This window comes from Phocoena phocoena, chromosome 14 (assembly GCF_963924675.1).
Source record: "Phocoena phocoena chromosome 14, mPhoPho1.1, whole genome shotgun sequence".
Classification (NCBI taxonomy): Eukaryota; Metazoa; Chordata; class Mammalia; order Artiodactyla; family Phocoenidae; genus Phocoena; species Phocoena phocoena.
In genome coordinates, this window is record NC_089232.1 from 65810597 (window position 1) to 66098954 (window position 288358).

The 288358-nt window shown below is 40.6% G+C and overlaps 1 protein-coding gene across 2 annotated transcripts; it reads right to left on the reverse strand.

Moving 5' to 3' along the window:
• Positions 1-17092: 17092 nt before the first annotated feature.
• On the reverse strand, positions 17093-211409 carry LCLAT1 (lysocardiolipin acyltransferase 1). Of its 2 annotated transcripts, XM_065891170.1 has the most exons (7): positions 211244-211384; positions 158104-158205; positions 149675-149843; positions 132060-132258; positions 106266-106412; positions 100137-100253; positions 17093-17615 (listed from the first exon to the last, which is right to left on the reverse strand). In XM_065891170.1, exons 2-7 carry the CDS (start codon positions 158109-158111, stop codon positions 17113-17115), a joined length of 1143 nt encoding a protein of 380 aa, XP_065747242.1. In that variant the 5' UTR covers positions 158112-158205; positions 211244-211384; the 3' UTR covers positions 17093-17112. The 2 variants fall into 2 exon arrangements, with proteins under 2 accessions (XP_065747242.1, XP_065747243.1); XM_065891171.1 differs by lacking the exon at positions 158104-158205 and having other exon boundaries at positions 211244-211409.
• Between the last annotated feature and the right edge of the window lie 76949 nt (positions 211410-288358).

Here is a 288358-nt window from a genome sequence, read left to right on the forward strand (position 1 = left end):
GACCAGGTGGGAAAGAGAGCTGTTGGTCACCAGAGGTCAAGTTGTGGTGAATGTCAAGGGTGAAAATGAGGGCAGGGATGCAGAGCCAGGCTTAGCTCATCATATGGTATCAGCTAATCTGTGAACACCAGTATTAGGGCTCCAAGGGAAGCACAGGGCTCTTCACCTTCTATCGTTATTGGCTGGAGGAAGGAGAGGGGAAAGAAGCCAGCACTGAAACTGGATCTGCAGTACCCCATGAAGTCTTTGGTCCATCATGGGAAATTTTGCAAATGTGTATACTTTTTTTCCCCTTTAATTCTCCAAGGCTGCTCAGAATTTCAGAGATACTAGCCATAGCATGTGTCCCCAGAATATCTACCAACAGGGGTGGAGATCAGCTGTGGTGTGAAGGTGGGATCTGGGGCCTGAGAGCACACATCTTTGCAGTATTTGATGCATAGCAGAAAGTTGGTTGGGTGGCTAGGAGGGTGGGTGAAATCACCAGGCCACAGAACAACCTAGGAGAGATTCCAGAGCAGGTTTGGCAGAAGATGGGGGAATGTGAGATGCTGGTCCTCCCTTTTACATGGCAGACAGATGCCTTCGTCCAGTGGCCTGCCCTGAGCTTCATAAGCTCATCACTCCAGTTCCGCTCTTAACCCCTAAGCGCCTCCTTCAAGCAGCACAAGTGTGATCTCTTTATTCACCACGTAGCTCAGACCACGTGACAACTCTCCAGTAGACATGCAATATGCAATGTACATCTTACGCTGTGGAGTGCAAGGCCCAGCCTCCACCACCCCGCTACCACTCTGCACCTCAGTTTCTTTGCTGTAGAAACTGAACAAATCCTCCCCATGCACACCCCAGCCCACAGTAGACTCAGTAAATGCTGGATGACTGAGTGAGTGGGCAAGCAGACCTGAGCCACCGATCAGATCGTGTCTGCCCCTCTATCTTTTCTTTTTTCCAGCTTTATTGAGATATTATTGATATACAACTTATGTAAGTTTTAGGTGTACAACATGAGATTAGATACATGTATACACTGCAGAATTATTACTACAATAAAGGTTAGTTAATACATCCACTCACATAATTATGATTGTGTGTGTGTGGTGATAGCATTTAAAATCTACTCTCAACAACTTTCAAATATAGGATACAGTTGTTAATTACAGTCACCATGCTGTGCATTAGACCCCCAGATCTTTTTTTTAAATTAATTAACTTTATTTTTGGCTGCGTTGGGCCTTCGTTGCTGCGCATGGGCTTTTCTCTAGTTGCGGCGAGCAGGGGCTACTCTTCATTGCAGTGCGTGGGCTTCTCATGGCTGTGGCTTCTCTTGTTGAGGAGCACGGGCTCTAGGCACATTGGCTTCAGTAGTTGTGGAATGCAGGCTCAGTAGTTGTGGCTCGCAGGCTCTAGAGCGCAGGCTCAGTAGTTGTGGCACACAGGCTTAGTTGCTCCGTCGCACGTGGGATCTTCCCAGACCAGGGCTCGAACCCATGTCCCCTGCGTTGGCAGACGGATTCTTAACCACTGCGCCACCAGGGAAGTCCCGATCCCCAAATCTTACTTGTATACAGCTGGGAGTTTGTACCCTTTGAACCAACATCTCCCTATTTCCACCCAGCCCCTGGCAACCAGCATTCTAGTCTCTATTTCTACGAGTTCAGCTCTTTTAGATTCTGCATGTAAGTGAGAACATACCGTATCTGTGTTGTAGCATAATGCCCTCGAGGTCAGTCCATGTTGTTGCAAATGGCAGGATTTCCTTCTTTTTTTTATGGCTGAGTAATATTCTATTGTGTGTATACATCGCACTTTCTTTAGCCATTCAGTCATCGATGAACATGTAGGTTGTTTCCATGTCTTAGCTATTGTCAGTCATGCTTCAATGAACATGGAAATGCAGATGTTTAAGAGAGCGTTTTCACTTCCTTCAGATAAATACCCAGGAGTGGGATTGCTGCATCATATGGCAGTCGTATTTTTAATTTTTGACGAACCTCCACACTGTTTTCCATGGTGGCTGCACCAACTTACATTCCCACCAACAGTGCAAGAGGGTTCACTTTTCTCCACATCATTGCCCACACGTACCTTCTTTTTAAAAGTATTTATCTGTTTTTTTGTTTGGCTGCGCCAGGTCTTAGTTGCGGCACTTGGGATCTTGCTTGAGGCACGCAGGATCTAGCTCCCTGACCAGGGATCGAACCCGGGCCCCCTGCATTGGGAGCACGGTGTCTTAACCCCTGGAACACCAGGGAAGTCCCTTATTTCTTGATGATAGACATTCTAACAGGTGTGAGGTGATATCCCATCATGGTTTTGATTTGCATTTCCCCTTACGATCAGTGATGTTGAGAATCTTTTCATGTGCCTGTTGGCCATTTGCATGTCTCCTCTGGAAAAATGACTATTCAAGTCCTTTGCCCATTTTTTAATCAGGTTGTTTTTTTGCTATTGTATGAGTTCCTTATATATTTTAGGTATTAACTCATCAGATAGATGGTTTCCAACTATTTTCTCCCATTCTGTAGGTTGCCTTTATAATATTTTGCTGATTGCTGCTTTGGCTGTGCAGACGCCCCTCTATCTTTTCCAATCCCCTTCTTCTGAGCAAAGGGACGTCACTTTGGAGAAACCCAATTTTCTACTTTTCTCCCACTAGGTTTGACCAAATTCCCACTCCCTCCTCCTAGAATCTAGAAGAAGTTCTTAAAGGGACTTGTTCAGCTCAGACTCCATCCTGATGCAGTGATTGTTGGAGCCCCGGTGAGGGAAAGTGAATTGGCCAATGTGAGGCAGAGCAGGGCCTGGTACCAGCTGCCTCGCGGGCTGCAGGGCCTGGGCTGCGGACTCCGGCGGGCCAGATGGGATGCAGTCCAGCCTCTGTGTGCCCTGGTCACTCCACAACCGGCTCTTGGCTGAACCTGAACCCCTGCTGCCTCCTGGGGCGGGGGGGCTCTGAGAACATCTTGAGTCAGCCCCAAGGAGGATGGCCTCACTGATCTAGGAGTGAGGGAGGCAGGGCGGAAGCTGAGGAGGGAGATACAGAGGGGAGGGCATCTAAGTTCACTGTGAGGTGGGAGAGGAAGTTGCTTCCAGAGGGAACATTTCACAGTTAATAGAGGAGAGGGTGCCAGGGTGAGGAAAGGAGGTGCGGTGACCTAACAGAAGCCTGCAGGTAGCGTCACCCTTTACCGTCCGCACAGGAGGGAGGGAAGCAGGGGCAAGTTTTCCAATCTCAGCTCTGACTCTGCCAACCAGTAGCCCTGACATCTTGGCCAAGTCACTTAACCCCTCTAAACCTGTTTCCTCACCTGTAAAATAGGGAGTGCAGCAGTACCTCTCTGCAGTAGACTCCTACTTGGAGGCCCCCAATGTAGCATGTTACTACCCTGGTGAAGCCCCCTTCCATCCTGTCTCTGGGGGTGGTGACAAGCTGTGGCCAAAGGGACATTAGCAAGGGTGAGTCAAGTGGGGGTCTGGTGAGCAGTTGCCTGTAGGAGCTTGTCCTCTTAGAACATCACAGAACCCAGCCACCACGCTGAGGAAGGCCAGGCAGGCACGTGGAGAGGCACATGGAGGAGAACAAAGCCATGGCCAAGAGCCCCACTGAGCTCCCAGCCAGCGCCACCTGCCAGCCACGTGACTGAGGCCATTGCGGACCTTCCAGTGGGCCAGAGCCCCAGTCAGTACCACGTGAAGCAGAAGAGATGCCTGGGCAACCCACAGAGTCATGAGAGACAATACATGGTTGTTATTGTAAGTCTCCAGGGCTTCGGAGGTTTGTTATACAGCAGTAGAAAACCCAAGCACGATCCCACGGAGCTCGGGGGAGGGTTCGAAAGGATAATTCATGCAAGATGCACAGCACAGGGCCTGGTGTGAAGCAAGCACTCCGTAAATGGAGCGGATGTTTGTACCGTGGCCATTTATAATCGACAAGCCATAGAATACTGGCCCTATCACTATCCACACACAGACACTAATAAGTAACAGGCAGTTTGCAAAGCACTTTCTCGTACTTTATGACAACATAAACCCCACAAGGATCAAGGGCCATGCCCAAGGTGACTCAGCGCCTACATGGCTGGGCTGGATCCAGACTCACACGTCCACATTCCAAGTATCATGCCACACAACCCCAAACACTTGCTCACGTACAGCAATGACTGGTCTTGGGAAGAAATGCAATGGCGCAGAGACTTAGTGGTCCCCTAGGAAAAGCTGACTTGGGGTCCTGTCCTCACTGTGTGTCCGTAAGCAGAATACTTGGAGCAAGTCTTAGGTTCCACATCGGAGAAGCGGAGGCAGTGCCCAGGGCCCGGCTTCCTTCCAGCATGGAGGGCCGTGAGAGACGAGTCAAAGTATATGTAAAAGGGGAATGGGTTTTCAGCAGTTTTCTGCAGAATTCTTTGACATCCTCCTTGACAGGGTCTGGCCTCTTCCCATCCCTGCAGTGGGCATGTGCCCCGCACGGAGTAATGAGGGGCGCGCAGTAGGCCTGCATGCCCTGCCCTCAGAGCATATCACATGGTGTCCAGGCACCCCTGACCCCCACTGATGACTGGGGAAAGGGTGACATCGGCCTCGTCACTGACCAGCCTGCTTCTGGCCCCGGGCTTGCGTGGGAGGAGTGATGAGCAGAAGCTGCCTTTTGTTCTGCCTGACATCACCCCCATTTGGACATTCTCAGCACCCCCCCACGGCTCCTACCCCCTGACCTTCTTTTCATCCAGCCAAGAAGGATGACGTACGGGCCCGGCCGTTCCCACCCGTGATATTTGCCTTCCCGTCTCAACAGGAAGATTGTGGGGGCGTTTCCTGAAAAGCGAATGGGGAGCGCGTGGCTTGGTTGAATGACAGTCCCCTGCAGCGGAAAAGCTGACGACATCTCAGGCCTCAGGGCGTCTGAATAAAGACAGGAAGGGACCAAATGAACAAACCACGTATTATCTGGGAAAGAGCATCTCAGCAGCAGGAACCTCAGGGCAAAGAGTCTTGATAAGGATACTTCCTCAGCTCCCCCCAGGTCTAACCATCTTACCCAGCCAGAGGACAGCCGTCCAACCCAAGAAATGAACGTTGATACAAGAATATTAACTGATTTATAGAGCATATTCAAATTTGCCAGGATCCAATCTGGGATCCCCCTTTGTAATTTAGTTGCCACGTCTCCTGTGTAGAATCACGGTCCGGCCTCAAGGCAGCCAGCCCCCCGTCCTGTGGATCCTCAGGAAATGGGAAGGCGTCTCCACGGCAGGGGCAGGTGGGGAAGAGCGTGCTCTCTGCAGGCCTCTCTCCTCCTCAGAATGACCTCCTGCCTCTTTGGAGCCCCGTGTGGCTGGCATCTGGCTGCAGGCCCAACCTCCCCCTGTCACGTGCGCTCACCCTCCGGGCGGCCTGTCCCCTTCCTCGCCCACTCCCTGCCCACACAGGGACCAACCGGGAAACTGAGTCTGCTGCTTGGTCCCCTGCAAGTGCTGGTCACCGATGGTGACTTCCAGTTGGAGTTAAGATCTTGTAGGATAAAGAGGTGAAGGGAACACGGGTCCTTCCTCCAGCCTGCCGTGGGATGGAAAATTCCCCTTGTGGGCTGCGGTCCTTTGTCATTTTATAGCAGTTTCTGAAGCTGCAGTGCCAGCTACCGTCTGCAGCACCGACGTAGCCCCGTGCAGTGGACAGAGTGGCCACAGGGTTGGTGCCCCTGTTCACCCACCATGTGTGGGGTGCCTCCAGCCCTGCCTGTGCCCAGACTTGGGCACCAGTCACAGGCCTGTGTCTTGGACAGGATGCCCTCTCTTATTGGCCCTCTTCGTTTCTGTCTGGTTGGCTTCACACCTGGAAGGTGGCACCTCATAAACAGTAGTTTGTTTTTGTTTTGCAAAGAAGGAAAGCTCGTGTGTGGGCAGAAGGGGCAAAGAAGAAAGCTTCCTTACTTTGCTCCCTCCTTAGTCCAGGGCCCACAGGCAGTGAGTAGGCAGTAAATAGTTACTAAACTAAATCACCTCATAACTCATACAGAACATCTAAGACCAAGGGCTCATTTTACCAATGAGGCCACGGGAGCCTAGGGAGGGGACACCCTCCATGTGAGGCCTGAGAAGAGTGGACACACCGGCCCCTCATTAGAACCACCTGGGAGGCTTGATGGTACCTACCGCTCAGCCTGCACACCTACCAATTAAATCAGAATCCCTGGGTGGGGCCGGGCGCAGGTGTGAAAGCTCCGCAGGTGGTCCCAGGTGACCGGGTTGGAGAGCCCTGGCCTCAGGGGGAGGTGGAGGCAGAGCCTACGCCCCAGGAACCAGGCCAGAGAGGGCGCTGTCCGTGCCCCTGCTGGCTCTCTGGGAGCAGAGGTGCTGGGCAGTCACAGCAAAGGGCTCCGAGGGAGAGTTTGCAGAGGGGCATCATTGTGGGGGGAGTGGAGCCGGGGGGAGAGCGCTGGACATCTCAACGCATCTCCTGTCTACATGGCCCTGCCGAGGAACAGGCACTTTGGCCGGAAGGCCCAGGACAGGTTGAGGGGCAGCAGTGAGGCCCAAGGCGGCCCTGAGCCCAGACCCAGAGAGAACGGGCTGAGCTCACAGCCCCACTGCCATGAGGGAGCTGGGACCGGACGGGACCCCTGAGCTCCGTGCCCAGCTTTCTCCAGACGCCTGTACCTTCTTGTCATCAGCAAGGGAGCTGGAACAAGTGTGGACTCTAAGATCTCTTGAGGAAGCAATTTCTTTTAACCTTTTATTACTCCAGGTGCACACTTTAGAGAGGCTAGGACGAGGCAGGCTCACGTATCCGTCAAGAGACACAGGACCACCCGCTCCGGGCTCTGCTCAGCCGTTCTCCACCCACTCCCCAGCCCCAGGTGGCACACTACTTCATCGGGTTCTCCAAAGGATAAGACCTCTTTAAAATCATAATCACAGTACCATTTCACACCTAAAAAATAATTCCTTAACATCATTAAATACCCATTTAGTGTAACTGACTGTCTCATGGTTTATTTTTATGGTTTATTTACTCAAAGGAGAACCCAGCAAGATTCACCCATTGAAGTTGATTAATGTGGCTCTGAAGTCCTTTTTAGTCTATGGTTTCATTGATAAGCTGGAATACTTCTACAGAGAGAAACTTTCCTTCATCAACTATTCAGCTTGAGGTACCGTTCATATAGGAAAGGAAGGTTAAATGCTAAATTCTTTTCATCTAGATACCACTCTTCAGAGGAATGAATTGGTTATCTAGCATCTTCCAAATGTATCGATGTGTGTTTTTACTTATTTATTTTGAGTATCATTAACTCCGGGCTTTTACCACACTTGACGTCTTGCGCTGTTTCAGTTATCGTTCCTACTAATGTTTAAGATGTCTGTCTTCGGTCAGTGGGAGCTTGTTTACGTTGGCTCCCGAGTCTGTCTGTCCTGACCTCAAAAGTCTTTGTTGTTGCTCTTAATTTTATTGACATATAGTTGATTTACAATGTTGTGTTAATTTCTGCTGTACAGCAAAAGTGACTCAGTTATACATATTCTTCTTCATATTCTTTTCCATTACAGTTTATCACAGGATACTGAATATAGTTCCCTGTGCTGTACAGTAGGACCTTGTTTATCCATCCTGCGTATAATAGTTTGCCTCTGCTAATCCCAAACTCCCAATCCATCCCTCCCCCACCCCTTGGCAACCACAGGTCTGGTCTCTATATCTGTGAGTCTGTTTCTGTTTCATAGATATGTTCATTTGTGTCATATTTTAGATTCCACATATAAGTGATATAATTGGTATTTGTCTTTCTCTTCCTGACTTACTTCACTTAGTATGATAATCCCTAGGTCTATCCATGTTGCTGTAAATGGCATTAGTTCATTCTTTTTTATGGCTGAGTAATATTCCATATATATATATATATATATATATATATATATATATATATATATCACATCTTCTTTATCCATTCCTCTGTCGATGGACGTTTAGGTTGTTTCCATGTCTTGGCTATTGTGAATAGTGCTGCCATGAACACTGGGGTGCATGTGTCTTTTCAAATTATGGTTTTCTCCAGATATATGCCCAGGAGTGGAATTGCTGGATCATGTGGTAGCTCTATTTTTAGTTTTTTGAGAAACCTCCATACTGTTTTCTGTAGTGGCTGCACCAATATACATTCCCACCAACAGTGTAGGAGGGTTCCCTTTTCTCCACATTCCCTCCAGCATTTGTTTCTTGTAGGCTTTTTGATGATGGCCATTCTGACTGATGTGGGTGGTACCTCACTGTGGTTGTGATTTGCATTTCTCTAATAATAAGTGATGTTGAGCAGCTTTTCATGTGCCTACTGGCCATCTGTCTGTCATCTTTGGAGTAATGTCTATTTAGGTCTTCTGCCCATTTTTCGATTGGGTTGTTTGTTTTTTTGTTATTGAGTTGTATGAGCTGTTTGTATATTTGGAAATTAAGCCCTAATTGCTGACCTCAGAGGTCTTTAAAAGCTTCCTTGCTTTCTGGTATTTCAAGACGTCCCGGCTTACCTTCTACCTGTCCTGGGCCATTTGTCTAAGAACCTCTGGTTCCTTTTTAATGGAAAATGTTTTTCCATTATCTGGGCACTAGGCTGCTCATTGCTATTGGTTGGCCATAATTTCTAGCATTTTTATTTTATTTTATTTGTTTTGCGGTATGCGGGCCTCTCACTGTTGTGGCCTCTCCTGTTGCGGAGCACATGCTCCGGACGCACAGGCTTAGAGACCACGGCTCACGGGCCCAGCCGCTCCGCGGCATGTGGGATCTTCCCGGACGGGGGCACGAACCCACGTCCCTTGCATCGGCAGGTGGACTCTCAACAACTGCGCCACCAGGGAAGCCCCATATTTCTAGCATTTTTAATGGACAGGACTACCAAGTAGCTCTTGTTTTGTTTTGTTTTGTTTTTTAAGACAAAGTACATCATCAATTCATACTGATTATTTTCAGTTCAAATTTAGGATTATGGGGAATTTTTTTAACTTTAAAAATTCTATACTTACATATTTTTTACACTGAAGATCTTGGTCCTAGCAACATATCATAATTACTTACATGCCTAATCTTACAAAATATGCAATAATTTCAGAAAATAAACTGGTATCATTACTAATAATACGATGACAAAAACAATTTAAGATTTTTTTTGAAGTTCTTTCTGCCTTGAGAATATATACTGTTAAGGATATACATTATAATTACCTCAAAAAATTTCTCTGTGTAATTATTCCACAGATTTGATATGTTAGGGTCATTTGCTTCATTTTCCTTTTGATTTTTATCTTTTCTTCTTTTGATTTTTAGAAATTGCTTTTACTTTTTCATTTAATTTTTTTTTACCTTTTACTATTTAAAATTATTTTGGCTGCGCCATGTGTCTTACAGGATCTTAGTTCCCCAACCAGGGATTGAACCTGGGCCACCGCAGTGGAAGTGCTGAGTCCTAATCACTGGACTGTCAGGGAATTCCCTCATTTAATTTTATAATTATGTAAAACATTAACTTGGTTCCAAAGTCAAGCATATAGCATAAAATAAGATATATAAAAGAAGTCCAGTTCCTATTCTAGTCTCATCCATCATGTTCCCTCCCTCCCCCATATGTTACAATTTTACTTTTATAATTTATATTTTTAAATTATGTTTAATGAATTAGCTTTTAAATTAAGCATATTTGTGTGTATCTGTATGGCCTCACCTTCTTCAATAAAAGCATAACTATACACATTGTTCTCCATCTTTCTTTTTTTCACTTAACATAATATATTGGAGAAATGTCCTATATCAGTGTCTGGAGATGCCCCTCGTGCCTCTGTACAGCTGCACAGAACTCAATCATATAATTATACCAGAGTATTCAGTCATTCCCTACCATGGACATTTAGGTTGTTGCCAGTATTTTATTCTTACCAACAGAACTACAATGAAGAGCTTTGTGCATGCATCTTACAATTTTGGGGGGCCAGTGTGTTTTGGGGGATAGATCTCTGAAAGTGGGATTGTGGGCCAAAGGTAAGTGCATAAGAATTATGCTAGGTATTGGCAAACTCTCCTCCACAGGTGTAGCTGGGGGAGGTGAGATTAGTTGAACAAGGCTTCTTAAGTATGCACATTTTGAGCCAAGTTTCTACTTTTAAGAGTTCAGTTACTAATATATTTTGGTAAATCATATTATCAATCAAAAACGATTTGATTCTTGTAAAAAAAAAAAAAGCTATTTCCCAGAGGTAGATGGGTTTGCATTTCAAATTTTTGTTTTTGTTATGTTAAATTTGTAAATTTCTGCACCCAGCTTGAGTTTAGTACAGGATGCTTTCTGAATGACTTCCAAGGAACCACCGTTTAGAATTTATTGTGCAAAAGGAATTGGTGAGATGCTGGGCTAAATACTGTTCGGGATAAGAGAAATATGAGGCATTCTTGTCTTGGCTTTCCAGAAGCTTATACTCCAGGTGAGGTAATAAGACTGAAAAATAACTATAACGTAAGATAGTATGGAATACGGTCAAGCGAGAGTTGCAGAGAAATATCACCACGACAGGAGGACATTTCAAGCTAGACTGATGAGGAAACAGTTCGGAGAAAAAGTGGGATTGGACAGAATTTGGGCTGTGAAGGAAGCACCTTTATGAGCAAAGGTGGGAAAGAGCAGGGGGCACGTAAGTTTTAGGCAGCCAGTTGCATTGGGGTGAAAAGGTCCACACCCGGGGCCAATCCTGGGCCCAAGGATAGGGTGGATTGGGAAGAACTGGGATAGGTCGAGTCTGGGCTGCCTGACATCAGCAGAAAGCCACTGGGGGTGGTGAGACGCAGGGTTCCATGATGAAACTGGGGTTGTGAGGAGATCACCTGGGTCCCGTGGATAGAGATTGGCGTCAATCTACTGGAGCAGGGAGAACTGGTAGGTAGTGCTGACTTGCCAGGTCTAATGCGGTAGGAAGGAGCTGCTCCTGAGGAGGAAGGCGCAGGTCGGGGTGACAGCTTGACTGTCAGGGCAGGTGAGGGAGGGGTGAGCGACACTGTGAGATTCTGTGCCTGCAGTGCTGGAAGAAACAGGACTGCATCAGCCAACAGGGAGAGACATGAGAGCTACAGGATTTGTACTTCAACAGATTTCCCACGGGAAGAAAAATGCTGTCCATACTGTCTTGCTTAAGTCGGGTGATCTTAGTAGAGGTAATGATTAAAGTATTCAGATGGACCAATTGTTGATGAGGTTGTCTGTGTACAGCTCTGGAGAACCTTGGATTCCCAAATATCCCCTGGTGTTGATGGGAGGAGGCGGCCAAGCTCCTTTGTTTCTCACTGTGCAGGGTCAGGGACTCTCTCTGCAAGCTGTGCTGATTTGCTCCCGGCTCCACTGGGAGGTTTGGGAAGTTTCATAGTCGAGGTGGACATCTGGCCACCCAGCGTCATTTTATCCTGTTCTCAACAGCAGCCCTCTGAAAGTTCATCCCTCCCCAGCACTTGGTCCCTGTGGTCCAGGGGAACGAACTCCAGCCCTGGCTCCAGGGGGTGGTGAGTAACCCAGGGACGCAAGCCACCTAGTTATTTCCAGGCAAGTAAGTGGTTTAGGAATGAGCATTGCAACCCACTTTAGGATTTGTGTTAAGCCACTGGGGAAGCAGTCTCCCTGGCTGTTTCCCACCAGATTTGAACCTGAGAGGATGTAGGGCTGAAGTGACTGCAGGCCTCAAGTCACCATGTGGATCCTGGGAATCAAGTCAACGCAGCCAGGAGAGCGCAAGTTGTCTTTTAGGTATTTGCTTTAAAAACATTTTGGTGTGAAGAGTGCATTGTACGAGTGTAGGTTAGACTCTGTGACATCCTAGGGCTTACTAGCTGGCATCTGAAGTACCTCATTGAAAACCCACCCTTCGCAGGGAGCTGCTGAAGCCCTTTACATAGTTTATCAGTGAAATGAGTGATGTGGAAGCACATGGGTGACTAGAAAGACTATGCTCTCCTCTCCCCTTTGCCTGAACAGAATATAGAAATCCCACCAGCCCCATGGCCCAGTCCTGGAAACCCATTCTTCTGGTCCCTCATGCCCCCTTCCCAGAGAATGACATTGGGGCCTCCCCTCAGAGTGGATCTTTCAAGCAAATGCTTGTTGGAGAACCCGAAGACAGAATGGGGCACTGCAGAGCTTAGGTTTTGTAGGGGAGGAAAACCATTTCCCCTCTACCCTTCTGAGTTCTTGGCTGAGACTCCAGTAATATTAGCCAGATTAACAAGAGGAGAACAGTCAAAAATGTATTAGCATGTATCCCTCATGTATTCATGAAGATACCCAGGGAAAAATGAGTAACTCTTTGAGGTGGCTTAGAATCCAGGCCTGAAATACCATCTTTTTTTTTTTTTTTTTTTTTTTTTTTTTTTTTTTTTTTGCGGTACGCGGGCCTCTCACTGTTGTGGCCTCTCCCGTTGCGGAGCACAGGCTCCGGACGCGCAGGCTCAGCGGCCACGGCTCACGGGCCCAGGCGCTCCGCGGCATGTGGGATCTTCCCGGACCGGGGCACGAACCCGTGTCCCCTGCATCGGCAGGCGGACTCTCAACCACTGTGCCACCTGGGAAGCCCCTGAAATACCATCTTAATGGAAAAGGGGAGGAAGAAAGTAGCCCTCTTAGGGGATAGTGAATGGACCCTTGGAATAGATGGGGGGTGGGTATGGCCTTTTGTGGCAAAGTGTGTGGGTGTGAAGTCTCCTTTCCTGTGACAAGAGTCAATCCCCTCCGGCTGATGAAACCCCCAGGGAGGGGATTTATGGCAGTTGAGTTCCTTTTGGAGGATCTGTCTTCAGGCAGAAAAGGAGAGTTCAGAGACAGCCCTTCCCTGCATTGGCTGTTTCTCAAGTGCCTACAGCTGACAATGAACAATATTCCAAAGTGCTGTATTTGGGATGGCATGTCCTGAACTCCTACACTCATATTCTGGGGCGGCATATCCTGCTACCCTTAGGTCCCATGATTTTTGTGCGTGTCTGTTTGCTAAGTGTGTTTTCATGCATTTGTCAAGCTTTGGTCCAAGAATTGCCTTCCTAGTCCTGTATTCCCTGACAGTGGGGGAGGGGTGTGCATAGAGCCCCGTTTACCTCTTACAGCTAGTGGTGTGGATATTTCCCATGCGACCCCCCTCCCTTGTGGAACGACCACACTGCCCTCGGGCTGAACTGAGATGGGGGAAAACCAAGTTCTGATGACATTCACTGAACCGTGAATTCAGCTTCGGCCCCTGGACTTTTTCAGTGATGATGGTGATATATTCCCTTTTTGCTTTGGCATTATGTTTTAAACATCTGTGAAAGAGAGTCCTAACTGGTCAGCTCTTCCTCAATACCACGTTATAATACAATAACAATATAGCCTCCAGTCATTCCTGCAAAAAAACAGAAACCCAACACACGTGTAAACTATTGAATTCACTCCACTTTATTCTGGGATGTATACTACAGAGAACACAACTCATAAAGATACCAGCGGACATAAAAAACTAAGGCCATTCTGTGAGTTATTTTTAAAACGTAGTGTTTTTGCACATGATCTTTTAAAAAATGAATTACCTAAACCAAGATTCTCTTCTGAAATAAGAATTTAAGGTCAGCACAAGACAACTTTAGGGCCATGTCTAATCTGAAGCTTATCATGTGACAAGAGCATTTCTGCAACATAAACAATAGCCCTGAGGCAACCGCTACCTCCACATAAAACTCTCTTTCCCAGATGTCCTCACAAAGTACTATTGACCACAGTGACCAGTGTTTTAGAAACCATTTTTCTCCCAGTGAATAGCAGAAAGAGACTTTTACCTAAGAGACACATTGCAGAATTCTTGGAACAAGAGAAAGAAAGGGACCCGTAACTAAGGCACTGAAAGCACATTATTTATATAAAGAAATGTAAACAATTTAATACCAACAGGCTCCCTCCATTAGTCTCCATTATAAAAGTGCACGAGGGCAGCATGGTCAGGCCGAGCTTGAAGCCCGAGTGAGATGGGAATGTCTCCCCTCCCGGCGAGTTCAGTCGGCTGCTGATGGACGAGGTCTGACGTGGGGCTATGGACGTAACTAATTTCCAAGTGACTCAAGTGGAAGCTGGGATTTCTCCCCGTCTGTGTTTTAGTAGCCTAAAAAGCAAGGATTTTATTAAGCACTTTAAATTATGGGCTCTGACATTTATCTTTCTTTTAGTCTTTTACCATGTTCTTCTACTGAATTTTACAATGACTTTGGCTTGTTTCATCAGAGGCCTGGTGGGAAAACTTGTGACCTAATCAGTGCCCTTCCTTGTAGGTTCCTATTTTAAGTATAACGGTTCATGTCCCACGTAAACCACACTTGCTTTATTTAAATCTCGTCTGAATGGTAAAGATGTAACAAATGGACATACAGCAGTGTAAACATTTCTAACTCCACTGAGCCTCCTCTGGATGGGCTGGTGAGAGTCCAGATGCTGCCAGACAGGCGGCTGCTGAGTCCAGAGCCAGACTGGGAGGTGGGAAGGGGTCACAGCTGAGGCCAAGCGCAGTTCTGTAACTGCGTTAACCTCTACCTGACCCTATCAATTTTAGAGTCCAAATCATGCACAGTGTATTTCTTTAAATAGGAGAAGAAAAAGTTGTGTAGGAAAACACAAATGATTTCAATTGTAAAAGAAGCCTTATTGCAAACAAAACAAACAAAAAAAACCACACCAGAGACCAAAAAAGGCAACATTTTTCTTTTTGAAGTTATTTCTGATTCTTAGAAGTACAGTGTCTCAGTTTCAGTGCTTATGAATTCAGGGTACTAAAAAGGAGTTTGCATTTTATCTTAAACATGTTTTTTACGATCAAAAGAAAACATGTTTTAAAAAGGAAGACTTCCCCTTTTACAGGTTTCATAGGGTTCAAGAGGACAAGCCATTAAAGCCAGACCCTGAACCAAGGAGCCTTGAGCAGTTGGAGGAAGGGCAGCCTGGCTACACTGCAAACACCTGTGGAGTAGAAAACTCAGCGTTTCTCTCTGACCCAGGACAAATGCAATCCTGATTGTTAAACTATTTCTTATTTCCAAATATAACCAGAAGTCTGAGAGAGACCTAAATTAGAAACCTCTTTTATTAAAGGGGGAAAAAAAAGGTTAAAAAAATAACCACCTTAGAAACCAAGGAAGCTGGGTCTGGAGCAGATGTGCATAATAACTAATTAGTAGCCCCGGCAGGATTACAAACAGCCTTGGGAGAGTAGTTAAATACAGGTTGGGCTCTGCAGCAGAGGCACTAGTTAGTTCTCTTCCAGTGAAGATGGTATGCCAACAGAGTGCTGCGGTGGCTTTCTGAAAGAAGAGTCTGCTGGGTAAGTCTAGCTCACAGCGTGCTTGCCTGTCACAGCGATGCCGGTTTCCACTGCCGGCGGAAATCACCGTCCAGCACAAAGGAGATGTAATTAAGGAGAAGGCACTCGTGCCAAGAGTACACAAAGCTAGAAACAGTGTTTGAAGCTGGTTCAAGGCAGGAATAAGCGGACAGGTTTTTTAACAGTAAAGACTTTTTTCGAGGGCTTCTCACTGTTGTGGCCTCTCCCGTTGCGGAGCACAGGCTCCGGACGCGCAGGCTCAGCGGCCATGGCTCACGGGCCCAGCCGCTCCGCGGCATGTGGGATCTTCCCGGACCGGGGCACGAACCCGTGTCTCCTGCATCGGCAGGCGGACTCTAAACCACTGCGCCACCAGGGAAGCCCAGAAAAGACTTTTAATTGCTCCATATTTTCTGCTGCTCTGACCGGCATTCCCACTAGGACCAAAAAAAAAAAAAAAGTAGCTGCAGGGCCCCACCGGAGTGGAAACAATGACCACACATTTCTTTTTTGCCTCAGAAGGAGACTGGTGCTGTTGACTTGCTGAATTTTCCATTGACTCCAAATAACAGGACTATTTACGTGAACGGTTGGTAAAATGTGGGTTTTACTAACGAAAGAGGAAACCTGGGACTAAAAGAGAGAGATCCCTCACTATCATTAAAAAAGGATTCCCTTTTGTGTGACCATTTTGGTTTTAAGAATAAAACCTGTCAAGGCTACAAGGGTTGAATAATTTAGGTTAAACCATTACGGCCCTGTCTGCAAGTGCTGCTACTGATTTAGTGGCAGAAGTTAGACACCCGTGCACACGTAGAAAATACAATAACCTTCCTTTCTGTGGCAGGTTTTAAAGAAATATTTCAACCAAGACGCAACTTCAAGTTGTTTCTGATGGCAATAAGAGAACGTTCTTCTACGCTCTCCTTTAAAAGGTAAGTGACTTGATGTATACCGTTTATAATGCAGAAAAGCTACACCTGCTAACAAGCTGTAAAGAAACCGGCACTAAACAAGGTTACACAGAAGTGAAGGACTAAACCGTATGAATTCCTGGTTTTAAAAATTCAAACTAAGGTTTCTGAGTGGAGAGCCTGTGGTTGCCCCCTGAGACTTGTCCAGCTCTTATTTTCCACGTGAGAAAAGGGCACCGGTGGTCTTGTGACGTCTATGTCAGTGCACGGCTAAATGCCAAGATTTCATGAGTAATGAAGGGCTTCCTATTAAAATGTTTGTTCAGCTTAAGGACAAGGGGTTTCTGTTTTCTGGTCTTGAGGAAGGATGCAAGGGTTTGACTGGCATAGAAAGGAGTGCGGGGACAGGGCCGAGAGGGAGCCAGGAGGAAGGGCCCTCACCTCCACCGTCAGGTGCCAGCACTTGATCTGGGCCAGTGCCCAGGAGCCCCAGATCTGCCTCCTGTCTGGGGAGTCTGTTAGGAAGCAGGATTGGGCCTCTGAGAAGATCTGTGTGTACCTTGTCTGCTAACAGCCTGATGATTGTTTACTAATACTCTGGCCCAAGTTATTTCACAGCGATCGCTCCCTGCTACACAGTGTTGAAATTACATTCAGAGATTTAAAAAAAAAAAAAAAAAATCGTGTGTGTAGCAATATTTTCCCACAAAACTAAGTGCAAAATATCTTTAACAAATAATGACGATAGTAAGAAATATTTGACATAGTCATGCAAAAAAGCATCTCGGTTTACAAAAGCTTATCCAAAATATCCCCTAGGTTTTTACACTGTGAACCTTACAACCTTACTCCTTTTTCTCTGCATTTAAATGTGGCTGTTTGTGTAAAAAACGGTAACATGCAAGTTCGATGATCTCCAGTCCACCAAATATTCTCTCCTGCACCACGAAGACGACAATGATGATTATAAAATACCACCGGACAAGGCTGTACAGACAGACGAGCAGGCACACGGCAGGGCCGAACAGGGTCCAGTACAGTAGGGAGAGCAATTTGACCACAAGGACCCTGAGCTCAGACTTGCAAGGCGGGATGACAGTCTGCCCCGTAAAGTAAAAATTCTTCTCCCCTTGATAGAAGGAGCGCAGCCTCTCCTCTTTCTCTTCCCACCGCTTGCGGCACCAGAGCTGGAGGTCCTCCTTGGATGTTGGGAGGGTGTCCACTGGGTATCGGTGGACATGGAAGTGGATCTCCTTAGGAAAGTCCCCAAGGAGGAGGTGCCTCTCTGTCTGGGGAATGTTGTGAGGGTACGCCACCGTGATGTCATGGACGGCATCCAGGTTCTTACCTAGGTTTTGGAAAAGATAAAAATACAGATGGAGTAAAGATCAATTCAGACAGCAATGCTGATTCACAAAATCAGGACCAAGTGAACCAAGATGAACAAACAAGGGCTGTAAATACTCGTGTTCCTATGCTCTTGGGTCAGTATTTTCCAATCATTTTTAGTTTTTTATCTGCTTGCTAATTACCACAAAGACCTTTAGAAAGAAATCACCTTCATTTGTAGAAACGGTAATCTGCCATTGTAGAACTAAACGAAGAAGCACATGAGTTAGATTTGAGATGGGAATTAGAGCACAGACAGCTCTTTCACACCAGCGGGACTCACTGTTTTGAGACCTCCTATCAATAAATACACCCTCTCTCCAAATAAAAAACTTGCTCACCATTAACCCAATATTATCACGAAAGCTACTGGAATGAAAAACTCAGAATCAGACTTGATGAAGTGGTCAGACATGCATGAAAACTTCCATATGATTTTTTTATTTCTAGAAACATCAATGTGAAGTCTGAATAAGACCCTGACCCAGTGCAGCACCATCCTTAGAAATCTCATGATTTAGTTACTTTGGGGTTAAGTGTTGTCGGCAAAGTCATATGCCAGATGCTGGAGGTAGAGAAGTGAATAAAATACGGTCCCTAACCTCACTGCAGAGCTCACAGCAGAATCAGGGGGACGGCAAGTACAGTGCCCTAACAGGGGCCTGTGGAAATGGGGAGGGAGCTGGGGAAGCAGGAGAGCGATGGCAGGGTGAGCCTCCCAGCAGAGAACACTGGGGAGCTGAGGGCACTAAACACAGGCTGGAGGCATTCGGTTAAGGCCTCATTGTCAAACTTGAGAATTGGAACTCAAGTCTGTAGGTGACAGAGAAGCACCTTAAATGGTGGAGAACCACTTAAGGATTTTAAATAGAAAAGCGGCCAGAATTTGTTTCATTTTATCAGGGGTTAGCTTGGGGGCAGTAATAAGAATAGTTTGGAGGGGACCAGGGGCAAGAGAGGTCGGAAAAGTAATTTGATTGGTCATTACAAGGCAAGAGATGAAGAGGAGGTAGGGACTAAAGTAAGTGACATGTCCAAAAAAAATCACAAGGAAGAACTGACCTGACAGAATGCTCAACTGGAGAGGGTGGAATGAGCCCGAGGTTTGTTTCTGCTCCGGGTTCTTGAACGGACTGCGGTGCGGGGGTGGCAGTTTTGAGATTAAAAATGTGAGCAGAGTTCGATCTTTAAAGAATCAAGAGGATCACCTATGGAACCCTGTAATGAGGCCCAGGGAGGTTAAGATTTTTGCCCAAGGGCACACAGCATGTTGATGCATAGTCTCTGAATGTTGCTTTCTTCCTTATCAACGTATCTACAGTGAGAGACTTTTGATGTGAAATTTGCAATCACAGAACCATATGAGGTACGCGAAATTAATCTGTGGTGGCAGAAATCAGAACAGTAGTTGCCTGTGGGGGAGGGAACTGATTGGAAGGGAGCATGAGGTAATTTTCAGGGGGGCAGGGACTATATCTTGGGGGCCAGGACTATTCTATATCTTGATTAGGGTGTGGATTACATCAAATGGTACATTTAAGATCTGTGCATTTCACTCTATTCAAATTTTACCTCAAAATTAAGAACAGTAAAGATATGAAGCAACTTCCCCACCTTAGCTCACCATGTTTACCCTTACTACTGAACCATTACTGAACCTCTATAAATATATACTGTCCGTCTCTACTCTGTGATTTACCTTAGAGAAAGGATGAGGTTTCAATCTGGTTTCATAACGGCGTTATAAAATACTCAGCCCTTAATAAGAGCTATGACATAAAAAAATGAGAATACCTATATCAACAAGGTTTAGGTTCAAAACCAGAGGGACAGTCCTTTAGGGACCCTGTGCACTGTTGACATGGGAGTAGAGGAGGCAGTGCAAGGCTGGTGGAGGCAACTCCACTGCACTTGCGTCTGAAGTCCTAGAAGAGAGACTAGGCCCAAGCCATTCGGCTGCAGAGGAGGGAACTTGGTCCTGTGGTTAGAAGCCACAGGGAAAAGCTTTTTCACAGCTGTCAAGAGGTGATGTGTTCACCATCTGAGAACAGGCTGGTTGACCATGGCCTGGTGTGCTGTAGCGGGAATTTACATGCTAGAAGGTGGGCCATCTGATCAAGCGTCCAAAGACCAACTCTCACTGCTACACTGAGCGTGATATATCCACTAAGAAGGTAATATAATGTGTCTTACCTATTAACTCACCTGCATTAAAAATGTAGCAGCCTTTTGTCAATTTAGCATCAATCACGACTACCCTGCTCCATCACAGATGAAACTTTTCCTTGACAAGTGAGTTTGATATTTTAGTGCTCCCTCCACCTGCAGACCTCAGAGCCTGTTTCTTTATGCCCACCAACCAGAGACATAATCCTTGTTCTAGCTGTCTCACCTCCACTTCATCTACCCTTTCCCCACTTTCTCTCTCAATGAGGGAAAAGACATGTCTTCACCTCTTGTCACATGTTATGCCACCTGGCTTCTGATTCAGAACTGAGTTCACATTTCACATTTACTTTCAAAACTCCTCTGTGAGAGGGCGGACAGCAGAAGCAAGAAGAACTACAATTCTGCAGCCTGTGGAAGGAAAACCACATTCACAGAAAGACAGACAAAATGAAAAGGCAGAGTACTTTGTACCAGATGAAGGAACAAGACAAAACCCCAGAAAAACAACCAAATGAAGTAGAGCTAGGCAACATGCCAGAAAAAGAATTCAGAATAATGATAGTGAAGATGATCCAGGACCTTGGAGGCAAAGATTGAGAAGATGCAAGAAATGTTTAACAAAGACCTAGAAAAATCAAAGAACAAACAAACAGAGATGAACAATAACTGAAATGAAAAATACACTAGAAGGAATCAATAGCAGAATAACTGAGGCAGAAGAATGGATAAGTGACCCAGAAGACAGAATGGTAGAATTCACTGCTGTGGAACAGAATAAAGAAAAAAGAATGAAAAGAAATGAAGACAGCCTAAGAGACCTCTAGGACAACACTAAACACAACCACATTCGCATTAGAGGGGTCCCAGAAGAAGAAGAAAAAGAGAAAGGGCCTGAGAAAATATTTGAAGAGATTATAGTTGAAAACTTCCCTAATGTGGGAAATGAAATAGCCACAGTCCAGGAAGCACAGAGAGTCCCAGGCAGGATAAACCCAAGAAGAAACATGCCGAGACACACGGTAATCAAACTGACAATCAAACTGACAAAAGTAAAAGACAACAATTATTGAAAGCAACAAGGGAAAAATGACAAATACATACAAGGGAACTCCCATAAGGTTAACAGCTGATTTCTCAGCAGAAACTCTACAAGCCAAAAGGGAGTGGCACGACATATTTAAAGTGATGAAAGGGAAGAACCTACAACCAAGATTACTCCACCTGGCAAGGATCTCATTCAGATTTAATGGAGAAATCAAAAACTTTACAGACAAGAAAAAGCTAAGAGAATTCAGCACCACCAAACCAGGTCTACAACAAATACTAAAGGAACTTCTCTAAGTGGGAAACACAAGAGAAGAAAAGGACCTACAAAAAAGAACCCATAACAATTAAGAAAATGGTAATAGGAACATACATGTCGATAATTACTTAAACGTGAATGGATTAAATGCTCCAACCAAAAGACACAGGCTTGCTGAATGGATACAAAAACAAGACCCATATATATGCTGTCTATAAGAGACCCACTCCAGACTTAGGGATACAAACTGACTGAAAGTGAGGGGATGGAAAAAGATATTCCATGCAAATGGAAATCAAAAGGAAGCTGGAGTAGCAATGCACATATCAGATAAAATAGACCTTAAAATAAAGAATGTTACATGAAACAAGGAAGGACACTACATAATGATCAAGGGATCAATCCAAGGAGAAGATACAACAATTATAAATACATTTGCACCCAACATAGGAGCACCTCAATACATAAGGCAACTGCTAACAACAGCTATAAAAGAGGAAATCGACAGTAACACAATAATTGTGGGAGACTTTAACACCTCACTTACACCAATGGACGGATCATCCAAACAGAAAATTAATAAGGAAACACAAGCTTTAAATGGCACAATAGACCAGATAGATTTAATTGATATTTATAGGACATTCTATCCAAAAATAGCAGATCACGTTTTCTTCTCAAGTGCACACAGAATATTCTCCAGGATAGATCACATCTTGAGTCACAAATCAAGCCTCAGTAAATTTAAGAAAATTATAATCATATCAAGCATCTTTTCTGACCACAATGCTATGAGATTAGAAATCAGTTACAAGGAAAAAAACATAAAATACACAAACACATGGAGGCTAAACAATACGTTACTAAGTAACCAAGAGATCACTGAAGAAATCAAAGAGGAAATCAAAAAATACCTAGAGGGCTTCCCTGGTGGTACAGTGGTTGAGAGTCCGCCTGCCGATGCGGGGGACACGGGTTCATGCCCTGGTCCGGGAGGATCCCACATGCCGCGGAGCGGCTGGGCCCGTGAGCCATGGCCGCTGAGCCTGTGCATCCGGAGCCTGTGCTCTGCAACGGGAGAGGCCCGTGTACCGTAAAAAAATAAAAAAAAATAAAAAAAATAAAAAAAAAATAAAAAATACCTAGAGACAAATTACAACGAAAACACGATGATCCAAAACCTATGGGATGCAGCAAAAGCAGTTCTAAGAGGGAGGTTTATAGCAATACAAGCCGACCTCAAGAAACAAGAAAAATCTCAAATGATCCAACCTTACACCTAAAGGAACCAGAGAAAGAAGAACAAACAAAACCCAAAGTTAGTAGAAGGAAAGAAATAATAAAAATCAGAGCGGAAATAAATGAAACAGAAACGAAGGAAATAATAGCAGAGATCAATAAAACTAAAAGCTGGTTCTTTGAGAAGATAAACAAAATTGATAAACCTTTAGCCAGACCCATGAAGAAAAAGAGGGAGAGGACTCAATAGAATTTGAAATGAAAAAGGAGATGTTACAACAGACACTGCAGAAATACAAAGCATCCTAAGAGACTACTACAAGCAACTCTATGCCAATAAAATGGACAACCTGGAAGAAATGGACAAATTCTTAGAAAGGTATATATCCTTCCAAGACTGAACCAGGAAGAAATAGAAAATATGAAGACCAATCAGAAGCACTGAAATTGAAACTGTGATTAAAAATCCTCCAATAAACAAAAGTCCAGGACCAGATGGCTTCACAGGTGAATTCTGTCGAACATTTAGAGGAGAGCTAACACCCATCCTTCTCAAATTCTTATAAAAAAAACTGCAGAGGAAGGAACACTCCCAAACTCATTCTATGAGGCCACCATCACCCTGATACCAAAACCAGACAAAGATACTACAAAAAAGGAAAATTACAGACCAATATCACTGATGAATATAGATACAAAAATCCTCAACAAAATACTAGCAAACAGAATCCAACAACACATTAAAAAGATCATACACCATGATCAAGTGGGATTTATCTCAGGGATGCAAGGATTCTTCAATATACGCAGATCAATCAATGTGATACACCATATTAACAAACCGAAGAATAAAAACCATATGATCATCTCAATAGATGGAGAAAAAGCTTTTGACAAAATTCAACACCCATTTATGATAAAAACTCTCCAGAGAGTGGGCAGAGAGGGAACCTATCTCAACATAATAAAGGCCATATACGACAAACCCACAACAAACATCATTCTCAATGGTGAAAAACTGAAAGCACTTCCTCCAAGATCAGGAACAAGACAAGAATGTCCACTCTTGCCACTATTATTCAACATAGTTTTGGAAGTCCTAGCCATGGCAATCAGAGAAGAAAAAGAAATAAAGGGAATACAAATTGGAAAAGAAGAAGTAAAACTGTCACTGTTTACAGATGACATGACTCTCTACACAGAGAATCCTAAAGATGCCACCAGAAAACTACTAGAGCTAATCACTGAATTTGGTAAAGATGCAGGATACAAAATTCACAGAAATCTCTTGCATTCGTCTGCACTAACAACAAAAGATCAGACAGAGAAATCAAGGAAACAGTCCCATTTACCACTGCAACAAACAGAATAAAATAACTAGGAATAAACCTACCTAAGGAGGTAAAGACACTGATGACAGAAATCAAAGATGACACAAACAGATGGAGAGATATATCACATTCTTGGATTGGAAGAATCAATATTGTGAAAAGGTCTACACTACCCAAAGCAATCTACAGATTCAGTGCAATCCCTATCACATTACCAATGGCATGTTAAAGAACTAGAACAAAAAATCTTAAAATTTGTATGGAGACACAAAAGACCCCTGAATAGCCAAATCAGTCTTGAGCTGGAAGAATCAGACTCCCTGACTTTAGACTATACTACAAAGCTACAGCAATCAAGATAATATGGTACTGGCACAATAACAGAAATATAAATCAATGGAACAGGACAGAAAGCCCAGAGATAAACCCACACACCTATGGTCACCTAATCTATGACAAAGGAGGCAAGGATATACAATGGAGAAAAGACAGTCTCTTCAATAAGTGGTGCTGGGAAAACTGGACAGCTACATGTAAAAGAATGAAATTAGAACGCTCCCTAACACCATACACAAAAATAAACTCAAAATGGATTAGAGATCTAAACGTAAGACCGGACACTATAAGACTCTTAGAGGAAAACATAGGAAGAACACTCTTTGACATAAATCACAGTAAGATCTTTTTTGATCCACCTCCTCAAGTAATGGAAATAAAAACAAAAATAAACAAATGGGACCTAATGAAACTTCAAAGCTTTTGCAAAGCAAAGGAAACTACAAACAAGGTGAAAAGACAACCCTCAGAATGGGAGAAAATATCTGTAAACGAATCAATGGACAAAGGATTAATCTCCAAAATATACAAGCAGCTCATGCAGCTCAATATTAAAAAAAAAATAACCTAATCCAAAAATGGGCAGAAGACTTAAATAGACATTTTTCCAAAGAAGACATACAGATGGCCAAGAAGCGTGTGAAAAGCTGCTCAACATCACTATTAGAGAAATGAAAATCAAAACTACAGTGAGGTATCACCTCACACCAGTTAAAATGGGCATCATCAGAAAATCTACAAACAACAAATGCTGGAGAGGGTGTGGAGAAAAGGGAACCCTCCTGCACTGTTGGTGGGAATGTAAACTGATACAGCCACTATGGAGAAGAGTATGGAGGTTCCTTAAAAAACTAAAAATAGAATTACCATATGATCCAGCAATCCCACTACTGGGCATATACCCAGAGAAAATCATAATTCAAAAAGACACATGCACCCCAGGGTTCATTGCAGCACTATTTACAATAGCCAGGTTATGGAAGCAACGTAAATGCACGTCGACAGATGAATGGATAAAGAAGATGTGGTACGTATATACAATGGAATATTATTCAGCCATAAAAAGGAATGAAACTGGGTCATTTGGAGAGCCGTGGATGGACCTGAGACTCATACAGAGTGAAGTAAGTCAGAAAGAGAAAAACAAATATCGTATATTAATGCATATATGTGGAATGTAGAAAAATGGTACAGATGAACTGGTTTGTAGGGCAGAAATAGAGACACAGATAGAGAACACGTATGGACACCAAGGGGAGAAAGCGGTGGGGTGGTGGTGGTGGTGGGATGAATTGGGAGATTGGGATTGACATGTATACACGGATGTGTATAAAATGGATGACTAATAAGAACCTGCTGTATAAAAAAATAAAGTAAAGTTCAAAACAAAAAGGTATCAGCCATAGTGATAATAAAAAACAAAAAAACCCAACAACTCCTCTGCAGTCAGCATTTCTGCCTCCGCCATCTGCCCAGCCCTTCTCCTCAGTCAGGGTTACAGGCCCATCAGCCTCAGTGGTCCACAGCCTGGGACTCTCTCCTTCCCCATGCAACCCCCACCATCTTGCTACTCAGTCACTCTACACCAGTTCCCGCAACTCACCTGTCCCAGCCTTCTCCTCTAGGCGGTTCTTAATGCTTATCAAGCAAATACAGCCACGTATCATTACAAACTGGTAGCAAAGTGGTATATACTCTACTAGTAAGAAGCTAAACTGCCCCTTTCTGTATTCTTCTTGACAACCTGTAGGGTAGCGGTGTATGTCTACATGCACACGTGTCTGTTCAATATAGAAATGGCAAGTTTTGAGACAGATGGTACCACTGACAGAAACGTTTTGTGAAAAAATTCTAGATTCCCTGCAGTACAGAGCATGAGGGCTGTGAAAGCAGACTGCCTGGGTTCAAATCCTAGCTCTGCCTAATAGTAAATGAATGAATGAATCTCTCTGTGACTTACTTAGTTCCTGTATCTAAAAACCACCTCCCAGGGCTGTTGCAAGGATTAAATAATATATGTAAAAAGACAAAACGAGATCTGATACATAGTAAGCGCTACTGCATCATAATGTTAGCATGTTAGGCTCTAACCTAACTTTAGCTTCTGTTAGTCCACAGATGCCGGCATGGTTAGTGGGGGAAATACTGCATTCAAGTATCTTCTTTATACCACTATCCAGGGCACTCCTCTCTTGGGCCCTGAAGATGCCAATTATGGACCTCACGTCTTCTACTCAAGACATATATTCAAATTATTATTTCACAAAATGGCCAAGAACATTGCTCTGCCTCAAATATTTCAGGTTCTTTCCCTGAAATACTTTATCTCAATTTTCTTCAAAGACCAGCTCAAATTCTAAGGGTTCTAAGCAGAGTTTTCTTTACATATTCAGGCCAAGTGGTCTTGCCCTCTATGAGTGCTTAAGGCATATGTGCTGATGTGTTCTTTTGCGCACTTACCTGCCATCCTGCACTACAGTACTAGAAGCTCACAGGAACCCACAGTGTCCCAGGGAAACATAAAAATCTAAAGGGCAGGACTGTGTCTTTGCCTCTTTAGAACCTTAGTACCTGACATAATGTCCTGCACTTAAAGAGGTTCCAGAAATGCTTATTTAACCAATATCTATAGACCACCTATCTTCTCATCTAAAAATAGAGGAGGGAATTATAATTCCTTCTGCATGAGGCTGTTATAACAATTTTGTGAAATAATGTACACAAGGCTCTTTGCATAGGACTGGCACATGGAAAAGTTCTTAAATGTGAGCATCTGCTACAACTTCTATATTCAGTTAATGAGACTGACCTGCTCTAGTGGATTTTTTTCAACTTGGTTCTGTGAATTCTTGGTTCTGAGAATTACAGCCATCTTCGGTGGGGCTGTTGGGTGTTACCTTACAGAAAGGCAGTGTTCCCAAAGTTTCTAATAAGCTGCTTGCTTGGAATTTAGAGCTCTGGAATGATGGACTTCAATGTAATTAAAACACTATCTATATTATAAAGCAACATCGTAACAGTAAGGTGAAAAAGTGAGAACTGGGAAGAAGGAGAAGAAAAGACAGGTTGTATCTTGTCACTCCTTTCCTGGAGCTGGGTCTTCAAGCATCACAGACTCAGAAAGGCATTAGGGCCAGAGTGAAAGAGGCTTTTATACCTGGCAGTGTCTTGACAATTTTTAAACTTTATAGTTAGTAAATGTCTCCAGACAGCACAAAGCCACATACAACTCTTGACTACTGAGAAAAGAGCTTACTTTTCAAACCATCGTATCAAGATCTCTTGGCCCTGGGGCCTCTAGCCCAGGGGAACCCTTACTACCAGACAAGTTAGCTTCCTCCCAGAAGGTAGCAGGCCAGGGGTTGGCAGGCTTGCAGAACTTGGTTCATACGTAAGTGACAATAATGAAATGGATACTCAGAAGTTGAGATGTGCCTCTATTTCATTTACCAATTTATAATAGCTAAAATAATGCATAATGGATTAAGAAAAGATAAGGTCGTACAATTACAAAGGAGTTAAACTATCTTTAAATTTTCTGGTATGAAAACAGACTTTTCAGTATGCAAATCAACTTGGGTACATGATTATTAGTAGAGCCCTACTCACCAGGAATGGAGGAGGGCCAAGTCTTTACACATTTGTATGTTTAAAATGAAAGAACGGAGTGAAGAAATCCCCGTTTGCTCAGATTCAATTATATAGTTCAGTGGGAGAATAATAGAAATGTAAGCTTTTTGGTTTCTTTTTAATCCAAAGTGATCTTTAATGGAGCTGATAACAACTGAAATGTCTTTTCTTTCCCCCTTCCATAATCAAATGTATGCAGAATATACAAAAATATAATTTATTTTGGATATCATTTTAATGCCTGCTTTTAAAAAAATTACAAATAAGTTTATTTTCTATTAGAGCTAGATCCATAAATCTAACTACATGTATTAGATAGTTTTTTTTTTTTTTTGCGGTATGTGGGCCTCTCACTGTTGTGGCCTCTCCCGTTGCGGAGCACAGGCTCCGGACGCACAGGCCCAGCGGCCACGGCTCACGGGCCCAGCCGCTCCGCGGCATGTGGGATCCTCCGAGACCGGGGCACGAACCCGTGTCTCCTGCATCGGCAGGCGGACTCTCAACCACTGTGCCACCAGGGAAGCCCTATTAGATAGTTTTTGATAAAGCAGCTTGTGATCTAAGATGTATGTGTGTTAAAAGAAAATGCTGAGGCTGCTGGCTTTGTGCACTATTTTTCAGATTAATTAAAAAAAACCCAATAGAATAAAAGTTGGAGTTAATAACTAAAAAGTCATTCACTGTGCCACTTTGACACTGACATGTAATAGTACATGGCTAATAATAAGCATGACAAATTGGCACTAGTCAGTACACTTTGAAGAACAGCTTTGAGTGGACAGATTTGGATATATTTAGATGAAAAATACCAATAAAGAAGACACTTTCAGTTTCAAAATAATAGGGCATGCATGAATCACCTAAAATCAACTGGTATTAAGGCTCAAACAGTACCATTTTCTTTGTTAGAGAAAACACTACTGTTTCCTACTAGGGACATTATTCATCTTTCCTTCTGTACAAGTTGGATGCATATGGAACAAAAGGTGGAGTCAGGTGGCTTCCAGCTCTGCCTCTTATCAGCTCTATGGCTTGCCAAGTGCACTAGAAGCCTCATCTGTAAATGTGCACTAGAAGTGCACTAGAATGTGCCAAGTGCACTAGAAGCCTCATCTGTAAATGTAGATGATAACAGTAGCGACTCTCATAGGGTTTTGTGAAGATCAGTTGGAAACAGGACTGCAGGATGCTTAGAGAAGTGCCTGGCAGGTGGTACGTGCTCAGACTCTCATTGTGATTGTTCTTCCTCCAGGTGGGAGGATCGCCTACAGCACCTGAAGAGAGGTTCGGTTTAGGCTGCTACCCTTTACCTTCCTTTCTCTAGATCTCCTCTTCCTTGGGAGAGAGACAAGTCTGTTGTAGTGACACTGAGTTCTGCTGTCTGAAATGCAGTCCACTCCTCCCCCACGGTATAGAAGCAAAGCTGTTTAGGGGATTGACCTTGGCTCTAGGGGTAGGTCCCAATTCATCTCCTGATACATATTCTTCTCCATCCCTACTAACTCATTCCTTAGACATTTTGAGCTCAGCATAGATATTAAATCCTCTGAGGGTATTCAGAATTAGAAACTGATGATCTGTGCTCTAGGATCATTGGTCTCTTGTCCCATATTGTTGTTGCTGTTGTTTTTTTTAATAAGTCAATGTTAGTGCCTACTCTTTTTCTATGAAAGAACCATCCTGCGCTTAAAAAGCAAATTTCAGCTGAAAGGTGAAACTAAAAATGGTATCCTTGTGAACAATCTTGCTTATCCAACCTGCTTCAGGTCTTACACATTAATTTTAGGGACATATATTTTCACTTTCCTATCCTAAATCTATTGAACTTTTGTGTTTCCATGTGTAAACGCATGAATCTTTTCAGTTACGAATCTCTCTTCGGATGGGCATTGGTTCTCTGGATCTTCAAAACAAGTTTTATTTTCTAGGTAGAGTGGAAACCTGTTGACATTTTCCATAATTCGACAGTACTGGTGCATTATTAGAACATCAAAGGCAAGATGTGAATAACAATACAGCACTTGCTGAGGCCAGATACATATACACACGTGTATATAAAACATGTTCTTTGAAAAAAGATATATAAACTTTCAAAAATAAGATCATACCGTATACACTGTTTTATGACTTTGTTCATGCATTTCCCATACATGCCATTAAAGATTTTCTAATATGTCACTTTATAGATGTATAATATTTGATTTTATATATATATTAAAAATTACTTTGTTTTCAGATATTTAAGTTGTTTTCACATAAACAATATTTAAATATCTATCAATATTTAAATAGACACCTTTGTAATTAATGATAAGGATTTTCTAGGATAAATTCCAATAGGTTAAATTGCTGGATGAAAGAACATGAATACTTTAACAGGCTTTTTGCTACCTATGGGAAACTGACCCCTGCAAAGGTCAATTTAATAAACATGCAAGAAATGTACGGTGGTACTTTCTTTTTCACACTTTTACTAATGCTTGGGATTGCTATTTTTAGAAAGTTGCCAAAGTATGTCATTTTTGTTTTAATTTGTATGTCTTTGATTAGATAAAACAAGTTCACTGGATATACACTGGGACTATTCCTACCTGTTTTGGAAATTCAGTTAGTTGTCATCTTACGGATTTGTAAGACCTCTTTATATTGTACATGCTTTAAATCTTTTACACTAATTTTGGTCATCAGGCTACTAGTGTTTCCCTGGCCACTAGTGAGGTTATTTTATTGGATTTGCTGCTCTGTGAATGCAGCTCCACATCCTTTATCTAGTTCCTATGGGCTGTTTCTCTCTTTCTAGTCAACTTGCAAAGCTCCTTCTTTATCATGGATTGTTAATACTCTGTATTCTTTGTTGCAAATATTTTTTTTTTTTTTGCGGTACGCAGGCCTCTCACTGTTGTGGCCTCTCCCGTTGCGGAGCACAGGCTCCGGACATGCAGACTCAGCGGCCATGGCTCACGGGCCCAGCCGCTCCGCAGCATGTGGGATATTCCCAGACCGGGGCACGAACCCCTGTCCCCTGCATCGGCAGGCGGACTCTCAACCACTGCACCACCAGGGAAGCCCTGTTGCAAATTTTTATAAATCCACTATCGCCTTTATTTATGGCATCTATCCAATACTCATCTGTGCGTGCATGTGCGTGTCTATGTCTATACAAGTTCATTTCTTTTTCGGTTACAGCTTTTGGATTCCTGTTTTTGTCTTCCCTGCCCCTAGACTGTATATTTTATATTTTTCTACAAGATGAAAAACATTTTTCATTTAATTTTATAATCTAGCTTTACTTTCTTTCAAGACATTCGTTTTTCTAGCATCCTTTATTAAATAACTCCTTTTTTCCCCACTGTTTTGAAATACCAACTTGCTCGTATACTACATTCTCAAATATATAGATATCCAGTCTCCCTTCTCTCTTCTGCTCCATTAATCTGTGTTTATTCCTGCTTTCCTTAGTGACTTAATATCTAATAAGGCAAGTCTGGCTGTTTTCTTTTTCACACTATATCGGGCTCCTGCTGGCACCGATTCTGCAATATACATTTAAGAGTATTTAACTTAATTCGAACACACACAAAAACACCCCCCTCTCAACTTATCCCAAAATTGCATTTGCGTGATATTTACATTATACTTTTGAAAGAACTGACACTTTTATATTGTCTTTTCAAGAAAAAAGTATGAGTTTCCGTGTGCTCAAATCTTATTTTCTCTTCCAATAAGACTTCAGTTTTCTTCACATAACTCCTGTGGCTTTCTTTGAAAATTTATTCCTAAATAATTTCATAATTTTTTTCATTATGGTGAATGGAATATGTGTTCCTACTTCTGCTTTTAGGCAATCACTGCTTAGAATAGAGAAAATCAGTTGTTGTGTATTTATCTCATATGTAGCCATACTAACAAATTTTAAGTCTACTTCATTTTTTGACTGGACTCTTTCTGACTTTCTAGATTTTCTATCAGCAGCAAAAACGCAGCTTTATGTTGAATTTTCTCATCTTTATGGTCTTTTCTTAGTGCTTTCACTAGCATTTGCTTAATAATAAAAAGCATAGTTCTGACTTTAACCAAAATGTGGGTTTTAATGCTTCAGCATATGAGATACTATTGAGTTTTGGTAACAGAGTATTATATTTAAATAGTCAACTTCTATTTTGTTCTAATTTTTATTAGGAATGCCTTAAGTTTATCAAATCTCTTTTCAGCATCTATGGATAGGATCAAATATATATGTATTTTTTAAAAAAAAGAAAATACTGGTCGAACATCTGTATGAACTAAAGTAGTAGCTAAATATTAAAAGGAAAAAATAGTAGAAATGCAAAGAGAAATTGAAAAATAATAAAATTACAATGTAGGCTTCAGTATCTTTCATAATAGGACAACTTCCGTAGATAAAAATTAATTAAATAAAGGAATTGAAACTACTGATAAGGTTGATTTAATAGACTTATACAAACCCATATGTCCCTCAAAAATATTTTAAAAGGGGTAGAATCCCTGGAACACTTTGATGTTTGATCATTCACTTGGTGGCAAGAGGATTAAAACACATTTTATAAAAACTTACATTTTACAAGTTACATTCTCACATCAAGATCCCATAAAAATAAACAACAAAATATAGTAACTAAAAGTGTTCTGGGATGTTAACTCTGGGATGGAAGATGAAATCAAAAGAAACATCATGAACTACTTAAAAAAGAATGAAAAAGAGAATCAGCGGGATACAGTAAAGGCTGTACTCAATAATAAATGCTTCATTATTAAAGAGGAAAAATAGGGCTTCCCTGGTGGCGCAGTGGTTGAGAGTCTGCCTGCCGATGCAGGGGACACGGGTTCGTGCCCCGGTCTGGGAAGATCCCACATGCCGTGGAGCGGCTAGGCCCGTAAGCCATGGCCGCTGAGCCTGCGCGTCCGGAGCCTGTGCTCTGCAACGGGAGAGGCCACAACAGTGAGAGGCCCGCGTACCGCAAAAAAAAAAAAAAAAATTATTTCCAAGATAAATTACTTATCTTGGAAATTGGAAAAAAAGAAAAGAAAAAGAATCCAAAGGGAAACAGGAAGAGAAAATTACTAAAGATAAAAAGCAATAATTAATGAAACAAAAGTAAGAAATAGTGAAAGAATAAACAAATGCAAAATCTAGTTATTTGACGAGATGAATAAAATACTAAACTCTATGAAGATGATTAAGGGAAAAAGAGCATACATGTTTAAGATCACAGCAAACGAAACAGAATCACAAATATGGAAGAGATTAAAAGAATTACGAAAACATGAATCTACACGTGATGATATACACAAACCACAGCAGAAGATCCATGTGTATATGTACTATATATTATACTTCAGATTTGCTTGGTGAAAATTTGTGTTCACTTCAAAAATCATAAAATATCATTATTCACTCTATTTTCAACAGAAATGCAAGCTATTGTTGCTGTGTAATAAGGACAAAGAGCATGGGTGCTAATTTTATAGGCAGCCCAACATAGCTCATGCACCTTGTCTCCTCAGCTCCCAGGATTTTAATGCAGAATTTACAAAGCAAACATAGACAGCAATGAATAAAATAACACAATGTGCTATGAAGGGAAAGGGACAAAGAGTTCTAGTTCCAAATTGTTTTCACTCCCAGGACCTACTAAGTGTAACTGCCACTTACAATGGCGGATCTGTAGATTGTGTCATTGATGACACAGACTTATTTTGCCTGTTCTTTCAAAAATTCATACTTTGTTTTCATTACTCTTTAAAAGACAAAGATGTGCTAAAATGATGTTTAGAGAAGACATTAAAAATTCAATGTAAAAAAACAAGAGCAATGACAAAATATAATTTATGTTACTGTTGGATTCAACAAATTTGTTTAGATGTTCCAAAACCCATGGACATAAATCAATACTGGATTAAAAGATTAGAAGTGTCCGCATATGCATACTCTGCTAATTTGCTGATGCTTGAATTAAATGAGATTGGAGACAGCACATTATTATAGTCTCTGTGCTTTGAGGTTAGGATTGAAGATGACTAATGATGCACTTGGACATTGCCATGTACTGAATGCCTACTAAGTGCCAGGCATTAATTCAACAAGTTCTCTATGGAGCAGGTACTGGCTGTAGTACCAAAAGCTGCAGGCATTTGGGGTACACTGGTGGACAAAAGGAAGATCCCTCTCTTGAGGAGTTTATCAGGACAGTCACTTTTAGATATGTAACCACCCTTGTGGTGCTATCCCTCTTTTGCAGTTGTGGAAACTGAGGCACAAGGAAGTTGTCACTTGCTGAAGATCACAGTTAGCCACTTGTGTCTAACGACTACAAAGCCTTTCCACTATGCTGCTCTACCTTCTAAGAGCTGCACATTAAGAAAAGGAGTCAGACTGACCTGGTTTGTACCCAGTCTTATTAGCCACGTGACCTTGAACAAGTTACTTAACCTCCCTGGGCCTTAGGCTCTTTATCTGCAATCTGGGAATAATGCTTCCCTTGGAGGGCTAGAAGAAACAAAAGGTATCTGTCAGCCAGGCTGTAAAGGCAGTCTACTGTACTTAGTAAGGGCGTCAATTCTATGCAAATGAAAGATCTTGGTGTTTTTCAAGTTTCTTTCCATCTTGCACTGTGTTATTTTCATCTTTTAAGTATATCATGCACATATTCTGATTAACAGAGTTTTGCTATAGTTTATACAAAGTATAAATAATTAAATCTTGTATAAATTTCTGTTATATACTCCTGGGATAAAGCTTGATTGACTGATCCACCAAACCACAAGCTAGGCCCTACCGTCCACTACGTGGCAGCTATCTAAACCAGAGTGGAATGTCTTAGAATCTTGTAAATCTAAAAAATTTATGGTGAATGGGCTTCCCTGGTGGTGCAGTGGTTGAGAGTCCGCCTGCCGATGCAGGGGACACGGGTTTGTGCCCTGGTCCGGGAAGATCCCACATGCCGTGGAGCAGCTGGGTCCGTGAGCCATGGCCGCTGAGCCTGCGTGTCCGGAGCCTGTGCTCCACAACGGGAGAGCCCACAACAGTGAGACGCTCGCGTACCGCAAAAAAAACCAAAACCAAAACAAAACAATTTATGGTAATAAAAATACAGCTTAAACTAGTAAAAAAGTATGCCCCCAAATCAAAGCCTAACATTACTACTTTATAGCTTTATTTTGTACGTGATTCTGCATATAACAGACTTCTCTGCAATTTCATCCATGTCTCCTTTGAGAGGGAAAGGTAATTTGGTTGAGGATGGGGTATTAGTAATGGGTGGAGGGCAAGGTGCTGTCTTCAAGAGTAAGTAGAAGATAGAGTAGAAGTGAGGGTGTCTGACTGCAGATGATAGTTTTGTCCTTCCCGCGGCCCTGGGCTCTGCATCAGGAGTCAGTCTCAAGATGGCTGTCAAACTGCCTTAGGCTTGCGCCACACCTCCTGGCTAGCCTTCTCCTTAGATGACCCAAGAATTACCTTGCTTTCAGTCACTCAGAAGTCAGAATTCCCACTCAGTAAACTGACCTCAGCCTGACGGGACTGAGGATCTTACTACAACAAGGTTTTCTTCATCAACCAGGACTGAGTCAACCATGGCTGCACACCTTGTACAGTAGGGCCTTATTAATCCAAAAGACCCTCTGGACGATGGAAGGCATGTGGGGAGATATTTCTGAGCAGGATTATGTGTGTTCTGAAGGCTGTGTTGCTATTTTTTCCCTCTACCACCATCTGCTCATACTCTGTTCCCCCAAATGACCAAATTAAATATTCTACCAGGGAACATACTTTATGGCTTCTTTACTCTTTAGTAGAAATAGTCGTAATTCATTCTTCCTTATCTTCTTATGTTGTTTTAATGAGTCATGTAAGGTAAAGTACAAAGTGCAGCAGCGGTGGTGCTAGTAAAGAAAATGGGTCAGCACAGGAAATATTCAAAACTTCCAACCAACAGTGAATTCTCAGTGCAGGTCTTCACTTCACTTCTGTGAAAGGTCCACTACTGGGAAGAGGGATAATTTAATGGGACTGTGACTTCTTTTCTACTGAAAGGATAAAGAGTCAGACTGTGTGGAGCTCAACTGAAGGACAAAAGTCTCAGGTTCTTCCAAGATGGAAAAGGAACAGTAGGCTCTATTCTTATAGCATTTAGAGTATCTTTTGAAGTTTAAAATAAGAAAAAGAAAATGGACTTTATGTAGTTCAGAAAGATGTGTTTCAAAGAACAGAGCAGGCATACTGATAACATCATATACCATTTTGATACTTCTGACTGAAAGAGGTTACACTTTCCTGCTTTTTCTTTTAGTACTTTCTTTTCCTTTTTGTACTTTCTTTTTCCTTCCTTCCTCCCTCCCCTCCTTCCCTCCCTCACTCTTCTCTTTCCCTTCCCTCCCTCCCTCCCTTCTTTCCTTTTTTTTTTTTTTTTTTTTTTTTACTATTTGTGGATAAAGCTCAAAGACAGACACTAACATTACACCAAACTGGAAACTAATCCAAATACTCTCAACCTTTGTAAATGATCAGAATACCATACAGGTGGCCATCTACATTTATAGACTTACTTTTTATAGTCATTTATAGACTTCTTAAATTCCTGGATTTAAAAAGTTCTGGCCTGCTGTATGTTCCAGGCAAAAAACTCATTTTCCTGCATCCTGAGGAGTCTAGAATCAACTGCTGATGGAAGAGACGGAATGTTTTATGTAACACTGTTCCGTGTATTTTATTTCTTAGGATCAAAGGTTCTTCTAAATATTTCCCAAACATCAACCAGAAATTCTTCAGTGCTGACAAACTTCTCAAAACAACACTCCCCAAAGCATCAATAGAGACTGGGGGGGTGGGGGTAGAGGAAGATATTAAGGTGAGTTCATTTTCTAGTAAACTTTGTCAAGTTTCATCAGAAAGCAGAGGTCAGTGCTGATGATCTAGCCCAACTGTTTAGTAAACAACTGCTACATCTGAGCTGCAGAGAGGAGGAATCAGGATGGGACCACTGCAGTAAATAAAGTATTAAAGAGCAGATGATTTCTTAGCAGATAGTCATTAGGAGATAGGGAGTAGAGAGAGAAAAGTGCTTCCATCCAGGGATCACTTCCTATGACTCGGCATAAAAACAGAGTCATCTGAGTAATAACTGGACTTTGTTTAAATTCAGAAACATAAGCGGAGTTAACATCTGGATGAATAGCTACCTAACCTGAAATTTAAGCTGGCAGAATAATTAATTAGAGGAGTAAGTAAGTATATGTAGGGGGTTGAATAGTGTCTTCCCCAAAATTTACATCCACCAAAACTTCAGAATATGACCTTATTCAGAAAGGGTCCTTTGTTGTTTTTTTTTTTAACATCTTTATTGGAATATAATTTCTTTACAATGGTATGTTAGTTTCTGCTTCATAACAAAGTGAATCAGCTATACATATACATATATCCCAATATCTCTTCCTTCTTGCGTCTCCCTCCCTCCCACCCTCCCTATCCCACCCCTCCAGGTGGTCACAAAGCACCGAGCTGATCTCCTTGTGCCATGCAGCTGCTTCCCACTAGCTATCGGTTTTACATTTGGTAGTGTATATATGTCGATGCCACTCTCTCACTTTGTCCCAGCTTACCCTCCCCGTGTCCTTAAGTCCATTCTCTAATAGGTCTGCATCTTCATTCCTCTCCTGCCCTTAGGTTCTTCATGACGATTTTGTTTTTTTTTTTCTTTAGATTCCATATATATGTGTTAGCATATGGTATTTTTCTCTTTCTGACTTACTTCACTCTGTATGACAGACTCTAGGTCCATCCACCTCACTACAAATAACTCAATTTTTTTTCTTTTTATGGCTGAGTAATATTCCATTGTATATATATGCCACATCTTCTTTATCCTCGGAAGGGGTCCTTGAAGATGTAATTAAGGTTAAGGATTGAGATGAGATCATAGTGGATTAATGTGGGCCTTAAATCCAATGGGAATGTCCTTATAAGACAGAAAAGGGGATCATGTAAAGATACTAGGGAAGAGTTATGTAACCTCAAGCTAAGGAATGCCAGGAGGTAACTAGCTGGCAGAGGCAAGGAAGGATTCTCCCTTAGAAATCTGGGAGAGGGTGTGGCCCTGCCAGTACCTTTGATTTCAGACTTCTGGCCACCAAAACTATGAGATAATAAACTTTTTTTTTTAAGCCATCAAATTTGTGATTTTTTTTAACATCTTTATTGGAGTACAGTTGCTTTACAATGGTGTGTTAGTTTCTGCTGTATAACAAAGTGAATCAGCTATACATATACAAATATCCCCATATCTCTTCCTTCTTGTGTCTGCCTCCCTCCCACCCTCCCTATCCCACCCCTCTAGGTGGTCACAAAGCATCAACCTGATCTCCCTGTGCTATGTGGCTGCTTCCCACTAGCTACCTGTTTTACATTTGATAGTATATATAAGTCCATGCCATTCTCTCACTTCATGCCAGCTTACCCTTCCCATCTCCCTGTGTCCTCAAGTCCATTCTCTATGTCTGCGTCTTTATTCCTGTCCTACCCCTAGGTTCCTCAGGACCATTTTATTTTTAATTTTTATTATCATTTTAGATTCCATATATATATGTTAGCATACAGTATTTGTTTTTCTCTTTTTGACTTATTTCATTCTGTATGACAGTCTCTAGGTCCATCCACCTCACTACAAATAACTCAATTTCATTTCTTTTCATGGCTGAGTAATATTCCATTGTATATATGTGCCACATCTTCTTTATCCATTCATCCAATGATGGGCACTTAGGTTGCTTCCGTGTCCTGGCTATTGTAAATAGAGCTGCAGTGAACATTGTGGTACATGACTCTTTTTGAATTGTGGTTTTCTCGGTATATGCGCAGTAGTGGGATTGCTGGGTTGTATGGTAGTTCTATTTTTAGTTTTTTAAGGAACCTCCATACTGTTCTCCATAGTGGCTGTATCAATTTACATTCCCACCAACAGTGCAAGAGTGTTCCCTTTTCACCACACCCTCACCAGCATTTATCGTTTGTAGATTTTTTGATGATGGCCATTCTGACTGGTGTGGGATGATACCTCATTGTAGTTTTGATTTGCATTTCTCTAATGATTGGTGATGTTGAGCATCTTTTCATGTGTTTGTTGGCAATCTGTATATTTTCTTTGGGGAAATGTCTATTTAGGTCTTCTGCCCATTTTTGGATTGGGCTGTTTGTTTTTTTTGATATTGAGCTGCGTGAGCTGCTTATAAATTTTGGAGATTAATCCTTTGTCAGTTGCTTCATTTGAAAATACCTTCTCCCATTCTGAGGGCTGTCTTTTTGTCTTGTTTATGGTTTCCTTTGCTGTGCAAAAGATTTTAAGTTTCATTAGGTCCCATTGTTTATATTTCCATTTCTCTAGGAGGTGGGTCAAAAAGGACCTTGCTGTGATGTACATCATACAGCATCCTGCCTATGTTTTCCTCTACGAGTTTTATACTGCCTGGCCAAACATTTAGGTCTTTAATCCATTTTGAGTTTATATTTGTGCATGGTGTTAGGGAATGTTCTAATTTCATTCTTTAGCATGGAGCTGTCCACTTTTCCTAGCATCACTTATTGAAGAGGCTGTCTTTTCTCCATTGTATATTCTTGCCTACTTTATCAAAGATAAGGTGACCATATGTGTGTGGGTTTATTTCTGGGCTTTCTATTCTGTTCCACTGATCTATATTTCTGTTTTTGTGCCAGTACCATAGTGTCTTGATTACTGTAGTTTTGTAGTATAGTCTGAAGTCAGGGGGCCTGATTGCTCCAGCTCCATTTTTCTTTCTCAAGATTGCTTTGACTATTTGGGGTCTTTTGTGTTTCCATACAAACTGTGAAATTTTTTGTTCTAGTTCTGTGAAAAATGTCATTCATAGTTTGATAGGGATTACACTGAATCTTTGGATAGTATAGTCATTTTCACAATGTTGTTTCTTCCAGTCCAAGAACATGGTGTATCTCTCCATCTGTTTGTATCATCTTTAATTTCTTTTATCTATGTCTTATAGTTTTTTGCATACAGGTCTTTTGTCTCCTTAGGTAGGTTTATTCCTAGGTATTTTATTCTTTTTGTGCAATGGTAAGTGGGAGTGTTTCCTTAATTCCTCTTTCACATTTTTCATTATTAGTGTATAGGAATGCAGGAGATTTCTGTGCATTAATTTTGTATCCTCCTACTTTACCAAATTCATTGATTAGCTCTAGTAGTTTTTTGGTAGCATCTTTAGGACTCTCTACATATAGTATCATGTCATCTGCAAACAGTGACAGTTTAATTCTTTGCCGATTTGGATTCTTTTTATTTCTTTTTCTTCTCTGATTGCTGTAGTGAAAACTTGAAAAAATAGGTTGAATAACAGTGGTGAGAGTGGGCAACCTTGTGTTGTTCCTCATCTTAGTGGAAATGGTTTCAGTTTTTCACCATTGAGAACGATGTTTCCTGTGGGTTTGTTGTATATGGCCTTTATCATGTTGAGGTAAGTTCCCTCTATGCCTACTTTCTGGAGGGTTTTATCATAAATGAGTGTTGAATTTTGTCAGACTTTTTCTGCATCTATTGATATGATCATATGGTTTTTCTCCTTCAATTTGTTAATATGGTGTATCACATTAATTGAATTGTGTGTATTGAAGAATCCTTGCATCCCTGGGATAAAGCCCACTTGATCATGGTATATGATCCTTTTCATGTTCTGTTGGATTCTCTTTGCTACTATTTTGTTGAGGATTTTTGCATCTATGTTCATCAGTGATATTGGCATGTAGTTCTCTTTCTTTGTGATGTCTTTGTCTGGTTTTGGTATCAGGGTGATGGTGGCCTCATAGAATGAGTTTGGGAGTGTTTCTCCCTCTGCTATATTTTGGAAGAGTTTGAGAAGGATAGGTGTTAGCTTTTCTCTAAATGTTTGACAGAATGCACCTGTGAAGCCATCTGGTCCTAGGCTTTTGTTTGTTGGAAGATTTTTCATAACCGTTTCAATTTCAGTGCTTGTGATTGGTCTTTTTATATTTTCTATTTATTCCTGGTTCAGTCTCGGAAGGTTGTGCTTATTTAAAAATTTGTCCATTTCTTCCTGGTTGTCCATTTTATTGGCATATAGTTGCTTGAAATAATCTCTAATGTTTTCAGTTTTAGAGAAAACATCGTCTCTGTTTTCATTTCTAATTCTATTGAGTCTTCTCCCTTTTTTTCTTGATGAGTCTGGCTAGTGGTTTATCAATTTTGTTTATCTTCTCAAAAGAACCAGCTTTTAGTTTTATTGATCTTTGCTATCGTTTCCTTCATTTCTTTTTCATTTATTTCTGATCTGATCTTTATGATTTCTTTCCTTCTGCTAACTTTGGGGTTTTTTGTTCTTCTTTCTCTAATTGCTTTAGGTGTAAGGTTATGTTGTTTATTTGAGATGTTTCTTGTTTCTTGAGGTAGGATTGTATTGCCATAAACTTCCCTCTTAGAACTGCTTTTGCTGCATTCCATAGGTTTTGGGTCGTCGTGTTTTCATTGTCATTTGTCTCTAGGTATGTTTTGATTTTCTCTTTGACTTCTTCAGTGATCTGTTGGTTATTTAGTAGTGTATTGTTTTGCCTCCATGTGTTTTTACTTTTTACAGATTTTTTCCTGTACTTGATATCTAGCCTCATAATGTTGTGGTTGGAAAAGATACTTGATATGATTTCAGTTTTCTTAAATTTACCAAGGCTTGATTTGTGACCCAAGATGTGATCTATCCTGGGGAATATTTGATGAGCACTTGAGAAGAAAGTGTATTCTGTTGTTTTTGGATGGAATGTCCTATAAACATCAATTAAGTCCATCTTGTTTAATGCATCATTTAAAGCTTGTGTTTCTTTATTTTCATTTTGGATGATCTGTCCATTGGTGAAAGTTAAAGTAGGTTAAAGTCCCCTACTATTACTGTGTTACTGTCAATTCGCCCTTTTATAGCTGTTAGCATTTGCCTTATGTATTGAGGTGCTCCTATGTTGGGCGCATATATAATTGTTATATCTTCTTGATCCCTTGATCATTATATCCCTTGATCATTATGTAGTGTCCTCCTTTCTTGTCTCTTGTAACATTCTTTAAAGTCTATTTTTTTTTTTTTTTTTTGCATTACATGGGCCTCTCACTGTTGTGGCCTCTCCCGTTGCGGAGCACAGGCTCCGGACACGCAGGCTCAGCGGCCATGGCTCACGGGCCCAGCCGCTCCGCGGCATGTGGGATCTTCCTGGACTGGGGCACGAACCTGTGTCCCCTGCATCGGCAGGTGGACTCTGAACCACTGCGCCACCAGGGAAGCCCCTAAAGTCTATTTTATGTGATATGTGTATTGCTACTCCAGCTTTCTTTTGATTTGCATTTGCACAGAGAATCTTTTTCCATCCCCTCACTTTCAGTCTGTACGTGTCCCTATGTCTGAAGTGGGTCTCTTGTAGACAGCACATATATGGGTCTTTTTTTTGTATCCATTCAGCCAGTCTATGTCTCTTGGTTGGAGTATTTAATCCATTTACATTTAAGATAGTTATCGATATGTATGATCCTTTTACCATTTTCTTAATTGTTTTGGGTTTGTTATTGTAGGTCTTTTCCTTCTCTTGTGTTTCTTGCCTAGAGAAGTTCCTTTGGCATTTGATGTAAAGCTGGTTTGGTGGTGCTGAATTCTCTTAGCTTTTGCTTGTCTGTAAATGTTTTAATTTCTCCACTGAATCTGAATGAGATCCTTGCTGGATACAGTAATCTTGGTTGTAGGTTTTTCCCTTTCATCATTTTAAATATATCCTGCCACTCCCTTCTGGTTTTTCAGAGTATCTGCTGAACCATCAGCTGTTAACCTTATGGAATTCCCTTGTATGATATTTGTTGCTTTTCCCTTGGTACTTTTAATATTTTTTCTTTGTATTTAACTTTTGATAGTTTGATTAGTATGTGTCTTGGAGTGTTTCTCCTTGGATTTATCCTGTATGGGACTCTCTGTGCTTTCTGGACTTGACTATTTCCTTTCCCGTATTAGGGAAGTTTTCAACTATAATCTCCTGAAATATTTTGTCAGTCCCTTTATTTTTCTCTTCTTCTTCTGGGACCCATATAATTTGAATGTTGGTATGTTTAATGTTGTCCCAGACGCCTCTGAGACTCTCCTCAATTCTTTTCATTCTTTTTTCTTTATTCTGCTCTGTGGTAGTCATTTCCACTATTTTATCTTCCAGGTCCCTTATCTGTCCTTCTCCCTCAGTTATCAGCTATTGATTCCTTCTAGAGAATTTTAAATTTCATTTATTGTGTTATTCATCATTGTTTGCTTGCTCTATAGTTCTTCCAGGTCCTTGTTAAACGTTTATTTTCTCCATTCTATTTCCAAGATTTTGGATCATCTTTGCTATCATTACTCTGAATTCTTTTTCAGGTAGACTGTGTATTTCCTCTTCATTTGTTTGGTGTGGTGGGTTTTTACCTTGCTCTTCATCTGCTGTGTATTTCTCTGTCTTCTCATTTTGCTTAACTTATTGTGTTTGGGGTGTCCTTTTCACAGGCTGCAGGTTTGTAGTTCCCGTTGTTTTTGGTGTCTGCCCCCCCAGTGGCTAAAGGGTGGTTCAGTGGGTTGTGTAGGCTTCCTGGTGGAGGGGACTGGTCCCTGTCTTTTGGTGGATAAGGCTGAATCTTGTCTTTCTGGTGGGCAGGATTGTGTCCGGTGGTGTGTTTTGGGGTGTCTGTGAACTTAGTATGATTTTAGGCAGCCTCTCTGCTAATGGGTGGGTGGGGTTGTATTCCTGTCTTGCTAGTTGTTTGGCATAGGGTGTCCAGCACTGTAGCTTGCTGGTCGTTGGGTGGAGCTGGGTCTTAGCATTAGGATGGAGATGTCTGGGAAATCTTTGGCTGTTTGATATTACGTGGGGCCGGGAGGTCTCTGGTGGACCAATGTCCTGAACTCAGCTCTCCCACTCAGAGGCTCAGGCCTGACACCTGGCCAGAGCACCAAGACACTGTCATCCACATGGCTAAATCATTCTGCTTCCTTTCTAACTCCACGTCCCAACAAAAACAGACAAAGTCCAACTTATTACAGTTCTTTTCCCTATTCCCTGCTATACAGTTCTGAGAATCTGTCTTCCCTAGGACCTCTCCAGACTGAGATTTTCCATTGTAGTTTCATCACTCCATTTTACCATCAGTCCCAACTCTTGTTTTTGACTATCCTCTCTCCTGTATCCGGGCAGGACTTGGAGGGGGCTCCGCACTCGCAGCAGCGCAATACAAGACCCCTGGCTCTGGCTCCTGCCTGTGTCTCCCTACATTGAGCCAGTGGGAAATGTGTGTCTGTGGTGATTTTTAATGGCAGCCTAGGAAATTAAAACAATATACATTAAGAAATATCGAATGTCAAGGGCTGCTTCTTTTTTGAGGCATTATTTTGGGGAAGGACATTTCTTCTAGAGATTTGTTGTACTCTTGAGTTATCCAGTGGCATTTTGAGAATAAAGAGCAAGGGCACCTAACTGTTAGAGACGGCTGTATGGAAAATGAAGAGTGAGTTTTCTAAATTTATCTGAAGAGGTTGACTACAGGTTCTTATGGAGCATGCAGAGCTACCATTTTATGGCAGTTCCTACAAACTGCTGAGATCTGTTCCTTAGTTGAGAAGGAGAGGCTGAGACAGTGGTTCTCAACCTTCAGTGGCCTAAGAATCACCTGGGGAACTAAATGAAAATGAAGAGTCCTGGACCTCATTCCCAGAGATTCTCATTTAGCATGTATGGGTGAGATCAAGAAATCTACATTTTAACAGGCACTCCAGGAGATTCTGCTCTGATGCAGAGGGTTGGAGGGCCACATTTTGGAAAACATTAGGTTATAAGGATGGTTCTAAGCAGAGGAGACTGTGAGGAGTTGTGTTTAAGAGCTGGGTTCTTAGAATCAGATAAGACTGTGGGTTCGTCATCTAGTTCCACTCCTTGCTTACGTGTGGCTTGGGAAACATACACCTCTGGGAGGATTATACGAGATCATCCTATAAGTGGTTGATGAATGTTGTCTATTAAAATTATTTTACAATTTACTTAAGATAAAAACAATTTGCTCTAATTCTCATTACATAGTGACTTACTTAATTAGAACAGTAACTGCCACAGTTGTGCTCACATAGTGTGAGATTTTGATTAGGGTATTGATAAGAGTTTTGGGGTACCGCTTTGGGGTACTGGAGAGAGATCTTGCTGGATATGATTTCAGATAACTGAGACAGCAAGAGGGAACAATATAGCTAGCATTAACAAGAGAAATTTTAAAAGGAAGAAGGCAAACCCCAACTCTTCCAACGCTTCCAACGCTGTAGTTTTGCCTGAAAACCTGGTGGCTTCTACGTTTACCACTAAAATCATTTCTTGTGTATTTGGCATGCCCAGTGTCATAGTTGTATATCTGGGCTGGATTGGAAAGAGTGGCATTCTTGACCTCCAAATTCAACCTAGTTTCTCAGTCAGTCTCATTTCTTTATATACTAGTCAAAGAAGAGGAAAGGAAAAAGAAAAAAACAAAATAGGTGCATGAGTAAAGTTCCCTTTTTATTAATACTGGAAGACTTAAGTACAGTTTCATATTTGTAGAAAACTTCCTCAGTGGGACTGGTGGGCAGGGAGGAGTGAGGACTGGAAGTGAGCAAGGCTGCAGGCATCTAACAGAGGTTTACTGACTAATGCCAGGGGAGCAGAAAGTCTGGTGGTCTGAACGCTGAAGGCTAAAGAGAGAGCTCTGGTCTGAATCTTAGAGCCATGTGGGATAGTAAGTTTCATATTACTACTTTTTAACACCAGTATTCATGCAGCTGAGGCTACACTTAATAGCAGGTTTGTTTTTTTTTTAAGTTTTAAAGTAGTATATAAAGTGTTTAAAGGAGTATATAAAGACATAAGGTTAACGTATGATAAAAACCAGTTGTTCTCATCTTTTTTCCTATTCTTAGCAGCTCACTAGAACAGAGGTGCTTAACAAGAGGTTAGGTAAGATCTGTACTACATTAATATGTTAGCATTTATTACCAGACACATGGTATTAGAGGTTCTAGTCATTATAACAGGCAAGAAAAAGAAAGAAAAGGCATACAGATTGAAAAGGAAAAAGTAAAACTGCCTTTTATTTACAGACAATTTGATAGACTATCAAAAAGCTACTGGAATGATAAGTGGATTTAGCAAGGTTGCAGAATACAAGTTCAATATAAAAATAAACTTATTTCTGTATACTAGCAATGAACAGTTAGAAATTCAAATTTTAAAGAATATCATTTACTTTATCATCAACAATATAAAACATTTGGGGGTAAATTTAACAAAATATGTGCAAGACTGCAAACTACAAACATTACTGAGAGAAATTTGAAAGACCTAAATAATTGGAGAGATTACACGCATACCTTGGAGATATGGCAGGTTCGGTTCCAGACTACTACAATGAAGGGAGTATCACAATAGTCACAAATTTTGGGGTTTCTAAGTGCATATGGAAGTTATGTTTACACTATACTGTAGTCTATTAGGTGTGCAATAGCATTTGTCTAAAAAAATGTACATGGCTTATTAAAAAATACTGTATTGCTAAAAAATGCCAACCATTATCTGACAACACAGGGTTGCCACAAACCTTCAATCTGTAAAAAAACGCAGTACCTGTGAAGTGCAATAAAGCAAGGCACAGTAAAACAACTTATGGTTGTACGACGTTCATAGATTGGAAGAGTCACTATTGTTAAGAGGATATTTGTCCTCCAAACTGATCTACAGATTCAAAGCAATCTTAATCAAAGCTCCTAGTACGCTGTGTATAAGTTAACTGATTCTAAATTTTATATAGATATGCAAAGTAACTAGAATAACAAAACAACTTTGAAAAAGAAGAACAAAGTTGGGGGCCTTACACTAGCTAACTTAAGGACTCTTTCTAAAGGTTCAAGTAATCAAAACAGTGTGGTGCTGGAGGAGGGCTAGACGTATCGCTCAGTGGGACAGAACAGAGTCCAGGAACGATTCATACTTATACTGCCAATTCGTTTTCAACAAAGTTGCCTGATTCAATGGAGAAAAGATGGTCTTTGCAATAAATGGTAATGGAACAACTGGATATCTACATGTAAAGGCAAAGAAACAAATTTGATGCTTACTTCATACCATACACAAAAATTAACTCAAAATGGATTGTGGGCCTAAATGTAAATACTAAAACTATATAATTTCTGTAGGAAAACATAAAGGAAAATCTTTGTGACCTGGGCTAGGCAACATTTCTTAGATAGGTCACAGAGAACAAAAACAAGAAAGGAAACAATGGAGAAATTGTACTTCATCAAAATTAAACACCTTGACTCTGCATAAGACAATATGAAGGAAATGAAAAGGCAAGCCACAGATTGGGAGAAAATAACTGCAAACCAGTTCCAAAGAAGTTATATGAAAAGCAGGTAAATCCAGGAAAAGATGCTTAACATCTTTAGTTATTAGGGAAATACAAACTGAAACCACAGTAAGATACCACTACATACTTAACGGAATGGCTAGAATTAAAAAAGCTGACAATATCAAGTTTTGACGAGGATGCCAAACAACTGGAACTCTGTCTGCCACACTGCTGATGGGAATGTAAGCTAGTACAGCCACTTCGGAAAAGAGTTTCACAATGGCCCACTAATCACACTCCTAGGTATTTACCCAAGAAAACATAAGCAAATTCTTTTATGCAAATGTTTGTAGCAATTTTATACATAATATTCTAAAACTGTAAGCAACCCAAATATCTATCAATCCATGAATGGGTAAACAAATTGTGGCATATTCCATGCAGTGGAATACGACTCAGCCATAAAAAGGAATAAACTGATCCATAAAACAATATGGACGAAACTTAAAAGCATTATGCTAAGTGAAAGAAGCCAGATACAGTTAACTCCATACCATTTAATTCCATTTATATAAAAATCTAGAAAAGGCAAAACTATAGGGACAGCAGATGAGCAGTTTCTAGGGACTGGGGGGTTCAGAGGAGAGGTCTGACTGCAAATGGGGTCATATGAGAACTTTTAGGGGTGATGGGATGTTCTGTAGTTCGATTATGGTGGTAGTTATGAGACTGCATTTATTAAAACGTATCTAATTGTACAGTTAAAATGTACTTGCACTTCAAGGCAAGTAGACTGTACCTCTACAAGTTGTTTTTTTAAAGCTTTTCAAATATGAACTCTAAAATACTTAAGTGATATAACAAATCTGTAATACCCGCTATAGTCCAAATAGAGCTTTATTTATGCTGGCTGGATTCTCATCAAACCAAAATGTTAGAAAACACAGTATTTAAAGTTTGAAACAAGTCCAAAATTTATTCACATGCACTAATTTTTAATGATTTTTTTGTATTAGCATTTTATTGGAAACATTTTCCTATTCATTCAAATAAACACTGACATATCAATAAGCTTTGCATTATTGTTTTGCACCTTTTTTCCTTTCTTGGCTAATATAATTCCCTAATTAAGAAATTACGCTTAGTGCAACCTGACATTTAAAAATTTCTACCACCCTAATTTCTTTCAGGGTCACAAATATCTGAAATGTTTTCTTGCTACTATCTAGAAAGGAAAGGGTTGAATCAACATAATTCTGAAGCAGTTACAAATCAATTAGGATTGACACAGAAAAGAATAAAGATGACAAGTGGGAGACAACGTGTCTTGAGACCAATATTTTAGAAGCAGAGCTCTCTAATATATTAGATCACCACAGTGGGAGCAGGGCTTCAGGTTTATCAATCAAAGCACACACATACACACCCTTGTACCCTTCAATATTAAAACAGTATAGCATCTAATCTGTTTAATAGTTCAGATTTTGGAGGATTAATTTCTGCTTTTAACCAACACCATGACACAGAAACTTATAAAACATTTGGGAACTGGTTTAACATACCCATTGTAACCATCCCCCCCCCGGCCAAGTACTCCCTCTACCACCACCCAAAACAGAGCACTAATCCCCTCATGTGCCACAGCAACTCAACAGCAGCACCTTCTCAGCGGCACAGAAGGTGGGACACTTGCGTTGAGATTACCTCGCACCGCTCTGAGTTACTCACACCCAGTGGCTGTAGACCGGGCCGGGCCTGGGCAGAACTGCGCAGAAGGCTGATGGAGAGGTAGTCACTACTCCCCCTCTGCGCGTCCAGAGGCTCCTGCTCTGTAATCTAGCGCTCTCTCCCCCTTTACTGAACAGGGAAGGGTCTCATTTCGGTACTTTAAACAAGATGATCCATACTTGGATATGAGTAGATTTCAAGAAGTCTTAACCATGCAACCAGTCTTAAGACATAACCAGAAAGAAATCTGATTTAGTCCTCCTGACCTATAATTTACCTTTCCCTGGTAAAAATTTTCCACCATAGCTCCACAGAGCCAATAAATGAGACTGGATTTGAATGCTCGGTTCCTAAGGTTCTGCACTCCCTTTCACTTCACACACCTACATAACCCCTCTGGCTACTGGAGGTTTTTCCTTTTGCTGCCTCCTCACCCAGAAACTCACTTGAGCCTACTGGATGGGTACGTGTTTTGGGGGGAGTATTTGATTTTTTGGCTGGGAATGGAGACTAGTGGGAGTCCTTGGTAAATTTGTGATTATTAGCCAAAACTTGGCCCTCTACTTCTTGGCAATCATACCTATTTCTTTAGTCCATTCTGTGTCCCAACTGCCCAGATTTGATTACTTCATGCCTTTGTTTTTCTTTTAAACCTCCACTACAGTTCCTCATCATCCCTCATTCTCATCCTATTTCTCTGAGAAAATAAATCATAAGAAACTTCTACAAACTCTTACCACCCCATCTACCCACCTACTTGCATGTAAGTCCATATACTTTGCCTACTCTTCTTTATATGGATGACCTGTCCATACTCCTATTCAATGCCAATTCCCTCCACCTATGTGCTCTATCATCCTGTCTACTCCAGTGATATTTGATGATGGTATTTCTTCAGCAATAACCAATCACTCCTGTCTTGCCTATCAACATGGGTATAATTCCTCCTGTCATTCCCTCTTGCCACGTGTCCTCCTAACTACTGCTCACTTCTCTGCTCACCTACATAGCTAAACGTCTTGCTTTGTCTATACTCACCGTCTTCAATCCTCTCTCATCTCTCTCTTGGACCTATGCCCGTTAAGTTTTGCCCTCACCACTCCACCAAAACTGTTCTTATCAAAGTCATCAGTGACCTTCAAAAAAAAACAAATCCAATGACTCTCTTCCTCCTTGAAAAACTATTTTACCTTGTTTCCTTCCCATATTACTCTCTTGGTGCTTTTCCTGACTCACTGATCACTCTCAAGTCTTGGATTTTATTAGTTTATCTGCACTCATTCCCGAGGTGATCTCTTCCAGTCTTAAAGCTTTAAGTACCAAATATGTGCTGATGCCTCCCAAATCTGTACCTCCATCCTGCCTCTTTCCCTTGCAGACTCATATATCTGACTACTAACTTGGCATCTCCCCTTGGATGTCTAATTAGTATCTCAAGGTTAACACGGCCCCAATGGAACTTCTTCTTGGTCTCTCCCCACAAACCCGTGCTTCCCACCATCTCTGTCTCAATTAAAGGCAAAATTGTCCTTCCTCCAGTTCAGACCAAGAAGCCTGAAGTCATCCTTGCTTCCTCTCTCTCATATACTCCACATGCATTCCATCACAAGGTTCTATTGGCTCTACTTTAAAATAGATGCAGAGTCTAGCCAGCTCTCGCCACCTCCCCAATTTTACCTCAAGCTACCACCTCCCACTCGGATTATTGCAAATATCTTTCTAACTGGTTTCTCTGACCGCCCTCCCTCCTACAGATTCGTTTCAGCACAGCAGCCAGAGTAATCCTTTCAGAATGTTACTCACTACATTATAACCCACCTTGGTCTCCTCACCCCATCTCATGCAGGGAAAACGCCAAAATCCTACACTCACCTGGCGACCTGCTACCCTTCAGCCCTCGTTTTCTTCTGCTGCCCACCAGACTAGCTGCTCCCGCCGCACTGAGTTCTGTGTTCTCCTTTGAACACACCACACACGCTCCCAGGACCCGAGCTGTTTCTCCACCTGAGATGTTCTTCCCCCAGATTCGCCTTTTCAGGGAGGCCCCAAGGACCCTATTTAAGATAGCAGGCTTTCCTCTTCCCTGATTTATTTTTCCTCTATAGGCCTCATCATCGGACATCCTATATGTTTTACTTGTTTACCGCCCGTTTTCCTCCTGCTAAAATGAAAGCACCACAGGGTAGTAATTTTGTCGCTTTTACTCACTGGCATATCCCCAGTGCTTCTTCAGTGTGCTCGGTAAATAGCTGTTTACTGAATACACTGAATGAGCAGAAAAAGGGAAACAGAGCTGAGCCTCCCTCTGTGGTATATTTCTGCCAGGAAGAGTACCTGAGAATAGAGCCTTTGCTAACAGCCTGCAGGAGAAAGAGGTACTGGGAGGCTGTCACTCGACAGTAATTGTGATTAATGATCCTCCAGACCTGAGAAGAGAAGGAAGACAGGGGTTTATGCTTTTGTTCTTCTGTGAGCATCAGACATTCTTTGTTAATTTAAGCCTCAGATACTCTGCGCTTCTGCCATTCTCTAACTCTATTTGTGCAAACACTGCTATATTATTGTTAAAGCACCAGTATTCTTCACGGGTTTTGGGCAACCTGAGATGATAGAAGGTTTCAGGTGATGTACTGGGAATCAAGGTCACACGTGTGGGGCAGTAAGAGTAGGGCAAGGGAGCTAACTGACCAACATTAGGACATCTACAGGCTGCCACAAGGATAGGAAGCTAGGGGTCTATTCAATGTGCATAGAGCTGAGTGAGTATGATATTCCCCCTCTCCCACTACCTCCAAACCCCCAGATGAATATTTTCTAGTTTATGGCATATTTGACAATGCTAAGTATATAATGCTATATTTAAACTGAAATTCTTTCCTGAAATTATGTAATGCAATACTGAGTGCTTTCTGTATCATTTCTCTCTATCAACAAAAGACACTTCATTAAGCCTGCTGGAATGTTGCCTCTTCCTTAATTGAAGAATTACAGTAGAAGCATTCGTTTCCTCATCAACTCCAAAAATATGTCTTTAAAGCAAACCACCAATCTCCTCAAAGAAAGCCTTGTAATTTCTCTACTGTGCTATTTTTCTTTCTGTCCATGAGACACATGGGGTTCTCACTTGCTTGAAAAATCCTCGCAGAGCTGGCATTTCCATCAGTGCAGACGTTACCCTGAGTACAGTAACCGCTGCCTTACTTACATGACACCTATTTCTACTTTGACCTCTTCCCAGGGGGTCTCTTCTGCAAATGACCGCAGTATTTCATCCTGTTATTTCATGTGGCCTGCTAACGAGTTCATCAACCCCCTCCCCCCGCTGACCAGACAAGCTGCTTAGAGTCCTTCACACCACGTCCAGACCTGTTAAGAATCTTAGCCTGACTTGGTCTGAGATCCCTCCACTTCCAGTCCTGACTCCAAAGCACCTTCTATCAGCTTTTGCCCTACGGACTCAGGTTCCTACCAAACCACTGTTTCCAAACAGAATAGTTCACAAGGGGCAGAGGAGGGTGATGAAGAGGCAAAAGGAAGAGTCAGCAACTCTCAGGGAGCTGGTAATCAAAGGGCTCGGCAGGAAATGGGAACTCGGAAGTCACAGGACGCTGGACTGCCTTTCCTTCTGCCCTCATGGTCCGCCCCCCCTCTCCTACTCAACTGAGAACATGTGTGTACACAAACACACACATTCACCCCTCCCCTCCCTGGGATTTCCAGAAACTGGAGCTAAATTATGATCAGAACACATCATTTGGTTTGCTTCATAATGGACTTTCTTGATATCACAAAAAAGGGACAGTATTTTCAGGGGTTTTTCTGGCTGCAGCAACTTAGAATATATGCTTTGGCTTCATACAGTTAATTCACATAGCTTTAGTCACATTCACATGGAGACAGCAATGTAAACTTTCTCTTGCACACATAGTGGGGAAGAGGAAGGGCTAAAAGAACAAAAAATAAAAAAAGCTGGACAAAAGGGTTAGACAAGGTTATAAGAGCAAGTGGTGAGGCCAGACTTGAATAAAGTAAGGGAGGAATGTTGGGGGAAAGTTGATTAAGAAAGAAGTAAAAAGACCCCAAGCAAAATTAATTTCAATATCTATTAAATGTCCATCAATGAAAAATAGAGGAAAAGCAGAAAGAAAGTAAAGGGTGAGGACGCAATAATGGTCAAGTCCAAAGAGTTTAAAAAAAAAAAAAAAAGGAGGGGCTTCCCTGGTGGCGCAGTGGTTGGGAGTCTGCCTGCCGATGCAGGGGACGTGGGTTCGTGCCCCGGTCCGGGAGGATCCCACGTGCCGCGGAGCGGCTGGGCCCGTGAGCCATGGCCGCTGAGCCTGCGCGTCCGGAGCCTGTTGCTCCGCAATGGGAGCGGCCACGGCAGTGAGAGGCCCGCATACTGCAAAAACAACAACAACAACCAAAAAAAAGAAAAAAAAAAAAAAAGGACAAGTTACACTCATGTCCATGGAGGCCCTCATTTCAGAATATTCATCTACAATGCTTGTTTCTATTAAAACTGAACTTCTGGTAAAACAGAAAAGACATATTTAATGTGGTGAACCAACTAGTTGGGATGAAAACTGATTCCCAAACCAAAGGAACATAAGAATATATAAGGTCAGTATTTTAATTTGAAACAGACTAAGTCTCCTGTTCAATGACAGGCTGTTACAGCACGTGTGACATTCTTGAATTTAGCAGTGACATCAGACCTTGGTTTATAGAACTATTCAAACAGCAAGATCTTAAATACCTGAAAGATCTGTGAATATAAAGATGATCTTAATATTCCTAATGCTCTGGTGTTAAAAACACTTTCCACCAGACCTTGATATACAAGTGGATAAATCATATTAAATTAAATCAGTCTGTACTTGGGGAGCTATCTTAATCAGAAAGAGATTTAATAAAAAGCCTAAGCATAGATGAATCCTCTAATTATTACAGGCTAATATTTGTCCACAAAGAAGAATTTGTTTCAGAATTAGAGACCAGGGGAAGCCAGAGACACCAATTCAGTAATGGAATGCCTAATTAAATGATAATGGAATCCTAATTATAATATATTGCTTTCCCCTGCACATGATTTGTTTACCACAACTGCTTTTCTCTTGGTTCATTAAGGAAAACAGTAAAATGCAATTACTGAAAATACAAAGGGAAAGAAAAAATAGGTAAATTAAAACTTTTTTTTTCAACATGGAGAGATTCAGATGTAACACAAAGTTTAATGATTTGGGGGGAAAACGTCCTGCTGCAGAAGATATGACTGTGTTCAATTAGTACATCTAGAAACTGGATGTCTGTCCTACATCCTTTAAGTCAGTCATTGTCCTTATGTGCTTACAATTCAGTTAAGACATACATCCATCAAATCAAAGGTACTGATGAAAAGTCTAGTAAGTGCTCAGTAAATCATGGCTATGATGACGATCGCAGATCCTGTGCTAGCTACAGCTACTACGGAAGACTCAAAGATGTGGAAATATAAGATATAATCATGTGAAAAGTTAAGTAATAACAAGGGAAATTAATAAAAGTTAATACAAAATTTTAAAGAGAAGTGAGTGTCATGGAAAATGAGTACTACGAGTTCAGAGAAGGACAAGATCGCTGTGGGCTGAAATGCCTAAACAGTTCTGAAAGCAAGAAGAATATTCTGGTTTAACATACGCATGAACCAGTTCCTTGAAATTTAGAAGAAACAGCATTTTACATCCTAAAAGAATCAAGTAGTTACAGAACAACAAACATCAGATGCCTCAAAAAAAAAAAAGACTAATGCAATAGAGAACAGAGTTCAAAGCCATTCTCATGGATATATGGGAACTTAATGTACAACAAAGATGACATCACAAATCAATGAGGGAATGACAGGTTGCTTAATACATAGTGCTGGAGAAAAATAAAACTGTGTCCTCAACAACAACACATTTAAAGGAGGACTTGAGGGCTTTCCTGGTGCCGCAGTGGTTAAGAATCCACCTGCCAATGCAGGGGACACGGGTTCGAGCCCTGGTCCAGGAAGATCCCGCATGCCGCGGAGCAACTAAGCCTGTGCGCCACAACTACTGAGCCTGCGCTCTAGAGCCCGCGAGCCACAACTACTGAAGCCCGTGTGCCTAGAGCCCATGCTCTGCAACAAGAGGAGCCACCGCAATGAGAAGCCCGTGCACCACAACAAAGGGTAGCCCCCGTTCGTCGCAACTACAGAAAAGCCCGCGTGCAGCAACGAAGACCCAACACAGCCAAAAATAAACAAATAAATAAATAAATAAAGGAGGGCTTGAGATGACAAAAATTTAAATGTAAGAGGTAGTTATATATTTAACATAAGAAGATGGAGACTATTTTTCTGATTAAGTGGCAAGAAAGGTTTTATTAAAAATAAACTTCAAGAGCATAAATTATATGGCAAAAAATTTTTCATGAGTTTGATTACATTAAGTGTTTCTGTTCAATGAATATGTAATTGAATAAGAACATATTTGCAATATTTAAAACTGAACAAGGGATTAATATCTATAACACAAAAAGAACTAGTACAAATCAATAAGTCACTATAGTAATCTCAATAGGAAAACAGAAGGTATAAACATCGAAAAGGAAATGCAGAAACCTAACTGGCACATGAAAATCCTCTGTAATCAGACAAATGCAAACAAAACACCAATAAGGTACTACTGTACACATATCTGACTGGCAGAAAGTAGAAAGCTGGATAATACCAAATGCTGGTAGAAGTGAGAGGGTACAGGTACCCTCAAGCACTGCCAGAGTGAGTTTAGAGGGGAGTAACCCTTTTGGAGAGCAATGTGGATCTAGTCAAATTAAGGCTACCTAATCCTCTGCCTCAGCAGTTCATACTCTCGGACATGTATCACATGGCTACAAAAGAGAGCATAACAGCAGTGCTTTTGTGATGGGGAGAGTCAGAGGCTACCTTGGATGTCTGTCTTTGGGAGCCTCAATAACTGAGATGTGGAAGGGACACACCATGAAGAAGACAGTAGTCAGAAGCCAAGGATTAGATACACGTTTAACAGCATGATGACAAACTGAAGTTATAATGGAGGAATCACAATTCAGGCATACAAGAATGGAATCAGGCAGCCACTAGGATCTGGTCTCAGACATGCCTCTGCACCACTGAGAACTTGAACTTTCTTTGAACTGTACAAGACCCAAGGATACCACCAATCACATTCAGAACAACACCTGCCAGCTGCACCACTATGGTCTCAAGGTCTCTCCCTGTAACTATGCAACCATTTTGGATCCCAACCAATCCTTACTTAACAAGCATCCTTACTTCTTGCCAGCTCCAATTATAATTCTTGATAAACAATTCATGTAACTGTAACCTTGTGGTTTTTGCCTTTATAAACCTCCCCCATTTTGTAGTCTGGCAGAACACAATTCAAGTGCTTCTTGAATCTGTAGCTCCTGGGCTGCAGTCCTAATAAACCTCACATAAACACCTTCTTATTTCAATCAAGTCCCCTTTTCTAAAATTTTGGTTAACAAACATGAATGTATTTTAAAAGCAAAATGCTAAGTGAAAAAGCAAGAAACAATGAGATATTAAACAGTCTAATTTGTATAAACTTAAAAATGCAGGAATACAAAACACACCAAAAATTTTATAGGAACAATAGAAGCAAAAGGATACACATTCCATGTATCAGAATTCCTATGAAAGAAGGAAGGAATAGGAGTAGGGTACAGGAAAAAGTGGAATAAATAAAAAACAATAAAGACAAAAGAGAAGCTTTGCTCAAGACCAACAACAATGTCCTATAAACTAAGGAGTATGATTAACTCTGAACCCCAGGTCTGCATTAAGTAATAAGTGCTTTTAAGTAATTAATGGACAGTAGAAAACACAAATCAGGCCCCCCCAATTAAAGAATCTAAATTAACTATCCTATCTACTCAAATAATCGCACATTTAGAAGGGAAGAGCTAACAGCATTTTTGAAGCAGGATTTAAAGCTCAATCCCCACTGCCATGGAACACTATAATGTTAATACACATCATGGGATGGCAGAGGGGAGCGGATGGTTTATCTTGGCCAGTAAACCTTATTCTAAACTGGAGTACTACAAATTCTGAGATGCGATTATTTAGATCTCTGGTTTTTATGTGCAACGTTTTCGTTTTGGGTTGTGAGTCAACTGAAACCTGTCAAAATATTTTAAAATTTAGAAACAGCTTTGCTGTGACTGCTCAGCTCCCCTTTAATTCTCACATCTGAATCTAAAACAGATCTTTACTTGAGCTATCTTCATCTGCAAAGGATTTATATGAGGATCTATTCTCTTTTTTTTAAATTTTACTTTGAATAATTTTCGGTTTATAAAAAATGTTTCAAAGTACTAAAATGACTTCCAGTAAACTTCACCCACCCTCCCCAAATGTTAGTATCTTATACAACTATAGTACAATTAAATAAAACCAGATTAACATTGATACTTTACTATTAGCTAATCTGTTGATCAAATTTTACCCAAACTTTTCCAATTTTTCCACTCTTTTCCTTTTTCTGGTTCAGGATCCAATCCAGGAACCAATGTTGACAATTATTTTCTGGAAGGTCTCTCAATTTGGTTTGTCTCATGTTTCCTCATGATTTAATCCACGTTATGCATTTTGGCATGAATACTTCAGAAGTGATGATGCTCCCTTCTCAGTGAAGCTTATCAACATCCATTATCTTTGTAATACAAATTGATGCAATGTGGATGGGCAACATTCACTTCCAATGTACACATCACCGTGGTTTGTTATCATCACTAGATGATAACATCTCATAACATTCAAAGGTTATGTTTTATTTTCTCCCAGTCATCTGAACTCTGGGATCTGATGATAACGTATATATTGTCTCCCTTCTCTAAATTCCACAGCTCTTTCTGTGAACTTCTCTTATAGCACTTACCATTTTTCTAGTTTAAACTGTTTTTGTCAAAATCGTATTTCTCGGATTAGATTATATACTCAAGGGCAGGCTGCATGTCTTTCTCTCTTTGTATTCTCCACATTGCTTTGGATCTACTATTCATACAGGTACCTGTTAGAAAAATGATTCCTCTGTATTACGAAACCTAAGAAAATAAAAGAAAGAAACTAAATGCAAACAGTAGGCTATGTACTTCCTCATACCTTATTTGATACTCACAATAACCCCATGAAGTGGGTATTGAGACCCAGGTTAAGTAATTTGTAATTTGTCCCTTACAAAGCCAGTAAGGGACAAAGTGATGGTTTTAACCTAGGTCAATCTGATTCTAAAGCCCTGGGGTTAGGGTCAAGAATTTAATATAGGGAGGCAGTTCAGGATTTCTCATTTTCAGTTTGGTAAACTGAAGATCAGAGAGATTAAATAATTTTTCAAAGAGGCTTAGAGTTTGGCTGAATAAAAGGACGAAGCTTAGGGTTTGGCTGAATAAAAGGACTAAATTTAGAAGCTAGGTTTCCTGCCTTCTAGCTTTAGTTAGCTCTTTCCATTTCATAAAAGGACTGGAGCGCAGGCCCCCAAATTGTACTTTGGTATTCTCAATAAGCACATTTTTAAAAGTTAAGATCTAGAAAAATATAATTGGTCTTTGTGTTATCTTTTTAAAAGTCTCTCAAGAAGTTGTTTGGCAGCAAAAGCCTTTTAGACAACTTAAATATCTTAATTTTATTACACTGCAAATATAACTGAAATTCTTTCCATTTCTGAAACACATTACAAACAAAACATCAATTAATCAACATTTACCCAGAGCGGAAGAAACACACTGTTCTAATTGAGAACGTGGCCAATGGAAAAGGACTGGGCTATGGTATATTTTCTTGCCTGTGTTTCTGAAATGGAAAAGTTTTCCATTACTCTTCTACGTATGATTATGAATACCTAATTCTATTCGAAAGAATTAGGGGCTCCTATGTGAACTTTAAAATGGTTCCTTCATTGACCTGTAATAAAGTGAGAAATGGTATGGTCTATCACATTCCTAGGGTAAACTAGGTTATCTTTTTAATGTTTTTATTTATTTTATTTTTGGCTGCACTGGGTCTTTGTTACTGCGCGTGGGCTTTCTCTAGTTGTGGTGAGCGGGGACTACTCTTCGTTCCGGTGAGCAGGCTTCTCATTGCAGTGGCTTCTCTTGTTGTGGAGCACAGGCTCTAGGCACGCAGGCTTCAGCAGTTGTAGCACACAAGCTCAGTAGTTGTGGCTCACAGCTCTAGAGCGCAGGCTCAGTAGTTGTGGCACATGGGCTTAGCTGCTCCACAGCATGTGGGATCTTCCAGGACCAGGGCTTGAACCCGTGTCTCCTGTATTGGCAGGCAGATTTTTAACCACTGCGCCACCAGGGAAGCCCCAGGTTATCTTTTATTCCAGTGAATGTACATTGCTATGAGTAAATTTGCTACTTAATATGAATAAACCTCGTTTTAGTAAAGTATCTCTTACATCCTGCCTAGCAGAGAAAACTGAAGGTTTATAAGTGAGTAGGATGACCATATAAATGAATATTCTCTTGTGGTTCATTCATCTCTGTCTGTAGTTTTATCTCTATGGTGCTGCTACTATCCATCATTCTCATGAAAATCCATCAGTGACTCTTGGGGCAATATTTCCTTTTCTCTCTAAAGAAATAGAAATACTCTATACCTGGCTCAGCTGGAGCTACAGTATGACTTTGGGTCTCTCTGACTTGACTGTCTTCAAATCTCTCTATAGGTTTGGCCTCCACCTTTCTTATTGCCCACACCGAGGAAGTTCGGAAAGGCAACTTGATAGCAAAATACATTCAGTAAGACTCGCTAGCTTGCACATTTAAAATGAAGGCTAAACTTATATTCTGGTATCTTTCAGTCTAGAAAAAAAGCTCAGTCATTCTAAGGCTGACTTAGTATATTTCTCTCACGTACTGCTGTGGATGCAGCTTATTAGAGATCACTTAACTGTGTGTGTGTATGTTGTATCCTGCCCCAAGTTCCAAGGTCAAAGTCGGTTTCAATGTCAAACTAAGCTGTTCCTACTCTGGGTGTGTGTGTGTGTGTGTGTGTGTGTGTGTGTGTGTGTGTGTGTGTGTGGTCCCTGAAAAATCATTCTTGATCTTACTAGTGTCTAGAATGGCTTAAAAGTAGTCATAGAATCAGCTCTAGACCCCTATGAATACCTACATAAGCATTAATACTTGAGACTTCCAAAAACTGACCTTAGGAATTCATCACTGAATTATATGGAAGCAGAAAGCTTTTAATCTTGTAGTTCTTACAATTTTCTTTTTTTAACTCACCAACTCAGTCAGAAATTTTACTAGATTGTACAGGTTCCTCAAGAGTAATGTCTGAGTATTAACAATGTCTTTGTATGTCATATAGCACTTAGTTCGATGCTGTCTCATTATAGACATTCAATATCTGCTGAGTGAGTGATAATTAACTATCATAACTGGCTTAATAAAAATGTCTTAGCCTTGTTAATAATCATTTTCATTCAAGTATCAGTATGAGATTTTAAATAATATCTTAAAACGGTGACTTTAAACTTACGTGGCTTTAAACTTATGACTTATATATCCCAGTCACCTGGGACAATTAGTGATGATTGTATCAAGACTGGACAGAAAATTGGGTGTTTGCTTTTCTCACTGGATCTGAATTATAAGCCCAGTTGTATCTGACACTCAGTCATGTAGCTGAGAAAAGAGTTGCACGAGCTACTTATCCAAGAAACACAAAGTGGAATGCCACTTGCTAAACTATTTAAAAAAGTCACTAAGGCAGGTCTATTTATAGCCCATAAGCAGCCCATAGCCCTGGGGTGATGACCTGAGCTACCTTTTATCTTTTTTTTTTTTTGAATTTTATTTTATTTAGAGTTACCTTTTATCTTATGAAGCTTGAGAACAGAGTAATTTCAGGACTGTCTGGGAATTATGTTCATTTCAATAAAAACTTCAAATGATTTGGAAACTCTTGATCAAAGTAACCCCCCATCCTCCATGCCTAAAGATGAATAACATAAATCTCTGCATGGTGGCCATAGTGGAAGTTGAAGGTACATGACTGAGAGAGAACTATAATTTCACTGGGTCATTGTTAATGGGAAGAGACTCTTATGGGTATGCTTGGGCTAAGAAGTACTTAACTCTATTCAGTGGGCCTAGTACAAAATACATTTGGGGCATTCATCAAAAGGAAGAGATGAACTATTCTTCTATTTTCTACATTAAATCCTTGTGGGCCATCTCCCAGAATACTTCTGGCTTGATGAATATATAAAAATGGTGGCAGTGATGAACAGAAATGGAGAAGCTGAGAAGAAAGTAAGTAGTTTGGTATTAGAAATATTATATTTGGGGTGATAGAGACACTTCTAGATAAAGTGTCTCTACCTACTGGAGATCCAGGTAGGTCAGACCTCAGGAGACAGGTTAGTCAGAAGCATAAATTTGAGAATCATTAGCAAACAGATGATAGTGGTAGTCACAGCATGGAGGTATATTCTAAGGGAGAGACTATAATGAGAAAAGAGCTGACAGCAGAGGACAGAACTTTGGGGAATGGTCTTTCCACTGGAGATCAGAAAAGGAAAGGAAGTCTGCAAGGGAGACCTAGAGGAGAAAATAGTTATGAGGAAAATCAGCAAGATGTAGAGGTACTGGCACATATGTGTAAGGAAGAGTCCAAGATACCCACAAGGGTCCAGGCCCTACAGCACTGTAGTCTGCATTTGTGTAGTGCAGTCATTCTGATTACTGGTTTGGGCACTGACTGCAAGGGGGCCTTAGTTTCTGTCAGTGCAGCAGCAGCCTCTTGGTTATCTCTTGATTAACGTTCCCTTGTGGGAAATCAGTCAGAACTCAAGATTTTGAGGAGTAAAAATGTGAACTTGGTATTTAAATTGGCACTTTCAAAACATAAAAGATAACTGAGAAGACTTCATATGACAAAAGATTTTGCTCATCCATTTTTCTACCTGGCACTATCTAGATTCATTCTGACTGTTCACCAAAACTGCTATTGAATCTTTCTTTAAAGGTGGAGATTCAGAGCCATAGGGGGAAAAAAGGGATGTATATTTCACTCCAAGAAGTGGGATTTATGTCACTGATGAGGAAAGTAGCTTTCAGAATTATTTAAAAATTAATTTTGCTAGGCTGAAATTGCCTTAAATATCTTAGATGTTTAAACACTTTTTTAAACATGAAAGCAATTCCTAAAAATAGCAATACACAGAAATCTGGAGAAATAAATATACTAAAATGTGACGTGCAAACTGATCTGCTTTAGAATAAATCTGCATATAGTGTCCTGCAGTGGTACATCTTACAAAGAGAATTAAAGCCATGAAATTAACATTTTAATGAAGCAGACAGACTATTGACTTCAAGACTACTCACTGATTGCAGCTTCCAGGTGGCCTAATGAGATGAAAATGAAGTTTATACCTTCAGCTAGTCTAGGCTAGGGCTGTTTGGAGATGGACTGAATTTAAATTAGAAAATACTGCTGTGTGCAAACATGTTTAAGCTAGCAAGTCGTCTTTGCAAACCCTGGCACCACAAATGCTTAATTTAAAATACTTATGGCCTCCCTCACCCTCACCCCTCACACACACGATCTAGTCTAAATTTTTCTAAGCACTGTCCTAAAACCAGTGGGAAGTGAGTGTACTTTGGAAAACATTAAAACAGCTTTATCAGAATGATTCCTCTTAATCGTCTTACAGGGCCATGAAATATAAGAATGAAAGGGGTGCATGGACACCAAGTGGGCCTTCCCACCTCTGGGTGAAGCTTTCAAGCACAGGGACACCTTGGGGCAGCCTTTTTCATTGTAGGCAGCTCTAATTTGTAGAAATGCTCTCATTATGTGAGGAAATTTGAGACTGAAATTGATTCCCTGGGGACTCCTACTTCTCAGTTTTAGTTCTGTCTCCTAAAAACAAACAGTATGATACTATTGAGTCAGGAGATAGATAGGCCCCCCCCAGGGTGAACAGCTGGAGTTCATTCCCTGTGGACCAATACTCCAAGATGAAAATAGCTGGACAATTGAGAGAGGAGGCTGGGCCCTGCCCAGATAAGACACCATATATTTCTCATTCTCAAAGTCAAGGAGACCTTGCGGACTAGAAAGCTCCATGGAGGTCAAAAGGGGAGTGATATCAAGGCTACCCATAGGCCTCTTCGCTGTAATCCATCTTGGCTGAGAGATGCATGGACACACATGGGAGGATCCTGAGATATACCAAATACAGACTCAGAACCAGGTAAATCAAAATGACTGGCCAAAGGAAACCCAGAAGAAATGCCCCATGTAAGTGACTGAAACGACCACGAGGGCACTACTCTCTCTCAGAGTCTGCCCGTGTGCCTTTCCCCACATACTGTACTCTTTTTCCTCCTAATAAACACTTTACATGTTTCACTACTTTCCATCTTTGTGGGAATTCTCTTCTGCAAAGCCGAAGGGCCAGGGCCTTGTCACTGGCCACTGGGGTCCCTGGTGGTCTAGCGGCTAGGATTCAGTGCTCGCACTGCCCCGGCCTGACTTCAGTCTCTGGCTGGGAACTGAAACCCTGCTTCAAGCTGCTGCTGGCCAAGGCCACCTGAGATCACTATTAGCTTTTGTGAGTAACAATTCTTTGAATATTTAGAGCAGGGGTTGGCCAATTCTATCTCTGTTTGTGCAGCCTGTGAGCTAAGAATGTTTTTTTCCATTTTTAAATGGTTGGGGAAAAAATCGAAAGAACATATTTTGTGACACATGAAAGTCATCAAATTCAAATTTCAGTGTCCATAAATAAAGTTTTAGTGGAACACAGGCCCTTATTCACTTGCACCACAACAGCAGAGATAAGCAGTTGCAAAAGAAACTATGGCCTGCACAGCCTACAATGTTTACTATCTGGCCCTCTCCAGAAAAGTTTGCCTAATCTTCTCTTAGTCTTCTCTGAGCTAAGAAGTCACAGTTCTAAAGAACAGAGGGAAGATTTCCAGACTACTGAATTCATTCCTGTCTGTCCTTGTCCCTTGCGGGTTGCTGAGGCCTGCTTCGGAAGGAGAATCTGCATGGTCGCAGGGCCGCAGCCCGGAAACGACACACACCTCTTCAGCTCTGTCTAGGCCCGAGCTGGTCCTATGGTCCTGACTAGCTGGAAGGGAGCTTGGACACATGGAGTGAGAGGAGAACCATACTGATGAACATTAGTAATGATCGTGGCTTCTAGTCAATATAAAAAGCAATCACCTGCCCAGTTCCTCCCTAACCTGTAATGCCACTCCCCAAAGATAATCATTTCTAACATTTTAAGCTGTTTATTCTCATGTTTACCTCCATATAGCTACGTAAAATGCCTACACTGATATTTCCTAAGTTTTTAAAATATTTTTCCTGTTATCTATCAACTTCCTACTATGAAAAATGAGGATTTTTGTAGCATTTCTTGTAGCATTTCTCCCCATTCCTCCCTTCCTCCATGGCCCTAATACAGTTATATCATAATATTGATAGGGTCAATATTTAGTGTTTACTTTAAAAAACAAGGCAGATATTCACAATGTAGTTGTATAGTAACTATTACATTTTTTTCCTGTGCTACTAATCATTTTCCCTGGAGTTAATAACGGCCTTATTGTTCCCTTTGCTTAATTTTCTAGAGACCTGCCATTAGTTCATCCCCAAACTTAGCCAGAAGTACAAATCTCCTTCCAGTACATTCACACACACCAGACAATCTACCAGTTTCATCCTCTTGGAGACGTTCTTCGTGGAACCCTCCATGCTTCTGCTTTGATCAGGACTGTAGTCTTCAAGGTCTGCTGTGCAGCTGCCATCCTGGATCTTCCTTCACCACCATCCTGGGGATTCCCTTCCTAGGCTGTTTTCCTTGTTTCCTGAATCTTCTATCTTTTTTGGTTCACTTCTTTATTTTGTTAGAATTCATCCTCCCTTAACACCCTAAGAAAGGTGCATGAGAGGTAAACTTTGAGATACTACATTTTTGACAACACCTATTCTGTCCTCACACTTGATGGAGAATTCGGCTATATTCAGAATTCTTAGCTGGAAACCATTTTCCTCCAAAAGATTAAAGGACTTTCTCTATTTTTTCTACCAGTGTTGCTTTGGGCAACTGTGATGCCATTCTAATTTTTGATCTTTGGAATGTTATTTCCCCTCTTTCGAAGCTTTTAGGATCTTTGTTTTGTTGCTGGTATTCTGAAATTTAATCATGATTATGATTTGTGGTAGGTGTTTTCCTTTCATTATCTTGTGCACTCACTGGGCTCTCTCAATCTAGACATTCATCTTTCTAGAAAAATCTGGGATCGTTTCTTGAATAATTTCTTTGATGATTTACTCCCTGTACCAAAGACTACAACTTTCAGGAAGTAGTTTTTTGAGTGTTCACTCTGTCAGATACTATTTCTTACGTGTTTTGTTTCTTATATAATTTGCATTATACGTTAGTGCTAAGCTTCTCATATACATCTTATTTAACTGCAGCAGCACAGTGTGTTAGGTAAAGCTTTATTACCCTCATTTACTAATAAAATGTGAAATAAATCACCAGGGTCACACAGCTAGGAAGACATGGAATTATGATTCTAGTTCAATTCCTTCCTCATTGAAATGTTCTAAGTTATTATGTTTTACTGTCTTGGAAAGAAAGTTGTAGTCTCCATTGCTAGAGATCTCATCTTTCTCTAAATTTAAATGTGATCAATCTAAAGACGAGGGATGGGAAACAAGGGCTGAGTTAATGTGATTGAAAGAGCACCATTCAGGGATCAATGTACCCACAAAGCCTCCCAAGTAGATGGCCATGGTGCTTAAGCTTTCCGCCATTAGAATCACTCCTGTATTTCAGATCATTAAAACAAAAGCTCTCCGTTACTGAATGTGCATAATACATAGAAAGGAAGAAAAAGAAAGGCATTCGGGAGAAATAACAGGTTGTGAAAAGCTCTTAAATGAGACACAGAACTAATGATTTTGGACAAGTCCAGAGTTTAGAACAGTCCCCTAATGCCTGTGTGTCCAGGCAGAAGCCTAAGATGGTGGAAGGTGAGCAGGATCTCAGTCCAGGATGAGGAGCACAGAAGGGTAGAGGTGAGCCTCTAACACAGCCTCACCTCTTTAACACCATTTTCCTAAAGGCTGGCTTCATGAATTAAAGAGAGCCTTGAGAAGTTATCTCTTGGGGTTCAAATACTGGACCTGGTTGTCTAGTGCAGAAGGAATGAACTATACACTCTTCTGAGGGGCATTTTCCAAGCTGCTGGTAAGATCCAGTACGATCCACGGTAGCAGAAAGTGTTTGTGGTTTTAAAAGATCAGTAATCTATTCTGCTGTACTGTTAACATAGCTGCAAGGATAATCTCTCTCGCACACACTTATCAGCCCATTATTTCCTGGTAAAAACCCTATGGGTTTTCTATTTGTCTACTTGATTAAATCTAACTACTGCAGCCTAGCACTGGAAAGCCTTTTGAGAAGGAAGCTGGGTGGATGCCAACCTAACGAGCTGCCCCATCGGCCCCATCACTATATTCGCCCTAATAGCCCACTGTTGGAGTTGGCCCCAAGTCTGTCTTGTTCCCAAATTTATGCTATTCCTTTCTTCTGCATTTTTGAATTTTTTATTTATATGATACACCAACTGAATTATACTATTTATAAAGAACTTACATGCAACGTTTATTTCACTTTGTTGGTATGTCTCTGGCACTGCACTGAAAAAAAAAGCAAACAGAAACTTGCCAAATAACTTAAATGCTTCCATTAAAATGTATTATTTTCTGCATGTGCTAACCTTGGAATATGAAGCTTGCAGCACTGACCATGATAAATGGGTTTGTGCTAAACTAGTCATATTCATGTGAATACTGAAAAGTATTTGTTGGTGGGAAGTTAACTGGCCCACATGGGATTAAACCCACAATCTTGGTCTTATTGGTCTTTAACCAAAAGAAATAATATACTGAAGTAAAGTTAGTGTTCTGCTTTGGTTGTTTTACCACTTCAATAATTATCTTCACTCACAGAGGAACTTTAGTGTTGAAAAATCGCCCAGAAACACTATAACAGTTCTTGGCATGTAGTAAAAATATTTGAAAAGTGATAGCATACCATATTCAAACTTAGAATCCCAAAATTCAGGCTCTCTTCTGGAAAACTATGCAGGCCTATTATTTGAAAACACTAGTATAAATATCACCTTGATATAAATAAACCTTCCTAACATATTATTTTTAAATGTACCTTATTAAGGTCAGCAAAAGCTGAGAGTAGCTGAGTCTTGATGGACGGGTAAGAACGGCATTGCAAACAAGGGCAATGTTCCAGTTGAGCGTGAGCACAATGTGTTCAGGAGGCACTGAGAATTCAAGTTTAGCAGGATGAAGATAAGGGGGAGGTACCAGTGTAGCGCAAGTTAGAGCTGGCACATAACTGTACTCAGTACAACAATGATTGGAATGAACGATGAAAACTTAAGAGAAGAAAACTTCTGGGTCTACTATAAGAATCAGGAAGAGAGGGGGCCTAAGAAAAAGACAAGGAATAGGAAACCAGACAAGAAGGAAGAAGGTCAGGAGAGCTTGCTGTACACCAGTAATAATATATTACAGGAAAGTACCTAGAAGAAAATAGATAAAAGGTGGGAGGAATTCAGTACTAAGAAATGGGTGGGGCTTCCCTGGTGGCGCAGTGGTTGCGAGTCCGCCTGCCGATGCAGGGGACACGGGTTCGTGCCCCGGTCCGGGAAGATGCCACATGCCGCGGAGCGGCTGGGCCCGTGAGCCGTGGCCGCTGAGCCTGAGCGTCCGGAGCCTGTGCTCCGCAACGGGAGAGGCCGCAACAGCGAGAGGCCCGCGTACTGCAAAAAAAAAAAAAAAAAAAAAAAAAGTTCCAAAAGGACTTTCATGTTTTCACCTTAAAGGATGCAACATAGTCTACTTCTTTTTTTTTTTTTTTTTGCAGTATGCGGGCCTCTCACTGTTGTGGCCTCTCCCGTTGCGGAGCACAGGCTCCGAACACGCAGGCTCAGCGGCCACGGCTCACAGGCCCAGCCGCTCCGCGGCATGTGGGATCTTCCCTGACCGGGGCACGAACCCGTGTCCCCTGCATCGGCAGGCGGACTCGCAACCACTGCGCCACCAGGGAAGCCCCATAGTCTACTTCTTAATTCAATGCTAAACTCAAAGCTCAGGTGCTGCAATCTGTACCTGAATGGCTAATTAGTAATAATTATGATGTGTTTATGGAACACATAAGTGTGACCCAGGTACTGAGCTAAATTCTTTACAGAGATTATGTCATTTGTTGCTGACAATAATCCTAAAAGGCAGATATCCTCATTTTACAAATGTGATGAGGATAGTTTAGCAGGTTGATCATCACACTCTAGTTTGGAAAGTAACATTTTTTCTTCTATAGTTGTAATACACACAATTTTAGTTATACAAACTGTTTTTACAATGCCCTAACCTGTGAAAGTAGCACCCTTTTATCTGCTGACTGACCAATGCAAAGCAAACTGCGTATCAGCTACCCCAATTTACCTCTAAGTTAAAGGACTGAAAAGAAGAGAACATTTTAGAACATTAAACTTGTATCATCACAGCATGCTTTGGTGTTACAAATCATACAGTGTATTTCATTAGTGATATCTGGAAAAGTAATGGCTGGCACGTTAATTAGCCTTAGTTAGGCACATCCTTGCTGGTTTATAGGTACTTACCGTTCTTTCTTGTTTTAGTATGATATTTGGCAACCTTGAACTTGTTTTATTTGTGTAAAAATACATTGACCTGGCCCTTTTGCATGCTCAAGTATCTGAGTTTTCTATGTATATTTAACATTCCCATGTTACTACCTGCTGCTAGATAATTAGTTCCCAAAACTCTGAGTTTCAAGCAGTGAAACATAAGATCTGTTTTAATGTCAAGTTTCCATTCCAAATTTGTAATTTGCCTATTATTTTCCCTCTGCTGTGTAGGAGCCATGCCTCATCACTCCCAGAACATATATTAGATCCACCATCACATTGAATGGCTAATAAATAGATTTATTGCTTCTTGGTAGGGCAAATCAAATCTTATTCTTTCTAAGGCATTCTTCACTTCTTTTTAGAAATCAAGTGCCACCTATAAAACTGTTTCAGCTAACAGACAGCTAAGCAACTACCTTTTTTCCTATCTAAAAAGCAATCTCTCAAAAGCCCTAGTTAGAGTATTATAAGATCAGTGGTAGAAGCTTAAAGTGAATAGCCGACAAAAACTATTTTAAGTGATGTTTTAAGCCACATCTTCTTCACCCACAAATATTCTAGAATTACTAGGAGTTTGGATGAAGGCCCTTCCTAAGCAGAAGGATCCAGAATTCTTATAGACAAATCCGGTTCCAAGAATCTTCTCTGGATACTCTAGGAATAGAATGACTATATGAGTGAAATCAAATACACCAGAAGGGCAGAGCTGAAGGCGGATGTCCTTGAACTCTCACCATGAGGAAACATAATTATCATCCCTGTTTCAAAACAAACAATTCAATAAAATAAAACTGAAAATGCCATATAGAAGGCAGAAAAACTTAGACTGAATCACCTCTTGGATGCTGGGATTTATTACAAGGGATCCTTTTCAAATGCTGGACAAACAGCCAGAAAGCATCCTTGCCTGTTGCTAAATATTCATCAAAGACAAAAAGCTTGTACAATCAATGGCAGACCCAAAGGGAACTACAAAACCAGTGGGTGGAAGTTCATCCCTTTATAGTAGGATACACTGATATGCTTTGAATAACAAAGATAAAATAGCTTTTATTTACAGTTTATCTATCTACGGGTATACAAATCTGTGGTTTGTTTTGTTGCTTTCATTTCTACAGTGTAATACATAAACTTAATTCACTCTAATAATACTAGTGCTCAAAGAACAGACATCCAATTTCAACAGTTTTATAATTTGGGAATTAGGTGAACAGGAGAAAAATATAATCTTATTCAGCTGTATGTCTTAATTTAAATCTTTAGTAGCTGGCAAGACACTATCCCCTTTCTCTACTTTTTTCTCCTCAACATGGCACCCCTCACAGTGATTCTCCAGGCTTAGGATAAGTACACATTCCAGTACCACCCCTTCCTCAATTCATCCAATTAAAAATAAATAAAAGCAAGGTCAGCATCCAGCTCTGTTGCAAAGAGCTCAAACGTGATATCCTAGAAGACCTCTTGGTACAGTGCTGCATACACCAACTATAAACCCCAGAGAGATGACAGCATTTTGTTCTCAATAAAACTAAATGTGGAATTTGAAGACATAATGTTTTTTTAAGTGTTCTGAAGTTCACTGTCATGAAAGGGCTATGGCAGTAGGAAGTTCCAAGTGAACCTAACTGAGATTTAATATCTGATGAACTGGAAAGCAGGCCAATTTGCCAAACAACCAATTTGCAGAATTTACAAAATGTACTGTTTATCAAAATCTTGTTTAACTATCAAGTTTGTAGCAATTCAGATTGTAAAGGAAAAACATTTTAACAACTTTTGAAGACTTCTGCAGTTTTGATTGGCTTTCATTGGGTGTTTTATTAATTTGCTACAGCTGGACAAAATTGAGGGGGAAGGGGCAGAGACTGAAAGGTAAGGGGAAAGTCTGAAGCCTCAGAATCCTGGAGCTCTGGCTCCCAACAGCTGTACCAGGAACTCCATATGAGTTTGCATCCGCTTTCCTGCCCCCTCCCCACCTCTATGTGCATGAATGGTAGGGCAGAGTAAAGAGACCCTCTTAGGAGGATGTCTGGGGCCCAGACACAGGAGCAGAAACTGGTAAAAAGGAGGGCAGAAGAGGAGGGCAAGGTGCTGTTCCCCAAGGACTGAGTCCCAGGGAAACAGAAGATTCCGATTAAAAGTTCAAGGAACTCCTTCCTAGAGGGACTTCTGTCAGGATGAGAGAATACAGGGCTGCCTGGCCCTTGGGGAGACATGTGGCCATGCCCAAGGCAGTAACACAGTGTCTCATGCCCGTGGACTGCGGGGAGAACTTCTACCAGAAGGTCAGAGCCCATGAGACAGCAAGACTTGGAAATTCTTGGTGGACACTTGGACAGAGATGATGAGGTTCAGCAGCCATGCAGGAGGGGCTCCAAGATGGGACTTTCTGATATTAACCCAAACTCATCTGCATCTTTAGGCCAGGAAGACTTGGGGACATTTGGAATTATCTTTTAAACATTGTTCTTGAATGTGGTTCTTGAATTAAAATCAAGTGGTTCTTGAATTAAAATCAAGCAACTTGATTTAATTCAAATCAGGAGTCAAACTATTTGTCTAAAGGGAGAATTGTTCAAAAAAAAAACTTTGCCGTAAACAGCTGAGTTCTTCATACTACAGATATTGTTAGGAAAGGGAGGAGATTATAAACTTCAAGTTTTAACTCATACCATTTAGTTTCCATTTTCTCTTATATTATTTGTCATCCTACTCTCTGAAAAATTAAATTAGATAAGAAGCCTATTTTTATACATATAAAAACCGTATATTCTTACAAGAGGACATTTCAGGCTTCAGAACTTCAAAAGATAACAATGCATCAGAGTCTGTATCTTTGAATCTTAGAATTTTAAATTCAGTACAGCCAGTTTCTATTTAAAGTTTCCCTAATGGGTTTTCTATTTCTGAGAAATTTTATAATAACAAATACAGTTACTAAAAATAATCTCTTTGAAATTACAGTAACCGCATGAGAAAGATGTTGCATTCTGTAGTCTCAACGTTATTTTTTTTTAAAGCGCTACCATGTTTAAATAACCACAAATTGCCAAGAAGTTTTATAAACAAAAAGAACTGAAGATTCTTGAAATCTCAGAAAATCATCAGCTTCTTAGAATTGAGGGAGATCTCAGAAGTCTTCTAGTTCTATCTAGTTTATCCTGGCCCCCAACTCTCCCTAAACTACCCTCAAGGCAGGGAATGTTTCTAGAAGAAGAAAATGTCCATCAGGGTCAAGTGTTGGTGAATGGGGCAAAAAGGGACAAGATCTGGGTTTTACGACACGGGATACAGTTCCAGTTCAGTGGGACACGGGGGTGGGAGACTGACTACAGAGCTCATGAAGCCATTAGGGGTGAGGCCATAGTGACAACGTCCCCAGCAATTCTGAGAAGCTTGTATCTGAAGGGAAGAAAGAGGTAGAGGGAAAGCTGGACTAGGGGCAGGGATTGAAAAGTGGTGTGCAATTGTGCAGTATTTTCCTTTTTCTTTTTAAAGACTGAAAACATCTGAATGACATTAAATGCTGAAGACAGGAACCATTAGTAAGTTCAAGTTTAAAGCTATGGTAAAGAAAGGGGACAGTGTTTAAATTGAAGTTTCCTGAGGGGGCAGAAGGCTATGGGATATGTGGAGATGGAAAAAAATGAAATGAAATTTTAGACAGGAGGATGAACTCTTTCATTACAACAGGAAGCAATGAGTATAGATTCAGCTAATCTGTAGGTCTGAGGGAAGAAAGAGAAGGGAGTTCTGGTTTGATGGTGTCTGATTTCTTTGCCAAAGAAATGGGGGCAGGAGGATGGGCGCTGGAGTGTTGAAGATGGGCAGGGGAGGCTTAAAATTGCTACTGCAGAGAACAGGAAAACTGGCCAGGAAAATACAGAAAAACAGCCAGCACTGAGGGTTCTTTGGACATCCGCAACTATACTGGGTTGGAGAGTATCCATCCCCACCGCCGCCCACCACCCCACAAATCCATGTCCACTGGAACCTCAGAATGTAATCTTATTTGGAAATAGGGTCTTTGCAAATGTAATTAGTTAAACTGTGATAAGGCTGTACTGAATTAGGCCGGGAGCTAAATCCAAAATGAGTGGATCCTTGTAAGAAGAAGACAGACCCAGGGAAGAAGGCCACGTGAAGACAGAGGCAGAGATTGGAGTCATGTTGCCACAAGCCAAGGAATGCCAAGGATTGTTGGCAACCACTAGAAGCCAGAAGAGTCAAGAAAGGATTCTTCCCTAGAGACTTCAGAGGGAGCGTGCCTGCTGACACATTGATTTCAGGCTTCTAACTTCCAGACCGTAAGAGAATAAGTTTCTATTGTTTTAAGCCAACCCAGTTTGTGGTAATTTGTTACAGCAGCCCTAGAAAACTAATACAGCAACAAAGAATTTATTTTGGCAGTAATCTGAATGCTTTGGGGGATTTTCTCCAGTGGAGCTCAAAGCCAGTGCAGGTAGAGCAAAGGCAGTCAGCTGGCGAGACCCAGGACTGCACCTCTACCAGGAGTGGGCACTAGGGCTAAGGTGCTGAGGATACTGGCAAGAATATGGTTTAAAGGATGGGCCACAGAGTATAACTGGGACTGGAGAAAAGAGTGCAGGGAGGTGAATGATTATGAATAGGGAAAAAGAATAAAGGCATTTAGGGAAGAGATATCTTCACGAGAGTAAAGAACAGCTACACGGGGAATAACTTACCAACAGTTGTAATATGAGACTGTCATCAGAGAATGAGATGTTTAAATTTAATGTTTAACAGGTAGAGCAAATCCAGAAGACAAAATTCAAAGTATGAAGCAGCATGGATAACGGGGAGATCAAGAAACTGAGCTAAATGTGTCATCATATACATGAAATTACCTACGAGGATGGCTTGACCAGGGATGGAGTGGAAGGCTAAGCCAGGTGCTAAGTCTCCTCTCTACACTGAAATGAAGGCTGAGGCAGAGAATGGAGATGGTCTGATTGATATCTGAGAGGAGTAAAAGTTGCTGTATTTAGACACAAAAGGCTCAAAAAAGAATCAAAAAAATTTTTTTGGAACTCCAAGGTACATTAAGTCAGAGGTGAATTAAGAACATCATAAGGTAGTAAGATGTGACAATGAATTGCTTTCACTTGAGAGGGCAACAGGAAGGCAGCCACCCCACAGATGACTGAGATAATTTCTCTTATTTAGCTCATATTTCTCTTACAGAGATTTGTAACTTGGCTGTTACAAAGTCACTCTTATATCTAACACTTTACCTTTATTTATGTCATTTAAGAAAGCCTAGAGTTTTTAAAATACAGTGATGTTGGTTCCTTATCAGGACAGCGATTGGTTCTTCCTTTCCCATGGGCATCAAGAAACATTGTTCGAAAGAAAGATCACTGATACTTCATGATGTGCTTGAGAAGCAAAGGACCTCAATGAAGACACAAGACCTTAATATCAGGCTCTAGAATAGCTTTGCCAGTTCTTATGGATTCTAATCATTACAGAGGTCTAGGAACCTTAAAGCAGAAAAAAGTCAGACTAACTGTCATCACTGAAAGATTCTTTTTTTCCTTAGGCTGCATCATCAACTATGACCAATTTTAGACAGTAATTAACTAGACAATTACAAGGAGAAATCCAGAGAACCTTCTAGAATACTGTCAGAGTGTAGCCATATGCCATCAATCTCTACACTATGCAAAGCAGTGATCTTCTTTAACCTTCTTTAAGACTGTGGCATCTGCACCTACAAAACATATGATATCTTGAATGGATTCATTAAAGTCACCAAGAAGCCCTCTTAAAAACAATCCATTCTAGATATGAATCAGCTAACCAGTATAATTAACAACTGAAACAACAAAGCTGTTTTTGGTTATATGTATTGAGGGCTGGAAAAAAAAGGGGAGCAAGAGCAGAGTAGGCGACAGGCTAACAGTGTAGAAAAGTGAGGTTCATGTACGCAACTGCAACACAAACTGGGGCATCTTTTTTTTAAACTGAAGTATAGTTGATTTACAGTGTTACGTTAGTTTCAGGTGTACAATACAGTGATTTGATGTCTTTATAGACTTATCCCGTTTAAAATTATAAAATTTTGGCTGTATTCCCTGTGTTGTACAATATATTCTTATATCTTATTTATTTTACACCTAAGTTACACCTCTTAATTACCTTCCCCATCTTTCCCTACCCCTACCACTAGTTACCCACAGATAACCACTAGTTTGTTCCCTGCATCTATAAGTCTGTTTGTATTTTGTTATATTCATTCGTTTTATTTTTTAGATTCCACATATAAGTGAAAACATACAGTATCTGTCTATCTTTGTCTGACTTATTTCACTGAGCATAATATCCTCCAGACCCATCCATGTTGTTGTAAATGGCAACATTTCTTTCTTTTTAAATCGAAGTATAGTTGATTTACAATGTTGTGTTAATTACTGCTGTACAGCAAAGTGATTCAGTTATACATATATATGCATTCTTTATATGTTCTTTTCCATTATGGTTTATCATAGGATATTGAATATAGTTTCCTGTGCTGTACAGTAGGACCTTGTTGTTTATCCATTCTATATATTGTATAATAGCTTACATCTGCTAACCCCAGCCTCCCACTCCATCCTTCCCCCAACTCCCTCCCCCTTGGCAACCACAAGTCTGTCCTCTATGTCCATGATTCTGTTTCTGTTTCATAGGTTCATTTGTGTCATGTTTTAGATTCCACATGTAAGTCATATCATATGGTATTCAGCTTTCTCTTTCTGACTTCATTTAGTATGATAATCTCTAGTTGCATCCACATTGCTGCAAATGGCATTATTTCGTTCCTTCTATGGCTGAGTAGTATTCCATTGTGTGTGTGTGTGTGTGTGTGTGTGTGTGTGAGAGAGAGAGAGAGAGAGAGAGAGTGTGTGTGTGTGCGCGCCACATCTTCTTTATCCATTCATCTGCTGATGGATACTTAGGTTGCTTCCATATCTGGCTAAAACTGAGTTGTCTTAATACAGGTACAGTTAAATGGCTATATAAATTCAGGGAAGGGAGAGACTATTTCTAGCTGATAGAATCAGGAAGCTTCATGGACGAGATGGCCAAAACTAGTAGTGATCCTTTTTCTCTCATTTTCTTGCCCATTTCAAATATCTCTATGTAATATTTCAGCAGGGAAAAAAACAAAACTAAAACAAAGTTAAAATCCTGAGTGATTATCCAAAGAAAACACCAGATATGATATGTACACCAATACCTAGGAGCCTGAAAAATCCAATGAGTGGAAATTTAACATTATAGGCAGACACTGGAACAGAAATGATGGCAGTTTTCGGCAAGATTTCCTTTCCTCCTTCCTCTGCATTATATTCACTTCACTTGATAATACATTGGCCTACTCTGGACAATGTCCCCAGACAGACCTAGAATTTGAGGGTTTTATCTGTTCTGACCACTCTTCCCCAAGGTGAGAGTGTGACGTTTTAGCAGTATCTTGCGAGATACTGTGCTGGGGTTGAGGTAGGAAAACCTGGATATAAATGGATGGACCAGTATCACTGAAATAAGGAAAAAATTCAAGTATGTACTCGCTGAGCCTTGGGTAGGGGCACTGGCAATCAGGTAGGGAATGCTGCTACTGCTGTGGTGATGCAGAAGACTACTTTTTACTGCACTTCAATGAAACAATGAAGCCTGTGATCTTGGAGTTTATAAAAATGGAATTTGGATTGTGATTGCTATTTGTACTTCTATATCCATATGGCAAAAGAGGCAATTAGAAGCATCTGAGAAACTTCTGGTTTAGCTCCTCAAATGAATAATACCAAATAAAATTCTGTAATACAAATTAATTAGGATCTAAATACTGAGTTTTATTTTAACAATAAGCCACAACAATATCCTCCTAATTAATACACAATAAATGACTAGTTATATCTGTTAGCTAACTTAGCTATGTCTTAAATTTGTGTGGGCCAACACTTTAGATACCCACCCACAAAGGAGCTAATTAAAGTACAAAATAAAATGAACTGGTTCATAGGTCCATCCACCACTCTTACGTAATTTGGTGGATTTACTTCATTCATTAATTTATTCGTTCACTTTTACTGAACAACACAGGAGCGCTGCCCTAGGCAGAGAGAGAAAGAGAAACAGAGACACTGACAAACTCATGATTCTTGCCCCAAAGGAACCTACAATCTAGGAAAGAAGATAAAATATATTTGCAAATTACACAATTCTTAAGAGTGGTTCAGCTGTTGTAGAAGACTGGAGGGGGATAGATAGCACTGCCAGCTGAAGAGGTCAAGAAATGATCTACCTGAGCTGGGCATAAGAGAACAGGTAGGTTTGAAGCAAGGCAGAAGACATAAGACGGTTGCAGAAGGTGAAGAGAAGGAGTGAGGTCGGTGCAGGGCAAAGTGAGTCTCCACTGTGGATGGAGCTTAAAGCTACAGTGGGAAGTTAGATTGGGCCTGTAGCATGAGGTCGGAGAGCTCAGCAGTGCTTTTTATTGTTTTTATCAGCTTCCTTTTCTCATTCTCCACAGCAACTATTCCAAACTCTCATTATTCACCTCTCTCCCCTCCCCTCCCTACCATAATCATCACATTACCACCTAACCTCTGACCTGATAGAAGAGCCTTTCATCAGAGCACCCCTCACTTTCTCACCCGTTACTCCCCAAACCAAAACATATATTCAAGCTCAGCCTTGCTTCCTGCCTTAGAAAATGAGGAATCCCCCTAAGTTTGTTTCTGTTCCTAACCCCTCCTGATTTCTCAGAAAATTTGCTCCATCATTAATCCACTTCTCTTCCAGCTTTTCCTCTATTAAGTTTTCTCAGCCTTTAAAAACACTCAACTCCCCTAGTATCCTTGATGTGGCTTCCCCTTCTGTTGACTGCTCCAGCTCTCTCTTCTCCTTTATCAGCAAATTCCCTGTAGGAAGCATCTAAACTTGCTGTCTCCACTCACTCCCATCAATCTGCACTCCACTCACATCTGGTTTCTGGCACCCCCATTCCTGTGAAACTACTCTAAGGTCAACAAATAGATCCTAGTGTTGTACCCAGAGGATTCTTCTAAGGCTTTATATGCAAAGATTCTATTGGCACCTAGAATCTCAGATAAGTTGCTAATGTTTTAGAAAATGAATCCATCAAAGTCCACGAGTATTGAACCTTGCAAATTGGCCAACTACTGCTGAAAAAGACTGATTTAGATGAAATCAATATTTGTCAATACATATCAAGGGACTCCCTATCTGGGTTTTGAACGTTAAAAACACGGTTTAAGGCACAGCTATTAAAGTTTGGGGTAGGTATTAGGGGATGGGGCTTAGATTTTATGGCTAACTCTGTAGATCACTAGGGGTGACAGGCACTAAGTAAATGGTCCCACACAAAAAAAACCTGCAATATAAAATTATGGCCATTTACAGCCATACACAGAAAAGGCAAGATTTTTTAAAGTCAAAACCATTTGTAAAAACACAAATAAGATATTTCTCCAATGATTATTTCTTAGGAAACAGCTTTGTAATCAGGATGAATCATACTTTTTTCCTACTATATGCCATCATACAGTTCTGCAAATACCTTACTCATGGATCAAAAGAGATGTAAAAAAAGACATAAGATGCAATTACTTTTACTGAGTCTTCCTTTAAATTGAACATAATTAGTACAGAAATCTCAAAATAAAAGACTATTTTGGGGTGACTATGGTGATGGAAAGCCAACAGGTCTTATTTTATCTGAGAACAAGTAGTAAACTGCTTAGGAAGATAACCAACTCTCTTAGAATACTAAGAAGGGAACAATTTACTCACCAGTCCCAGAATACTTACAGTCCTAAATACTACCTTCACAACTCCCACCATTTCTGACTCCTTTTACTTTTCACTTTGTTAGAAGTGAGACTTCACAACAACCAAGACTACCTCTCTAACTTTAGCTCTTACCACTTAAAAGGATGAACTTTGGGTTCCAGTCAGGGCAGTCTCCAACACTGGATCTCCAACCCCGACTGTACTCTCCCAGTATCTTTGGCAAATCAAATCCTGTTGTTCCTCAGGATCTAATTCAAGCCCTGGTTCCCTAAACTCTCCCCTTGCTCTGCCAGTTCACTTCCACCCTTCTCTTCTGCCTAGTATACAGTCTCCATGGTACTTGATCATACACTAACTTTCCAAATGTGAACACACGAAGATGTTCATCACAATTTTTTATTCTCATGCTGTCACCAGCATGCCTTAATCATATAGTATTAACTATAAAAAGAGGCTTTACCTAAGATTCAGATTATTTGCATTTACAAAAAAAAGGTATTTTCTTTAGAATATCTAAATACAAACACCTTTCATCATAATTTTAATGATAATGCGTATAGGACAAACTTTATGACATGCTTCCCATTGCCCAAATTCTGTTCATCTGTCAAGTCTAAACAAAAGTCAGTATTTCCCATCAAATCCTTCCTAATTTCAGTTCTCACCAATATCCATCCCTAAAGTATTAAACTATAAGCCTTCATTATGACTGATTTAGTAACATAAGAGGCAGCTACAGTCTACTTGAATTATTAAGGAAACTAATATTGGAACCAACATATTAATGATACTTTTACTGATCAGAAAGGTTATTAATAATTTCATTAACAAAGATTAATTCGTAAACTATTTGGAAACTTTGCTTGGATTACTATTATGAACGTATTGTGGTTGTTAAAATTCTGTTCTGGATGAAAGCAAGTAAGTCCCTTGACCCAGAAAAGAATGTTCAAAGTAATTTCCATGTACTCACACCAACAGTGCAAAGTGCCTCTCCTGACTGGAAGCATATCAGGGCCAAGTGGCAGATCTTTTACAATAACAACTAACGGCAGTCTGCAAAAACAGGAATAGTTTCTTGTCCAGCTTTGAGGAGTGCTAGTTAACCGAACTCAGTCAGATCTCCTACCCAAGAGCAGTGATAACCGTGCCCAGAAAAGACATTGACTAATACTTCCTTTTCTGCTATAAACTAGCTCATCACCATTGTAAATCACCAAGAGCTTAGTGCAATGAGTAAAATCTAGGAAGACTCCTTATGCCTTGACTTCTAAGAAGGTCACTGCTAAGGTTTATGTTTGACTGAACCAGTTTTTCTTCACTTGGATAAAAGTACGCCTTCCCCTCAAGCCCTATGCACACACATACTTTAATACCTGGCTTTGACACCGTGAGCCATGTTTTTCTTATTTTATCTTCTGCTAAAGGCCATTTCAAATCTATGAGGAAATGGGAAAGATGTAAATCATAAATAAACTATGAATACAGGATTTTAAAACTTTTGTACAGCAGTCTCAAAAGTTTTGTCAAAATTTCCACATGGAACCCCAAACTATTTTCAGACTACATTTACACAATGCAAGATTAAGCCAAAGAATGCACAGTTTGGGGAGGTAATATCTATCAAAGCAAACAGTTGTTAACCTACAGATAAGACAACTCTCAACACAAATTTCTCACATTTAACATCTAAAAATTATGTAGCACCCTCACAGTATCAAAGGCTTGTTGTTTAAGTCTACAAATAACCACACACTGTAGATTCTTTTAAAGTGTGTTCTATATAATAAATAACAAGGAATTACAGACAGCTGTTTACTTAACAGTACTCAAGTATTTGTGAGGAGTATCTTAGTCACCACAAACAGGCATGTAACATGAGCAACAGAGAACAACAAAGACAAGAAGAGCTCAAACAGGACACTTGCTGTTCAAAGATTTATGATGGCAACTTTTATTCATGTAAAGTATTAGAATGAAGACAATCCAACACATTGTAGATTCCTGTTTTTTACATTCAAATGAGACTATGCCTGGAAAAGGCACTTGATAAAACAAAGATTAAGAAATAAATGTACGTTAGTGGTTATATTTAATTTCTCTTTCAATTATTCCTTATGAAAAAGATGACTAAGTCACAATGAAAATTATTATGTATTAAGTTACTAATTATCACAAAATAAACACACTAAAATAGGCACGTTGTATGTACATGCATGCTCTGACAAGTCAGTATTCTTACAAGAAGGAGAATACCTGCAATTTGCTCCATGTGGTCAAATGCAGTACTCAGGTGCAGAGAGAATGAAAGCTATTGAGAACACATGCGCTTTCCTCTCCTACACAACTTTGTTATGAGAAAGCAAGTGAATTAGAAAGTTACTAACACTTTCAACACCTTACATTTCATGCAGCATAGAAAGGCCAACTTAGGATAACTGCCCAGGACTTGTTCTGCTCAGTCCAGATTCTATGACAAAGTACATTTGAGCGCTCTTAGAAATCAAATGATAAATACAGGGATGCTTATATTATAAAATATATAATAGTAAATGTAAATATAATTATTTTATATAAAATATAATTATGCAAAATAAAATGGAAAAAAATTCTTTCATTTAGAAAGCTATTCAGATAATTTTCAACATTAATAAGCAAATAACTTCTACATTTAGTTTCATGTTCCTGTGGCACTGATTTCTGATCAGAGTCTATTTTTAAAAAGTGAGGGCGCATGAACTTGGTTTGCATGGGCACACACATAAGCACACACTCACGCACACCAGCAAGGTCAGTATTGTTTTAACAATACCTTTGCAATACTCAAAACAAGCATCTATTTAAAAACAAAACCAAAACGAGAAAAGGTCCTAGCAACTGGAAAAAATATAGAAAAACTATTTTGAATAAGAAAAAAATCTATAAAGCTAAAAGAGAAAGGGCATAACCTTTAAAAATATGGAAATGGGACACATGCTCAGAAAAAAGGAGAAACAAGTTAAAGCTGTAAGGCTTTTTGGACAAGCCCAGAAAAGAAAAATGATACATCCACAATGAAATTATATACTATATAAAACAAAAAGGCAGGCATAATTTCCTGTTCAGATGAATTTCTGGATTAAAGTGTCCACAGCAGTTAGATTCAGGCCAACATTCTCAGCTTTGGTGAGAATAAACTCTGATTTTCATATGAACAGGAAGCTGAAGTATAATATCGTTACATACGTTGTGCATATGCACTGAAACTCTTATTTTGCTTCAAAACAACATAAGGACATGAAGATTTAGTGCTTAGCTGCCACTCGGTGAGATAACACCATTATGGCAGAGCTGCCAGCATTCTCTGCTGTTGGTTCAGCTGTCTCACTAATGCTTTCAGAGGGAAAAACTGCAAGAAGCGTTTAATGTATGTAACAATATTCTTTACAGTCAGTATACAGCCTACAGAAAGTTATCACTCGAAGACAATTCCACAAATTTTACTTACAAAGCTTCTTCGACAATTCTAAATTTAAAAATAAACATATTTTGTAAGTGTCAACAGTTATCAGCATTTTTCAGTGTACTACTCTTACGAAAATAATATAAACATTATAACAGTAGCAATACTTAGGCATTTTGAATGAGTAAAATACAACTTGTATATAATTTTCACTCATTTGTGAAAATGGTAATCTCACCAATTGGAGAATATGTATTTTGAGGATTTTTATTAATGGTGCCATAAGACATGAACTCATCACTGAGGCTCACCTTTCACACTAGTCGGCATTTATTACAGCTGGCCGGTGTTAGAGAAATAGTACATACCCCCAGAACGAGATTTTTCTCCTACTGAAGGCAAGTGGTACAGAGAAGCACAAGGCCGCGATGACTGTCTTCTCAGGACTATCTCAGAAGCTGAAACTCGCTGAGTAGGAATGCTAATAAACCGGGAAACGTTTAAGAACCACAATTCCATACTGATTTTTACATGATCAAATGCCAAGAGCTTGTTCATGTAAGTTGCAAATAATATGCTTCCGTATGTCCCTTCTAATAGTATAGATAATCTGGGGTGGGGGTTGGAATCAGCCTTACATGTATCCTACAGTGGATACTGAAGGCGGTAGGGGGCATTACTAATCACAAGTGCATGTGTGTGAGATGCTGAAAACAGCAGCTACAAAAATTTGTACAAATCTATACTGAGTACCTGTAATACTCATGACACTAGGACCTCAGCTATAAAAATCAACAAAACACAGTACCTACCCTAAAGGTGCTCAGAGTCCGAGTGAGAGATGGACCAAAAAAGAAAAAAAAAACCACTGATTACAGAAAATATGAAAAAAGTGATTGACAAACGCATGGAGTATGACGAGAGTAAGAAGAAAGAACCCTAAGAACCTGGTCAGGAGATTGTCTGAAATGTAAAGGGCATTTGAACTGTCTTGAAGGACCAACAGGAGCTACCCAGATGACTGGGAACAGTTCAGGAAAAGGAATAGCATGAGAAAAGCATTTTCGACCTGGCTAGAACAGAGGACATGGAGTTACAGCCAGAAACAAGGTGAGAAAGGCCACACAGACAGGGACTGAGCTTTGGGCAGTGGTCTGTTGACCATGCGCAAGGCACCATTCTGTTAAGTACTGCAAACAAAAACACATGAATCTCAATTGTTTTCTGCAGGCCACACTGGCCACCCTCAGTTCAGAGGTAAAGTCACCTTTAGTTCCTGAGTAAAATCTCAGCAGGCTCAACTTCCCTAAGAGAAGCCGATACCCATTGCCACCTACGAGTAAAGCCCTTGGACCTGTACTTAGCTCGTGATACAAAATATCTGCACTATAGATGCTTTATGAAGAGTAACCAAAATCTGTACAAACCAATTCTCATCCAAAGCTCAGTGAGTAAAATACCATTTGTGGAGAATGATTTGAAGGACATGCAGTCTCTCCATACCTTTAGAGTTAAGACAATGTTTTGAGCTCTTATGAGGCTGTTTTTACTGAACTACTTTTCTCCTTCTGCCATTAGCCCATGTGGGCAAGTGCTCTGAGGCTATGTGGAACTGTTAACATTAAAGATGCTGTGAGGCTGCTGGGCACGACAGTGCACAATGTCCTCTGTGAGGAACCAAAGATCTTTCTCTCAAGTCCTTCAGAAATGGTCATGCTTTTTCCAAGCATGTGGTTTGCTTTAATCTTATGGCCCTTGTCAATGATACCATTCAGTTCCCTTATATAGAAGATGCCAGAAAGCTCAGGACCAATTTATAGACCTATATTTTATAGGAATATAGAGCCTATATCTTATGTATACAATAACCTTGTAACATATAACCTATTAAATTCATCCCTTTATTGTCCCTTTACCTTTTTTTTTCTTATGTCGTGGTGCTGCTGTTATTGTACATACATATTTATGTTTGCCACTTTAAATCTTTATTGGAACATAGCAGGGTATAAAATCACAGCAATCAAGTAGCTGATTGGTTCAAAAAATTTAAAGAGCATCTTTTTTATGCCAGGTCTCTGCTGAAGGCTAGGATAAAAACTGTCAGTGGACCTGACTTGATGCTTATGGTCAGGAAACTGAGAGTTATGGACAAAATGGATAATTAAACAAGTGATAATACCATACGAAAAACATTTATATAGGGCAAATATAGTAGGAAAAGCGTTCACATAGGGAACACAGAAGACGAAGATAGCTGGGAAGGCTTCCCAAATGAACTGTTATCCAAGCTGTGACCTCCAGGCTGAGTAGGAGAAGTTCTGCTATAGTGGGGAAGGCTCAGAGTACAGTACACTCTGGGCAAGGAAAGCAGTTCAGTATGTCTGGGACAAATGGTGTAACTAAGGAGACAGCAGACAGGCCAGAGAGGTAAGCAAGGACCAGGGCACAGAGGGCCTGGCAAATCATGTTAAAGAAGTAGATTTAACCCTGGAGCACTGTGAAGCCCAGAAGGTTTTGCCGGGTGCCGACACAATCAGGTTTGCACGGTAACATTTACTGAGTGCCTGCTATTTTCCAGGCCCTGTGCTAAGTGCTTTCTGTGCCTGACTATACTGAACCCTCAGAAGAGTCCTATAAAATCATAGAAAGTAAGCACTATTATTACTCCTATTTTACAGGAGATGAAAATGAGGTTTAATGACGGAAAGGAATCTAACCAGCCACATTCCTAGTCCTAGTGAAGCCAGGATTCTAACTCAGGTCTTTTGACTCCAGGGCCTGAGTGCCTAATTTAGTGTGCTGTCACATTCATTTAGAAGAAGGCTTGATTGATAATGATGGTAATGACTCTGTGGTGTGAGGAATATAGGAGGAAAAGCAATTTAGGGGGAATGACAAATTCAATTCTGAACATATTGAAGTGCCTGCAGAACCTCCAAGTGGCAAAAATCACATATATGGCTCTGAAGTAAGAAAGGGCTTTTGGACCAAGGGTTTAGAATTAGGAGTCATGAGCACATGGATGATCATTTGAGCCACCAGCCTGAATGACACGTCCCAGGGAGAATGTGTGGAGTGAGAGAACAAAGGAGCCTGGGAGAGTCTTATGAGGAACATAGAGAGGACTGAAGAACCTGCAAAAAAGTCTTGAGAAGTGGCCAGAGAAGTAGGAGAAAAAATGACAAGCCAAAGGGAGAGCATATTTCAGGAAGAATCAACAGTGCCAAATGTTGCTAAGAGGAAAATAAGTAAGAATGGAAAGGTATTCATTAGATTTAGAAATAAAATCTTTGTTCTTAATGGCTTAGGTGACATGGCTGTTGCTGTCCTTTTAGGAAGGTAAGAGGTAAAATATATTAAAATGGCTATTAATATAAGATCTGTGCCAAGTCCTATTAGAGAAGAAAAAGATATTCAGTCCAGATGTCTGCCAGCTGGGGGAAATGAGAATGGACTCTTAGAAGAAGATCATTAAAGGAAAAGCAGCATTTGGAGATTAAAGAAAAGAGCAAAGCCTTGCAGGTTTTAGCCTGGACAGATATAACCAGAGGCAAAATTCAGAAAGCATAAGACACAGTCAGGAATAGTCCATGAATTCAAATAGGTTGGGTCATACTGCATTAGTGGTAAGATTTAAAAAGCAGATTGGAACCGTGTTATAAAGTCTTCACCAAGGAATACGGAAGTAATGCACATATTTAAATGTCTTTTCTCCCTGGAAAATGCCTAATTATTCTTTAATTCTCAGCTCATGTGCCACCTCTTCAGTGTCACTTTAAGTAAAAAAAGACTAGCCTTTCTTTATGTGCTTAAGTTACTTTCTATTTGTATCTCTTATGATGATGCGTTTTAATATTTCCTAAACTTGATGATACTCAAGGGAATTGGGTGTGTCTTGGTACTGGCAATATCTCAGCAAGTCAAATAACATATGTGCCCGAGAAGCATTTTCTGAACAAATAAACATACACACAATTACATTAGAGTGGTACTTTATGAAGACTGACTGTTAGCTGTGTGCAGTATGGATTAGCAAAGAAGAAATAAGAGGCACTCCAGTGAGAAAGCAAGGAAGCGTGAAAAGGAGAAGTAATGGGATCCCATCGAATGGGGCCATTGCAGAAATAAAGGAAGTTTCTCTAAGAGATGCTTCCAAGGCAATATCATAGAATTTGGTGACCAAATGAAATGGGGCAGGGCATAAGACTAACAGTTTTTAAAAACTTTAAAAAATATACCCTGGACTCAGTAATTAGATCTGGAAATATATCCTAGGGAAATAATTAGAGATTTACACATACTTTCGCATTATTTATAAGAGCAGAGAGCTGGAAACCATTTTAATTTTTAATAATAGAGGCCTAATTAAATAAGCTGTGGCACCTCTATCTGATGAAGCACCAAGCATACATTAACGCATCATAAAAAATGATGTAAGGACGGTGTAAAATGCACATTATAGTAAGTTGGGAAAAAAATTTTTATAAAACAAAATAGAATTTGACCCAATTTTTAAAATAAAACATGGAAAAACACAAGACTCAAAAGGCACTGGATATTTGAGAAGTGCCTGACAAGACTATGGGTGCCATTTTCTTCTTTGTAATTAATTTTCCATTTTTTTTTAAAATAAAAACTTTTTTTAATAGGAAGAGAGCTAATATTGAGAAAATCAAGTCATCAGGCTAGTTTGAGAGTTGTTGGCAAAAAGAAAGAAAAGACAGAACCACAATTTGAAAGGACAGATAGTTTGAGTTTTGTTTTAAGGATTAGAGAAATAAAGGAAGAACTGGTAAATATAGGAACCAGGAAAAAAAAAACAAAGAGAGATGCTTACAAAAAGGAAATCTTGATTTATTTTTCCATTTAAACAAAACACACAGTACAGCCAAGGATACCAGGGAGAGATCTAGGTAATAGAGAAAAAAACCCTACAAAGATGGCATTTTTGTAGCATCTGGAATAGAAAAACTGCTAACTTCTTACATAGCAGGGAGAACATGGGCTTTGGCATCAAAGAGACCTGAGTATATAGATCATGGTACCTCCACTCAGCAGCTGTGTGACCCTGGACAAGCTGTTAACTGAGCCAGTCTCCTCGGGTGTAGCACAGGGCAAACCACCACCTAGCACAGTTATGAGAACTAAGAGATCTGTAAGAAAGTAGCTAGTGGGGTAGCTATGAGCCCAGGAGCCACCACCAGACTTTGATTCAGCAGGTCTGAGCCTGGACCCGAGTATCTACGTTTTTAAAAGCTCCCTGGGTAATTCTACTGCATGGGCAGCAACATGTGAACAGTTCAGTGCCTGGCACAAGGCAGGTACTTGATAAACGTTAGATGGTTGTTTTTCTGGACAGAATATAGGGCTTCTATCATTTTCCATTAAGGCTGTCATGACTTTCTTCACTGAATATAATGGCAAGATCTGTCCCAAGTGAGCTGTTTGCTTGAGTGACTTGATCGAGAAATGGAAAAATTAAAAACATGACTCTTTGGGGGTAGGAATTAAGTTCTTCAACAATAATGGCATCACACAACCTTCTTAAATATTGTCTGTTACTTTACAGCCAGGTCTTCAGCTCAGTCAGACTGGTTTTGCCTTAGCTGACCAAACACTGTGCCCTTTCTTGTACTCTTCCTTTCCTGTTCTCAGCCGTCCTTATTTGTCCTGCCTATCCAAATTACATATAGTCTCTAAGGTCCAAGGGAAATTCAGCTTTTTTTTTTACATCTTTATTGGAGTATAATTGCTTTACAATGGTGTGTTAGTTTCTGCTTTATAACAAAGTGAATCAGTTATACATATAGCTATGGTCCCATCTCTCTTCCCTCTTGCATCTCCCTCCCTCCCAACCTCCCTATCCCAGCCCTCCAGGCAGTCACGAGCTGACATCCCTGTGTTATGCGGCTGCTACCCACTAGCTATCTACCTTACATTTGGTAGTGTATATATGTCCATGCCTCTCTCTCGCTTTGTCACAGCTTACCCTTCCCCCTCCCCATATCCTCAAGTCGATTCTCTAGTAGGTCTGTATCTTTTATTCCTGTCTTACCCTTAGGTTCTTCATGACATTTTTTTACCTTAAATTCCATATATATGTGTTAGCATACGATATTTGTTTTTTCTCTTTCTGACTTACTTCACTCTGTATGACAGACTCTAGGTCTATCCACCTCATTACAAATAGCTCAATTTCCTTTCTTTTTATGGCTGAGTAATATTCCATTGTATATACGTGCCACATCTTCTTTATCCGTTCATCTGATGATGGACACTTATGTTGTTTCCATCTTCGGGCTATTGTAAATAGAGCTGCAATGAACATTTTGGTACATGACTCTTTTTGAATTATGGTTTTCTCAGGGTATATGCCCAGTAGCGGGATTGCTGGGTCATATGGTAGTTCTATTTGTAGTTTTTTAAGGAACCTCCATACTGTTCTCCGTAGTGGCTGTACCAATTCACATTCCCACCAGCAGTGCAAGAGTGTTCCCTTTTCTGCACACCCTCTCCAGCATTTATTGTTTCTAGATTTTTTGATGATGGCCATTCTGACTGGTGTGAGATGATATCTCATTGTAGTTTTGATTTGCGTTTCTCTAATGATTAATGATGTTGAGCATTCTTTCATGTGTTTGTTGGCAGTCTGTATATCTTCTTTGGAGAAATGTCTATTTAGGTCTTCTGCCCATTTTTGGATTGGGTTGTTTGTTTTTTTGTTATTGAGCTGCATGAGCTGCTTGTAAATTTTGGAGATTAATCCTTTGTCAGTTGCTTCATTTGCAAATATTTTCTCCCATTCTGAGGGTTGTGTTTTGGTCTTGTTTATGGTTTCCTTTGCTGTGCAAAAGCTTTGAAGTTTCATTAGGTCCCATTTGTTTATTTTTGGTTTTATTTCCATTTCTCTAGGAGGTGGGTCAGAAAGGATCTTGCTGTGATATATGTCATAAAGTGTTCTGCCTATGTTTTCCTCTAAGAGTTTGATAGTTTCTGGCCTTACATTTAGGTCTTTAATCCATTTTGAGCTTATTTTTGTGTATGATGTGAGGGAGTGATCTAATCTCATACTTTTACATGTACCTGTCCAGTTTTCCCAGCACCACTTATTGAAGAGGCTGTCCTTTCTCCACTGTACATTCCTGCCTCCTTTATCAAAGACAAGGTGACCATATGTCTGTGGGTTTATCTCTGGGCTTTCTATCCTGTTCCATTGATCTATCTTTCTGTTTTTGTGCCAGTACCATACTGTCTTTATTACTGTAGCTTTGTAGTATAGTCTGAAGTCAGGGAGCCTGATTCCCCGAGCTCCGTTTTTCGTTCTCAAGATTGCTTTGGCTATTCGGGGTCTTTTGTGTTTCCATACAAATTGTGAAATATTTTGTTCTAGTTCTGTGAAAAATGCCAGTGGTAGTCTGATAGGGATTGCATTGAATCTGTAGATTGCTTTGGGTAGTAGAGTCATTTTCACAATGTTGATTCTTCCAATCCAAGAACATGGTATATCTCTCCATATATTTGTATCATCTTTAATTTCTTTCATCAGTGTCTTATAATTTTCTGCATACAGGTCTTTTGTCTCCTTAGGTAGGTTTATTCCTAGATATTTTATTCTTTTTGTTGGAATGGTAAATGGGAGTGTTTTCTTGATTTCACTTTCAGATTTTTCATCATTAGTGTACAGGAATACCAGAGATTTCTGTGCATTAGTTTTGTGACCTGCTACTTTACCAAAGTCATTGATTAGCTCTAGTAGTTTCCTGGTAGCATCTTTAGAGTTCTCTCTATACAGTATCATGTCATCTGCAAACAGTGACAGCTTTACTTCTTCTTTCCTGATTTGGATTCCTTTTATTTCCTTTTCTTCTCTGATTGCTGTGGCTAAAACTTCCAAAACTATGTTGAATAAGAGTGGTGAGAGTGGGCAACCTTGTCTTGTTCCTGATCTTAGTGCAAATGCTTTCAGTTTTTCACCATTGAGGACGATGTTGGCTGTGGGTTTGCCATATATGGCCTTTATTATGTTGAGGAAAGTTCCGTCTATGCCTACTTTCTGCAGGGTTTTTATCATAAATGGGTGTTGAATTTTGTCGAAAGCTTTCTCTGCATCTATTGAGATGATCATAGGGTTTTTCTCCTTCAATTTGTTAATATGGTGTATCACATTGATCGATTTGCATATATTGAAGAATTCTTGCATTCCTGGAATAAACCCCACTTGATCATGGTGTGTGATCCTTTTAATGTGCTATTGGATTCTGTTTGCTAGTATTTTGTTGAGGATTTTTGCATCTATGTTCATCAGTGATACTGGCCTGTAGTTTTCTTTCTTTGTGACATTCTTGTCTGGTTTTCGTATCAAGGTGTTGGTGGCCTCAGAGAATGAGTTTGGGAGTGTTCCTCCCTCTGCTATATTTTGGAAGAGTTTGAGAAGGATAGGTGTTAGCTTTTCTCTAAATGTTTGATAGAATTCGCCTGTGAAGCCATCTGGTCCTGGGCTTTTGTTTGTTGGAAGATTTTTTTTTTTTTTTTTTTTTTTTTTTGCGGTACTTGGGCCTCTCAGTGATGTGGCCTCTTCCGTTGTGGAGCACAGGCTCCGGATGCACAGGCCCAGCGGCCATGGCTTACGGGCACAGCTGCTCCGCAGCACGTGGGATCTTCCCGGACCGGGGCACGAACCTGTGCCCCCTGCATCGGCAGGCAGACTCTTAACCACTGCGCCACCAGGGAAGCCCTTGTTGGAAGATTTTAAATCACAGTTTCAATTTCAGTGCTTGTGACTGGTCTCTTCATATTTTCTATTTCTTCCTGGTTCAGTCCTGGCAGGTTGTGCATTTCTAAGAATTTGTCCATTTCTTCCAGGTTGTCCATTTTATTGGCATAGAGTTGCTTGTAGTAATCTCTTATGATCTTTTGTATTTCTGCAGTGTCAGTTGTTACTTCTCCTTTTTCACTTCTAATTCTATTGAGTCTTCTCCCTTTTTTTAGTGATGAGTCTGGCTAATGGTTTATCAATTTTGTTTATCTTGTCAAAGAACCAGCTTTTAGTTTTACTGATCTTTGCATCGTTTCTTTCATTTCTTTTTCATTTATTTCTGATCTGATTTTAATGATTTCTTTCCTTCTGCTAACTTTGGGGTTTTCTTGTTCTTCTTTCTCTAATTGCTTTAGGTGCAAGGTTAGGTTGTTTATTCGAGATGTTTCGTGTTTCTTAAGGTAGAATTGTATTGCTATAAACTTCCCTCTTAGAACTGGTTTTGCTGCATCCCATAGGTTTTGGGTCATCATGTCTCCATTCTCATTTGTTTCTAGGTATTTTCTGATTTCCTCTTTGATTTCTTCAGTGATCACTTCATTGTTAAGTAGTGTATTGTTTAGCCTCCATGTGTTTGTATTTTTTACAGATCTTTTCCTGTAATTGATATCTAGTCTCATAGCGTTGTGGTCGGAAAAGATACTTGATACAATTTCAATATTCTTAAATTTACCAAGGCTTGATTTGTGACCCAAGATATGATCTATCCTGGAGAATGTTGCATGAGCACTTGAGAAAAATGTGTATTCTGTTGTTTTTGGATGGAATGTCCTATAAATATCAATTAAGTCCATCTTGTTTAATATATCATTTAAAGCTTGTGTTTCCTTATTTATTTTCATTTTGGATGATCTGTCTATTGGTGAAAGTGGGGTGTTAAAGTGCCCTACTATGAATGTGTTACTGTTGCTTTCCCCTTTTATGGATGTTAGTATTTGCCTTATGTATTGAGGTGCTCCTATGTTGGGTGCAAAAATATTTACAATCATAATATCTTCTTCTTGGATCGATCCCTTGATCATTATGTAGTGTCCTTCTTTGTCTCTTGTAATAGTCTTTATTTTAAAGTCTATTTTGTCTGATATGAGAATTGCTACTCCAGCTTTCTTTTGATTTCCATTTGCATGGAGTATCTTTTTCCATCCCCTTACTTTCAGTCTGTATGTGTCTCTAGGTCTGAAGTGGGTCTCTTGTAAACAGCATATATATGGGTCTTGTTTTTGTATCCATTCAGCCAATCTGTGTCTTTTGGTGGGAGCATTTAGTCCATTTACATTTAAGGTAATTATTGATATGTATGTTCCTATTCCCATTTTCTTATTTGTTTTGGGTTCATTATTGTAGGTCTTTTCCTTCTCTTGTGTTTGTTGCCTAGAGACGTTCCTTTAGCATTTGTTGTAAAGCTGGTTTGGTGGTGCTGAACTCTCTCAGCTTTTGCTTGTCTGTAAAGGTTTCAATTTCTCCATCAAATCTGAATGAGATCGTTGCTGGGTAGAGTAATCTTGGTTGTAGGTTTTTCTCCTTCATCACTTTAAATATGTCCTGCCAGTCCCTTCTGGCTTGCAGAGTTTCTGCTGAAAGATCAGCTGTTAACCTTATTGCGGATTCCCTTGTGTGTTATTTGTTGTTTTTCCCTTGCTGCTTTTCATATGTTTTCTTTGTATTTAATTTTTGACAGTTTGATTAATATGTGTCTTGGCCTATTTCTCCTTGGATTTATCCTGTATGGGCCCCTCTGTGCTTCCTGGACTTGATTAACTATTTCCTTTCCCATATTAGGGAAGTTTTCAATTATAATCTCTTCAAATATTTTCTCAGTCCGTTTCTTTTTCTCTTCTTCTTCTGGAACCCCTATAATTTGAATGTTGGTGCGTTTAATGTTATCCCAGAGGTCTCTGAGACTGTGCTCAGTTCTTTTCATTGTTTTTTCTTTATTCTCTGCAGTAGTTATTTCCACTATTTTATCTTCCAGGTCACTTATCCGTTCTTCTGCCTCAGTTATTCTGCTATTGATCCCATCTAGAGCATTTTTTATTTCATTTATTGTGTTGTTCATCATTGCTTGTTTCATCTTTAGTTCTTCCAGGTCCTTGTTAAATGTTTCTTGCATTTTGTCCATTCTATTTCCAAGATGTTGGATCATCTTTACTATCATTATTCTGAATTCTTTTTCAGGTAGACTGCCTATTTCCTCTTCATTTGTTAGGTCTGGTGGGTTTTTATCTTGCTCCTTCATCTGCAGTGTGTTTTTCTGTCTTCTCATTTTGCTTATCTTACTGTGTTTGGGGTCTCCTTTTTGCAGGCTGCAGGTTTGTAGTTCCTGTTGTTTTTGGTGTCTGTCCCCACTGGCTAAAGTTGGTTCAGTGGGCTGTGTAGGCTTCCTGGTGGAGGGGACTAGTGCCTGTGTTCTGGTGGATGAGGCTGGATCTTGTCTTTCTGGTGGGCAGGTCCACATCTGGTGATGTGTTTTGGGGTGTCTGTGGACTTACTATGATTTTTCAGCTTCTTGAAGAAGCCTTACCTGAGTATTTCAACACGACATGATCTCTCTTTACTGAACACACCTGTGGTTGTGTAATGTAATTAACCATAATATTTTACACTGTGTACCACAAAACTTGGCATGTAATTATACTGTCATATTATTTTTTAGATATTTCCATGAGTACTGTTCTTATCTATCCAGGAAGATGATAAACTTCTTGAAGGCAAGGTCATATTCCATGGAGTGTTTGACCCCTCACTCCCAACTACTTTAACCTAATTTCAAGTTATCTCAAATGTGCACACTTGTGCCACCTAATGGTGAAGGTAATTATTGCATGGTTACAATTCAGTAACTGGCTTACAAAGCATACAACAGAACCAAATAATGGTTGGACCAAATCATTACTTGTTTAAAATTAAAGAAGAATAAAGCTACTACTGTTAAAAATAATACAGCAGCAGAGATGATAATGACTATAACTAAATTTTGGGGCATTAAGTTAAAATTTTTAAATTGTGTGATAAATTTCTTAAAGCTCTATAACTAAAAATCAAAACCAAAACACTTTCTCATGTAAAACCTTCTTTTCTCTAAGTTAGCAACTTCCTTTTGGGTTTGGGTTAATCTTAGTACTGAAAAAGGTTATATAATCACGTATTGAAATGTCCTGTGATTAGAGGTACATATGAAATAAATCTTCCATGACAGATACTGATCAGTGTAATATACATTGCTCTGGGAAGATGGTAAGGACACTGTGCTTATCTTTTCAGACAAAAGAAAATATTAACCTCAACTAATACTGATTTAATCTCCATTATGGGCAGGACAATCCATATCCTTAAGAAGGTTATGATCTAGTAAATGTATAAGAGCAAGTACAAAAATGATGGAAATCAAGGTACTCAGGGAAAACTTTTTACCATTATTATTACAGCACAACACATCTGTATAATGTTATATAATGGGTGTTATATTTCAGGTTAAGTGTGTGTTTTCTAAATGTTCTTAATCTCGGTGAAATAAATTCTAAAGAGATGCTCAGAAACTACTTTCTTTGTTTTGCATTTTCTCTTATTCAGTGCTTCCCGCTAGGACTTCTTATCCTTAACTTCTTGATGTCTTGAATTTCTCATCTGCCTGAACTTGTGCTATTAATATCAGAAATAGTGAACTCAGTTACAGGCATGAATGAGCAGTAAAGATGTTACCTAATGATAACTGGGTTTTTTGAATTTAATTTTTATTTTATATTAGAGTTTAGTTGATTTACAATGTTGTGTTAGCTTCAAGTGTAGAGCAAAGTGATTCAGTTATACATATATCCATTCTTTGGATATACATATCCAATGGATACATATATCCATTCTTTTGCAGGTTCTTTCCCATATAGGTTGTTACACATTATTGAGTACAGTTCCCTGTGCTATATAGTAGGTCCTTGTTAATTATCTATTTTATATATAGTAGTGTGTATGTGTTAATCCCGACCTCCTAATTTATCCCTCCCCACCCCACCTTTCCCCTTTGGTAACCATAAGTTGGCTTTTGAAGTCTGTGAGTCTTCTTCTGTTTTGTAAATAAGTTAATTTGTATCAATTAAGTCCATCTGGTCTAATGTATCACTTAAGGCCCATTTCCTTACTGATTTTGTCTGATCTGTCCCTTGATGTAAGTGGGGTGTTAAAGTCCCCCACTATTATTGTGTTACTGTTGATTTCTCCTTTTATGGCTGTTAGTATTTGCCTTACATACCGAGGTACTCCTATGTTGGGTGCATATATACTTATAATTGTTATATCTTCTTCTCGGATTGATCCCTTGTTCATTATGTAGTGTCCTTCCTTGCCTCGTATAACAGTCCTTATTTTATAGTCTATTTATCTGGTATGAGTATTGCTACTCCAGCTTTCATGTGATTTCCATTTGCATGGAATACCTTTTTCCATCCCCTCACTTTCAATCTGTATGTGTCCCTAGAGCTAAAGCGGGTCTCTTGTGGACAGCATATATATGGGTCTTGTTTTTGTATCCATTCAGCCAGACTATGTCTTTTGGTTGGAGGATTTAATCCATTTACATTTAAGGTAATTATCAATATGTATGCTCTTAATGCCATCTTATTAATTGTTCTGGATTTGTTTTCTTTTTTTGGGGGGTGGTTTTTCTTCCCTTCCTCTTTTGTTTTCTGCTTTTGTGATTTGATGACTTTCTTTAGTGTTGTTGTCTTTGGGTGCTTTTTCTTTCTTGTGTGTGTATCTATTATAGATTTTTGGTTTGCAGCTCCCATGAGGTTTTGATATAGCAGTCTCTCTCTCTCTCTCTCTCTATATATATATATATATACACACACACATATATGTATATATACACACACACATATATGTGTATATATATATACACACACATGATTATTTTAAGCTACTGGCCTCTTAATTTCAAATGCATTTCCAACATCCTGCACTTATACTCTCCTCTTCTCACAGTTGCTGGTTTTGATATCATATTTGTGTGTGGATGATTTCCTACCTTTACTATGTTTGCCTTTACCGGTGAGCTTTCTCATTTGTAATTTTGTTTGTAGTTGTGGCCTTTTCTTTTCCAGCTAGAGAGATTCCTTTAGCATTTGCTGCAAAGGTGGTCTGGTGGTGCTGAATTCGCTTAGCTTTTGCTTGTCTGTAAAGCTTTTGACTTCTCTGTCAAATCTGAATGACAGCCTTGCTGAGTAGCGTATTCTTGGTTGTAGGTTCTTCCCTTTCATCACTTAAAATATTGTATATCATACCACTCCCTTCTGGCCTGCAGAGTTCCTGCTAAAAAATCAGTTGATAACCTTATGGCAGTTCCCTTGTATTTATTTATTGCTTTTCTCTTGTTGCTTTTAATATTTTTTCTTTGTCTTTAATTTTTGTCAGTTTGATTACTATGAGTCTTGGCATGTTCCTCCTTGGGTTTATCCTGTATGCGCTCTCTGTGCTTCCTGGACTCGGGTGACTGTTTCCTTTCCCATGTTAGGGAAGTTTTCAGCTGTTATCTCTTCAAATATTTTCTCAGGCCCTTTCTCTCTCTCTTCTCCTTCTGGGACCCCTATAATGTGAATGTTGATGTGTTTAATATTATCCCAGAGGTCTCTGAGACTGTCCTCATTTCTTTTCACTCTTTTTTCTGTCCCACAGCAGTGGTTTCCACCAATCTGTCCTCCAGCTCACTTATTCATTCTTCTGCCTAATTTATTCTGCTATTGATTCTGTCTAGTGTATTTTTCATTTCAGTTATTATATTGTTCATCTCTGTTCTTTAAAGCTTCTAGCTCTTTATTAAACATTTTTGTATCCTCTGTGTGCTGTGCCTCCATTCTTTTTTCTGAGATCTCAGATCCTCTTTACTATCATTACACTGAATTCTTTGTCAGGTAGATTGCCTATCTCCACTTCACTTGGTTGTTCTTCTGGGGTTTTATCTTAGTCCTTCGTCTGGAACATATTTCTCTGCCACCTCATTCTGTCTAACTTTTCTGTGTTTGTGGTCTCCACTCCTCAGGCTGCAGGACTGTAATTCTTCTTGGTTCTGGTTTCTGCCCCTGGTGAGTGAGGTTAGTCCAGGGGCTTGTGCACACTTTCCTGGTGTGTAGAGCTGGGTCTTGTCCCTCTGGAGGGCAGGGCCGTGTCAAGGGGTATGTTTACAGGTGGCTGTTGGCTCAGGACAACTTTAGGCAGCCTGTCTCCTGATGGGTGGGGCCCATCCTGTTAGTTGTTTGGCCTGTGGCATCCAATCACTGGAGCTTGCAGGCTGTTGGGTGGGGCCGGGTCTCAGTGCCAAAATGGCAATCTCCAGGAGAACTCATGCTGATGAGTATTCCCTGGGGCATCCACCATCAGTGTCCTTGCCCACAGTGAGCCACAGCCAACCCCCCGTCTCCCCAGGAGACCCTCGAAGACCCACAGGTAGGTCTGGCCCAGGCTCTTATGGAATCACTGCTTTGCCCTGGTCCCTGTGCCTGTGAAACCTTGTGTATGCCCTCAAAGAGTGGAGTCTCTGTTTCCTCCAGTCCTGTGGAGCTCTTGCACTCAAGCCCCGCTGGCCTTCAAAGCCAAATGCTCCGGGGGCTCCTCCTCCTGATGCCATACCCCAGGCTGGGGAGCCTGACATAGGGCTCCCAACTCTCACTCCTGTGGGAGAACCTCTGTGATATAATTATTTTCCAGCCTGTGGGTCACCCACCTGGTGGGTATGGGATTTCATTATATCATGAAAGCACCCCTCCTACCATCTTGTGGCTTCTTCTTTGTCTTTGGGTGTAGAATATCTTTTTTGGTAGGTCTGAGTCTTTTTTGTTGATGGCTGTTCAGCGGTTAGTTATGATTTTGGTGTTTTAGTGAGAGGAGGTGAGCTCAAGTCCTTCTACTCTGCCATCTTGTCCTCATACCTTTCTTCAGTAATTGGTTTTAATATGTGGTCTCCAGGCTTCCATTGGAATATTTATTTATAATGGCCATTTGTTTTAAGAGCAAGCTTCTTTTTCACTTAATTGATAAACAAAAGCAGATCCCAGAGAAGATCAGGAAGTTGTGCTGGGCCCTTTCTGAGTCTTAGGTTTCTTTCCTAAAATGATACTCTGACTAGATGACTGTGCCTGCTCTCCCTGTCGTCTCAGGCAGCATCATAACCACTTCCCTTGTGGCTCCCATCCCTCCATGATCTGGCCATTTAGCCTCTTCTTTCTTTTAAAATATTTTCCTTGAAGAAAACCATCCAGCTCACTATAATTACAAAGGTGCTTTAACTAAAATCACACTATAAATATACGAGGCATCATATTACAGTAGAAAGAACACAGGTTATTCAGTCAGACAAACCATGTTCCAATAACTTTGAGCTGATTCTTCAATTTCTACTTCAGTTTTGCTCTACAAGTTAAATACTGGTAACTACCAGGACAGTTGTTGTGAGGGTTAACTGACCTTACACATACAGAACACTTAGCTTAATGCCTGGTACTTAGTAAATGCTCAGTAAACGTTAGCTGCTGTTACTATTATAATTATTGTCATCATATTTCTTGTTTCTATTATTATCATAGTGTATAGGACCCATTCTACTTTTCTAACTGAAGTAAATGGAGTCATCTAACTCTTTTTAGCTGAAGCAAATGAAGTCATCTGTGTTTCTTTCTTTACTGATACAGAGAAGGGGGAAAAATCAGTTGCCACTTCTGGCAGGAAAAATGACATACTGTAGTTGTTGACTAGTACTCTGAGTGATGACTAAGTAATACATGTTCCCCAAAGTTATAAATCAGTTTGCTACTAAAATATTTTCCAGATTTCAGAACAGAGAGCTCTTCAGTTATATCCTCATCCACTATAAAATAATCTCTCAACTATCCTGCCTGCAATTAAAAAGATCTTTATTAGCAAAACATGTGTTCCAACAGCATGTTCCATGATGTCAGAAATACTTTTAAAGTAATCATTAAATACTACAAAATATCAGATTGTTAGAAAATAAAAAACATATTGTTGAATGAGAAGGGAGAGTCTAAATTGAATGCCACAGTAAGTGGTACCATGTTTTGGGAAGAAAAACAAAAAAACAAAAAGCAGCAGCATCCCTGTTTTAATGTCTTGGTACCCCCCTGTCCTATTCCATAGGCATAAAGAACTGTGTTCTCCATGAGCTTCTATGGGTAGATGGACACTCACTGTTCGTACACAATATGACCATAAAGCCCATGTTTCCATTTCATGTTAGTTATAACCACCGAATTCCAAAAGCAAGCCAAACTAACAGGGACAATATTTTTAGTTTACTATGTGAACTAATAGTAATGTGATTTTGGATTGACTATGCATTTCTTTTATATCGTGAGTACTCAGTTGTAAAGATGCTTCATTTTGGCAGGGTTCACTAAATGAGGTTATACTTTACATCTTAAAGTACATTAAACCCTAAGGGAACAATAGTGATGCCAATTAGGGTAAGAAATAAGAACTTTATACCTTTTCTTATACAATGTTTCAAGGCCTTTCATGTTAGGCACAAGCAGTTTTATGACAACATAACAATTATCAAATGAAGGTGATAATCTGTCACAGATGTCACCTTTATACAATATGGTTTGCTAGAAATCAGAGTGGAGAGCAGAAACATGCAAACAAGATTTTTCTTCTGCTAGGTGACTCTGGGCTTTGACTTGTTCTTGTAAAATTAATAACACTTCAGCATGTTTCTGAATAGTTCCTTTTTCATATATATCCATATGTCTGTTATCCATTTGTATATACATGTGTGTATGAATATATAAGTATTTACATATGCAGCTATAACAAAATGTCCAACCGGTTTTTTTTCATAAAAATATCAAAATGTAAACATTTAAATGGATGTGATATGGTCAATGCAATCACCTTGGCTCCAGATGCCCTTCAACAGACACAGCTCTAGAGGACGTGGGGGTGGGGAGGGGGTAGTGTGAGCCACAGAGTAGGAAGCAGAAGAACAAGGTTCCATCCGTGATCTATGAAAATTTATGAACAACCCTGGATGCCACTTCTATTTAACAACAAAATACAGGTAGCAGTACTTGCCTTCCTACCAAGCGGAATCATTTGTTGCAGTGAGTGGAATAATGAATGTAAAAATATTTTTTAAGCTATAAATATATTATAAGTGATAAGATACTTTCAAGACAGTTTTGCTGCTTTGAGAAGCATTTAAAAATGGAATGATAGTCCAACTGTATGTATTATTTTCTGTCTATTCCAAAAAAGGAGGAAAAATGTTTTGTTTTTGACCAAGATTCTTTTATATTTCTAAAGAATACATAATAAAACATTTTAGTGCATGGGGTCAAGTTAGCATAAAAATACAGTATCTCATTTCTTGTGAAAAAGTGCTTTGTAAATTCAACAGAGTTATATGTGAAGTTTAGCAATTTCTTCCACTTATATAAAAAAGTACACTTTGAGGTGGGTGCTTACCTTCTCTTAGACGGTCTACTACAAAAGTAAAGCCTGTAGTCCTTGGATGTAAGACGTATTCATATTTCTGAAGTCCATTCTTTTCAGCAAATTCATTACTTCGAGCCGTGCTATTTTCTAAACAAAACAATAGGCCATTAGAAGCCATAAAATAAAGGAAGATCAGTGAGGTAAGGAAATGGTGCAGAATTTCTTTGATAAAAATGGCAGTTAATGTTTCTGTAATTAATATACTGAATCAAATGATAAGACAGAAATACTTTAGTAAATCCCTAACAAAGATCCCAGAGTTACCTATTTAATTGGAATTTCGGAAATTTTATAATAAGGTATTAATGGAAGTTTTATAGCAGTTTATAAATTCATATTCAAATCCTTAAAATTCTTTAAGAGAGTTCATAAAATAGTCAATATACAATGAAAACTGAAATACAAATAAAATACTAATAACTAAAATTTTCATAAGATAGTCGTTACATAATAAAAATTGAAATACTAAAATATAAAGATGAAATAAAGTAAAACTAAAATAGTAATAATACATAAGGATCTAGACATCCAGAAGAAATAACTAACGATTTGCCAAATATATCAGATCAGCATTTTTTTAACCCAATAATACAGGGCTTCGGTGCAAAGCGGAACATCTGCGTTGCTCAGGCACAGAGCACACTGGTATGACTAACCGACACCGCTCCACGACAGGATGGGCACATGATGAGCACACCATGTACAAACATCTGAACATGGCTTGGCTGAATATAGTTACTGAGTCAAGTATATGTTCCAATTGTTGGCAAAATCTTCTTTTTCCATTCCACGAGGTAACTTTATAAGTTCCAAGAAGAACCAAACCCATTATTCAGCAATTATATTTGGAAAAAGTAAAGTGTTCAGAAATTTGGCCTTAGCTGCTGGGGGAGATCATGAAATACCTTCTGATGACAGCAGACGTTAGAACCTGCAATCCTCAGCGGCATCCTGAAATTTATAGACCATTCCAAGTCACCAGGAGAAAACCTATATGTAAGAATACTACTTTCCGAGGAGTAAATTTAAGACCACAGAATCCTCAAAATCTCAAAAAACTATAGATGGATTCCACGACACTAAAATATTCAAAGAACACTCCTATAAACTGAGTCAAAAAATTAAACAGATCTCCAGCAAGTCAAAAGTAAAAGCTCTAAACAAGAAAAGTAATAAGCTCCTCTCACATTCATTTGAGGGGAATATTCTGGGCATGGGACTACAGAACAGTATTTTATAGACAACTGGCAGGACCTTACGTGGGATTGGGAATCCCAGAGACACCACAAAGAAGAGTAGTTAACTACTCTTCAGTTTGCTCTTCCAGCTGGTCACAGACTTGGGGGATCTGAAGACAAAACTGAAAGCTGTTGTAGAATGTGAATACAGGTGGAAGTAGTTCTAAAAGGCACAGGCACAATGTGGGAAGTAAGAAGTAATCACAGATCAGAGATGCAGATTTTCCCCTCCATCCCCACTTTATCTACCCACTCCCAGACTGTGATTATTAGGACTGACAGACTAGCACCCCACTTTCTCACCACAACCTCCTATCTCGTTAGCCTGCTCCCTGTAACACTCCAATGCCAGCACGCCTACCGCTCCAGTGAGACTACTGGCTGCTCGGATGTTCTCAAACCAGCCAGCCATATTCCCACCTCAGAGTCTGTGCAATGGTTCTTCCCTCTACCCAGAATGCCTTCTACCCAGACATCTGCATGATTTTCTGCTTTGTTCATTTAGTCTCTCCTTAAATAAGAACTTAAGGGGCCTCCTCAAACCACCTTATATAAAACAGCACCCTATGTCCCCATCTTTTATTACTCTCTCTCCCTCTCTCTCTCCTTATCTTGCTTTTCTGTACAGCATTTATGAATACCAGACATATTTTTATTATTAGTTTTTAATCTGTTTTTCCTCATTAGAAAGTAAGCTTCATGAAAAGTCTCATGAAGAGACTTTTTTGTATATAAATCTCCAGGCACTCATATATTAAATGAATAAGTTTTACATACAAGGGTGTTTAATTGCATGTAATGTTATATAATTGTTAAAACCTAGAAAAGCTTTCCTTTCTTAAAACAAAACAGGAAATCATAATATACCAACTGTGATGGTTAATTTTATGTGTCAAACTGACTAGGCCAAAGTACCCAGATATTGGTCAAACATTATTCTAGATGTTTCTGTGAAAGTGTTTTTTGATGAGATTAATATTTAAATCAGTAGACTTTGAGTAAAGCAGACTATCCTGCATAATGTGGGTGGGCCTCATCCAATCAGTTGAAGGTCTTAAGAGAAAAAGACTAATCTCCTCAAGCAAAAAAGAATTCTGCCAGCAGACTGCCTTTGGACTCAAACTGCAACTCTTCCCTGGGGTCACAGCCTGTTGACGTACCCTGTATATTTCTGACTTGCCACCCTCCAGAATCCTTAATTTCCTTAAAATAAATTTGCCACCCCCCCCACCCGTTCTCTCTTTTTCTCTCCCTCTCTCTCTCTCTACACACACACACGTGCGCGCGCACACACACACACACACGGTTCTGTTTTTCTGGACAACCTTGACTAATGATGTGAGAGAATACAATATTAAGTACAAAGAAAAGTGTAGTTCTGGTTTTCCAATTTTAAAATTACGTGTATGTGTGCACATATATATGCCTATGGATGTGTGTATGTATACGTGTATGTGTGTGTGCGCACATGCACGTGTGACCAAATGACCCAAAACAATGGAACAAAATTAGAATAGTGCTTCTTTATGGGCAGTGGGATTAGAGTAGTATTTGTGCTCCCTTCTATGTTTATAAATTTCCCCAAAATAACATATATTACTTGCATAAGCAAAAAAAAAAGTTATAAACAACAATAATATATGAAAATAGAATATAAAGTTAATTTAAACGTACTAATTTGAAAATGTGCAAACAAGTTGGATTTACAACTTAAAGAGGATTATAAAACATTCTCTTTGGGCTTAAAAACCCAACTGTAAAGTTAACTGTGGTAGCTAAAAACACCTTTGAGTTAACAGATACATTTTCAAACCAAAGGTATTTTGCTAGCCTACTTAAAAAAAAAAAAAATCATATCCCAACTCAAAACTATTTGTAAAATACTGTTTAAAAAAATTTTTTTTTTAACTTCAAGATCAGTCTATTTATTTCCTCTATCTCGCAAATAGTCTGGCTTTTGCAAGTTGGCCTTAAAATGTAAATACTGTTTTAACTTTAAAAATATTCAACTATATTATGTAATAATAAGTACTCTGGACCCTGAAAATATTCAACTAGATGTCAAGTTCATCACCTAAAAAAGACATTTGAAAATACAGACTGAAAAGTTTTAAATATCTACTTTATAAACTCTGAAGGTCTAATGTATGAACATTTTAATACTGATGTACCAAAGTAACAGCAACCCATGAGCTTTTATCCCATTAGCTTTTAATTACTAAATAACTTCCACAGTTGCCACTCTTTAGTGTACATTTTGGCATTCGCAAAGTCGATCATTTCAGTAAATGACTTTCTATACTCTAACACAGATGATATTTCAATACTCAAATTTAAGTATTATACATTCTAAGGATTAAAAAATGTAAATATGGCTGTCTGTCCATTGAAATTTCCTAATGATAGTTCAGTTCTGGGAATCAATCAACTTACCACTTACAATATATTTTCAAGCTTAAACAATATGCAGCCAATATTACACTCAGTACTACCTTCTGTGACCCAACTACTATTAGAATTTTAACTAGGAAAATCAAACATATACAGTAAGTATAATTTAGTAAATAATACTAGTATATAAAAATTGCCATGCTTCATTTAGCTCAGTTCCAATCTGTCATACATTAGTCAAAGATCTCTTCCTTGGTATTAATGGTAAATGTTTCCCAAAATACTTTAATTTCCCTATTAACATATTACAGTTTAGTCACCCATTCACCTACTTAAGTAGTTGTGTAATTTGTATTTTCCATCTTGCACTCTTTTTTGGGGTACTGGGTTCCATAAATTACTGTGTCCACAGAGTGAATTAGAATGTTCATTTACTTGTTCTCCTCTCAGGTTCTAAGGGTTGCCTTTCTTGGTAGCTCTTAGCTGCCTCGATCTAGTATTGAGGATTTAGAAGACAAGTTCACAGGGATCTCTCCGTACTATCTGTGAGTTTTAGATTTCAGTTCTAACCTGCCTCAGTCTGTCTTCCCTTGTACAGCAGACGTTTATACACTGGGTCCTTCTCAAATTCTGCTGTATTTTTCTTAAAGTAACCAGGGTACTAAAGCTTTTGAATTTTGCTCTTTTGAGTTGAAGGATTCTATAAAACTACTTCCTGTTGTAGCTTACTCGCTCCCCCACCAATATTCATCAACCAGAGCAGTTCTTCTCTCCGTCTTAGAAATCCTAGACTGCAATAGAAGGCTTCACCTGCAGAAATGACCTGTGGTTCAAAAAAGATGTGAAGCCCACTGATTTAGTAAGAATGAAAGACTGCATTTTGTTTTTAATCTTTTAAAGAATTCCTTGAGGGCTTCCCTGGTGGCACAGTGGTTGAGAGTCCACCTGCCGATGCAGGGGACACGGGTTCGTGCTCCGGTCCGGGAGGATCCCACATGCCGTGGAGTGGCTGGGCCCGTGAGCCATGGCCGCTGAGCCTGCGCGTCCGGAGCCTGTGCTCCGCAACAGGAGAGGCCACAACAGTGAGAGGCCCGCGTACCGCAAAAAAAAAAGGAATTCCTTGAGATCCACTGGCATTCTTGGCCTGTGTAATTTGGTATCTGGGAAGATAGAGAAGTCCTAGATATATTCTCCTGTGTCCCCTCTACAACTCAACGATGGCTGAATTTTCTTTAGGAAAAGGACAAGGCCTTTCCAGCTTATATTAGAGATAAGGCTTTAAAAATACCAGGAAAGGGGCTTCCCTAGTGGTGCAGTGGTTAAGAATCTGCCTGCCAATGCAGGAGACACGGGTTCGAGCCCTGGTCCGGGAGGATCCCACATACCGCGGAGCAACTAAGCTTGTGTGCCACAACTACTGAGGCCTGTGAGCCTGGAGCCCGTGCTCCGCAACAAGAGAAGCCACCACAAAAAGCATGCGCGCCGCAACGAAGAGTGGCCCACACTCTCCACAACTAGAGAAGGCCCGCGCACACCAACGAAGACCCAACGCAGCCAAAAATAAGTAAAATAAATAAATAATTAAAAAACAAAAAAACAGGAAAAAGGCAACATACTAACTTAAATCAACATGTGAAATTGGTTACTATTAGATCCTTTCCTTTTTTTAAAAAAATTAATTACTTGATTTGTTTTTGGCTGTGTTGGGTCTTTGTTGCTGCACCCAGGCTTTCTCTAGTTGCGGTAAGCGGGGGCTACTCTTCATTGCAGTGCACGGGCTTCTCATTGCAGTGGCTTCTCTTGTTGTGGAGCACAGGCTCTAGGCGTGCAGGCTTCAGTAGTTGTGGCACATGGGCTCAGTAGTTGTGGCTCGTGGGCTCTAGAGCGCAGGCTCAGTACTTGTGGCGCCACAGGCTTAGTTGCTCCGCAGCATGTGGGATCTTCCCGGACCAGGGCTCGAACCTGTGTCCCCTGCATTGGCAGGTGGATTCTTAACTACTGTACCATCAGGGAAGCCCAGATCCTTTTCTTATAAGAAAGAAGTTGGAAAAAAGGGGTCTAATGGATAAATACGGATCTTGGAAGAGGACAGTGAATAGATATTTTAAAACTAGGCTTTATTCTTCTTTCTCAAGATTGTTTTGGCTACTTAAGGTTTTTTGTGGTTATATACAAACTATATAAAGTAAAAGGCTGATATTTAAAGTATATACTGAGACTTAAAATATAAAGCTCTAAGATGGCAAGTATAAATAATACCTCTTGGAGTTGCCCATCATAAACTCTATGGGCTGGAAACCAGGAGTTCTGGGTTCTGCTGTGCTGCTGACTGAGTGACCCCGGGGATGGGCCAGTAATCTTGCTGGTATTCAGCTGCTTCATCTGAGGACTGAGAAGTTTAGACTTGATGGCTAATTCTGGAGTTCCTTCGTGTTTTAAAATTCTGTGATCCAAACCAAGGGTACCTTACCTGTGAGATCAGTCCCTTCTGGGAATATGAGGAGTTGAAGTGGTTCATGGATATCACAAAAATAATCAATCATGTCTTCAAAATGGCTCTTATCATCCTTCCATTTCCTATGAATGAAGATATAGGCAGCAGCCTGCATGGCCCAACCTAGAATCAATTTAACAAGTATTTATGTATAATTTTAATACCAATATCCACATATTTCTGAATATAATATTTCAGAGTTTTGGAGTTTTACTATAAATTATTTACTTTCATAACAAGCATCTCATGATATACCTTAAATTCAGCACTGATCTTGGATTAAATAACAGATATACCAGAGAATATTCTTAAAGGAGTCTGCTAAATTCTGGAATTTGCAAAATTCTCAAAAACCTCTTTTCAAGCAAAACCTGGCTGTTAAAATACCAAGGAGAAAAACTTCCTTAATATCTATCAGTAACTCATCCAAAGTTAACAATCCTAACTTAAACAGATATTTTAACCAAGTTACCTACAAGAGATATATGACTATGTGTTATCAGGCTTACAAAGCAGTAAGCAAGGGATTGTTCTCAAGCCATGTATACAAGCACTGTCTTTAATATTTCCCTTTCTGTACTACTCGATCTCTAAATCCAATTGCTGTTTTCAATGTAATCTCTTCTTTAGAGTTATTTTAAAAAGAAAATACGCAATGACTACTAAACACATTAATTAGAGCATACGCTGTGATCACATTCCCTTTCTCTAAGGCGAATTCAACCTTGCTACTGAAGAGGCAGCTCTAAACGAGCCAGGTTTTTCCCAGCTGGCATCCCGCCCTGGCCAGAAATGACTAGAACTACTGTGGTAAATATCTGACTGAAGGCGGACAATGAATAGTCTATTCAGTAGTCCATGAAGCATGAAACCCTTGGCCCATACACACTAACTGTCTTGGCCAAATGTTCTCTCTCAGGAATTTTACCTGGGACCATGGAGAAAACAAGCTGGTATATAAGACAAATGGATGGACAAAAAAAGCAGATAACAGAGACAGTAGCACCTGAGGCAAAGTAAAGGTGGCACACTATAGTGAAGACCTAAACAACAACTGCTGTTGAGGCACGTAAAGCTGATTGTGATCAAGACCAAAATATAGTCTTCCACAATGGCTGGCCAGTCTTTGGGTTCACCTCTTGGATATCCCAGAAGAGTCCATCTCCCTCATTGTCATGTGTATCTTTACAATATACTTTTACTAGTTCAGCTAGAGGGGATGAGTGGTAGTTTCTTAAAAACACAACTAAAATAATAGCTATTATCATTTAGTAAATACAGTAGTACCCCAAGAATATATAAAATTATCATTAAATCATGATTTAAAAATCTGTAGGACTTTATTTGGTTTGAATTAAGTCCAAACTAGAATACTGTATTCTACAAATATAAATAAGCATATTCCCAAATAATCCACACTTTAGTATAGGTCTTGCTGATAATGTGTCCAGTTGCTGCTCACCCACTGTATTTATTGTCAGTCATATCCACCTGTACTGGAACTGATCCCACACTTGCCCCCTCTTACACGTCTCCTCTTTTACTTGAGGACACCTACATCCACAGTGCGGTTTGTAGGCGGTATAACTCTGGAATGAAATTGCCTGGGTTAGAATCATAGTTCCACCATAAACCAGCTGTTCAGCTTTAAGCCTTTGTCCCTTATTGACCCCAAACGTAAAAATAAGCATAATGCTGCAACAGTATTTACCTGATAGGAGTTGTTGTAAGAAATAAATTAAGATTATTTAGCACAAAGTATTCAATAAATAATAGTTATTGTCATTATTATGATTAAGAAGTTACAATCATACCAAGGATATTGCATTAAGGAACATAAAAATGTAACCAAAGAAGTTCCCATTCACAATTGCCCAGCCCTACGCTAGTGTTTTGGAAATTATAAACTCTATTTTATTATTTTAAAGCTCATGCTTAAAATTTTTTCACCTTTCTATTTTTACAAACATTTAAACTTAAATCTATCAACTTTGAGTTAATAATCATCCCCCACACAAAAAATTATGCTTTCCTCTTGTCCCTCTTCCAAGATTTGTAGAAATCATCCAATAGTTCCTCCAAATTGCTATTATTATTACTACTACTATTCCTTATGCTTCACAGAACGATTTTAATTATTTAGACTTGACTCGGGTTAAGTTTGTTGGCTTCTCTTCTTATCATTGTTTCTTATATCCTATGTCCTTCTGTTAGTCCTCCTTAAGGAACCTGTTTCAAAAAAATGTTTGAGTTTTTGCATTTATGAAATGTATATATACATTTTTTGTTCTCAATTTTGGAGGCTAGCTTGGCTTAAAACAGAACTTGAGATTTTAAATCATTTTCCCCTCGGAATTTCAAAGCTGTTTTTCCCACAATCTTCTTATAGAAGTCTGATATCAATCTGATTTCTGCAGATAATTTTTTTCCCCTCTGGAAGCTTTATTTTCTCTTTATCCTTGGTTTTGTGAGACTTCACCAGTATGCAGCTTTTTCATTAATTCTGCTCAGCAGTTGGTACACTCTTCCAATATGAGTCTCTTTAACTTTGGGAATATTCCTTCCATTACTTAAGAAAACACTACTTTTTCTCTTCTTCATTCTCTCAGACTTTCTATTTAGAACTTCTCTTAGATAGATGTTAAAACTTCTGGTTTTGTCCTCTCATACTTTTTATCTCCCTTCATTTGATGCTGTGTTTAAGGAAAATCTTTTAGCTCACCTAACTCATTAATTTGATCTTCAGCTGTTTCTAGTCTACTAATTGAGTTTATTTCAGCAATCAACTGTTTACTTGTCAAATTTTATGGACAAATAGCAAAAACTATAATAAGCTATGACAAGTACAAAGAGGAGTAATTTTTAAAAAATGTTTATTGAATGGTTACTATGTGCCTAGTACTGTTCTAAGCATTTTTCATTAATTCAATTAGTTATCAAGACAACTTTATGAACTAGGTAAAATTATTATTCCTATCTTATGGATGAGGAAACTAAGGCACACAGAGAACTCAGAGAACTAGTAAGTGGTAAAATCAGGTTTCAAATGCAGGCAGTCTGGCTCCAAAGCTGATGTTTTTAACCACTGTACTAAACAGCCTCTTTGCAATACATACTTGAATCTCTCTAAGGGTATCAGTTAAACACAGTATAAATTCTCCTCAGAGAAATGTCTATTCCTCAGAGAGTTTATTCCTAGACTTTCTTTAAAGCTGTGTATTTTTCTCAAATGTTAATTCTGCATTGTCCTCATATTTGTAAAAGATCTTCTAGACTGAACAATACTGACAGGTTGAGTGTATTTCTCCATTCCAAGTGAAAATATCTGTTGCTCCCTTGCGAGGAGGGAGCAGTAGGAAAACCCATAGGGCTGTGTCATAAAACTTTTCAAATATTATGTATATGTTTCAGAAATCCCAGAAAGGGAAGTAAAATGACTAAATCAGTCAGCCTCTTGGACCTCTCCTCTGAAGATGTGATGATTCTTCCCCTTTGTGCTTTGCCTTTTCATGTTCCATTTATACATTATACATCACTAATGCTTTTGAATCTGTTTTACGCCCTTTAGCTTTAATGTTTTCTCCCTCTCGTAAAAACCACAGGAAGACCTCATGAGTCTTTTTCTTCTCATTTCATTGCCATCAGTACACGTTATTCACGTTTAAAGCAATATCCAGATTTTTCTTAACATTCTTGAAGTCCTCATACAGTTTTATGACATTTATTTCGTAAGTCTATGGGCTGATAAATGACAGTGCAACTGATCCTGTCATTTGAAATTAGTCTATATAACTTGCCTGTTTTATACTTTTTCCATTGGAGGACATTCTGTCTATCACCTGAATTTCTCAGACAAGTACTGAGAGCCTGGCAGGTTTATAAAAATAGATTCTGTGGATGCTGGCATGGCTCTGTTACCACCATCTACTTTCAAAAATCCCATTTACGTTACCAGCACTGCATTCTCAAAGCAGAAAGGAGTAACCTCTAAGCATACTCTATTGTCCAGAGGTATTCCATAATTTTAGAACCTGGTTTTCCTTGGCTTAAATTTTCTTTTATCAAATTTTAGAGTTGGCTAGGAAAAAGGAAAACCCAACCAATTTACTTGAGTGTATTTTTAACATGCATTCTTTCTCCATAAAAAGTAAGCCCTTTTCAGCATTTTCTTTCTCCTTTTTTTAAAAATTTAATTTTATTTATTTTTTATACAGCAGGTTTTTATTAGTTATCCATTTTATACATATTAGTGTATATATGTCAATCCCAGTCTCCCAATTCATCCCACCATCACCCCACCACCACTTTCCCCCCTTCGTGTCCATATGTTTGTTCTCTACATCTGTGTCTCTATTTCTGCCTTGCAAACTGATTCATCTGTACCATTCTTCTAGATTCCACATATATGTGCTAATACACAACATACGTTTTTTTCTTTCTGACCTTACTTCACTCTGTATGACAGTCTCTAGGTCCATCCACGTCTCTACAAATGACCCAATTTCATTCCTTTTTATGGCTGAGTAATATTCCATTGTATATATGTGCCACATCTTCTTTATCTAGTCATCCTTTTTTCATTTTAGTGTAGATGAATATACAGTTAACCCCCGGTCAACATGGGGGTTAGGGGTGCCTACCCCCAAGCACAGCCTAAAATCCACTTATAACTTTACAATCATCCCCTCCATATCCATGGTTATGCATCCACGAATCAACCAACCACAAATTGTATGGTACTGTAGTACGTATTTATTGAAAACAAACCCACAGGTAAATGGACCCATGCAGTTCAAACCTGTGTTCAAGGGTCAACTGTAGTTAGGAGAATCATAAAAATATCTATACTACTCACCTATTGCACTAAAAACTGAACTTCAAAAATAGATTAATTCATCATTGTTGTCCAGGTACTTATTAATTCATTACGGTATTTACTTTGGGACTATGAATGCAATACCAGAAACAAAAAGCAATGTGCAAGAGATAAAACAAACTGTTCTCTTCAACGTATTTTCAATCCTGAATAGAGGGTGTGGATACAACCAAGGGAATGTTACGCATAGGCCTCTATTAAATGAAAATGAGTGATAATGTGAACAGATGCAAATTTTATATAAACTCGTATCACAACAGTCATGAGCAAATGCTATGTTTGCTGACTGTGTGGCTGTGCATAACAACGGTTATACAAATGAATCCAGAACAAGTAAGTTCTATTTCTCAGAATTTCAACCTATGTCAGCATTTAGCAAAATGCTACACCAAGTCAGGGGAGCTCTGTCTTCTCTGAACTCACATTTGAAATTAGGTAATGCTCTCTGTATCCCTCGTCTAAGAAGATTAACTTACATGAGGCTCTGGCTTTTAAAAACATTGAGAGGAGGCAGATAATCAATTCTATGACTTTTTCCTGTAATAATCCTTTTAGAACATGCCTGTATCATTAGGTTTCAAATGTGCTTGTGCTGACAGTACAAGACAGAAATCAAAGTATAAAATATGAGCAGACAATTAAATAATATCCTAAAGGAAACTCAATTCTAAATGTAATTTCAAATTTGAAAAACCACAAAATGGATAAAACCACCCTTACTGCAAATCTCACTAGACTCCACAAAGAGATGATTATATCTACCTGCAGAGAGTAGAAAGTCTTGCTTGACACTGAAGAAATACCTATTTATTGATGGCTTTTGGTTGGCAAGATGCAATTTCTTGGTTATGATTACAGTTTCGGGGTTTTACCCTATGGTGGAACCAAAAATCTGTTTTTCATACTATGTGAGATTTACCATTTAATCGATATTATAGATGAAGTGCCATCTGAGATATCTGTTCCTGTTGCAAAACTGATTCCTAAGCTACGTATATTACTAGCTCTATACACTGAGAGAGGCAGTAGCCACCAGCATGTGGTTGGCAGAATAATGCCCCCACGAAAGATATCCACATCCTAATTCCCAGAAGTGTGAATACATTACATGGCAAAGAAGAATTATGGTTGCTAATCTGCTGAATTTAAAATAGGGAGATTATCCTGGATTAGCCTGGGGGGCCCAGTGTAATCATAAAGGTCCTTAAAGGCGGAAGATGGAGGCAGGGAAAGACTCAGTGTCAGAGTGAAGCTATGTAAGGAGGACTCAACTGGTTCTTGCTGGCCTTAAAGATGGAGGAAGGGAGGCAGGAGCCAAAGAATGTGGGTGACCAAGAGAAACTGGAAATGTCAAGGAAACAGACTCTCCACAGGAGCCTAAGAGAAAGGATTTGGTCCTGCAAATGCCTTGGTTTTAGCCCAATGAGCCCCACATCAGACTTCTGACCTCCAGAACTGTGAAATAATAAATATGTGTGGTTTAAGGTGACTCCATTCATGGTACAAGCAGTAATAGAAAACTAATACAGAGCACAGTCAGTGCCCAGATCTTAGTTTCTAACACCTTTCTTTAATCAAAGGAACTAGGGTTCCTTAGGAAAATGCTGAGCCTAGGGCTGGGGCCGGGAAAAATACAAGAATCTTGTACCACCAGAAAACAAGAAAATGACTAAAAGAAAACAAGAAATATGGGGGCCCAAAAGGACGTAAAGAGCCAACCTGCAAAAACTCCCAATGGCCAAAGCTGGAACAACTTCAGCAACAAAATAAATAACAGTAGTACTGGATTATAACCCAAAGAATAAAATAAATGTTGATAAGTTCACATTGGCATGATTAAATGATTGAGAAGGCACACAGAGATTACACAAATCTCCTTCACAGAATTGCAAATAAAATATGTAGATGCTCCCCACTCCAAGGAGGTGAAGCTTAATTCCCCCTGCCCACAACCAGCCCTACCGAATAAAATAGAGGAGAAAACATTAACTTTGTGGTGCAGAACCCTGGCAGACACCACCTTAACCAAATGATTACAATTAACATCACCCATGATAAGCCAGGTTGATATCATGAATCCTCCTGATGAGATGAGAAAGTCACTTCATATCCGTGGGGCTTTTTCCAAAACCCAAAATCCCCAACTAATCATGAGAAAATGTCATGAAAAGCAAATGCAAAACAAACTCAAAATGAGGGACATTCTACAAAATATCCGACCAGTTCTCTTCAAAAGCACTAAAGTAAAGACAGACTGCCACAGAATGGAGGAAGACTACGGAGACATGGTGACTTTAAAAAAAAAAGAAAAAAAAAAGGGATCCTCAATTGGATCCCAGAACAGAAAAAGGACATTAGTGGAAACATTGGTGAAATCTAAATAAAGTCTGTAGTTTAGTTAATAGTATTGTACCCATGTTAATCTTTTGTTTTGACAAATGTTCCACAGCTGTGTAAGAGGTTAACATCAGGGGAAGATGGGTGAAAACAGGAAAATTTTCTGTACTGTCTTTGCAAACATTCAATACATCTAAAATTATTCCATATAAAAAGGTATTTAAGAACATCTAATGTTAATGCAAACTACTGTTTAATTAAAAAATACATGAATAACAGCTATTTTGCATTCTAAAATCAAAGATCTAGTGTTCTTACTTGGGATTCACTTACTATGCCGTTTATTTGATTGTAATAGTTGATTATCAGTAACCACATTTCTAAGATATAGTTGGGACATTATTTTTATTGTGGAAGGACATGTTAAATCTTGGCTACATGGTATGTCCCTGCCTGGTATTCATTACACAATTGTATGACTCTCAGAAATATCTGACTTCAAGCATAAGGAAAATAATTCCCATAAGATTTAAGGACAAGAATAAACAAGGGAAAAAAGGCCACACTGGGTTTCGTAAACTCCCTTAACAATGACATATATAATAAATACAACAGCTAATTCAGTTTTTCCCCAGTATTACAATGCTGCCTTTCTCTTTAAAAATATCATTACAATTTATTCTTTTTAGCCACAAGTGAAAGGAAAACTGAAGGCGCTAGAATCAAGTTATCTATTGAAATTAAGGTTGAAAAACAAACCAAAAAGTACATTGGGTCCATCTCTCCTATTTTTTTTACTATTATTGTAAAACACCCTTTTCAAAGTTGGCTCAAATTGATCATTTTAAGACTGACTTTATTTGTGCTTCTCTATTAAATACAAAGTGGACAGAAAACCCTAAAGCTCCCCCCAAATTCTTTTACTTCTTTCTCCTAAAATTGCCCTGTTATAAAAACATGGATTTTAGGTAGTTTTTAGAATCTACTTATTAATTTAGGCAAAGAAATTCTTCAATTTTCAGTACAACTGAGGGTACTGAAAGGCCTAGAGTCAAAATATGCTTCACAGCTCACATGTGGAATGCCTCGCAGCCCGCAGCAGTACAGCTGACTGAGGTATTAGAGATGGTACACATCAACAGGATATCCAATTTAGGTAAACAACCGTAGTATAACTCCAGTAAGTAACTGACTGAATAACCTTAAAGCCCAGAACCATGTCTCCCAACCAAAGAATCTGTCAACTTCCACACAGCTCAGAACTTGGGCTTTGTTAAGAACTCAGCTACCACAGTCAAAACAAAAGCTTCGTTTAAGTTACTTAGATCTCAGTACAATCATAAAAAATTACTTAGTTCTCAATGTAATTCTAGAAAGAAGTATAATCCTGGTATACTGCCTGGCATATGACTTAACTAAAATAAACCTTTGTTCCCAATGGGTTTCCCTCCCTCCCTGGCAAAAAGAAAAAAAAAAAAAAAAAGCATCAAACTCATCTCAGCCAAGCAACCCTGGCAACTGAAACTACAAAATCAACAACTACAAAAACTTATTTTTCAACTAGCAGTAGAAGAGCTAAGATGAAAATGATCTGTATGTATCTGAAAATACACAGAGTTGTATGTGATATCTAGCCATAGAACTAAAACATTTTAATATACTGTCTACTATATTTCTTCTGACAGTTTTCATAAAAATCTTAATTCACGATAACCATTATAATAACATTTACTGAATGACTAAATCAGTCGTTGGATACTTTTCTTTATAGATTGGTGAAATGTGGGAAAGAAGCTGTATGTATCAGGATGCTTTGGGCTATAAATAACAGAATACCAATCTGAAAGCCATATAAACCCTCTGGGTGTATGTGTCTCACATAAAATGAAGTCTGGCCCCAAGGCTCGTTCAGAAGCCAGGCTCTCACATTCTATTTGGCCATCCTCTTGGATGCAAGATGATTGCAGGAGCTCCAAGTATGATGTACTCTCACAATAATGTCCCAAAGTAGGAAAGGAGAGGCATTGTCCCTTCATGAACCTCTTTTATTAAGGAGGAAAATCTTTCCCAGAGCCTTCTAACAAGGAGTCTCCCTATTAGGTCCCTTTGGTGGGACTGGCTGATAGGAGGCTGAGGAAGGCAATATGAGGTATTTTCATTCTCTGTCATGGGATGTGTGTATCATAGAAATACATTGTTAAAAATAGTAAAACATCCTCTCTGGCCTTTAGGTATTTAGTAACAAATGCAACAACACAGGAAAGAAAGGTGCTGGGAAACCTTCCATGATTTACAGTAGGAAGCAATAAAATAATCAGTCTCTTGTGGCCAGGTGACAAGAAAATTTGCTGTAAGAGTAAGAACTACAGTTTAGTAATTAAGTAGCTAGGAATCCTTGACTAAAAGCCGCCTTTGAAGATAGGTCACAGAGGGAGTGTCAAATATATGTGCTGTAGAGTAGCGGTCCCCAACCATTTTGGCACCAGGGACCGGTTTCGTGCAAGACAATTTTTCCACGGACGGGGGTGGTGGGGAGGGGGTGATGGTTTAGGCGGCAATGAGACCGATGGGAGTGGCAGATGAAGCTTGGCTCGCTCACCCGCTGCTCACCTCCTGCTGTGCGGTCCGGTTACTAACAGACTGCACACTGGTCCCCGTCCTTGGCCTGGGGGTTGGGGACCCCTGCTGTAAAGATTCCTTCTAGGAACTCTCAAGCAGCTGTTACTCAGGGTGACTAGTAACTAGTAATTCCTCACTTAGCTGACGCAGGTAATAAAACTGATGCCTCAGGGATACCAAAGAAACTGGTAGGAACGGGGTGTTACTGATACCGACTCTTGAGGAGAGTCTTACTTCAATATAGAAATGTATTCATCTTACCCTCTGAGTTGTAAAATAGGACAGCAGCATGAAGTGTTGTTAAATTTTAAAAGGGTCCACCAAATTGAATGGTGTCAAAGACATTCATGGCTTAAAGATGGTTCTAGTTTTAATGAATGTCGATTTTAAGTAGGAGGAAGCTGGGTAGGAGAGGGAGAGTCTTCCCTCTCACCGAAGATAAAGTTGGGTATTATAAACTGTAAATATCTCAAATAGAAAATTATCCATTCTTTGTACTTACTATATAATAGTTAATAAAATTAAGGTGACTTCAGTAAATTTAGTGGTTCTTAAAACTGTGTGAGAAATATCTTTAAATGAATTTATATCTAACACTTATACATTAAATACAGTTAAAACTGAAATTTGGACCACATAAGATGGATTATCTTTCCAGCTAACGTATGATGCCTGTTTTGCAGCATGTTCATGTGTAACAGCAGCGTGCGCTATAACCACTGTTTCTCCAGTGTATTGGGCAAGGTATACAATAGATTTTAACCGAGTAGTTTTTATTCATGGTCTTTAAAAAGAGAAGAATGCTTATAAAATGCCAAAGGCATATTTTTAAAATTCCAGTTATTTCTATAGATCAGATTTGACCAAAAAAATTTTAATATTTTGGGAGACAGGTTATTCTCAGGGAGGCCGGACTTAGGAAAAGCCTCTGACCCAGTTTCAATTATCCAGCTAAAACAGGACCAGCACAGGGGCCTGTAAGGATACACTCAGACTTTGCATGCCTTGAACAAACTGAGAGTGGATAAAAGCATTCATCAGAGGCCATGCTGTTACTTCTTTCTTGTCCCTGATCTCATTCTGGAACAATCTAGATATATTTCACAATTTGTGGTTGTTCCTAGTTTTCACCACTACCTTATGTTGCAGTTTGAGAACAGCAGGATTATATGACAATCTACTTTGAAATCAGGAGGTATACGTCAGGGAGAGTTTAGTTTAATCCACGACTTGGCAACTTTTTAAATCACTATCCATTTAATGTTTACTCCTCTTTTTGTGCTTTCTAAAAGCCTCCAACCCTTTTGCCACTCAAGTGTGATTAACGAATGATCCAGAAAAACCAAGGAGCCATGAGCTGGGTGGGCCAGATGGCACACGAATTTCCTGGTACAAAAACACCAGGCAAATGGACTTTTCATGACACCTCTGGGTTTCATATTTCCTGCGTTGTTACTAAGTGGTTATGAAGTTGACTAAAAATAAAAACCTATGTCTAAACCACCATTATAAATAGTTGAAATCTATCAGACATTTTTTCCTTAACATCTAATTTCACATACCTTAGCAGACTCTAAACAGTTTAGTTAGCTTAGCTTACCAAAACTCTTTACAACGTGAACTGGAATCTAAACACTCTTAATGGTTTCTTCCCTAGCCTGTTAGGTTAAGTCTGTTACTTCCATACTTTAAGAAAAAACTTTCAAATTCTAAATTCTCATCCATTCTCCAAACTGGCACTACAGATATATAATATTATTTCCCTTTGGTCATTCGTAAATGAACTAAAGAAACCAGATAATTATATTCCAAACTCTGGTAAGCAAACATTTATTTAGAAATAATTATACATAGCAACATTAAATACACCCTAAAGTCATGGCAAGTGTCAACAAGCTAAGTCTGGCATAGTCTGAAGCAGGACAGAGCTGACCAATAGGACACATCCATTCTCTTCCCCTTTCATTTTCCCCTGCAAACTCCAACATTAATACTCCATTTGCAAACACATTCCGTTTTATTTTTCCTGCCTACACTTTTGCCTTGCTTAATTTACTTTGCACTTATTCACTTTAAAGGTTCTAAAATCGGTTTTTTCTTCAATCCAAAATCTGTTCTCATTAATAGTTTGCATTTTTATGAAATCCTATCAAGTCTACAAATACTTTAAGAGCCTACAATGGTGAGAGACACTGTAAGGAGCTTATATCTTTTGGGAAAAGAAAATGGGAAAGCTAAGAATGAAATACTTACACAGAAACTCAAACAAGAGAGAAGACAGTTTTAGCAATGTTAAAAATGCGTATAGGGGCTTCCCTGGTGGTGCAGTGGTTAAGAATCCGCCTGCCAATGCAGGGGACACGGCTTCAAGCCCTGGTCCGGGAAGATCCCACATGCCGTGGAGCAACTAAGCCCGTGCGCCTCAACTACTGAGCCTGAGCTCTAGAGCCCGCGAGCCACAACTACTGAAGCCAGCGCGCCTAGCGCCCGTGCTCTGCAACAAGAGAAGCCACCGCAGTGAGAAGCCCACGCACTGCAACGAAGAGTAGTAGCCCCTGCTTACTGCAACTAGAGAAAGACCGCGCGCAGCAACAAAGACCCAACACAGCCAAAAATACATGAATAAAGATACATAAATTTATTTTAAAAAATGAGTATACCATTGCAGAATAGGAAGAATAAAGATTAGGTGGTCAGGGAAAGAGAACATGGGTCTGTGAGACACTAGAAAAACCAGAGGTCTAATATGGATCTCTGTTAAGGCAAAAGGTGGGAGGGTGGATGTCCCAAAGGGAACTACAGAAATAACAGGCAGCAGCAAATAACACTCTACTGGCATTTAATTTAATCCTCACACCACCCAATAAAGCTGTACTACTTCTTTTTTAAGTTGAGATGTAACTGATGCATTATATTACATTAGTTTCAGGTGTACAACAAAATGATTCCATATATGTACATGTCACGAAATGACCACCGTATGTCTAAGTTAATATCTATCACCACATAGTTACAAATATTTTCCTTATCAGAACTTTTAACATCTACTCTCAGCAACTTTCAAATATACAAGAGAAATATATATATATATATATATACACAAGAGTATTATTAACTATAGTCACCATGCTGTACATTAATCTGCATAACTTATTTATTTTATGACTGGAATTTTGTGCCTTCTGAGCAACTTCACCCATTTTGCCCACCCCCAAATCCTGGCCTCTCTGTATCTATTCAGTTGTGTTTTGGGGGAATTTTATTTTATCTTATTTTATTGGGTTTTTTATTATGGGAGACTTCACAAATTAGTGAAAGCATGTCGTATTTGTTTTCCTCTATCTGACTTTTCACTTAGCATGATGCCCTGAAAGTCCATCCAGGTGATATAAATTATAGGATATCCTTTTTTATAGCTGAGTAATATTCCACTGTCTATATTTACCATTTTCTTTATCCATTCATCTACCAATGGACACAAGTTGTTTCCATGTCTTGGTTATTGTAAATAATGCTGCAATGAACATGGGGGTGCAGGTATCTTTTCAAGTTAGTGCTTTTGTTTTCCTCCAATAAATACCCAGAAGCAGAATTACCAGATCATATGGTAGTTCTATTTTTAATTTTGGGGGAACCTCCATATTGTTTTCCATAGCTTCTACACCAATGTACATTCCTACCAACAATGCACAAGCGTTCCCTTTTCTCTATAGCCTCACCAACAGTTGTTATTGCTCAGCTTTTTGACAGTAGCCATTCTAACAGGTGTGATGTGGTATCTCATAGTTTTGATTTGCATTTTCCTGATGATTAGTGCTGTTGAGCACTTTTTCATGCACCTGTTGGCCATTTGTATGTCACCTTTGGAAAAATGTCCACTGATCTCCTGTGCTCATTTTTTAATTGGATTGTTATTTTGCTGTTGAGTTATATGAGTTCTTCATATATTTTGGATATTAACCCTTTGTCAAATATATGATTTGCAAATATTTTCTCCCATTCCATAGGTTGCCTTTTCATCTTGTTGATGGTTTCCTCTGTTGTGCAGAAGATTTTCAGTCTGATACAGTACCACTTTATCTTTGCTTTTCCTTTGCTTTTGGTACCAAATCCAAAAGTCATCACCAGGACCAATGTCAAGAAGCTTGCCACCTATTTTTTTCTTCTAGGATTTTTAAGGTTTCAGGTCTTATGTTCAGGTCATTAATCCACTGAGTTAATTTTTGTGTACAGTGCAATGTAGTAGTCCAGTTTTCACAACAAACACCATTTATTGAAAAGACTATCCCTTCTTTATTGTATACTCTTGGCTCTTTTGTCATAAATTAATTGACCATATATGTGTGGGTTTATTTCTGGGCTCTGTATTCTTTTGTACTGATCTATGTGTCTGTTTTTATGCCAATGCCATACTGTTCTGATTACTACAGTTTTGTAACTAGTCTGAAATCAGGGAGCATTATATCTCTAGCTTTTTTCTTCTTTCTCCAGACTGCTTTGGCTATTCTGAGTCTTTGTGGTTTCATACAAATTTTAGGGCTGTTTGTTCTATTTCTATCAAAAAATGCCATTGGAATTTTGATAGGGATAGCACTGGATCTGTAGATTGCTTTGGACAGTATGGACTTTTAAACAATACTAATTCTTCCAATCCATGAGCACAGAATAGCTTTCCTTTCAGATATGAGCACAAATACCTTATTTGTCTACTTCAACTTCTTTCATTGATACTGTATAATTTTCAGGGTACAAGTATTTCACCTCCTTTATTCCTATTTTATTCTCTGGTGCCATTGTAAATGGGATTGTCTTCTTAATTCCTCTTTCTGTTTAGTTTGTTATTAGTATATAGCAACACAACAGATTTTTATTTTGTATTGTGCAACCTCACTGAATTCATTTATTCTAACAGTTTTTTGCTGGAGTCTTCATAGCTTTCTATATATAATATCATGTCATTTGCAAATAGTGATGGTTTTACTTCTTTTTTTCCAATTTGGATGCTATGTATGTAATCTATCTAATTTTGCCTAATTGCTCTGGCTAGAACTTCCAATATAATGTTGAATAAGAGTCGAGCGCATGGGCATCCTTGTCTTATTCCTGAACTTAGAAAAGAAGCTTTCAGCTTTCCATCACCATTAAGTCTGATGTTAGCTGTGGGCCTCTCATATATGGCCTTTAATACATTGAAATACATTCCCTCCATACCCACCTTGCTGGAAGTTTTAGTATCAATGGATGTTAAGTTTTGTCAAATGCTTTGTTGTTGTTGCATCTATGGAGATGATCAGATAATTTTTATCCTTCCTTTTATCAATGCCTTTTATCCTTCCTTTTATCTCATTGATTGACTTGCAGATGTTCAACAATTTTTGCATCCCTAGGATAAATCCCACTTGATCATAATGTATTATCTTTTTAGTGAACTGCTGAATTTGGTTTGCTAGCATTTTGTTGAGGATTTTTACATCTATGTTCATCAGGGATATTGGCCTCTAATTTTCTTGTGGCATCTTTGTTTGGTTTTGGTATTGGGGTAATGCTGGCCTCATAAAATGACTTTCGAAGTTTCCTTCTTCTTTTCTTGGCTGCACTGAGTGGCATGTGGGATCTTAGTTCCCTGACCAGGGATCGAACCTGTGCCCCCTGCATTGGAAACACAGAGTCTTAACCACTGGATTACCAGGGAAGTCCCATCTTCTATTTTTGGGAAGAGATTGAGAAGGAATAGTATTAGTTCTTTAAATGCTGGGTACAATTCACCACTGAAGCCATCTGGTTTTGGACTTTTGTTTGTTGGGGGTTTTATGATTACTGATTCAATCTCCTTACTAGTAATGGGTCTGTTCAGACTTTCTATTTCTTCATGATTCCTAGGTCATATGTTTCTAGGAATTTATCCATTTCTTTCAGGTTGTCCAATTTACTGGCATATAATTGTTCATAGCAATCTCCCATGATTCTTCATATTTCTGTGTTATCAGTTGTACATCTACCCTTTCATTTCTGCTTTATGGTATCAGTTGTACAACTACCCTTTCATTTCTGCTTTATTTGTGTCCTCTCTTTTTTTCTTGGTGAATCTAGCTAAAGCTTTGTCAGTTTCCTTTATCTCGTCAAAAACCCAACTTAGTTTCACTGATCTTTCCTACTGTCTTTTCAATTTCTCTTTCATTTACTTCCTTCCTTCTAACTTTGGGCCTTAATTAGTCTTCTTTTTCTAGTTCCTTGATGTATAAAGATAGGCTGTTTATTGAAGTCCCCTTTCAAAATTACTTTCGCTGCATCTCATAAGTTTTGGTGTGTTGTATTTCCATTTCCATCTGTTTCAAGGTATTTTTTGATTTCTCTTTTGATTTCTTCTTTGATCCACTGTTGTTCAGTAGTATGTTATTTAGCCTCCGCATACTTGAGTTTTCCAGTTTTTTTTTCTTGTAACTGATTTCTAGTTTCATAACGTTGTGATCGGAAAAGATTCCTTGACATGATTTCAACCTTCTTAAATGTAATAAAACTTGTTTTGAGGCCTAACATATGATCTATCCTGGAGAATATTCCATGTGAGCCTGAGAAAAATGTGCATTTTGTTGCTTTGGGATACAGTGTTCTATATATGTCTATTAAACTATATGTCAGACCAATGGACTTAAGGCCAATGTTTCCTTATTGATTTTCTGTCTGGAAAATCATCTATTGATGAAAATGGATATTAAAGTCCTCTACTATTACTGAATTGCTATTCTCCCTTTAGGTTTGTTAACATTTATGTATTTAGGTGCTCCTTTATTAGGTGCATAAATATTTACATATGTTATATACTCTTGTTGGATTGACCCCTTCATCATTATATAATGACCTTCTTTGTCTTTTATCACAGACTTTGTCTTAAAATCTATTTTGTCTGATATGAAGTACAGCTAACTCAGCTTTCTTTTGGTTTCCATTTGCATGGAATATCTTTTTCCATCCCTTCCCTTTCAGTCTGTGTGTGTCCTTAGACCTGAGGTAGGTCTCTTATAGACACCATAAAGATAGGTCTTATTTTTAATCCATCAGCCACTTTTGTCTTCCAACTGAAGTATTTAATCCATTTACATTTAAAGTAATTATTGATAGCTATGTACTTACTGCCATTTGGCTAATTGTTTTGTGGCTGTTTTGTAATTCCTTTGTTCCTTTCTTCCTCTCTTGCTCTCTTCCTTTGTGATTTTCTGTAGTGGTGGGCTTAGATTCCTTTTTCTCTATCATTTGTGCATCTGCTACAGTTTTTTCCTTTGTGGTTACCATGAGACATAAAATAATGTATAACAGTTGTTTTAAGTTGATAACAACTTAAGTTGAGACACATTCTAAGGCTGTACATTTTTACTACTCCCCCACCATGTTATGTTTTTGAGGTCACAGTTTACAGCTTTTTATCTTCTGTATCCCTTAAAAATTGTTGTAGCTATAGTTATTTTTAATACTTTTGTCTTTTAAACTTTATTCTAGCTTTAGAAGTGATTAACCCACAACCTTTACAACATTATCCTGAATTTTACTATATATTTATATTTACCAAGGATATTTATATGTTCATGTTTCCCAGTTCTAATTAGCACCTTTTCTTTTCAGCTTAAAGAAGTCCCTTTAACATTTCTTTGTAAGGCCATTCTAGAGGAGATGGACTCCTTGAGCTTTTGCTTGTCCACAAACCTCTCTCTCTCCTTCAACTCTGAAGGACAACTTTGCCAGATACAGTTTTCTTGACTGGCAGTTTTTTTCTTTCAGCACTTTGAATATAGCATGCTACTCCCGTCTGGTCTGCAAAGGTTCTTCTGAAAAATATGCTGATAATCTTATGGGGTTCCATTGTGTATAACAAGTTGTTTTCCTTTTGCTGCTTTGAAAATGCTCTTCATATCTTTAAATTTTGACACTTTAACACATTATTGACTGGAGACATATTAATATATCTTTTGTTACCTGAATGTTATTGAAAGGAGATGTATCAGTATGTTTTTAGAGAGTGATACAATTAACATCACTGTGCAAAGTTGTTAGAGCTTAAAATTGATCAAGGGTTCATTATACAACTTGTGATTGTCAATATCATTCACATTTCGCTCCGTTAGGTTTTTGTTCCAACCTTGTGTATACTATAAACGTAAAATTTTCAAAATGACATATCGCAAAATTCTGAGTGGAGAAGAATTTTTTGGTGAATTCTATGCAGATACTTTCTCTGACTGTCTGAGTGACATATATACTAGTGTCTCAGAAGACAGTTCTTCAGAATATCATTCTGATTCAGACGATGTGAATATCAGACCAACAAAAAGACAAAAAAACCTTAGTGATTGATTCTGATGATACAGAAAGTGAAAATGAAACTCAGTGCTGCAGAATTCTCCTTTGCTTCTATAGAAGAGTGGATTGAAGACATTTCATGAAAATTAGAAGACTTTACAGGTGTGTCAGGTGTAACTATTGAATGTAATAACCCACAAAGTGTTAGTGAAATAACAATTAATTTTTGGCTGACCAAAACAAAAATCACTGGCCACAGGCATTAATTTTTGCAAAAATCCCCTGTCAATAATGAGTTAATTATGTGTCTTGGTGTGAGGCTCTTTAAGTTCATCTTATTTGGAATTCTCTGGGCTTTCTGGATCTGGATATCTGTTTCCTTCCCCAGGCTGAGCTACTTTCAGCTGTTGTGTCTTCAAATAAGTTTTCTGCCCCTTTCTTTTTCTCTTCTTCTGGGACCTCTATAATGTAAATGCAGGACCACTTGGTGTTGTCCCATAATTCCCTTATTGTCAATGTTTTCCAGTTTTTATGTTTGCTGCTTTGATTGGTTATGTTCTACTGACCTGTCTTCAAGTTCACTGACCCTTTTCTACTGCTTAAACCGTTAAACCCTCTGTTTTCAGTTCAGTTATTGTATTCTTCAGCTCTGTGACTTCTTATATTTTCTATCTCTTTGTTAAACTTCTCATGCATTGTTCTCCTGAGCCCAACGAGCATCTCTTTAGGACTGTAATTTTGACCTCTTTACCACCAGGTTAATTACCTGTCTCCAGTTCATTAACATCTTTCCCTAAAGTTATATCTTGTTCTGTAATTTGGAATATATTCCTGTGTTTCTTCATTTCCCTTGACTCTCTGTGTTGGTTTCTATGCATTAGATATAATACCCACCTCTCCCAGGCTTGTAGGAGAGTCCTCCTATAGGAGATGAACCTTATCATTCAACCCTGCTCTAGTTCTTGGCTGTCTCTTAAACCTTTGTGATTGTCCAAGCAGCCTACTTTATTTTTAGTGGCTCCCAGTAGTTGAGGATGGATATGCCAGTGTCGGGGGAGGATCTCAGCACCTAGATTCAGGCCAATTGGAAGTCAAACCCTCAGGCAGCCGCTTTTAAAGTATGTAAATATAGTTCTTTCAGGAGAAGACTTGGAGATGGGCTTTTATGTCTCCTCCCTCCAAGCTAAATAAGCTCTAGAGTAATGGTTGGCTCTAAGAATTCTTTCTTTATTTGCTACTGTCCCATTGACCTCCCCCCTCCCCCCAAACACAAGCCCACTGGCTACAAGAGCCAGGTTATCAAGGGATGTGTTTTCTGGGTGACAGCCACAAAAGTCAGAGTGCCAGACAAGTATACAAGCTCCTTTCTCGGAGACACTGGTGACCAGAGGTGGGCCAGAGGGAGAGTGATATCGCCACCCCCAAGGTTTCTAGATTACAGTCTGCCCTTAGATGTGTGTTTAATTAGAAGGCTGCCCCTCCGACCACAGCAAGGAATATAAGCAAATAGCCGTCTTTCACAGAAAGACTGGGGGCTTTTCATTCAGCTGCCTCTGCACTGGGTCCCAGAGTATAGCCACAGAAGTGTGCAAGGCCCTTTAAAAACTATTTCTCAGTTTGCTATATCCTATGGGTCTCCACTGGCTTTCAAAGCTAGATGTTTTGAAGGCTCATCTCTCACGTGCAGGTGTTAAGAGTTGGGGTGCTACTAGATGTGGGGTTCAAAACCTCCACTCCTGAGGGAGATGCTCAGAGTTGTCAGATTCCTCCTGATTGTGGGTTGCCCTGTGTTCCTGGCTGTACTAGTCTGGAGCAGAGTTTCTGTCTGGCTGAACAGGGAGGTGGGAGGAAACAAGTGTGTCTTGTTTCAAATACCACAGATTATCATTGTTCTCGATGAGTCTTGGTATAAATTTTCTTGAATAAATGTTTCTTCATTTGCTGTATGTCCTTCGGACCATTTCTGGAGACTTTAAATAAACGGCTGTTACTTCACCAGAATTTTCACCAGTTTTCCTGGGAAGTGGGTCTACAGAGCTCCTCATACCTTCATGTTGGAACTGCCTTTCCAGTCATCTTTTTTTTTTATGAACTATTTTTTTAAAAATAATTTATTCATTTATTTTTGGCTGTGTTGGGTCTTTGTTGATGAGCGCAGGCTTTCTCTAGTTGCAGCGAGTGGGGGCTACTCTGTTGCAGTGCACGGGCTTCTCATTGCAGTGGCTTCTCTTGTTGTGGAGCATGGGCTCTAGGCATGTGGGCTTCAGTAGTTTTGGCACGCAGTTTCAGGAGTTGTGGCTCACAGGCTTAGTTGCTCCACGGCATGTGGGATCTTCCCAGACCAGGGATCGAACATGTGTCCCCTGCAGGGGCAGGCAGATTCTTAACCAGTGTGCTACCAGGGAAGTCCTCCAGTTGTCTTTTATTTATTTATTTATTTTTAAAATAAATTCATTTTTATTTATTTACTTTTGGCTGTGTTGGGTCTTCATTGCTGTGCACAGGCTTTCTCTAGTTGCAGCAAGTGGGGGCTACTCTTCATTGCGGTGTGTGGGCTTCTCACTGCGGTGGGTTGTAGTGAAGCATGGGCTCTAGGTGGGTGGCCTTCAGTAGTTGTGGTGCACGGGCTCAGTAGTTGTGGCTCACGGGCTCTAGAGCGCAGGCTCGGTAGTTGTGGCTCACGGGCTCTAGAGCGCAGGCTCGGCAGTTGTGGTGCAAGGGCTTGGTTGCTCCTCAGCATGTGGGATCTTCCTGGACCAGGGCTCAAACCCATGTCCCCTGCATTGGCAGGTGGATTCTTAACCAGTGCGCCACCCAGGGAATTCTCAGTTGTCTTTTGCACCCAAGATTCTTCTTGGGTCGTACTTTTAAATATCACCCTTGTAATATTTAAGTTACATTGTTTTGACTGTCTTTTTTAGAGGCTCCAATTATACAGATGTTAGAACTCCTCTAACTAGGTTCCATTTCAACTACTTTCTCTCTGACAATTTTTTTTTCTTTTTTTCTCCCTTTCATTCTCTATTTTCTTTTGGTTTTTAAAAAAATTGTGTTGGAGTATAGTCGATTTGCAATGTTGTGCTAGGTTCAAGTGTGCAGAAAAGTGATTCAGTTATACGTATACATATGTTCATTCTTTTTCAGATTCTTTTCCCTTACAGGTTATTATAAAATATTGAGTATAGTTCTCTGTGCTATACAGTAGGTCCTTGTTGGTTATCTATCTTATATATAGTAGTTTGCGTGTGCTAATCACAAGCTCCTGATTTATCCCTCCCCATCCCCCACGTTTCCCCTTTGCTAACCTTAAGTTTGTTTTCGACATCTGTAAGTCCGTTTCTGGTTTGTAAATAACTTCATTTGTATAATTATTTAAGCTTCCACATGTAAATGATATCATATGATATTTGTCTTTCTCTGTTTGACTTACTTCACTTAGTGTGATACTCTCTAGGTCCATCCATGTTGCTGCAAATGGCATTATTTCATTCTTTTTTATGGCTGAGTAATATTCCATTGTATGTATGTACCACATCTTCTTTATCAATGGACATTTACGTTGCTTCCATGTCGTGGCTACTATGAACACTGAGGTGCCTGTATCTTTTCCGATTATGGTTTTCTCTGGATATATGCCCAGGAGTGGGATTGCTGGATGATATGGCAGTTCTATTTTTTACTGTTTTCTCCATAGTGGATGTACCAATTTACATTCCCACCAACAGTGTAGGAGGATTCCCTGTTCTCCACAGCCTCTCCATCATTTATTGTTCGTAGACTTTTTTTTTTTTTGTGGTACGCGGGCCTCTCACTGCTGTGGCCTCTCCCACTGCGGAGCACAGGCTCCGGACGCGCAGGCTCAGCGGCCATGGCTCACGGGCCCAGCCGCTCTGCGGCACGTGGGATCTTCCCAGACTGGGGCACGAACCCGCGTCCCCTGCATCGGCAGGCAGACTCCCAACCACTGCGCCACCAGGGAAGCCCTGTTTGTAGACTTTTTGATGATGGCCATTCTGATCGGTGTGATGTGATATCTCATTGTAGTTTTGATTTGCATTTCTCTAATAATTAGTGATGTTGGGCATCTTTTCATGTGCCTTTTGGCCATGTGTATGTCTTCTTTGGAGATATATTTATTTAGGTCTTCTGCCCATTTTGTGATTGGGTTGTTTGTTTTATCAATATTGAGCTGCATGAGCTGCTTGTAAATTTTGGAGATTAATCCCTTGTCGGTCGCATTGTTTGCAAATATTTTCTCCCATTCTGTGGGGTGTCTTTTTGTTTCACTTATGGTTTCCTCTGCTGTGAAAAAGCTTTTGAGTTTAATTAGGTCCCATTAGTTTATTTTTGTTTTTATTTCCATTACCCTAGCAGATGGATTGAAAAAGACCTTGCTGTGTTTTATGTCAAAGAGTGTTCTTCCTATGTTTTCCTCTAAGAGTTTCATAGTATCACATCTTATATTTAGGTCTTTGATTCATTTTGAGTTTATTTTTGTGTCTGGCATTAGAGAATGTTCTAGTTTCATTCTTTTACATGTAGTTGTCCAGTTTTACCAGCACCACTTATTGAAGAAACTGACTTTTCTTCATTGTATAGTCTTGCCTCCTTTGTCATAGATTAATTGACCATAGATGTATGTGTGGGTTTATTTCTGGGCTTTCCATCCTGTTCCATTGATGTGTATATCTGTTTTTGTGCCAGTACCATACTGTTTTGATGACTGGAGCTTTGTAGTATGGTCTAGGGTCAGGGAGAATGGTTCCTCCATCTCTGTTTTTCTTTCTCAGGATTGCTTTGGCTATTCGAGGTCTTGTGTATTTCCATACAAATTAAAAAAATTTTTTGTTCTAGTTCTGTGGAAAATGCCATTGATAATTTAATAGGGATTGCACTGAATCTGTAGATTGCCTTGGGTAGAATAGTCATTTTGACACTATTGATTCTGGTAGCAGCTTTAGGATTCTCTATGTGTAGTACCATGTCATCTGCAAACAGTGACTACTTCTGCAAACAGTCTTACTACTTCTTTTCCAATCTGGATTTCTTTTGGATTTCTTTTATTTCTTTTTCTTCTCTGATTGCTGTGGCTAGGACTTCCAAGACTATGTTGAATAAAAGTGGCAAGAGTGTGGGAATTCCATGGTGGTCCAGGGGTTAGGACTCGGTGCTGTCACTGCTGTGGCCAAGGTTCAATCCCTGGCCAGGGAACTAAGATCCCACGAGCTGCATGGCATGGCCAACAAAAAAAAGTGGCTGAGAGTAGACATCCTTGTCCTGTTCTTCATCTTAGAGGAAATGCTTTCAGCTTTTCACTGTTGAGTCATTTTCTGTTTTCTTGTATTGCTCTTTTCATTTTACTCTATTATTTTCCTCTTGGATATTTCATAATTCGCTCATTTCTGACATGATTTTGCCTTTTTTGCCTTTTTGTTCTTTTTTCTCCTTGAATTCAACTTATATTTCTCCTTGTTTTCTTGTCTATTACTGTTCATTGTATTTCTCAAAAGTATCTTTCTTTTTTTTTAATATCCCCAAATGCTTAGCTAATGATAATCCATTCAGTTTGGAGTGTTGTGTTATGGTGTACATTTTTTGGCTTTTCAGTTTTTCAGTTCTGTCCTCCACTTAAGTTTCTTTTATGAATTTAAAAACCTTTTATGGTTATTGGGTTTTGCTGTATAATTTTGGGGGTGGGGTAAGCAAAGACTGTTATTTCTTGCTTCTCTCTCTTTTTATTCCTGCAGGATTTTTAATTTCCTTGTTTTCCTTCACTACCACACTTCTAAGGGAAGCTAGCCCTTCTCTATATATCTGATTCTCCCTCAGAAGCAATACTTCTCTGAGGCATCTTCAGGTCCCACTGTCTTTCTAATCACTTCCTTATATCTTGTGCTGTGAACTACTATGTCCAGACCTGTGTTCAGTATTTTGGCATTTAGTGTTGGACTTTAATTTTTCTGGAGATGCTTTTGTCTGTGCTTCCTCTAAGTTTTCCATGCCTCTCTACTCTTAAGTCTCTACCCACTCTCAGAACCCACAGGTTTGCAATGATGGGAGGGTAGAAAGAACTCTTTTAGACTTCTCTACTTCATACCAGAACCTTCTAAATGCCTTGTCTCCTGGTCATGCTGAAGAGATGAGTGATATGTGGTTTTATTTCCTCTGCTGGTTGATTGGATGTTTTTTGTTTTTTTAAAGATGAGGAAGATCAGGCAGCTGCCATCGTCCTCCAAAAACCATTGTAAGAAGGCTCTTAATTATGGATTCAATCTCTTTATTAGACACGAAGCTGTTTTAATTTTCTTTTTCATTTGTTTTCATTATTATCAGATTTTGTCAGTTGTATTTTGTCAGTTGTAATTTGTTGATTTCATATATATTTTCAAGCTCATTCACATAATGTTCTTAATATTCTGTTTATTTTATGTAGGATCAGGAATGATAAATAAGACATTATCATTTTTGATCAGTCTTTTTAGGAATGTGGCAGTTTTTAAAATACTATAATATCTTTGGCATTTCTGCCATCAAGAGGTGAAGTCTATGCTCCCTCCCCTAGACTCCGTGAGGACAGTGATGGCTTCCACCAATAATGTACTGTAGATGTGACGCTATATGAATTCTGGGGCTAGGGCATAAAATGCCTTGCAGCTTCCTGCTGGTTCTATGGGGACGTTTGCTCTAGGGAAAGTCAGTTGCCATTTAAGGAATCTGACTATCCTGAGAGCACAATACTGTGCAAGTGACAAAGAGAAAGATAAAACTATTAGCATGAAGGCAACTAAAACACAAAACATGCAGTGCTTCTTACTAGTCTATCCTGAGGACAATGCCTGCCCTTTGCCCTCACAAATCCTACACAATTTCGGTACACTGATAGGCACATGGTTTAGAGAGCAAAGAATTCAAATAAGAAATATTACATAGGAAACCAAAGAAGTACAGATTTAATGGATGAGGCTGTTAGGGAGTATAGTGGGTGCTTCATCCACTCATGTGAATAACTGGTCTGAATATATTTTTAGTCTGTTCCTCACCCCTACTTCATATTACAGAGTGGAGATCAATTAAGCTTTAACATGCAATGTTGACATATCCCTACTTATCCACCACTCAGTGAACATGCTGCTTTCCTAACTATGGAAAATAAATATTTAATATTATAGTATACAACAAGGACAGTGAAAAGCCTTTAAAAAAAAAAAAAAAAAAGTGATGGATTAGGTAAGTTCAGAACACACCGGCACCTGGTATAACGCTTGGAACCAATGGTTATTCAATTACTATTTATTAGATAAATGTGAATGAATCAGTTCCTTTCAAGTACCTTATCAGCACAGACCACTTTCTGGTCTAAATTACCACAAGTATGACATGTAATAAAAAGTTACTGAACTATTAATTCATATTCTTCAAATTTTTGGTCCTTCTGGGACCATATCTACTTCCTTGTGAATAGTTTATTCTCTTTCAAGGTAAGATGTTTCCGAAAAAGGATTAAAATAATCTATAATCCCCGAGGGAAAAAAGTGGAAAAGGCTTTAATACTTAAGTGGAGTTTAGTAAGTTATTCTGTAGTTTTAGAGTGAGTACATCACATATAAAATAAATGAACAACTTATAATAATTTGTGAATAGCCTACCAAATCCTGGAACACATTTGAGAGTGGCTTTGAGGCAAATTTTCTCTAATCTGAGGTAGCTGTATCTCATCAGACAATTCCACAGGAACATCCAGTCCATTCTTGTCCGATGATTCATGATAATGACACTTCTCTCTCCAGGAACAAATGCATCGCCTGTTATAATCACTTTTACACCAAACACGGTCTCCAGCAATGCCTACAGAAAAAGCAATACAGATATTTAACAGTTTAAAGTTATGATTTTCCATAGGTAAATTTTATCATGTCCTATAAATAAATCTGATTTCTAATAAGTCAAAAGCATGTTATTCTTGCTTCTATAATAAATTAAGAAAAAGAAGTTAATCTGGAAGAACATGAAGGCACTGTTCTACTAATTTAAGTTTCTGGCAGTTCCCTAATTTAAAAATGCTAACTTTCATTGAAATCTTCAAGATGGATTATTAAGACAAAAAGATATTAAGACAAAAAGAAAAAGTACAAAAAGTTTCCACTGTGTAATTTTTTCAGGTTATACATATATAAGGATTTTTAAATTTTTTAATAGAAAGAATAGTCAAGAAATTTAATACTGAACATAGGACTGAGGGAACAGAGAGTCAAATTTTTCATTTTATACCTTTCTGTACTAAGATTCTTTTAAACAAAGTGCTGCAGCCCCAGTACCTACAACAGTGCTTGACACATAGAAGATCAAATATTTGCCAAATTTGCTTAATTAACTTTTCTGATGGCCAGGCATAAAGTATATATGAAATATTTAGAAGAAAATAAATTACAGACTGAAGTTCTCGAAAGAACAATAACATATTAATACTGATTTCAATGCCCACTTAAATTTTTGAATAATTTACATGTAACAAATTTACTACTTAATAAATATTTGATTAATGGAGAGAAAACTGGTCCACAGCACATAAAAGACAAGAAAATCAAAAGTTCTCTGGCACTATTATGAAAACTTTGATCAAAGTATAGCAAAGAAACTATGGTACAGTTATGCAATGGAATATGATACAACAATGAAAACAAATGAACTATGGACAGCTACAGCAACATGGACAACATACAAGCATAATGTTGAGAGAAAAAAAACAAACGAATATGTACATTAAGTGTCCATATATAAATCTTTCTGAAACAGACAGTAACTAAGATATTCTAGGGATAAATATACAGATGGTAAAAATACAAGTGGTAAATTAAAAAGAAAAGCAAGGAAATAACTAACTTACAAGTCAGGACAGTAGCTACGTCTACTAAATAGGAAGGTGTTGCGACTGGGAAGCTAGGTGGCTTGCTGACAATTTCCTACTTCTTGATTTGGCTGATAGTTACACTTTAAAATTATTTATTAAAGTGCCTTTATGTTTTATTAATTTTTCAGTATATTTAAAAAAAGTATAATACAAAAGAACAATAGGACCTCAAATAGGACCAAGAAAAAAACAAGTTAAAAGGAATATTAGCTTTAAAAACAAGTTAGATATGTTTGTTATTATGTCCACAGTATTACAGAGTCAGAGGGTTAAGATGTACAACATGATCATTTGGGCTAAAGTAGCTACAAAATGCCTGCGGTTTTCGTCAAATTTTCAAAAGCGTCCATAACCACTCAAATAGTTATAATCCCCCCCCCCGCCCCCGCAACTCCAAAGTCTGGGAACTTAAGTTCCAATGTAGAAGAGAGTTCAGGATGGAGAGGATCAGGGAGGAGCCCTCTAGACTTGGACCCACAGCAAGAAATAACCACTTTTCCACTTAAAGTGTAAAGGGCTGTCAACTACCAAAGTGAATCACTGAATTATATGTCTTGGCCCAGATGACATGTCTGAAGTCACCATCCAAGGTTAGTTTAGATCAACCCCACTCTGCATTCCAAATATGATATACTTTTCAGATTTTGCAAAGAACTGAAATGCAAGGAACCCTTCCTTTAACTGGTAGAGAGAGGCAGCTGACTACTAATTGTATGTTGTACTATAGAAAACAGTTAAAAACCTTAAGCCTATAATTCCCAAACAAACACCAACTCTAACCTTACATGTGTAATTTCTAATACATGTTTCCTATGAATCCCAAAACAATCGTTAGCCTTTCGTTATAGTGAATGTCAAAAAAAAAAATCCTAGACTGTAGAGGAGCATATCATGAAGTATTCTCCTCCCTGCCATCCAGCACTCTATCAGAATGTGCCTGAAAGTTATATATAATCTTCTGGGCAGCCTAGATCTCTAGTTCACATTAATCATTTTTAATACCAGATAAGACATACCCAGTCAACGTTATTTACAGCTCCTGCAAAAGCAGAATAACAAATACACTATAGAAATAAAGTTGTAATGCCTATAAAGAACGCCAGAATTCAAATATTCCAGATCAAAAACTGTTTAAAAAAAAAAAGACACTATTCTCATATTTCTCATATTTGTTGTTTGTTTCTAGTACAGAAAATAACAGTTTTAGCAGTAAGAAACAAATCTTATAAAATTTTTTAATGTTTTATGTCTTAAACTGAACCAAGAGTGATAATTCTCATGACTTTTACTTAACTGGTCAAAGATCTCGCCTAGAATTAGAAATACATAAGTTAATTTCTGAGGATCTTTTATATACCACTATTTACTACCTCCAAGTGTGTATGAAAACAAAGATGAATGGGTCCCCTCATGATCACAGACAATCAGTTTTGCCATCATGCCCCATGTTCCTATGTATTACTCCAGTGCATCTTTACTTAGTCTGATGTAAGGAAGATCTATGACATTCCTCATCTCCAAGTCTGCCTTGGCTTTTCAGACTAAGCTTAGGCCCGGCTCCTCAAATCCTTAGCTATTTAAAGACGTGCAATCCCAAGTCATTCATCAAAGACTGAGACCCCCCTTTCTTAAGAGGAGCAGTCTAGACGGAAATTATATTCAGTAATCTATGTTTGTTGAACACCTGTTGTGTTCTAGGATGGGAATGGAATCAGCAAGCTGTGGAAGAGACATGTGTCCTAGATGGGGAGTTAGAAAATGACTGCTGGATTCCTATGACATGATTTATGGTGAAAGGACAGAACTCCAAGTAGTTCTAATAATCTCAGTAATTAGCTAACAAACACTGTTGGAAAGACTCAGAATTTTCAGAAGGAAAAACTGCTCTGGGCACAAGCAAAGTTTGACCTGACAGTATTGATTATGCTGAAGAGAACCATTCAAAAGTTAAATGAACAAGGGTATGTACTCCTCATTACAAAAATGTTCCAAGGGAGACTGAATTGCAGACTAGACGTACTTTGCAGACTTCAGGAAAGGATTCTCAGACACACAGGTAAGTTAGACTAGGTGACCTCAAAGTCTCATCTAACTCTAAGATTCTAAATGATTTTATTGTGGTACCTCATTTAACAGAAAATGTGCCAGTTAAAAATAGTAAGATAAGAAAAATCTTGCCAATGAAATCATTTTAAGGAACAGGAGAAGCTTACAAAAGAAAAGATCATCTGTGACCATTTCTGTGAAGCAATAATTAGTCTAAATGCATTTACCCTAATTTATTTTTACTGAAAAATGATTTTTAACTGGTTGGGATTGCTTAAAATAAAGTACACCTATGGGGAGAGAAAGCTAAATTCCTTCTGAATAAAAAATGATCTGTTGTACTATTTGCTTCAAAATAAAAACTCCATTAGCACCGTATGAAGGTATGATATAAAAGACACCCTGACAGTTTTTCCTCCATTTCTTTTAACAGAGGTGTTCACTTTCTCAAAACCAGAACATCAACTTTCTATAACCTCGCTACAAGGGATTCAACTTCTATACATTTCTAACTGAATGACTCTCTGCTCGATATGCCACTACTGGTGAGTAAGCCAGTGAGTTAAAAAGTTGAGTAACAGAAGTTTTTGCAAATATACACCAATTTAACACTACAGTGGTGGTTGAATCTTGCCTATGTGATAAGCTCTGAAGACAGGTAATAAGGCAAAAGTCAGGAATAGCTGAAATTACCCTTGAATATCTCATAGGAAAGTACCTACAAGAGACCAGCACACATCAGTAAGACCAGCTCAGCCTGTTTTTTCTAAATGTTGGACCAGATTTCTCCAACTGACCATCAGATGAAATTATTGGTTTGCATATTGTTTTAAACACAAGAATCATTCAGCACCGGACCACTCACATTTCAAACATTCAGTCTCATCTCTCCACTCTCCCCATATCCACCCTAGTACACGTAAGTGAAGCTGTAGAAGGTAAATAGAGATATGACATAATTCTGCTGTAACAGTATTGGTACTAGTAGTAACAGTAGTAGGAGCAGCTATGGCAGAACTTGTCCAGTTAATTTGTCCATTTCTTCCAGAGTAATAGATTTTAATTGTGTACATGGCTGTCAGAAAAAAAGACTACACTTCCCAGATTCTGTTACAGCTTTTAGCTGTTCTCACCAATGGGGTGAGCAAGAGAGATTATGTACAACTTGTAATTCACTGGTCTAAAGGGAAAGCACTTGCTCTGGACTTCCTTCCCTCCCCACTTCCTGCTGAGTGGGGGAAAGAAGGGGTAGTGAACAGTCTTGACCATATAGAAGAGGATATTATGCCAGGCTGGGTGGAAGGAATCGGAGTCCCTGAGTGACATCAGGGAACAAAGCTAACCTGTCAACCTGGACTTGAGGGTGGATAAAGTTCTGCCTTTTTCCAGCCACTATGTTTTGAACTTTCTTTGATAATGTAGTTTAGCCTACCCCCTAAAACTTTTATAGTAGCAAACATTTACTGCTTACTTTGGAAAGGCTATGTTCATTATCTCATCTAGACATCACAATAACTCTGGGGTAGAACTCCTTTATTTATTTATTTTTAAACAGATGAAGGAAGAGAAGTTTAGAGAAGCTAAGTAGTTTAGCCAAGTTCAAATGACTAGAAAGTGGGAAGGCCAACAGTGAAACCAAAAGTCTGTTTCTAATACCTGTACGAATAAGCAGTCTGCTTATATTGGCTTTCCAAAGAAATTAGATTGATTAGACCCTGGAAAGCATAACAATTGCAATGATTTCTACCAATGTAGTAACTCAAGAAAATACTCAAAACTCTTACGGTTTTGGTGGAGAGATTCAGCCAAAAACATGTAATTTATAATCAAAAAGTCATACACTGTGGAAAATTTATCACATTAGAGAAAACGAAGTGTAGCAGCAACATATGACTGTTATTAAAAAAAATAATTTACCTCTAAATGTTTGCTTTAGAATCAGATACACATTGCTGACTCTGGAATGGATCTCAAAAGATCATCTACTCCAATTTCCTTATTGTACAGATGATGAAATAAAAACCTTAAAGTTATGTAAATGACTTGAAAATTTATAACTTTCAAAACAAAATGTCTCTGATTTTATAATGACTATAAATAGAATTATTTAACAGTTTGTAGATGACTTATTAGAAATAGCTCCTTGTGATGGTTAATTTTATGTAACTGAACAATACGCTTATTTCACTTAATATAAGTATTTCATGGAGAAATGCTTTATAAATAAATGAGTAACGGTGATTGAAACAATACCACAAAATGAATATTTTACATTAAATCATATGTTTGACAGCTGCAACAAAACACTGGGCTTCATATCTTTAAAGCTGAATTTAAAAATCTAACTCTAAAAAGTCATGGCCTGGAAAGTCAACTTCTGTCCTCTAACAAAGGAAGTAGTCTTTCAGTCAAATGAAAGCCAGAAAAGAAATTAGTCAAGTTGTGTAAATCTACAACTAGGAAAGACAGTTTAGGTAGAGAACTATTATCTATCTCCACAAGGACAGAGGTCACAAGGACAGAGGTCATATGCTAGGATGGTCGACACTTAAGAGTTAATAAATTAATAATAAATAAATGAGTGTACAGGGATCCTGCTGCTACTTTTTCAATAAACACAAGTTACAACACAAAACATCCTTCTATTAAGAGAAAGAAATTTTGCCTGAAAGATAAGGAGGATATATACTAATAGTGTAGGAATTATGCAAACATTCAATGCAAAGTATTTCCTACAGAAAAATAAAAAAAGAGGATGAGGGCCCTAACAGAGTAAGTGGCACCACACTTAACTACCCAGCTGACTTACAGGAAAATATAGTCATTGTAATTACAACTTGAGGAATCTCAAGAAAGCAGTGAAACCAATAATGTAAGTTCTAGAACTTTACAGTATTTTAAATCGAAATCCACTGTGTAAACAAAACACAGATTAGAGATGGCAAAATAGAGGGTCACAGTGAACTTGGTGACCTGTGTAACAATCTAAGCAATCTAACATACATATAGTTGTGGACACAAAAGGATAAAAGAGAGTAAACGGGGCAGAAAAAAATATGTAAAGAAATAATGGCCCCAAATTTCCCAATCTGGACAAAAACAAAGCTACAGATCTAAGACGTCCAATGGAACATGGCAAAATAAAGAAAACTATACCTAAGCATATCATAATCAAACTGCTAAAAAACAGAGAAATCTTTAAAGCAGCCAGAGGAAAATGACACATTACATAAAGGGAAGCAACAACACGTATGATAGCTAACTTTTTATCAAAAACAATAGAGAACTTCAAGAGGAACATAAGACAGGGAACTTCAAAGTGGGGGGTGGGGAGCCCTGCAGGGGGAGTCATCCCAGAAATGCCAGCAACATTAGCCTTCAAAAATAGAGGCAAACTTAACTTTTAATTAAATAAAAACAGAATCCATCTACAGGAGCCCTCCATCTACAGGAGCCCTCACTACAAGAAAAGCTTAAGGAAGTTCTTCAGGCTGACGGGAAATGTCACTAGATAGAAACTGTACCATACAGGAAGAATAAAGAACACTGTGGGACTTCCCCGGTGGCACAGTGGTTAAGAATCCTCCTGCCAATGCAGGGAACATGGGGTCGATCCCTGCTCCAGGAAGATCCCACATGCTGCAGAGCAGCTAAGCCCGTGTGCCACAACTACTGAGCCTGCACTCCATAACTACTGGGCCCACACGTCACAACTACTGAAACCTGTGCGCCTAGAGCCTGTGCTCTGCAACAAGAGAAGCCACCAGAGAGAGAAGCCCACGCACCACAACGAAAGGTAGCCCCAGCCTGCCACAACTAGAGAAAGCCCGTGTGTAGCACTGAAGACCCAACGCAGCCAAAAAACAAAAAACACTGTAAATGGATGATATTTAGATAAAACACTGTTCTACAGAGTTTACTGTGTAAGTAGATGCAATATGACAATAACAGCACAAAGAATGTGAGAATAAACGCACCACACTGTTACAAGGCTCTTACATTTTATACGTAGTAAAATTACTCTAGGTGGACTGTGACACACTAAAGATACACGACGTAATCCCTAAAGGCATGATTTTATAACATTTATAAAAATATAAACATATATATATATATATATATAAATTTTTCTTTCAACAAATAGAGGAGAGAATACGGCACAATTCTTGATTCTAAAGTTTGAGATAGTTTGACCCTGAAACTTCTTTATGTTTGTCCACTCATCCAATGAGTATTTACTAATATGCTCCTTGTTCCAGGTATTTCAGCAACCTATGTCTTTAGTTTCTCTAGAAAAAGAAAAGGCTTTCTATGACTATTTCTTGCCAACTTTCCTCTTCCACTGCAAGCGAATCATCTCACTAATGAAACTGATTTTATTACAAGTTGTTGGTTTCTCAGATTCCCACCCTGCCCCCAAAGTCAGGTATTCCCTGGCTTGAAAAGAACTCCAAACCTTCTTCTTTAGAAACAATCATGAGGTGCCAATGAGTTTCTTACCACCTGGAATGGTTAAGGTGCCAGGTGACTCTGACCAACACTTGAAAGTTTTCTTATCACCTAAAGCTCTAATGGCAGCAGACAAACTGGGTTTAATCTCAACTCTGTTTAAGTAATTTGCTTATGCATGTGAACTTGGGCAAATTATTAAATTTCTCAAAACTTCCATTTCCTCTTCTGTAAAATGGGGATAATGGTGGCACCTAAAATGTAGCTGTCTTATTAAAGCACTTAGCATAACATCTGCCACATAAGTGGTCAATAGCTATGATCATCATTACCCTTCGGTTTTTAGTTTGATTTTTCCTTTAAACAAAACCTCCTAATTCTTCTCCTTATATCTGAATTAAATATGCCATACCTTTCCACAGGTATTTATCTACCAGTAGGTTACAATCCCTTTAGTTTGTGCCTGTACAAAAGTCAGCTTTAAGTACAAATAGAGAAAAGAAAATGAGAAGAAGGAGGAGACTACTTTTAGTTTAACAATATCACATTTCATAAAACAGATATGCCTGAATAAAATACTTTTAATTAACCTTGTAACAAGGGAGGAATATAATCTGTAAAATTATTCATCACAGGATTTATTTTTAAAATATGAGGAGAAGGAGAGTGCACTGTAAACGATTTATTAAACTTCAATTTACAGGGAACTTTTGAGAAACGGCTACTCTATCAGGGTAGGTACTCCCCCACCAACCACTGTTTCTGGAAATCTTTACCTATCAGCCTCCACCTGAGGGGTCTATAGCATCAGCATTGATACTTTCCTCTCTACAAACACAACAATGGCAGTCTGCCTGAGGGGAAAAAGACAACTCATTCAAAAGAAACAGGTAGAGAAGACCCTTCGATAAGTGAAGGAAGAGTATTCCCTCCTTCTTCTCCTTTTCAGGTATTATACTCACCACCTCCACCAAGACAGGTCAATAAACCCAGTAAAATTAAGTTCCAGGTGTTGCTCAGGGAAAAGAAGGAACAGAACACTCTCAGGGAATATGACCCATTCAAGATAAAGGAGGCTGCTTGCACAACGCTTCGTTTTTGGAGAAGGCACTGCTCTTAAGCAACAACAAAGGGCTGAAACCAGTTCAGTGCCAGAGAAGGGAGAAGTATAGACTGGAAACCTATCAGGAGTAACCAGCTCTCAGGGTCAGAGGGACATGTGCTCAGAGCAGTATGCACAGACCTCGTAGCAAATATCTAGCTGTTCCAAGAATTTACTATACATTTTGTATGCACTTTTACCTCACACGTTTTCAACCCAGCCCACAGACAGAAAATCACAACATTCCTAAATTCTGTGGTTACCGGGGAGACTTGATCACATCAATGTCACAAGTTTTAAAAAGTCTGTTATCTGAATCTTAATTTTTATCATTTTATAAAATAAATGGAGGAGGTGGAGACAAGACGGCGAAGTACAAGAACATGAGCGCACTTCTTCTTACAAAAATACCAAAACCACAACTAACTGCTGAACAATCATCAACCAAAAAAAACCACTCGAACCTACCAAAGAAGATATCCTACATCTAAAGACAAAGAAGCGACAACGAGACAGCAGAACGGGCGGAAACACGATAAAATCAAATCCTGTACCTGCTGGGTAGGCAACCCACAAATTGGAAAACAATACCACAGAAGTTCTCTCACAGGAGTGAAAATTCTGAGCCCCACATCAGGCTCCCCAGCCTGTGGGTCTGGCAAAAGGAGAAGGAGCCCCCAGAGAATCCAGCTTTGAAGGCCAGCAGGGTTTGAAAGGAGGGATTCCACAGGGCTGGGGGAAACAGAAATTCCACTCTTGGAGGGCTCACACAAGGGGTCGTGTGCACCAGGACCCAGGGAAAAAAGCAGTGACCTCATAAGAGCCTGGGCCAGACCTACCTGCTGGTATTAGAGGGTCTCCTGCAAAGGAGGGGACACACTGTGGCTCACCGGGGGTACAAAAACACTGGTGGCAATAGTTCTGGGGAGTACTCATTGACGTGAGCCCTCCTGGAGGCCGCCATTTTATGACCAAGACCTGGCCCTACCAACAGCCTGTAGGCTCCAGTGATGGGACACCTTAAGCCAAACAAACAAGGGCTGGGCCCCCCCTGCCCCCCCCCCCCCCCCGCAGAGATGCAGCCCCACCCATCAGGAGACAGGCTAGTTAAAGTCTTCCTGAGCACACAGCTGCCAGATAAACACACCCCCTGACACAGACCTGCCCACCAGAGGACAAGACACAGCTCCACCCACCAGTGCGCAGGAACCAGCCAATCCCACCCAGAAACCTGCATAAGCCTCTCAGACAGCATCATCCAACAGGGGGCAGACAGTAGAAGCAAGAAAACTACATCCCTGCAGGCTGCAGAATGGAAACTGCAATCACAGAAAGTTAGACAAAATGGGATGAGAGAGGAATATGTCCCAGATGAAGGAACAAGATAAAATCCCAGAAGAAAAACAAAGTGAAGTGAAGATAGGCAATCTACCTGAAAAGAATTCAGAGCAATGATAGTAAAGATGATCCAAGATCTCAGAAAAAGAATGGAGGCACAGATCTAGACGATGCAAGAAATATTTAACAAAGACCTAGGAGAAATAAAGAATAAACACACAGATGAACAATAACTGAAATAAAAAATACACTACAAAGGGGCTTCCCTGGTGGCACAGTGGTTGAGGGTCCACTTGCCGATGCAGGGCACACAGGTTCGTGCCCTGGTCCGGGAAGATCCCACATGCCGCCGAGTGGCTGGGCCCGTGAGCCATGGCCCCTGAGCCTGTGTGTCCAGAGCCTGTGCTCCGCAACGGGAGAGGCCACAACAGTAAGAGGCCTGTGTACAGCAAAAAAAAAAAAAAAAAAAAAAAAAAAAGTGCTACAAAGAATCAATAGCAGGATAAATGAGGCAGAATAACAGATAAATGAGCTGGAAGACAGAATGGTGGAAATCACTGCCGTGGAACAGAATAAAGAAAAAGGAATAAAAAGAAATGAGGACAGATGAGGACAGTCTAAAAGGCCTCTGGGACAATATTAAATGCACCAACATTCGCATTATAGGGATCCCAGAAGGAGAAGAGAGAGAGAAAGGGCCTGAGAAAATATCTGAATAGATAATAGCTGAAAACTTCCCTAACTTGGGAAAGGAAACAGTCACCCGAGTCCAGGAAGCACAAAGATAAGTCCAAGGAGGAACACATAGTAATCAAACTGACAAAAATTAAAGACAAAAAATATAAAAAGCAACAAGAGGGGCTTCCCTGGTGGCGCAGTGGTTGAGAGTCTGCCTGCCGATGCAGGGGACGCGGGTTCGTGCCCCGGTCCGGGAGGATCCCACGTGCCACAGAGCAGCTGGGCCCGTGAGCCATGGCCGCTGGGCCTGCGCGTCCGGAGCCTGTGCTCCACAACAGGAGAGGCCACAGCAATGAGAGGCCCGCGTACCGAAAAAAAAAAAAAGCAACAAGAGAAAAGCAACAAGTAACATACAAGGGAACCCTTTAAGGTTATCAGCTGATTTTTCAGCAGAAACTCTGCAGGTCAGAAGGGAGTGACATGATATACAATATTTTAAGTGATGAAAGGGAAAAACCTACAACCAAGAATACTCTACCCAACAAGGCTCTCAATCAGATGCAACAGAGAAATCAAAAGCTTTACAGACAAACAAAAGCTAAGAGAATTCAGCAACACCAGACCACCTTTGCAACAAATGCTGAAGGAACTTCTCTAGCTGGAAAAGAAAAAGCCACAACTAGAAACAAGAAGATTACGAGTGGAAAACCTCAACGGTAAAGGCAAACATGAAGTAAAGGTAGGAAATCATCCACACACAAATATGATATCAAACCCAGCAATCATGAGAAGATGACAGTACAAATACAGGCTATTGAAAATGCATCTGAAATGAAAAGACCAGCAAATTAAAACAATGCTTTTTATATACAGAGTGCTATTCGAAACCTCGTGGTAAACACACACCAAAAATCTACAATAGATACGCACACAAAAAAGAAAAAGGAATCCAAACACAACACTAAAATTAGTCATAAAATCCTAAGAGAAGAGAACAAAAGAGGAAGGGATGAAAAAAGACCTACAAAAACAAAAAACAACATTGCAGTAAGAACATACATACTGATAATTACCTTAAACTTAAATGGATTAAATACCTCAACCAAAAGACTGTCAAAAATTAAATACAAAGAAAAAATATTAAAAGCAACAAGGGAAAAGCAACAAACAACATACAAGGGAATCCCCATAAGGTTATCAGGTGATTTTTCAGCAGAAACTATGCAGGCCAGAAGGGAGTGGCAGGATATGTTTAAAGTGATGAAAAGGAAAAACCTACAAACAAGATTACTCTACCCAGCAAGGATCGCATTCATATTCAACAGAGAAATAAAAAGCTTTACAGACAAGCAAAAGCTAAGAGAATTAATAAGCACCACCAAACCAGCTTTACAACAAATGCTAAAGGAACATCTCTAGGCAAGAAACACAAGAGAAGAAACAGACCTACAAAGACAAACCCAAAACAATAAAGAAAATGGTAACAGGAACATACATATAGATAATTACCTTAAATGTAAATGGGTTAAATGCTTCAACCAAAAGACAAAGGCTGAATAGATACAAAAACAAGACCCATATATTTGCTGTCTACAAGAGACCCACTTCAGATCTAGGGACACATACAGACTGAAAGAGAGGGGATGGAAGAAGGTATTCCATGCAAATGGAAATCAAAAGAAAGCTGGAGTAGCAATACTCATATCAGACAAAAAGACTTTAAAATAAAGACTGTTACAAGAGACAAAGAAGGACACTACATAATGATGAAGGGATCAATCCGAGAAGAAATAACAATTACAAGTATATATGCACCCAACATAGGAGCACCACAATATATAAGGCAAATGCTAACAGTCATAAAAGGAGAAATCGACAGTAACACAATAATAGTGGGGGACTCTAACACCCCACTTTTATCAATGAACAGATCATCCAGACAGAAAATCAGTAAGGAAACACAGGACTTAAAAGACACACTAGAGGAGATGGACGTAAGTGATATTTATTGAACATTCCATCCAAAAGCAGCAGAATACACATTCTTCTCAGTTGCACATGGAACATTCTCCAGGACTGATCACATGCTGGGCCACAAAGTGAGCCTTGGTAAATTTAAAAGAACTGAAATCATATCAAGCATCTTTTCCGACCACAGTGCTATGATATTAGAAATTACCTACAAGAAAAAAACTTTAAAAAACACAAACGGGGGCTTCCCTGGTGGCACAGTGGTTGGGAGTCCGCCTGCCGATGCAGGGGACATGGGTTCGCGCCCCGGTCCGGGAGGATCCCACATGCTGTGGAGCGGCTGGGCCCGTGAGCCATGGCCGCTGAGCCTGCGCGTCCGGAGCCTGTGCTCCGCAATGGGAGAGGCCACAACAGTGAGAGGCCCGAGTACCACCAAAAACAAACAAACAAAAAAAAACACAAACGTGGTGGCTAAACAATATGCTACTAAACAACCAATGGATCTCACTGAAGATATCAAAGAGGAAATCAAAAAATACCTGGAGACAAATGAAAATGAAAGCATTATGATCCAAAACCGTGGGACACAGCAAAAGCAGTTCTAAGACGGAAGTTTATAGCAATACAGTCTTACCCCAGGAAACAAGAAAAATCCCAAATAAACAACCTAACCTTACACCTAAAGCAACTAGAGAAAGAAGAGCAAACAAAACCCAAAGTTGGAAGAAGGAAAGAAATCATAAAGATCAGAGCAGAAATGAATGAAATAGAGATGAAGAAAATGATAAAAAAAGATCAATGAAACTAAAAGCTGGTTCATTGAAAAGATAAACAAAATTGATACACCTTTAGCCAGTCTCATCGAGAGAACAAGAGAGGGCTCAAATCAGTAATATTAGAAATGAAAAAGAAGAATTTGCGAAAGACACCACAAAATTTCATGTGAGACTATACTACAAACAACTGTATGCCAATAAAATGGGCAACCCTGGAAGAAATGGACAAATTCTCAGAAAGGTACAATCTCTCAAGACTGAACCAGGAAGAATTAGAAACTATGAACTGACCAGGAAGAATCAGAAACTATGAACTGACCAGTCACAAGTACTGAAATTGAAACTGTGATTAAAAAACTAGAACAAACAAAAGTCCAGGACTAGATGGCTTCATAGGAAAATTCTATCAAACATTTAGAAAAGAGTTAACACCTATCCTTCTTGAACTATTCCAAAAAACTGCAGAGGAACAAACACTCCCAAACTCATTCTATGAGGCCACCATCACCCTGATACCAAAACCAAAGATACCACAAAAAAAGAAAATTACAGGCCAACAACACTGATAAACACAGATGCGAAAATGTGCAACAAAACACTAACAAACCAAATCCAACAATACATTAAGAGGATTATACACCACGATCAAGTGGGACTTATCCCAGAGGATGCAAGAAATTTTCAATATCTGCAAATCAATCAGTGTAATACACCACATCAACAAATTGAAGATTAAAACCATATGATCGGGCTTCCCTGGTGGTGCAGTGGTTGAGAGTCCGCCTGCTGATGCAGGGGACACGGGTTCGTGCCCGGGTCCGGGAAGATCCCACATGCCGCAGAGCGGCTGGGCCCGTGAGCCATGGCCGCTGAGCCTGCGCGTCCGGAGCCTGTGCTCCGCAAAGGGAGAGGCCACAATAGTGAGAGGCCCGCCTACCGCAAAAAAAAACATATGATCATCTCAACAGATGAAGAAAAAGCTCTTGACAAAATTCAGCACCATTTATGATAAAAACTCTCCAGGAAGTCACTATAGAAGGAACTAACCTCAACACAATAAAGGCCACATATGACAAATGTACAGCTAACATCAAACTCTACAGTGAAAAGCTGAAAGCATTTCCTCTAAGATCAGGAAGAACACAACAATGTCCATTCTCGCCACTTTTATTCAACATAGTTTTGGAAGTCCTAGCCATGGCAATCAGAGAAGAAAAAGAAATAAATTAGTCCAAATTGGAAAAGAAGTAGTAAGACTGTCACTGTTTGTAGACAACATGATACTATACATAGAAAGTCCTAAAGATGCTACCAGAAAACTACTAGACCTCATCAATGAATTCGGTAAAGTTGCAGGATACAAAATTAATGCACAGAAATCTGTTACATTTCTATACACTAACGATGAAAGATCAGAAAGAGAAGTTGAAGAAACAATCCCATTTACTGTCACATCAAGAAGAATAAAATACCGAGGAATAAACCTACCTAAGGAGACAAAAGACCTGTACTCTGAAAACCGTAAGACACTGATGAAAGAAATTAAAGACACAAACATATAGAAGGATATACCATGTTCTTGGGTTGGATGAGTCAAGTGTCAAAATGACTATACTACTCAAGGCAATCTACAGATTCAATGTAATCCCTATCAAATTATCAATGGCATTTTCCACAGAACTGGAACAAATTTTTTTTTAATTTGTATGGAGACACAAAAGACCCCAAATAGCCAAAGCAATCCTGAGAAAGAAAAACAGAGATGGAGGAAACAGGCTCCCTGACTTCATATTATACTACAAAGCTACAGTCATCAAAACAGTATGGTACTGGCACAAAAACAGAGATATACATCAATGGAACAGGATGGAAAGCCCAGAAATAAACCCACACATCTATGGTCAACTAATCTATGACAAAGGAGAAAAGACTACACAAGAAGAAAGTCAGTCTCTTCAATAAATGGGGCTGGGAAAACTGTACAGCTACCTGTAATAGAATGACACTAGAACATTCTCATACACCAGACACAAAAATAAAGTCAAAATGAATGAAAGACCTAAAAAGACCCAATACTATAAAATTCTTAGTGGAAAACATAGGAAGGACACTCTTTGACATAAAATACAGCAAGATCTTTTTCAATCCATCTGCTAGAGTAATGGAAATAAAAATAAACTAATGGGACCTATTTAAACTCAAAAGCTTTTTCACAGCAGGGGAAACCATAAACAAAAAGACACCCCACAGAATGGGAGAAAATATTTGCAAACAATGCGACCGACAAGGGATTAATCTCCAAAATTTACAAACAGCTCGTGCAGCTCAATATCAATAAGACAAACAACCCAATCAAAAAATGGGCAGAAGACCTAAATATTTTTCCAAAGAAGACATACAGATGGCCAAGAGGCACATGAAGATGCTCAACATTGCTAATTATTAGAGAAATGCAAATCAAAACTACAATGAGATATCACGTCACACCGATCAGAATGGCCATCATCAAAAAGTCTACAAACAATAAATGATGGAGAGGGTGTGGAGAAAATGGAAGCCTCCTACACTGTTAGCGGGAATGTAAATTGGGAGAGCCACTATGGAAAACAGTATGGAGTGTCCTTAGAAAACTAAAAACAGAACTACCATATGATCCAGCAATCCCACTCCTGGGCATATATCTGGATAAAACTATGGTTCAAAAGCATACATGCACCCCAATGTTCATTGCAGCACTGTTTATGATAGGCAAGACATGGAAGCAACCTAATGTCCATTGACCAATTAATGGATAAAGATGTGGTACATACATACAATGGAATATTACTCTGCCATTAAAAAGAATGAAATAATGCCATTTGCAACAACATGGATAGACCTGGAGATTATCATACTAAGTGAAGTAAGTCAGACAGAGAAAGACAAATATCATATGATATTGCTTGTATGTGGAATCTTAAAAAAAAAAAAAAAAAAGATACAAATGCACTTATCCAGAAACACACTCACAAACTTATGGTTACCAAAGGGGAAGGAGTGGGGGGGAGAGGATAAACTGGGAGTTTGGGATTGACATATACATACATTATATTTAAAAGAGATAACCAACAAGGACCTACTGTATAGCACAGGGAACTCTGCTCAATATTCTGTAATAACCTAAATGGGAAAAGAATTTGAAAAAGAATAGATACATGTATATTAAATAAATAAATAAGACCCAAAAAAAAAGAAGAAGCAGCATGAGAAGTACAAAATAAAATAGAATAGGGCTTCCCTGGTGGTGCAGTGGTTAAGAATCCTCCTGCCAATGCAGGGGACACGGGTTCAAGCCCTGGTCTGGCAAGATCCCACAGGCTGCAGAGCAACTAAGCCCGTGTGCCACAACTACTGAGCCTGCATTATAGAGCCTGTGAACCACAACTACTGAGCCTGCGTGCCACAACTACTGAAGCCCATGTGCCTAAGGCTCGTGCTCCGCAACAAGAGAAGCCACCACAATGAGAAGCCCGCACACCATGATGAAGAGTAGCCCCCGCTTGCCACAACCAGAGAAAACCTGCACACAGCAACAAAGACCCAATGCAGCCAAAAATAAAATAAATAGAAATAAATACAATAAACGGAAATGCAATATAAAATTAACAATGTAAAAACTCTTCAGTCGGCATCTTTAGATTTTTGCATTGTACTAAAGTATACCCCAATGAAGGAAAATAAAATTCATTAGGAATATGGAAGAAACTCAATTTTGGAATATAGCCCTTAAATACATATTTTATTTCAAGGACATGAATTACTTCATTTCTCTCTTTCATTTAAAGGGGGAAATACAAAAACTAATGTGCTTCTTATGTAACACGAATATGTTTCTTCTAATATTTGACTAAATCTGACTCTAACAAAATACAAATCAATAGGCTAGGCCACTTTGGTATGGTCACTTTGGTACGGTCTCTTTGGTATGGTCTCTTTCTCTGCTGTTTAACTTACCACAGGTAGCGTGAGCCAGGTTGCCACAAGGCGGTTGTTGATCCAGCGATACCAAGATGGGTTTATAAACATCAAAGGTAAAAAGGGACCCAGCATGAAAATGCTTCCAAAAAAGCTTCCCCAAAACAGAGTGAGTATAAAGTATATCCCTCTCCATGACACCATGATTCTGAAAGACACAAAAAAAATGATATATTTTGTTAATGTAACTGTCCAAATTCAATTTCAGAATGATACATGTAATCATCTTTAATTACAGGGCTACAGAATAGGCCCTGATAAAGAATATGAGCTTGAATGCCCTCTTACATGACCTACAGGTCTAACAAGTCAGAACATTAGAAATGGATACTCTCCCCCAAAACAGATATATTTATCAATGGAACAGAATACAGAGCCCAAAAATAAACCCACACACCTATGGCCAATTAATCTTCGACAGGAAATCCCTGATGGTCCAGTGGCTAGGACTCTGTACTTCCACTGCAGGGGGCACAGATTGGATCCCTGGCTGGGGAACTAAGGTTCTGCATGCCAGGTGGCACAGCCAAAAAAAAAAAAAAAAAAATCTTTGACAATGCAAGCAAAAATATACAATGGAGAAAAAACAATCTCTTCAGCAAGTGGTGCTGGGAAAGCTGGACAGCCACACGTTAATCAATGAAGTTAGAACATACCCTCACACCATACACAAATATAAACTCAAAATGGATTAAATATAGCACATGACACCATAAAACTCCTAGAAGAGAACACAGGCAAAACATTCCCTGACTTAACAATGTTTCCTTAGGTCAGTCTCCCAAGGCAACAGAAATAAAAGCAAAAATAAACAAATGGGAACTAATCAAACCTATAAGCTTTTACATTGCAAAGGAAACCACAAACAAACGAAAAGACAACCTACAAATGGGAGAAAATACCTGCCAACAATTTGACTGACAAGGCCTTAATTACCAAAATATACAAACAGCTCATACAATTCAATAACAAAAAAACAACCCAATCAAAAAATGGGCAGAAAACCTAAATAAATACTTCTCCAAAGAAGACATACAGATTCTCAATAGGCACATGAAAAGATGCTCAACATCACTAATTATTAGAGAAATACAAATCAAAACTACAATGAGGTACCTCACACTGGTCAGAATGGCCACTGAAACAAATGCTGGAGAGGGTGTGGAGAAAAGAGAACCTTCCTACACTGTTGGTGGGAATGTAAATTGGTGCAGCCATCATGGAAAACAGTATGGAGGTTCCTTCAAAAACTAAAAATAGAGCTACCATATGATCCAGCAATCCCACTCCTGGGCATTTATCCAGAGAAAACCAAAATCCGAAAAGATATGTGCACCTCAGTGTTCACAGTAGTACTATTTACAACAGTCAAGACACAGAAGCAACCTAAATGTCCACTGACAGATGAACAGACAAAGAAGATGAGTTATATATACAAAATGGAGTACTACTCAGCCATAAAAAGTAATGAAATAATGCCATTTACAGCAACATGGATGGACCTAGAGATTATCATACTAAGTGAAGTAAATCAGAAAGACAAATACCATATGCTATCACTTATACATGGAATCTAAAATATGACACAAATGAACTTATTTATGAAACAGAAACAGACTCAGTCATAGAAAACAAACTTATGTTTACCAAAGGGGAAAGGGGGTGGGGGAGGGAAGCGGTAGGAGTTTTGGATTAGCAGTACAACAAGGTAGACAACGTCTTGCTGTATAGCACAGGGAATTAAATTCAATATTCTGTAATAAACCATAATGGAAAAGAATATGAAAAAGAATACATATATGTATAACTGAATCACTCTGCTGTATTGCAGAAACTAACACATTATAAATCAACTCTTCCCATTTTTTAAATTGAAATAAAGAAAAAAAAGAGATACTCTCAACTGACTTTCCCCAAAAAAGAAAAAAGCTGTTTAAAAAGCCTTGCTTTTTGTTCTGCTTATTAGTATTAACATAAAACTGTATATTTTCTTTTCCAAGACGTTATCCAACGCAAAATTTTAAAATATTCCAGAGTTCGTTTTTTTTTTTTTATCTCTTACATGACTTACAGGTCTAACAAGTAGATTTAATGGACTAAGAACTGCAGAACAGCTTCCTAAGGGTGATGGCAATTTTACAGAGTGCACTAAAAAAGAATTTGTTAAATCTAGAAATATTAATTCTTTACATTAGAACCTAAAAGTAATATCTTTGGGCATTTGGTCTTTATGAGCTGAAAGGTTAAGTAGAAGTCAGACTCCTCACTCACTTTCTTAATTATTTGCCAATGGATTACTTTTGAGGGTCCTCATAACCAGATGAACAAAATATTGATGTTTTAAAAATAAACTGTTGGAAGCACAGTCTAAAATGAATAATCAAACATTTGATTTTACAACCTAAACTCTATTAGAGCAAAAACATGGTTTGATTCAGGATAATAAAACCATGGGAAACATTAAAACCATGAAAACAATAATGGCCTTAAAATTTACATATTAAAAAAAGGTATTTCAGGGCTTCCCTGGTGGCGCAGTGGTTAGGAGTCTACCTGCCAACGCGGGGGACACAGGTTCGAGCCCTGGTCCAGGAAGATCCCACATGCCACGGGGCAACTAAGCCCATGCACCACTACTACTGAGCCTGCATGCCACAACTACTGAAGCCAGTGCACCTAGAGCTCATGCTCCGCAACAAGAGAAGCCACCACAATGAGAAGCCCACGCACTGCAACAAAGAGGAGACCCCGCTTGCCGCAACTAGAGAAAGCCCGCGCGCAGCAATGAAGACCCAGCGCAGCCAAAAATAAAATAAGTAAAATAACTTTTTTTAAAAAAAGGTATTTCAGCAATTAAGACCTCTGAATATTTGAAAAGAATCACAACAGGAAAAAGAAATACAATTTCAAATGTCATGGTGCTTTAAAAAATGTCAGTCAGACAAACAAAATAGGTCAAGTCTCTTACGCCGAATCAAGTTTTTCTGCGTATTTGGTATATTTTTAAATCTCTACCAATACTTGACAGTGTTACACACAAAATCCTTCAAAGTACAAACAGAACAAGTATCTGCTAAGAACTGGCTTTCTGCTAAACTCTAGATCGGAACTTCTAAGAAGCGGGTTGAGGGAGTGAGGGTGCAGATAAAGCACACTGTAAAACAGTAGCCACACAATTTGCTCACACAGGGCCCAGGATGGTCTGTAGTGCTACACAGCCTTGGCTTTGCTTTCTCTGAGGCTCAGCTCCTCCTCTTTGCATTAAAAGACACTATAGGCCACTTCTCTCCAGTCTAAAGTAATAATTTAAAAAGAGCTGCTAAATTTAGTATTCTCAACCCCTATTTCCTTTCATAACCCCTGCCACCAAAATATCCCTGCTATGCTACTACTCGATTTGAAAACCCCCCTGTAACTACCTTTTTTTAAATCCACTGTTCGTTTCTGTCATTAGCTAGCTCTCTGTATAGATACTCACCCCTCAACTCCCTGAAGGGCTATACTTCACATTACATCCATATACAACTACTTCCCCAAAGGCTCTGACATGCTTCTTCCTCACTTACTGAACTACTTCTCATTCGATGTCATTAAAAGGAAAAAAATTATAGTTAAAGGAGCTTAGGTATCATCTAACAGAATCTTTTCAATTTACAGTGATGAAGCTAAGGACCAGAAGAGTTAAGAGATGTGTCACGTGAGTATACTGGGATTACTCAAACCAAGTCTCATCTAAAAGTACTTTTCCATCCTACTCCTGTTTCTTCCCTAACCTCTCAATCATGTGTACAGTGATTCAATAAACACGCAAAGAGATTCCTACTGTGTGTCAGGCCCAGTGCCAGTTATTTGGGGGTACAACAGTGAACATGACAGACATACCAAGCTCTTACTAACCTAACAGTCTCTCCAGCCCCTCCTTATGAACTCTGCATTTAATCCAGCCCTGTTCTCTCTCTTCTTCCAAGTCTCAAGGATTTGATAGAAAACTTGGTTAAGAATTATGCTACTACACGCTTATTTAGAATAAATAAAATTTAAAAAAAACAAAAACTGGCTAAACCAAGTGCTGGTAAGGATGCAGAGCAACCAGAACTCACACACGTTGCTGGTGGGAATGCAAAATGGTATGGCCACTTTGGAAAACAGCTTTACAGTTTCTTAAAATATTAAATGTACATTTATGATATAACCCAGCAATCCCACTACTGAATATCCAGGAAAAATTGAAAACTTACGTTGACACACAAACCCGCACACAATTGTTTTCAGCAGGATTATTCATAATTGCAAAAAACTAGAAACAACCCAAATGTCAGTCACGGGTGAGGGGATAAACACACTCTAATATATCCATAGAAAAGAATACTACTCAGCAGTGAAAAAACATGACTGATACAGCAACATCTGGGGTTAACGTCAAATGCATCATGCTGAGTGAAGGAAGCCAGGCTCAAAAGGCATGATTTCTTTTTAACTGTATGTTTTCATTTATATGACATTCTGCAAAAGGCAAAACTAAACGGAGGGAACAGATCAGTGGTTGTCAAAAGGTTAGGGGTAGGGGGAGTGTTTGACTGTGAAGGGGCAGCACAAGGGAAGTTTTAGGGGTTGAGGAAACTGTTCTATTTCCCAATTGCAGTGATGGTTACAAGACTATGCATTTGTTGAAGCTCACAAAACGTATATTTACTGATTTTTACTGTATGCAGATTAAGAACTAAATTAAAAAGATTATGCTATGTGAGATGAAATCTGATAGAATATTCATTAAGCTCTTATGATCTGGGGAATTCTACACGTCTGGATTATTTCAATTATAATGACATCTAAACTATGTCAAGCTTTTAGAATATGCCAGGCACTGTTTCATATACTTTAAATGTGTGAACCTGTTTAATACAATAATCCCATGGTGTAGATATTTTCATTACCCCACACTTTATATATAAGGATACTGAGGCACAAAGTGGTTAAGTAATATGCTCAAGATCATACAGCTAGTAAATGGCAGAGCTGGGATTTGAATCCAGGTAATTTGGTGTCAGAGCCCATGCTCAGTCTAAAATTCAACATTATGTTCTTTTTCAAGCACATACTTCTTTTGTAATTAAACACACACACTTTAAACACTATACAAAATCAAGATGTCATGAATCTAAACCAAATTTTTAATATCTCATGCAAAAATTCTGAATGTTAGTGAAGTTTATAGGAACTTAGTGAGGAAATCTAACGTCTTTTCTTAACACTCCCTAGTACTTAACATATAGCATACAAAAACTTGGGGAGAGCTGAGGATGGGGGTTGCCAGCTTCTGCTGGAAAGAAATCTGGTTAAATAACTGGTAAATGAACCAGCTAATCTTTTAAAATCCTTTAAAGTAAGGGCCACATCACTGCAAAGGTAATCACAAACGCTGTAATTTAATATTTCTGTGCATTCTTTGCATAATACTGATAGCGTTCTCAAAAAATAAAAGCCATTTGGAAAAGAAATAATCACAGTCTTAAAATGGCATAGCCATTTTATTGCCGAGTACAGATACATAGAACTAACCTGTAGATCTTAAAAAGCTATGCCTACTTCAGTGTAACCCAGGAACTTTTCCCCTTAAGACCACTGTCCCTTCACAATGAGTTAAGATCTCTTACCCACTAACTTCCTAGCTCATAATCTGATTCTGATTCTGACGCTTGCCCTTGTCTAACCATCTGTGGTTCCAATGACTACAATGCCAAGCAAAGGCAGGAACCAAAACAGAGCCCACCTGGACTTCTTATTCAGTTGCATATATTATTCCTAGAGTATGACAATGTAGGAGGATACTCCCTGACAAGGATTAAGGGAATCTATTTGGGATACTTACAGTTCCTTGCTCAGGAAGGAAAGACGTTTTACTTCATAAAATTTCCTTAGTTTTTAAATTCACATAACAATTCAAGTCTTAACAAGCATCGCTCTCATAGTCTAGGAGGGAAGCTAAGTGTGCTAAGGAACGACTGCAGTTTGGTATGATACATACTGTAATAGAGGTATGTAACAGGTGTTAAGGATAGGTCAAAGCAAGGCAAGATGAGCTCTGCTAAAAGGGATTAAAGAAGCTGTTAGACACTTAGAGGATGAGAAATTGCGGGAGAGGAGAGATTACTCCAGACAATAAAAAAAAACACGTAGGGCTTCCCTGGTGGCACAGTGGTTAAGAATCCGCCTGCCAAGGCAGGAGACACGGGTTCAAACCCTGGTCCGGGAAGATCCTACATGCCGCAGAGCAACTAAGCCGGTGTTCCACAACTACTAAGCCTGCGCTCTAGAGCCCGTGAGCCACAACTACTGAAGCCTGCGTGCCTAGAGCCCATGCTCCGCAATAAGAGAAGCCACGACAATGAGAAGCCCGCGCACCACAACGAAGAGTAGCCCCAGCTCGCTGCAACTAGAGAAGGCCGGCGCACAGCAACAAAGACCCAATACAGCCAAAAATAAAAATAAATAAATTTAAAACAAAAAACAAACAAAAAGAACATGTAGAGTCACAGAAATTTGAAACAGCATGGCTTAAACAAGGAACTGTAACTCATTACGTATTAATGAGGTATAGGGTACACATCGGGGAGCTGCAAGAAATCAAGAAGACCCTGGTCCTAAAGACAAAGTGCACACACCCAGGGCAGGACAGACAAGAATACCACCTTGAGCATGTCACCATGGGTGGGAAAAAACCTAAGGCGTATGACTCATGTTTTAGAATAAATGTCAAAAGTGACATGGTGTAGATAAGCCTGGACTCAATAAAACCAACCTGTATACTGATTAAGAGCAAAGAACTTCTCTGCCCTCTAAAACGGTGCATGGGACTGTCAGCAAAAACCCAGCATTGACAGATGCTGGTATCAAACAAGTCTGTGAACCAGGAGCACCTGATCCAGTTCCACCTCTCAACAGCCTGATGATCGTAACCACGCCACTTAACCAGGATGCTCACAGGTGAGGAAGTCAGGAAAAATTCCCTCAAATTTTGAGCACCTAATATTTGCCAGGCACTTTACAAAAGGCTCTCGGTATTTACATACTTAACACCTACAGATTCATATTCATGAACAACCCAAAGGTTCATGACATGTAAGTAATCTGTAACTTTGATGAAACTCAATGTTGAAATTTGAATATTGCAAAACTAGTGTCAAAAACACAAATCAGGGGTTCCCTGGTGGCACAGTGGTTGGGAGTCCGCCTGCCGATGCAGGGGACACGGGCTCGTGCCCCGGTCCGGGAGGATCCTGCATGCCGCGGAGCGGCTGGGCCCGTGAGCCATGGCCGCTGGGCCTGCGCGTCCCGAGCCTGTGCTCCGCGGCAGGAGGGGCCGCAGCAGTGAGGGGCCCGCATGCCGAAAAAAAAAAAAAAAAAAAAAACACAAATCATTTAGGTAGTAATAATCTGGCCAACTATCCAGTATCCCAATCTCAATGGGCCTTTACTCTGTTCTACTTATCGCACATGTACCATAGTGGATTTATAAATTGGAGGTTTTATTATTAAAAGACCTTGCTATAGGGCTTCCCTGGTGGCGCAGTGGTTGAGAGTCCGCCTGCCGATGCAGGGGACACGGGTTCGGGCCCCGGTCCGGGAGGATCCCACATGCCGCGGAGTGGCTGGGCCCGTGAGCCATGGCCGCTGAGCCTGCGCGTCCGGAGCCTGTGCTCCGCAACGGGAGAGGCCACAACAGTGAGAGGCCCGCATACCGCAAAAAAAAAAAAAGACCTTGCTATAAACCTTGATAATGTCAAATGTGTCCTAAAATAGTCACTTTATAAAACACTCTCCTCCAATTTAAACAAAAGCCTCAAAAATAATACATTAATTATATCAGTGGTATTTACAGGTGAAGAACTATGGGACTTGGTTCACTTAATGAAAAGTCCCTAACACTGTTTATACTGAGAGAGGTGAGATAAAGAACCTATTACCGGGCTTCCCTGGTGGCGCAGTGCTTGAGAGTCCGCCTGCCGATGCAGGGGACACGGGTTCGTGCCCCGGTCCGGGAAGATCCCACATGCCGCGGAGCGGCTGGGCCCGTGAGCCATGGCCGCTGAGCCTGCGCGTCCGGAGCCTGTGCTCCGCAACGGGAGAGGCCACAACAGTGAGAGGCCCGCGTACCGCAAAAAAAAAAAAAAAAAAAAAAAAAACCTATTACCAGAGGCATTCCTGGAAAATGCAATGGAGAATCCAGAACTGGGACCGGTAAGACTTAAAGGCCAAAAAGTAAATAGTAATAAAAGTAATATGAAGAGTTAAGCATATTGTTTCAGCCTTTGTCTTATCTGGAGAAAGTAAAACAGAGTTTCTGGGCTGTGGGGACACACAGCTGAGGGCAGTAACTGCTCTGTGGGGTTAAGTAACCATATACCTACTGAATCATGAATGCTGAGACCCCACAAAGTCTTCCCTCACTGAGCTTTCAAATGACTGCAACAAGATTTTAGTCCTACTCCAGTGCACTCCAATAAACCTTTCTGCAATGATGGAAATGTTCAATAGCTGTGCTGTCCAACATGGCTGCCATTAACTACATGTGGCCACTGAGCCCTTGAAATTTGGCTAGTTCAACTGGAGAACTGAATTATTAAATTAATGGTATTTAAATTTAAATGCTGGAGAGGGTGTGGAGAAAAGGGAACACTCTTGGACTGCTGGTGGGAATGTGAACTGGTACAGCCACTATGGATAACAGTATGGAGGTTCCTTAAAAAACTAAAAACAGAACTACCATATGACCCAGCAATCCCACTACTGGGCATATACCCTGAGAAAACCAAAATTCAAAAAGTCATGTACCAAAATGTTCACTGCAGCTCTATTTACAATAGCCCGGAGATGGAAACAACCTAAGTGTCCATCATCAGATGAATGGATAAAGAAGATGTGGCACATATATACAATGGAATACTACTCAGCCATAAAAAGAAACGAAATTGAGCTATTTGTAATGAGGTGGATAGACCTAGAGTCTGTCATACAGAGTGAAGTAAGTCAGAAAGAGAAAGACAAATACCGTATGCTAACACATATATATGGAATTTAAGAAAAAAAAATGTCATGAAGAACCTAGGGGTAAGACAGGAATAAAGACACAGACCTACTAGAGAATGGACTTGAGGATATGGGGAGGGGGAAGGGTAAGCTGTGACAAAGCGGGAGAGAGGCATGGACATATATACACTACCAAACGTAAAACAGATAGCTAGTGGGAAGCAGCCGCAGAGCACAGGGAGATCAGCTCTGTGCTTTGTGACCACCTGGAGGGGTGGGATAGGGAGGGAGGGAGACGCAATAGGGAAGAGATATGGGAACATATGTATATGTATAACTGATTCACTTTGTTATAAAGCAGAAACTAACACACCATTGTAAAGCAATTATACTCCAATAAAGATGTAAAATAAATAAATAAAACAAGACAAAACAAAAAACAAATAAAAAATTTAAATAGCCACACGTGGCTACTGTATTGAATATGAATAGCACAGCTCTATGCTGACTTACTGGAGCACACTTCTCTGAGGAGTCTGACCAGACCATGAGGAAAGATGAAAATATAGAAACACTGGTGGTTCCCTTTTTATTAGCTGTAATAAAAATTCCAGCTAATCACCCTGCAGTGAAGCCCAAAGTTCATATAACCCTCACGAGTATGCAAGCTTCTTTGTAAGTCCCCTATTTTTTACTGTGCGTAGATTATGAGACATCTGAGGAAAACACTTTAACATGACATTAGACACCAAAATAAACAGAAAAAAGTATACTTGAAAGAAACTATTCAGGGAGAAAAAAACTATCTTTAACATTTTCAGAAAGACAAGAAATACTGCATCTGGTAGGTACTTGTGGGGAAAAAAATTATAAAATGAAGAATGGAAACATTCAGAGAATTCAGAGAATGAGAGCTACTGTAAGTTTAAAACACAGCAAATGTTTAGTAAAAACATTAGCAAAAATGAAACACTCAACAGAAGAGTCAGACAATAAAGCTAAAGAAATCCCCCCAAAAGTCAAGCAGAAGATGAAGAGATGGAAAGTAGAAAGAATATTAGAGGACCAAGACAGAGGTCTCATAGGCAAATCGTATAAGCCTCAAAAAGAAAGTAGTGAGAAACTGGAGGGGAGGAAATCAGCAACAAAATAATTCATAGAAACTCCCCAGAACAGGAGGACATGACACTCCACATTAACAGAGCCTACTGAAAGCTAGGATAATGGATGAAAACAAATGCTCACCAGGGCACGTCGCTGTAACTTTCCGAACACAGGAAATGATGGACATTCTGCAAAACCTCTGGAGGGGATGAAAATGGGTCACATGTAAAGGATCAAAAATTAGACTGGATTTGGACTCAGCAGCAATACCAGAAGCAAGATGAAAACAGAACAATGCCTGCAAAATTCTCAAGAAAATTATTCCATCCAGTCACTCTTTCAATCAAGTGTAAGGATAGTAAAAACACTATCGCAAGGTCTCAAAGTTACCTCCCATACAATCTTTTTTCAAGAAGCTATTGGAAAATGGGCTCTGCTAAAACAAAAGAGGAAACAAGACTGAGGGAGACTTGAAATACAGGAAACAAGAGATCCAACACATGTGAGAACCTCCAAAATGATCATGAAGGGAGATCCCAGGGTGACAGTCATGCATAAAACAGAGAAGGCATCCAATCTAAACAAACTGGGGGAGGGTGACTCAAGAGAAAGACTCTTTGAAAGCTGTATCATCAAAATCCTTGCTGCTAAACAAACCATCTTTTTCTGAGCCAAGAACAGAATGCCCAGGTAAAGCTGGCACAGATTCTAATCTGTACTTGGCTTCTTGAACATGTGCTAGTAAAATTCCTGTTCTCTCTTCCATACACAGCTGCCAGATCAGCTGATGACACTCATTTTATCTATCCTAAGTACTCTGCTCTGACCTACTCCTGAGAGGTGGTGGGAGGGCATGGTGAATTTAGAAGCATTATTCCTACCCGAGAGTCAACACCTGCAGAGTCCTGACTGTGGTGAGCCCTCCACAGTAGTTTTCCAGGACTTATTTATGCATGAACCTGCCCACTGCCTTCCCCTAAAAAAGGATCTATCTGGTGAATCCTCTGGGAAGCTGAGGTCTGACTATCACCCAGAGACTCTGTACCTGTAGAAACCTTCATCTATCTGATGGCAGCAGTGTTTGATGGCAGTGTTTGATAAATTACGCTGACTTCTCAAGTTCTCAATAAATAAATAAATAAATTGTATAGGGATACATAGATAGGTAAAATTTTAAAGAAAAAGAACAATCAACATAAAAGGATACTAGCTGTCGTGGTGGGGCACACAGGAGGCTTCTACAGGTACCGGTAATATTCTATTTCTTAAGTATGGTGGCTATTTATATGTTCACCAACAATGACTTTTGGACTATTCTATCAGCGGCAATTTTTGCCAATCTGCACACACACTGTATATCATACACTCTTCTAATTATATGCTACATTAGCAACAGCAACAAGAACGGTGTTAGGGATTACCATCCTAGGTAGAAATGGAAAAAACACAGCTTTCACTTGTTAATTCATGTATTTCTATATTACCTAATTTTATAAAGAATAAACATATAATTTACAATTAAAGATATCTTAATTATAAAAATTTTAAGAACACATTATTTCAGGTTAGGATGATCTCTCTTTGTTATAATCCCTAATCAAATACTCTGCCAGAAAAAGCAGTCCTTGGGAATCAGTGGAGACAAATAAATGGGACAAGTTTATAATTTTTCTAAGACTGCTCCAAAATAAGCAACATGTTGATCCTGATTCAAGTGACAAAATCAAATACATAAGATGAGAGCGTGAACACTAATGTCAATCACTGCATATATAAGATATATAATAATAGTTATTGCAAAATATCACTTCACAATGAAAATGAAAACGTTTTAACAGTCAGCTAAAACAATCATAGCCTGATTACTGAGATTATTCCACAAACTGAAAGAAATTAACTGTTAACTATTTAAATAGTTTAAGCAAATGCTCTTTACGCTCTAATTTTGTAAACTAGGTGAATACTTCACTTATACAATTGCACTGATTTAGTTTTTTCGCAAACGTAAGTGAAATGTTTATAAGCTGATTAATTTCTTTTAAATCCACCAATACATTTTTAAATCCCTGGATGCATGTTAATTTGCATGACCTGATTTTAATGAACATGTCTTCATTTTTTGGAATTTAATAACATAAACACATCTGTCGACGGATGAAATGGTGTGCTTCTTTATTTCCCAATGACAACTGTATTTGTTTTCCTTTCAAGTCCCGAAAGACAGAGGCTCAAAGCTAAATTTAACATCCAATTTTAGAGCAAAGATTATGGTTATTATTATCTGTTTCTCCTCTTACAATCTTATATTTTTATTCTTATTGGCATTATTGCCATATGTCTTTCATTGTAAATCACTTTAAATTCTTTTAGGAAGCAGACTATTAATTAAAAATAAATTCAGGACTTCCCTGTGTCCCAGTGGTTAAGAATCCCCCTGAGAATGCAGGGGACACGGGTTCGATCCCTGATCCATGAAGATCCCACATGCCGCGGAGCAACTAAGCCCGTGAACCACAACTACTGAAGCCCGTGCGCCTAGAGCCCGTGCTCCACAACAAGAGAAGCCACCACAGTGAGAAGCCCGGGTACCGCAACGAAGAGTAGTCCCCACTCACCACAACTAGAGAAAGCCTGTGCACAGCAACAAAGACCCAAAGCAGCCAGATATAAACAAATAAATAAATTTAAACATTGTCACCTATAGTGACCTTATTTATGTTTACACATTTTACTAATTAAAAAAAAACAAAAGAAACTAGGTCTCTACTAAAGCATAGTGTCAGGAAACCACTAGAAATTTGTATTTAACAGTTTATGTTCTAGGTATTCTGAAGACAAAAAAGTATACTCCTTTACAAGCAAATCACCAAAAGAAACAAGTAACAAAAAATAAACCAAAAAGACAGAACTTAAAACACCTCTGCTTATCAATTAAGCACTTATAATGCAACCAGGGGAAGCTAAAAGGAAAATGTTTAAAGGTGCTCTGGCACCTGTCTGGGAAACCAACAGACAATAACAGGAAAGGGACAAACTATATGGTTTCATTCTTCCTGAAGCAGCACGAGAGAATAATACTTTCCCAGATACAGAAAGAAAGTAAAAGGTTAAGCAGCATTCTAGTTACAGAGCACTCAGAAGAAATAAAACCAGTTTACAAATTCTGACAAAACACAACAGGACAGCTAAAGAGCAGAATACAGTCAAACCTTAGCTCTACCCAAAAATGAAGAAAGAACTTTCAACTATCAACTGGAATTCAGTAAACAAGTCTGTTAATTCCCTGGTGGGGGAGTCTACCCTGAGTTCTTAGAACTGTACACAGACATTTGGGGTTATATAAAATGACACTACTTATCTATTGAAGTTTAGTGAGAGAAGAAATTATCTGTATAAATATTCACAGATCTCTACACTGATACAATTCTTTTACTTAAAATGTATTCAAAAGTTAACACTGAGAAAGAAGCAGAGAGTATATACTGTATAATTCTATTTATCTAACATTCAAAAGCATAGAAACTAATTTATAATATTAGAAGGGTAATAGTTATCCTGGGAGGTGCAGAGCAGGAAGAGTAACTGCAAGGGGCACCAGGGGGCTTCGAGGGCTTTGACAACACTCTGTTTCTTATTTGGATGCTCGTTACACATGGCGTATTCACTTTATGAAAATTCACTGAGCTGTTGTATATTTGTGGTTTATGCACTTTTCTATATGTATATTTCAACAATATTTACCCCCAAAGCTATCATTTAAACTGGATACTTTATAAGTAATCCAATTCAATATACGCAGTTTATAGGAAGAAAATACAAATGGTCAAGCCAATAAACAAAGTTCAACCTCACTATTTTCTGGAAAATGCAAAAGTGAAACAACAAAGCACCATTTCTTCTCAAAGACTGACAAAATCGTCTAAGTCTTGCCTTTGATATTCTAAAAATCATTTGATAGTATCTTTGTCTTCATAGCTGGAGGGGAGTATAAACTTTAGGGGGCAAACAGATAAGTAGCTATTATAATTTTGAACGCCTACCATCGGGAATGCTTTCTCAGTATCTACCCCTGAGAAATACTCAATTGTAAGTACAAAGATGTTTCATTATAGCCTTGTCTGTAATGACAACAACAGAAATCAGAAACGTGGATGTCCACTGATGAGGAAAGGGCTAAATCGTGGTACTTTCAGCATTATGAAATACTACCCAGCTGGAAAGAATGAGCTATATTTTTTTAAATGAACAGCTCTCCAAGAGGTATTGCTAAGTGAAAAAGAATATGATACCATTTTTGGAAGGGGGGACCACATTCCCCCCCAAAAACCCTATGCTATATGGCTTATATAAATAAATGTAAATACACATAAATCTGTCTAGAATGATACATGCCAATGTTATTATGGTTGCTTAAGTGAAGACAGAAGAGGCTGCAACTAAGGATGGTGGTCAAAAAGGAATAGACCTTTCTATTGATATAATGTTTTAAAAAGAGAACATTTCCACTTACATAGTAAAAGGAAAACAGGAAGGAAAAAAAGGGAGGGAGGGAAAGAGAAAGGAAAAAAGCAGCAGCTTAGGCACAGCCAAAAGAGTCAGCTTACTAATGCCAGTTGTTCCATGATCCCATAATCACAGTAAAAATGATTAAATGGGGACTTCTCTGGTGGTCCAGCGGTTAAGACTCCACACTCCCAATACTCGGGGCTGGGTTCAATCCCTGGTCAGGGAACTAAATCCCGTGTGCCGCAATGAAGATCTCACACATGGCAACAAAGATCCTGCGTGCCGCCAACTAAGACCCACCGCAGCTGAATAAATAAATATATATTTTTTAAATGATTAAATGATGAGGTAGAAATAACCCATACCTCTTAGCCAAATTATTCTTTGCCATACTTTAAACTAAAAGTAAATTTTTACAGACAAATTGAAAACCACTCAAAACATACACTGAGATAGGAATGATAAAGCACCCTAGATAAACTAAAACTACACTGGCACCCTTAAGAATCCTTGGCCTAACAAAGGTCACTCAAAACAACCATTCAATTTACTTTACAGCACTCACCTCCATTAACTTGAAGTTTAAGCTCATGTTTTGGTTTTTCCTTCAAGAGACACACAGCTAGACAGTAAAATGTCTAAGTAAAGTACTAAGTGATGGAGGTACATAGACTATCAGAAGGCAAGCAAGTTTACTGACACTCTTCTTATATACAAAATATGAGGCCATGAATAATATATACATATATAAGTCTCATAAGGATAAAGTTCTAGCAGAAAGGTTATTAAAGTTACCAAAAACAGAATTTTCATTTCTGACTATACCCATGTCTACTTTAGTCAAAGCATACTCTTTAAAAGAGAGAAAAAAGTTAAAATATCTACCTAAATTTACCAAGTTTTTTCAATCATCTCATTTAAACAGAGAATATGACCAATTAGAGTCATTCTGCAGTCACTGAAAACTCACAATATTTGCACTAGCAAACAGTAACCATCTTCGGGCAAGGTATTACAAAGACTATTCTTTGTTACTGTTAACAGAGTCTTTGCCCTCCTAGGACAGATCATCTAGATGGAGAGGGAAGAATGAATTTTAAAAGTAAGAAGAGAGGAAGGCAATACAAGGAAGTATATATTAAAATGCCAAATTCATGAAAAATCAGTAAGTGTGACAATGAGTTTGTAAAACCTTAAAAGTCTAGAGCTAGAATTAAGATCACTGAGCTTTGGGAATTCCCTGGCAGTTCAGTGGTCAGGACTCAGTGCTTTCACTGCCATGGCCCAGGTTCAATCCCTGGTCAGGGAATTAAGATCCCTCAAGCCGCATGACACGGCCAAAAATTGTAATAAAATAAATAAAATGGTAAATTTTTAAAAAAATCACCAAGCTTTAAACAACTTTTGGTTTCACAGATGACTGTCTCATTACACAAATGAAGAAAGTGAGAAGCAGAAAAGCTGAGGGACCTGACTCTGCTCACAGTGGCACACCCAGTGATGACGGAACTAGGTGAAGACCTCCCATCTCCAGTTACCAGCTCAGCGTTCTTCCCATTAGAAAGGGATCCTAGAGGTCTAAGGCAATCACTTAAAACATGCAGGAGGAATCAACATGCAAACAGGCCTGGGCCTGGAGGAAGAATAGTACTCTGTCAAGCTAGGACAAAAAAGACAAAGAGGCCGACTTCTTGACATTATTCTTTACGATGCACACTGCACAGGGACTGGTTAGGCATAAGGAAGTTTTTCCAAAGTCTCAGGATTTCTTTTGGGTTTTGTTTCTCTGAAATTGTTTCAAACAATATGAATTATTAACAGCAAGCATATTTTTAAAAATGAAAACGACACCAATATTTTTCTGCATAAATGGCAAGCACACTCACTATATTTCAACTATTTCCTGTTATTACACAAGGCTTCCTTGTAAGATGTAGAAGTTAAAACCACACACACCCACACTGAGTGGAACATAACTATATGAAATCATTTCAGAAAGACGGGTTAGTATAACTCTATTATACCTCTTACCTGTTATTCAAGAGACTACCCTCCCTGTTCAAATTACTTACTATAGTCTTCAAAATGTTAACTATAGGGTACCATATAACCCAGCAATTCCACTCCTAGATATATATATACCTAAGTGAAATAAAAATATATGTCCACACAAAAACATACAGGAATGTTCATAGAAGCACAATTCGTAAGTCAAAAAGCGGAAACAACCCAAATCTCCTTCATCTGATAAGTGGGTAAACAAAAGTGGTATAAACATCAGTGGATATCATTCAACAAACAAAGGAATGAAGTACTTGATACATGCTGCAACACAGATGGACTTTGAAAACTCATGCCAGGTGAAAGAAGCCAGCCACAAAAGTCCACATAGTCTATGATTTCATTTATGTGTCCAGAATAGGCAAATCTATAGAGACAGAAAGTAGATTAGTGGTTCTTTGGGGCTCAAGGCAGGTGGACGGGGTGACTGCTAATGAGTATGAAGTGCGTTTTGGGGTTAAAAAAAAGTTCTAAAATTGGACAGTGGTAATGGCTACACAACTCTAAACAGTCTAAAAGCCACTGTGCCTTGTACACTTTAAATGGCTGAATTGTATGGTATGTGAATTATATCTCAAAATAAAAGTTAATTAGCTGAGACATTACCAAGACATGAATAACTCTAACCAACTCTACCCTGGTGCTCATGAATGCTGAAGGAAAAGAGAAATTGTGAGGCTAACTGCCACCTCAGAAATTAGAAACAAGAGTATATACAAGTGAAGCCAGAGAACAAAGGGGACCAAAATGCAGACAGAATGAAATCACAGAACAGAAAAAAGACCAGACAGAAATACATCAAAATGTTACCAATGACTGTCCCTGCATAGTGAGACTGTGGTTGATTTTTTTCCAAATTGTGGACAAAGAGTATTACTTTTACATAATTTTTTAAAAATCTCAACAACATTTATTTCAAAGGGAAAAATCAAGAGCCAGAATTTCTTATATTAAGGGACTGGACAGGGTGCCTCACAAACAAAGCATTGAAGGTAGAGTTAACCACCAATGAGAAGTATAAAATATGAATTATACAATATTAAAGATACTGGCCCCATGTTTTCCATATATGAAAAAGCTGATATTCTGAATCAATCGTTTTGGGGTTTTTTTCTAATATAACTTACTGGTATTCACTGGAAGCCATAAAATACCACTGTTACAGGGCAACATCTATCAAGTGATTTGACTGGACAAGGAATACAATGTTTTTCTCCCTGTTTCATACCACAAAACAACTTGATCACATTATTTCTAAAATCTATAGTTATGTCATTACCTTTAAAAAAAGACTTCTAAGCTACAGATTAATACAAATTGAGTGAAAATGCCACCATTTTGTCAAATAAAATAAAGTCAACTATCATTCATAGTATTTTTTCTTATAATAGATAAAAGCAAATGAAAATATTTACCATCTATTCTTCACACAGCAAAGGGTAGTTTACCCATAGGTTCACAGAATGTATTCAAGGGTTCATAAACCCCCTAAAATTGCAGGCTAAGTTATTTATAAGTATATGTATATATATAATATATATACATATTTTCCCCTGTGGAGAGAATCCCTAACTTTTATCAGAGGGGTTTGTAACTCAAAGAAAGTTAGACACTACTGATGTAGAGAAATAGTTGAACCACAGCCTAAAATGGTCTTCTGTTAAAAGGAATCCTAGAGACGTTAACTCTTAAGAAACTACACTACGTAATTTTCTTTCATGAAACACAAGTATCTAGACAAGGAGGCAGAACCAAGGATAAATCATATATAGCCACTATTCTAGAAAAAAACTTCAAGAAGTCAGAAAAACCAACCAAGTGTTGTAGGCAAAGGCAGAAATATTACAGACCATAATTATTTTATTTGTATTTATTTGTAGTAGGCCTTGTCTTAAAAATATCTGAAATGTCATTTTTATTTAATACCTCACAATATGAATGAATGAAAAATAATTTTTGATTCAAAGTATTTCAGACTGAAATCCATTAACTGCTTTTATTCATAAACATCATGGAATTCTGGGTGAATGCTACAAACGTACAAAATGTTTTTTTCTGACTTATTCTGAAAGACAATGACTAAGTTTTGGTTCATGTGTAAAAGTGTATTTTACGCAAATAATAACAGCGTTAATATCTGGAATATCTGCTTTGCTATTAAAACTTTACTTCTGTGACCTTTATTCCTCCTAAACTTGCAAAAATCAAAATAAATAACGGATGGAAAATAATCCCAGAACTCTTTCCATGTATTTTAAAGTGTTTCATGTAGCATTTTCTTACCATTAGTAAATAAAAACATAGGTGGAGAAATTAGTAAGAATGCCAATAAAAAGATTTCATTTGGTCACAAAAGCTCATGAAGACTTAAGAATGGCAACTGATATTTATAGGACTTTAAAAGTTATTTACAGGGCTTCCCTGGTGGTGCAGTGGTTGAGAGTCTGCCTGCCAATGCAGGGGACACGGGTTACAAATGTAACTACTCTATTTGACAGACAAGAGGAGGTAGTTTTCAGAATAGTATTGAAACCAAGGCCCCCTAAAACTAAGTTTCCCTAACAAGTTTATGATTAATCTCTCTATCCAAAATTGTATTCACTTGCTTGTCTCCCCTGACCTCAATCCCTTTCTTGCTCCCCCTGACCTCAATCCTGTGCTAACTGAACACTAATCACCCAGAGTTAGATGACTAAGACTGCTGTTGTCGATAACACCATTAATGTACTAAAATGGCTGTTGTAGGTATCATCATTAACGTACACTCAGGTTGTTTCTACAGATGAGAACACCTGGCCAGAGAATCGTACATCAGAGACATCCTGACCCCCAAAACCACACTTAAGAAATGTCACAAGATGATGATTAATCCCAGTTTCTTTGTTCATCCCCGTTAAAACATCCCTAACTCAAAGACCACAAGGGAGTGGATCTCAGACTTGTCTCCCATTCCCTTTGCTTGGTACCCTGCAATAAACGCTTACTTTGCTGCAAACAACCGCTATCAAGAGTTTGGCTTTCTACACTGAGGGCACAGTTACAGTATAATGCATAAAATATTATGAAAGACATATCTGAAAGTTCAATTTAAAATCCACACTGTCTATAAAATCACCTATCATGGGAAGTCAGAACTGAAAGGGGCTTTAGAGATAATTTAGTCCACCAGTTTGCCAACTTTTTGAATCCTTCATTCAAAAATCTCACCAAGAAGTCTCATATGTAAAACAGAACCAGAGAAGAGCTCTACTTAAGGACTGGCCCCAGCCCCAGCCCCAGCGCCTCCTTTGCCTAGACCTCTCTGTCCTAAGGGATGTTAAAGACATCATTTGAAACCAGTGGCCCAGGCAAACCCTTCATATTCCAGATGAGGCAATAAAGACCCAGATTCAGTGAGACTGCCTGGTGGTTTGCTTACTCCTCGGGTGATCTTCACATAAAGTCCATCACAAACACATAATTTTTGAGATAGAAGGGCAGAGCTGGCCAGGACTTCTCATTCTCAGTCTGTCTCCCTCTAGTTTACTCTGCCTCTCTTTTCAGAGACTGTTAAGAGACATGGGAGAGAAAGAAAGATTGTATAAAGTACTTTACATACAATATTCCTAATCTCACAACTCTGAAAAATGGGTAAAAGTACACCCATCTTACAGTTGAAGAAAGTGACCTCAGAAGCATTCAAATATTCCCAGACTATACAGTTGACAGGTCACAGAGCTAGGATTTAAACTTGCATCCATTTAACTCCTAAGCCTGTGCTCTTTCCAATTAAACCATGTTATATTTGTATAGCACGAATGCCAGACTACAAAAGAAAGAGGAATCCATGGATGGGTCGGAGAAAAACACCCAGAGTCTCCAAAATAGTATCAAAGTGATAGGTATTTACTAACATGAGCACCCTAAGTTAGCAGCACTGAAATGGGGTTGTGAGGAGTATGGTTGACAACACATTAAGATAAAGAAGAAACAAAGTGACCATGAGACCAACAAAGCAAAGCCAGGTTTAAATTAATGAGGCATGGCTGCTGAATGTAAAGAAAGTTTCACTACACATATTCAGGAAGTCAACAATAAGAAATGGAATTGTTGTACTTAAGCAAAAACACGAAGTCCAAAAATACAAGAGGAAAAAAGTACAAAGTGAGACAGCTACACAAGAGAGTAAATTACACTCTACCTAAAACAAAACTATTTACAAAAGAGTAAAATGTCTTTCACATGTTTAACAAAACACCACAGAAGTATTAGTTCTTCATTAATTGATCTTTGATCTTGATTACCTGGAATCTTCATTAAGAAAAGAATTCAGTGTATAAGGCTAAAGTCAAAAGTATCAAAAGTTAAGCTAAGACAGAATTCTTCATAACTGGTAAAATTCAGAAGCAACAGTCTAAAAATTACAGGGGACAATGTTTCCTCCAAGAAATTAAGGGAGTTAATGGGATGAAAGTAAAAAGGAAGCTGGACTAGTACTGGGGGTGCTTCATATTGGGTTCTATTCCAAGCACCTCTGGAAACACCAGAATATCAGAGAGGGTTGAGACTGGAAGATAAACACAGCGTATCTTCACTGAGTGTCAGTATTACTATATTTTGGAAATAATACTTTCACCTTCAACACAAGCGCACAGGGTAGACTACAAATTCTCATGGAACCTACAATCAAGCAAGGAAATCAAAAATTCAAATAAGAGTGATACTGTAATAAAAGCTTTGGAAGCATCTAATGAGGGCTCTATGCTCTCCTAGAAGACTTCCTTGATTAGTAATAGTAGTGGGGCTAAACTAGAAAAGTTTTGTTTTGATTTTTCGTTTGTGTGCTTACTGAGGGATAGAAGAGGAGGAGATGGGGACTGGGCAGGTGGAGACAGTAGCTGGGGACAATGTGTGACATCGCACAGGTAGGTGTTCAGAAAAAGCAAGAAACAAAGTTTTGTACCTACTGATTACTTAAAGTAGCATCCCTGGACTCATTGCCAGTTGGATTCCTTCAGAATCCAGGGTAGCTTCAGAAGCACTAAATAACAAGAGCAGCAGGGCAGATCACAAAACCTGGAATTCCTGTCCGAGCTCTACTACTAACAACACTTGTGTAATTCTGAGAAAGTAATACCAAGTCTCACCCAACACACCCTCTTCTGCCCTTTTACACCCACCCCTTACTTTCTTTACTTATGAAATAAGAAAACTCATGGCTCTCCACGGGGCAGCCCACCCCCTAGGAGCATTTTAGAAATCTGTTGGGTTGTTCTTTGTTTTGGGCGGTTTTGTCTTCTAGCATAATCATATCTCATATTTTCAATGATTTTCTTTTTATTTTTCCTTCATATTACAGTTAGGTAATTTAAATGGTTTATTTTAATTAAGTAGGTAAAAATGTTCATTGACTATGAATTTCACTTCTGGACCCTAAAGAGAGCATTGCAAAATATTTATTATGAAAAGGGGCCTTGGGTTAGACAGAATTAAGAACTAACTGACTAGAAGATTTTAAAGGTTCTTTCTAATCTTATAATTTACTGATTCTATTAATATGTTGAACACTAGTAATGAGACAAAACACACTGATAGCGTGTAGGTGATGATTTGCGGACAAGAACAAAAAATTCTAAACCTGCTTCTGTATTTGATTAAATAATTAAATTTGTAAGAAAGCAATTATATCCCACTGCCTAGGATGTTATATATATCGAATGCTGTGTACTTTACTTTTAAGTAAAAGATTAAAGTGGCCAGAAAAAAACACTACTATAGTGGAAGCTTAGGAATACATGTTCAAAAGGAAGCCCTGGGGTTAGCAAAGATTCAGCCCATATGCCCCAATCATCAATTTCAAAACTCACATTTTATGAAATGGCTATAATGTGATATGAACCCTGAAATATTAAGATAAAGTTAAACAGACTTAGTATTCTCCCCTCCAATGCAAAACAGAGAAATTGGTGATAAATTTCTGAAAAAAACTTATAAAAAATTATTAAGACAAAAAGGTGATATTTTGAGGATCAACCTTCCCATTCCAGAAGCTTTTGGGAGGATGGAGGGGTGGGTGAGAATCCTGATAACAAGAGGACATGACATTCCTTTGCCAAGCTATTCCAAAGTTCTGTAAACTGTACTATTTATAAAATATATTTTTAATTGGTAGAACGCCTACTGTGGGTCAGGTCACATGCATAGATATGTACATACACACACACACACACACATGTATGCATGTGGTGTAAAAGTGTATTTATAGATGTATGTTTATATATGTCATCACACTTAATCACTGTAACAACCCTTCAAGGTCGATACCATTTCCCACTGTTTCTTGTGAGGAACATGAGGTTAAAAGATAACAGAGACTTCCAGCAATCAAGACCATGTGGAACAAAAAGCCTTTCAAAATAAGCCTAAAAGCCTCTGAGTAAGGAGAAAAAAGCTATCAAATATTATGCAAAGTTAACTCAAAAGAAGAGTCCAGTTAAGCTTTACCTACTGACCTAATATTACATATGACACTGATTTTTATTAAGTCCTGGTGCCTCTATATGCCGAGCACTTTCGTATACATTCTTACATGATATTTCTCATATTTTATCATATTTGATAAGATATTTATCATTTGACAGTGTTCACTAATACGTCCGTAAGGGAAGAAATGGAAAACAAACCCGTGGTTACCAGGGGTTAGGGAGAGAATGTGACCCTAAAGAAACAGATAGCACAAGGGAGTTTTGAGGGGTGATGGAACCATTCTGCTTCCTGATTGTGGTGGGAGTTACACAAATCTATACATACATTAACACTCATAGATTAACAACGAAAGAAAAAAACAATGTCAAGTTAGAAAAGTTTAACTGCATTTCCTTAACAACATGATGCAGAAAACAGTTGATTCAGAATATTTCTCCTGGACTTCATTTCCTTTCAATGCCACAGTCTGAGTATGCTTTCAGCTCATGAAATAACCTGGGAGAAACACTTTAGTCCTTTAATAGTTCTGACGTTTTATGGAGATTCTAATTAAACAACTGCAAATTTATCTTTTTTAAATTGTCAGTAAGTTCTCTTGGCAAATCAACATTTTTAAAAATTCAAGTTATTATACAACGAAGTCAGACTTTACAAAAGTAACTGCCTTCCAAACTTCTTTATAAGTTTTGTTACGTGAGTCTATATTTAAATTAAGAAACAATAAGCCTCTATTCACAACCATTCCAAAGTCAGAAAGGAGGGAGAGAAAATTTACTCAATATATAATTCCATAGTGTGCCAAACATTACAGCATTCTCTTTAAACTGTCTTATCTCACTGAACAACCTCCCCACCCCTGGGAGAGAGACAGTTTTCCAATTCTATAAAGAAAGAGCATGGAGTTCAGCGGGTTAAACAATGCAGCCCACAGCTGCTGGGCTAATGCGATAGTGAGACCAAGATAACCCAGAGCTTTAAAACAGGACCGAGTTTTAGTGTGCCTGTAAATAAGGGCATAAATTTACAGTAGGTGGAAATTTATAAACAAAATTAACCATCAGTGCAAAATCCTGATTTGCCATCTCTAAAAACAGACAACTGTCAAGTATTTGCTATGTGATATAAAACTCTTCCAACCAGGAAGTCTGAGATGATGCTAACAAGCTAATTTTAAGCACTGGATTTGACTAACAACCAAGAAAGCAAGCTCTTCGGTATTTCTTGTTCCCAACAACTAAAAATATCTAGCATTTTAAGTCAAGAATATAACTTATTAAGTGATGTCCATCACATAAGCAGTAACTCAAGAATTAAGTATCATATACCCAAAGCATTTTTTCTCCCCTCAACTCCAAACTTCTTAAGAAATCCAAATTCCTACTCCTGGAATTCAAGGTCTTCTACAGTCTGGCCCAAATTAATTTTTGAAAATTTCTCTAAATCTTCATCTTCCTAACACTCTACTCTAGCCATGGCTGAATTCTTCCTGTTCCCTAAGCTCAGTGTGTCCCTCCTCATGTCTAAGCTTTTGTTCACATACCCTCTTCACTCCACTTAAGGAAATTCAACCTATCCTATAAGACCAGCTCAGTTCTCTCCTCTCCCAACAACCCTTCCCAAACTACTAGTTGAAAAGTTTCCTCCTTTTCTCAGAATTCCTATAAGATTTATTTGTCCATTCATGATGTACACAGTGTTACTGTACTGAACTGGTATTTCTCTCATTTTTTCATGTGTGTCTTATTTCTATAGGACAGAGATCTGTGACATCTATTCTTGTATCATCTTCAGCAGGCGTCCCCAACCCCCAGGCCTCAGACCAGTACCGTGGCCTGTTAGAAACCAGGCCGCACAGCAGGAGTTGAGCAGTGGGCAAGCAAGTGAAGCTTCATCTGTATTTACAGCTGCTCCCCATCGCTTGCATTACCACCTGAGCTCCACCTCCTGCCAGATCAGCAGCAGCATAAGATTCTCATAGAAGCGCGAACCCTACTGTGAAGTGTACATGCAAGGGATCTAGGCTGTGCACTTCTTACGCGAATCTATGCCTGATGATCTGAGGTGGAGCTGGGCAGTGGCTGCAAATACAGAGTATCATTAGCAGAGAGGTTTGACTGCACAGAGACCATAATAAATCAATTGCTTGCAGACTCATATCAAAACCCTATCAGTGGGACTTCCCTGGTGGCGCAGTGGTTAAGAATCTGCCTGCCAATGCAGGGGATACAGGTTCGAGCCCTGCTCCGGGAAGACCCCACATGCTGCAGAGCAACTGAGCCCATGCACCACAACTACTGAGCCTGTACTCTAGAGCCCATGAGCCACAACTACTGAGCCCACGTGCCACAACTACTGAAGCCCGCGTGCCTAGAGCCCATGCTCTGCAACAAGAGAAGCCACCGCAATGAGAGGCCTGCGCACTGCAATGAAGACCCAAGGCAGCCAATAAATAAAGAAAGAAAGACATTAAAAAAAAACGAAAAAACAAAACCAATGAGAAGCCTGCACACCTCAACGAAGAGTAGCCCCCGCTCACCGCAACTAAAGAAAGCCCACGTGCAGCCAAAAGTAAATAAATAAACAGATAGATAAATAACAACAACAACAACAAAAAAACCCTATCAGTGAGTGGCAAGTGAAAACAAGCTCAGGGCTCCCACTGATTCTGCATTATGGTGAGTTGTATAATTTATATATTACAATGTAATAATAATAGAAATAAAGTGCACGATAAATGTAACGCGCTTGAATCAACCCGAAACTATCCCCCCCCACCCCACCCCACCCATGGAAAGACTGTCTTCCAAGAAAATGGTCCCTGATGCCAAAAAGGTTGGGGACCACTGATCTACAGCATCTCACACCTATCTGGTAGCCAGAAAAAAAAATTTTTTTTTAATTTTAGAATTGTACTTAAATATATTTATGTGATACATGTGATATAAATATCTAATGTATGCTCAACCTAGACACAGTATTAGTTCCCCATTGAGAATAAAAACATTTAAAACATGTGTTATCTTTCCTAAGGCTAAATGCCTAAATGATAGCTTCTAAGCAGAGAAAACCCAATGGCAAATTCCTATATTTCCTCTTGATACCACTCATTTAAATTATAAAGTTTATTGGTTATCATTTGGTCATATACATTTCTCGCTCAAAGTCCAGGCAGAACTTTTATAATATACAAAATTTATGGAATAATACTACAAATGCAGTTAACAGGCTAAAATTAAGGCATTAACAACCAGCCTTTCAAGTGGAAGCTAAACAAAAATTATTCACTCTTAGGAATTTAAAAATAAATCTACAAATAAAATATAAATACAAGCCAACACTAAGGACACCTGGCAAGCTTTAAAAAAAAAAAAAAATCCCATGGGTTATATCCATGCACATACTACCATACTAAATCATAAGATTCAAAAATATAACAAATCGTAAGGCCATGTGCGGTACGCGGGCCTCTCACTGTTGTGGTCTCTCCCGTTGCGGAGCACAGGCTCCGGACGCGCAGGCTCAGCGGCCATGGCTCACGGCCCAGCTGCTCCGCAGCATGTGGGATCTTCCCAGACCAGGGCACGAACCCGTGTCCCCTGCATCGGTAGGCAGACTCTCAACCACTGCGCCACCAGGGAAGCCCAGGCCATGTAGTTTTAAGAGACAATACAAAATAATAGTTAAGAGTGTAGGCTCTGCAACCAAATTGGTATACACTTGAACTCTGTTATTCACTATACTATGTGGCCTTAGCTTAACCTTACTGCACCCCCTTCAGTACCTGCCTAATAGTGTTACTATCAGTATTAAGAGAGTTAACAATATATGTAAAGTGCTTAGATGAGTGCCTGGTATATGATAAGTGCTCTATAAATATACTACTGACTTATACATGGTGCAAATATCCTTCCAATTAATTTATCAAACATATTCAAGTTATTATAACAAATACCTATTATTCATCCAAGGCCAAGTAGGGGACAACACTGATGCACTTAGATTTACCAGATACGTACAGTTTTCCTGCCTACTTCACTAAATTAGTTTCCTACCCATAGGAAAAATACCATCTTTTTCTCACTTAGGACTCTCTACAACAGTACTGTCCAATAGAAATATAATATGAGCCACACATGTAATTTGAAATCTTCTAGTAGCCACATTAAAAAATAAAGATAAATAAAATTAATTTTAATAGATTTAACCTTATATAAAATACTATTTCAATATGTAATCAAATTTAAACAGATTACTAATAAGATACTTTACATGCATTTTTTCATAATAAATTTGTGATATCTGCTGTGTATTTTAACACTACAGCACATCTCAATTCACACTAGACACATGGCAAATGCCCAATGCCATGCGTTTAGTATATACTACATATTGATGACTACAAGGTAAGATTAAATCTATAATAAAATCTTCATGCTGTACTAAATTTACTGAAAAGAAGTACTTAGGTATTATAATTTGTGTTCAAAACCTTAAGACTTCTCCAACAGGAAGCACTTCAAAGGCCTAATTTCTTAAAACTATTTTACAGATAAAGAAACTCAGAGAAGTAATTCACTGGTATCTGTAGGGGCTCCCAGGAAAGTCTCCTTTTTGAGTCCTAGACCTCTACAATGAAACTTACTCCTTTTAACATCAGGCTTGTCCCTAATTAAACCGAAGCCTGTGCTCAGACAGGCTATGGGTTTGAATCCCAGCTCTGCCACTTAATAACTGTGAACTTCCAACCTGTAACTTCCTCGATTTTAAAAACAGGGGTAATAGCAGTACCAAGTCAGGTCAATAGCAGGTAAAGGAGCTGTTGTGAAAATCTGATGAGTTAATACATGGAAAGTGGTTGGAGCAGCAATTGGTGCATAGTACATACTTAGTAAATATTTATTATTTACTAAGCAGGCTGATGTAGCTAGATTAAGATGAACCTGTTTAAATTAAGATACAAATGCTTCATCTGAAAGGTAAGAGTGTGACCAACTTTTTCGTTCTAAGAGTAACGGCAGGTTTCTTTCACACAAGCAGCCCTCAGAGCCCTGACTGGCTCTCTTCAGGCCAGGCTGAGGCCACAGTGCACTCCCTGACCCATGTTACAAAAGACCTGCAGGCACAATCACCCTTTCTTCCTTGACCACATGACACAGAACTGGGCTCCTTCCCCACTGCACCTTGCCTGTGTGGTAAGAAGCTGTGAAACTCCACTTCTTCGTGGAGTGGAAACCCCTTCCTTTCCTTCCCACGAGGTCTAGGAAAGTAAAAAAGGTAACATTACATTCATTGGCTTTTCTTTTACTCACACCTTTTGAGTTGTAAGCTCTGCATAAAATCCATTCTCTTGGAGGGGGGAAATCCTGCTTATAAAATCTACCTCTGAAATACAAAATCTGTCTTTAATCAGATTAAGCTACTTGCCAAAGTCACAGAGTGAGTCAGTGGCAGAGCCAGGCCTAGAATCACAGTGGAAATAAACTGTTCAACTCCAAACTACAATGAAGTCATTTGATAACTTCCAGTACAAGAGAAAACGGGTCCTGTGACAAAGAGTAACTACATATTGAGACAAAATGATTTGATGCTTTATTTAATAAAATACAAATTTAGAGTCAATACCTTTAAACACTGTAATAGAGTCTAAAGAATCTCCTTAGAGTCAATGGGAAGCTGCCTTTAGGAGCGTTATTTATTCCTTACGGAAATATAGTAATGATACTGGAAAAAGACACATGATGGAATTCAGGATTATTTTGAGTCTAACACAGAGATTGCAGAGATTGCAGAGATTACTTACATAACTCTGAACTCTAGATTCTACCTAGCTCTAAAATTTTAAGTATCTAGGAAGACAGATCTAAATCCATGCTGCCTAGGTAGGTGGGATCTAGGTGGACTTGTGGTACAAAGGAAACACTTATTGAGTGCTAAAAATTACTTCCAGAGAAAAATATGGAAGGTAGTATCCTGAAAAAGCAAGATCCAGGGAGGCAGCCTAAGACAGCCAAGATGCTTTGAATATCAACCATTAAAAGGAAACAAGAAGCAAGCATGATCTAAGGGCAACGCTCTCAGGCAACCGCCATGTTGGTGAGGGATGTGGCTGCAAAGCCAGCGCAGTCTCCATCCCAAATCAGTCATTACTGAGTATGAAGCCAGCATCACCTTTTCTCTCCCAAGTTATAAATGCGTAATAATCTACTGTTACTTTAGCAGCAAGCTGAGAAGACTGTATATACATGACAGGATTTTAGTGTTGGAATTTTTTTTAATTTACTGCCAAAGTAACCTGATATGAATTCACTAATATTCGTAATGATTACTGTGTTTCCCAGTATCTGGTCTAACTGGAACATAATTCATGTGATTCACGGCAATGACAACTACTACAAACCTGAACATTTCTAAAGAGAGAAGTAAGGGAAAAAAAGGGATTTCCCTGGGGTGAAGCTGAAAATCTCTAAAGCTTGATGGTTTTCAACAGCTTTACTGAGATATAATTCACATACCATAAAATTCACGCGTTTAAAGTGTACTTTTCAGTGGTTTTTAGTATATTCACAGAGTAGTGTGACGAGCACCACAACTGATTTTAGAACATTTTCATTACTCTCACCTCAGGCTGAAGAGCACTTGTGGTCTTCTCTATTTAATAGCTCTTTTTCCAGTCAGCCACATGGTTTCTACTCACCTGGTTCAGGTCATAGCCCAAAGGTCACTTTCACAGAGAGGCCTTCCCTAACCACCCAATTTACACCTGTTACACCACCCCATGCAGCACACACTTCACGCATCATATCACCTGTCACCCCCACCCTCACCCCCCCACAAACACACTTTTTTTTTCCCAGTTACTGATCACATTTAGCATTCTAAATGTTTTACATGTTGATTGTCTGTAAACTCCAAGAGGGCACAATTTTTATCTTTTACTGCTGTACCCCCAGAGCCTAGAACAGGACACTGTTGTAAATGTTTCATGTTTATAGAAGGGAAAGGGGGAGGGAGAAGTGAGAAACAGAAGTGACTTCACTACTACAAATTTCACTAGCTTGTGAGATCTTTGTTCTAATTTATTAAATTACAGGATTTTTATAATATTTTTCTCCGTTAGAATGAAAGTCTAACCAGAGAAAACTAAAATAAAAGAAGTTAACTAAATTTAGCACCACTGCAGATGCAATATCTATGCTTTATTTTAAAGATTAGCAAATACCTAATAAGTACCAAAGAACTGGGGGAGAAAAAAATGGTAATCTAAGTGAACTGAAACAGTCAGAAACTGCCTCCTAGAGGAAGTAGTGTTATTATAGATGAAACTGAGATAACAAACAGAACCAAACATGTAATGGCTTAACGTACGGTTTATTTCTTGCATATGTAATAGTAGCGGGGTAACAGGGGAAAGTTCAGGTTGGTGGATAACTCTCCTCCATACAGTTACTCAGGGACCCAAGTTGCTTCCATTGCGGCTCGGCATCCCCATAGTTCCACCTTATGGTATGTGTCTGGCCAGCAGAAGAGAAAAAAAACACGGAGAGCTGTAGCGTATCATTTCTACTCACATTCAGTGGCTAGAATGTAATCACATGAAAAACAAGAGCTAGCTCCAGGCTCAGGTAGGAGAAGAACAAATTTTGGTACACAGCTAGTAGTCTCTGCCACATGTAGGATTTGAAATGAACCCTGAAGGACAAGTAGAATGTAACCAAGAATGAAGGAACCACATGAACAAAAACAAGCAAGTCACAACTAAGCAGTATGCCAAGAGAGAGGACAAGTCTGGCTGTATTCTTAAAAGCAGTGAGAGAAGATGAGGTTGGCTAGGTCAATGGTTCCCAAATGTAAACTAAAGACCAATCCCAATATATATCAAAATTTCTACCAGTCTACAATGAAGTAAGAAAAATAAGTAGAAGTTGATAACTTGGTAATAATGCTAAATTAATTTTATTATTATATACTTGTAATTCAATTTCCTATGACTTACATACAATGTGATATCATAAAATTAAAATTTCATTGTTTAATTTTCAACATAGCAATTAAAGCCATCAACGGTTCTTTCTAAGATAACGCCCTTTCCTGACTATAACAGATTCAGTCTATGTCCTGTAGGCAATGGGGATTTACTGTCACTTTCCAATTTATTATATAATTTTAATTATTTAATATTTTCTAACAAACCTGTATTACTTTGGAAATTAAAACAATTTATTAGTTCTAGTCATTAGGATTTAAATATTAAAAACAAGAGTTACCTAAGAGTGAGCAAAATGTGTTACATTTATAAACTACACTCAAAATACAGTGCCCTAAAGATTGAAAAAAAATAGTTGACTCTTCTGGACTGAATTTCAAACTCTTATATAAACATGTAACATATAAGACAAATATTAAACTCAAAAAGGGAGTTTAAGAAAGCAGTAAATAAGCAAACTAAAAAACAATCTGCTACAGCATTAACCCAAAACTTTCTCTCCTAAAATAACTACCTTTAATCTAAAAATGGCATAATATACTAATTTTCTAATTATTTACTATGGGTTGAGTTAGAGTGGGAAATGTTAATTACCATTAAAAATAGCAATAAAAAGTAAAATGCTCTTTTCACTAGAGAAATTCAAATGTCCATCATTCAACTCTGAGATAAAAGTAAGAATTTTATTTGGAATAAAGCAGTGTTAAATTTAAACACTAAAGAAAATGAACACTTAGGAACTCCTTATAACCAATGAAAGTATGTGCTTATCAAAGACAGAAAGCTAATTCCAAGGCTCTAAAAGAACCAAAGCTCTATAAAAATCACTTTTTCTACCTTTTCTCCTATATACCACTAATGGCAAGGCTTGAAATGATGACACAGCACAGCATGCCTTCTTAAAAACAGAGAGAAAAAAGCTGTCAGAGAAGTAAAAATGGTGCAAATTCCGCTTATTGGAAACCTGATGTATGTTTCAATAAGTTCCAGACACCATGTAAATGTTAGCCACGCATCTTTCCAGGCAGTTTAGAATTATTCAGCTCAGGGATGACCAAGTCAACCATGCAAGGAAAACATCTGCTGATAATTTCTAAAGTTAATAGTTGCCAATAGTAGTACATATCTCTTATCATAATGCTTTCCATGGAAAATGTTCAAGTATTCATTGGTGACAGATCTGCCTAAAGTAGAATTATCAAAAACTACTTTTACCATATAGCAGTCTGGTAATGTTTGGATAATTTAATTAGTCAGGTTCTAAAACATTTTCTGCTTTTTAAAACTTTAACACACACACACCATTACCATGATAAAAGATCTGAAAAGTTATTTATACAAATAAAAAGAGTTTCAGCTCGCTGAAACTCAATTTACCATATATTTGGAAAACTGAAACAGTATCTGATAAACTGTTCAATTTAATTATTTTAAAATGAAATCACTTTTTTAAAAATGTCTGGTAGATATGTTACTACATGTTAAACATTTAGACAAACATTCACATACTATACACATTGATCATACCAGTGTGAGTCATATTAAAATTTGATGGCTATGATTTGTTGCATGTATGGACAAGCTGTAGCTTTCCCCTAAGCTATGGACAAAGAAACAGACACTAGATCTGCACTAGGGATTTTATTCTGCACAACACAGCTCTTGCCTACAATACTCCTCTAGCGCTACTATCTTAAAATGACAATAATATTGGTTAATGGGAAAGCTAAGAGTTATAGAAATTTACAATGGAAAGTCCCATAAAGTAACTCAAGTTAAAAAGAAATACTAGAGTCATTATTTCCAAATGAGATGTGTACACTTCAAAAAGACTGGCTTGGGAAGCGACACTACTTACTCCAACATGCTGTCAGTGCTTATATTTTTAGAATTCCTTTTTGGGAAATCTCTGCAGAACCTTCAGCACATTCTATTGATTAGCCTTAATGAATCTGCAAACTTGGAAACCATATTTGAGTTTTTAAACCAATTAAGGAGTCACACGGGCCTGCTATAGAGAATATGATGGATCATCAAGCAGAAGCAGAGTAATATACATTAGGTCAAAAATGAGATGCATGGGACTTCCCTGGCAGTCCAGTGGTTAAGAATCTGCCTTCCAATGCAGGGGATGCGGGTTCAATCCCTATTCGGGGAACTAAGATCCCACATACTGCAGGACAACTAAGCCCACGCACCGCAACTACTAAGCCCGCATGCTCTGGAACCCACATGCCACAATTACTGAGCCCACATGCTGCAACAAAGATCCCACGTGCCACAACTAAGACCCAATGCAGCCAAAAATAAATAAATAAATATTTTAAAAGATTACAGTAAAAGTCCCTTCTAAGTCATAAATGTTATTTAAAAAAAATTTTTTTTTAATTCATTAAGGGTTTTAGTTTTAAATTCAAGTTAAGACAACTGAGAATCCCCAAATTCTCTAAGAATATGCAATTTGATTTTAAAACACACTTTTAAAGATGTCAATTCCAACTGCTATAGGCAGAGACTGCAGAAAACTGTAGAAAAATCAACTTAGGATGGATGATATAGTAGTTCAGGTTCAACGAGGTTAGGCCCTAAATTAGGTCCAGTTTGGCAAGACCACACTTCTTACAACTCAATCAAAATGTACAAATATGCTTTTTTTCTTATGCAGACATTTAAAAAAATTTTTTAATGAGTTGTCATCATACTGTTTAATAGCATTTATTGAACACTTACAATGTCAGACAGTATGCTAGGCACTTGCATTACCTCATTTACTTCTCAGAACAGCTCTATGGAGGGAGGCTCTATTATACCCCTATTTTAAAGATAAGGAAACTCAGATCCACAAAGCTTACATAACCAGAGTCATAAAGCACGGCAGACTGTATTTTCCAATGATGGCTACAAAAATATCTCCTATCCCACATGTTCTTTTTTTTTTCCATAATAAACTTTTATTTCAGAAGTTTTAAATTTACAGAAAAATTGTGTTGACAGTATAGAATTCCCATATACCCCACACCCAGTTTCCCATAGTATTAACATCTTACATTGGTAGAGTACATTTGTCACAATTAATAAACCAATATTGACAAATTTTTAGTAACTACAGTCTATATTTAAATTTCCTTAGTGTTTATCTCATGTCCTTCTATTCCAGGATACCATATTACATTTAAGTCATCATGTCTCCTAAGTCCTCTTAGCAGTATCATTTTTCAGACTTGTTTGTGATAACCTAGGAAATTAAAAAACTGAGACCCAGGGCTTCCGTGGTGGCGCAGTGGTTGAGAGTCCGCCTGCCGATGCAGGGGACGCGGGTTCATGCCCCGGTCCGGGAGGATCCCACATGCCACGGAGCAGCTGGGCCCGTGAGCCATGGCCGCTGAGCCTGCGCGTCCGGAGCCTGTGCTCCGCAACGGGAGAGAGGCCAAAACGGTGAGAGGCCCGCGCAAAAAAAAAAAAACTGAGACCCAGACGTGCTTCTTAACAACTCTCCAAACAACTTCCTATAAACCAAATTGCTTGTCGTTAGAATTTTTAAGAGGTCCATGTGTTGATCAGTGCAGTGGGCCTGAACTGGCAGACCAATCACACTTGGCAAGTACATCCTACAATAATACTTTTTCTGCCAGTGACTGCATTAATACATAGTATACTCAGAAGAATATATGAATGAGCTATCATGATATATAAGACCATGTGACACCAAAATATAATTTGACTCCAAAATGTAAGTAACATCATTCCCAGTGATAGACCAAGCAGGTAATGTATCAACTTCTTTTTAAGTAGCCATATTTGCTTTCCACACTGTAACAGAAAAACATAAACCAGAGAATTTTCTAAATATTCAAATAATTCCTGTGTACTTTCATTTAATAGGCGTACTCATAAAATATTATTAAGTTCATTACGCACACTTTAGGGTTAAGTTGTAGCCGGTGCTAATTATAACATGTCTGGAAAAAATTTAAGCTACACTGATTAAAATTCTATTTATAAAGGAAAAATCTAAACCACAGAAACAGTGCTTAGTTTAGAACAAGAACATGTACATAACTGCCAAATGCAATCCCTGTTTAGATGTTGCTTACTGAAACACTGTAATTACAAAGAACCAAAATGAATTTCTAAGTGTTTCAAGATGAAACAGTCCTGGCATAATTTTCAAGGCTTATAATTACTTTCCTGAAAAGGTAAATACTCTAAGTTTTAACTTAATATAATATTAACTCTAGAAGTTAACACAGATTGAACATCCAATTTTACTCTTAAATGGAAGCCACCTATGAAATTCAGAACCTTTTAAATTAACAATCAAATGCTAACCAAAGAAAAATGACTGGGAGGCAAAGGCCAATGCTAACTTCCTACAGCCACTTATGGATAATGCAAACCTCCAAGCTTACTGAATGGGTTTTGAACATTAAGTGAACATCTACCCAATAGAGAAATGCATCATAATGACACACAGTTCCTCACTTCCCACTCCCTCTTCAGTCAACTACAGTCTGGCTTGTTGCCTCTAACACTCCACTGAAACCACGTCAGCAAAAAAGTCTATTTTCACACTGCCAAATCCAATGGCCACTCCTCTGTCCTCACTTTACTCCACCTCTTGGCAGCATTCCACATGAATGGCCACTTCCTCCTTGAAATGCTTGCCTCTCTTGGCTCTTGTGACACCACTTTTCCGGGTTTTCTTCTGACCTCATTGCTCCCTGTCTCAGGGTCTCCTTGTGGCTCCTCCTCCTCTACTAGACCGCTAAATGCTGGGGCTTCCTATCACTCAGATATTGGTTGTCTTCTATCCTTTTCCTCCTCCCCACTTCCTCTACATTATCCTCACGCTGACCTTTCCAAAATATATCTCCAACACAATCTTCTCCTCTGAGCTCAACTCACAGATTCAGCTGATTACCTGACACTTGGGTGTCTAACAGTTCTATCAAACTGAACACATTCAGAATAAATGTCATGATTATTCTTCCCCATTCCTCTACTCGCCACTCAGCCCTTGTTTTTCTCCCATCTCTGTAAACGGTATCAGCAACCACCAAGATTCTCTACCAAGAAACATAGGAGTCATCGTTCATTCTTTCCTTTCCCTAACCCCCCAAATCCAAAAACATTAGCGACAGACCTGTCAACTGTTATTTCCAAAACATATCCTAAATCCACTACTTTCCATCACTTTGCATTGCCAAATGTTATTGTAGTTTCTAATTATCAAAGTTACTTCATTATAAACTTCTAAAATGAATGTAATTTTCCTTAACTTATGGCGTTCAATAAGATTAAGATGTTTGGGGTAAAAGTAATCTATTTTCATACATATCTCTATGCCACAGAGGTTTATCTAATTTACAGTCAAATAAAATTTTGGTTCACAGATTAGAAATGCCCCAAGGTGGGAATTCTATCAAAATATGGACAGAGACAAGAGTCCCAAATTATGAGCAGGTAGCATGCCAAAACCTTGCGGCAAGTCAGCTGCTTGGAATTCACAATGCATTTTCCCAAAGAAATTGTATGATACATAAGTGATCAGGTTTTCAGGTCAGCCTACAAAAAGCCAGCTTCACTCATACATGCCTGAAAAATAGCACTAATAACAACACAGTCTTTAACCACTATGAATAAACACCTAACTTGGAACAATGATTTATAAAACTGTATTTTAATACCCCAATCTATTGTATTAACTCTTATAAACTGTAAGAGACCCTCTCTTACCTCCCTGTCTTCCAAATGTGACCAGCTTATACCCATTTTTTTAAATCTCTCACCAAAACGCTTCACTTTATGTTCCCAGATTCTGGGCCACACAGAATGCAAGACCACAACTTATCCCATAATTCCCATCCCCTGATATAACTCTTTGAGATTTTCACTGCTAGAAAAAAACTCTAGGAGGAAAAAGACAAAGAGAAACAGGAGAAACAAATTGGCGGGGTGGGGGAGGATCACAAAATCTCAAGAAACCCTAAAAAGTAATTATTCTATTTTTACGATGTGCCAAAAGGCACATGGAGTCACATGGGATTTTTCTAAGCTCCTACTTTCACTGAAACAGTCTTCTCTAGAGCCCTGCTCAATCCTTCTAGACTTTTTAAATTCCTAGGCTGGGCACTTTATCTCCCCTTCCATTAAGAAAGCTGCTATTTTGTTCCTTCTCACATTCTCTCTTATTTCTCACTTAGAACCCTAAATGGAAAAATAAAGAAAGAGGCACATCGATAACAAGTCTTTAGGTAAACACAGAACTGAAGTAAGGGAGAGATGGAGCCTAAGGAGTAGTCAGGCCATTAAGGTCACCATTAATCTGTAACGTATTAAATACAAATGAGGAACAAATGATTTGGAGCAAAGAGTTTCATAAATGGACACCAGACAAGTTTCCAGAAACATGAAAAATCTACCTTTTATATCTCAACATAATATATTCTATGGCTCACCTTCTCTTTCCAACAATCACATCAAAGATGAATCCTATACTGTCTCTGTATGACTAACACGACCTGAGTACACCACAAATAGGTAAAATCCAGGGTATCAAAAAGCCAACATTCCCAATCTGATAAAATTAATTTACCAACAAATGGAGAAATCAATTTCTACTTGGTCTAGATAATGAAAACCAAATGGACAGAGCTACAGTAGCATTAAGATCCAATGAAGACGGTAAATGACTGTGAAAGCCAAAAGAAAGCCAAAAGTCATAAATAAATTCGTAAGCATAGGAGTGAGCAGCGGATTCTCTAAACTTTAAAGAATAGATGTTTTACAGAAAGTAAACTAGGAAGGTAAGGAGGCTGCATCATCTGTCTGTCAAATAAGTCTCTGAAATAAGTATCTTACAGGGACTTCCCTGGTGGTTCAGTGGTAAAGAATCCGCCTGCCAATGCAGGGGATGAGGGTTCGATCCCTGGTCAGGAAACAGATTTCACATGCCGTGGGGCAACTAAGTCCACACACCACAGCTGAGCTCGTGTGTCAGCTAGAGCCCACGTGCTGCAAACTACAGAGCCCACGTGCTCTGGAACCCACGCGCCACAACTACAGACCCCATGCGTCCTGGAGCCTGTGAGCCACAACCTGAGAGGAGAAAACTCGCACGCCACAACTAGAAAGAAGCCCGCACACCGCAACAAGATCCCTCGTGCCACAACTAACACTTGACACAGCCAAAAATAAATTAAATAAATAAATAATAAATCTTTAAGAAACAAAGCAAAAGTATCTTATGGACAAAAAATTGTTAATGGACTAAAACATTTAGGTCCAAATTAGTAAACTACCACTTTCTGAATGAAATGAATATGAAACCACACACTTAAGTGTAGCAATGAAAACATAATGTATCCAAAAGTAATCTGAGCTAGCTTGAAATAGACAACCAATAGACAACCTGTCGACCTATAAACAATTAAAAATTACCGGACTTCCCTGGTGGCGCATTGGTTGAGAGTCCGCCTGCCAATGCAGGGGACACGGGTTCGAGCCCTGGTCCCAGAAGATCCCACATGCTGTGAAGCAACTGGGCCTGTGCACCACAACTACTGAGCCTGCGCTGTAGAGCCCGCAAGCCACAACTACTGAGCCCATGTGCTACAACTACTGAAGCCCGTGCACCTAGAGCCCGTGCTTCACGATGAGAGGCCTGTACATCGAAACGAAGAGTGCCCCCCCCCCCGCTCGCCGCAACTGGAGAAGGCCCGTGCGCAGCAACGAAAACCCAACACTGCCAAAAATAAATAAATAATAAAAATTTTTTTAAAAATTACCTTCACCTATTCACTATTATTTTATACAAGCTGGTCCTGGTTCCACCACTTACTGCATGAGTTTGAACAAATTATTTAACCCCTCTGGGTCTCAGTTTCTACACTCGTAAAACAGAACTAAAGATGGCACCTACCTCATGATTGTGAGGATTAAAAGACATAAGGTAAATTGTTTTGAGCAGCTTCAGAAACAGAGTAAGTGTTCAACAAAGGTTAGTTACTATTGTTTTCTCCAAACTGATGCAGACAAAAGTTACTTTAAGTCACATCCATGCCTTAATACTACCTTTGAAACCTTCACAACCCTCAGGACAACCCTTAGGACAGTGCTAAACACTGTGGATGCTCAGTATTCAGTAACTGAAAACTAGTTAAGTCATGAAATCTAGAACCTTGAAGCTGAAGATTTTAGAAGTCATCTGGAACAATTTCACTTAATTCAACAATAAGACTCGCGGGAGATTATCAAATCTTTGCTTAAACACTTCCTAGAACAGAAACTTGCCTTCTCCACAAGACATATAAAAACAGTTCTAATTACTAGTATGTTCCCTCTGAAGATTTCATTGTACTGATTACTGCCTCTCATAACTTCTTATCTGAAAGGCTGAATTCACTAGAGGGCATCACAATATTAGGAAAAGTCATCTGTCATGAAAAGGAAAGAATCGCTCAACATTTATTCTGGCTAAGAGAGAAATACTACACCCAATTGTATAAAACATGTATGTTAATTTTAAAATTGTTTTGTTTAAACATACTTTAAAATGTTCAGAAGGAATTAAAAGGAAGTTAGATTATAAAATCATAGTTTACACATCCTTGTATATGTATAAGGGTAAGTAATTCAGATTATTATAAATCTTAGGCTCTTTCCAACACCACAATAAGGGCTCCCAAAATTTTTAAGCAATTTCAATATTTACATATTTATAAGAGAAAAGCATACAAAACCAGCATGATTTATTATTGCTCCTTGCAGCCATACTCCAAGTTACCTCCAGCTTTCCATAAAAAGATCCAGTGCCTGAGAGAAAATTAGCAACTTCTATAAAAAAGTTCAAACCTGGATCTGTATATAACCAATTATTTAAATGATCCAAAACCAAATTATTTTTTTAACAACTTTATTGGCCTATAATTGCTTTACAATGGTGTTAGTTTCTGCTGTATAACAAAGTGAATCAGCTATACATATACATATATCCCCATATCTCCTCCCTCTTGCGTCTCCCCTCCCACCCTCCCTATCCCACCCCTCTAGGTGGTCACAAAGCACCGAGCTGATCTCCCTGTGTTATGCGGCTGCTTCCCACTACAAAACCAGATTATTTTAATATGTCCACATTAATTAACAGAGTGATGGTACCACTGTAAAGGTTTACCAGGCTCCAAGAGGATCCAGAAGAACAGTCCTGGAATATCCTCTAACTCCCACTCACGTAGAGGAAAAAAACATGGAAAACTAGGCACTGTTTATAGCACACCCTTCCACCTCATCATACTCCACCGCTATGTGAAATTTTACAAATCTATAAACTGTAGGTAACTGAGAGACATGCAGAGTCATCGTGTCAGGAAGAGGGTTCATCCGACTTCGCTCACTGCTCATCGGCTCCCCCTCCCCCACAGACCGCTTTTGTCTCCGTTTGCAATCCATTTCAACATTCCTTTACTCCATACAAATTTGTGGGACTTTTTTCACTTTCCCCTGAACCAGTTATATACCATTCGCCCGGTTCTCTCATTGATTATGAATTAAATAAAATCCTTAACACATTTATTTTTATATTTCTGTAAGTCATTATATTATCGTTTAATGAGTAACTAGTCAACTGTCTTACCACTGATAAGACACCATTCAGTACTTAGATGTTGTTCAGCACTTAGATTATCAACACAAAATGACACTCCAACAGTGAGTATGAATCAGACTGGAAAGGTCCATCTCCCCATGTATATTAATAAACAGAACTTTGGCTTCTGAAAAATCAATCCTGGTGAATTGTGTTGGCATGAATGAAGTCATGAGCACCGGATGAAGGAAGAAAATCAGGTTTCAGAACCGCAAAGCCCATATTCAGACTGTGGATAACGGTGAAGCCAAGGAACAGCAGCCACAACAAGCTGTTGCCACTCATCTCCACTATCCATCCAGTGACCCCCTTTAAGAAGTTCAAACAGCTAAGGATAATGGCCAATTCAATGGCAGAATTCATGGCAGAAGATGAAAACATAAGTTTGGTAGTCTGTTCTATAAAAGATCCTCAAATTTTGCCATCCCTTTGCACGTATCCATGTTCACCTCCCATCCATAAAATTAGGTATATTTTTATCTCATTTTAGAAGAAATCAATACAAAAGTCTGTGTTCAGCTTCATAAATTATCTAGAGTATAATCATGGAGAATTATAAAGAGAAGTAAAGGATGAGAAACATACTGATAACAGAGTCAAAGAAGATGCTCCAGATGCAAGTGACCCACATCAGGAGAACTAGGTGGCGTCTAAGCTTCTTCTCCCTCTACCCACTCTCTTTATCCCAAAGACACTAACTAAAATAAAAAGGATCATAATAGACTTCAATTCCTTTTACTAGTAAGAGGCACACTGTGATGGCTACTTTTATATGTCAAATGGACTAGCCATGGAGTACCCAAATTAAACATTATTTCTGGATGTGTCGGTGAGGGTGTTTCAGGATAAGATAAGCATTTGAATGGAATATTATGTAATGTATATTAAGTATGTTACATATTAAACATATAGATACATACATACATATATATGAATGTATTAAAAAGAAACGTATAAATTTTAAATAAACTCAAATTTTTTTACATCTTTATTGGAGTATAATTGCTTTACAATGGTGTGTTAGTTTCTGCTTTATAACAAAGTGAATCAGTTATACATACACATATGTTCCCATATCTCTTCCCTCTTGCGTCTCCCTCCCTCCCACCCTCCCTATCCCACCCCTCCAGGTGGTCACAAAGCACAGAGCTGATCTCCCTGTGCTATGCGGCTGCTTCCCACTAGCTATCTACCTTACGTTTGGTAGTGTATATATGTCCATGCCTCTCTCCCGCTTTGTCACAGCTTACCCTTCCCCCTCCCCATATCCTCAAGTCCATTCTCTAGTAAGTCTGTGTCTTTATTCCTGTTTTGCCCCTAGGTTCTTCATGACATTTTTTTCTTAAATTCCATATATATGTGTTAGCATATGGTATTTGTCTTTCTGACTTACTTCACTCTGTATGACAGACTCTAGGTCCATCCACCTCACTACAAATAACTCAATTTTGTTTCTTTTTATGGCTAAGTAATATTCCATTTTATATATGTGCCACATCTTCTTTATCCATTCATCCGATGATGGACACTCAGGTTGTTTCCATCTCCTGGCTATTGTAAATAGAGCTGCAACGAACATTGTGGTACATGCCTCTTTTTGAATTATGGTTTTCTCAGGATATATGCCCAGTAGTGGGATTGCTGGGTCATACGGTAGTTCTATTTGTAGTTTTTTAAGGAACCTCCATACTGTTCTCCATAGTGACTGTACCAATTCACATTCCCACCAGCAGTGCAAGAGTGTTCCCTTTTCTCCACACCCTCTCCAACATTTATTGTTTCTAGATGTTTTGATGATGGCCATTCTGACTGGTGTGAGATGATATCTCATTGTAGTTTTGATTTGCATTTCTCTAATGATTAATGATGTTGAGCATTCTTTCATGTGTTTGTTGGCAGTCTGTATATCTTCTTTGGAGAAATGTCTATTTAGGTCTTCTGCCCAAAATTAAATTTTTAATATTTAAGGTAGAGATATGTATAAATATCTCTATATCCTACTGGTTCTCTTTCTCTGGAGAAAGCTGACTCATACACACACACACACACACACACACACACACACACACACACACATATCCTGCCCTTGTTCAGGACTGTCTCAGAAATAAATAAACATATGTATACATGTATATAACAAATTAGCAATCAGAAATATCTATTCCAGGAAAACTATTTCCCAAGAGAAAACATCTGCTCTCCATTGACTGGTGAGGCCACAGATATACTATACACAAATATCAACTATATTCAGAGACAACAAATCATTACACTATTTTTTAAACTCCAGAGAGGATGGAGAGAAAGGCATAATTATGGTTTGTTTAATGCAAAAAGTTTTAGGCAACACACTGATCCACAGCTGATTTTTCCTTACCTCTGTGACTTAAAAGTCTCAATGCATTAGCTAAACATGGCACAAAAAATTCTGTTACAATATGGGGGGCAAGGTTGAGGGGGAGGGAGGAATGCTGGCAAGACTCAAAGAAGCAAAATTATTCTAACAGGGCTCTTGGATATTTTTCCCAAAAATGTTTACGAAAACTGAAAATAACTTAAATGAGTAGGAAAGGTAACCACCTCCTGTCTCTCTGCAATATATTTCTAAGACCTGGTCCATCAAAAATATTTTGCATATCTGCCACTAAAATAACTATAAGGAAGACAAGTGATAAGACAGTTTACCAAATGCAAGATTAGTGTGCACTCTGACTCTGGGGGCATTTCCATTTGTCTAAGAAAATGAGTTTCCATTTTTCTGAGCAACTTCTGGTGCAGCCATTGGTCCATGGTTCTTTCCTCCTCAGAAAAGGCCTCAGAAAAACCAAGTTACTGATATTTATAAACATTTATTACAAACCAAGAAAGAAATTAACACATTAAAAAGCATTTTTAATTTTAAAAGGCTCAATCTGGGGAAAGTTTGTTTTCCTGCAAGCCAATATTAAAAAGTGAAGCCTTAGAAGTAGATGCGATTGTCAACTGCAACAGTTCAGGGAGTAAAACCCTGTATTCAATAAGCTCTGAAGGTCCTGTGCCCTTTTCTCCCCTTTTCCATAAACGTTTTCTGTATATTCCTGACCACGTAAGGACCAAATTATTACCGTACAAAAATTTCTTCTGTTCTCAATTTTGAGACAACTTCCCATAAACTGGCAAAAAAATTTTAAATTAGTCTATTTAAAGTTGAGCAATTTTAACTCCATTTAGAAAATGTTTAAAGATTTAAAAGAAAAATAAGGGCACTTAAAAAAAAACCTACAGCTAACATCATACTCAATGGTGAAAGAATGAAAGTTGTCCCCCTAAAATAAACTACAGATTTAATGCAATCTCTTTTGAAATTCCAACAGCCTGTTTTGCAGAAATGGAAAAGCTGATCCTCAAATTCATATGGAATTTCAAGGAGTCCCAAGTAGCCAAACAGTAATAAAAAAGAACAAAGTTGGAAGACTCACACTTCCCAACTTCAAAACTTACCACAAAGCTTATAATAATCAAAACAGTATGGTACTGGCATAAGAAAAGACATGGAGATCAATGGAATAAAAGTGAGAGTCCAGAAATATACCCATACAGAAATATACCCATACATCTATGGCCAACTGATTTTTGACAAGGGTGCCAAGACCATTCAATGGGGAAAGAATAGTCTGAAACAAATGGTACTAGAACAGCTGGATATCCATATGCAAAAGAATGAACTGACCTCTGTATTATACCACAGACAAAAATTAACTCAAAAAGGATCAATGACCTAAACGTAAGAGCTGAAACTATAAAACTCTTCGAAGAAAACATATGGGTAAATCTTCACAACCTTAGATTTGGCAATGGATCCTTAGATATGACACTAAAACCACAACAAAAGACAAAAAACAAAATGAGTTGGACTTGATCAAAATTTAAAACTTCTGTACATCAAATAACACTATCAAGAAAGTGAAAAAACAACCCACATAATGGGAGAAAACTTTTGCAAATCAAGGGTCTAGTATCCAGAATATTAAAGAACTCTTACAACTCAACAACAAAAGACAAACAGCTTTTTCAAGTGAGCAAAGGACTTAAACAGACATTTCTCCAAAGATATACAGTCAAAAATGCTCAATGTCATTATCATTAGGGAAACACAAATCAACACCACAATGAGATACCACTACATACCCAACAAGAATGGCTATAATTTAAAAAGTGGGAAATAACAAGTATTGGTGAAGATGCAGAAAATCTGGAAGCCTCATACACTGCTGATGAGAATGTAATATGGTGCAGCTGCTCTGGGAAAACAGGTTGGCAATTCCTCAAAAAGTTAACCATAGATTTACTTTATTACCCAGCATTTTCACTCCTAGGTATATACCTAGAAGAACTGGAGCTAGGTACGCAAATACTTGTTCACTAATTTTTATAACAGCTCTATTTACCATAGCCAAAAGGTAGAAACTACCTAAATGCCCTTCAATGGATGAATGGGTAAACAAACTGTAGTATTATATATACATACAGGGGAATATTACTCAGCCTTAAAAAGGAATGAAGAAAAAAAACGGGGGGTGGCTTCCCTGGTGGTGCAGTGGTTAAGAATCTGCCTGCCAATGCAGGGGACACGGGTTCAAGCCCTGGTCTGGCAAGATCCCACATACTGCAGAGCAACTAAGCCCGTGAGCCACAACTACTGGGCCTGCGCGTCTAGAGCCCATGCTCCACAGCAAGAGAAGCCAGGACAATGAGAAGCCGCACACAGCGACGAAGAGTAGCCCCCGCTTGCCGCAACTAGAGAAAGCCCTCCCACAGAAACGAAGACCCAACACAGCCAAAAATAAATAAATAAAATTTTTAACAAAAGCAATGAAGTACTGATGCGTACTACAACATGGATGAACCTTGATAACAGTATGCTAAGTAAAAGAAGCAAGACACAAAAGGTCACATATTTATATATATATTTATATACATATTTATATAAAATATCCAGAAAAGGTAACTCATAGAGACAGACAGCTGACTGGTGGTTGCCAGGGACTGGGGAGAAAAAGGTAGTAACAGGGTTTCCTTTTGGGGTGATGAAGTGTTTTGGAACTAGACAGAGGAAGCAGTGGCACAACAACGTGAATGTTCTAAATGCCACTGATTTATTCACTTTAAAATGGTTAATTTTATGATTTGTGAATTTCATCTCAATTTTTTTTTAATTAATAGAAACCAAATGTCATAGCCTAACTTTTTTTTCAAGTATCCATAGTGGAGATTATTTACAAAACTCAGTTGTCTGTTAAGCCACAATGGCAATCTCAATTAATTTACAGGGCATATTTTCTGATTATAACACAACAAAACCAATAATTAATAATGAATTCAAAACAAAGAATCCTAATACTGTAAATTTCTAAACTCTTAAATAATGCTGCAGTAATTTTTTAAAAATTAAAGGATAAACAAGACTTGTAGTTCTCAAATTTGGTGTGTACTCAGATTACCTGGGGAGCTTGTTTAAAATACAGAAGCTTAAGCCCTACACCCAGAGATTCTCATTTAACAGATCAAGAGTGGAGTTAGAGCATCTATACTTTTAATAAGCCCTCCACCAAAGTTTAAAAACAGTAACAGAATATTAAGGAAAAAATTTAAAGATGTTGCATATCAAAAGCTATGGAATTCATACAAAGCTGTACTCATATACATTGTCTAAAATAATAATACTTAAGAGAACATAAACTAAGCAGTCAATTTAAGATTTTAAAATAAAAGTGTTATTAAAGAAAACAGGAAGACAGAAATATGAATGAAAATAAAACTACATGATTAGGAAACTAAAAAAGCAGACCTTTAAAATGAGTGTGGTTAGAGTCCTGAAAATTCTAACAAAACAAAAAATTCTCAAAGAGACATAGAATTGGGAAAAGAGATTAATCATCTTCTTTAAAAAAGACATAAAAACATAAAACAAGGAAAATAAATTTTTCAGAAAACTCTGGAAAAATAAATTTTCTAATAACTCTAAATCTACACATGGTTAGTTCATCAAAAATATAAGAAATTACTTGTCAATGAAAAAAGTCATAAGTTCAATAAAAAAGTCATAAGTTCAATTATGGCATTAGGTATAATCTGCTACTTGGTTGAAAAAAAATTAGAACTTGTAAAGTAAGGAAAATTTTAACAAAATGCTACTATGAACTTGAAATTCTTTCCATTGTAGAAAAAAAAATGTATCAAACATTCAAACTGGTTAATAAGTACCCAGTAACTATCACACAGCTTCACTAGTAAGAAAAACAGACTTTATTCTCTGCAATCCAAAAGCAAAACTGAAAAGAACTTCATGATATAAATGATTACAAATTATTCTGCTTTTCAGGTCTAAAAAAAAAATAGTCAAAATACATCACCATCAACTTTACAAATACCATTGAGGTTACATTTTCTTTTCTATTTTAAAGTCACTTTGTAGCCTATTTAACTTTAACCTCTATTACTCAATCATGGGAACAAATAAATGATAGTCATTAACAAAGAGAAGCCAAGAGCCAAGTGTTATTACCAATAATTAATATAAGGGTAAATAAAATGAAAATGTTCTTAGTTTAATAAAGGGGAGAGAGCTAATGCTCTCCTCTCCTTAGGTGACATATTTCCCCCCCTATGGCTGCTATAACAAATTACTTGGTGGATTAGAACACCGTAATAAATGTACTCTTTCACAGTTCTAGAGGCAAAAAGTCTGAAAACAGTATTAGTAGGCCAATACTGAAATCAAGGTGTCAAGCCACACTCCGTTCAGAGGCTTTAGGGGAGAATCCATTCTTTGCCTCCTCCAGCTTCTGATGGTGCCAGAATTCCTTGACTTGTGGCCACATCACTCTAATCTCTGCCTCCATGGTGGGTCACCTTGCCTCCTCCTCTTCTCTGTGTGTACCATCTCCTTCTGCCTCCCTCTTAAAAGGGTATATTTAATTGCATTTAGAATACAACCAGATAATCCAGGGTTAACTGCCCCAGCTCAAGACCTCCAATTTATTCACATCTGCAAAGACCCTTTTGGCCATATAAGGTTACCAGAGATCAGGACTTGGATCTCTTTTGGAAAGCTATTTTCAGCCTACCACAGTGTGTCTCCTTAAAAACATACACCAAACCCTTTGGTCAGGAATTAGGTAATCTTAGTCTCCAGATTTCACAATGCAAAGTCACAGGCCTTCTGACTCTCATAACGATAAACACATACCTCTGAAATTAACTCAGGAATCTATCACCAGGTGTAAAGGAGACTATCACAGGGTACATCCATTTGTCTCTCAAAAATATAAAAGAAACATTAAATCTCTATTTTACTGTAAAGATGAATGAAATTCTACTCAAAGTTTGTAGTCTCTCCTGAACTATCTACATGCATGTTATCTCACATGCATACCCAATATATCAAGTTTTTTCTCCCTTCTACATTGGTAAAGAGGGGTCTTTTTGTTGGCAGGATTTTCTTATTTCCCCAACAAACATTATAGAATTGGGTAATAATAAACTACGTTTTTAAATGAATTTGAAATGGACTACTTTCCAAAAGCAGCAAAAATTATTTTTATTGTCTGAATTTTTCCAACACATAATTTTAAGGCCCACCAGCCCTTGAACTCCTTCAGAATCAAGCAGTTTTCATTCCATAAAATCAAAATTCAAGATGAATTAAAGAGTTATATGTAAAATATGAAAGCATTAAAAATTAGAATATAGCAATAGAAAAAATGAGCAAAGAAAACAGTCACATACGAAACACTAAAAAACAAAGAAATCAAATTAAAGCAATGTGATGTCATGTTTCCAACTACTACCCTTCCATATTTGACAAGGATAATATTGGGTTGGCCAAAAAGTTCGTTCGGGTTTTTCTGTAACATCTTATGGAAAAACCCAAACGAAGTTTTTGGCCACCCCAATACCTAGCAAAAGTGAGGGTATGGGGACACAGGGACTCTTAAACATATTATTACTGAGAATATAAACTGATAGAGACCTTTTAAAAAGCAATTCAGCATAGCTGACAAGATTTAAAAGGCAAATCGATTTGTACCCAATAATTCTTCTTCTAATCATCTATCCTACAAAAATACTCATCAAAGCGAGGGGAAACACTTACGTATAAAAATGCCCACTGGCCAAAGCAACCTTGAGAAAGAAAAACGGAACTGGAGGAATCAGGCGCCCTGACTTCAGACTATACTACAAAACTACAGTAATCAGGGCTTCCCTGGCGGTGCAGTGGTTGAGAGTCTGCCTGCTGATGCAGGGGACATGGGTTCGTGCCCCGGTCCAGGAGGATCCCACGTGCCGCGGAGCGGCTGGGCCCGTGAGCCATGGCCGCTGAGCCTGCACGTCTGGAGCCTGTGCTCCGCAACGGGAGAGGCCTCAACAGTGAGAGGCCCGCATACCACAAAAAAAAAAAAAAAAACCTACAGTAATCAAAACGGTATGGTACTGACACAAAAACAGAAATATAGATCAACAGAACAGAATAGAAAGCCCAGAAATAAACCAAAAAAATTACAGTCAATTAATCTACTACAAAGGAAGCAAGACTATACAATGGGGAAGAGACAGTCTCTTCAATAAGTGATGCTCAGAAAACTGGATAGCTACATGTAAAAGAATGAAATTGCAACATTTTCTCACACCATATACAAAAATAAACTCAAAACGGATTAAAAAACTAAACGTTAAGACTGCAAACCATAAAACGCCCAGAAGAAAACAGGAAGAACACTCTGACCTAAATCATAGCAACATTTTTTTGGATCTGTCTCCTCAAGCAAAGGAAACAAAAGCAAAAATAAACAAAAGGGACCTAATTAAACTTAAAAGCTTTTGCACACAAAAAAACACCAACAAAACAAAAAGACAACCTACTGAATGGGAGAAAATATTCGCAAGTGATATGACTGATAAGGGGTTAATATCCAAATATATAAACAGCTCATAAAACTCAATATCAAAAAACAAACAACCCGATTAAAAAATGGGCAGAAGACCTAAACAGACATTTTTCCAAAGAAGACACACAGATGGTCAACAAGCACCTGAAAAGGTACTCAACATGGTTAATCATCAGAGAAATGCAAGTCAAAACCACAATGAGATATCACGTCACACCTGTCAGAATGATTATCATCAAAAAGAACACAAATAACAAATGTTGGCAAGGATGTGGAGAAAAGGGAAACATAGTACACTGCTAGTGGGAATGCAAACTGGTGCAGCCACTACAGAAAACAGTATGGAGGTTCCTCAAAAAACGAAAAGTAGAAATACAATACAATCCAGCAATTTCACTCCTGGGTATTTACCTGAGAAAAAAAAAACAAAACCACTGATTTGAATAGATATATGCACCCCTATGTTTAGTGCAGTATTATACACAATAGCTAAGATATAGAAGCAATCTAAGTGTCCATCAACAGATGAATGGATAAGGAAGATGTGGTTTATATTTTTCATATATATATATATAATATATAAAATGGAGTATTGCTCAGCCCTAAAAAAAGAATGAAATTTTGCCATTTGCAACAACATGGATGGACCTGGAGGGTATTATGCTTAGTGAAATAAGTCAGAGAAAGATAAATACTGTATGTTATCACTTACATGTGGAATCTAAAAAGTGAAATGAATGAATATAACAAAGCAGAAACAAACTTACAGATGTAGAGAACACACTACTGATTACCAGTGGGGAGAGGGAAGGGAGGTGGGGCAAGACAGGAGTAGGGGATTAAGAGATATAAACTATTGTGTATAAAATAAATAAGCTACAAGGATATATTGTACAGCACAGGGAATAGAGCCAGTATTTTATAATAACTTCCTAACTTCCTTCCTTCCTCCCTCCCTCCCTCCCGCCTCCTTCCCTCCCTCCCTCCCTTCCTTTCTTTCTTCATTTATTTTTGGCCACGCTGCATGGCATGTAGGATCTTAGTTCCCTGACCAGGGATTGAACCCATGCCCCCTGCAGTGGAAGCACAGAGTCTTAACCACTGGACCACCAGGGAAGTCCCTATAGCAACTTTAAATGGCATATAATCTATAAAAGTATTGAATCACTATGTTGTACATCTGAAACTAATACTGTAAACAATGATATTTCAATTAAATAAATAAATAAAAATTCACATGCTCACTGAAATTCTACTTGTATGTGAAAATTAGAAATAGTATAAATGCCCATCAATATAGAAATAGCTAAATGATGGTATATGTCTACAATGGAATTCAATGTAGCCAGTGAAAAATGAAATACAACAATATAAGCTCATTTAGAAAGCTAGCCATGATGCATTAAGTGAAAAAAGCACTTAAAATATAGTAAGTAAATTATTCTGTTTTTACTTAAAGGGAAAAAATAAAATAACAAACATATATAATTGTAATATGTTTACATATTAATAGAAGCTATATTTTCCAAAAACTCTTATGACGTGGGAAAATCCTTACAAAATTAACTGAAAAGAGTACAACTACAAAATTGTATATGCAACTATATAAACAAAAGCAGTGCAATATTAATAAACAAGGGTGACTAATTACCTGAGTAATGTGATTTTGAACTGTTCTTTATACATTTTTTATTTTCCAAAATGCATGTTATTTACAAAATCACGATAAAAATTAAAGTTTTGTTTTGTTTTTATTTTTTTTAATTCATTGATGTAATGTTCCTTTTTTTTTTTTAATATTTATTTATTTATTTGGCTGCGCCAGATCTTAGTTGCGGCACTCAGGATCTTCATTGCGGCATGCGGGCTCTTAGTTGAGGCACGCAGGATCTAGTTCCCTGACCAGGGATTGAACCCAAGCCCCCTGCATTGGGAGCATGGAGTCTTAACCACTGGACCACCAGGAAAGTCCCTTGTTTTGTTTTTAAGTGGGAGCCCAGATGACAAAAAAACTGTTATGCTTTAGCGAGTCAGGAATGATTCAAACTCTACAGAATACAGGAGACTGAGTATAATATGACATAGTGAGTTCAGGTACAAAAGAAGACCTTTAAAAATACATATTTACCAAAACTTGCCCAATATAAAGAATGCTATCTCCTTCAGACTCGTTACTTGAAATACTGTATTTATTCTGATGTTGCATTACTAAAAGTAATGTTAACCAACATGATCACCCAACTTTATCACCTAGGTAGGTCCTAAAATAGTTTTGGGGTCATTTCAAACAACTCTAGTTTCAAAGAACAGAGACCTAGCACAAATTCAGTTAGTTAAAACATTATGCTGCAGCTTCTGAAGACATGTTTTGAGACAGGGAATAGACCCTGGCCTTCAGAAAAGGTTCCCTCCACATAAACTATTCACTGCCATCAACACCACCTTTCCATACATGTCCAACAACCTCCTCCATTCCTTTCACTCATGAGCTTCCTCACTACAAGCGTCCTCTCCCCAGATGTGAAAATTATCAAAATCCTACCATCTTGGTAAGACCAAGCTCCAAATACATCTGCTCCATGAAGCTGCTGCTTTTTTGAACTCCAAAAGCATTTCAGTATCTATACTGCTCATTGATCAGCATGTGCTATTTTTATACTGACAGTCTTTTAATATATTCTGACTTCCCAGTTATAGTTTATAAGGAACTGGAAGGTACGTCTTCCATCTCCAGTGCAGTTCACTGGAGATACACATTGAGTGGTGGCCCATCCAAGAAACACAATAGGTGTTTGTTTGCTTTGCTTCTATATAAAGTTTGGGACAGTATTATTGTTAGTTCGGGCTTGACGGACTGTGGTGAGCCTTGAATGGCTGCCTAAGAAGTGTGGGTTTTATCCTGCAATAATCTAGAGCTGAAAGTTCTTAAGCTCAAAAATGATGTGATAGAAGTGTATTCTAGCAAAAGTACTCCTTAGTCCACAGTTGCCAGATTTGGGGGAGACAGTTAACATTTCAAGCAAGGAAGGAAGTCGGCTGAGCATAAAGGGTTAAAAGTCAGAAAACACTGGGTTCTCTAACACCTCCGGCTCTTGACAAGTTATACGTCTTCTTAAAGGCTTCCTTTTCTTTATCTATAAAACAAGGATGAGAAAACCAGAACCTACCTAGCTGTAGTAAGTATTACAGAAAATCACAATGACAGTAAGTGCTACAGTGGGATTCAAGCACATCACAGTTCAAGCTGTTAAAAGGATAATTCAAACAAACAAAAAGATAACACTGTGTCTCCCATACAAATATAAAATGAACACCTGTTTATGATTTTATGTAACTCATTAATTAATTATGGAATAAATAAGATGTTTCATCTGGTTCAAAAGTGGATCCAAAGAACACAAACACACAGGCATCAGGAATGGTCAAATGGATTTGCTTAACAGATCCAAAACCTGCTTCCCCCACAAAAGAGGAAAAGAAATCAACAGTACCTCCAACCAACAAAATTCATTTGCATGTCTTAAGGACAAGAGCAATTTGCACTGCTGTGAGTTATTCACAACTTACAACATTATAAAATAAATCAAAAAATAATAAAAGCTGTAGATCCCATAGATTAGATCTCCAGGAAATGTGCTTCAGACCACCTAGTTTCCAATGAAAACACCCCGTAATCCCTTTTGTACATTTCAAGACTTTCACAAATTTTCCTTACATAGTTCTTAACCACCATGCACATTGCCTTTTTCTTCTTTTAGAAAAAAATCCACAGCTTCAAGATCTCTGACAACCATTAGAAAAACTGAGTTAGTCCCCTCCATAAAACTAATCTTTCACTACAATAAATTGTTTTCTTCACATACTAAACCAGAAATTTAGAATTATTATGCATTTATATATAAATGCAGAAATAAATTAATTCATTGGATTGTCAAGCTTCTTAAGAGATCTAAAACTAACGAGGGTTTGGTTTTACTGAACAATGACAAGGAGAATTACTCTCTGAAGGAAAAAAGACATAGTTAAATTGTCACTTCCAAGTAACTGACCCAAAATTAACTTAAGTGTCTAACTGGCCAATATATGCATCTTAATTTCCACCCTATGTTTTCTTCCATAAGAAAAATCAATCCCAGTCCAACTACCACTCCAGTAAAATCAAGTAGATGTACTGCTCCTACTGCTCCAGCTAAGTGCAACTAAAAACCCTGGACATCATATATGAAACAAACAAAAGACTCTGAAGGTGGGACTTCCCCAGCGGTCCAGGGGCTAAGGCTCCACACTCCCAATGTACGGGGCCCAGGTTCGATTCCCGGTCAGGAAACTAGATCCCACATGCATGCCGCAACAACGAGTTCACATGCCGCAACTAAAGATCCCACATGCCACAACTGAAAAACCTGCCTGCCGCAACGAAGATCAAAGATCCCGCGTGCCACAACTAAGACCCGAGCAGCCAAATAAATAATTAAAAAAAAAAAAAAAAGACTGAGCATGGAGAGAAGGCACACTAGCTAGGGAGGCACCTTGGGACCCGCTGAACAACATGGTAGTGAGTTCTCTGGGTTTTCCTTTTGCCTCATATATATCACGTGGACACAAAGCTGAAGCAGCCAGTAATCCAGAAATACCAATGGGGGCTGACAAAAAAGTTCCTGCTCTTTCAGAAAACCAAGAAAAGAGCAGCAGAGCAAAACAGAAGACTTGCAGACAATAACCACTGGCACTCCAGCCAAAAACCACAGGAAAAACTGTGGCTCATCCCCACCCACAACAAGGTAAGCCAAGTAGGGAGCCTGAACTTTCCCTCTCACCAGGCTGTACTGTTGTGCCTCAACATTACAGGTTACCCCCCTTACTCCCTCCCCTTACCCCCCACCCTCATTCCTGCAGGGATGGTATCAAAGGCAGAACTTTCTTCCCTTGCCAGGTAGGTGTAAGACTCCCCCTTGCCCTGCCTCAGTGTCTACGAAGACCACCTGGAGAGCCTGGACTTCTACTGCCATGACAGTAAGGAGGCTCCCCTTCTCATCTCCACCAGGATGGTATGAGACAAGGCCTAGTAGAGAGTCAGGACTTTCTCTGCCCTCCAGGGGTAAGAAGGCCATCCCCTCCCAGTGGTGTCAGTACAGGTGTCAGTACATGTGGAGAACAGCAAGAAGGCATAGTAGTATCAGTGAAGGCCTAGAGAGGAGCTGAAACTTCCACCCCTGCCCAGCAGCAGTGAGGAGCCCTGCTTCGTGTGTCAATGGACCAATTCCTCGAAAGCACACAACTCACCCAAAATGAAATAGATAATCTGAATAGTCCTGTGACTATTAAGGAAATTAAACTCGTAATTTAAAACCTCATGAAAAAGAAATCTCCTGGCTAAGATTGTTTGATGAGAGAATTCTACCAAATGTTTAAAGAAAAATTAACACAATCTCTTCTGGTAAATACAAGAATAAGGAGCACTTCCCAATTTACTTTATGAAGCTAGTACTTCCCTGATGCAAAACCCAGGAAAAGACAGTACAAAAGAAAAAAACTATAGACCAATACATGAATGTAGGCACAAAAATCCTTAGTTGAATATTCAAGAATCAATGTAACCCACAATATTAACAAACTGATAAAATACATATTCACAGGATCATACCAATCTATACAGAAAAAATTATCTGATAAAAAACAATCCTGTTTATGAGTAAAACTCTCAGAAAAAAAAAAAAAGGGAATACAGGGGAACTTCCTCAATTAGATAACAAGCAACTATAAAAAAACATACAGCAAACATCATTACACCTAATGCTGAAAGAAAAAATGAACAATGCATTGCCCCTATTATTGAGAACAACAATGTCCACTCTCACCACTCTTATACAACACAGTACTGAAAATTCTAGTCAATGCAAGAAGGCAAGAAAAGGAAATAAAAGCCATACAGAAAGAAGAAATAAACCTGTCCCTATTTGCAAATGACATGATGGTTTCCATAGACAATCCCAAGAAATCTATCCAAAAACCTCCTAGACCCTCCTAATATGTGAGTTCAGTAAGGGTGCAGATACAAGATAAATACACCAAAGAAAAAAAGCAACTGCAAACTGCATTTCAATGGAAAAGACAACCTACGGAATAGAAGAAAACTTCTGCAAATCATATATATGATAAGGGGCTTATAACAAGAATATATACAGAACTTCTATAATTCAGTAGTAAAAAGGCAAATAACCCAATTAAAAAATGGACAATGGATCTGAATAGACATTTCTCCAAAGAAAATATACTAATGCCTGATAACCACATGAAAAGATGCTTGACATCATCTGCCATCAGGGAAATGCAAATCAAAACCACAATAACTCACACTCAGGAGAATGTTTTATTATAACTTCTCTAGAATGGCTATAATCAAAAAGATAATAGCAAGTGTTGGGGGAAGATGCAGAAATATGGGAACCCCCATATGCTGCGATGAGATTGTAAAATGGTAGAGCCTGGAAAAGTCTGATGGTTCCTCAAAAAATTATACCATATTACCCAGAAATTCAACTCCTAGTTATATACCAAAAAAAATTACAACATACATCTGCACAAAAAACTTGTACCTGAATGTCCATCAACTGATGAGTAGATAAATAAAATGAGGCATATCCACACGATGGAGTATTATTCAGCCATAAAAAGGAATTAAGTACTGTTACATGCTACAACAGGGATGAACACTTAAAACATTATGCTAAGTGAAAGAAGCCAGTCACAAAAGACCACATATTATATAATTCTACTTAAAGGAAATGTCCAGAACAGGCAGAAAGTAGGTTAGTACTTGCCTAAGTCAAAGGTGGGAGGATGAGGGGACATGAGGTGTCACTGTTAATGGATACAGGGTTTCTTTTTGCGGTGATAAAAATGTTCTAAAATTAATTGTGGTAATGGTTGTACAACTCAATGAATATAGTATTAAAAATCACTGACTACCAGATCCACAGCTGACTTCTTTCTTGAAACTGACAAGCTGATTCTAAAATTCATAAAGACTTACAAGGGACCCAGAATAGACAACCCAATTTTGAAAAAGAAAAACAAAGTAGGAGGACTCATACTTCCTGTTTTCAAAACTTACCACAGGGCTTCCCTGGTGGCACAGTGGTTAAGAATCCGCCTGCCATGCCAATGCAGGGGACATGGGTTCGATCCCTGGCCTGGGAAGATCCCACATGCCATGGAGCAACTAAGCCCGTGTGCCACAACTACTGAGCCTGCGCTCTAAAGCCTGTGACTCTCCATTGAGTAATAACATTGAACACCTTTCTATACGCATACTGGCCATACAGAGATCCTCTTTTAGAAAGTGCCTATTCAAAACTTTTGTGTATTTTTAAATTAAATTGTCTTTTTCTTATTAATTTTACACAATACGCATACATTCTGGATGTGAGTCCTTGGTCAGAGAGATGAATTGAGAATTTCTTCTTCCAGTCTGTATTTTGCCCTTCATTCTCTTCATGGTGTCTTTAGGTGGAGAGAAATTCTCAATTTTAACGAAGTCAAATTTATCAATCATTGTTACAGTCATTGCTTTAAGTCTTCTTTAAGAAATCTGTGCCGACTCAACTCAGTAGTTCTTTGATTTGTGCTTATGGTTTGAATGGTTCTGACCTTGCTCTGAATTCATGAATTCCTGCATCTTTGTAAGGTTTACAATTTCACCTTGCAGTCGATTTGAAATGCATTCATGTTATGTTGTTGGTGACAGACAACTTTAGTGTTACGAACGTCTGAGCGGAAATCAGTTTTACAACTAGAGGATTCATCTGTGACTACTTCTATATTATAATGACTTCTGTACAAATACATTAAAAACACACTGTTAAAAAAGTGAGAAAAACCCTCTAACACCTGTTATTCTAACATTTTACCCCAAACATACCTTAGATGATTCTTCCCACTCCCTTTGAGGGGCTTTCCTCCAATGGGTCACTTTATACTAGACCCTACTGACTTTGATGATATAATTAAGTGTTCTGTAGTCTCAGAAATCAAAAGCCTAGAGGCTTCTGTTAAGCCAGGTTCTATTACACCTTATTTGACCCAACAACCTCAGAGGGTTTACAATTCTCCAGAATACCAGTAACAAAGAACTCCTTGCTCCATCCTTTTTCCTAAATTAATTAACAGAACCTCCTTTCTCCAACCACAGTTACCAAAGAACCAAAACGAACAAATGTAACAGCTTAGTCTTCTCTTTACTAGCTCAGCAGGTGCTCCCCTCCCCCATCCAGTTATTCTTCACACCCAGCCAATCTTCCATTCTGCCTTCCAAATGTGTGGTGGCCTCTGAACTTTGCTGTCACAGTTAATGCCCTGCTTCACTCCCTCACCATCTCTGGTCTGGAGTATGGGAACTGCCCTTGACTGGTCTCTTCCTTACATTTTGTCTTTGACCCTGTCACCACCAAAGTCCCCTCTCCAGAGCATAAAGTTGATCATGTTACTCATCTGATTAAGATCCTTCTATAAGTCCCACTGCCCACAGGATAAAGTCACTCTCTTAGCTGAGAATTCACAATCTGGCCCTAACCTTTCCTGGCTTCTTTCCTAGCAACTCCTGCAAAATCCTGGCCTTACACCTGGGCACCCATGCCCTCTTTCTCATCCTAATTTTGCACTGCTTCCTCCTTTGGCTAGAAGTCCCTTCTCCCTTTATCCTGCAATCAGCTCCTTCCCTTCTTGCACAGGACGACCCCAGCAGAAGCAACTGTTCCCTAGTATGTGTTCCTGCAGCTCTCTGTACCCACCACAACTATACTTGAGTCCTTATCACCTGTACTAGTGAATCACTTATTTGTTTTTCTCACTCAGGATTAGGAATTAATCTTTACATCCCAAGGACTTGGCAGGGCAATTCCATGAAGGTTCAATGAAAGAATGAATGTCCCAGACACTTTTATTCATGTCACCTTCTTTCTATAAATAGACACTAGAAAAATTAGTACAAATATGTCAAAGCAATGAACCTAACACAAGTTGTCTTTTAAAAGTCACCCAGCTAAGTATTCTTTTAAAGAGTTCAATAAAAAACTAAAACCTTCCTCAATTACAGATGTGTGCTTCCTGTTAGAAATTAGTAACGACTCTTTGCTTTAAAATACTTTTAGGGACTTCCCTGGTGGCACAGTGGTTAAGAATCCACCTGCCAATGCAGGGGACACGGGTTCAATCCCTGGTCCGGGAAGATCCCACATGCCGCGGAGCAACTAAGCCCGTGAGCCACAACTACTGAGCCTGCACTCTAGAGCCCACATGCCACAACTACTGAAGCCCGTGCGCCTAGAGCCCGTGCCCCACAACAAGAGAAGCCACCACAATGAGAAGCCCGCACACTGCAACGAAGAGCAGCCCCAGCTCACCGCAACTAGAGAGAGCCCGCGGGCAGCAACAGACCCAACGCAGCCAAAAATAAATTAAATAAATTAATTTTAAAAAATGGGCATCAGGGGACTTCCCTGGTGGCCCAGTGGTTAAGACTCTGCGCTCCCAACGCAGGGGGCCTGGGTTCGGTCCCTGGTCAGGGAACTAGATCCCGCATGCCACAACTAGGACCTTGTGCAGCCAAATAAATAAATTAAAAAAAAAAAAAAAATGGGCATTGGGCTTCCCTGGTGGCGCAGTGGTTGAGCGTCCGCCTGCCGATGCAGGGGACACGGGTTCGTGCCCCGGTCCGGGAAGATCCCACATGCCGTGGAGTGGCTGGGCCCGTGAGCCATGGCCGCTGAGCCTGCGCGTCCGGAGCCTGTGCTCTGCAGCGGGAGAGGCCACAACAGTGAGAGGCCGCAAAAAAACAAACAAAAAAAAAAACAACAAAAAAAATAATAATGGGCATCAAAGGTGGGATGAATATACCACTTAACCAAAGTAACTGGAGTCATCACCATATAAATCACTACTGGATGCCAAGGGAATGAATCACAGTTATTATTTATACAACTAAAAGACCACAAACAAAATTACTTCGTTGAAAGTCTGTTCATATATATCACCTTTACACATAACACATCTGCATGATACAGGAAGATGGTGTGCATGGTGGTTAAGAACACAGTCTGACATCATAATGCTAGTCTTGCAATTTGGGGAAAATAGCTTAAAACTTCCACATGCCTCAGCTTACTCGTGTAAAACAAAGATGATACACAATGTTGCTGGGTGAGTGAGCCCTTAAAGGCTCTTGGAACAGTGCCTGAGGAGTAAATGCATAGTAATAAATGTCAACTGTCAACACAGTGCTTTTAACTTTTTTAAGTCCTTTTACATACACTTTTTTTTTTTTTTTTTTTCACAACAGCACAGTGAGATTGCTTGGAGAATCACTTTGTCCATTTCCGAGATAAAGTACTGATAGAGAGGTCATGATTTCCCTAAGATATTTTAAGTGGCAGAGTAAGAACAAGAAACTACACCTAACCCCAGCCCCAGACTACACTGACTACATCTCCACAGATGCGGTGTGGAAGAAAGATTCTTTTGGGTTTTCCCCATTGTTTACCCTTGGTTATCAGCAACACCCAGACTAAGCACCTGGTGGGAAGGAACGGACCTCCATTTGCTCAAATTAAAAGGTAAGAGAAGCCTCATTTTCACAGTGCCTGATGCATAGCAGGCAGTCCAAAGACAACTACTGATAACAAACAAAAAGTGCCACTGTGCTTTCTCAATGACAGAACAAGGCACTCCACAAAATTAAGACTGCTACCAAAAACAAAAGTCACTTAATTTACCTATCTGTCACATCAAAGTACAATGTAGCAATAGGAACTTAAAAAAAAAAAATTTAATGAATCTTTTTCTTTTACTCTCAAAAACGTAACAGTTTTGCAAAAAGGGCTCTTTCATCAAGACAGTTTTTTGAAAACTAACCCAACTAGTTATACTTCATGACAGGTCTTTGCTCAAACAAGGGACCTACATGAACGGACAAAATTGCATTACTGTTAACACCTTCACCTATACTTATCTTCATTACATTCCTGGGCTTCAGCTGAAACTCAATCCTCAGTCTTAACATGCAGCCAAGTGCACATGGAATAGAGTTAATGAACTTCGAAGGCAGAGGCAATGCTCCCGGGGAACCCACCGGAACCAAGGAAATACCAGGAAGCAAAACGTCTCTCCCAAAAGCTAAGCGCCCGAACTTTTTATTTCTTCTCTTCAAATGGACAACTAGGAGCTCAGATTCACCTTGACGATCAGACTTGACATCAGCCCCTGGCTAGGGCCTACCTTTCCTTTTGTGGCACTGCCACTCTGGCACCTACAGGCAGGCGCCCGGAGCATACACAAATAAGCCAGATCCAGCCCTTTCCCTCCACAGCTCATGTCCAAGCCTCGCACGTGGCGGCCACTTGGGACCTTTAACACATCTGACTTAACAGCGGCAGAGCCTGGACTGTGTTCGCAGCGGTGCAGCTCCCGGACCCGCCCCAATCTGGAGCAGGAAGGTCTTGGTGCTCTTCTGTAAACACCTATCAGATACCTGGCCCTCCTCCTCCCGCGGCCACGTCGACCCGGCCCGAGCCGCCCCGCGGCCCCCGACGCCTCCGCTAGCCTCCGGGAGTCGCTTCCCCGCGCCTCCTCTCACCTGAGCCGACGGCGCCGCCACCCGCGTGGTGACCCCAATTCCCCGTCAAGTAACCGTTACAGGGGGCCGCAGCCCAGGGAGGCCCGCGGCTCGGGTGGAAGAGCCCATGGGGCTGCTCCCCCTCCGCCGACCCAGGATTCCCCGGCCGCCGCCGCCATTTTCCCCGTGCCGTAAACCCCACCTGACGGTTCCAGCTTCTCACCTGTGACCAGCAGAGGAACACGCGCGACGCCGTGGCGAGCGCGTGGGCGAACTGGAGAATCCCTGGGGGTCACAACCTCCGTGCAGAACCCGCCGCTAATTCATCCCGAAGCGGGAGGCTTCGGGCCAGTCGCCCTTGTAATGCGTCCCAGCAGGCTCCATCCTGATTGGCTGCGAGCGCCTTGAGGCAGCGGCGTCCCCGGCTGCGTGAGAAGCCCAGGTCCCCGGAGCCCCGCCCCTGCTTCCCCCGCCTGGGGCTCCCCGGGCGCGTGACACTGAGGGCTCCCTTAAAGTGACCACGCTCATTTCCGGCCCGCCTCCAGGAGAGGAGGAACCCACAGAGCGAGGGGGTGTAGGGGCGAGTAGCAATAAGAAATAGGGAATGCCGGAGGGCATTGTCCCAGGAAACCTAATGGTCCCTCTAACCCCTGGAGTTTCAAAGTGACAATAGAAGTCTGGGGAGTTTAATTTACAAACTGTGGACTGACAAGAAAGGCACAACCTAAAAATTAAGAATTATGTTTTACTGGACGAACATACTGAGGACTTAAACCTAAAAGGCAGCCTCTCAGATCGCTCTGAGGGACTGTGCTGAAGAGGTAAGGAAGGAGCCAGGATATTTAGGAGCTTTTGCAACAAAAACTAGGTAGTTGGAACTTTAAAAGGTTACTGTTCATTAAAAACCAGACATCTCAAGTTAATGAAGTTAGCACTTTTCTACCTATGGAAAGACGCCAGAGTCTGGGCTCATCAAAATCATTCCTTTGAAATGCACCTTAACTGTCTAGGGCCAGTATCCTGTTTTTTTTTTTTCCCATCCTGAACTCCCTCAGGGTGCACAGTGCGGGGGAGGGGCGGCAACTGTGTTGGCTGATGGCTTGATGGCCACAACATCCTTTGTTTATTGAAATGACTGGTGATATTCTTTGTCCACAAAGCCTAACCTACAGGGGCAAATCAGTAGTAGAACCCGTTCTAGAGCTTAGGTTCCTGACGCGCAGCACCAAGCTCTCCCTAGCATGCAGCTTCCCCAGTCCTGGGGAAACTTTCCCTCCTCTGAGCATCCGCAGTACTTTCATGACAACCCTCATAAAAGGCGTTCAGCACTTTCTACTGTGGGACATCTGTCCCCTAACCTACTAAACTCTAAAGCTCCATAATGGTGGGTACTGTGATTAAACCTTTTTTCATTTCCTACACCATGCCTTCCTCCTGCGAGTCTTCAACAAAGATTCACTGAATTAAAATCCTGAAAAGAATAAACATAGCCACCCATCACACACTTAGCCACTATACGTATGTTTATGTGTTTTATTCATTTATTCAACAAGGTACAGAAGGGGATGAATTTTTTTTCAAAGTACAAGATTCCTGTCCTCATATATTTGTAGTGTAACAATAATGAACATCTAGGTTTGGGATGCATAGCTTCAGTATAGCTAAATTATATTCCATAGGCATTTCCTGGCGGTCCAGAGTTTAGGACTTGGCACTCTCACTGCCTGGGTCTGGGTTCAATCCCCGGTCAGGGAACGAAGGTCCCGAAAGCCATGCATCGCGGACAAAATATATATATACATATATATATATACACACTCCAGAGCTCTCTGTGAATCAAAAGTTCCCTTGTTCTTTTTCTAAATCAGGTTCACAGACTCTCCAATTTTGTTCAGAAATATTGAAATATTTTAAGATATGCTGAAATTGTGTTGGAAAATGAAGATAAACAACAGAGGGAAACACCAATACAAAAGCCAACTCTGTCAATTACCCCTGTGAACTTAGGCCTCCTTTTTTATCTGTAAAATAAGATCACTAATATAAAAGTTCTCTAAATTCTTTTCTTCCCCCCACCCCTACAAGTTTTTAACTTTCTTGATGTCAGAGGCCAGCGGGAAAACCCTGAAGGCATTGGAGATGGGTTTTGAAAGAAGAGATTATAATCTCTTCTTTATAAGAGATTATAATAGTTTATCTTTGCATCTCCGCAACTCCTAAAACAAACAGTGCCAACTGAGAAAGAGAACACCACACATTTGAATACAGCAGATGCTGAATGAAGTTTAACTGACTTGATGAATCATCCTGGTTTCTTCTCTATTTCACTTTCCTAGCCTTAGGCTTTTTTGGAGGGTGGAGTGGTAGAACCTGAAGGAAAGGGTCAAAACTATGGAGTCTGAAGGTATGAGCTCTTTTTTACCCAAACTGCTTCTGACACCCACCACATGTGCGGCTTCTCCACACCAAGCAGTACTCCAGTTCTCTGTGGACACCAACTAGGTGTCCTGCAATGTAATTCAGTTTTGACGCTAACTGCTTGAAATTAATGCAGACTCCACAGGTTAAGGGCTTAGTTCCACAAAACTGCTCTGCACTTCAGACACCAATAGAAAGTCTGGGTCTCAGGACTTCCCTGGTGGTCCAGTGGTTAAGACTCCACACTTCCACTGCAGCGTGTGCAGGTTCGATCCCTGGTCAGGGAAGCAAGATCCCACATGCTGCGCGATGTGGCCAGAAAAGCAAAAAAAGGAAGTCTGGGCCTTGCGTACTTCTGAAAAACTGGCTGTAAATCGGGGCATCCCACAATGCCCTGCTCAGGGTCCAATTTGCTAGAACAGATCACAGAACTCAGGAGAACGCTTTACTTACATTTACAGGTTTATTATAAAGGATACAACTTAGGAACAGTCAAATGGAAGAGATACGTAGGGCAAGATATGGGTTGCGGAGATAATGATTAACTCAACCCCCTCCCTGGCGGTTGAAGGGTAGAGTTGAAAGTTCCAACCCTCTAATCTCAGGGTTGGTTTCTCTGACATCCAGCCTCCATGCTCCCAGAATCAACTCACTAGCATAAACACAGGTTTAGAGAGGCTTGTTATAAATACCCAAAGACCCTCCTATCCCCCTCTGAAACAGAGCAGGACCCTATGGTCCTTCCCCGCCCATGTCCTCCACCTGCCTTTCTTCTGTAGAAAAATTTTAGCCAAAGAATAAGTTTAATCAGAAAAGTGAGAAAATGCAGAAACAAAGGAAAACAGTCAAAGGAGACCAAATAGTAATAATTTAGTCATTAAGCAAAGTCAAGGACGCTTAGTTCCTTCTCAAGGGCTAGAGATAATATTCTGAGCCATAACCTGTGAGCTGTCTGATACTGAAAGCCCCACCAGATGAAAGAAGTTAAGTACATGATGACCAGACTGTAGTCACGACATAAGCTGCCACAATTCTGAGAACTGGCCTCAAGGAAGTGGGAGCAAACCGACCCTGGAACTAAAGATTAATTGTACTTAAAACAATCAAGATGACTCTGGTCAGACCACCGATGACCAATTTCAAGATGACTGTCAGAGCTGACTGTGCTGTTTCTGCATGTGGCCCCCTGCCTCTGTCTATAAAATCTCTTACCCCCTGATTGTTGGGAGGGGGAGGCGCGGGGAGTTGGCCTTTGGACAGGTGTCTGCCCCACCCCCTGCTGTTGCTGGTGTCCAAAATAAAGCAAACTTTCCTTTCCACCAACCTTGCCTCTTTATTGGCTTTTGAGCGGTGAGCAGCTGGACCCCACTTTCGGTTACACCTTCACTCAACAAAATACTACAAGGGGTGGCACAGTGGTTGAGAATCTGCCTGCCAATGCAGGGGACACAGGTTCGAGCGCTGGTCTGGGAAGATCCCACATGCTGCGGAACAACTGGGCCCGTGAGCCACAATTACTGAGCCTGCGCGTCTGGAGCCTGTGCTCCCCAACAAGAGATGCCGTGACAGTGAGAGGCCCGTGCACCACGATGAAGAGTGGCCCCCACTTGCCACAACTAGAGAAAGCACAGAAACGAAGATCCAACACAGCCATAAATAAATAAATAAAAATTTAAAAAAATACTACAAGGATTTTAGTATTTTGTTGCCCTTAATCCTAACTCTTCTGCCAAGCTGTGTTGAATGTTCTTTGGGGATCATTAGCATATGATACAAAGATTCCCACAATTTATGTTCACTGCCTTAGGTCTCTACCCCAGGTTTTCCTGTCTCCAGTCTTCCAAGCTTGCTCCTTCCAGACCCACTGACAAGCCGGCTAAGCCATTTGCCACTGCCAGGTGTCCATGTATATCCTTCCCTTGAGCCAATTCTCTCCCACACAAAGTAGATGACCAGTAACACAGGCCTAAACCCTGCCCATTGGGATAATTACGCTCACCTTCAGGAGGTCTGCAGTGAAGCAGTAATCCACTTTCCTCTTGTATCCACAGACCAAACCTATCAATCTTCAATGAAGCTCAGGCTTTTCCGCCTCCATCCTCTGGTTACGAGAACTCCCCATGGATTAAGGAAAAGGTGTGGGTACAACAGTGGTAGGAGAAACGGGATCTGGGCCATCCGTTCATGCAGCTTATGTGTGTGCTCTGAACCTGCTCAAACTCATTCCCAACGCACCACTTCCATTTGAAAAGATTGTTGCTAGGCCTGCCCACACTTACGAGGTGGTGGGCCTGCTATTATCCAATTCATGATGGGCAGTTTGGGTTGCATGGTCACTTGATGCCCCATGAGATGTTCAGCTTCTATTAGGGCTCAGTAGCGTGCCAGGAGATGCTTTTCTTTTTTTTTTTTTTTTTTTGGCCACACTGCATGGCTTGCAGGATCTTAGTGCACGGGATCATGGATTGAACCTGGACCATGGCAGTGAAAGCACTGAGTCCTAACCACTGGACTGCCAGGGAATTCCCCAGAGATGCTTTTCAAATGTGTATGTTTCTCTCCCACAGTTGGCATGGCCATTCTCCAGAACCATATCGGGCCGCACTGTGACTCTTCTTTTGGGTCTTGCCAGAGACTCCACTTGGCCTTTTCTCTACCACAGATACTTCTAGTATCATGAAATGTATCAGGTGATAGAGCCCAAATGGCAGGACTGCTTGCTCTGAGGCTGGACCTGCTACTGAGTCCTTTATGGATCTGAGCCCTACTTAAAACTAGCCACCTTCCACCTCAACCTGAAGAGATCTACCAAGCATTCTTTCTTAGTGGCAGAAGGTACAAGGTACTGTAAGTTGTCCTTTGCTTGGGAGGAAGTGTCCTTGCAGGCCTTAGACCATTGGTCTACTTCACCATCCACATAAGTTCTGTGCTTTATATAATAGTATTGTACCAAGGTTATTTTCTTAGTTTTGATGTATGTTCTGTGCTTATATAAGATGTTAACATAAGGGCAAGCTGGGTAAAGTACCTGCAGAAAATCTCAGTTTTCTTCTTGCGTCTCTCCTATCAATCTAAAATTATCTCAAAATGTTAAAAGTAATAATTGGCATTTAAATTTTTCATCAACGTAGCAGGCTTCTGAATTTTTACGGGATTTATTCATCCTCTGGAAAGCATGTGTCTCATCAAGACATCCAGATTACTTGCATTTATCGCTCATCGGGGCCAAGTAACATGATATTTCACCGTGATAGACTAATGTGATGTTCTGTGGAATGGCCAGATGGTCCAGGTCCCTTTGGAATATATTATGACAGAAAACAGGAAAGTAAACATAGCCTTGGAGCAAGACTGTAAAAGTAGAACGTTTTCTGTCCTATGTGAATGTTATCTTCCTCTGGATGTGATACTGTTTTGGTTTACTATCTTCATTGGGGCAGGGGAGATGCAGTTCCAGGGGCTTTACTTGGCTTTTCCTACTACAATAGCTCTTCCTCTACAGACCAAGGAGCAATGTGGGGATTCTGTCAACTGCTAAGTACATCCATTCCAATCATACATTTGGGAATCAAGGAAACAACCACCAGGTTGGTAAGAAGAGCCAGTGGACCCACTCAGAGACAGACCGGAAGACTCCATTTATTATCTGACTCCAATATGCCCCTTCTCTAACAGGAGTGCCTGATGGTGCTTTGGACCCCTGGGTATCCCCATCAACTTAGACCCTGTATCCAATATCCCTCAAATATCAGATTATCCCTCTTTTCCCAGTCTGTGGTTATCCAAGGAAACAACCATAAATCAATTTGGAGAAGGACTGAAAAATATCTGTATACACTTGCCCTGACGTTCCAGGTTCTTCCTTATAGACACCCAGTCTCTCCTTTGGTCCATGCATTCTAGGTTTGAGAACAGGCTCTGGTCTTTAAATCAGGCAAGTTATTATGACTTTCTACTGGAGTGATGTTGACCCCAGTCTTCTACTATTAATCTCTTCTTATTATATCTTAAGCAGTACCCTTTCTGGCTGCCCATCTATCTTGTCCCTAGAAATACATGTTCTACTAGACATTGCCATAGGTCAGGTCAGTCCCCCAGGCTGCCACTTCAACCTTACTATCCATTATGGTAATAAGTTCACCATTGCTTCTCATATTTGTCTCTGCTATTCTAGAATCCTGTCATCCCCACCACTGCTAGAAGAACCTGTTCTGTGACAGCATGAGCCCTGGTCTGCAGAGGACAAACTCCACTGAGCTGCTCAATGATGCTGGTGCCCCTTCCAGACATTTGCTATCGTTCTCGATAGTCATCCCGGCCCTCCTGAAAAACAGTCAGCTGAAAGGTTTCTAGTCTGGTTTGGTTGATGCATTTTAGCATGCTTGCTTCTTGGAGCTTTCTGATTCCTACATCCACATTCTGCCATGACGGTTCTGACATCTCTGCTTTTTTTTGGCCGCACTGTGCGGTATGCAGGATCTTACTTCCCCTACCAGGGATCAAACCTGAGCTCCCTGCAGTGGAAGCACGGAGTCTTAACCATTGGACGGCCAGGGAAGTCCCAAGGCATCTCTGCTTTATTTAATGTGATCATTGCTTTTTCCCAACTTCCAAGAACCATAACAGCAGTATATTAGAACTGGGTCCCAGAGCTCTTACCATGTTATTGAACACTATGTGATGGGAATGTGCCTCTTATTGGCAAATTCCCCTAAACAAGCTTTATATTCTCTGTCTCCTTAATCCAGTACCTCAGGTTCCACACGTAGGCAGAATCTCCCTGCTGTGAGCCAGCACCTGCAGTCCCTGTGGCATATAATCCTTTCTCTCTTTTATAGCCCCCGACCTTCCCTGGTCAGGTCAAGGTGAGACTTGACCCATTTTAAGTAAGGGTTGCCTCTTTCTTCCAACAAGGCAGAGAGACCCACTTCTGCAGGCCCAGATGGTTCTGGGAATTGAGGGTTCAAGATTCTCAAGTGCGTCTACTCAGATATCCCAACCCCAAGTCTCAAGGGTTTTTTTTTTTCCAGCTTTATTGAGATATAATTGACATATAACATTGTGTAAGTTTAAGGTGTACAATGTGATGATTTGATATACATATATATTGCAAAATGATGACCACAAAGTTAGTTGGCCCATCTATCACCTCACATAGTTATCTTTGTGTGTGTGTGGTAAGAATTTTTAAAAATCTACCCTCTTAGCAACTTGCAAGTATACAGTACAGTACTGTTAACTATAGTCACCAGGCTGTATATTAGATCCCCAGAGCTTATCTTATAACTGGAAGTTTGTACCCTCTCACCACCTTCACCTGTTTTCCCCACTCCACCCCTCCCCCCAACCTCTGGCAACCACAAATCTACTCTCTGTTTTTATGAGTTGGATTACTTTAGATTTCACTATAAGTGATATTTGTCTTTCTCTGTCTTGCTTATTTTACATAGCATTATGCCGTCATCTGTGTTGTCGCAAGTGGTAGGATTCCTTCTTTTTATGGCTGGATAATATTCCAGCCATTATATATATATATATATATATATATATATGACAGTTTCTTTATCCATTCAACTGTTAGTGGACACTTAGGTTGTTTCCATATTTTGGCTATTGTAAATAATGCTGCAATGAACATGGGGATACAGATATATCTTTGAGATAATGGTTTCATTTCCTTTGGATATATAACCAGAAGTGGGATTGCTGGATCATATGGTAGTTCCATTTTTAATCTTTTGAGGAATCTCCATACTGTTTTCCATAGCGGCTGCACCAGTTTACATTCCCACCAACAGTGCACCAGGGCTCCCTTTCCTTCACAACCTGGCCAGCACTTGTTATCTCTTGTCTTCTCAGGGTTCTGCTTCTTTCCTATCAAGGCCCTGACCTTGACACTGGAGATTTACCTAGGCAGAGAAGGCAGCCTTCTCTGAAGGTCTGCCACTCTTACAGCTAAGCCCTAAGTCTGATCTTCAGCTCTGGCTGTCCTCTGGCTGCAGATGACGAGAATCTTTTTAGATGCTTCTATAAGAACCCTTCAGACTCTCACACATTGCTTGCTTAGCAATAGTCACCCAATTCCACAATCCTTATAGATACTAATTTGCTCCATACCTCTCAAACCCCAGAGACGCTGCATCAGCTAGAGCATCTTCTTTCACCTGCATCCTTTCCTGGTTCACCAGAAGTAATCTGCCGCACCACAGCATATCAGGAACAATCCATGTTCCACCTGTAACTAGTGACGGGTGGATCCTCATGACATCCTCCCATCAAATGATTTATTTTCAGAATCCCATGTTTGGAGTCTTTTTCCTAGAACCAACTCCCTTAAGGAGGCTTCCTAGAAGCAGCACCTAAAGCAAGGACCCTTGTATAGATCGTTCTTTGAAGAAGTGCTCTCAAGAGAAGAGGAGTAATAAAAGCAGGGTACAGGGCACAAGAGAAAAATTAAGTAAGAATCTGGTCTCAGCGGGAGAATAGCTTCAGCCTGATCTCACAGAAGCTCTGGAGCATGAATTATACCACAACGTTATTCAACCTCGAGACAGGGGGTCCGGCTCTTATTTTCCTATATCAGTCAGTTATTGGCTGCAGGTTGCCTAAGGGTGGAGGTGCATAACCAGCTGAGCAAGGCAGCTCCTGTTTGGCTGAGGGGAATCCCTGGAGCCAGAGGGAAGCTGTGAGCCGTTAGCTGCCGGTGCTCACAGCAGCAGGGAGACGAGTGCCCCATCTGAGTGGGGCACCAGTGGCATCCACCGTAGACACAACATAAATACTAAGTAAATGTTAGTTTCTTCGGGACTTCCCTGACGGTCCAGTGGTTAAGATTCAGCACTTCCACGGCAGGTGGCATGGGTTCGATCCCTGGGTGGGGAACTAAGAGTTCACATACCATGCGGTGCGGCAAAAAAAAAAAAAAAAAAAGAATACATGTATGATTGTACATGTCTAGAATATCTGGGAAGGCTCTGTAAGAAACCACTGCTGTAGTTGCCTCTGGGAAGAGAAACTGGACACCACTAAACTGACACATCAACGTATTCCCTTTAGTACTGACTGATTTTAGCCAGATGTACGTGTTACCATTTTAATTTGGGGGAAAAAAAATGAAAAGCCCCTTTGATGTGCCTATGAGCCTAAGAGATGGGATTAACCTACTCTGCTGCCCAGAAAGGTAATTTCCCCACAAGTTTCTGAATCCTCCCTGACCTGCAACAGAGTATCACAGCTGATGGATTTTAACCTCATGAGCCATCAATTTAACAATCACATTTAATAGGGCACTCTCTGCAGTGCTCAGGAAGGCACTGTGACAATCAGGGAGCCCCAAGTCCTTATTCTTATTCACTTTAATTATCATTGAGGTATTCTCTATGCCTGTGTAATGGCTTCCTCCTCTTCAAAATGTGACAGTAATAAGGTGAAACATGGACTCAATAACAGACCCCAGAAAAGAGCCAAGTGAGCTGCTGCCAGTAACACTGGGATGATGTTCTTCTGTGGTAATGGGGGGAAGGAACAGGCAGCCCAGAGCTGGCAGAGGCCACAGATGCTTAACTGGACACCTAGAGCTACTTGTTTCTTCTAGCCCACAGTTTCCCTATGGCCGAGACTTAGCATACTCTTTGTTACCCAGTGATATTCTGGACTTCAAAGGTATTTGAAATCAAAGGTTTTGATTTCCTGAGAAGGCAGCCAAGTCCTTGGTAGTTTAGGAGTCTTGGTGCTAGAATGAGTAGCTTAGAAGTGACAGCTTTACATTAACACAAACCAGTGGTGGAACTGAATTCTGATTATTCTCTTTTTGCTCTTCTAGCTCTCCCCCCCCCCCCACTCCCACATACACACACACATTTTATGCTGATTTGTCCAACTTGCATCTCCTGGCTCCCTGACCCTTTGTCTCTGGCAGCGTTCAGCCAAGGGGACGGCACTGGAAGGAGTCTGCAGGGTGGACTGAGAAAGAGACCAAGGTGTTGTTCCCTTGATTGCCTCCCTGTGGGATTAGAGGGTGGCAGTGGCTTCATCCTCCACCTAAGGCCATAGCTCCTCTCATATAGCTCAGCTCTCACTAAGTCCTGGGACACTCCTTTTCCCCTGGGCAGGGCCTAATTTATTATCTCTAGCCCCAGGGTGCTCCATCATCCACTGATTCCACCCCTTTAACTCTCTCTAATCATTCTTTCTGCTTCTTGCCAAAACCCTAACTGATACATTGATGGACCAAAATTTCACTTAGTGAAATTGCCAGGAAGCAAATCTAGCCACTCATCCAACATAGACATAAATCTTTCTCCTACAAAGCCTCTATATCAGTAAAGAATGTTTTCAGCTATAAGTATCGTCAAACTCAATTTATTGATACAATGGCTTAAGCCACAAGGACATTTATTATTACTTAACTTGAAGTATAGAGGTAGGCAATCTCAAAATTGGTTCTGTAACTCAAGGATGACAACAAGGACCCAAGTTCTTTCCATCTTTCTGCTCTGCCTTCCTTAGTATGTTGACTTTACATTTTCATGCTTGCTGCCTCATAGCCACAAGATGGTTGCCACAACTCCAGGCATCACAGTCATATCCAAAGGCAAGAAACAGTAAACAGAGGAAAAGGTGTTCTCCTTGTGAGGCTTTATTTTTTTATCAAGGATGAAAAATCCTTCCCCAAAACTCCATAACAAATGTCCTCAATTGTCCCATTGGCCAGGACTTAGTCACATGGCCACCTGTATAAAGCGTGTGGGAAAGCAAGCATCTGACTTTCTAGGCTTTGTAGGGGGAGGTTGGAATAGAAATTGAGTATCCAAACCAGGGTCTGTCACATCCTGTGCTACAGGTGAACCTTCAGCCCAGTGTCACTCTCTGAGAAATTACTTATGCTCTCTTCCAAAAAGAAATGTCTGTTACCTCTTCTCTGTTGTTTTTCTAAATAGTAATAAACTTTAAGGCCCAATTCAAATTCTTTCAACATCTAGTTATGACCTCCTTTGAATCGCCCCTGATATCCACATAATCTGTTTGGGACGGCCACCCAGAAAACTGCACTAACTATATTTTCTTATTTTCTGTATTGTTGATGTTCTAGCATCTGCGGTCTCATTCCAAGAGAGAGCAAACTCCATGCCTGGGAGCATGCTTTTTATATGCAAAGTCACCATCTAGAGTTCACCTCCACCCACCTTCAACACACACACACCTCTTCCATCCAGCTCTTACACTCTAGGCAATTTTCCCTGCCTTAATTCCCCAAGGCCAGGTACCAGACTAGTTGAGACAGCCCCTATAGCCCAGAGCCTGCTGAAAGTATTCCAACTAACCAATCCTAAACCACTTATTCTACCTTTCCTGTTCCTTCCCATGGAAACCACAGTAAAGGCTTTTTGCCCACATTTTCTTCCCACCACTTCTGCCTCCTGACTGAATCTGGTGCTTCCCCATGTAGCCACCCTGTGGTGTGCAGTGCCCCCTCCTCTTGGGAACTGTAACAAACGATCTTTTCAACGGCAGTCCCCTGATCTGTTGGCCTCACCTTACCTGAATAATAATAAAACCTACCTTTTCAAACAAAACCCTTCCCCATAATCAACTTCCCTTGGTGGTTTTCTGCCTATTTGCCTTCTCTACCCAGGGACAAGCTCTGTGAACTTATTGGCCCTGGACTACGGTCGGTCAGGTCTTACTGTCCTTCTCCACAATAGGCTCATATGTCCCATAGTCTTCCTACCAGGGCTCCTACAACACAAACAAACCTTTCCTTGCTGAGAGTGGCCACCTCCATTACTGTAACTTATGTCAAAGACCACATGCTTTCAGGGTTGAGGAAAAAGGAATAAGAGGCATAATAGGGAAAGAACTCTATCTTTATGGAGTTAAATTGGTTAAATTATTTAATTTTACTATAGTTCCAGAAATGATATATTGTCCTCATTTTACAGATGTAAAAACTAAGGCTCAGGGGCTTCCCTGGTGGTGCAGTGGTTGAGAGTCCGCCTGCCGATGCAGGGGACAGGGGTTCGTGCCCCGGTCCGGGAAGATCCCACATGCCGCAGAGCGGCTGGGCCCGTGAGCCATGGCCACTGAGCCTGCGCGTCCGGAGCCTGTGCTCTGCAACAGGAGAGGCCACAACGGTGAGAGGCCCGCATACCACCAAAAAAACCCACAAAAATATAAACTAAGGCTCAGTGTATTCATTTCCTATTGCTGCTGTAACAAATTTCCACAAATTTAGTGGCTTGAAACAACACAAATTCATCCTCTTACTAGAGGTCAGAAGTCCAAAATCAATTTTACTGGAGGTGCTGGTCCCTTCTGGAGGCTCTGAGGGGAGAATTCATTTCCTTACCTTTTTCAGCTTCTAGTGACTGTCTTGGTTTGTGGCCCCTTCCTCTACCTTCATACACATCAGGCCAATCTCTGCTTCCAGTATCACCTTCTTTTCCATAGTAAAATCTCTGCCTTTCTCCTTTATGGATACTTGTGATCACATTTAAGGCCCACGCAAATAATCCAGGATGAGCTTCTCATCTCAGAATTCTTAATTTAGTTATGATTTCTGAGTCCCTTTTGCCATATAAGGTAACATTCATAGGTTACAAGAATTAGCACTGGGTATTTTTGAGGCTCATCATTCAGCCTATCACAGTGGGTTTCACCGAGCTAAAATCATGGTGTCAGCATTGCTGCATGCTGCATTCTTCTGGAAGGTTTAAGGGAGGATCCATTTCCTTGCTTCTTCCAGCTTTTAAAGGCCACCTGAATTCCTTGGCTTGTGGCTCATTCTTCCCCTTTTTTTCTTTTTTTTTTTTGCGGTACGCGGGCCTCTCACTGTTGTGGCCTCTCCCGTTGCGGAGCACAGGCTCCGGACGCGCAGGCTCAGCAGCCATGGCTCACGGGCCCAGCCGCTCCGTGGCATGTGGGATCCTCCCGGACCGGGGCACGAACCCGCGTCCCCTGCATCAGCAGGCAGACTCTCAACCACTGCGCCACCAGGTAAGCCCCCTCTTCCACTTTTTAATTATGACACTTAAAAAAATTTTTTTGGCCATGCTGCACTGCCTGCGGGATCTTAGTTCCCTGACCAGGGATCAAACCCGCGTCCCCTGCAGTGGAAGCGCGGAGTCTTAACCACTGGACTGCCAGGGAAGTCCCTCCTTCTTCCACTTTCACAGCCAGCAATGTATCGTCTTCAAATCTCTCACTGACTCCAATCCCTGCTTCCATCGTCACATCTCCTTCTTTGACTCTGACTGTCCTGCCTCCCTCCCTCTTTCCCTTGTAGTTACATTGGGCCCAGGAGAATGTCATCTGCAAAGTCCCTTTGCCTTTAATGTAATATATTCACACATTTGGGGGATTAGGACATGGACATCTTTGGGAGTGGAGGCTGTTATTTTTGTCTACCCCACTCAGGCAGAAAGCAGCTCAGTGGTTGCTGGGGACCAGGGTGGAGAAGAATAGAAAGGGGGGCCTACAGAGGAGCAGGAGAAAACTTTTGGGGGTGATTATCTTGATTGGGTGATGTTTTCGTGGGTATACCATACCTCTATCAAAACTTAACAAATTGTACACTTTAAATAAATACACACAGTAAGCTGTATGTCAGTTATACCTCAATAAAGCTGTAAAAAAATAAAAGTAAATGAGAAAAAACCGCTGAGGCTCAGGGACTTTGGCCAAGTTTACCGAACTAGGCGGTGGTGTAACCAAGATGCACACCCAGGTCAGTTCATCTGATGCCGAAAATCTGTGCCTGTGATAGAGTATCCTTTCCTTTATCCTCTTTTCTCTATATTTGGGATGATAATACTTGCCCCTTAAGGCTGTGAATCCATGGTTAGATGCTTAATAAATGTCCAGTTCCTTCCCTTTCTCCTTTTAGCCAAAGTTTTTGAGTATCCTGGAGCAGATTCTATTGATAGTTTACAGAACTTGAAAATTACCATGTTCTCCATGAGAGAGACAGAAAGGTATCTAAGAAAAATGACAGATGGAGCCAACAGGTAGTAAATAGGTCTTGCCTTCAGGTATTCTCAGCCAGAAACGTCTCAGACTCTAGAATGCAAATCAACACACAGGATCAGACATAAGTGTGTTATTCAGGTCTCTCAGAAATCTAGGCTGGTGTGTTTGCCTGGTGATGGGAGCCAATGCTCACGAACAAGCAAGAGGAGGCAAGCACGTGGAAGCCGCCCCATCGTTATAAACAGTGGTACAAATGATTGCTGTGCCCAAGGTCACAAAGCCCTTTTGACTGATGTACCACACTTGGTCCAAAGTGGTGAAATAAAACAGAACGGTACTTCCAGCTGGCCAAGAAACCCAAACCTGTTTCCAGGGTTTCCTCAAAAGAAGAAAATGTACCCATGTTTCCCTCATTTATTTATTTTTGTGTGTGTGTATTTAGAAGCCAGCATCTTTTATTCCTAGATAAATTGAAAATGTCTTAAAAAAAGGGTCCACATTTCCAATTTCCACTGGAATTCTTCATTGGTTACCGTATCCTTGGTGGGGCTGTCCTAGGCTTCTGATTCAGATTGTAAGGTTCACCTTGGATTCATTTCCTATTTCTTTACCTTTCTATCTACTTCTCCCACCCAAGGCCATGTGTGTTAGATGATTATATTCAACTTATGTTGGTCACATCAATCAAATTAGGGGAAAAGGAACAAATAAATCAAAAGTACGATGAGAAAGAAAAGAAGGGAGAGAATAGCAGATGCTGCAACCCTCAGTCTGTCACCACAAAGCACTGTCCAGTTCATAGACCTGCAGGCAAGCTACCAATATAAAGTGAATTTAAGGTTTATAGTCATGGTTTCATAAGTGGTAAATATAGTAGAGAGAGCCTGGCACAGTTAAGTTCCACTGCCCCTGATCAACTCCATGATTTGCAGCAAATTAGCTTAACTCCTCTGTGTCACAGTTTCCTCATTTGTAAACGAGAGTAATAAATAGTTTCTGCCTTGCGGAGCTGTTATGAGGTGTGGGCACATGCAATAGATCCTTAGCAGATGTACACTGCTTTTTTCTTCTTCCTCTCCTGTCCAACTTTACCTCATTTGGCTTATGAATTTGCTCCAGCTAAATGCTTCAGGCGAGATGAAAATGTGAACGTCAATCAACCTAGAAAGAAAGTTCTAGTACACCACGACCCATGACGGACCATTAGTCCTCAAAAGCCCTGAGAGTAGGCAATTTTGGCCTGCAGCCAGATTTTGGCACTGAATCATGTCCTGTTTTGCATCGTTCCCTAATTGTTTCAAGTCCTTTCCCCTCTCTAGGATTCAATATCCTAGCTAGTTAAAGCATGAGATTGGATAAGATCCTTTGTGCCCCATCTAGTTCTTCTCAGTTCCTTCTTCTACCATATACCTCTAATTGCATAACAAAAACACAGAAAATAGTCATGGTGATGGAGAGCTAAGTCAACCCCTTATGTTTATTTATTTTTCTTTGGCAAATGCCACACGGCCTGTGGGATCTTAGTTCCCCAACCAGGGACTGAACCCATGGCCCCTGCAGTGGAAGCGCGGCATCTTAACCACTGGACCGCCAGGGAAGTCCCCAAGCCCTTATATTCAGAGCAAGTTCTCTCCAGCATGAGGTTGAGGCACGGATCGGGGCCTCTGACTGCTGCCCAGAACACTAGCTCTCCTGGACCAATCTATTACAGAGTCATCACCCACCACACCCAACTCGATTCCCACCCCTCAGAGAGCATATGATGACAAAAGCGGAATCTCTGAGCTCAGGCAGTGCAAGACCAGAGTTCAGAAGAGCCCAGAGTTCAGAAGAGCCCTGTTAGAATCGGTCGGTTCACAGGTGTTTGCAGCTGCTGCTTCCCATAAAGTAGCTGAAACGGTCACGCTTTGTGCTTACTCCCAAGAACTGTAGTTCTACACGTTGGTCACATGTCAGAATCACCTGGGGAGCTTTAAACCAGCAGAAATGATAGTTGTATTGGTGCGGGATGGGGCCTAGGCACTGACATTTTTTTAAAGCTCCCCAGGCAATTCTAAGTGCATTCAAGATTGAGAATCATCGACCTAGGTCAGAGGCTGGAGTGTTATTCTTGGGGCCCGTACCTGAGTTTCTGAGCACACCTGCAATAGCACAGTGACAGGCCTGAAGTAGCACAGCTGAGTCAATGACTGTATCTGAATCCCCGGCACTTAGCATGGTGCCTCTCATGTAGTAGGTACGCAATAAGTGTTTGTTGGACAGATAAATACATAAATGGACAAATAAGTATGAAATAGTATGTGGAAAGCGTATTGGACTGAAGGCCAAAAGACCATGTCCTCAGTTGTAGTATGATGATTTATAATAAGAAGCATGTACTTGGTCTTCTTCCCCATTTCTGGCCCAACTCCTAAACATTTTGAACTTCCTAAGTGCTGAGAGCTATAAAGGTGTCTTCTGTTATGTTAATGCGGTGATTCTGGAAAGCCCCTAGGTAACCTAAGGATGGGGGCCGCCTGCCAGGAGAACCAGCCCTGTGACTAGAGGGTTGGAACTTTCAGTGCCGGACACCCCTTGACCTCCGGGGAAAGGAGAGGAGCTGGAGATTGATTCCAACCACCAATGGCCATTGATTTAATCAATCGTACCTATGTAATGAAGCCTCCATAGAATCCAGAAGGAGGGGGTTTGGAGAACTTCTGGGTTCATGGGTACGTGGAGACGTGGGGAGAGTGACACTCAGGGAGCATGGAAGCGCCACACCCGCTCCCACATATCTTGCCTTATGCATCTCCTCCATCTGGCTGTTCTCGAGTTACACCCTTTTCTTGACATACTAGACTGGGAATCTAGTAAGTAAAAATTTTCTCTGGGTTCTGTGAACCACTCCAGTAAATTAACTGAACCCAAGGAGGGGAGGGGGTCATGGGAATCTCCAGTATATAGCCAGTTGCACAAGTTCCTTTAGCGCAAGTAACAACATGGACATGTGATTAGCGGCCTCTGAAATGGGGGCACTTTAGTAAGACTGAGCCCTTAAGCTGTGGTATCTGATGCTATCTCCAAGTATATAGTGTCAGAATTGAGTTAATTACTTGCAAGCTTTGGAAAAAACATATCAGAGCCACCCTCACCCTACTACTATGTAAATGTGGGCAGTTATGTTTTTCTAAGCCTCAGTTTACTCTCTTGTGATAATAGTACCTGCTTTATCCTATTCACAGCATCACTGTGAAGCTAATGTATGTGAGAGTGCATATGTGTATTGCATAGCTTTAAGAAATTTTTAGAAGTCAAACATAACAGTCATCCTAGCCAGCTGGTTTTTCTATCAAACCTGGAAACATGTGGATTAATGCAGAAACTGCTTGGGTTAGAGGCTTGATGGAGGGGTCCGAGTGGGAAGGAGATCCCGCACTGCAGTGGAGTTGTTTCCGTTCCCCTTAGTTGGAGCCCAACATGGCTATTCTCCTTGGGGATCTAGAAGCCACGCTGGCTGACCCACATCCCAGCAAGCCTTGAGCAGTAAGGCCTGCCTCCCCGGGGAGTCCTTGCTTGCCTTTGCTCCCAGTTCCCTGGTTCTCGGCACAGTGCTGGCCCAAAGTGGGTGCTCAGTGGATGAACAAATGAATGTGCCTGGATTTCTGCCTTTGAGTACAGTTTTCATATTGCCTCTGTCTCTTTTGTTCTGTCAACTCCCTGGCCACCCATCTGATGGCTGTGGACTTGGTTTCCTGAAAGGGCCGTGAACCTGCTGGCTCCTCCGTTTGGATGTCCCCTGATGCCACACGGGAGAAGCGTTTGCCCCACCACCCACTGCTGTTCAGGTACGCCACCAGCCAAGCCAGGCCTTGGCCCTTCATGCCAGGGTACTGCCAATTCAGACAAAACATATGGTGTTTGCCCAGGATCTTGCTGCTTTTATTTATGTTTTTAAATAACTTGTTTTTCTCATTATTACAAAATAACGCATGTTCATTTGAAAAAAATTGGAAGAAAACCAGGCAAGCAAAAATTAAGAAAATCTTTCATAAATCCCTCAGTCTTAGAGGATCACTGTTTAATGTTCCTAGTTTTGTGTATGCATGCACACACACGTGCACACACGAGTACATATTTAGAGAAACGGGATCATCTTGTACTTAGTGATTTGTAACCTGCTTTGTTCACTTAACAATGCCTCGCTGCCTTAAATGGTCATCTTGAGCTATTATTAATCCCCACCCCCAAGGATCCACTTCTGTGGTCATTAGTTGCTTACAGTTATTTACAAAGTGAGCAACCTCAGTCAAAACAACCCAGATCAGTCGGCAAAGGGGAGGGCTTTTCTGGCTAACCGATGCAGTGGTAATCTGTGCTTTGACCAGCGGTGTCTGCTCAGACAGAAACCCTACATCTCATAAAATGTTTGTTTCCTCAAGGGCTCCAGGGCTCAGGCTATAATGGAAACAAAGAGTTTACTGAGTAGCCATAACCTTAAAGTTGCTACAATTTCTATGAAACTGGAAAATTCCATTGCTGCGTCCAATGTCAACAGTACAGGCAAGAAAGGAATGTAGGAATTCAAAGGAAGGGAAGAATTTGATTAAGAGAGACTATGGGTAACTGGCAGAAACGCTGTGAAAATGTCCTGGCTTCCAGCATCAGCATCCAGAAATCAGGTTACAGGCACTGGCCCTCCCTGGACTGGGTGAGGTAGCAGGCCTGTAACACGTATTTGTGTAAAGAATGAATCTAGGCTAGGTTTCAGGTTGTGGCAGCGATGTAGCTGGCTGACAGCATCCTGAGAAGCCCCTTCCCCCTGCCTTGGAGGCTTGCAGGGGGAGTGATAGGAGTCAGACTGAGGACGAAGACAGGAGGTATCACTCCCATCACACATCAGACAAGGAGCGGTTAAGTTCAGATAGCTTCTAGTTCATCCTTCTCACTGGGATTACCGCAGGAGCCTCTGTACTGGGCTCCCTTGCTTCCTGACGCCATTCTTCACGATCCACTCACCAAAATGCCAGCCAGAGTGGCAAAAAGCCGTCGTACTCTAATTATAGACTTTCTTGTTTAAAATGTTCTCTTCTGATATTTGGCAAAAGCACGTACTACCTGCACAATGTTTAAAAATCAAACAGAACCAAAAGGCTCATAATGGAAAGCATCAGTCACCTGCTTCTACTCCCCACTGATTCCCTACCGCCTCTGCCCCAGCTCTGGCTACCAAAGGCAGCTACGTCTAACTTTTTTTTTTTTTGGAGAGGGGCGGTTCTTCTGGCATTTAACTCCATATTTCTACGTATTATGCTTATATTATTATTTCCTGGCCCCTCAATTTTAAACTTTATAGCTGTCTCCTTTTTGTGTAGATGAGGATTTATTTTTAATTTGTAAACATTTTATTGAGGTATAATAGACATACAATAAATTGCATATTCAAAGTGTACAATGTGATAAATTTTGACACAGGTCCATCGATGAAACTGATGGAAGAAATTTTCACATACTGAGGGATGGGGAAGTCATTCTGACTTATACATGATTTGGCTTGAATTTTATGCTAACCAGAACAGGCTGTCTTATGGACTGACAAATACACATTGTACATCTGTTTTAACCATTAAAGAAAAGAATGCATTTAAAAATCAAAATGGAGTAATTGTGGTTCAGGCATTCAAAATGGAGCCTGGCGGCCATTGTGGACGTGGTTTCAGACACACTCCTGTGTCACTGGGAACTTGAATTTTCCGAACTGTATCAAACTCAAGGACACCACCAGCTGTTTCCAAGACAATACCCGCTAGTAGCTACCAGTTGCAACCTTATGATGTCAAAGTCTCCCTTTGTAACTATGCAGCCATTTAGGATCCCAACCAATCCTTGCTTAACAAGCACCCTTACTTCTTACCAGCTCCAATCCTAATTCTTGACAAACTACTCGTAACTTTGTGGAATTTGCCTGTACTATAAACCTCCCCCACTTTGTAGTCTGGCAGAACACAATTCAAGTGCTTCTTTTTCTTTTATTTTTGGCTGCGTTGGGTCTTCGTTGCTGCACGTGGGCTTTCTCTAGTTGAGGCGAGCGGGGGCTACTCTTCCTTGAGGGGTGCAGGCTTCTCATTGCGGTGGCTTCTCTTGTTGCGGAGCACGGGCTCCAGGCGCACAGGCTTCAGTAATTGTGGCGCACGGGCTTAGTTGCTCCGTGGCACGTGGGATCTTCCCGGACCAGGGCTCGAACCCGTGTCCCCTGCATTGGCAGGCGGATTCTTAACCGCTGCACCACCAGGGAAGTCCTCAAGTGCTTCTTGATTCTGTGTCTCCTGGACTGTAGTCCTCAGTTTGGCTCACATAAAACTCTTCTCTTTCTATTATAGATTGTTTATTGATTATTTGTGTTGACAAAACCATCACCACAATCGAAATTAGTCATCTAACTCTGTCCTTTCTTCAAAGTTGTTTGGGTTCTTCCAGGACCTTTGTGTTTCCATTAAAATCAGCTTGTCAGGACTTCCCTGGTGGCACAGTGGTTAAGAATCCGCCTGCCAATACAGGGAACACGGGTTCGAACCATGGTCCGGGAAGATCCCACATGCCGTGGAGCAACTAAGCCCGTGTGCCACAACTACTGAGCCTGCGCTCTAGAGCCCACGAGCCACAACTACTGAAGCCTGCGTGCCTAGAGCCCATGCTCTGCAACAAGAGAAGCCACCGCAATGAGAAGCCCACGCACCACAATGAAGAGTAGCCCCCGCTCGCCGCAACTAGAGAAAGCCCGAGTGCAGCAATGAAGACCAAACGCAGCCAAAAATAAATAAATGAAATAGATTTTTAAAAAAATCAGCTTGTCAACTTCTACAGGCAATTCTGTTGTGATTTTGATTGGAAGTACGTTGAATCTGTACAACAATTTGGGAAGAATCAACACGTTAAAATATTAAGTCTTCTGACCCTTGAGGATTTTACATTTTTATCTCTCTACTCCCTTCATCTGAACCTCCTACTTCTATTTTCAGTATTATCAACAATCAATCAGTATTTACATAATCACACAGAACCTAGTAGTATACTGAAAAAAATTTGTTTTTGAACAGCTCTGTGGTTTTTCTTGAGTTTATAATTGCTTCATTTTTCCTTTTTATAATTTTCCACAGACAAATCTCTAATTCTCTTTTTATACTCCATCACATTGTCTAACTTATTAGCCACTCTATCAGGTCTACTTTTGTACTGATGATCTCCTCTAAGAGTCCTCCATTTCCTGGATTCAGAATAAACCTACCACGTAGCCCTCCCCCTGTGTTTTCTTCTGGCTAATGTTCTGAGGTGGACAGTTTCCTGTGCCCTGTTTTAATTTTTCTTGGTTTACTTTTGAATTTGGTGGAGTACACCTTTTAGTAACTTCCTAAAAAAGCGTATATGGGAGGTAAGCTTTCTGAATTTTTGAATTTCTTAACATATCTTTATTCTGCCCTCACACTTGCCTAGTTATAGAATTCTAGGATGAAAATAATTTTCTCACCAAATTTTGAAAATTTTATCAATTATATTTTAGTTTCCCCATTTGGTGCTGAGAAATAAAACGCCATCCTGCGGGTCTTTTAAAATTCATTTTTCCCAACTTAATGGGATCTTTTAACCTGGACATTTATATTATTCAGTCATAAAGAATTTTATCAAATTATTTGGTTAATAATTTCCTTCCTTTTAATTTATTTGTTCCCTCTTTACGGGTAGTGTTGCCAGATAAGATACAGAATTAAATTTGAATTCCAGATAATCCACAAATAATTTTTTAGTATAAATACGTTCTGTAGGACTTCCCTGGTGGTGCAGTGGTTAAGAATCTGCCTGCCAATGCAGGGGACATGGGTTTAATCCCTGAGCCGGGAAGATCCCACGTGCTGTGGAGCAACTAAGCCCATGCTCCACAACTACTGAGGCCACGTGCTGCAACTACTGAAGCCCGCATGCTCTAGGGCCTGCATGCCACAACTACTGAGCCCGTGTGCTGCAACCACTGATGCCTGCGCACCTAGAGTCCATGATCTGCAGCAAGAGAAGCCACCAAAATGAGAAGCCCGTGCACTGCAATGAAGAGTAGCCCCTGCTCACCACAACTAGAGAAAGCCCACACACAGCAACGAAGACCCAACGCGGCCAAAAAAAAAAAGAAAATTCTGTGTAATATTTTTAGTGTAAATATGTTCCATGTGACATTTGGGACATATTTACTGTAAATAATTATTTGTTGTTCACCTGAAATTCTGATATTCAAAATTAACTGGGCAGCCTGTGTTTTTATTTGCTAAATCTGGCCAACTTATTTACTGAAATTCTTATTATCAGATTTAATATCAAATTCTTTTATCAGACCTCCTGGCTGCAGTTCACATTTTTAAAAAAATCTATCTATTTATTTATTTATGGCTGTGTGGGGTCTTAGTTACGGCATGTGGGATCTTTTAGTAGCAACATGCGGACTTCTTAGTTGTGGCATGCGGCCCTCTTAGTTGTGGCATGCATGTGGGATCTAGTGCCCCGACCACGAATTGAACCCGGGTCCCCTGCATTGGGAGTGTGGAGTCTTACCCACTGGACCACCAGGGAAGTCCCAGAAATTCATTTTTTTTCCTTACATTTCATTGTCTCCTTAACTATTTGTTCAATTTTCTGAAAGATTTTTTAAACTTTATTTTCCAACTTTCTATTAAATTTTCTTGTACTTGTTTTAAAGAACTATCTTTTGTTCTGCTATGGTCCTCACTTAATTCTATTCTTGTTTTATAGATAAAATATCTTTTCATATCTCTTTTTATATTTTTCACCCTATTCCCTGAATTATCTCTTTTTCTTCTGAGTTCTTTTTTCCGTTTATTGAGTTGGTCATTTTTATGTTGGGACTTACCCCAAATGTCAGGTGATTCTTGGTTGTCTGTAGATGTTTAAGAGTGTGGTAAAAAGCTGTTGGAAACTTTGAGGGATGGTAAGGGTTGAATAGTGGAGGAATTCCCTTTTTATTGATGGGGCAAATCAGACATTTCACTAGCACAGTGGGATCTCAATGATCAATTTCTGGAGGTTTCTGGGGCTGTTCTTTGTGTCTAAAGAAGGATTCTTTGAGCTATAGCCTAGAAGGTGAACATCTGGTGGCTGACAGGTGTCTCATCTCCTGTGATTACCAGATGTGTTTTATATTCCAGCGGTACTAATGAACACTTCTCTGCACAATACCATTTACTTCTAGGTCTTTATTTCTGGAATGTCTTCCCTCTGTATTCTCCACTTTATAAAATCCTACACATTCTCCAAAACTCAGATATATAACAGTCTTCTATCTCCCTCTTAGGTAAGCTTCATTAACCTCCACCTATCCCACCCCCAACCAGGTTTATCCATGAGTTTCTGTATCGTGTTCCCATTACCTCTTGTTTATATCTTCACCAAAGCAAGGTCACAGTCTGGCTGGCTGTTACAGTTTTCAACTCCTTCTATGCTACTTTATACCGTTCTACCCCCTTGAACCAAATGATCCTCCCAATCAGGGAACCATTTCATTTCCTGATCTCTATATCCCTCCATGCCCAAAGAGCCCCTTGCACAGAGTCTTGTGTCTAGAAGAAATCTGAAAACATTAGTTGAGCGAACTGAACTGGATGCTCCCTTGTCCAGGTGACTTCCTGCCAAGTCTGTACTTGACGGAGCCTGGCCAAACACGAGGAGGGGATGATGGAGAGACACTAAGGGAAGCTGGAGCTGGGGAAAGCAATGTGGACAGCAGAGGGCCAGAAGGCCAAAGGGACAGAAGGGAGTGAAGGGAAGTGAAAAAATGGTCAGAAGACGGCAAGGAGGGGATTATGATGCCAAAGAGATGAACAGTAAGAAGTCAAAAGTGCAGCTCCTCCAGGAGGCTTGCCCCAGCCTCCCCGGTCGGAGCTAGGTGAGCCTTTACTTGCACTCACAGCCTCCTGTGACAATCCTGGTAGAGTGGCAAACCTGCTGTATTTCACCCTTTATTTTCTTGTCAAGGAGACTATGCGCTCCCAAGGGCAGGGGTGGAGTCGATTTAGTTTTTTTTATTCTGAGATGCTAACGCAGTGCCTACTCTATGAAGGCTGGAGTGGATAGACAAACGGGGAAGGTCTGGCTGCTCTTCTGGGAGGCGGTGGGGCTGAGCCACAGAGCTGCCCGGGCTGCTATTACTTATCTGCCCGCTGTGGAGTCTGACAGGTGCCCTCACACCCTGGATGGGGTTTTCTCATCTGATGCGGAAGCACTGAGAGGTTAAAATGGTTTGTGTTTAATCAGTTTGTGTCCCTAAACTCCAACCATATGTTATGAAGTCTACGTAGCGACATGAAAAATTCTTATTGTAATGTTAAATGGAATGATGTAGGGTACCAAATTATATGATTATGTTAAAAAAAAAAGACAGAGAGTGGAGCATTGGAAAGATGCATAGCAGGAAATATTACAAAACCAATATTATAAAATCTGACCAACTGCATTTGGTTGGAATTGTTTTTCTCTTTATTTTCTGATGGTTTTGAAATATAGTTAGATCAATAGATAGCATTTTCTAAGAACTTACCATGGGTCAAGAACGGTGGATTATTTAATCTAAATCTTAGAAAATCTTACCAAGTTGCTACTATTATTATTCCCATTTCACAGATGACGAAATTGAGAATCAGAGAGGTTAAGTGACTTGCACAGCCAGTAAATGGTGGCTCTAGACTCACTTTATGTTACTTTTATAATTTTAAGGCCAGATTCTATGTGTATAACCATCACCTAAACACTCAAAATTAAGCTTTATTAGGGCAGAATATCACCAAATATACCCATCCCTTCATCTAGCTCCAGCTTTCTTAGATGAGATAACAAGTGGAAGAGAGGTTCAAGGAATTGAAGCAAAAAACAGCTTCAAAAGAACTTATAGATCAGTCCATCTAGGCTTGTATTGCCTGCACGGGGGATGGGTGGCTTGACTTGGGGTTCGGGGCCGGGGGCTGCAATGTAGAGAGGTAGTTTCTTTGACAATTTTTTCTTTCTTTTTCTCTTTCTCTCCTTCCTTTCTCATTCTTTCTTCCTTCCTTTTCTCCCTTCCCTTCTTCCTTCCTTTCCTTCCTTTCTTCCTCTTTCTTTCTCTCTCTCTCTTTCTTTCTCCCTTTCCTTCTTTCTTCCTTCCTTCCTTTCTTTCTTCCTTTCTCTTTCCCAACTCCTCTCCTTTTTCTCCTTCTTTTTGGTTCTTTGAAGATGGCAGACTTAATAATGTTATTTTTTTATTCTGGGGGACAAAAAGAGAATCTCCATCCTTGCTAATGAAGTCTATGTGGGACCTCAAAACACCTAACCCTGGGGATCACTTCCTAGTCTCATTTTATATTATTTTTTATTTTATTTATTTATTTTTTTGGCTGTACCACACAGCATGTGGGATCCTAGTTTCCTGACCAGGGATCGAACTCGCGCCTCCTGCATTGGAAGTGCAGAGTCTTAACCACTGGACCACCAGGGAAGTCCACCTAGTCTCATTTTAACTCCACGGATCACCTCCTGTACTCCAGGGTCACTCCTCCAAATAAGACAAGGAGACAAACTGAGTAAAATGAGCTTCAGGGAGTCCTGGACACAGACACTTTTCGTACTGAAGACGAGCTCTCTATGGAGTGCGTGTGAACAGGCCAGCACACTGTTGCCCCTCAAAGTTGCCGCTACACAGGAAGTGCACCTCGCACCCCGGCACCCAGACGCTCCAAAGGAGAGAGGCATGTTTGGGGGCTACCAAAATTTACCATTACTTCGATCTGATTTAGAGAAATGGAGAGTTCCAATCTGTGTTCATGGGGACAAGAAGATAGAATTGGAACATTGAGTTTTGATGTGATACAATTACTTCACAGATGCTATCTGGTATTTAGCTCTCAGGACCCAAGAGATGGTGTTAGATTGGAAGGAGTACATAGAAGAAGGCAGGGTGGGATGCTGGCAGATTTCAAGTGTGAAAAACAAAAGCATTCAAGCATTGTTTCTGAAAATCACATCAGAGAAGAGAGTGAATGAAAACAAGCTATGGAATTTCTCTATTATATGAACTGATATGTAAATAACCAAACAGTTTTCTCCTGATTCATCGGACTTTGAAGCATACAAAAACCAAAGGAAAAAAAAAATCCTATAAGAGAGAATCTGAACACAGGGAGCTGAACATAGACAAGGGCAATTCTAAAGTGATGAAGAGATGGAGGAATCAGATGACACGTGCAGGAGTGTTCTCTGCATGAGACAGACAGCTCTGGATCTAGATCAAGGAGGCAGAGCAGTTATTGCCTGGGCTGGGCCATGGAGAGAAAGGCTGGTGGGGACACGGGGAAATTGCAAGCAAAATATTGCAGCTCATTGAGGGTCTCTGCCAGAAAGATAGGAGCTCAGAAAAGCAATAACCTTGTGACTCACATATCAGAGTCTGAGATGACAATGGCTTTGAAGATTGGGTCTGAGGGGCAAGAGGAAAACTGGCACCGGCAGAACATGGATTAGCCTAAGCAGGAAATAAAGGGGAGCAATAAAACCAAATGTTTCAAGGTAGGAAGAGACTGCTGGTGATGAACGGCCGGAAAGAGATTTGAGAGAGCAACATTTTATTACTTTTGGATGCCGACAACCAAGGTATCATATCCAAGTTTCCTAGTCGTAGAGTAACAACAAAGGCAATAATACAGGACAAAACGATCAAATAAAACAAGATTCATTTTATTTAGTTACTATGGTTGGCAAAGGCAGATGTGGTGCAAGGCAAAGAAATATAAACCAATTCGATGGAATAAAGGGGAAAATGTGTGAACCAAATAGGAAATCCAGTTACACAAAGCAGGATGAAGAAAGACAAAGGGTCAGAACGGGTGGTTTGAACAAGGGATAAGACATTGGAAAATTGGAAGCATTCAGGGGTCTTGGTACTTTTCCAGAAAAGAACTCTGTTGTCCTTTATCACTAGGTCTGTGAACCCATGTGGGGACCCAGAAGCCGGGGTGACTCAGAGGAATCAATGACAGCCCTCCCAAATGCCACAGAGGACCTCAGCTTCTGAGATCCCAAAGCTTTGCAGTTCCCAAGGGCACTGAGCAATTGCTTGATCAACCTCAGTAGTGTAGAATTTTAAAACTGTCCTTTTTAATCTCTGGAAATTGAACCGGTGAGATCGCACACAGACTTGAACTCTATACACATCTCACTTGGTATTTTCCATGTTCTGACCCTCACACCCTCTTCATTTAGGTCTTTGTTGGACCCCTGGCTAGATGCTGGACGTGGCTTTCCTACGCAAGGCCTGGACCCCATGCTTCTAATCCTGTCTTCCAGATTCTGCTCTCAGTCAACACACTGCTGTCCCATTCCAGGATCATCAATTCAGCATCCCCATAACCAGTGAATGACTTAAGGTTAGGAAAGATACATTTGCAAACAGACACTTCCCCCACGTTTCACAGAAAATCAAGGACCTCCTCCTCCTTTCGTCGTCGTCGTCGGCATTGGCGTCTCATCGTCATCATCACCATCATCACCATCCAAACAGATGTTGAGCACTATGGTTCCACTGGGCTAAGAGCTTTAAATCTAACACCTTATGTAATCTTTATCTCAATACTATAAAGAAAACACTATCATCATCCCCATTGTATAGATGAGGAAATTGAGGTTTAGTTTGCCCAACACTAAGCATATGGGGAATGGCAGATCTGACAATGATATCAAGAGCCTGTACCTTATCCATTAAGCTCACTACTGCTTATAATCTACTTCTCCATACCAACTTATGTTTCCTAGTAAAAAAAAAAAAAGTTATAAATTTCCCTATTGGTTTGGGCTAGGTATACAGTAGGCGCTCAATAAATGTTCAGTTGAATTGAAACAAAGGAGCCCTGAGCTCTCTGGAGCTCACAGTTGCATTAAGAATCCACTTGGCCCCACAGATCCTGCTTTTGAGGTTTTATCTTGGTCACTTCTTCATCAGCTCCTTTCATTCAATCAGCCCGCCAACCTTGCGTTATGTAAAGTAACACCGTTCAAGCCTCAAGCCCTGGCCTACTGTGACCCAGTGAGGGGAGAAGCACAGGGTAAATTCTCATTATTGGCAACTCTTATTTCACCCGCAGCTGGAGGGGGAACGCTGAGGCTCGGATGCTAGGAGGCTATCAGCTTGACTCGGTGTCTTGACACCCTTAGCAACTGCCGTGGAAGAGCTGAATCCAGAATGAACACCTGCCCAGGCTAGGCAGAGAGGAAACAGCTTTTGCTTAGCTAATTAACAGCTTTTGCATCTGCATCAGTTGATTCCATTTTAGCACAGTGTCTTGAACACAGAGGTCTTGGATCCACTAAGATTCACTCTTTTCACATTTCTTAGGTAGTGCTCTTAGGTCATTGTATCTCCCAGCGCAGGTCCCATCCTATCTGGCTGAGGCTTTATTTTATTTTTCTTTTAAATGAGGTCTTTTTAAAAAATTAATTAATTAATTTATTTGGCTGCGTTTGGTCTTCGTTGCTGTGCGTGCGCTTTCTCTAGTTGTGGCGAGCGGGGGCTACTCTTCGTTGTAGTGCGCGGGCTTCTCATTGCAGTGGTTTCTCTTGTTGTGGAGCACGGGCTCTAGGCACACAGGCTTCAGTAGTTGTGGCACGCAGGCTCAGCAGTTGTGGCTCGCGGGCTCTAGAGCACAGGCTCAGTAGTTGTGGTGCACGGGCCTAGTTGCTCCGCAGCATGTGGAATCTTCCCGGACCAGGGCTTGAACCCATGTCCCCCTCCATTGGCAGGTGGATTCTTAGCCACTGTGCCACCAGGGAAGCCCTGGCTGAGGATTTTAGAAGAAGAGGACTTCACATCTGTCGGGGCTAACTCAAGGATTGACTTATTCTTCCCTAAAGGCATGGCCATCACACCTGGAGGGCTTTCTAGCCCATTTGTTTTGGGACTGGGACCCACATGTGCCTCTCACTGCACTCAGATGGTTTCACCTGTGATTTACCAGAGTTCTACGTTTAGTGAGGGAGTCTTACAATCAGGGCTATGTAATTTGTGGGGCCTCTTGTTCAAATGGCAGGAAAAGAGTGCCGTGAGAGGTACAAAATTACAAAGTTTTTGCTTTTTTTTTTCCGGCAGTCTCTGCCTTGACTTGTCATGGCACTTTTTATGTCCTATTTAATGTCATTCCAAGGAAATTATCATTTCAAAAGTATCTGTATGAATTTTACCATTCATCTTTATATTGTGCGATGCCAGTTTTAAGTACAAGAGCATTTAACTCTCATGTGTATTCATGAAATTACATTATGTGTATTTCATAGCTCATACTTGCCTATCCACTTAGTTTTTCCCAGAACAGTGGAAAATGCATACAACTCATTCGATTGTTTTAACTTCACTTCTTGATACATGACATTTTACCAACACTGTCTTCAGCTTACTGATGGGTAAGGAAGGACCAAAGGGAAAAAGGACCACTGGTTGCCCTATGAGTCCCTTGCCTTCTATGTCGACGTGTGTGTGTGTGTATGTGTGTGTGTGTGTGTGTGTGTGTGTGTGTGTGTGTGTGTGTTTGTAGACAGTCCCCAGAGGCCACCCCAGAACTTTCTGCTTTGAATGCAGAAATAAGGCACTGGTGTTCTCAGAAACACAAATGACCGAGGAACGCTATCATATCCTTTCCTACTCATGTTACTTCCCTGCATTGTATTAAATTTGGGTTGGAATGTGCCTTTCTAGAAGCATTGTATATTTAAAAAGAACCACAAAACCTTTGACCCTTTTCCACTTTGTCTTTTCCATTATGCTTCCTCATAAAAGAGACCTCTGTAATACTTGCAGATGTTCATTAGGAAAGCTTAGACCCAGAATCTATGCTCACACTCATGGCCCAGTGGTACAGGAATTATAGAATTCTTAATTAAAAATAATGGGTGTTTGCTTTTGAGGTGAAATCATTGGGGTGATTTTGGAGGATGTGTGCTGATGTGTATGGATGGTGACCGTGTTGTGTCTGGGTGAGGTTTAGACGGCGAGGGCGATATTTGTGTGTGTGTGTGTGTGTGTGGTATTTGTGGTACATGTTTTGTGTGTCTGTGTGATTTGTATGTAGGGTTTGTGGTATGTTTGTCTATGTGTGCCATGTGAAATGAATATGAGTTTAAGTTTTCTCAGCAAACTTTTCCTCTGGGCTGGAGAGCACATATCTTTTGCTTTCCCCTGAAACGCCAGTCTGTTCTCATGTTCTTCTAAGTAAAATAACATGCAGCTTTTTGACATTCACAAACAAAACCCAGTGGTTTTTAGCTGAGTCAAGTGCTCCCTGGGGCTTTGTTTTTTTTCCCTCCTCCTTCCTGTAAATCCATTTTATGCGTTGGAGTTAGAAGATGACATCTTGTTACATCATGTTAGACAGCACCATAATTTTTTCCAGCAAACCATTTCCAATCTGGTGAAGCAGACAGAACTGAACAAAGACAGACAACCCAGCATAAATAAAGGATCAGCTCACAGCCTCCCGAGGGACGGACTCAGAAGAGCCTTGTCCCCAAATCTCAGGCTGATTTGCCATTTTAAGTTTTAACTCTTTACGACTGGACTGGAGAACTCGATCCAGGAGCACAGTGTTGCTGCACAGCCTCCCTCTGCAGAAGATGAGGATGTCTGCTGGGGAGGGGGTGCTCACGCGGGGGGGGGGGGAGCACGCGGTGAGACTGATGTGTTGCCCAGGGTCCTTTCTATGCTATGCACAGGTCAGGCCTGTCTTTTGCTTTCCAGCCACAGCTGCTATTTACAGTCCTGGCTCTGTTTGCCATTCTGCCTGTGACCCCTGTGGTCAGCTCAAGGCCTATGTTTAAAAAGGGTTGCTCTGTGCTCAAGTTCAAGCCCACCACTGCAGCTTCCCTTCAGTCTGCAATCTCCATGATGAGGGCTCTGGTTCTGGGTGCCCTCCCCACACCCCGGTATGCCATGTATCAGACTGGGTGTCTGGTTTCCCTCAACCCTGTCATGTGTCTGTACCCACAGCCTGTGCTGTGGTCAGAATTAGCTCTGGGTGGGGCATTGTGCTGTGTCTTTCTGATCTTATTGCGGGTGATCTGCCAGAATGTTCCTTCTAAACATCTCACCCTGTCAGCCTTCCGCCTGCAAATATTGACTGGCTCACAAGCTGTACGGCCTAGATAACTAAGGCACGAAACCTTAGATCTGTAAAATCTATTTTTTTAAAAAAGAAAGAAAGAAAAAGAATACTGAACTTAGAACCAGATGAGCCAGGTCTGAACCACAATTCCAAGCTGTGTGACCCTGGTCAGGTAGTGAAACTCTCTGAGCTTTTCCTTCCTCCACTCAAAGAGAGCGCCTGCCTCCTGGGGATGCTGTGAGGACTAAAATGAGACCATGCCTGTGTGCAAGTAGTCTGGAAACTTCCCAACTCTCATAGTCTATTGTTTCAACTTCTCACACTTCTCAAAAGTACATGACAAGAAAGGAAGGCAGGAACGAATTGAGATGCTCTGGAGGTGATAATGTAGAAGACTCCTATGTGTGACTCAATAAAAAAAAATCCAAGGGCTTCCCTGGTGGTGCAGTGGTTGAGAGTCCGCCTGCCGATGCAGGGGACGCGTGTTCGTGCCCCGGTCCGGGAGGATCCCACATGCCGCGGAGCGGCTGGGCCCGTGAGCCATGGCCGCTGAGCCTGCGCGTCCGGAGCCTGTGCTCCGCAACGGGAGAGGCCACAACAGTGAGAGGCCCGCATACCGCAAAAAAAAAAAAAAAAAAGTTGATGCATAGAAAATGTTTATGATAAAATGACAAAAGCGGGAATATGAAATTTAATATGATATCAATATAATAATTACAATTTATGTAGGATTGATCTGTTTTAACAAAACAAGAAGAAAATATGCAAAAGTATGAAAATATTTGTATTAGGGTATTAAGATTGTGACTTTTTATTTTATTTCCTATTTTAAATTTTTTAATAAATTTATTTATTTTTTAAATTTATTTCTGGCTGTGTTGGGTCTTCGTTGCTGTGCGCAGGCTTTTCTTTTTTTCTCTAGTTGCCGCAAGCGGGGGCCACTCCTCACTGCGGTGCGCGGGCTTCTCATTGCGGTGGCTTCCCTTGTTGCAGAGCACGGATTTTAGGCATGCGGGCTTCAGTAGCTGTGGCACGTGGGCTCAGTAGTTGTGGCACGTGGGCTCAGTAGTTGTGGCTCGTGGGCTCTAGAGCGCAAGCTCAGTAGTTGTGGCGCACGGGCTTAGTTTCTCCGCGGCATGTGGGATCTTCCCGGAGCAGGGCTTGAACCTGTGTCCCCTGCACTGGCAGGCAGATTCTTAACCACTGTGCCACCAGGGAAGCCCAAGATTGTGACTTTTTAAAATAAAAAATGTATCCTTAATTTTGCTGTATTGGTTTTTAATTTGGAAAAAATATTAAAAAGAAGAAAAAACCTCCCCATGTTGGTTTGAACTTAAATTCCTCTCCCAGCTCTTGCTACTTCTACTTTGACTGCTCCTTATAGACACATCCCCCATTGCCCAGCCCTAACTCTACTACAGGGAAAACTCCAAATTCCTGGCTGCCTAGTGGCTTCTGATGCAGCTGTTTGTGTCAACACTATCCTGGCAGAAAGCAAGGAAGGAAATGTTTTCTTCCAATCACAGCCGCTCCCAGATTTCCCCTTTCTATTCTAGAGTAGCATCCCTATTGGCCCCTCAGTGCCCACTGAGAACAACACACGCATCTACCCCCTTGTAACGTGCTCAGCTGTTTCACTAGAGTTAGAGGAAGGTGCAGACTAGCTGGTAAGTACATAGTTTCAGCATCTGCAATTAGCTTGGATAGAGAATATCAGCTGAAAGAGAATACCAGTGGGAATTAAGTGCTTTCCTTCATTCCTCTCCCCTTCCACTTTCTAGTCCCCTTCTTAGGACTGTGGCTTACAAAGATAAGACATGGCCCCTGGTCTCAAGGAGCTTGATATCCAGTGGGAAGACAGATATTAAGCCAAAATTTTCCCCCATATAAACATGCTAAGTCCCAAGTCTGACATCTGAGAAATATGAAGAGTGTGCTGGCCCAATCTGGAAATTCAGAGATGGCGTGATTCAGGGTTAGCTAGACAAAGAAGGGCGAGGTGGGATCGGGTAGGGTGGGGTGGGGGGAAGTGAGGGATACTTAAGACAGAGGCAACAGCATGAGGTAAGCTCAGTCTGAATGACAGCAGGCATGGTAAGCATGATGAGAACTACTTTTCAGCTCCATGCTCCTTTTTAAAAAAGCAAGCTCTTTTAGTGTCAGAGACAGGATCCACTCCTTTTTAATCCTCCAGATATGCTAGAGAAGCCCTTCTCTCGAACATCACACTTGGGAACCCCAGTCTTTGGCCCACCCTTTCACTCTCTGTTCTCCTCTCCTTTACTTCTCTATTCTCCCCGAGAGTCCTTGCCTTTACTACGTCTTCATCTCTAACCCCATGTTTACATTTTCCACAGCTACTCCACCAGCCTTTAGCCCCCTGTCTATCCTGGACTGAGGCAGGGGTAGGGAGGGGAGAGAATTCTCTGTGACGCTGCTTCCACTGTTAGTGTTAAGTAACCATTTCCAGGCAAGGGATGACTCTCCTTTTTGCTTAATTTATGACAGATTCTAACAAGATGCACCCATTTATGGAGGGCTGTAAAGTCAGCTCACCTCCTCTTATCGGTCATGTGCTCTGCTTACCAAAAATCAACCCATGAGATTTACTTTCCAATTACCTTTGTTTTACATTATTAGTTTAAAAGTCCATGTGGTTTCCCTTGTGAAAATGCACAAACTTGGATGCTGTCAAGTTGGATGGATTCTGAGGTGTGAAGGGGGAAGTCAGGTTGATACAATTGTTATATATTTTTTTAAAACAAATCTTGGTATTGTCAAGGTTTTTATATCTCAGGAATGAACAAATGACCTTATTTCAAGAGATGAGTTCAAGAAAGTAGCAGTGTAAAATATGAATGAGGAATTGACTTCCAACAAGAGTGTGAAGGCTATTCAGTAGGGAAAGAATAGTCTTTTGAACAACTGGTTTTGGGACAGATCGCTAACCACATGCAACAGAATGAATCTGGATATCCTATCAGATATAAAACCGAACTAAAAATAAATCAAAGACAAATATAAGAGCTAAAACTAGAAAACTCTTAGAAGGAAATATGGGTCTAAATCTTCAGGACCTTGGATTAGGCAACGGTTTCTTAGATATGACACCAAAAGCACAAACAACAAAAGAAAAAAATTTGGACTTAATCAAAATAAAAAGCTTTTGTGCATCAAAGGCCACCATCAAGACACTGAAAAGACAACCCACAGAATGAGAGAAAATAGTTTTAAGTCACATATCTGATAAGCGTCTAGTATCCAGAATGTACAAAGAACTCTTACAACCCAATAAAAAGAAGATAAACAACCCAATTTTAAAACGAGTAAAGGACTTGAGTAGACATTCCATCAAAGGAGATCTACAAATGGCCAGTAAACACCTGAGAAAGTGCTCGACCTCACCAGTCATTAGAGAGAGTACAGTTCAAAACCACAAGAAGCCATTTCACACCCACTAGGATGGCTATAATAAAAACAAAAACAAAACAAAACAACAACAAAGAGAGAGAAAATAATAAGTACTGACAAGGATGTGAAGAACTTAGAGCCCTCATCTGTTGCTGGTGGGACTGCAAAATGGTGCGGTTGCTTTGGAAAAGCTTGGCAATTCCTCAAAATGTTAAATGTAGAGTTACCATATGACCCACCAATTCCTCTCACAGGAAACATATGTCTACACAGAAACATGTAAACTAATATTCATGCAGCATTATTCATCATAGCTAAAAAGTAGAAACGATCCAAATGTTCATCAACTGACGACTGGATAAACAAAATGAACTGACACATGCTACGACATGGATGAACCTTGAAAATATCATCATGAAAGAAGCCAGATACACAAGGCCACAAACTGTATGATTTCATTTGTATGAAATGTCCAGAACAGGCAAATCCATAGAGATGAAAGTAGATTAGTGTGGTTCCCTGGGGCTGGGGGAGGAGACGATAGGAAGTGATTATTTAATTGTTACGGGGTCTCTTTTGGGGATGATAAGATGTTTGGAGTTAGTGGTGATAGTTTCACAACACTGCGAATATACTAAAAACCACTGAACTATACACTTTAAAGTGATTATTAAAAGAGTGACTTTTATGTTATGTCAATTTTATCTCAAAAGAAAAGAAAAGAATGGAAAGAATGAGGAGGGTCTCTTACACATCACTGCTGTGGATTTAAGCTGGCTTTTGGGACTTCACGGTGACCGTAAGTGATATGATTCAATTTGACAAGCACTTTTTATGCTAGGTTGTGGGAGTGGGTGGAAGAAAATATGAATAAAACACAGGCTCTGTCCTCAAGGTGCTCACACCCTGTTGGAGGACGCAGATGCATAATTCACTAACTAGCACACAAATCAGAAGACAATAAGCATCACAGTGGAGAGAGATGGTTCTGCTGGAATACAAGGAAAGAAGTGATTTATACTGCCTGAAGGAATATTGGAAAGCTTTGCAGAAGGGAAGATATTCGAACTGGGTTTTTAAGGATGAGTAGGAGTTTGACAAGCAGAGAAGGTGGTACATTCTAGGCAGAGGGACCCTGTTGAACAAAGGCCTGGGGCTGTATAAAGCATTCAAAGACATACTAGAAGGTATGATTTGAGCTATGGATTTTCTCTCCTAGTATTCTGCTACTGATTGTTTTTTTAATTAAAAAACATTTTTTTAAACTTTTTATTTTATATTGGAGTACAGGTGATTAACAATGTGGTGTTAGTTTCAGGTGTACAGCAGTGATTCAGTTATACATATATATGTACCTATTCTTTTTCAAATTCTCTTCCCATTTATGTTGTTACATAATATTGAGCAGAGTTCCCTGTACTGTGCAATAAGTCCTTGTTGGTTATCCATTTAAAATATAGCAGTGTGTACATGTCAATCCCAAACTCCCTATCTACCAGTGCTTTTTATTAAACATCACAACCATGTCCACTTTGATCCTTGGTTCTTGCCTTGCAGAATACGAGCCTCCGATGGAAAAATAGAGAAACAGAAATGTGGAGCTTGAGCCTTGGTGGGGTTTAGCAGGGTCCCCCAAGTTCCCTTGCTCTCTCCACATCCCCCCTGTGGTTGTCCAAGCACCTGGAACCTATCTGGCAGCTGCTCTGCTTCTGCCCTGTTTGTCCAATCCGAGAGCCCCTCTTGGCTGTAACAACTGGCTCCATCCATCTGCTAGATGGACGAGCCCTCCTTCCCTCTTGAAAAGGTTCTCACTTGAGTGGTGGCTCCTTCATTCCAGGCCTGCCTGCCCTCTGGTGCATCCAGAGGGGGAAATCAGGGAGGAGGAAACAACGAGAGGCCCATCCCGTTCCCTCGGGAAGAGTCATCCCATCTGGCTCGTTTGGCAGCTGCTTTCTTTGGCTCCTATTTGGATTGTGAACCCATTGCTTCGAGTGGAAGTGGGAAAACAAGCTCTCAAGACAAGTGCTCTTGTAGGAGGAGTTTGGTGCCTAATGAATCATTCAGCGAAGAGGGCTGAGCACAAAGCGTTCCAGAAGGAAAGAAGATTTCAGTATGGATCCCTGAGACCCCCGTGCTTCCCAGGTGAAAAGCTAGCAGAATGGTCCTCCCAAATGTGGAAAACTGATACTTGCTCCCCGTTGCACTAAGCATAAGCCCGGTTTATTGTGTTTACAATTGCATATCTTCAGAGCATAACTGATTCACTGAAAACAAGAGTGTGCTGGACAGTGGAGGCATCTCTGCACAGGCTTTTGCCTAAAGCCAGGAAGAATCCCCTGCAAGAGATCCAGTTTGATGAACTATTCAGTGTTCCCAAGCCTCATATACTTGGGGGAGATCAGGACACAGAGACATCTGGTTTCAGGCATTTTCGCTCAGGATAGAATATTGTTCTCCCCTGGGGGGGAACTTGTCAGCAAATGAGGCCAGTGTGCCTGCCTGAGACTGGGGCTCCTGCACTTTGACACCTGGGAAAGGAGTCGGGGACCAGGCAGTGCTGTAAATATGCTCCCCAAAAATCCCAATAAAAAGAAACATGGATTTAACACTGACTTCTCCTTGAACCAGCTGTTAACTTTTTTAAAATAAATCTATTTATTTATTTGTTTGTTTTTATTTTGGGCTGTGTTGGGTCTTCGTTGCTGTGCATGGGCTTTCTCTAGTGGAGGCAAGCAGGGGCTACTCTTCATTGCAGTGAGCAGGCTTCTCGTTATCGTGGCTTCTCTTATTGCAGAGCACAGGGCTCTAGAGCGCAGGCTCAGTAGTTGTGGCTCACGGGCTCAGTAGTTGTGGCTCGCGGACTCTAGAGCGCAGGCTCAGCAGTTGTGGTGCATGGGCTCAGTTGCTCCGTGGCATGTGGCATCTCGGACCAGGGCTCGAACCCGTGTCCCTGCATTGGCAGGTGGATTCTTAACCAGTGAGCAACCAGGGAAGCCCTAATTTTTTTTTTAATCAACTTCAATTCCATTGTCTCCAGTTCTCCGAGGCCTGAATGCTCTGACAGTGCAGACAAGGAGCAGATGTGCAGTGGAAGGGTCAGTCTGTACTGGTAGGGGCGAGGAGAGAGGAGGGGAAGCAGGCCTGAATGTCATTACTTGAAGGGGTCGGGGGGTCAGTGACAGTGGCAAGGAACAGATTTTTCCAGCTGCTTTCAGGCTGAGATTTGCACTGCATAATCTGAATGCTTTTATCTGTTGCTGAAAATAGACAGGAATTTTTTCCACAGGCTGCTCCAATCTGGCCGTGGAGACGTGAGGGAGGACGGCCGGGAGACAGTTGTATGTGGTCCAGTAGGTACGTTTTGTGACCCTCTGCCCCCACAGCCAGCCCTTCTGCATATTGGTTCCCTGAGCCATGTTATCTTAACATCCCTTGAAGTAGGGAGTCATACATGCTGGAAATACTTTCCGTTCTGAATTTCGTATAGCTTCTGGTATATTGAGCTATCATTTCTTACTATTACTAAAATATATAGACTGAATGGCCTTTGTGAGGTCAGAAGTACCTGTTCAGAGGGAATGATCGCTTGAGTCTTTACAGAATGACCTACGTGGGAAATGTAAACGAGACAGAAAGAAGAAAATGGTTTGATCAGAAATGATAGTTGGCGGTTGTTAGCGATGCCACAGATCATATTCTCCACCTTTGTCCTACATTTAGACTACAAAGAAGCATCACAAATTATCTACAAAGATCTTCTGGAAAGTTAACTCTGGATTAAATCAGACTCCATCTCTCCGCAGCTGGTCCCTCTCATCTCAGATCAAAAGGATCTTGAACCTTCTAAGTGAACTGCTGTCAAGCTAACAGCAGGGGAATCTCTAATATTATTTACACAGCATTTTCCTTTTTTTCCAATTATGTATTGGTTTCTCCTCGTTACAAGCCTATCTTGTAAATATGGAGACCAAGACACAGAAAAAGGAAACAATGTTTAGGGCCATGTGGGCTGTCAGAGGTGGAACTGGGAATAACACAAGAGCCTTTTAATCTGCAGATCAATGTATCTAGATGCAGCCTGTAGTTATTCCAACAATCCTTTACAATTGCATTCACCCACCCACTAAGAAGTTATCAGTGCTGAGCTTGCAGTGAAGCATGCCAATTTCGTGGATTTTTCAACCTGGAGAGTTTCTTGGGCTCAGAGAAAGTGATACCAGTCTTTGAGGCTGGAAATTATTTGCAGATTTCCTCTAAAATAAATCTTACTGTGAATGGCAGCAAGAGGAGAGTGCCAAATTATTCTGGAATGCTGCCAATGTCCTGTGTCTCTGGAACTCCTTTGCTGTCCTTATGACCAAAGAACCCCATGGCTAACTCAGGTATATGAGGAGGAAAGAAGGTGAGCAGAAATAGGGGCTCTCACAGTCAGCACTGCAGGCTGAGGTCTCTTCTCCGGTTGGAGGCTCTGCCTAGCAACTGCAATTTGTTAAGTCAATGTCTTAATGATGCAGTTCTTTCAGCTCCAGACCCTGCCGAGCATCAAGTGCAATGTCTCCTCTGTCGGCCCCCCAGGAACCCCACACCTGGCACTGCAGTATCATGAAGATTGCTGCAGTCAGGGAAAGGTGATCCCAACTCGCTGTGTGTGTAACGCTGTGTATCTCCCCAGTTTTGTTAGTCACCAGATCATCAAGGAGAAGAAAGAATGGGAAGACGGAGAGATCAGAGGGAAAAGGTCAAACAGTTACCAGGGAGAAGGACTGGAAAGATGAAAAAAAGAAAGACGGAGAAGAACATTATGGGGAAGTAGGTGGTGGCTTTTGAAAGTACCAGAGCAAAGCCAAAGGCAAAAGGGGAAAAGTTTTAGCGGAGAGAATGGAGCACACAGTGGCACCTCTGCCTCCCATATCACAAAGCTCATGATGGAGCTGGACTAACAGCCTACGCCTCCCCGGACTTTCAAGCACGACCGTACACAGGGTTCAAAGGAAAGAAAAGCAGAAGTTGGTTGGTTTCAGGTCCTTGGAAAAGAAGTGGGCTGGCATCTGACTCATCCCGCTCTGGTCCAAGCCCCCAGCACACACAGAAGCTTTCAGATGAGGTCATCTGAGCATCACTTATAGAAAGACTGATTTGGTGGCGTATGGGGATGGGTGCTTTATCAACATTATTCCTTGCTTTTCCCAGCACAGCTTGAGGTGTGTAGCACTGCAGTTCTCGTGTAATAATAAATAATTTTATGGACAGGAAAAATGAAGTCCAGGTCACAGTGGATGTAAATTGGTGGCAGAGCTGGGATTGGGGCGCCTGGCTTCCAAGGTAGTACTGCTACCTCTTCACCTGCCTGCCTATCTGTACAGGTGATCCTGATGGTTCTTGAACAGAGTCAAGTGCATTTTTCCTGCTAAATTACCAACTGGATGGTACTTCTTGGTGATAACTCCTCAGGGGAAAAGATACAGGTAAAAATAACTGAACTAGCTGTCTCCCCCCTTATTCCTCCCCACCCTCTTACCACCCCAGGTCATGGCACAAAGCAGATAACCCCTCCATCTCCTGGGTGCTATCAGGGGGCAGCAGGGAGATTCCTGCATACAACGTGCTGGTGGCTCCCTCAAGCCTCGCCATGAGCTTTTCCTGATTTCCCGGGAGGACACAGCAACAGGGACTTTGCCATGGTGGGATGTTTTTTCCAGCAGCCTTGGCTTATGGGAAGCCATCCAATGGCTGTTCAGGAAGTCAGCTGAACCCTCTCTGCCAGTAAGAAGGTTCAAAACTGGCCAGAACCTCAGGGACATCTGAGCTATTACTGGAAAGTGAATCAACTCTGAGTCCCTGCAAGGCCCGCGAACTATAAACGACATTTACGTGGACGGCACAGTGCATCTGGAGAGGCTTGTGGAAAGAAGGAAGGGAGAGGTAGCCTCATCCTAGGCTGTTCATGTTAGTTAGGATCAGGACAGCCAGTTGACGTGTCTCTTTCAGGGCCGAGAGCTCTGCAGAGGTAGAAGTCAGGAGGGCAGGATATTTAAGATGAAAGGAGAGACGAAGAGGAACTGGGAACAAAGATTGTCTGGGGCCACATCTGGGCCCAACCTTGCCTCAGGGCTGAGTTCGAGACAGGCCTCCACTTCTCTTCAGCTGGAGGGAAGGTGCCAGAAACGAGTGAAAATGAAGGGAAGCCTCTTCTCTGTCCCTTGCAAAAAGGGATCTCTCTCTATGCCCGGGTGAGGCTTTGCATTTTAGAAAAATGGGTACTTAGGTACTGACTGGGGCAGAATCTATTTCCTAGATGCCCGTGCAGAGGCTCCAGATGCCCTGTCCTTCATCTGGGCTTGGAAGCCTTCACATTGGCCAGATGTTTTCAAGGCTGTGATAGCAAAGCCAAGGGCACCTACAGGCTGGGGCGGGGGTTGGGGGGAGGGCAGTTCCTGTATATGCATGAAAGGGCAGGTCAGACCCCGACCAGGCTGGGCAGGGGATCTTTCTGAGCTGAGGGCCTTTCTTCTCCCTAACAACACCCCCGCATCCACTGCCCCAAGATTACCTCCACGCTCAGTTTCCCTCTTCATGTTCACATAAGGGGCCAGGCTCAGGGGTGCACTTTGGGAACAAGGCTGCCTGCCCACCTGTCCACTTTTTCCAACACACACACACACACACACACGCATGCACGCATGCACGCCTGCAAGATCTCCACTCTTGACTGACTCTATCAGCCCAGTCTCATTTCCTTCCACGGCAGGGCCCTTGGAGCCCAGTGCCGAGATGGTGTGTGCTCTAAAAATAACTGTGTCCGACATGATGGATGGGAAGGCTTTGCTCTCCTTTTCCTGCCTCGGCGTCGGGGTCTGAATCGTGCTGGGAAATGACATTCTGTGAACACAAGCACTTTTGCTTCCTCCCATGCTCTCTCCCCATCCGGTGGGGGCCCTGGCTGGGACTGGCTTTCAATGTTTAAAGCCTCCCTGGGGGTCCATTCAACACCCCCTCCACTGACATTAAGGAAAGCTGCGGATAGAAATGGAGGGAAGCATCCTGCACGTCCCTATGGGATGCTAAGGATGTGCTGAGGCACAGACACGTCCCCACCTGACTCCTCCAAGAGGGGCCCAGAGCATCAGATGCCCAGCGGCCGCCGGGGTCAGGAGCAACCTCAGCCCAGCCCCTGGCTCAGGTAGCCGCTCAGTAGGGACTGTACAAAGGAAAGCCACCTGCACCCAGACTTGTTGGGGAGCAGGCTTCTCAGCAATGCAGGGGAAGAATTTTTGGAAATACACTTTAAAACTTCCCAGATTAAAGGAAGTTCGGCTTCTCTTGACCTTGTTCTAAGTTCTGTGAGGCCACGGGTCCTGCTCAGCTTATCTTTGCATCCCCAGAAACCCAACCACCGTGCCTGGCTCAGAACAGGTGTTTGATAAGTTCGTTTTGGTTTCGAAGGAATAAATAGCACCTAGAGGGTCACAGTGAGAGAATGTGAGTCGTTTACCTTTGAAAGAACAAAGCTGGGGCCTCTGGTGTGGAGAGATTCTGCAAAGCCCACACGAGAGTCCTGGAGAAAGATCATTTCCTACAGTCTAACTTCCAGCCCTGATTCCCTCCTAGCTCAGTGCCACCTGGGAGCCTGTGATGCTCCAGAGCAAAGGATCTGACAGCTCATATCCCCCTCAGACAGAAACCAGCTCCTCTGCGGAGCCTCTCTTCTGGTCCCTAAGTCTCACTTCTACTTTTCTGCATGGATGTGTATGGGATCTTGGTTAATGGAACCCGTTTTAAACGACCTTTTTGACCCCCTATTGAACGGATTCTCTTAAACTTTAACCGGTTCTCAAACACAACGACAGAAGCTTTGGGCTTAAGCAGTAAACCCACAGTCAGAAGCCGAGGAAATTCACATTCTCAGTAATGGGAGAGTTTCATTGTTCATTGTTTTTTTAAAAAAAAAAAATGTGCTTGCTGGGTTTCCCTGGTGGCGCAGTGGTTGAGAGTCCGCCTGCCGATGCAGGGGACATGGGTTCGTGCCCCGGTCTGGGAAGATCCCACATGCCGCGGAGCGGCTGGGCCCGTGAGTCATGGCCGCTGAGCCTGCGCGTCCGGAGCCTGTGCTCCGCAACGGGAGAGGCCGCAACAGTGAGAGGCCCGCGTACCGGAAAAAAAAAAAAAAAAAGTGCTTATTGATTTATTGGCTGCCTTGGGTCTTCGTTGCGGTGCACGGGCTTCTCACTGTGGTGGCTTCTTTGTTGTGGAGCACGGGCTCTAGGCATGCGGGCTCGGTAGTTGTGGCTCGTGGGCTCTAGAGCGCAGGCTCAGTAGTTGTGGTGCATGGGCTTAGTTGCTCTGCGGCATGTGGGATCTTCCCGGACCAGGGCTCAAACCCGTGTCCCCTGCATTGGCAGGCAGATTCTTAACCACTGTGCCACCAGGGAAGTCCTTGTTGTTCATTGTTGGACTAGGGCAGAAAGTAACCAGCGCTCAAATATATGCTACCCACAGACCCACACGTGATCATCTCTCCCATCTGTGTGTCTGTACGTGTGCAGGACACTGGGGACAGGCCTTAGTGGCCACCTGCCTGCTCCCCTGCTCCATGCACGTCCACACACTGACCCCTCCTGAGGAATCACACACGTGCCTGCCCTGAAAGGAGGTGGGAAACATGTGGGCCTGAGAGCAAAAGTCCACACCCCTGAGGAGTCCAGGAGGGGCCCCTGAGCTGGCCGTGAAAGGCAGCAGCAGATAGGCCCATGGCTGCCGGCAGAGGCTGCTGCCCACATGTGAGCCCAGGGGCACAGGTGTGCTACCTACAGCAGGAGGCACAGGTTCACACGCAAGAGGCCAAGATGGGAGGATCTCTGGGGCGGAGAAACAGATGCTACGGGAGACCCAGATTCCAAAAATCACGCATAGAGACGCACACCCTCTGGGGGGCTAGAAATTGATGGAGGGAGGGGAGGGCATTGGGGCTTGGGAAGGAGGAGATCTTGGCTCCAACCGGGGCTCTACCACCAGCTCTTGAGATGACCTTAGGTATCTTCATTGGTAAAATGAGGAGGCGGGATGGATGTCCAATCCTCTGATGCTGATACACTTTTTTTTTTTTTTTTTTTTTTTTTTTTGGTGGTACGCGGGCCTCTCACTGTGGTGGCCTCTCCCGTTACGGAGCACAGGCTCCAGACGCACAGGCTCAGCGGCCATGGCTCATGGGCCCAGCTGCTCTGCGGCATGTGGGATCTTCCCGGACCGGGGCACGAACCCGTGTCCTCTGTATCAGCAGGCAGACTCTCAACCACTGCGCCACCAGGGAAGCCCATGATGCACTTTTGTATTCACAGATATGGGAGGAATTGGTCAACGGAAGGAAGAGAACAGCCTCTGTGGCTCACCTGGTTGTTGGTGGGATGGCCCAGGAGGTCCCCAAATAGAAGGCTCTCCTCTGCCTTTTCAATTTCTTGACTCTTTCTCTGTAACTTTTTGTCATGGGTCAAAAGCACTCACTCTTAGACGGTCTGGGCTCATCTTGCTGGTTAGAGCCCCATTAAATTCCACCCAACACCTTATCAGATCCCCTCCCTCCCTCTTGTCCACCCAGCTGCCTTTAGACTGGCTTTTCCCCCCGCCCGACTTCCTTGGCTGCTGGGCGAGTGGCGAGCCTTTTCTCTGGGTTCTCTGGGCCTCAGTAGAAGTCAGGCTGGCCCTGACTTCAGAAGGTCCCTGGGCTCCTCGAGCAGTGCTCTTCCCTGCCCTCCCTATCACAGGCACTTCTTAGAGGTGTGTTCCTAGTTCGAGGTGTCTCTTCCCCAAGTCAACTTCTTGGAGGCTCTCCATGCTCTAGCTCGCTCTCCAAACTTCTTTCGTGATCACTCTCTGAAGACCTTTCCTGAGTCAACTCCTTCTCATACTGACCTTCCCAATATTTCTTGTTTGGACACATGACTCACTGTATCTCTTTTCAGTCTTGCCTCTTCTCCAAGACTTTCATTTTCTGTTTTTACTCTAGCTCTTGTACCGATCATCAGAGATTACAATACAGAGCATCATTGAGGTAACACCAAGGAGAAAGAGATCACGCAGACCTGATCCCCTCCCCTCACAGTTATCTGGATTGAGAAAAGGTTACTGCACAAGCCCAAGAGTCTCGGGTACTTTACCCCTGCAGGTTAAGATGGTTAATAGTTCGCAGGTATGTTTTCAGAGTGGAGCCAAAGCTCACCTTCAGGATATTCACAGAGGCGACCAGAAATCTCCAGTGCTGATAAACGTAAAGTATTTGCATGCAGTGCTTGTTCGCTTTTGCTAAATCCTCTCCATTTGTAGGTGTCACTCCCTTGCTGAGGGCTAACTGCTCTGGAGGCTTTTGATCTGCATGTGAGAAAGCAACCAAAGTCGATCCAGCAGGCAGCCCAGTTTGCTAGCCCTCTCCTTTTCTTCTCTGCTTCTAGATGACATCCAGATAGCCCTGTTCTGAGGGGTGCCAGAGAGTAACTATTCTAAAATTAAAGGGCAAGGAAGTCTTTTCAAAAAAAAAAATTTTTTTTTAAACTTGGGCCCTGTAACTTAACCTTTCCCTCCCTGAGGTCGGCTTCTAGGAGAGCTGGTTTTACTGCTGTAAAGACAAATGAAAGGCCGAGTGGGTGTGAGAGTACCTCCCGGGGCTATGGCTGGTGACTTGACAAGTCATTTATTCCAGGGCACAGTCTGGCTTCCTGCCAGGCCCTCCAGTGGAAACGCAGAGAAGGAGAAACCCGAGTGAGGTGGCTGACCCCCGGCATGGGTCCTGTGCTTCCCAGCAAGGGCCTCCCAGCATCTGGTGGATGTGCCCAATTAGTAATGCTTTTGAGGATAACGCTTTGGTCTCATGGAAAAAGGAGAATTCGTCCAAGATAATGTCTGGTAAACTTTGACATTCCACCCGAAGTGATTGTATACTCATGTAGAATCACTAAATAGCTGCACGGTCATATTACAGAACCTTCTTTAAGAGCCAGCTTGTCATTGAATCCATCCCCAAATTCCAGATTTTCTCAAACAAAAGGAGCCCTGATGTGGAAGGAGCTGTAATCAGCCAGATGGAAAAGAGGTGTAGATTGCCAAGATTGGAAGCACCCTTTAAGATGTTTTGGCCCAGTCCCCCTCATTTTGTACATGAAAAAACTGAGGTCCAAAGAAGAGAAGAGAATTTCCTAAGGTCACTCAGTAGAAGAACTCGGACAAGAGAATAGCACTCTTGAACTGCGGAACCAGCAGGCCAAGGGGCCCATTCACCTCTCAGAGATGGACAGACCTCCTTGACCCTATTCCTTAAAGGAGCTCTGAGGATGAGAGTCCAGGCCAGAGGGGTAGTGATGGAATCTCCTTAGCGAAAAGAAATGAAGTTGTATTGCGAGAGTCTGCCCAAAGGAGAAACCTTGCATCTACAGAGGGGAGAAGAAGGAAAGGTGGTGGCAAAGTCCAGGTTTTACTAAGCAAGATGAAACTAGTTACCTAGGTCTGGGACCCTGCTAAGAACCTGCATCACGGAGGGTTTTCCGGAGAAGAGCAAATAATGTTAGTCATTCAACGGCAAGTCTTAAGCACCTGCTTTGTGCAGGACGTCGTGCCAGGTGCTGCAGAGATAAAGAAGGTAAAATGCAACAGAGAGTAGCGGTTCCAAGAGCCAGTCTTGTGCTCATTAATGACAATGCTTTCACAGGTGCACACACACAAAGGCGCGCACATTAAAGCGTGGAGTATTTCGTAATGCTCAATTTTTTCTTTTTATTCTGAGATCACGTCCTGTCCTTCTGCCCATTGTTAATATAACTTTCTCATTTCTTAACAATATCCTCTGAATAAAATGTTGGCAACCCAATCAGTGTTCTCTTGAGTGTTTTTGAAACCGCATTGGTTGATGAAATCTAAAAGCCTGGCAACCATGGCTGTGGTTCAAAGGACATGGGCTCTAGGGACAGACAGACATGGACTGCAATCGGGGTTCAGCTATTTATTCACTGTGTGACGTTGGGCAAGCTTCTTAACACTCAGAGTTCAAGTTTCCTGCCTGTGACACACACAAGTCCCCAGAACAGCAGGGACTTCCTATGGAAGTACTCACCAACGTTATTGCCCATCTTTTAGAAATATTTCCTGTGTGTGTATATGCACCTATGTGCACCTATGTTGTATGAGGTGCTATATGGGAAGTGGGAGATCTTTAATAGCCTTTGCTCTCAAAGAGTTAAAAATGTTGCTGGTGAGACAGTCCACCTCAACAGAAATCATGGGAGAGACGTGATGTCTAGCATATCTTTCTCCTCCTCGTGAACAGCTTCTTCGGTTTGGTAACAGTGACAGAATTTTCAGATATTGCTTTCCATTATATTATTTTTCCGTGGCTGATTTCGGTTTATACTAAGGCTCCCTCAAAACTCATAAAGTTCCCTTTAAAACCTCATAAAGTTTCACCTGTGCATGTTTATTGCCCACAGGATGTGAGCTGTGTCCGTTTGGTTTTGATAGATTTACCGTTATTCAACTTGGGCCCCCGTTTCCCACCAGCCTTATGAACATAGCTGCCCCCTGATTTTAGCACAGGGAGCTCTCCCCTTTGTCCCTCAGTGAGGAAATATTTCAGCTCCCTGGACTTGAGCTGGGTTCATGGGCAATGATTCTTACTCCTAGATTCCTGAGGTCCAGGAGTTTGCTCCAGCTCTGGGCAGTGGATGTTCTCCATGAAGGTCACCAAGCTCTCCCCACCCTGTCCAGGCAATTCCCAGATGCCATTCCCAGGAATTCATCCACAAGTGAGTGAGGAATTCACTCACCTACACGGGGACTGGCATTTGAGAGATGACTAGGATGTTAAAGATGTTCCTGCTAAAGTCAAGGGCAATTCTCAAGTGCATAAAAATAATCCAAAGTAATTCTTTATAATGACCTCAGATTCACCTCCCTGGGACATTCATCCATTGGCTCTAGTCCTATATTACAGTCTTATAAACATTTGCAGAAAGACAGCATGTCTCCCCTTTAAGCTCTTTTTCAGGCCAAATGCCACAACTTCATTGCATCTGACTTTAAGGACCTGGTTTCCAGATTCCTTGCCATCCTTGTGGGTCTCCTTTGAGGCTCCCATTTGGGTGTGTGTCTGATTCACACTGGAGTTAAGTGCCTTAGGGGTATATATTAGGGGTATATCTAAGTCTTCATGGCTCAAGATCCTTCTTCTCGGGATAAAGAATGGACCTGGATGTAGGGAGGCACCTCAAGGGCAGACGAAGAGTGTTCAAGGTTCACAGTATACTCAGACCCTGGTCAAGTAAAGGCCAACTCTGGGAAGTCCAAACAGGCAGACAGAGCCCCAGACCAGAGAATCCAGAACAATCTGGGAGTCTAGGCCACAGAGTCAGAATCAAAGAACAAGTCCAGTGATACTGACTGGGATAACATGGAAGGAGGAAGGGGTCACCTGCAACTGGAGGTTCCTAAGCCACAGGCCTAGGGGATACTGGGTCCTGGATGTGATTGACATACAGGAGGTGCAGGGAGGAAGCTAGAGCAGCAGTCCCGAGTCAAGAATTGTTATTTAATTCTGAGTTTCAACAGAAGGTAGGGCCAAAGCTGTTGACCTGTCCCTTGTCTGTATTATGAGGATTCCTTTGCTTGGAAGGGCAGGCACCAAACTCATCTTTGCCTTAAGCACAAAGGTTCATATAACTGCAAAGTACCGATACTGAGGGCAGCTCCTGCTTCCGGAACTGTTGTATCTAGGTGACTTTACCTCTCATCTCTAAGTTGATGTTCCTCTCAGGCTGATGTTTCCAAGTGGTAGCTTCTAGAAGCTTTCATTCACTTCCTCCCAGCTTCAAATTCAGCTGAAAATGAATTTATGTTTCCTAAGAATTCTATAAAAAAAACAACCCCAGGATTGAGTCATGTGCACATTTCTGGAAACAGGTGGATGTCTAACCACGTAAGGCTGAGGATGATGGAGGGTGGTTTCCCAGGAGAATATGAGGGTGGATCCGGGGAAGCATAGCTGGTAGATGTCCACCACTCTGCCTCACTTCAGATTAGCTCTGGATCTGGGGATACCGCCCAGGATGGGGCAATGGGAAGAGCTGGCAGTGACGATGAGTTAAAGGTGTCTGCAACTGGAAGGCCTCCTTTATCAAAACTCAACCCAGCACTTCAGACATGGTCCCGCTAGTGAGGAGCACAGAAGAGCCATCTCCATACTCCAGGTCCTATCCTTTAACGAAAATCCAGGCCTGAACAGCACACGCCCTTCTGAAGCTTCAACACTCCTTCTGGACACTCAGGTAATGCCCCCAAATCCTCTGCACATGAATTGTCATTAAGGTATTCCATCTCTACCCTTTCTCATCCGGGGTGTTGTATATTCAGGATTTTGCTTTTAGCTCAGTCCCATTCCAACATCAGGGGACATTTTCTGGGGTGAAGAAAGAACATTTTAAGCAATCCTGCCTCCCTTCATCTTTTTCTTTCTCTGGAAATAATCACAACAAAGCCTCACCAGAATTTTAAAATTCAAGGCTTGTCTCAGCTGGGTAAGCCAGGGTCTGACTTGGACAATAATGCCAGCACCAAACTCAGCTCAGCCTGGATCCCTGCTGAGTTGTTTATCTTCCCTGATCTTAATCTCAACACTCTCTTGCAAAGGTTTTTTGGGAGAGGGGCACCCTCAGAGTGGGGCTTTGGGGAGAGGCTGAGTGATTTCATCTCCCCTGCCCCCGGGCACGCTGTCTTCTTCCTTTTGGAAAACAAGAATCTTATCCTTGCCTGTCCTCCCTTTCGACTCTTTCACTCTTCAAGCTGGAAACATTCCCGACAAAGTAAATTCAGAGGTGACGGATCATATATGGGTCGCGTTCTTGTGCCTTCTCCTCCTCTTGGCTACCCTTAGGCTAGAGAGTCTGGAAAGTGTCAAATGATTCAGAAAGTGAGCTGAATGGGTTCTTCATGCTTCACATTTGGTGCCAGGGAGCAGAGCAGTAGCTGATGCAAGAATTGGACAGAGTAGGAGTTGAGCTTAAAAAAAAAAAAGATAAAAAGAACCCAACCATAACTAAGGACTCCCACACAGAATACTTAGGAAAAGCACTCAGTGGGGGACAATGCATGGCTGTGGAGCTTTAGTTGCTGCCGGAAGACAGGCAGGGCAGGGCTCTGCCTGCAGGATATGCTCGGTCAATGCTTACAGGATCCGCTCTCTGCGCCTGGGGCCATTGAAAGGGGAGTGACACCCTCAGGCAGTTGGGGCAGTGGGGATAGGGCTCAGCAAAATCCTGGGGTGTGGACAAGTGTCACTTATCACATCCACAGGTGACAAGCAGGCAGCTATGGAGAAAAGACCCTGATGGGCAGTGACTTGCACCCATGCCGTCCTTCAGCACATTCAACAGGCTGTGCGCACCCCAGTGGTGATGGCGGCCTGCAGGCGTGGTCTTTGGGAGCGTGCAGCCCCTGTCAATGGAGAAGACCACTGGGTCACTGCTGATTCCACCCTTCTCCGTGAATCCAGCAGGACCACCCCTCCAGCCCAGCCATTGGTCTTCTCCTGCTCATCTCCCTCCCAGCCAGCTCCCAGCCCAGGGGAACTTGTCTGGTCTTCCGGGGGCCAGGGGCCCAAGCGGGGCAGTCTGGTCTCCCCCCCCCGTGCCCCTCCCAGTCAGTGCTGAGCATAAACTCTCCATCTTGTTTCCTTCAGGGCTGCCCTCTTCGATGTCGCGCACCTTTCCTTCTTTCAACAGAACTCTTGTTGTATGGATAGAATTACTTGGTTTTCAAAAATATTAAATTTGGAAGTAAAAAAATAAATAAACATTGGCTTTTTTCCCTTTACATTCTTGTTTGAGCAATCCTAATTATCCCCCAAATTACAATCTTCCTCCTTGAGGAGGATTAAGACTCAGAAAGTATAGACAAGAAAAGCACAAAGATTGATATTTTGATGTGTAATTACATTCCATTCTCATTGGTCCTTTGCAGCCAAATAATTTCCTAAGAGAAAACTAACCTCGGGCTTCCCTGGTGGCGCAGTGGTTGAGAATCTGCCTGCCGATGCAAGGGGACACGGGTTCGAGCCCTGGTCTGGGAAGATCCCACATGCCGCGGAGCGGCTGGGCCCGTGAGCCACAACCGCTGAGCCTGCGCGTCTGGAGCCTGTGCTCTGCAACAAGAGAGGCCACGATAGTGAGAGGGCCCGCGCACCGCGATGAAGAGTGGCCCCCGCTTGCCGCAACTAGAGAAAGCCCTCGCACAGAAACGAAGACCCAACACAGCCAAAAATAAATAAATAAAATACTGAATACATAACTACTTTAAAAAAGAAAAAAACTAACGTCCACAAATAATCTTCTTTTAAACAATTTTTTGGTGATGTTTTTCATATACAATACAATAAGTATATGATTCAATAGTTTTTTGCTTTATCATATTCACAGATTTGTCACAAGTGATCTTTCAATACAAGCAGTGCTTTAGGAGAGCAGATACTGGGGCAACGATACTTTTTTTTTTTTTTTAAACTCTACAAAAAGTCCAACTCAAACACAGTAAGCTACCTCACGTAAAATCCAGTCCAGGTGTGTTTGCGGCACAGTCACAAACTCAGGATTAGGGGGAAAGGGAATGCACGTTAGTTAACGAGCCCAGCCCCTGACATAGATTTTATTGTGTAATCTTCACAAGAAGATTCTCCCTCTAGGGGAAGATATTATCCCCATTTTTCAAATGAAGTAACTAAGTTTAAAGTCACACGGCTAAAAAAATAAGACAAAATAAAATGAAGTCACCTAGCTAGTAAGTGGCGGAGCTAGAGATTTTAATGCAAGTCTATATGAATTACAGGCATTCTGTCCACAGCAACTTCTCCTGCCTTAGCCTCTGAGACCAAACGATGGCATGAGAGCTATTCTAGAAAAGTTTCTGAACTTAGATTCTGAACTTCTCTACTATTTATGGAACCCCTCAGAGGAAAGCTATGCCACAGACTGGTGTTCTCAAAATGTGGTTTTGAAATTGCTGGTTTGTCTGCTATGGCCCTAGGTTGAAACTTCAGAGGTTTGGGGAAGACTTTTGCCACGGGCCTCCCTCAAAAAGAACAGGCAATGTGGCCTAGTGTCATGGGCTCCGATCCTGAGACCCTGGGCAATGAATGCTTCTGGAATTATCCCAGTACTGCCCTTAGTCCTGGGGACCCACTACCCAGGGCAGAGGGTCACTCCTGGGGTTTGACCCTGGAGTATCCTCATCCTTCTGGGACCAGAGCAGAGTAGGCAAGAGTCCGTCTGCACACGGGCCAGTTAGCCCTCTGCCCTTGACTTCCCCCTCCTTCCTAGGACTTCTTGAACCCTCTGATGTATTTTCTTATGCCTCCCTACCTTCTTCTTTGGATTTCCTTATTTCTTTCTGTTCCGATAAAGCCTTCATGGAAAACATTTGAAAGATTGATAGTACCTAGTATTGACACGTAGATGGGAAAACCTCATTAATCCCTGGTGGGAATTTTAAGTGGTGCATCCCACCTGGAAGGCAATTGGCAATATCTGTGACAAACTTAAAGCGGCGAATCCAGTCTCAACAGAAATACTCTCACAGTTGTGCAAGGCTGCCTGTGCTCATTATGGAACAGCTCTCGTCCTTCTATTCCTTGTCTTATTTCAGAACAACCTTACGAATGTTATTATTGTTCCTATTTTCAGGTAAGGCTTTGCAAAATATTTACAAACCTTGCCCCAGTACCATACAGCTAATGAGTAGCCAAGCTGAGATGGAAACCCAGATCTGTTTCGCTCCTAGGCTCCCCAGTATAATTGCATTTTGCAGGAAATATGAAGAAAGTATATGTACGCGTTGATATTAGCGCAATATGGAGGAAATAAAGGTTTCATCTTTCTAGACTGCCCAGGTGTTTAACTTCTCTCCTTCCATCCCTTCTGGGGTGCTTCCAGAGCCACTTGGGCACACACCAAACACGCCTCACCAACCTCCATCTTAAACATTAGTTTTTATGTTTGCACCACTATTACCATGTTTTGTCCTTGGGGGCTGAGTCTGGCTTATTTGGTTTTATACCCCAATTCTTGGCATAATGTAGATAGACGCTCTCAGAACATTTGTTAAAAACCTATGAGGGTGTCATACACACTGAGCCAAGGGTCAGGGGGTCGGTTCAGGGTCAAGGTGTCAAACGAGATGACCACTGCTGCTATTCCTGGGAAAGGGCCTGTTGGGCGGACCAGGGAACTACGTAGCATTAGCTCCCATGGTTGCCTGAGCAGACTTTGAGCCCCAGAAGGAAGCCTTCCACTGGCCAGAGCAGATTTTCTGGGAAGCTTGTAAACCTAAACCTGCAGGACCCCTCAAGGTCCAGTACATACTTTTGCATTTGTGATTTTATAGTCTTTACTTTTGAGAGGATTCCCCCAAATGACATGAGCTTCAAACTCCATCAAACCTGGATCCACCCCGTCCAGAGCTCCTTCCTTCTCTCACAGGCAGGACTCCTCCCTCCCTATTCCTGGGGCATCTATTCTTTCCCAAGTGCTCCTTCAAAGGCCAGGTTTCTTGGTCCTGAGCGTCCCCCTCATCTGTCACCTTAATCGTCACCTTCTGAACTTCAAAGCCGTGTTCCGCAGGAAGGTAGACTGGGTGTCTTGGGTCTCCAAGGGTGTTCAAACGTTTCGGGAAGCCAAGGGGGAGAAACATATTTATCAGTCATCAGACCTCAAAGGTCTGAAGTGTCAACTGGAGCTGCACACGGCTGCATTGTACCTGCTCACTCGGGGACACCGAGTGCTGGCTCCTCAGAAGCCTGACTGGCAAACTCATTCATCTATGATTAATTAGAACGTGGAGAAACACAGTCATCTTAATGGGTCATTTAATTGCTTGGAGACCAAATCTTTCAAAAGCAAATGTTTAGGGAGAGGCTCTTGGAAACAAAAATACTGAGAATCACTCCTTTAAACCTTCAGTCTCCAGAACAATTAGCCTCTTCAAAAGCCGAACAGATCCCAGAGCCAGGAGCAAGCAGCCCTGAGCACATTAGGTGAGATGGAGCAGAAAACACACACCCTCGCTGCAGGACTGTCTCTCCCAGCGTGGGGCTCCCGAAGGCTCTCGTGGAGGGAGGGAAACTGATGGGTTTTATTCTAATGAAGGGATCATTGAATGGCTCCTGCAAAAATCCCCCTGCTACCCTGGACTCTGCTCACACAGCCCGATTCCCCAGGCGGTAGGAGAGGCTGTCTGCCTGTGGCATCTGGTTTAAGAATAGTTCATCTTTCAAAAAGAACTCCCATCTTAGCCCGTCTCTCAGCCCCACGTTATCTACTCTGGAAATGTTCATTGGCCAGCAGAAAAGAGCAAGAGAAGAAAAGTGAGGGAGGAAAGTAAAAGAGAGGAGCAGAGTTAGATGAGAAAAGGGAAAAGGGGGTATGACCAGGGCCACCTGAAGAACAGCAAGGTCTGTGAGAGAGCTATGGCCACGAAGCCAAGGGTATCCTTTAGAAACCCTCAGGAAAGGAAAAAGTGCCTTCCCTACAAACGTAAGATGCCTCGTCCTTTCCAGGTCTTCTCTCCCCCTCCCCCTTCATTTCCAGAACCCACTTCTCCAACACATGATTCTAGTCTTCCAGCCAATCTGGGGGAGTCCTATGAGATGACTTTGGTCTTTCAGGCTCATGATGGGATTTTGCAAAACCCAAACGATACATAGACATGGATCAACTGATTCCTCAGATACTACCACCTGGGGCAAATGTGGGCCAGCTGTTGAACACCTGGACCACATCAGCACTCAGCGCCAGAGGTGGAGCAGAGGCTGCAATTCAATGAGATAAAGAGGAGCCTCCTGGGCCAGACAAGCACAATGAGAGCCTGGCAGAGCCCACTGAATCATCAGCACTGGCCCTTGGCCTGGCTTTTCTTCGCCTTTCCAGTTTTATTATAAATACACTCATACAACAATAAGTACCACTCTACTTTTGTATAACACTTTATAATTTAAGCATTTCCCATGCATTATCTCACTGAATCCCTCAGCATTTAAAATTGTTTAAAAACTAGCTAATGTCAAATGTATTTATAATTTTCCCCGCCCAACCCACATATTTTCCACAAACACTGTCTATCGCTTTCTAATAAATGCAGCACATGCAAAATAAAAAAAAAATCCTTTCACCTTTTTCTCTGTTTTTTCTAAAGTAGTCTTTCCTCTTCTGGCCAGTTCTCTTGACACCATTATTTTGGGTTTTTGCAATTTTGCTTTCCTGTCTACATCCCCAAGATTGTAATCCTTTGTTCCCTTTTCCACTTACCTTGGGAAAAAGGTTTGTTCTTTGCACCTGTGGCTTGCCCCTTACCTCCTCCTCCCACATTTATTTAGTCAACTGTCTGCAAATTCTTTCCTGACCAGAGGACAATTAGAGGCACAAAAATAGGTGCTGCTGCATCACCTCCTACGTACATCCTCTCCCTGCAGCTGCCTTCTGCTCCTGAATCTTATACTGTCTTGAATCCAACGCTTCCATTACTAGCCAGGTGACCTTGAGAAAGTTATTTAACCTCTCTGAACCTCAGTTCTCTAACTGTAAATCAGGATACTAGGAGAACTGACCTCATATGACTGAGGCTTAAAGAGGTAATGATGCCTGGGTACCACAGAGCCTCGTGCCTGGCATGGAATGGATGCCTATAAATATCAGTTCCTAAGCCCTCCATCGCACTTTCCCCTCTTTTCTCACTAAGAGTGCAGTACTGTGAGAACACTTAACTGTGGAATCACAAGACCTATGTTTAATTACAGCTTTTGCCTCCTTGGGCAGACGTTTATGATGATCTCATTTTGCATGTGCATAAAATGAGGATAATGAAAATCTTCTCTACCCATCAATCAACATGGTTGTAAGGATAAAATGGAAAGAGTATAAAAGTGCCTTCCTAACTAAAACATGACAAACTGACACAATTATTACTGATAAGGCATTCATAGCATACTATGTTTTGTCCTACTTTAAAAAATGTCCTGTAGCTTCCTAAGGAGCTTTTTTAAAAAACAGTAATAAAACACAAATATAAAATTTATCACTTAACCATTTTTTTTTGGTTCCGGACGTGCAGGCTCAGCGGCCATGGCTCACGGGCCCAGCCGCTCCGCGGCATGTGGGATCCTCCTGGACCGGGGAATGAACCCGTATCCCCTGCATCAGCAGGCGGACTCTCAACCACTGTGCCGCCAGGGAAGCCCCACTTAACCATTTTTAAGTGTGCTAAGTATATTTCAAATTGTTGTGTAACCAACCTCCAGAACTTTTTCATCTTAAAAAACTGAGGTAGCATTTTAAATGTCCTTATCCTTAGAACAGCAGCATCTACTGTATAAAGATCTATTTCCTTGTTGAGATTTCTTTCCTAAGCCCTCAAGGCTAAGGTGGGTCATTGAATTTGTTCTGAGGCAGCCAGCAGAAGATGTTTTAAAGTTAAGAGCTGTCTGGGGCTTCCCTGGTGGCGCAGTGGTTGAGAATCCGCCTGCCAATGCAGGGGACATGGGTTCAAGCCCTGGTCCGGGAAGATCTCACAGGCCACAGAGCAGCTAAGCCCATGTGCCACAGCTACTGAGTCTGCACTCTAGAGCCCATGAGCCACAACTACTGAGGCCACGTGCCACAACTACTGAAGCCCGCACGCCTAGAGCCCATGCTCCGCAACAAGAGAAGCCACTGCAATGAGAAGTCTGTGCACCGCAACGAAGAGTAGCCCCCACTCACCACAACTAGAGAAAGCCCACACGCAGCAACAAAGACCCAACGCAGCCAAAAATGTAAAAAAAGAGAGCTGTCTTTTAAAAGATCAGTGGTTACCAGAGGTTGTAGTTTTGGGGGAGGGGGAGGGGGACTCTGCAGTCTGATTGTCTGTGATTGAATCCTGCTTCCATATGACTGTGGTCAAAGTTACTCTCTGTGTCTCAATTTTCTTATCTTTATAATGGGTATAGATTTTACCACAAAGAATTTTTGTGAGGATATAACAATTGAGAATAATGGACAAGGAATTTCCTCCCAGAAAGCAGATCTAGGGCCTGCCAGATTGGTTTTACTTTACTGCCAGGGCAAGATGTTCCCTCTTTTTCTGATCAGTAGGATTTGATATATTCTATGGTCCAGTGTGAATTCCCTACTTTCCCTTTGTCTGAGTTAGGTTGGAATTTTTATTGTGGTTAATGGTTTCCTCCATACCTTTGTATATCATGTATATGGGGGCAGATAAGCTGTCTTTTCAACCTACAGACTGTGGTCCTGAGAGGCACACACAGACCCAGTGGGGAGCTCTGCACAGTGACCAGAGATCCTGGACTTTGAACTGGATGAGACTTTGGGTTTTCTTCCGTGGCAATGGAGAGTGAGAATATGTAAAAGAATAGGAGACCTTGGGTGCTGAGGAGCCAAAGGAGTAATTATGAGCTATTGAATGATATCTGTCATAATCTGTCATTCAATAGCTCATCAGTATTCATTTTAAATTACCTTACCTTGCTCCTTTCCCAGCGCAGAGGTAAAGACACAGTTCTCCATTTCCCAGCTTCCTTACAGCGGCAGTGACATGTAATGCAGTCTGGTCCATGAAATGTAGGTGAAAGTCCACTGGAGAAGTCTTAGCTTCCTGAGTGAAAAGAAAGACTTGTAAGGAGAAAGCCCTTCATTGTTTCTTTTTAAAAAATTTTTATTGGGATACAGTTGATTTACAATGTTGTGTTAGTTTCAGGTGTACAGCAAAGTGAATCATTTACACATATATCTACTTTTTTTTAGACTCTTTTCCCACATAGGCCATTACAGAGTATCGAGTGGAGTTCCCTGTGTTATGCAGAAGGTCCTTATTAGTTATCTATTTTATATATAGTAGTGTGTATATGTCAATTCCAATCTCCCAATTTATCCCTCCCCGACTTCATCATTTCTTCTTCTTACTGCCTTAAACATGGATGCAAGGCTACAACGTCATGGTTGCAACCATGAGGCAACAAGCCAGAACATGTAAGCCGGGAGGCCAAAGATGGAGGAAAGGAAAGCAAGTGCCCAAGTCCCCAGTGGAATGATTGAGCAACTGCTTCCCCAACCCACCTACATCTCCACTACTTGAAATGTGAATCTCCTATTTGTTTATGCCATAGCTGGCTCGCTCTTTTTTTTTTTTTTTTTTTTTTTGCTGTTGATTGTAATCCTAGCTAATATAAGAGCAGGGGTATTAAACTTTTTTTGTTTTAGTTTAATAGCTATCCCCTGAAAATGGAGTTCCTTGAAGCGTCAGGGGATGTGGGAAGAGTTGTCTATTTGCACGGTGAAGAACTTAGGTGAAGGTGATTCTGGGCCTGAAACAGAGAGCATTCTCTTCACTCAGGGGCTGTGAGCTTTAGTAGAGGATGAGAAATTTGTCTCTCATGCAAGAGTTAATTTACAGACAAGAGGCTCCTTGGAAGATGGCCAATGTGACCCTTTTGAGACTAGGCCCAAGACATAGTGTAGAACAATGGATTCGCAGAATAACACTCAGACTGACCAACTCCTGATTGTATTTCAGGAAGATGTGACAAGGTCTTCTTTATACGTTTCACTTGAAAGGTGTCAATTGTTTCTCTTTGCACAAAGAGAAAAATTCATGCTCTGAAGATAGGCAAGATGCTGCTAATGGCCCTCCTAGGCAAAGAAGTGGGGAGAAGCCAGCTGAACTGGAGCAGAGAAGTGGAAACTCTAAGGATAGGAAGGCCGCAGAATTTCTGTGTTCATCCCAAGTTTTCACCAGCGTTCTCTCCTTGAACAATTGATTTCCTTCCCAATAGCTGTACATTAAATTAAATTGACACCATTTGGCCGCACCCTTTGGTCATTTTACCATTTTTCCATACTTCTCTACATTTGTGGGAAATTGTGTGGTCCTCAGCAGTAAGGTTATGGGACTCTGGAGCATGGCCCCTCTCATCAGCCGGATGGTTGCCGCTTTCTTGAACAGTGATGGCTCTTGTGACGACTTGTAGCTCTTGGAAGGCAGATACATTCTGGACCTTTCCCTCCTATGTGCCACTTGCCATCTTCCTCTTTGTTCTTTTCCTTGATTAACCTTCTCTATATTCACTCATCTCCATGACCCTGTTTATGGAAACTTCCCTCATTTGTTCTTTGACTTTTGCTATTTCTGTTCCTCTTTCTTCGCCTTTACGGGGGAAACATACTCCACATTGATCACTCCTGAGCAAGAGGAGAGTTATTCTGTTATTTAAAGTCCTTGGCTTGGTGCCTCCATTTGAACATTTTTTTTTTTTTTTTTTTTTTTTTTTTTTTTTTTTTTGCGGCACGCGGGCCTCTCACTGTTGTGGCCTCTCCCGTTGCGGAGCACAGGCTCCGGACGCGCAGGCTCGGCGGCCATGGCTCACGGGCCCAGCCACTCCGCGGCATGTGGGATCTTCCCGGACCGGGTCACGAACCCGCGTCCCCTGCATCGGCAGGCGGACTCTCAACCACTGCGCCACCAGGGAAGCCCTGAACATTTTTAAAATATATTTTTAACATGTCCTATTTCTTCATGGCATCTTGAAGAGGGAGCAAGTCTCCTCTCCCCTTAACGATCCCTTTCATAGTTCTACTTTCTTCCTGTTCCAATAGGAATTTGCATATGCTCTATTTGATCTTGCCAAGTTTCCAAGATTTTGAGAATTCCATTTTGATCAGGAGAGAGAATCTTGGTCATCACCCCACTTCCTTAAGCCATGTGACTTTGGGTCATTCACTTGGCTCTGTGCACCTCCGCTTTTCCATTTTCATAAAAGGATAAAAATACTTTACCGTAAGGCAAAGTGATGGATAAGATAACTTCTCAAGCACCTTTACTGCTTTAAGACCTGGACTTCTATGATCGGAAAAGAGGTGGCTTTTGTTTTGTAATAACCTTTATTTCATGATTATCTTGTCCTTTTTATTAGCCATTTCTCTCTCACTTTTCTTTCAGTAAGTTTATGTCAGATTATTGGGATAATGAAGCTACTGTAGCCCTTATAGTGTTCAAATACTTTTAATATGCATTAGCTAGCTTTGTTCCATTGCTAGTACACATAACTAACGAGCCTTAAATTCTGCATCCTTAAAAATTATCACATAAATTATGATCATGCTATGCTTCCTCTCTGTTACTCCACTTTCCCCCATAAGATTATATCAGGAACTCATTGCAAAGTTCATATATGAACCCTTACCTTATTCCTTTTTTTAAAATAAATTTATTTATTTTATTTATTTATTTTTGGCTGCACTGGGTCTTCACTGCTGCTCGTGGGCTTTCTCTAGTTGCAGCAAGCGGGGGCTACTCTTCGTTGCGTTGCACAGGCTTCTCATTGCGGTGGCTTCTCTTATTGTGGAGCACGGGCTCTAGGCACGTGGGCTTCCATAGTTGTGGCATGTGGGCTCAGTAGTTGTGGCTCGCGGGCTCAGTAGTTGTGGTTCACAGGCTCCAGAACGCAGGCTCAGCAGCTGTGGTGCACGGGCCCAGCTGCTCCGTGGCATGTGGGATCTTCCTGGACCAGGGCTCAAAACCACATCCCCTGCATTGGCAGGTGGGCTCTCAATCACTGCACCACCAGGGAAGCCCTACCTTATTCTTTTTAATGGCTGCATAATATTCAATTGTATGGATGTACCATAATATATCTTATCAACCTCCTAAAAATGAGATAATTAGATTTTCAGTTTTTTGCTATCATAAATAATACTGCAATGAATATAATTGTACATATATATTCATGCAATTATTTCTGTAAGATATTTTCCAAGATGTAGGATCACTGCTTCTAGGATATGCTTACTCTTAGTTTAAGAGCACAGAGTCCAAAATCTTTCCATCCATATATTACTTTTTAACATCTGGCTGTCCCTCTTCCTCATAACAACTGAATTCTTCTCTATTTAAAATATGGCATTGTCCTGAAATAGATATGTTCTTCCTTCGATAAAAAAAATTCTAATTCTGAAAGTTTATAGAAATAATTAAGGATGAATACAGAGATCAGCTATAAGGACTTTAACAAAAATAGTATGTACCTAATAATGTTATCATTATTAGTATGTGCCAGGTACTGTATAAAATGTTTAAAATATATCATTTCACTTAATTCTAACAAGTTTTAGTGTATGTATATTATTAAACTCATTCCACAGATGAAGAAACTGAGGCTTAAAGAGATTAACTTTCCCAAAGGTATACAGTCAACATGCAAGGAATCTGGGAGTTGAACTTAGAAGTCTTGTCACTGGAATCCACAGGTTTAACCTTGACATCAACTCCTTATATCACAGTATGCAGTAAAGAAATGTTGGAAATAGTCTAAGTATCCAAAAATAAAGGAATAGTTAAATAAATATGATATACTTTTACAATAAATATTGTATGTAGCCATTAAAATTGCTGCTCAAATTTATTTATTGTTCCTATACAACAATATATTCCTGACATGGTTATTTAATAAGACATTGCAAAATGGCATGAAGATGAGCCCATATTTGTTTTTTAAAAAAAGGTGAGTGAACTTAGTTCCTTCAATATGCACAGAAGAATTAGAAGAATGTTTGCAAGATTACCTTTGGGTTGGTAGGATTGAGAATATTTTTAATATTATTGGGTTGGCCAAAAAGTTCGTTCAGGTTTTTCCATAGGATGTTACAGAAAAGTCTGAATCGGGCTTACCTGATGGCTCAGTGGTTAAGAATCCGCCTGCCAATGCAGGGGACATGGGGTTCGAGCCCTAGTCCAGGAAGATCCTACATGCCACTGAGCAACTGAGCCTGTGCGCCACAACTACCGAGCCTGCGCTCTAGAGCCCGCAAGCCACAACTACTGCGCCCACGTGCCACAACTACTGAAGCCCACACACCTAGAGTCCATGCTGCACAACAAGAGAAGCCACCGCAATAAGAAGCCTGAGTACCGCAACCAAGAGTAGCCCTTGCTCGCCGCAACTTGAGAAAGCCCGCATGCAGAAACGAAGACCGAATGCAGCCATAAATAAATAAAAAATTTATATTAAAAAAAAAAAGTCCGAATGAACTTTTTGGCCAACCCAATATCTTTTGGGTTTATTTCTTCTGATTACTTTTCTATAATGATCATATATTACTTTTGTAATAAGATTAAAATGAAGGCTTTAAAAATAATAAAAAAGAGATTCAGTTTTGCTACAGAGGTGTTTTTGTTTTTACATATTGCAGAAGGAGATTGGATATTATTGAAATGGGTTTGAATTTTTAATAAATTTATTTCACCTATTTGATATTTCAGCTTGTTTCAGGTATTACCTGTAAACTGATATAAAATAACCAACCTTTTCCTTTTGCTCCTTTTGGGAAAGTCATGAATATTTGCAAGTCTGTCCTTTTACTTTCCCTTTCACTCTTTTACTTTCTCTTTCACATTTGTTCATCTTTCCAACCAGCTCCCATAGCTTTTGAAAATCCACATTCCTCTCACAGTCTTACCTCTACTTCTGGAGATGTTGGGCTCTAATACACCTTTAGCTTAACACCCCTGTCTCCTGACACTATAGAGTTCCTGCGGAACCTCTGTATTCATTTTGTAGGAAGCTAATTACAGCAACTATACATATTTAACTAGGGTTTTACAGTTTAAACGTGCTTTTGCATGCATAATCTCATTTGATTTTCCCTGTAGGTCTTTATAGGAAGTAGGGAAAACCTCATAAACCCCATTTTGCCTAAGAGAAAACTGAGCTTCATCAAGCTTGACTTCACTAAAGCCACACACCTAGCAAGCTGGCAACGCTGGAAGCAAAACCTAGGTCTCCCGATTCCAGGCTCTTGATTCCAAGTTCCTCTTTCTCTCTACATTCTATAATATCTCTGAATAGCTATCAAAGGCCACCAGCTAGATGGCAAATATTCCCTAGATCTAAAGTCTTATACCTTAATTGGGTGAACAGATCTTTTTAACACATCCAAAATGGAACCCAGGCAGTGAGGCTAATCACTGTAGCAATGGGTTAAAAGGCCACTCTTGTCCCAGACACAGGGCCAGCACAGAGCTATCCATGGTCCTGAGATTACTGCCCTGAGCCCATGCTGACCCCTTGGGCTCTCGCCCATCTGACTTGTTCATTACTTGTCCATTATTGCACCATTTATTCATTTGAATCTCATTGACTATTCTGTCTCACATTGCCTCTATTTCTCTCCTTGGTTATCATTTCTGCCAGTCTCAGGGTCAGTAGTGTCTACTGGTCCAGAGCTCCAAGAAAACCTTTCCCTGCATGACTGTCATCCTTGAATCCAGGAGTAAAGCCAGGTCCTTGATAAATAATGAATTTCTCTCATCTTCATCCTCAAAAAATTTAAATCAACCAGCATGAAAATTTTCTCTTTAGCCTTCCTCATATTTATGCCCTTTGCTCTGTATCTGCTTTCAGTCCTGCTTTACCAAAACTTGTGCTGATGCCTTTCTCCTTCAAGTCTTTTTTATTTTTCTCTTAAATTTGCCTTGTTTGTCTCTTCCTTGCTTCTCAGGCTTTATGCAATGCTTTACTTCTATTGCCACTTCCTACTTCTGGGTTCTTGGTTCCATCAATAGTTAACCAATATGCTTCTTAGTTTTAATTTGTCTTATCTGGCTCAGTGTTTCTCAAAGAAGGACCAGAGTATATCTGAATTAAAGTTCTCTGTGGTTATCACTAACATTTAGATTTCTGGGCTCCATCTCTGGCTGATTCTTCTGCTTTGGCCTGGGGCCGTTTTCCTTCTGGTTTACCTTGTATCGGCTGGGAAATCCCCACCTCCGACAAAGTCCTGGCCAGCACACAAGAAAGTGGATCTGAGCTCTGCCTCTCAAGACCCCACACAGTCATTCCTATCAGTAGCTATTTCTGCTCTGCCACTCTCTGGCCCCAGCAGACTGTGCATGGCGGGTGAGCACACTATGTTCTCACATGTATCCCCTCCTGCCCTTCCTTCCTTCTCACCCTCCTCTTTGTCCCCCACCTCACCCCCACTTCTCCTTATTGCTCTTCTTGGGTAGCCTGCCTGAATTGCTCTGGTGTTTTCTATAGCTCTAGTGTATAAATAGTTCCAGTATTACTATAGTATTTCCTCACTCTTCTCTTTTTTATTATTTCTGGGGGATATACGTTTTCATCTGAGAAGGTACCATTTATAAGACAAAGCTAGTTTGGTTCTAATGATAAAGTTGTGAGAGAAATGAAATATGTATTATCATTCCTTTCTTACATGGAACCTGAGATCTGGAAAACTTTATGTTCAAGGTCAGTGGCAGAAGTAATACTAGAAACATGGTCTCAAGACTTTTGTATAACAATTCCATTCCACAAATACTTCCTGAGTCTCTACTATGGGCAAAGCATTGAATTAGCCACTAGAGATTCAAACATGGAGAAAAACTGCCCTCTCTGGCTTCATGAACCTTCCAGTGGTAACGAAGAAGTTAAGAAATGCCCAAATAACATAGCACCAGGAGGTGTGTGCAGTGCTTCAAGCTCTTATACATTTACTTATGAAGTATGAGAACCTATAGGAGGGAAGAAATGCTTTTATGCTTTTAACTAGGAGGTAAGGAGAGATGGCACAGGGAGGAACTCTCGGGCATGTCGAGTTTGATGCGGGCATTGAAAACCATGTGAGAATTTCCGGTGGCAGTACATTGCATGTTTGAAGAATGTTCTGGGGATTTAAAGCACGGAGTTGAGAGATTTGAGAAGTAAGTTTAGGGAGATAACTGAGGCCACATCGTGTAAGGGCTTCAATGTCAAACTAACTTGGAGGTGGGTGGGGAAGTCTATGGCTCTTATCCTTAGACCAGGCTGCCTTCACACATGCATGGGATAAACACGATATCTGGAGTATCATTTTACAAATAATAGCACAGATTCAGGCACATGAAATGAAGAATTTACCCAAATGGAGGATGAGACAAGTACAAATGTCCCTGAGCAAGGTGGTGGCAGCCATCCTGAGCATCAAGTGATGACTCGACACTCCAAGAGTGGCCCTGGAGAGGGCAGGCCCTCCGTCTCAAAGAGAGAGCTGATACATGCTGCCCAGGGCTGGTGTTGGCTTTCTGATGGGTGTTCTGAGTCTGAACTATGGCATTTATGGCCTGAATCTTGGGATCTTTTTGTGTCTTTCACATTGTAGTAGTGGTAAATAAAAATTCCTATAAATGCTTCAAGCCACTTAGGCAGTGAAACGGGGGAGTGTGGAGAAAGGTGATGTTTAAGTACAAGGCAAAGAGCTGACTTTCCTAAAGCATGTATTAACAGCATGTGGCTAAAAATAGCCACCTGTTACATGTCGGATTCCAAATTGGAAGAGTTCTTTACATACCAGATTCGAAAAAGCATCTGTCTCTCGGTAGCCATGGAAACAGGCATCCCTGAATAAATGTGGAGAGATGTTTTCAGAATGTGGCTGGGAAAGGAAGTGGACAAGACAGCCTCTGGATAAGGGGTGAGACTTTCTGTTCCTCCCCTGAGTTGAAGCCTTATCTTTCTTTCCTACTTCCCAGCCCTTCTAATTCTGCACAGTCATTGGTTCTTGTCTTCTCTGAAGAAATAGCTTCTATAGTTAGTGCCTGTCCAATGGGCTAGACAGGGAGAGGAGATGGGGAGAAGGGTCAGACATTCCCACTGGCATGAAGAGATGGGATGGGAGGCCAAGCTGCTTGGGCTCAGAATCTCATGTATGCTATATTGTTTTGCTGTTTGTATATTTCCTTTGTCAATGGGCCCCTTAAAAGGTATTTGTCCCTTCATGTTAACTGTATTAAGTGCTGTGGGTCTGTCTTCTTGTTTCTATTGCTTTGTATCCTCTGGCAACTCCCTGAGGGCAGGGAGTCCTCTTTCTAATTCCACTTATAGCATGAAAACACTCCTCCAGTCTGTCAGTGTTGCTTGCACAATACAGCGGCATAAAATTCTCGTAGGACTCAGAGTCCTACCCCAAAGCCGTATTTAGCTTTCCACCTGCCAATTCTTAGAATCCCCGATTCTGACAAATGGTTGAATTGTATTAAGCAGGACTCTGTTGTTACAGGTCCTCCTTGAAGACAATTGTAAGTTATAAATAAGACCACTCCAAACCACTGCTCACAGTAAATGCTCTTAAGTGTGTGAATGAACGTAAATGACTAAAGACGCTTGGGATGACCTTGGTGATGAGGGCAGAAACGTAAGGAAGAAAAAGAAGCCAGCATTCCCAGAACACACCTTGCCTGAATAAGAGAGACATTTGGCCCCTGGAGAGAGAGGATTAAAATCAGATTACTAGTCAGGTGAGGAGTCACCAGATGCTTCCTGAAGACGTAGTCAGGAGTCCCTGCAGCATCCATCAGATCTTCACTGTACAAAATCTGCAAACTATCTAGATTCCTCTAGGAAGAGCTCTCCACGAGCACATAGTTCTAGATCCTGGCTAATAAGGCTGTTGAGCATCTCTTTTCCCTGGTATTGTCCTCATTGCCCTCTTTCTTACCTGATTGAAGAAAATAAGATATTTATTGAGTATCTACACCTATGTGTCCCCCACAGCGCATGAAGCTCCAGGCTTGGCAGGCATGGGACCGTTCATTCATTCACTCACTCATTTAACAAATCCCTCCTGAGAGCTACCACGTGCTGGGTGCTACATGGTCCCTGTCCTCATGGACCTTACCTTAGGAAAAGGATGGGACATCATTGTTATTGTGGTGACGGTTCCTGATGATGATAATCGCCCCAGCTATGCAAGAGCAGTGCACAAGGCAGCCCAGTTTAATGTGCAAATATATTAACTACATTTTCTTATCTTCTCTATTCTTGATGCTCCGGCATATGGGGCCCAGCTGATCCTGCAGAGAGTGACTCTCCCAGGACTAGCTAATTCCTAGAGACAGCAAATAACTCCCCTGTGAGGGTGCCTATCATATGCAAACCTACCAATCCAGAGCCCGGAGCTGCCTACTACCTCCTTTATGGAGCTCTCACAGGTTGAGCCACTATCTCCTGCCATAATCCCCCAGGGCCAGGTACCAGGCAACTAGGGGCAGCCCCTACACCTGTGAGCGCCCTGAAATTACTCAAACTAGTCAATCCTAGACCCGTGTGGCCTGCTTACCCTGTTTCACCCATTCCTTCCCAGGAAAATTGCAATAAAGGCTCTTTCCCATGCTTTCCCCTCACTCCTTTGCCTCCTGACCAATCCTGGGGCTTCCTGTGTGGCCCTGCATGGTGTGGAGTGCCCCCTCCTCTTGAGAACTGTAACAAACTATCTTTTCAACAGCGATCCTGAATAATAATAAAAACTACGTTTTGAAACAATAAGAGCTCAAACTCTGGAGTCAGGTCTCCTGGATTCAAAGTCATCTCCATCATTTACTGGCTCTGGGATACAGTCTCAATTTTTCATTTCTACAACAGAAACAATAATATCTAACCTGTTGGGCTGTTAGGAGGATTAAATAAAATAACCCATATAAAGCACTTAACCTACAGTAACTGCCATATGTGAATGCTAAATAAACATGACATCTAGATTTATATTTGGGAGCAAAAAGAAGGCAGAGCTCATGCCTTTTTGAAGTCTGTAATCAATGGAACATTCTAGAATCTCCAGAGCCTTCCTATTCCTTATCTTTTCTGGTCCTTATAGCTCTGAGAAGATGGATGGGTAGGTGGGGCACCCATGTTTTACAGACAAGGAAATTGAGACTAAAAGGGCACTAGCTAGTCAGTGGAAAAGGTTGGACTAGAATCCAGCTCTCCTGACAACTAGTTCTTTCTCCCAGGCCAGATGTGGTGCGTATGAAGACTTGGCAGTCAGACAGACCAGGCTTAAAAGCCAGCTCCACCACTTCTAAACCTTGCACATGCTGAGGCAAGTTGGAGATCTCTAAACTTCCATTTCATCAACTGTTGAAAAGGGAAAAATGATTTTTTCACTTATTATTTAACTGAGATTTTTTAGAGGAAATTTAATCAAAGCTGGTTAGGGCATGGGGAAATGAGCACTCGCCTATACTAAGAGCTCTCTTATTTTCCTACAAAGAGAATCTCAAATACTAAAAAAGCTTTCTGCACAGGCTTGTTCACCCCAACATTACTATCTAAATATAATTTGAAAGCAAATGACATATTCAATAACAGGGAAATAGATAAATAAATTGTAGTATATCCACAGAATGGGATAATATACTGCCATTAAAAATGATGTTTAGGGCTTCCCTGGTGGCGCAGTGGTTGAGAATCTGCCTGCCAATGCAGGGGACACGGGTTCGAGTCCTGGTCTGGGAAGATCCCACATGCCGCAGAGCAACTAGGCCCGTGAGCCACAACTGGCCCCCGCTTGCCGCAGCTAGAGAAAGCCCTCGCACAGAAACAAGACCCAACACAGCCATAAATAAACAAATAAAAACGATGTTTACTAATAAGAGCCTGCTGTATAGCACGGAACACCACTTCGCTGTACAGTAGAAACTAACACAACATTGTAAAACAACTGTACCCCAATTAAAACAAAGAAACCCCAATGTTTACAAAGTTCATGACAAAAACCGTATTCACAATTAGGTCAATAAATCACGCCTCATGTTGTTTCATTTTCATCAAAGTCACGCAAAGATTAAAGAGGCAAATAGTGCAACAAGCCTTGCTGGAGAAAACAACAGTTACCCCCCTCATTCCCATTTCCCAGATGCAACTATTTTCAACTCCTTTAGCTGATTATTTGGTATGTTCTTTTTTACATCTAAGTAATAATATTTTATTGTTCCTTCTTGATTTTTTTAAACTCAGAGAAAGAGGCCAGAAAGAGACGAGGTCTCCCTCTGCCTCTTTTATCGATTTCACTTTGCTGGAATAATTTCTTCCCAAAGTGCCCATCCTTCAGGAATGTCGTAGATGTTCTCACTCCACCATATAAAATGTACAAGTAAGAAGCAAGCATTTCTGTCCTAATGTTTGCAAAGTATGAAGTAACATGGGAGATATGTTTCTATTTTAATATTGAGTGAAAAGGGATTTCACTTAGTGTGGTTCCAATTATATACCCATGAATAAAGGGTCAGGAGGAAAACAACCACTACTATATTGAAGGTAGTTTCTGGATGGAAGAATTACGGGTGATGTTTTTCTTTCTTTTTTTCATATTTTCCAAAATTTCTACGATGATCATTTCTTTTATTGTGGATAAAAATCTTTGGTTCTAAAAAGATGAAAATCCTATTTACTTCTGTTTTTTTGTTTTTTTTTTTTTTTTGCGGTACGCGGGCCTCTCACTGTTGTGGCCTCTCCCGCCGCGGAGCACAGGCTCCGGACGCGCAAGCTCAGCGGCCATGGCTCACGGGCCCAGCCGCTCCGCGGCATGTGGGATCTTCCCGGACCGGGGCACGAACCCGTGCCCCCTGCACTGGCAGGCGGACTCTCAACCACTGTGCTACCAGGGAAGCCCCTGTTTCTTACAATTGTTGTAAGGCCATACTCACACGGAGCCTGGTACATATTAACTGGGGACCCCAGGAATGGCAGTTTCCTTTCCTCTGACCATTCCTGTGGCCTCTGCTCCTTGTGGAATGGATGAAGAGGTAGACACTTGTAGTCAGATCCAGGAATGGATCATCAGAAGGCTATTGAACTGCTATTGGAAGAAAGAAAAGGGAAAACTCCTACCCGGTTGGTGGGAATGTAAATTGGTGCAGCCACTATCGAGAAGAGTATGGAGGTTCCTTAAAAAAACCAAAACAGAACTACCATATGATCCAGCAATCCCACTCCTGGACATCTATCCCTAAAAGACAAAAATGCTAATTTGAAAAGATACATGCACCCCCATGTTCACAGCAGCACTATTTACAATAGCCAAGACATGGAAGCAACCTAAAAGTTCATCCACAGATGAAAGGATAAAGATGTGGTACATATATACAGTGGAATATTACTCAGCCATAAAAAAGGAAGAAAGAATGTCATTTGCTGCAATATGGATGGACCTAGAGATTATCATACTAAGTCAGGCAAAGACAAATATCATATGATATCACTTGTATGTGGAATCTAAAAAAATGATACAAATAAACTTATTTACAAAACAGAAATAGACTCTCAGACATAGAAAACAAAGTTATGGTTACCAAAGGGGAAAGTGGGGGAGGGATAAATTGGCAATTTGGGATTAACAGATATACACTACTATATATAAAATAGATAAACAACAAGGACATACTGTATAGCACAGGAAACTATATTCAATATCTTCTAATAACCTATAATGGAAAAGAATCTGAAAAAGAATATGTATATGTATTATATATGTGTGTGTGTGTGTGTGTGTGTGTATATATATATATATATACACACACACACAACTGAATCACTTTGCTGTACACCTGAAACATTACAAACCAACTATACTTCAATAAAAAAGGAATCAATCCAAAACAGAAAATTTAATAATATTTTCTCTTTTAAAAAAGTAAGAAAGAAAAAAGGAAAACCCAGAACGACATTAGGGTCCAGAGTGTGGGCATGGCCAACAGGAGGCCTCAGCCACCCAGACCCAGGTCCACCCCGACGTACTGGTGACTCAGCCTGGCACTGGCTGCTGGGGAGGGAGGAACAGGCCTGGGCAGGGGAAGGGCTGAGGCCTGTGGGGGAGAGGACTGGCTGAGAATGGGGTGCATGGAAAGGGGTGCAAAGGAAGTTAATACTAACAAGGCTCCTCAGGCCCCAAAGAGGAAGTAGGCAGCTCAGTGTCTCCTTTGGCTTCCCCCAGAAGCAAACCCTGAGGCAAGAATTCAAGGGCAAGGAGTTCATTTAGCAAGAGCAGGAAACACTGAAGAAGTGCAGCAGGGACGGGGCAGCCGACAAAGGTGTCATATTAAGCAGCTACTACTGTGGGCGACCGGAGCATAATCTTACGGGGAAATTCTGGGAGATGGTGTGGAGCACACACCTGGCTCTCTCCCGTCCGAGGGGTGAGGATGACAGGCCATGATATACAGTCCCCTTCTGTCACTGGTTGAGGGCTGCTCCTGGGGGACATTGATTCCCTGGCATTATTGGCCTGGTGTGCATGCCCAGAGCAGCTTTCTGTGGCTTCTGAAAAACTCAAGCGAATCGCAGCCTGAGGGAGAAGAGCACACTGACGTGGTAAGGCCGAGGGGGCAGGCCCTACTGCCCTTGGGTGGAAGGTACCACTTCCCATCCAACGGGTTAGTAAAAGTTGTTTTTCCTCCCTGTAGGATGGTCATATAATTTATTATCCAAACTAGGACACTTACAAAGTGAAAGGGGACATTATTAAACTTGATGCTGGGACAACAGGTATAGATGGGGATGGTCCAAGCACACCAGGTATAGTCACACCATCTCTCTGGATGTCCTCCTGACCTGGGACAGTAAACTCTCTCCCTTTTGCTTTTATGTAAACAAGCCCCAAAGTGACAAAAACAACTCAGGGAAAGGGTAGCTAAAGTATTAACTAATGTTGCTGGATATAAAACAAAGACTAGGGAAGATGTAAGAGAGTCATTCATTTATTCATTCACTCACTCCTTCATCAAACACTAAGAATCTACTCTGTCCCAGGCACTGCTCTAGACTTGGGGGCCACAGAGATGACGAAGACAGCATTCCTGCCCACGAGAGATTTATCATCTAGCTGTGGAGACAGATATACAATCAAATAAATTACAACATAGTGCATGGCTGCAATTGAAACCTTTTCCTAAATCATACACGGATCACAATAACAGCACTGGGGAGAGACTGACGTGTGTGTTTGTGTGTGTGTGTGTGTGTGTGTGTCTGTCTGTATGGAAAGGCTTCCTGGGGAAGATGAAATGTGTGCCTAGAAGAATAAAAAGTTTCTCCAAGAATAAGGAGAAGGGCTTCTATGCAGAGGGTATAGCAATATATATAGGCAAGGATGCACAAAACAAATATTTAGTTGGACACCTATAATGCACCAGCGTTGTTCCAGACCATGGAGAATGCTAGATAACGAGATTCCTCTGTTCAGATATTTGTACACCAGTGGCTACAGCAGCATTATTCACAATGGCCAAAAGGTAGAAATAATCAAAATATACTTCAACAAATGAATGGATAAACAAAATGTGGTATATCCATACAGTGGAATATTATTCAGCCATAAAAAGGAATGGAGTTCTGATACATGCTACAACACAAATGAACTTCGAAAACATTATGTTGTGAGATAAGCCAGACACAAAAGGACAAACATTATACAATTCCACTTGTGTGAGGTACTTAGAATAGTCAAATTCTTAGAGACAGAAAGACTACTAGGGATTACCTGGGGCTGAGGGGAGGAGATAATGGGGAGTTACAGTTTAATGGGCACAGAGTTTGCTTGGGATGATGAAAAAGTTCTGGAAATGTGTAGTGGTGACGGTTGCACCACACCATGCATGTACTGAATTGTACCCTTAAAAATGGTTAAAATGGTAAATTTTATGTTATGTATATTTTATCAAAAAATTTTTTTGCAAGATTCCTGTTTTCATAAACCTTATATTAGAGGAGACCGACAAAAAACAAATGGAGAGATAATAGACCCATTATGTATTATGATAAATACAATAAAGAAAAAGGCAGAGGGATAAGATAAAGTGACCAGGGGAGTTTATTTTAGTGTAGTGAACATATCGTGTAAAGGTACACTTAGAAAATAAAATCAAGAGAAGGACGGTGGGAGATGGGGCTAGAAATTAGGTGGGAGCCAGTGTTCACATAGTGGAGAACCCTGTTTGTCATACCAAGGTGTTTGGCTTTATCCTGAGAACCAATGAAGGCTTTTAAGAAAGGCAGTCATGTGGTTGGCTTTGGCCCCCACGGTCGGGAAGTGCTGGTGGGTGAAGCCAGATGTAGGAACACCGCTGTAGGAGGCTGTTTCCCCTATTCTCCATCAGAGATGAGGAAGGTCTCAGCTTGGGTGGTGGCAGAGGACGAGAGTGGAGAAGCCTTCCAGAGTTAGAATCGGCAAGCCCAGGGAACTGGTCAGGTATGGGAAGAGAGGGACAGGAAAGAATGCAGGTTTCTGGTTTTGAGACTGGGCGGATGGTGGTACATCAGCTAAGCGAGGGATCAGATCCAGAGGAAAAGACGATGAGTTTAATATTGAACGTGTTGTGTCTGCAGGGCCTGGGAGAGCCATTGATAGCCATTGGCCCTGAAATGTGAGAGTGGTTTGAATCAGAAGTATAGATCACGGAGTCATAAGCCTTGAAAATTTCCCAGAAGAGAGTGCAGAGTGGGAAGAGGAGAGAGCCAGAATCAGGATCCTGGGGAACGCCTAATACCAAATAACTGAGAGATGAAGGGGAAACAGAAAATGATGATGAGAGAGACAGGTCATCAGGAGTGAGAAAGAGTCACCGAGGAGTCCACGTTGTAGTGGCAGTTCGGAGGTCCTTGGAGATCTTTGCGGATTGCGCAAGGGATCAGGGTGAAGCCCAGTTGTGACCAGAAGAGCAGTGAATGGGGAGAAGAAAGTAGATACGATGCATGTGGACCAGTCTTTCCAGAAACTTGACCGAGAAGGGAAGGAAAGAGATGGAGGAATAGGTAGAGGTGTGGGGTGAAGGGAGGTTTTTGTTTTTTAAGGGATGGTAACGTCTTTCTTAAAAAATGTATCTTGAAATAGTTGTGAATTTCTATGTCTACCCATCTATATATTCAAAACCATAAGTTCACGTTAATACCTTCAGTTCCAATCTAATACCACAAGTTTCATTCCGGCCTTTCCCCTTCGTTTATTTGTAACTCTTTTCTCCAACGGTGAGGAACCTAGCTCTCATTATCTGCTCACTTCCAGTATACAGGTAAAGGGGTTTCAGAATTGCTACTCATACTCTTGTGAGAAGTAATATACTAGATAGAGGATGCTATCTGTATATAGTTCATTTTGTCTTTCGCTTTAGAGTATATAGTCAAATGTTGGTTTTCAAATTACTTAGGTTGGCTATGTTCTTCCCCACCCCCTTCAGTATGGTTATATATTCATTTCTAATAGAGTTAGGTTCAGTCATTACTGTCTGTATTCCATCTGAAGTTCCGTCGACATCCTGGTTGATAGTCTTTCTGGGGCATGTGAAACGTTACCATAGTTTAAGAGTCAGGACTATTCAAAAAGGACCTCTCAGAGAACTGTCACTCCCCTATCAACCCAAATACCCCTCTCCCGCTCCATGAAGGGAGTGGGGAGTTTTAAACTTGTTTGTATACTGAGGAACAGGACTCCAAGGAGATGGGAGAGTACAAGCTACAATTGGGAGAAAAGGGTTCATGATGGAGAAAGTCCCCTATAAAAGAGGAGGAGAGATTATCTCCTGAGAACAAAGGTGGCGGAGGAAAAGGCAGAGTGGAGAGAGGGTGGCTGTGAGTGGCAGGACAGAGCAGGGAACGAGGAAGGCTACTAACAGGATCAGTCCAAGATGGGGCTCTGTAGGGGGTGTAGAGAAGGAGGCTTGTGAGGATGGCTGGTGAGAGGCTAGTTCCTGGAGTCCAGGCTGGATCAAGACAGAGCAAGGTGGAGGGCGGCTGGGAGATTAAAAGATGGTCTGTGGAGAAGAATAAAAGGTGGGGTTGAAAAGGTGGATGTTTTCATTTTAATTCCAGAAGCGGAGCCACCCAGAATGATGACACCATTCATTCATTCAACAAAGATTAAGTATACGTTCTGTGCCAGACATTGCATTTAGCTGGGGACAATGCTTCCTTGGAGCTAATATTCTTTCCTATTAATGATACTATTTCTGAAGTCCCAACTACGTGCCATATATTGTATTAACTCTTTAATCCCACAGCACCCATTGATACAGGTTCTATTATCATCCCACATGGAGGCACAGAGGGGTGATTTACCTTGCCCAAGGTTACACAACTTGAAAATGGCGGAACCATTAAGGCACACTGGCTCCTGCGGGCATACTATGAACCACAGTGCTGAAGTGTAGAGGTAAACTTGGATGCCTGAAGTAGAGATGTAGGTGTCAATCAACTGGGAGACCTGGGAATCAGGAAAGTCTACTACATGGATGCAGAAATCAGCCAGGGTGGGGTAGGAATTGAGGCAAAGAGGAAGACTGTGAGTCAGGTGTCAGCTGAGGGGGTCATGGCCTTCCTTATTCCTTCCTCCACAGGCCTCTCAGCCCCGAGGATATGTCAAGTCTATCCTTAGCTGAAGGTGAAGCTCTATCCACACTTGTCAATAGAGATAAGGCTTGAATCCAGTAGTTCTCAGACTCAGCTTTGGAGCCTCTCAGTCCTGGTGTCCCTCTGACCTGGCCCCACTACCTGTTGGATTCAGGTTGACCCCAGCTCTCTCTAGGCATGGGATCCTGGGAGCAGTTTCAGGGTCGACAGGTGGTAACAGTGACTGAAATAATTCTCTCGAGTTGATCTCCTGGTTGAGACCTGTTTTCTGGACTCATCCCCACCTGCCGGCCACCATCTAGATCTACTTCGACTCCTGGCTGCAAGTCTTCCTGCCCATTCTGGTATTACCTGAGTGCTGAATGGGGACTCCCTGTGGCCTGCATGAGTGTCTCAGTGTAAGGTTTCGAAAAAACAGACCTGGAAGGTGGTATATGAGCCCATAGATTGGACACTCATGCCCCAATTCTTTGGAGAGTACCATAATGGCCCTGGGAAGGAAGGTTACCACTGATGCCTTGCTTTCCTCACACTGGGGCCACCCTCCCTCCCTTTCTGAGCATCTCTGGGCTGATTCATACCCTAGTACTTCAACATTTTCTGTATCCTCCCTCTGCGCTCTGCAACCTGCCTTCCTCTGCGCCTGCATCTTCGCTTTCTCACATGGGTCAGCTTAAACATTCCTTGCTCTGTAAAACCACTCCTGGCTTGTAACAGGATTGGATGCACCTACTGTATGTTTCCTGGTGGGTGGAACTTCTCCATCCTCACACCCATCAGTCTCCACTGTAATCCCTAGGCAGATGTCCTTCTTCTCCACTAGGCTGGACGTTTTTCTAGGGCAGGGCCTGGGGTGTCTTTCTTGCCATCATTTCCCCAGCACTCCACACACAGGGGCTCAGTACACTTTGATAGATGAATGAATTGCATGTGTGTGTGTATGTGTGTATGTATATATGTATGTATGTATGCATGTGTGAGTGTGTGTGTGTGTGTGTGTGTGTGTGTGTGTGTGTGTGTGTGTGTAAGGAGGACTTAGGGTATGAGTTTCTGGAATTCTGAGTAGAACTCTGCCAGCCAACGAACAGTTCACCTCATTCCTGCTTTTATTGCTCTTCCCGGTGTAAGCAGCTTTTGCCAGGAAAAGGCTCTTTGCAGGAAAGTGCTCTTTGCAGGAGGCACTCCTTTATCTTGTCACTAACCTTAAGCCAGACACCCCCATGCTCTACTCATCTCCAGCCCTAGCACAACTTTCAAATCTGTTGATCACACAATATTTTGCCTAACTTGTTGGTTCTTTCCGATGATCAAAGAAGTAGAAATGAAGAATAATTAACAGATGGGGACTTCCCTGGTGGCGCAGTGGTTAAGAATCTGCCTGCCAATGCAGGGGACGTGGGTTTCATCCCTGGTCTGGGAAGATCCCACATGCTGTGGAGCAACTAAGCCCGCACACCACAACTACTGAGCCTGCACTCTACAGCCTGCGAGCCACAACTACTGAGCCTGCATGCTGCAACTACTGAAGCCCGTGCGCCTAGAGCCCGTGCTCCGCAGCAACAGAAGCCACGGCAATGAGAAGCCCGCGCACCGCAACGAAGAGTAGTCTCTGCTCTTCATAACTAGAGAGAGCCCATGCCCAGCAACGAAGACCCAACGCAGCCAAAAATAAATTAATTAATTTTTTAAAAAACTGTAATTAACAGATGACCAGATCTCTTCCCTAGCTTCCCCTTCAGTAATCTCGTGAACAAACTACATGAACAAGATAGCATCTAAAGAAAGATCACAAGGTGTCCACAAGCTGGTAAACAAGCCTGCACATAGTGGGGGATGGTGATGACCTTGATCTCCTAACTCAATGATTAAGATTACTTCCCTGTTCCCCTTTAAAAGCTTTCATGGCCAAGCAGAATCTTCGCATTCTGATTAAAGGCAACTTTCCTTTCTAACAAGATTTGTGCGTATTGATCTTGTAAGCAGTGAGCTGAGGGGCTCGATTTGATAACAGCAGCTTGTGGAAAGCAAAGCCAGTAATCGCCCCCAGGACACGAGCATTACCCTTGTGTTGCCCTGTGGCAGCTCAGAGCCTCAGGAAGGACGCGAGGGTGTTGCTAGGCTGCTCTTGCCCTGGCCCCACAGAAGCTCTAGGACAGCCCTCCAGGGACTGGCACTACTC

Bases quoted from the DNA above. Each gene is read 5' to 3' on its own strand.
- LCLAT1 (XM_065891170.1), bottom strand. The intron at 132,259-149,674 runs GTAAGTTAAACA...CTTTTTCTGTAG, and splicing joins CCTGGCTCACGCTACCTGTG to GCATTGCTGGAGACCGTGTT. The intron at 106,413-132,059 runs GTAGGCTATTCA...AATTGATTCTAG, and splicing joins CAAATGTGTTCCAGGATTTG to GTTGGGCCATGCAGGCTGCT.